This window comes from Amphibalanus amphitrite, unplaced genomic scaffold, assembly GCF_019059575.1.
Source record: "Amphibalanus amphitrite isolate SeventyFive unplaced genomic scaffold, NRLGWU_Aamphi_draft 000389F_arrow, whole genome shotgun sequence".
Classification (NCBI taxonomy): Eukaryota; Metazoa; Arthropoda; class Thecostraca; order Balanomorpha; family Balanidae; genus Amphibalanus; species Amphibalanus amphitrite.
The window spans coordinates 1818-290175 of record NW_024881883.1 but is presented as its reverse complement, the minus strand read 5'-3'; the positions used below and the strand labels follow the sequence as shown (position 1 = coordinate 290175).

The 288358-nt window shown below is 46.3% G+C and overlaps 7 protein-coding genes across 7 annotated transcripts; 5 read left to right on the top strand and 2 right to left on the bottom strand.

Moving 5' to 3' along the window:
* The first annotated feature begins 51592 nt into the window (after positions 1-51592).
* Positions 51593-103724, top strand: LOC122390280 (substance-P receptor-like). The gene is made up of 8 exons (XM_043383029.1): positions 51593-51709; positions 57172-57409; positions 65695-65888; positions 70829-70945; positions 83963-84103; positions 86274-86384; positions 91524-91701; positions 103229-103724. The coding sequence occupies exons 1-8, from the start codon at positions 51668-51670 to the stop codon at positions 103306-103308; spliced, it is 1101 nt and encodes a 366-aa protein (XP_043238964.1). The 5' UTR covers positions 51593-51667; the 3' UTR covers positions 103309-103724.
* Positions 103725-107124: 3400 nt separating this feature from the next.
* LOC122390277 lies at positions 107125-115527 on the bottom strand. The gene is made up of 7 exons (XM_043383026.1): positions 115184-115527; positions 113343-113555; positions 112873-112968; positions 112246-112458; positions 110216-111790; positions 109527-109795; positions 107125-109190 (listed from the first exon to the last, which is right to left on the bottom strand). The coding sequence occupies exons 1-7, from the start codon at positions 115353-115355 to the stop codon at positions 108492-108494; spliced, it is 3237 nt and encodes a 1078-aa protein (XP_043238961.1). The 5' UTR covers positions 115356-115527; the 3' UTR covers positions 107125-108491.
* Positions 115528-118185: 2658 nt separating this feature from the next.
* Positions 118186-122330, top strand: LOC122390275 (heat shock protein 70 A2-like). The gene has a single exon (XM_043383025.1). It carries the CDS (start codon positions 118790-118792, stop codon positions 121985-121987), a length of 3198 nt encoding a protein of 1065 aa, XP_043238960.1. The 5' UTR covers positions 118186-118789; the 3' UTR covers positions 121988-122330.
* Positions 122331-123007: 677 nt separating this feature from the next.
* On the top strand, positions 123008-124134 carry LOC122390274 (dynein axonemal light chain 1-like). The gene has a single exon (XM_043383024.1). It carries the CDS (start codon positions 123329-123331, stop codon positions 123878-123880), a length of 552 nt encoding a protein of 183 aa, XP_043238959.1. The 5' UTR covers positions 123008-123328; the 3' UTR covers positions 123881-124134.
* A 303-nt stretch (positions 124135-124437) lies between these two features.
* LOC122390273 (rap guanine nucleotide exchange factor 6-like) lies at positions 124438-187291 on the bottom strand. The gene is made up of 33 exons (XM_043383023.1): positions 187179-187291; positions 185267-185450; positions 177129-177256; positions 176483-176566; positions 176090-176156; positions 175545-175682; positions 174709-174819; positions 174176-174288; positions 173653-173794; positions 172091-172230; positions 171573-171690; positions 170339-170580; positions 169050-169200; positions 166268-166465; positions 155841-155940; positions 155236-155382; positions 154595-154709; positions 154119-154326; positions 152891-153063; positions 152284-152404; positions 151472-151585; positions 150762-150861; positions 150241-150377; positions 149651-149725; positions 149150-149260; positions 148385-148555; positions 147233-147360; positions 146185-146279; positions 141518-141682; positions 140213-140314; positions 128642-128812; positions 127814-128023; positions 124438-126077 (listed from the first exon to the last, which is right to left on the bottom strand). The coding sequence occupies exons 2-33, from the start codon at positions 185336-185338 to the stop codon at positions 126046-126048; spliced, it is 4179 nt and encodes a 1392-aa protein (XP_043238958.1). The 5' UTR covers positions 185339-185450; positions 187179-187291; the 3' UTR covers positions 124438-126045.
* Positions 187292-207525: 20234 nt separating this feature from the next.
* LOC122390279 (advillin-like) lies at positions 207526-209973 on the top strand. The gene has a single exon (XM_043383027.1). The coding sequence runs from the start codon at positions 207526-207528 to the stop codon at positions 209971-209973; it is 2448 nt and encodes an 815-aa protein (XP_043238962.1).
* Positions 209974-216943: 6970 nt separating this feature from the next.
* LOC122390291 lies at positions 216944-280673 on the top strand (the record flags this gene model as incomplete). Its single annotated transcript, XM_043383057.1, has 5 exons — positions 216944-217039; positions 247681-247722; positions 270224-270292; positions 277355-277573; positions 280563-280673. Coding segments are annotated over exons 3-5 (385 nt in total), but the record flags the coding sequence as incomplete, so codon positions are not given.
* Between the last annotated feature and the right edge of the window lie 7685 nt (positions 280674-288358).

Sequence of the window (288358 nt, the reverse complement as noted above, 5' to 3'; positions counted from 1 at the left end):
ATACATCTGAGGGCGTACCCTGACGTCTGAGGTACCCAACTGCAGCTCCAATGGTCTCTTACACTGGCGGATCCAGGGAGGGGGCATTGAGGGTCATGCCCCCTTCCCAGAGGCCTAAAGTGGCCCGTTTGCCCCCTCCCCCAAACGATAATGAAACATAGTTCAATCAGTGCGTGGCCCAGGAGCCGAGTTAGACAGGGGGTGTTTTACCACCTCCCGGCCCGCAAAGGGACCCAAGCACTGACTCGAAGCGGGTTAACTGGTCGACAAAAGCAATGGTAAGTGTTTACAAAGTAATATAAAGGCATGGGTCGGGTGGGCTACCATTTATATATTTTTATTTTTAGTAAAAAAAAAATATTCATAGTGTCAGGGCTGTGACGAAAAATAAGTGGCCTAAATCCGATGAGAAAACAGGATTTGGGGGTACCCTAGGTTTGGCTCCTGCATGAGTTGGCCCCCCCCAAAACGCAAGCCTGGATCCGCCAGTGCAAGTAGACGCCACCACTCAAAGCGCTGAAATAAGTAAACTAGAATGCAAAAGCAGAAAGGTCATAGAAATTTATGAGGCGCATCCCAAAAGTTGTTTCTGTGGAGGCATTAGTCGCATCGTGAGTGACATAGTGACCTAAATCTCGACTCAAAGTGCTCTATAGTGCTCAATAGTCACTAGCTGTTTTGACGTGGACCCTCTCCAGCATGAGCCTCGCGATGCTGTCTGAGACGGCATCATCATTCATTCCATCTCCCCACTCAGTCATTTCAATGCCTCCCCAACTACTCAGTCATTTCAACCCATCTGATCGGAGTTCTGAACACACTTCTGACAATGTGATCATCACGAGATCGACCGTGTGTCGATCCAAGTCCCTGTGTCCTTGTGGATAACATATGGAGCTCCCTGTTTGTCCCCATGAGGACCATTTAATCCTCAGGAGAGGCCATCACTCTACGGAGAAACTGCCGGGCGGTCTCGTGACCCCTTCCAGTGGAACTTTAGGCCGTTAGTGTGGGCGTGACCGGAAGAAAAGTGGGGCGTTTAGTGAGGTCGACACAACAATTGTGCCTGCAGATGCAGTCTGTGACTTTCTATTGAGTTTGCTATATCTGTCAATGACCCAGGAGGTCTGCTGCAATGGGGATGTAACGAGCGGCTGACGGTTGTTATATTCGGGCCTGAATGTTGCCGTGTCAGTCGTGTCCATCTAGGCGCTATCTGCTGGCATTGACTGCAGAGGCTACTGCAGTTTCTCTCTCTCTCTCTCTCTCTCTCTCTCTCTCTCTCTCTCTCTCTCTCTCTCTCTCTCTCTCTCTCTCTCTCTCTCTCTCTCTCGCTCTCGCTCTCGCTCTCGCTCTCTCTCTGTCTCTCCCTCTTCCCGCTTTTTTATCTATTTCTTTTTTCTTCTTTGTTCATTTTTCTCGCTTTTCCTTTTGGAACTGTTTAAAAACCAGCGCCAGACTGTTATTGTTGTGATAAAGCCCTGAATGCTACCCCAGGGCTCAATCGTCGGGGCAATCATTTTTATTTTATTTACTCCTCGCCACCCAGCTCAAACAGCCTATGGAGAGCTGGGTTCGTATGCAGACGACATATCATCTTTGGAGACTCCGCGCTCCCTACTGAGTACGGGCGATCGCTTCAGACGAGACTTGAGTCAGATTTGGTTCGGAGAAAAATAATATAAAAAACAGGCGCGAAAGATTTTCGTTCGTGTAACATAACAATGTAGATACATGAATGACAATGCTAGAAGTTTACCGTAAGCAATATAAGCAGTTTACATCAACAAGATACATTGGAATGTAACCGCGTTCCAAGATGTAACCGTCTTGGTATTAATACAATTGTCAATTATTCTGGCCGATATATGCATTTTGTTTGCTCTTATTGGCAGTGGTGACTACTGAATAAGACTGCATTGTAAGACTTTTAACATTATATTGGCCATCGGTACACGTTTCATTTCGTCACTTACTGTTCTTAGTTCTTACGTTAAGATAGGCAAACCAATCGCAAGTGCTAATATTTGACATTCACATCCTCAGTCGCTTTAATATCTCGATGAGGGATTCCTCATACCTGCAAATATTACGGGGCACTCGACATTAAACTTGTCTCCACTATGTTACGTAACTCTGTGTAGGGGAGAGTGGGGTAATTTGGCCGCTTTTTTAAAGAAATCGATGTAGCTTAAAATTGACGACACATTTCTGCATTTTCTCAACGCTGGCAGGTGTCGCATTCATTTTACTTTACTGGACAGTGAACTTGAAATGATAGAGTAATTACTTATATTGAAATTGTGACGTATTACAAAGGTCTGCAAGGCGGCCAAATTGCCCCACTAGCAGGGTTATTTGGCCGGGGGTGTGGGGCAATTTGGCCGGTGTTAGTTTGCGGTCGGGATTTTCTCTTATATTGCGAGTCAGCTTCAGATTCAGCAATGACGTGTGTCCTATGACGCATTTGCCGCATTTTGGAGGTTAACTCAGGGGTCACAGGGGTCAAAATAGCCAAATTAGCGGCTCTAGATGCGAAGACAGATTTTTACGAATAACTTTTGAAGTAATCAAGCTAGGCCAAAACTTCGAGTACCATCGTAATTCTCTCGTCAGTCCGCATCGAAACATATATGTGTTGACCTCGAGAAGTCAAGGTCAAAGGTTGACCTTAGGTCGCGTTACCTCAGGTCGCTTGACCTCGATTGACCGTGATTTCAAGGTCATCATGCATATCATTCGATGCGCCTTGGCGAACTGAACAGAATGAGACCATTTGTGTGGCTGTACTATTTTTATGTAAGGATTTATTAGCAAAAAACGTTTGGTAACCTTTGATGACGTCACATGCTCTTACAGTTGACCAATCGGAAGTAAGGCATCAAAGTAGTCAAAGTTGGTCATGAATCATGTCATTTAAGGTACAATTGACCATGAAAACTCGGCCGTCCTAGCATAGTGACCATGAGCGCACCGGCCAAGTTGCCCCGCTAGTCCCGGCCAAATTACCCCATATCGCCATTCTGAAATTTTTTGTCTATGAAGTCATCACGGCTATACGGAATTAGATGAAATTGCTCTTGGATTCGCTGAACACCCCCAAGAATGGCGCTATAATGTCTGAATTCGTTTTTAGCCCAAATACTACATGTTATACAACTTTGTAAACAGAAGCAAAAGTTACCATTTTCTAAGGAAATTAACGTTTTATTAATTTTGAATAAAACTAAGAGGGGCAAAGTTTTGACATTTGTCCTCCAGTTATTTCTACCCATGACAAATGAATAGAGACTAGAGTTATTTCACTCACTTTTATTAGACATGGTACAGGTGGGGGCGGCCAATTTACACCACCGGCCAAATTACCCCACTCTCCCCTACTAATTAATCATCATAACGACATGCCGCTCTGCGCACTGCGTACATCGTGAACAATTCTTTTGAGTGGTACCTGAGCATATAGACACAAAGTCGAAACCTATGTAGACGCAGTAGCAAGACAGTGCATCAGCTCAGAGCCGTACCAGAGCCGTGCCGCTCAGAGCTCAGGAGTTCTATAGCATTGGCCGTACCTTTATAACCGTCCGGAGCTCAGAGGCGCTTAGAAGGCATGGTTTTGAGAACTGACTCTATTGATGCATGTTCATCGAATGTCCTGTCATGTGTGGGATGGGTAAGCGCCTGGTGTTTTATTGGGGCTTATTGCGCGACGATGTCAATCATAGCGATACATGAGTATTAAGGAAATGGAAATAATATATCTTCTTATTCCCTCTATTCATACTCTCCCTCCTTTTTATCTCTCTCTCCTCTCTCTCACTCTCTCTCTCTCTCTCTCTCTCTCTCTCTGTTTCTCTTTCTCTTTCTCTCTCTATCTCTTTCTCTATCTCTCTCTCCCTCTCTCTCTCTCCTTTAATCTGTCTTTGCCTCTCTCTATCTTTCCCGCTCTTTCTGTGCTGATCTTTGCACCGTTGAAAAGCCCTTCAGGTTTCCTTTGAAATTCTTGGGAGGAAAACATGAAGACAAGAGCGCGAGTGCATAGTTAGCAGCTGAATTATCGCATCATACAGCCTACCTACCTAACCTACCTATAATATGCATATGGTATTGCATATCTACCCAGTCTACCTTTCTATGGGGGCTGGCAGATACAGTAAGACGGTTTTCGCCAATAGTTGGACATCCTCTTAACATAAAATCGTCACTTCTCAAAGCAGGGACTAGATGATCATTGTTAACATGAACTATAAACAATATTAAACATATCATCTGCCCATATCTACCCACCCCGCCCCGTCCGCTTTAGATCCCCACTCTGCGGTAGTTCTCGTAGCCGACGATAGGTGTCAGGAGCGTCGGCGGTCGCCGCTCCGTCCCTGCTTGGGATGCTGCCGTCAGTGTGGTGTCGGGAACGACAGGAGCGGGTCCGACCGACCGACGGACCGCGAGGACTACCGTTCCAGAACGGCACATCGAGAACTCGTTCCGGAGTTGGAGGAGGACTCGTCAGGTGAGTTCGCAGCGGAACTGAAATGGCTAAATTGTTGGTTTGATTACTTTGTGTCATTGGCATGGGATATATGTTGCGTGGCAATATGTTGTAAAGTTGGGGAGTCTTTTTGATTTGTTTTCTTGCTAGTTACTAAGTGGATAAGAAAGCAAAAAAAAAAACAGTAAAAAAAACGAACAAACAAAAAGACAAAACATTGCAGCCGTTGTAATAGTCTTGCAGATAACGTATACTAATGAAACGGACCACAATACCTGGACACATGTATAACCGTGTTCCTGAATTGAGAAACATGTGTAAAAGATCCTCTTAACATTCAACATTCTCGTTGATAAAACACTGATGCCATCAAGTAATGACTATTTCGTTCATGATCCGTGCCGCTTGAGCGCAGGGCCCAGCTCCAACAACTCGCAATGACCGAATAGCACATGATGTGTCCGCAAGAAGGAACATTTATTTCCTTTTGTTTTATGTCCATTATCCAGCACAAGAATCCATACATTTTTGCTCAAATCTTGAAATTCACAATCGCTTGAAACAACAGCTTTTGTTCAAGGCTGATGAACAAGCGCTGGAGTAAGTGCAACGTAAGCCATGGGTAGGTGTGAAATGAGGCATCTTTCACAAGCTTATTTTGCCAAGCACTGTTGCAATGGACTTATTTCTTTTTCTGTAGGGAGCTTAGTTTACTCAGATCAGGTCGAAGCATTGTTCATCTACTTGATAAGTCGTCTAAACCTTTTCGTCTCATCTTTCGATTCAGGAATACAACAGACCACCCAAAACAGCAACCTCGCCGCGTACGATCGAATATTTCGTACAACTGTCATTCGAATATCATTTCGGCGAACTTACCTGTCACAAAATGTCGGAACTGTCATAAACTAGCTGATCTATCCTGTCCGGTGTCGCCAGAATGGGAGTCACGTGACTGTCAAAACTGTGACAAATGATCACGAGATATGAATGTGCGTGAGGAAGCGCGACGAACCTTTTTATCATCACAGGATTTGATAGTGAGTGATAGGGGGGATACCAGCGTGTTGTGAGGTGAACATAACAACTAAATGGACAGCTGTAATGGATTTGATTTGATAATTCAAAAAAGGTACAATGATTACATATAAAAAGTGATGTGGGCACTGATTTGTGAGGTCTTAAATTTCAAACTGATGCAGGATTGCTACCAGTGGCTGTAATAGCAGGGTTGCTACCACGATTGCTACTGCCACTGTTCTACCTTCTTTATTTTTGTTTTTTAGTCACAACAAAAGGGTTAGCTACCGAACTCATTATTATATGTCATTTTCATCGATAACTCTCTGCTCTTCCGAGGCTCCGCCGATAATGCGAAATACCCCCAGCCGACTTCAGATTTGTACAAATTCATCGTGTGTTAAATATTGTTAATGGAGCTGGAAAACCATTTCATACCTAAACCCCATTAAATTCCGTTCAAAATATTTCACGATAGAGTAAGGCGATGGCCTCTAGCATTGTTCAGTTCTTGACCCCTGAACCATAAGGAAGATCAGCTAGTACCAGGAAAGTGGCAAATCGTACAGCACAGACGTCGGACAACCTACCAGGCTCTGAGACACGACGTAGTCTGCTTAGATGTGACAGTATCAGACGCACGTAATTCAGTGGACTTGGTGTCATTGTTCTGACTTCCCAGGCCGGTGTTACCCAGAGCGTTAACCCTCGCCCGCACATGGGGGGGGGGGGTTGCCACCCCCAGGTAGTCTTGCTGCTCTGCACTCAACATTTTTAGCGCTAGAAGGCTGATTTTTCGTATAGCTGCTCCTCTACCCTTTCTTGATGTCCACTGAAAATTTCAAGTTTCTGTGATTTTTGGTTTCGGAGATATGACCTTGTTTTTCAGGTCATGTCATGACCCAAATGGCCAATTCTCAACATCTTGCGATTGCCATGGGCCTTGCGAGCTTTTGACACCCTGATTTCGGCCTTTTTTGCCAGTCTTACCTCCCACCTATCATGGAACATGTTGTTCGGCGATGTACAGGGGTCAAGGTCAGGGTCAAGGTCAACCTGGGTCATCTAAGATAATTGCGTTTTAGGCAAGCTTAATTTACTTTTTTTATTTTTTTTTTTTGACTGCATTTTTGGTAAAAGCTTCTCAGAGCATGATTTCATGTAATATGGACCCAAAAACAATCGGTGCACACATCAGTATACACACAGACACACACAGACATACAAACACATATAATTGACCTTGACCTAACTTGACCTGAAATGACCTCAGCCGCAAAATTCTGGTCGGGTAGTGTGACAAAGAGGTTCTAGCTGGCCTGGCACCAGAAAACAGCATCGTCATCGGTATTTGATAAGCATCGCACTTGATATCCAACGGTGACCCCAAAACAGCAACATTTTTTAGTTTGACCTGACCTGGAAGGTCAATGACTGACGTGAGAATGTAAAACTGGGTATCATTGGATTCGTCTCTTCCCAAAGAATCTTTTTGGTCTTTACCGCTAAGCTCTATCTCCAACAGGAACGAAATGGCGCGGGGTGGGGTGGCAACCACCCCCCCCCCCCCCCATGTGCGTTCTAGGATGGGAAAATGGCATGTGCGGGCGAGGGTTAAACGGGACATAAGTGACCATGTTTAAGAACACTCGAATATCTTCGTATCGCTTCGCTGTGGCAAGTGATAGTGAGCGCCATATTATATCCTGAATTGCGTGCACAAGCGTTGCAACGGCGGTTTTTAACATCGACGGCAGTGAGCTAAGCGTAGAAATAATGAGTATGACCTTTGCCTTTAACTCCGTCCACAATTCCTATTTTATAAATTCCAGCTCTCTGTTTTAATTTTAAAAAAGCGGTCGTGCTGTGAAAATGCTACAAGCTCAAACGGTTTTCAGTTCTTTGACTGGGGATATACACACAAATCAAATGCACACTGACTGAAGAAAGACTTGGCATTGTGGCTGTTACATTCGTCAAATTCGCGCAATAGGTGCATTTAGTACTTGCCTCCATCACGAAAAAGGTCAGCTATATGTATTATTTAAACAGGGTTATTTTTATGTAAAATACATGGGCACAAAGCTATATAGTCATTCCACAATTCGTGATCTGCATGACGACAGTTCCTGAGCTCGTGTCTGTTTGTGCTGAGCCCACAAGTATTCACCTGTTTGTATTATTACTAGGCATGCCATGACCACATATATGTAGATGGACGCTTCGTGCAACAGCCGCAAACCATCAATCACTCTTTTTAAATTGATAAACGTTCCACCCATGTCAATCCTACTCGGACAAGTTGAAGACAGCACACGGAAAGATAAATCAAAATAACTATTAACTACGCTTATTACGGAGCGAGCGAAGCGAGCGGAGTCTTACGTAGAATAACGGAAATTTCTGAGTATGAGCGCGTGGTCACGATTCTGCGAGGCTTATATCTCAGCAACCACTTGACCGATTTACATGCGGTAATTTTTGTAGGGTAGCTTCATTCCTTCTACCAAGTATTGGACTATTCCCGATGCATGTGGGTGACCCCTTATGCACGTGCCACGTGCAAAACGCAGAGGTGTCACTTTTGTAATAGTTGCAATATCTCGGTAACTACTTGGCCGATTGCGCTGAAAGTTGGCATGTAGGTAGGCACCCACTAGGCACTGCATATCCATGTGCCAGAGTTGGGGTGCTGCTGCACGTGCGCACGTCATGGTGTGTCAAAAGTGGAAATAGCCGCCCGGCTTTAGTTCGCCAGCCTTGTCAATAGATGGCAGTACCACAATATGGGCAGCGGATCGTGCAATTGACGTCAAATTTTCGTTATCTGCTAAGAATTGAATGGCGGATCTTTTCATGCAAGAATCAAGAAAATCGGTACACAACTTTTCTAGCAACAGAGATATGAAGTCAAACACCCTGCCAGAGCGGCGGCGCGGCGGCCGGCGGCAGCCGTTACGCGCCGCCTGGGAGACTGGCGGCGCTGAACGGTTCCGAATTGGCACTGCACTAAAACCTGTTAACTGCTTGGAATAGTTATTATAGCAAAAATTTCATTCAAGTGAGGAATAACCAAGGGCAGGCAGTATGTATGCTTGTGTGCGTACTATGTAAGCCAAGAAACTGCATTAGCAGATACTCGCTAATATTAGATCCAGCCAAGTCCAAACGCATTCCAGGTGGTGTGTTTCTGATGGGTCAACAATATTTATCGTTCGAGGGCGGATACAGTTTTAACAATACAAAAAATATTTTTGCACAGCTCTATTCCTTGAATAATTCTCTTCAACGCCTCATTCCTAGTTAAGCGAATTAGCTCACCCTTATTGAATAAATAAGGCGATTTCGCCACAAGGTCGGGGAAAACCGACCGAAAACGGCCGCGCTCAACGTTAATTTTGGCATGCAGACTCTTAAAAACTCGCATTGGGCGGGTAGGGTTTCCCAGGTATTGGCTCCAAAACACCGTATTCGGCTCCCGAATACGTCCAAGTGACCCGCCTCGTTCCTAGTTAAGCTCTAATAAGATCAAGTGACTCATAGGGAGCGAAAAAGCGACAAAAAGCATGAATTTCCCTATGGCGGCGGGCTGCCGGGTTGCCAGACGGCGCACCGGCTATTTCCACTTTTGACACACCATGGCAGGGGTCGTTTCCAGATCTCGAGAACGGCTCGACCGATTGCGCTCAAATTTGGTACACGGTTAGGGACCGGTTAGTAGGGTGCAGTGCACAAGTCAGTTGGGACCCATTTTGCACGTGCGCACGTGCGGGGTGCCGCTTCCAGATCTCGAGAACGGCTGGGCCGATTGTGCCCAAATTTGGCACATCGCTAGAGACCGGTTAGTAGGGTGCCGTGCACAAGTCAGTTGGGGGTATCCCCTCGCAATTTCGCACGTGCAAGACCCACTCTCTCGCTCGCTCCGTTAGTCGCCCCAAAAGGCGTTATACTGGTTTACGATGACTGAACAGAAAACTAAACAGAAAACAGAAAACGTTTCAGCCTAATAAAGATGAAATATAATCAGGCGTAAAGTAGGAGCGAAGATGGAATAGCGATTAACACATTCTGTGAAACACTCTCAGTAAATGACTTCGAAAGGACATGGAGAACTTTAGTAGCCGCACGCACACGAAGTTAGGGCTTATTGCTGAGAAGTTTAAGGAACATCTAACATCTTGTGAGAAACGTTTCGTTCGTGATGAATGAAAAATGACTACCAAGAGGAGAGCTTTTCATGTGATAATTTCATCCCACAATTTGCCTTAGTTAAAACAAATAATTACGGGAGACGAGTTTCCCATTCGTTCTGAGTAGCAGGCAAGTGGGTGGTGCGCCCTGTATAACCCATAAATCATTATCAGACGAGCGACCATTTTAAGCTGCCGCCGAAGTGCCAATAGCAGACGTTCTCCCAGTAAACTATACATGCACATTGAATCAAAGAACATGGGCATGCTACGAGTACTTAGTGCTGGTAGACTTTCGTTTTAGTACGTTCCAGCAATTTGTAAGTGACGATATTACATAACTACATATCCCAGCATCCCTGCAATAATTTACATTCATAGACGTTTGTGCCAAAAATTGGTAGCAATTTATCTTAAATCTTATCTTAAATTTATCTTAAATTGAGTACATTTTTATACAATGAACCAACAACAAAAAAGAAACTGGTTGACGGTGTCATGATGCACAGAAATTTTGAGATTTTTAAACATAGGCATCTACCATGCGTGTCTAACCGCACATCAAAACTTCCAAATGCGCGCTCACCATTTCTGAAATAAGAACACGCGAAAGCTCTCAGCCCCTTTGAAACACGAGCACAATGATGTCGTAGAACTAGCCTAAGAGGATTTCCTATAGTGGCCCACTCAGGCCCAACCTTAGACGCTTGAATGAGCTCGTACATATATTATCACGACGTATATCGAAACTCGCGCTATCGAGCCATCAGACCACTCAAAGCGCCGGTGTTAACACAAACTGAAACAGAGATTCTTTCTAAAACAGTTGTATCATGATCCTGTTCTCTGTTTCCAGGCCATTTGTGGTCTCCAGCGCCTAAGCTTTGCCTTTGTAAAAGTTACTGCGCTCGTTTTCGTATGAAATTACACTTCTTCATTTCGAAATGTCGACATTTTAGGTCACTGGAAGGTGAGAGAATGTCTACCAAGAGGGTGGCTTTCAGGTACAAACTGACCCAACATTGAGGCTCACTAAAATGACGATTGCTCCGGCGACAGTTTCAGAATTTACGAGGCACATTTTGCGAAAATATGAGAGCTGAGCGATGCTGGCCACATCCGTTCATAATTGCTGATAATTTCGAAAGTTATATCACGAAATTAAATTACCTTCATATCTTTGTGACAAATCAAATAATGCAAATCCTCCAGGACAGATTTAAACAGATTGGGAGTTTTCATCAATATAGGAAGCGCGTCTTTGCTTTATGCACGAACAGTAAGCACTACGATAAATGATCGCTTCACACTGCTTCGAGAAACGCCCCACAATGCCTCTCGCACATTGACCAGATCGGACCAGATCTCTGACAATGCCCCGGCCATCCAATGCGTTGGTTGAAAGACCTCCCACATCAATCTTTTTCAAATTGCCTGACATTGACAAGTTTCAACGCATATTTCTGTGCGATGTGCATTTATCATGACACGCAGGACTGCATCACATTATCGCCTTTCATGAGATAACGATGAAACATGGAAACTATGCCGGTCGAGGTAAAATAAGCCCGTAGAAGATCTTTAAACGCGGCGTTGGTGCGTCATTCGTCGTTACACACTGAAACTCCGTAGTTAACGTTAACGTAACGAGTGTCTTTTCTCTGTTTAGTGGTTGGCTGACGATTGTTTTTTATCTGAAGAATGTGCCATTGCACCATCCGTCATTTGCTACAAGTTTTGCCGCTATCGATTTTTTTCGAACACCGCTCAACTCTCCATGGGCTGTAACCGCAAGTATTTGTAAATCCTTGCTTATCGGCTTTAACAGCCTCGTCCATCACAACTAACAGATAACCACCAAACACCCCTAATCGTTTCTTTCCACTTCCAATTAATGCCATGATCTTCCTAAGCAAATACGTCTTTCCAATATGCTTCTTATGTGCTAGTCCATGCATATGATTTTACAAATAACAACACGTAGGTGATTTGGATAGGCAAATATCATTCTTAAATGTTTCTAGGGCCTTCCTCATTTGTGGGCAACTCATTTTAGTTTTCTATTGTTATCGTGGAACTTTTTTTCAGGAAAAAACTTTGTTTTTTTTCTGAAATATTGAACGTAGAAACTGCATAGTAAAACCCGCGTATGCGGTTTCTACGTTTTACTGACGAGTCCCAACCTTACAATTGAGCTATTGTTTTCTGTCTTTGATAAAAATGGGTATACTGTAGATATATAATTGCACCGGTCTTGACAAGACGTGCTTTTAGTAGCATGTGGGTGAAGCACCACTTTTATCTTTGATAGGTAAAATGCAAGTTTTCAACGATTCGTCGGCTGAGAAGCAAAAACTAAACAAGAGTATACTGTTTCTCGTAAAATTCGATGGAACATTCAGCTAAGCAATGGGCTTGAACCCCGCTTCTGCACTATTTGAAAAAAATTGCTCACCATCTTCAGCAAGCTAATCCGTTGGCTGGACACAAATCAGGTTTTTGTTTTTCAAACTGAAGCATTGATGCCGATATCGGGAGCTTCTCAGAGTTGTTAAGCTGACTAGTTTCTACTTCGATTTCGGTGAATCCTGGCTGCCCTCTCAACCGTGTCAGGGAGTGTCATGTAGCTTTGTCAGTTCCACATCATTCTTCTTTTCTTCGGCTCCCCAATGTTTACAAACGCTTCGGCAATGCTGCGATGCTGTTGACAGGGCACAAGTGTGTACCTTCTCCGCAGGGGCGGAGCTTCCTAAGCCGCCCCACCAACTTGCCATTTTGCCCCACCAACTTTAGCTGATTTCTAAGACTTTGTTGCTTTGCAAATTAACCTTTTTCGCATTGAAGAGCTTTGGAATGTCTGTTTAAGCGCAAAATATTATGTCTGTAATGATGGGAATTGATTCAATGTGACATTTTATTCAACTTCATATATAATCGGACATTGTGGGTTTGACGACTTTTTGCCCCACCGACTTCCCTGGAAAAGCTCCACCCATGTTTCTCCGTGTGAGCCGTCTTATAATCCATCTTTTCTTTTTATGTTGGCCTAGCGTTCCAGAGACATGATGCATCAGACATGTTTTACTAATAGATTCCAATAGCTTGATGCCGTCCCCTGTATGAAGAAGCTAATCTGTTATATTCCTAGCGACATCATTTTCGACAGGTCAGTAGTTCTATTCAGTTCTCCCGCGTCTTGTGATCACCACGACTAGCTAATCGTCATCTAACCAAAGACGACTGCAGCCTGCTCATTGAATTAGCAACCGCGTCAACCAAACGGGGGCGATACCGGCAGTCCAGCCGCGCCACACCAGACTCCGCTATCCGACTTCATGGCAGATCCCGGCCAGTGCTCCAAATGGGACACAGACCAGACCAGCGGCGCTCCATAGGAGACTGAAACGCTGCGACCGGCTGACCCCAAACCGGTGTCCAACTGACCTTCAAACCGTGCCATGACCCCAGCCCCGGCGACCCTGCACAGGAATAGCACTCCAAACCGGGCTGCAGCTGAGACTGCTGTAGTGTGTATTGTTAGAAAATGAATGCGTTTTGATGTGCTTTCGTTTTTGTTTGTTTGGGCACTGACCCTTATACCTGGTCTACGCTTCCGATCAGACTCACTCAGGCCCACCAGACTCGGTTTTGACTACTCTTACATTACACGAGTTACACCTCTTTATTAAGCCTGACGATATCTGTAGCCTTCACTTCAAAACAAACCTACCGGACCGAAACCCTCGATTTTACCCAAGGAAGCAGATTTAGAACAAATTCCACCCTCATAAAAAGCAGAGACCGAGCCATCTGGCTAGTTAGGTCATTTCCCGTACTTCGGTGGTGAGAGTAACTGTCAATAGGATAAAACGGACCAGACGTTGGCCCGACACGAGAAGCGCCTTTCGCAAGAAGTTGTTTTTGCGGAGGAGCTGTTTAGAGGAGCTTCTCCGTTTTTCTGAAGGATTTACGACCTAATAAATTTGAGACCGGTGGTTTTGCCAACAGGAAGCCGAAATGGTTCACTTGATTGATATTTTATGGCTGTTTCGTGAATTAGACAGTTGGCATAAATTATGCACCGCAATAGGCTTTACCAAAGTTCGCTTGTTTTATTGTCTGTTCGTCAAACTTAACTCATCGTGTACCGTGTACCGTGGTAGGATAGGACGTGCTTTAGTTTTTGCAATACTATCATATACTGATAGCCATTCCTTTTTCAGACGACGCGTCATTGATATATTCATTACCTTCCAATGCTGGTCAGAGGAGGTTATCCTGTCAGTCAGTCAGTCAGTCAGTCAGTCAGTCAGTCAGTCAGTCAGTCAGTCAGTCAGTCAGTCAGTCAGTCAGTCAGTCAGTCAGTCAGTCTCAGGCAGGCAGGCAGGCAGGCAGGTGAAGCTTTTCCAGGGAAGTTGGTGGGGCAAAAAGTCGTCAAACCCACAGTGTCCTATTATGAGGTTGAATAAAGTGCCACCCTGAATCAATTCCTATCATTACAGATATAATATTTTGCATTGAACAGATATTCCAAAGCTCTTCAATCATCAATGCGAAAAATATTAATTTGCAAAGCAACAAAGTCTTAGAAATGAGCTAAAGTTGGTGGGGCAAAACGCTTATTGGTGGGACAAAATAACTTGAAAAGTTATTTTGTACAAACAAAATAATAAAATACAAAAACAAAACAAAATAAGTTGGTCAACTGTATAGGAAGCTCCACCCCTGGCAGGCAGGCAGGCAGGCAGGCAGGCAGTCAGGCAGGCATTTGGGTATTCACAAAATAAACCGTGGGACTTGAGCCCATCCTGCGAGAGAATAAATCTTATCATATAATCTAGCATTAATGAGGTAATAAAGACATGTAGCTTTGTTAAATCGCATTACATTTGCGGCTTTGCACATCACACATATAAAGTGACGAAAAATCTTCTTAGGAAGAGGTGCTATACTGAGCATGCTCCATTCGAATGACGTAATTGTAATTGGCGGCTTATCGCTGCTTATCTATAAATCCCCGGTAAATTTCACAGAGGTCGTTCCCGTCTGACTAATGTTGGATAATACAGTCACTTTTCATTAGATGATTCACTGAGTAAGTTGTACGAAACCGCATCTTAGGGAGGTGTATGTGCTGTTTATGAGCATCCAAAAGTGTAGCCTAGACGATTCTTCTCATCAAAAGGGGCAGTGATTTAGTTGTATTCTTAATTAAGTATTACAAACTATTAAACGATAGCTCCTATCCATTGCTAGTTAGGTATTACGCCGAATTAGAACGAAAAAGATCTTGCCATACCTTTGTTATGTTTGTGCTTCAATGAAGTCGATATAGGAATAACGCATCAATCTGCGTAAGCCTTTGACTTACCTATTTTTAGCTTTACCTACGTAATGTCATATTGTGACTGCATTGAATATATTTGCAGGGCGCAAATCTTCTTGCAGATCTAGCCTAAGGATATTTGTAAGACATCAAGTACTTTGCATACATGCCATGCATGACGAATGACGCGCCACAACTGCCTGTTTGGGGAGCTCTCGTCAAACTCAACTCAATTCCACTCCTGTGCTGAGGTTTCTTGGCGTTCTTGTGGTGTTGTCTTGTCGTCGTAGGACAAGGTATGACAGTTCTACAGCGTATTTGTATTCATGGACGTAGCAGTGGTATCCTTTCGCTTCCAGACGGAATGTTGAAATCGGTGAATTTTTCTAGGAATTATTGCGCGCATTTTACGCTGCAGTGTAGGTATTCATTTAATAGTTTGAATGATGGTCTTTGTCCTAGTTGCCAGCGGTTCCAGCAATGTGTTAGGCCACTTTTATACATTTACAAACAAGTTAAGCTGAATAATCATTTTAGCATCGTATTTTTTTTTTTTAATTTGGTAAGCAGTTTGTCAGTGCCAAATAAATATAAATTCTAAACTATCGCAATACGGAAAGGATTATGAGTAAACACTAAACGCCGCTAATATTAGATATTTATATTCTACGAAAAAGCCATCGTAATATAATGAGAGACTGATGTATCAATCTGAATATCAAGCACCCTTTTAAAATCCCTCGTGGTTTCAGCTTCTCACATGAATAACAAATGCTAAGTGCTCTTTCGTATGGAATTCGTCGTCTTTCAAAACACAAGGTGTTCAAAGCGAGGCCCAACCGTCCGACGTTTCAAAAACAGCTCAATGACGGTACTGAGCAACTGAGCTACTGCTTTCTAATCTGTTTACACACCTTCGACTATGACTGGTATGCCTGAAACCACTTAAAGGCTGGAACTAAGCCATCTCTGATGCACAGGAAAACGAAAAACATCTACTCGGGGCTCCCTGCGTTGAGGCTATTTCATTCAAACTACATATTGAGGCTTAAATGTAGGACTGTATGGGGTGGTGCACAAATACTGTGATTTTACAGTCTAGTTATGTTCCACAGTGTAGCTGTACTGAAGTATCCAGCATCCTGACATGGCCAGTAGATACAGAACTTTTCTGAAATTGTTTACTATAGTTCGTTTTATTTCAAAAGGACGCTGGCTCAAAGTGCAATATTGAAGCTCTCACGTGAGTTTTGGCTGCTTCAGTGTCTGGCCAAGAATTTCTTACCGAAAAAATAATCGATTTCAAATTGTGCACGGTAAGTAGCTGGAAATTGTTTCTTAAAAATGAACATACTATGATGACGTCACTGGTGGCAGCAGGCACCCAAAGGTCCGTGCAATGGGACAAGTGGCAACGAATTTGGGTGAAACTTTAGTTTTTCACTGTTGCCGAGCATAATCGAGTAAGCGGTTCCGTCCATGATAGTTATACGTTGCATTGCAATACATGTTCGACAGCATGGCGTCACCACTGTTCCCATATCTGGTTCCAAAATGCACATATGGAAATTATCGGGAAGAAATCACATGTTAAAATTAGTCGACGTTCGATTTTCTCAGGTTCAGTTTTTGCTCGTTTTGGCGGCTAAAACACGTGCTTGTTCGAAAAACATACTTGGAGCCAGCGTCCTTTTGAAAAAAAAAACAAACTATAGCATGATGAAGGGGTATTAAATATTAATCCGCTTTTGCTGTTGCGATTGTACGGCGTACTCGATGTAGTTAGTCGTTTCTTGGAGAACTGATGCAACAATTGAGAGGAAACTGGTTTCAAAACGGAACCTGCTGATTTGTGTTCCTGAAATCAAATCATTGCCGATTTTTTCCACCCTGATCGGGTCAAAGGTAAGGTCAAAGGTAGGTTTGCGCAACATAATTGTGATTTTAAGTATAAACATTGAGAGAGAGAGAGAGAGAGAGAGAGAGAGAGAGAGAGAGAGAGAGAGAGAGAGAGAGAGAGAGAGGGAGAGAGAGAGAGAGAGAGAGAGAGAGAGAGAGAGAGAAAGAGAGAGAGAGAGAGAGGGAGGGAGAGGGAGAGAGAGAGCGTCTGATAAAAGTGGCATGGAACACTGTTCTGGAAGAGCCATGAGATGTGATGTTTGGTGAAATTGGATGAAATGTTTGGAAATACAAAGCGCTCTCTCATCGGTCATTCTAACTATGTAGAATAGAAACTAAACTGCCATTCAATATGCTAAATCGATAAAAGACGGTTTTTATAAATAATTATAAGAAAAAACGGAGCGTTTCAGAGAATGGCATGATTCCAGATTACCGCAATGTCACAGAAAGAGTGATATAAATGGCTCATTCGCTCAGCCTAAGACCAATCCGGTCGGTTCTCAACTACAGCCACGAATCGCTGCAATTCTTTTATAGCGCAGCTGATGGCCTAACAAATTGTTTCTCCTAGTTCAGTTGCTGGAAGTATTTGTTTTTGCTATTGAATTAAAGCACAATTATAAGTTTGGACTACCCTGTTTTTCGACTCTGGCTTTTTCCTTGGTGCAGAAGGCAAGACAAATAATCCAGAAAAAAGCAAAAATGGCTGTGGTGAAGGGCTGATGCGTCATTGCACACGGTACAACGACTTGAGGTCGAGTCAGAGCTAGAGCACTTAGCAGAGTGACATTAGGGGCTTTGTTGGTGACCTGTGTTACGATGTAAACCAGAACTTGGTACGGTACCCTGATTTTTATTGCAGCTTATGCAAACTCTATAGCATCGTTCTGACAGTGTCGTAGGTGTTGTCCGTATTTGACCGTAATGGAATGCCCTGAACACCACAAACAGAACAATGATAAAGCTGCGTCAAGATGTATAGCATTAGCAATCCGATTATTGTTAAAAGATCGCCGAACGCATGCGACAAATCTGCTCACGTGTATCGCATGTAGGTCGCCGAGCTCGTAAAATACCTGTCCCTAATGTGTCACCTTTCCAGCTACCCTACAAACTGCCTTCAACTCATCATGTCACAGTCGTCTGCTTCGTTCTCGCTCGCTAATGTAATTTGGACTAGACGGTGCGTTTCCGACTGCGCTGACCCATTAGCTTTCCAATATCCATTAGATGTTCCGTACTGAGTTTGTGGGTCGCTCAAATCTGGGCGTCATTTTGTCGGACCGAAAAATGGACAGAGATGATGAAATAATGGTGTACGATGGGCTGGTTATCGCTATCACAAAGTGGAGATGTGCTCAGCAAGATCGTGTCTTGGACACGTGGGCAGAGTGTTAAATCGTTCGCCATCTCGTCTGTCGGTGGGTTTGACGTTATCAAAGCGAAGATATCGTCCATTATAGTACCTTTTTCATATGGATAAAGTCCGAATGAAATAGTCGTCACTCATCTACATATTACATTTGTGTCCTATGTACCTATTTCCTTTTTTACTTTTGTTCTAACCACGTACTTCATGTTGGCCTTTTGGCCATTGGTGATAAGGCTTCGAAATATTAATGATATGGTTCAGTTTAGATCATCTAATCAATGCTGATCCTATAGCATCAGCATGAGACGTGCAGGACAACCCAAACTGGTGGAACATATCTGTGCCCGAAACGTCAATGTGAAACTACGAGCCCAGTGAGTCATCTAATTGCTTGGTGACTCAGGTCAACTGGTGCCTATCCTTTTCCTACGCATCACAAGGAAATGCGCTGCTTTTGGCGGAACTCCGATGATGTGATACATTACCGCAAGTCAGTGCCAGCGTGGCCAATTTTTTCCGTCAGATGGTGAGGGTACTGTTTCAAACTGTTTCCCACCGATATAGCTCAATTTCAAGCGAGGCCTGAGTGATGACTATGTAACTAGTAAAAGCCTGAAATGTTAGCTACTTACATAGTTTCCACTGGTGGAAATAATACAGCTCACTGCAGAGTATATTCCACCAACAAAGGTTCCTGTATCCTGGAATAGTTTTACTGAAAAAAATCACAAGGTTGACTGCATACAATCCTCGAGACTACTGCTCTGTTTCACATCCGAAAATAACACAAGTAACTGTGCGCCGTCAACTAAAAGCATTGTGCAGCACACCAAATTGCGCATCAGTGCGTCCATGACCGAGCGATAGGACGTAGATTCTGCACGCCACCGGCGTAGGCACGGCGTAGCTGAAAGCGTCCGTCAAGGTATATCACGAGCGTGTATCCGATCGCGAATGAACACCATATGTGAGGGCTAGCGGGCGTACGGGCGCGGCACACGTGGGATATATGCTGCCATGAGCTGCTAGGAACACGTAAATGAGCAGTTGTTGCGTGTCAACTCCCACTCTTATAAATTCTTGGGATTTGAGATGCAAACTGTTTGCTAGCTTGCTCTTTTTGATGGTGATGTTCAATTGCAATTCATCAGGCACCGCCGATTTCGCATTTCATTTGATTTGGCTGTGATAGTCGGAGAGTTATTTAAACATTGCGGTCGAGGTCATGTCTATGACGCTGATTTGAATGGAATCTTGCTATACTCATCCGCATTTGTTGCAGTGTCTTGACATCTCTGGTCTAAAACCGGCCACGAAGGCCAGCATTACGTCATTTCCATGTTAATAAGATTCATCATCGCCTGACTTCCTGGGTTATTATGTCACTTTGAGGCATTACAAGATTTGCAGCTCTCGCGTGGGAGCCGCACCTACAAATGATAGGACTAAATCGTTCAGTGTGGGCCGTCAGACATAAAAAATAGCCTCAGAGCGTGTCAGCAGTCGGGACGCGGGGGTGGAGCGAGGTGTTGACCTGTTGTGTGATGATGGATCTTCTGGGGATAAGAGAGACATCAGGGGCCTGGATTCAATAAAAAAAAATACTGCCAGAATTACGATAGGTGTGTCCAAATACAATTTCTTTTTATCAAATATAGGCTCCTGGCTCATGCACAGTGTTATACAGTTTGCAGGTAGCGTCTCCGGTTGTTTTCTTATCTCTGCATTTCTAGTTCATCACTTAGTTGCTTCTCCTTTGTTTCTGTTGATTTGTATCCCTTATATGATTTGAGTCTTTTGACTATGCTTCTACAGTAAGTTTCGTAAGTTTCTTCTGATCCGTCCAATCCATCTCAACAACAAAATTATCGACAGAACACTTCCGAGAATTGAGAAGGATGCGTTACCCTTCAAGGTGAAACGGACACGGCAAACAAGTAGCTCAGACAATATGCAACAAACATAGCACGGGCAAACGTGTTCATTCGTCTGACAGTCACCTTGAGCTTACCAATAAGACCTCAATATCGGATAGGGTGTTGTTTTCGGGACAAAGCTCACGCTCCCGGATTTCCAGTTGAACAATCGATGTTATCTTGAACCATCGCTGTCTGTCGTCGAGTTTTTCCCATTATATAAATCAAAGGAAATGTTGTGCGTTGTTTTTATTTGCCACTGTAAGGCGATTCAAACTAAAAGTTCGTGCATCCTTTTAACAGCGAGTCATACACTGAGTTTACCTGCTAAATGATCTTCGTTGATTGGTTGTGAAGAAGCGAAACCGACAAGGAACCGCTTTATTGTTTAGTTTACGGATTAGCAAACCTGACGCGTAAGATAATGCGTCTTAATTGGCCTACTAATTACCTAGAATATCGATACTCTGTCTAATGTAGTCACACTAGCGTTTTATCATTGTTGCAGTGTCAGGTCAAATATACATAGAGGCGGACGCGAAATGTCGCACGTGTTTTATTCAACTATTTACCGCTCAACTGTCATTACAGGGTGGGGCAGCATAATCGGGAATAAATATCAAACGGGATTATTTGGTCATGAATTTAAAAATACAGCTCCAAGCAGTGGCGGATCCAGGATTTTCACTGGGGAGGGGCTGCAGGTCATAATTGGGCGCCACGCCCCGGATGGGCGCCATAGTCGCATCGTGGATCTTTTTTGTTAGTTGCGTAGGGTTGCGTCAGTTGGAGTCGGCAGTTTTGATCGGAGTCTGAGTTGGAGTCGGTTCATTGGCATCCCTCGACTCCGATACCGGCTCGGAGTCAGAGTCTGTTAAAATTATCTCTACCTACCTCCCTTTTCATTTAAAGGTAAACAACCAACGTTTGGATACAAAACAAGTTTCACCGAAGTTTCCAGGCCTATCTCTCGACTCTCGTCGATGACGATTTTAGGAACCACTCTTTCCCATGATCCATCGGTGGATGGTAGCCAGAGAAACGTGGACGAGCGGCGACTGAAAACGTATTGGGTAGTTTGTGACAGAGATCCCAACCGCAGCAGATATTTTTTACATGCCCTGTGACACGAAATCCAGCCATGAATAAGCATGAGTTCAGAAGAGTATGTTATTATGTACCAAGTGGGAGGTAAATGTTAGACGGAATCCCTAGGTGTATTGCAAAATAATTGCATAACTTAATGAATATTATATTTTGCCGCATTTCGGTCGCAGTTTTCAGAGATTTTTTGCATGACCGGATGTAACTTTTATTGAGCCTGCTAGTCACCACAAGATTGGAAATATCGGTGCGGAGCGTACTGAAACGACGTTATTCGACTGATTTTTGCATCCTAGTCCTAGTATGCGGCACTCCGATGAGTTGCGAATTGAAAATTGGCGCCACTGCGCCTTCGGCGCAGTGGCGCCAGTTTTCCTTGGGTGGGGGCTGCCAGCCCCCGCAGCCCCCCCCTGGATCCGCCACTGGCTCCAAGCACTATTTTAGCAGCATCCCATCAATCGGTCACCTTTTACCTATCCCTCATCCCATGTGACCGCCCTCGGCTCGGAGTCGATGACCTTCTCAAGGCGGGTCCAAAAGCACGCGCATGCACGTGCAGCCTCCTGCTTGTCCATGATCGCCCATCAGCTTCGTGCCTTGCACTGAAGACCGTCTTTACTGATGATAAGTTGTTCATTAACCTTCTACCAAAAGACGCTCCATGTAAAGAATTTGATCGGATTTAAATCTGCGGAGTTGAAGGACCAGAAGTTTTTGGTTCATCTCAGCTGGAGGTGCCCTACACAATAACATGTCGTCCTCACTACAGTACCAGCACGGACAGAGTCCTCGTAAGACGTGATGTGAACCGTCAGTGATCCTTTCTTCCGACGGCTTCACGTGAGTCTGCCAGAGTGCGGATGTATTTACCAGAGGTGCTCATTTTATCCGGGCTCGATGAAGTAGGGTGCACCACGTGCACCTCCCTTGAAGACCACCCATAGGACCATTACCCCACCAGGATGTTTACTTCGCATGACCGCTGGAATATTTTCGATACAATCCCCTATATGGCATGCCATTCTTTTTTTATCGTATTCCAGTCGGTGGTGAGATTTTTGGTCGCGGAAGTTTTGAACATTGTTTCTTTTTAATGTGCTCAAGAGCTTCTTCCTGATTTTCAAGCGAGTCATCTGTATGTCCTCTGCTAAGAGTTATTTTACGAGGATTACGTTAATCTTTTGTCCTGAGTATTCCCACACAACCCTTATTGTCCGTGATAACATGTTGACCTGTCAAGCAACCTTCACGTGGCATTGCAGGGTTTTAAACAAAATCATCTTGCTTTGCTCGTTTAACATTAGTGTCTATGGGCGCGCGCGAAGCACTTGGAGCACCGTCGAACTATTTTGCTGCTCTTTTCCAGGAGGTTGCATGCTCATGGATGTATTCATGTCAGATGATGCATAACTTTTGGGCGTTTCGTTGCCATGATATAATTTTTCAAAATACTGCCATGCATACTCATGATCAGAGCCCAAAAAGCATTCCCGATTATGCTGCCCCACCCTGTACATGCTAATATTGAAACAGCAATTATCCGGTCATGAATGTGAGCTTTAAATAAGGTATTTTTTTTTAAAAGAAACTCAAGAAACAGAGTCCGCAGGTCATCTGGTCTCTGGCTGCGGCCTGTCCAAGGAATGATGAATGGCTCACGGAGATTCCAAAGGTCGTTTATCATGCGTAGAATGACGGTATGCCTCCAGAGAGAAAGAGCAGGGAGAAGGTGGGAAAGAGAGAGGGGAAGAGGAAGAGAGGAGGAGAGTGAGGGAGAGAAATAAGGAGAGAAAGAGAAAGAGAGGGAGAGAGAGAGAGAGAGATAAGGAGAGAAAGAGAAAGAGAGAGAGCAAGAGAGAGATAGGGAGAGAGAAAAAAAGAGATAGCAAGAGAGAGATAGGGAGAGAGAGAGAGAGAGAGAGAGAGAGAGAGAGAGAGAGAGAGAGAGAGAGAGAGAGAGAGAGAGAGAGTGAGAGAGAGGGAGAGAGAGAGTGAGACCTCAAAACAAAAATATAAATTTAAAAATCACAACAGGTTTAATGATGCATTGACATCACCACACCACACCACCTGCAGTGTCACATAATAACAGCACAATTTCTTTCGTTTGACCCATCGTGTGTCATCAATTGTTCCTTTTTAGCGCTGCGAATTAGTTTTCCACTCTCAGCCTACCCGCGTTTGAGTGGAAATCTCGTTTTAGCCAAGCCACGGCGATATCGTTGGAGGAGATACTACATGGAATCCAACTGGCCATATTTGTTCAGAGAAGCTACTACAGAAAACAAAAAATAAAAGCAAAGAGTGAAAGCTCCCGTGATTTGAACAAAAGGCGATGTCAGATATCCTGAAAAGACCCCAGAGGCCCACTGCGACAAAGCTAATAGTAAAGAAATCCCCGAAGTTTTTTGTGACTTTAACCCGCGCACCAACTTCGTACCGACGGGGGGGGGGGGCGGATGACCGCCCCCCTGAGATCTCGAGAACGAAGCAAGATAGCGACAAGCGGTAAACGGCAAGGGATACGCATGGACAAGGTCTACAATTTTTACTAAGGTCATTTTCAGGTCAGGTCAGAGATGACGTCACAGGGGTCAAAAAAGTCAAAATGGTGGAGCTAGGTACGGAGAGTTTTTCTCGAATAACTTTCGAACTAGTCAATATAGGAACAAACTAAGGGCATCATCGTGATCCTCTCGTCAATCCGCATCGAATGATATATATGTTGACCTCGAAAGGTCAAGGTCAAAGGTTGACCTCAGGTCACGTGACCTCGAGGTCATCATGTATATCATTCGATGCGCCTTGACGAGCTGAACACAATGAGACCATCCGCGTGGCTGTATCTTGTTACTGTACGGAGTTATTGTCAAAAAACCGCTGGTGACCTTTGATGACGTCACATGACCTTACAGCTGCCCAACAGCAAAACAGACCTCAAGGTAGTGAAGGTTGATCGGATATGAGGCCATGTATGGTTTATGAGGCCATTCCGACCCGTTTTAGTGGTAAAAACAGGGAGTTGATTTTTCCCCCATTGACCTATAATGGGGAGGTCGAAAATTGACCTGACCTTAGGTCATCGATATCAAAATTTCGAGATATACAAATTGTAGCTACTATTGACCTTATAAGATCCTGCGACTTTCAAATGCCTCCGACATCTACTGTAGCTCTGGCACGGTGTCAAAGTTGCAAAAAAGTAACTTGAGGTTGGGTCATTCAAAGTGACCTGGTGACCTGACCTTTAAAGTTAGGAGGTTCAAACCGCACAGCATGTGTAAAATTGATGAGAGAATAGTCGTACCAAATTTCGCGGCGCGTAGCGCCGCGGTTTTCCCGCTATTCGCGAAAAACCTCAGGGGGGGGGGCGGATATCCGCCCCCCGTCGGTGCGCGTTTTAAGTTAGTAGTTAAGCACCTTTTTATATATTATTCATTTAATATGATACAGAGGACAAGGCATGAATTCGTCGACAGTTATTATGCATATGGGGAATAGTCACTTGCGTTCTACTATGCGTTGATCAATGCAATAAAAAACAACCATTTCTTATTATCTTATTATTGGAACAACAAGCCAGCTTTTTGAGTGTCCACTGTCCATTCACTGCTAACTTTCTTCAAACAGTATTCAACCAGCAGACGACGATTTGGCCCATTTCTCGTGACCCAGCGCCGCATTACGGTTCCGTCCAGCCAATTAGGCGCCGCCCATGTGGCGTCGATCAAGGTCATGCCCTGAACTTGATGAGACAGCTGGCTAAGTCTGCAGAGAGCCAGTCCGCAATGCGGTGCCAATTGGTATTGGCTTTGGCTCCGGGTGGCGATGAGCAAGCGGCACCTTTAGAACAAAGCAAGTGTTGGTTTGGCTTGCGTAATTACGCACTAAGAACATGAGGCTTTGTTTGCCGGTGGTTGGCTAAAGCCGTGAGCGTGTTCTCCAGGATAGTAGAAGTAATATTGCACGCTGTAGCTAGCACAGAAAACAGACGTTAGAATTTAGGCATTATGTACTGGTAGTGCTATTCGTAAGAAATGTTTGCTTTTTTTGTAGAAAATGAATTGGATGCGACTCATTCGCTTCGACTGAGTTTGGGTCAGGAAGGCTTGTCCCGAACACTACGGCTGCTCCCTGCTTATAAACTTATAGGCTCGACCAAAACTCAACAGTTTTACCTCATCACAATCATGAGATATACCTTCGTGGTTGTTGGTTCAACGATTGTACTGAAATACAGAAGCCGATGCGTGTTAAAATTACATTTTCTTGGTAAAGTCAGCATGATAATCCATCAAACTAGGATTTCGGCGAGTCGGATATTACCCGCGATTTGTAACTTACGTAACCGATCTTCAGCAGGCCCAGAGATGCTGCGCCAGATCCCCCGAACTGCCGGAGATTATGTTTACTCGAGCTCTCGGTTTGAGAGCGATTAGAAGGCATCGCATTTCCTCCAATTGGAAGCTGTCAAATACGAGGGTGTTTCATTTAGATAGAAAGCTTCGTGGAAGTTATCATTGTTTGAATCAATGTTCGTTTTACATGTTTTAAGTTTACGCATATATGGCGATGTAAATGTATAACATTTTTTTTTTATTTTCAAGCCTTTCATGGTGACTTAAGATATTCATGCTGTATCAAAGTACCTAATGATTCGAACATTTACACTTCAAGCGCCACGCGCACTGGCGTACCGTTGCATAAACCGCACGAATTTGAATGCCATCATTTCATGACAGTTGGCCAGTCATGTGACCCTGTCAGCTGTCATGTGAAAGCTCCGACAGTCATCTACGGAGGGGAGTCGACTAGCAACAGTGGCCGACGCGTTTCGGCGCACGGCAGAGTGACCTTTTGTCCTGACATTTGGGGCCTCAGGTTTGATGAAGTATAAGCGTTTGAGTATGTGAAAATCGACAGAATAGGCATGGCTTAGTTACTACGTTGTGTAGTTTGCATACATACTCTGATGCGCGTTGCTGTGCATGGATTAGTGGTGTCATTTTCCAAAAAATGTCTGACCGATACCGACCGAAACCAAAATTTGGGAAAAATTTCCGACCGAATACCGACCGATAACATCCCAAGCCAAAATTTGACCGAAATTTGACCGAAATTCTATTTGCTATTACTCAACCCCAAAATTAAAATATATGGTAAATTCTGATGGAGAATAATGGGAAATAGCATTTCAGTCCAAGTTCAGTCAACTCCTGTATGTTTGATGCAGTCTTGCAACAGGGTATATTGAATTAGGAATGCAATCCAGCCATCCAAGAAACTTTGCGCGAGACGTTTTCTTGGATGGTTTTCTTGGATAGCTTGATTTCATCGAGGGCTTCTGTTTTAAAGAAAATTTGTAAGCTTTGCTGCACTAAGTAATTAGAACTGCCAGGACTCTACTAGGACTCCTCTATCTAGGACTCTACCGCGACGAAATATTTCTATCTCGAGTTTTCAAAGAATTTCATGCACTCGGCCAAGGCCTCGTGCATGAAATCCTTTGAAAACTCTCGATAGAAATATTTCGTTTTCGCGGTATCGTCCAAGAATGTATATTCTTAGCCACTGCAAAATACATTTTGTGGTAGAAATTACAATGCTACGGGTAGGAACACATGGACCTCAGCATTTCACAGATTTGGTTAATTAGAATCGTCAAGAATCTACTGTGGTCTATGTAAGGAAGAATACTCAGTCATGTTGCAAAAGCACGATCAATTAGTAAGTCTAATGGTTGGTAATAGGTATGTTCATGACAACATTCCCTAGGAGAAAAGGCAGAATCAAAACACCACAAAACACATCAACACTGCTTGGAAACTGCAGGCCTCGAGTCTTCAGATGTGGTCTGAGATACTCTACAAAGAATTTGACAGTAGTTCGCGTCAGAAGTTGCCACTGAAAATCCAGCTGAAAAGGCAGGTATTAGGTAGCTCTGAGCCTGAATTTCGTCCCAAAATGGAATGAAAATTCATTAAACTGGCACTTTGTCTTATCTTTACAAGAAAACACAATATGCATTATGCAGACAAACAAAGTGGCGCAAAATAATAGAAGAACCAAGGATTGACTTTTAAGATCCTCTCTTCCCTACCGAAAGGTTGTAAGATGATGACGTAATATTTATTTATAAGACCTTTTGGTTGAATTATTGAAGGGAATTTCATTTTCTTGTAGTGAATTACACTCACAATGTTGATTTCATTAGAATTCAATATCGTGTTAGATAATTTACATCAATAAAATCATTCACGAGGCAGCATGTAACAATCCAAAACCTTTTTGCAGCAACTTAATCAGCTGGTTTAAAGTCTCTGTTATGGCGCATCTGTTTCGAAATCCTTGATAATCTTGTGTTTGGAGATGATGTGGAAATATTCCTATGTGTTTATGTTGTGGTCATCTAGATTTCAAACATTTGGTTGGTACCTGCAATATTTAAGGAGAATGTGTAATAGTAGAACACCTGTGAAATGTAAATGTGATGACTGCTAAGTGCTAAGTGCTAACTGTCCAGTCTTCAGAAACACATTTCAGTAATTCATGTTCTTTTTGTCCTTGCATTTTTGATCATCACGTTTATTAAGAAACAAAAGAATACACAAAATCAAGATAAGTAAGAACTGGTGCAAAAGCACTCGAAAGTGCTTAATTCGAGGCACCAGCTCTGTTAAAGAACATACAAGCAAATAAACACATACACACATATACAAGAACTTAAAATGGATTAAAACAAACTAAATCGCCGGTCGCCGCCACCAAGCCGAACGCGTCGCGCATTAGAGGTTGTCCAGAGAGCCCCGTTGCCGACGCCACCCCACCGAGACACGCCCATCCCGCCTCGTAATTAAATAGTCAGAGTGTTGGGATTGTAAAGCGCCCAGAATTAAGTAAGAACGTTTGGAAGTGTTGAGCCACCGCCCGGCCGTCGCCACTATTTAGGTTGGTGCCATGAAGAAGGATTTCCAATTTTTTATTAGTTTGGTATTCATGAAAGTTAGTATGGAGTGTTTGCGATACTTTTTGGTAAAGGATGCGTCTTTGAGGTAAAAACAATGGACATGCTGTGATGAAATGACGAAGGCTTTCTATGCTGTGACCACAAGGGCATGCCGGAGAATCTTGTTTTTGAATGTTAAATTGTTGTGAATTTAAATCGGACATTCCATTTCTTAGTCGCGAATGTAGGATGTTGCCTGTCTTTGACCCAAACGAGTAGTATTTTGGTGGCTGGGGGGAGCCAATATGGTGTACAATGTGTTTTTTGAATTCTACTATGGATAAGGATTTAAATGTTGCCGGTAGTTCGTTGTACTCTTTGCTTGTGGTGATAAAGAATGATCGTTGATATGATGATGTTTTCGGACGTTGGATCGTGTGGTCATGGGCATTTCTTAAAACCAACTGTGTATCTGTCACCCTTGTGTTTGTTATAAGTTCTTGTATGTACTTCGGTAAAATTGGTTTCGATTTAACGAGTTTGTGATATAGTGACAATCTATGAATGCGTCTTCTTGTCGTTAGTCTGTCCCATCCTGTCTCGAGTCGTAATTTGTCGGAGGGTGTTCTAAAGAGTGCTCCTGTCGTCAGTCTAGCCGCTCTGTTTTGCAATGTCTCCAGTCGTGTCGTGTCCTGTACTGTGATATGTCCGTCGTAAACAGTGTCACAATAGTCAAAGTGTGGTCTTACATAGGTAGTATATATTTGGTGAAGGATGGGTCTTGGCAAATGTTGTGCAATAGGATACAATGGACTGAGGGATATGTTAACTTTTTTGCATATTTCGTTAATATGACAATGAAAGCGAAGATCGTCAGAGAAAATTAAACCGAGATGTTTGTGTGATTTTGCTAGTGGTATTGCTTTCCCTCCGAACGAAAGAGTCGGTGGCATTTTGGAATGTTGTCTGTGAGTGAATGTTTGTTGCACTGTTTTGTCGGCGTTGAAAGTGATAGCCCAATTTCTTCCGTATTCGAAAATAGAGTCCAGGTCTTTTTGGAGCGATTGTTCTGTTTCGCGTAAGTCAGTTTCTGAGTGTGAGGCATAAAGTGATGTGTCGTCAGCGAAAAATAAAATATTGTGCTGTGTCTGCTTTGAAAGGCCGTCAAGATAGATAAGAGCTAAAAGTGGTCCGAGGACGGAGCCCTGCGGGCATCCTGCATTTATGGTCTGTGGTTCTGACAGTGTGTTGTTTATGCGTACCATTTGAATACGGTTTTTGAGATATGACTCCAACCATTCTAAAAGTTTTCCAGTTATTCCAAAATCATGTTCGCATTTGAATAACAAGCCTTTATGCCAAATTTTGTCAAAGTACTTTGCAATGTCCAAAAAGATAGCTGTGAATTGTTTTCCTGTGTCTAACGATTTATACATGTTGTTTGTTAGATAAAGAAGTTGTTGTTCAGTGCTGTGATTTTCTCTATAACCACTTTGTTTTTCCGTGAGGAGTGAGTTTTCTATAAAGTGAGAATACATTTTTCTGTAAACTATTTTTTCGAATACCTTTGAAAGAGCTGATAAGATACTAATTGGTCTATAACAAGTAAAATCTGAGGGGGATCCTTTATTCTTGTAGATAGGTGTTATGTGGGCAGCTTTAAATGTTGATGGAAATTTGCCTTCTGCAAGTGATTTGTTAAATAAACGAGACAAAGGTTCTGCAATTAAAAGAGCTGTCATTTTCAATAATCTCACAGGAATTTCATCTGGGCCAGTTGATTTGTTGACGTTAAGACTGTTCAACAGTTGTAATACCTCCCTTTCACTTGTCCGGATGTTTTCGAGATTAGGTGTGGCTATTTGTTCGGGTGTAATATCTGGAAGCTGCTGCGAGTCTGAAATGTTGAGTGTCGATTGGGCGGCAAAGTGGTTGTTAAGTATTGCTGCTTTTTCGGGGTCCGTTGTGATAATGTCGCCATTTGGTGTTTCTAGCGGTGGAATTATGTCAGTTCTGGATTTTCCCATTAGCTTACGCAATGTCTGGTGATATTTTAACGGATTGGGCTTCAACACCAGTAGTTTTTTAACTTCGTTCTGCATGTATGCATTTTTTAACCGTCTATTAAGCTGCGTTACTTTGTTTCGCTGGTATCTCCATCTGTCCCAGTGGTTGATGACTGTATAATGATGGCAATACTTCTTTGATTACAGGTGATATCATAACAGTTAGACTGGAATTGAGTTTCAAAATTGTGTGTACTGGTGGGGCCAACTGAGTCAAAATCAGCCTGCTTGTAGTTGTGGTTGGACAATGGGTGGCTGCTGCCTGCTGGGTGGGATTGCTAATGAAGTTGCCAAAATGTGGCATCTCTTGTAGCCTTTGGGGGAAATTTTGCAACTCTTTATCATTAACATCCCAATAAATTTCATTTTATCCCGCGCCCTGCTGGGGGGGGGTGTTTGAACACCCCCCCTTGTGGTTTTTCGCGAATATCTCAAAAACGGCGGCGCGGAGCGCCGCCGTTTTTGGTACACCTTATCATACATCAATTCTACACATGTTGTGAAAATTTCAGACCTAGGTCATTCAAGGTCAGGTCACCAGGTCACTTGAAGTGACCTCACCTCATAAAAAGTTTCAATGTCTGTCATAGCTACACCGAGTGACCGATCGCTTTGAAACTTTCAGCGATTGCTAAGAGCGATAGCACGTACAAAATGTATATCTCAGAATTTTGATATCGATGACCTTAGGTCAGGTCAATTTTGCGACCTCCCCATTATAAGTCAATGGGAGAAAATTGAAATGCGCCTCTTTTGGACGAAAGACATTATAAACACTCCCAAACACCGAATTACAAGTGGTTTAGACACATTGAACATGAAAATGGTGTCCGTGACCCTTGTTTATGCCCTGAGGTCATCTTAGGTCACGAATAGTATCTAACAGTTTTTCGCAAATAACTTTTGATAGAGGCATGCTAGAGCGATGAAAACGCCTTAGATGTGTTCATCTCGACGATACGGATCGACTGATATGCAACATGACCCTTTCCGGTCAGGTCATGACCTTGACCTGAGGTCAAATTTTCAAGTTGACCTTTCAAGGTCAAGTTATAGTTCATTCGATGCGTCTTGACGAGAGGAACACGATGCCGGTAAAAGTAAGCTCGTACAAGGCTTGGGTCAAAAGTTATTGCAGAAAAACTATTTCCGAAAAAATCGGCTATTTTTGCAGTTTTTGCCCCCTGCAGGCAAAACCGTTGACGTTAGGTCAAATCTGAGAAAATTACTCAGAAAGGGCGTTAATAGGGCTATCGAATGCGCTTTTCCGCGGCGCTGTAGCTCTATTGGTTCCCGAGTTATGCGTTGGCTTCTTGGAAATTTTCGACATTCGACCTGGAAATCGGCGAAATTTTGCCTTCAATGACCTCTGGTGACCTGACCTTTGACCTGACCAAAAAATTGACCGAAGTGATTTCGTCATTATTTTTGACGCTCTTTCGAACGCCGCCTTCCGCGTTTCGCTACGTGGCCCAGGAGCCGAGTTAGAAGGGGGGGTGTTCAGACACCCCCCCCCAGCAGGGCGTGGAAATCCAGGACCCCCAGCCGGGCGCGGGTTAACTAGGCAAAAATGTAGTTTCTTTTTGAAAATGGTTTCACTGGCAGGGTGACCGAAAGTGTCCGATTTCGAGGGGGCCTGACCGACCAATTACCGAATCGGTCAGCATATCTTTTCGGTAACCGAAATTTTCGGTAACCGATTGACACCACTAGCATGGATGGTGGTGCCCAAATGTTGTCAAAATGTAATTATTTAAGGTCCAGTGTGATCAAGGCTGGTCGCTTGTTCTTCTAAATTCTGAATATCTAATCCCTTGAGGTGTATTATCTAAATTCCATCATCCATGGAAACTCGGTTGCCTATAAGGAAAAACACCGTTTGTCCACTTTAGACGAAGTGCATGCAAGCGTAGCAGCTCAAACAACATTCACCCTGATAACATATGAGCACGAGTCTCCGCCCCAAGCATAGTTAGTTGCTTAAAGGGACCCTCCCACCTTAACATTAGATTTGAGTTGAGATAGCCAAAATGGGGTCCCTGGCTCACAATTACCGGTTTCGGCACTCACAACATCGAGAAATGCCTTAAATCGGAAATATTGAATTTCAAAATTGCAGCATTTTGATTCAGAGGGGCTAATGCTTAGGAATACCCCTCTGAATGTGTGACGTCAGCGCAAATATCTAACGATTTTTAAATGTTTGACTAAAACGTTTTGTAGCACGCGGTGGTATATGCTATTTGCGCGCAACATCTGCCGCAAACGCCGCACTTCTAAAATAAAGTCGCTAGAAACAGCGGAGATCCCAAAAAAGTTAACAAAAGTAAAAGTCTAATATCTTGAAAACCGGTGAATATTTTTCGGTGAAATTTGGTAGATATTCGTTTTCGCTCTTTCTGAACCGAGCGACATCACTTTCATGCCAATTCATAAACTTTTTTGAAGGTGGGAGGGTCCCTTTAATATGACCACCAAACTCACTATATTTAAGCTTATTTGCCGTTGTACGGGCACAGACTCTGCCATGTTCACCTCCTCTTCTCCCAGTAGGGTAGTGTACATGATCAGTCGATCGATCGCCAGGGCTGCGATGCGTGACTTCCATCAGACGAAGGAAATCTTAGACGAAGGAAACCCCGGCCACCAGTCGTTAGTGGTGGGCCAGGGACTAATGAGAACGGCTGGCTCTGGTCAGGGGCCTTTACGCCGGCCTCAGTCAGACGACTTGGTTTCCTGGGGCTTCCTCCAGGCAGCATGGAACATGCTAATTATCACCGGAAATGATCATTACGATAATTGCAAGGGATTTATTTCCTGTGAATCGCATGCATTTCTGGGAAGAGAGAGAGAGAGAGAGAGAGAGAACTGTATTTACGGACTCATGGTCCAATTGTAAATGAGACAGAACCACTTTACACTGCCAACAGTGCCCGATTCCACACAGCCCTATATCTAGAGCGTATGCTCACATCACTGTTCACAAGAGCGCTCAAAACAGTGTTTTTGGTCAAACCGAGCCTTCGGAGAAATATCCATGATGACTTTCTGAACATAACATCAAAGCTATCAATGCCTTCGCGAACATGCATTGCAGAAGCACTACAGAATCTCTCGTAGCCAAAAAACATTCGAGCAGCATTATTCAGGCAAACCTTAAACTTGTTGATAACAGACACATTGAACACGTGCCAAAGGTGAAGGCAATATACAGTGGCACAATAGGACATATACAGAAACTTCTTTACCTGATACGAGCACATCGAGAATTTCCGAATCAGCGAGTTCGTTCGACAGCACAGTAAACGATATTGCTGCTGGATTTCCAAATTGTCAGTTGAGTCTTCACAAATATTAAAACCTAAATATTTATAGCTATTCACATATTTCAGAGTTTCACCGCAAAGAGTAAGCTGTGGCAAACACATATTCTTGAACATTTTTGGGCGCAAGCACATACACACAGTCTTTTTCGTATTATAAACAATGTCATGTTCATTCGCATATTTTTCACATGTGTTTAGTAGGACCTGAAGGCCAAACGGCGTGGGTGACAAAAGAATCATATCATCAGCATATGCTATGTGGTTCATACTACCTAGGTAGCGACAGCCAACACCAGTGTTATCAAGGCTCACAGACAAAGAATCAACATACAGATTAAACAAAAATGGTGAAAGAATGCCCCCCTGTCTGACCCCATTGCAAACAGTGAAGCCACTTGTAACGTACTGTCCCCATTGCGTATGAAATGATTGTGTACCATACCATTCCACGAGAAGATTTACAAGGCAAGCATCCATTCCCCTACGCAAAAGCTTGTCAAACAATTTCCAATGATTCACTCGATCAAACGCCTTTTTAGCATCAAGAAAGCACAAGAACACTGGGCTATTGTTTCGCAAGTAGTACTCAGATAATTCCTTTACAGCATATATGGCCATGTCAGTAGAGTGTGACGGCTTAAAACCAAACTGATGGTCACTGGTACAAAAGACGTCACGGCTACGATTTAAAACGATTGACTCCAGCACTTTGGAGCTGACACTCGCTAAGGCAATCGGTCGGTAATTATCCTTATCAGAAATATTCCCAGTTTTGTCCTTCACTATGGGAACAATCACAACTTTGGTCAAACTTTTGGGCAGGTAGCCATGTTTTAACATCATGGTGAAACACAAGGACAAGTGGGTGAGACACATATGACCAGCGTGCTTAAAGTGCTCTGCACTTAAGCCATCATGACCACTGCTCCGTCCTGACGCCAGGTCTCGCAAAGAGTTAGACACTTCCTGCACAGAAATGTTATGCACAACACCCATGTTCTCTCTCACTCGATGAAGTACAGATTCCTTTAACGTATCATCACAAACTGAATTCAGTATACCAGAAAAATGGTCATTCCACATTGGAAGAGTTGCACTGGCACTTGATAAGGGATTTAGCATTAGCACGCCGGTAGAATTTCTTCGAAAATTTGCTTGCGTTTAGTAGATATATCAATCTGAAATAAAAAAAAATTACGTCATAAAATTACACTCTTTAGAGAGGAATATACAGCCCTCAGCAAACTGCGTGGTAGGTATTCTTTTTACGACAAAACCGAGAATAACGCGAATATTATGCTATCGGTCACTCGAAAATCGTAACAGCAAGATGCGCGAGATACCGCACCTTAGATTGGCATTATCATCTTATTCAGTTTCCATCCAGTTTGGCAACAAACCCAAAAGTTTATATTTGCCCGATAAACAATATTTTTCATTTTGCTGCCACATAGACACAAGGCGTATACTTTGTTTAGTGATATACCCAATCGAAGGAGTGGAGCATGGCGCATCTATTTGAAGTGAGTTCCGACCGACTGATAGCATAGCCTTTGAGTAATTATCGGTTTTGTTGAAAATAGAATGCCTACTACGCAGTCTGCTGAGGGCTTTTTATCTGTTCTCGCTCACAAGTTTTTTAATCAAGTAAGAAGGATGAGCCTACCACTTAATAGCCTTCATTTACGTCTTTTCTTCCTTATCATCCTAGCTAGTACTTTGAATTAATGTAGAAATTAAATGCTATTCAAGCTGTTTGAACTCTCCATATTGTACTGTCTATTTTGCATTTCTCTATACCGTAAGCTGAAGTTTAGCTATCTCTTCCGTCATATCCGACAGAGGGTTCTTAAGCAAATGAGAATTGAATTGTGTCAACATTTCTGAATATGACTGCGTACTATTGAGCCTTGTTTGTACTGAAATGCTTCTTGCCAATTAAGTTAGCAGGATTCGTTCAGACTGAAGCAGAAATAGTGGATGTTCGTAATCCCATCAAACACTGTATTTGCTAACCCGAGTTTAACAGAGTTTGCAGAACTCTTGACGGGTAGAAAATAAGCACATCCGCATTTGAAATTGGTAGGAAAATGAACATCCTTGGAATGAGATACAATAATCCGCAACGTCACTTGACCGTCATTGACCAAAGCGCAATATTGTCCTGATGGTGCCCAAAACAATGACAAAGTGACCTGACCCCGGGACGGCTAGCGGCTGGCCCGGCAGTGGTGAAAGAATAGCCTTTCAAAATGCGCATAGGGGGTAATTAGGACACCAAAGTAGTTAAGAGTAGTACTCAAATCTATAGAGCGCAGAGCTTTACTCTGAGCTGGCAGGACTGCCAAAACGGTACCCAAAGCGCCGGTCCGATATGACTGGGGGCCAGTTGGCTCTGGGGCAGCCGGGGACGAGGGCCGTTGGCCAACACCTCAGCCGGGTGGTCCCTCGAGGATAGTAGACTAGGACGTGAGCTGCATCATTGCAGCATCATCAACTGGACGGGTGTGAAATCCGTAAGGTTGACAGGCCGTGATAACTAGCTACACGTGGCCAAACAAAGTGACGAGGGTCCAACTATTTGTCGTCGCCGGTACTTGTATATGTTACAGACCGTATGAAAACCCAGTCCGTTTGCAAACGGCCTGGCCCAGTCAGGCCGTTTGAAAACGGCCTGAAAAAGCCGGCCGTTTGCAAACCGCCTGAAATATCAGGCCGTATGAAAACGGCCTAGGCAGTTTGAAACGGCCTAGACAGTTTGAAAACGGCCTAGTCAGTTTTCAAAAGGTCTGGCGAACTACAACAGCCTCTGAAGATTGAACTTAATGGATCCAGGTTGGTCGATGATCAGGTTGCATCCATGTGAATGCTTGCGCATTCCATGCCGAATGACTCGTCTACATACGTCGAACATTTTCTTACTGTGCTGATGCTCGGCCCGGCCGTTTTTCGACAATATTACTAATTATACAAGTTCACGGTCCGCCTGTGTACGGCCATCCAGTTGATGGAGCCTGGTGAAGCCACTACTGGTGAGGTCTGGTGAAACGTATCACTACAAGACTCACCGATTATTTTGTGGCATAAAACGCCGGAGCGCGCAATGGACATCAGAGTTCACATAAGTGGCGCGGGAACCGGGGGGGGGGGGGGGCTAGCGGGGCTGAGCCCCTCCAACTTTTCGGCTGGGGGGGGGCTCGTAATGTGCTTGAGCCCCCCTCCCCCCCGCTGGAGGAATCAAAATCGGAAATCTACCAACATAATTTCATAGATTCATACATAGGCGCGGGAACCGGGGAGGGGGCAGTGGGGGAAGCTTGCTCCTACAGCTCTGGGGCTGTGGGGGCGGTGCCCCACAACTTTTCATGAGGTCAGGAACCGTTGGGGCAGCTTGTCCTCCCCTACTTAGGGGTTGTGGGTCGCAAAGGAAGAAAACATGTTAGTGAAAAATCCACCTCTTTCACTGGCTCGGCAACTCATTTGGCAGATTAAAACCTTTATTCCAGGCTGCCAAAACGGTAGTTTCTTCACTCAGCTGAGAAGGAATAGCGGACTTTTTTGCAAATATTTTCGTTTTTTTTTTGTGTTGAAAAGGCCAAGGTCTGAAAAATAAGTGGCCTAAAACCGGTTAGAAAAATATATTTGGGGGTACCCTAGGTTGATCTCTATTATGGTTCAGCCCCCCCCCCCCCCCCAGTCTGGAAGAAGTTCCCGCGCCACTGGTTCACATAAGAGTCCTCACCGCGCCCGGTCGACCGCCGGCGGCTGGCCGGTGGCGTACGCCGGCAATACTTGACCATTGCGGTGGAAGGCGAAACTTTGAAGTCCGGGGGAAGCCCGGGTCGACCGGGCGCTATACGGGCCGGGTCTCAGTTCTGCTAATCTCTTCCTGACCAGGCCTGCATTCGTCATCGGGAAAATGATGGATAATTTTCCGGAACTAGCGAGAATCATCGGGGATCACGAACGGTATCGCGATAACAAGACATACTGAATATAGGCGCTCAACAATAATTTTCCGACGGAGAATATCCGAGTGACAATATTTTTCCGGATGCCGAATGCACCTCAGGATTTCATGGTGCCTTGTAATGTCATGAAACGGTCGTGCTTCAACAAACTCAACATTGTCCAGCTGTAACTTTATGCAGACCAGATTGTTTTCAAAATGCCTAGACCGTTTGCAAACGGCCTGGTGTCTGGAAAGTTGTCATACGGCCTAGACGGTCTGCAAACGGCCTGAAATTTCAGGCGGTTTGCATACAGTCTGGAATTTCAGCCCGTATTCAAACGGCCTGACTTTTCAGTCCGTTTGCATACTGACTGGGCTGTCCAGCCCGTTTGCAAACGGCCTGAATCGGGCCAGGCCGTTTGCAAACGGACTGAGTTTTCATACGGCCTGTAACATATATAATGAAGCACCGCACCTGCCAATCTGTCGTGCTTGCCACATCGACAAGTTGTGGCAATTCTCATATCCTGAGAGATGGAGAAAGAGGAAAGAGCATCCTAACGAGCACCTGTGCAACGTGGCGCCTGAGGAGAAAATTATTATATTCTTCAGGCGGAAGGTCAAAATCAACCACTTTCCGACTTCGACGTGAATGATCTTGACATGCAATCTATCCACTGCGACCGGTCACGGAGATCTTCATCATGGAAGACATGTAGACTGGGTCGTATCGCTTCCTCTTCGCCGCCGGACATTGCCTCATGGGACATCAATATTCGAGATATAACACCCACCAATTTCAACATTCGAGTTCGAACTACGTGCATAGAGTAGATGGCCACACCGGCAAGTCCGGAAGCCGTGGCAAGTCCGGCCGCCGGGTCACCTTGATGGTGCCGGAGAATTGAGAATGCGCTTTTGAGTTTGAAATTCTGTCGAAAATTAGGACGGACGTTTCCTGAGTGCTATGGGAAATGCTATGCCGGGCTCGACCCTGCATGGTCACCTGATTCCGCCGGATGTGGAAATACAAGAAAGGTCGGGGGCGGCGGAACTAAGACGGCTTGAAGAGGCTTGAGACGGCTTGCGACGGCTTGATCCTGGCTTCCGAGGCGGCTGGAAGGACCTCCTGGGAGCTGCGATTTCGGAGTTGAAGGCAGGTCGAGCGTAGGCGTGAAAACCGAGCACTTGAACTGTTTAACATATGAGGCAGGATGGGTTCGGGCGCGCTTTGTTGGAGTGGCATCGGCAGCGGGGCTCTACGGATCACCGGAAATGCGCTTCGCATCCGGTGAAGTGACGGAGGCACCGGCGATTTAGTTTGTGTTAAATTATTTGGTGTTCTTGTGTTTATGTGTGTGCATTGCTTCTTTCAATAGAGCTGACGCCACGAATAAAGCGCCTGTCCAGTCCTACCTTTGCACTAGGGCTAGGTTATCTTGAATTTGCTGAATCTGTGTATTCCTTTTTCCTAAGAAACATGATGATATTGATGTTGATATCGGGTGCAAGATCGGATACTTACTTCGACACGAATAGGTTCAAGGCATTTGCAAAACGGCTTCTTGAGATCTTGCGGTCCCACAGTTTTGAACCCCCGTCTGTACAGATGAAGCGAATCATTCACAGCGTTTGCCATATTTTTTTTTTTATTATTTCATCAGTCTGACGTATCTTTCACAGAACATGATGCTGAGATGCATATAAAGCGAATGCTCTCATATTAGCCAAAAGATATAAAATTTCAAAAAGACAAAATACGCGCCTTTATCAACCGTTATGTATAACATAACGGTATACATAACGGTTGATACATAACGGTTGATAAAGGCGCAAAGCCGAAAGCTCCCGAAACTGTATTTTGTCTTTTTGAAATTTTATATCTTTTGGCTAATATGAGAGTAAGGTTAATATCTCTTATTATATTCATAATGTCTCTCAAAACTGTGCTAAAAACCATTCAAGATAAAGCGAATGCTCCTTCAATAAAGCAACACAACTATAACTACATGAATTATTTGTGAAACCAAAACAAAGCGGTATTTTTAAACATACCATTTCGTATTCACGGTCGGCAGCAAAGCTGTTACGCTCGGCTTTGTAGCCGGCATACCAAGTGGTGCGGCGTTCCCTCGAGAGAGCTCAGCTCGAATTGCCCCGCCCCCGCCCCTGCCCCGCCCCCGCCTGCACCCCCGCCCCTGCATCGAGCCACACATAACAGAAGCCATGCTGCGAGCGGCGATCACAGGCTGTCATGTGTCAGCGAAGGTCATTTGGATCCTCTGACACTGGCTCTGACACTGACACAGACTCTGACACTGATGACACACGATCTGACACAGCGGGCGTTTCGTGAGCATGATTCGTGATCGATGCGACCCATATAGCTCCATCTGAACGCCGGAAGTCATGGGTAGCGTGCCCCTCATATGACAGCCACCAGAAGCGCTCTGGTTTCACATGCAAGCCAGCCCGGGATATCCAAGAATATGAATAATTTATTTACGCCAAGTTTCCTTATATATTTGGGGTTTGCATATTATAGTCGGGGAAGCCTAAGAAACTAACGGATTTAAAGCGTCTGAATCACTTTGCACGTATTTTGAGCACTTGAAATGTATGGCTTGGAGAAATTTGTGTGAACAGTTGGAGAAAATATGCTCTCACAATATAAATGCACATGCATCAATGACCGAAACACTTTAAATCCATTTTTTCTTAGGTTTGCCAGACTACAGTTGAGTTACAGGCATATTACAGGAATATGCTAAATTTTCTGGTGCCTTGTACGGATACCTATACCGGTGTGTATTTAAAGTGCTTCCGCTAATATTTTTCTGTTAACCCTCGCACGACCAGGCCATTTCTCATAACACGAACGACCAGGGGGGGGGGTTGTTACGACCCCCCCCCCTGGCGTTTCGAAACGGAAGGTCGTAGAGCTTAGCGGAAAAAACCAACGGATTGCTCTCAACGAGATCTCGCGATTGGTGGTATATTTTTGGTCCTAGGTCAACATTTGACCTACTTTTGACCGGTCAAAGGTCAAATTTTCGGAAAAATAGACTTTTTTCAACTTTCGGCGGCGATTGCGGCAAAACGGTGGGAGATATCGACTTGAAACCTTCACTATCGTGTTCCTTGATCAATTCTCTATCGTTTGGTATGTATTTCGTTTCCCTAGCTCTAAAAATGGCGCGTTGGGAGCGCCGGAAGTCGGCAAGGTCACAGTCGGCGGCAGAAATTCGAAAAATCAAAATTTAAATTTTTGAAACCTGATTGTATTTTTGGATTTGGGAGGTCCATTTGCTCCCTATAGAAGCTAATATTGCTGCATATTCCCATTGAGGTGACAAGAATTAGCAAAATAGTGGTTCGGGCGCTTTTCAAAAATAGTACCGGACGCTGTTCCTCTTGTGACGTCATAGCTCCGTGACCTGACCTGACCCGGTCAAATTTCTTATACCATATGATAGCCAATACTTGCCCCAACATGCATGGGAAGTTTCATCACGATCCATCTACCGATGTCCGTACCACCGGCAGGAAACGTCGGGCGTTGGCACTCAGTTTGTGAAAATCCGGCCGGAGGCTGTACCTCTTATGACGTCATAACTCCGTGACCTGACATGACCCGATCAATTTTTTTTTCGGCAAAAGATGCGCAAAGGTTGCCTTAGAGGGTATTGAAAATTTCAGCCCGCTACGACAAGCCGTTTAGCGTGCACTTCGAAAAAACCTCAGGGGGGGGGGGTTGATACAACCCCCCCCCCTAGGCGTTCTAGGGTTAAAGCATTATTACTGATATACATCAAATAAGTCATTTTAATGTAAAAAGAAACTAGTCCATTCATTCTGGCCGCTTCCTTAAAGGAAGGGTGCCACCTTCCGAAATTTTTGTTCTATGAATCTATTTTACTTATTTGAATTTTTAGACGTGGTTAGCGCGTCCACAATATACAAAAAACCGAAACATTGCATTTAATACATTGGCCAAAAAAAAGATCGTTGTTTATATCACCACTACAACTCAAGGTCGTTTGATGTGGCAGCTAGGACGGCTGGCATATCCTGTTGTCATGGCAACATATCATTCTGCCATTTGCATTGATGGCGCAACTGAGACAAAAAGATGAACAAATAAAAAGGAAGAAGATAACATGATTTGAACTAAGTTGTAGGTAACCAAGTAGGTAACTGGAGATACGTCAAAAGAACATCAAATAAGTCGAGTAAAGGTTTTTCCTTTACAATGCTTAAGAGATCTATGGAACCCTTCACCCTTCATGCAACTTACTAGAAAAACTTCCCAATTAAAATTTTAAAACTTAAGTGTATACCATAAAGAAAAAATATACCCTTTCAAAATGATAAAACATGCTTCAAAAGTATAACTTTTATACATACCTTTGCTGAATTCATGTTTTATAAAATACCCTTAACACGACGAGGAAATAGTGCTGAAGATTTTTGCCTGCCCGAATGCTGGCAGCAAAACTCGCAAATGATAACTTCACGTGCGGATTCAATGCTGACCGTCTCGAGCATAGGTAAGTGAAGCCGGTTTTTAGGTTCATGTGAGGCTAATCTTGTAAAAACTGCGTTGTGTCCAAAAGGTGGCACCCTTCCTTTAATTACATTTCTTTGTAGATGTTAACTGGGCCGTCGTACAACAAAATACAATACAACCTCATTTTAAACTTCGTTTATCTAGGGATTTGACTGCCACAGGAAGCCATTATGACGAAGCTTCCGGTGCTCGTAGCGTTACTAAATCCTATCAGACTACCAACATTTAAGCCTGGTGGCTATAATCGGTCAAATCTCTATCAGACAGTCAACAAACGCCGATCGTGTTTGAACCTTTGAACTTTTCTGCACCAGAGAATCCTGAAAAGGCTTTCGGAACTCATAATGTGAGCTAGACTTCCAGTGGTGCGCGCCGATTTCATTATGCAGCGAGACCCAGGTAGCCTGAGCTAAAAAAAAAGCACAGCCTGGACTTGGCCAATGTGGTTGAACGGTCGGCCAAAGGCCGAGGAAAAGGTATTTGATTTGGGTACCTAACAAGCCCAAGGTGCTGTCGAATGAACAGCTTTCGGCGTGAAATAATGAGACATTAAAAACGATGTTGAAATGAAAACGCATACGCTAACTTATGTCCCATTATTTGGCTAGCTCCTCGTTCTATTAAAAACGATGTTGAAATGAAAACGTATACGCTAACTTATGTCCCATTATTTGGTTAGCTCCTCGTTCTATTAAAAACGATGTTGAAATGAAAACGTATACGCTAAATTACGTCTTATTATTTGGGTAGCTTGCTCTTGACATCAACTACATTGCTCAGCAACACAACCCCAGTGCCAGGCTCCGTGAAACTATTATTCTCATATTGTTTACTATACGTTTGTTAACTGAGCTTACGTGCGCCGCACTGCCCTCCAATAATTACATTTCATCTCCATTGGAAACAAATTAATTAACATCAGATTATTGGCAAGTGTAAATGAAGCGCAAATTCAATAACAGGGTGACCAGATTACTGGAATTGATACCATTACTTTATCGGATTGGCACACAGTTTGCCAAGTGATCTAACTTACAGCTGCCAGAAGTTTTCCTCACGATGCCTGGCTAGGCTCTCTCATTAAATATTTACGCACTCTGATAACTCGCATCATTTTCAGGGACGCCCGTCAGAAAATATACTGAGCCATGGCACACAGGGCTCTTCTTTTAAAACGAATTTTATTTTGTGTAACCTCGACTGAAAATGAAAATATTGTGATGTCTTATTTTCATGACAGTCGCTAAACTTATATATGGTGCATACATGCGCTCAAAGCAACGAATATGTTTTCGCCCGCTTCGAAACATTAGTATCTGATCAATCTCCATAAATTTGCAAAATCTTCGAACAAAACTATAACTAGTTCCTGCCTTGCATCGAATGGCCTCATTAAAAGCGTCGTTTCGCGACCAACTCTGAGCTGGCATGTATCGTATACCTAGTCAGAACTATGGTTCCATAGACTGAGGGGCTCGGGTTTCTCATTTCGCTAACAAATGGCAGTTCAGATGCGTCATCACTCATTTTCATGCGCACATCGGTCGTTGCTGTACTGACGAGCGTGGATGTCCAATTAAAGCCTTATTTTAGGCAACTAGAATTAGTTCAGTCGTGAGTTAGGTCTGTAAAGCTACCATTGGTACACCAAAAGCCATCTTATTGTGGCACTAAGCAACATCAATTCGCTTTGAATATTTTATGGTCTTGGTTTAATCTCTGTTTGTGAATGATCTCACCAGACCCATCAAGCTGCCCGTCGAACGCCGATTATTATTTATTGCTTTGTCTCGCGGATATTTGGGTACAAACGATTCTTCGATCGAGCTGCCAGATACTAATCAGATGCGGCCTGATGCTCCGTTCGTAAAAAAGCATCGAGCTCTCACGCTCTTGGAAAGCCGACTCAGGACTGTAATCCCTCGTCGCGGACCTGTACTAACGCTACACGAGCCATTCACAAACAAACATACAGTACATGCACGATGTTCATGTATTGTAGACGAAACTTAGCTGATGCGGCAGTGGACGGTGTTGCGGTGAAATCGTGCCGTAATCCTTTTGTCTTTTTACAATTTAAGCTCAATTTGAAGCCAGGTGAACACTTCCTGAACCGAAGCGGCGTGGCTTACTCTCCACCATAAGAATGTCGTACTTCCACGTTGTTGGCTATTTCTGTCCAATCTGAGTAATACTATTTCCAAGCAATGAATGATATTCGTGACTTGGATGATACCATTACACCCAACAACACTGCTGTAACAGGTTAGGCTTGTCTTTAATCTTTCATGACTATTGTCAGTGGTTACCATTAGCTGTTGTTTTTCTTCTTTGCTTTGGTTCCTCAATGCAAAACCGGGTGCTGTTTTTACGGCCCGTGTTTTCCTATAGCAGTGAATGTTGTGAAGTGTTCGAAACGGGTGCAGCTGTGCCTGTCTAGTAAACGCTAGTCGGGTCGCCAAGATTTGGCAGCACACCTGACACATCTTGGCAATAACTCGACCGATATTTAGCAATTCTGTTTGACTCTCAAGGGAGGATAAAAAGTTGCGATTCCAAACTGAAAAGCAGTGCCTGCGTGCCCTTTGGTGGCCTTGACTCACGTGTTTGATCAACAAACAATTGGCGGCAATGAAAGTTTGTTTGCTTCAGCTGCTAAAATGCGAAACCGAAGTACACAACCAGCATCCCCCGCCCTGGTCTGAATTGGTCATGAGTAGATGTATCTCAAGTCAAGTATTGTCTAAGTGCTCCGCATTGTTAAGCACTTGGTAGAAATTATAGCCTTGCAAGAACTCAAACAATATAAAACAATAGTAACGCTAGTGCTGCAACTCCCAGCCAGCCATCAGCGATTACGTAAAGCAATTCACCAGAAGACTTCAGCCTTTCAGCGGCAGAATCATCCTTCTGGAGTAACGGCATCGAATGAAGCACGTTACGCAGGCCTGGCACCCCAGGGGGTCCTTTGCATTTGATTGGCCCTAGTGGTTGGCTCACGTTGATGGTACTGAACTGCCGTCCAACTATATACGCCATCTGGCACCACGATTGACTCGCCCGAACCTCTGAAATGAGGAGGCGTGTGAGCGACTTTCTTAGATCATATTTTTTCTCGGTGATAAGGAATCAAATGCTCCCCCCTATAACTCTATCGAACGCATACTTAACCCGCGCACCGACGGGGGTCTGCGCCAACTTCGCACCGACGCACGGTCTTGCCGAATACCAGATTAGCGCGAATTTAATCAAAAACCCGACTTTCGATAAACTGTTATTTATACCTATCAATGGGTAGGCAATTATCCGAAGTTATCGGATAGAACCTTATTTTTAAGCCACTTTATCATTTGAGGACTTATATTCCTGCCGAAAGTTGACCCACGCTCCGGTTCCTGAAATCGGGCTATGGTACTGAGAAATATGTCCAGTTTTCAATGTAAATTTTACGGAAGCTTCGAGAAGATATATGAGAAAATAGCATATCACCGGATAGCACAATTCATGATGAAGCTGTTTCTGCTATCATGGTAGCTTTTCAATGAATGGTTTCTGAGTTTAATGAGTTAGAACAGGAGCCCTGCATGTGTATCGTTCTCACAATAGTATTTCATAAAGAAGTTGGAAAATGTCAAAATGGATAAAAATGGATATGACGAATAGGGCATGGCTGAAATCTCCGCACATTTCTGAACATAAGCGAGCAAGTTTCAGCTGCCACTTTTTGCCTATTTGCCGTCAATTCAGCTTTGAACATGTCTAGTCGGCCGCCCGGCGTGACCTGACCAAGGTGGGGGGCGGCGCGGCCGAACAGGCTCCAGCCTAATTAACTATCTCAAGCACACGGAATCGTGATTTCATGCACTCCTTGCAAGGTTCGATGCTTCACTCTTGCATTATTGGCCTTACGTGACGTCATTTATGACGTCACTAGGATAATAAGAGTTTTTCGTCAATAACTCCTGATCAAATTGAGCTAGCGAGTCGGGAAAGCCACCAATGGACTCAGGAAGACCTGCCGAATCGAATGATATGCAACATGACCTCCTTCGACCAACTTCGTGATCTGGGGGGCTCTAACCTGACCTTGACCCGAGGTCAACACCTTAACACGCGCAGTGGAAGGGGGGGGGCGGATTTCGCCCACCCCTCCTGTTTTTCGCCAATAACTCGCGCCGCAAGCATAATATCAACGTGAAATTTCGGCTACCTGTCCAGAATTGAATTGCGGATCTTCTCGTGGAAGAAGTAAGAAAATCGGTTCACAACTTTTCTAGTTATAGCGGTGTAAAGTCAAACATCCTGCCGCCTCGGCGGCGCGGCGGCGCGGCGGCCGGCGCTAGCCGTTACGCGCCGCCTGAATTGTAGACTGTGCCGGGGCGGGACGGTTCCGTCTTTACATCGCGCTCCTTACCGCTGATTATATTAGATTCGCGTCAAATTCGGTGAGAAGACTGAGAAATGTACAGGCAATCATATGGTCAAATAATTTTGAAAATCGGCCGGTAACAACTTGAGTTATGAGTGTGTAAACACAAAATTGTGATTGCCGCGTTTCCCGCGTCGGCCGATGCCGCTTCAGCCGGCGACATCTTACCCTTAGCAGGCTTCTAACTGCCATATTTATTGTTGGATTATCTAGAAATTCACCATACATACTCACAAATGTTTGCTCTGTCGTATAGTGAAGGTTTCAAAAAAATCGGCCGGTAACTTTTTCAGTTATGGGCGTGTAAACGCAAAAAAGTCGCTAATATGGCAGATTTGACCACATTTGACCTCATTTGACCTTGAAGATATTGACCTAGGGTCATGAAATTCACACACAACAGAGTTACCCATGGCCCCCACCTACCCTCCAATTTCGTGTTTCTAGCTCCAGTGGGAGCTGAGATCTTAGGGGGGGCGACATCCGCCCCCCCCCTTCCACTGGGCGTAGTACTCGCAACCCTTCCACTGCGCGTGTTAAGTTGACTTCAGCCGAACAAAAAGTATACCATTCGACGCACCTGAGCGAGGCGAACACGATGATGCCAAAATTGCGACTCTGCGGCATTTTTTCGCGAAGTTATTAATAAAAAAACGAATCCGTGCCTTGGGCCACTTGACCTGAACTCAGAGGTCACAGGTTAACCTGAGACCTTAAAATCGGATACCAGTTGCTGCGTCTCGTAACGGCACACACGCTCGTTTTTTCCGCGAGGCTCTAGCTTCATCAGGGGCGAAACAGCGACGGGGGTCGTACCCCCCCCCCTTCGGCCGGCGAAGGGGGGTATTTTGAAAACCAATAGGTCCGGTGAGGGGTAAACGTCAGTTTTGAAACCAGAGAACCATTTTCAGTGGATCCGAGCGGCGCTGGGATTAAATTCGCGCTAAACTGGTCTTCGGCCACACTGTGCGACGGGGGGGGGGGGGTGGATGACCGCCCCCCCTGAGATCTCGAGAACGAAGCAAGATAGCGACAAGCGGTAAACGGCATCGGATACGCACGGCCAAGATCTACAATTTTTACTAAGGTCATTTTCAGGTCAGGTCAAAGATGACGTCACAGGGGCGAAAAAGTCAAAATGGCGGCGCTGGATATGGAGAGAGTTTTTCTCGAATAACTTTCGAATTAGTCAAGATAGGAACAAACTAAGGGCATCATCGTGATCCTCTCGTCAATCCGCATCGAATGATATATATGTTGACCTCGAAAGGTCAAGGTCAAAGGTTGACCTCAGGTCACGTGACCTCGAGGTCATCATGTATATCATTCGATGCGTCTTGACGAGCTGAACACAATGAGACCATCCACGCGTCTGTATCTTGTTCCTGTACGGAGTTATTGGCCAAAAACCTTTGGTGACCTTTGATGACGTCACATGACCTCACAGCTGCCCAACAGCAAAACAGAACTCAAGGTAGTGAAGGTTGATCGTATATGAAGTCATGTATGGTATATGGGGCCATTCCGACCCGTTTTAGTGGTAAAAACAGGGAGTTGATTTTTCCCCCATTGACTTATAATGGGGAGGTCGCGAAATTGACCTGACCTTAGGTCACCGACATCAAAATTCCGAGATATACAAATCGTAGCTACTAATGACCTAATAATATCCTGCGACTTTCAAAGGCCTCCGACATCTACTGTAGCTCTGGCACGGTGACAAAGTTGCAAAAAAGTGACTTTAGGTTGGGTCATTCAAAGTGACCTGGTGACCTGACCTTAAAAGGTAGGAGGTTCAAACTTGCACACCATGTGTAAAATTGATGAGGTTATAGTCATACCAAATTTCGCGGCGCTACGCGCCGCGGTTTTCCCGCTATTCGCGAAAAACCTCAGGGGGGGCGGATATCCGCCCCCCCCCGTCGGTGCGCGGGTTAAAGCCGCGACCCCCGATTCAGATTGTGAACTGCGTTCAGCATAAAGCCCCCAGAACTCAGAATGTTTTCACCGATAAACTCTGGTCAAATTGAATTCGCTCAGAAGACCTACATACCACAGAAAGGCGCACTGTAGCAGGCTTGACAAATTTGAAGAATTGAAGTGAAATAATAGGGAAAAAGTTTGCACTTTGTAGCAAACTTGTATTAGCAAACAACTTGGCAACCTAAATGTGATTTTCTTTCAAGTTCCATTCCAATCAGCCTTGACTATAACAACATGTCCACCTGCAGCACTGGTCAATGCCTCAATTTCGGCTCACGTAAGAGTTAAATTTACTGTACACATTTGCTATTTAATCAATGACAACCATTTTAAGTCACCATCTTAGGATTTATATGTGTATTTTATGGCGTATGAAAGTTATAAAACTTATAATGACCGTCTAAGTGTGTAGCCTATAACAGTTTATTACGGAGCGAGCGAAGCGAGCGTAGTCTTTCCTTAGATTAACCCGCGCCCCGTTGGGCTCTGCCGAGCAACGCGCCCGGTTGGGGGGGGGCCATTTTGGCCCCCCCTAAGATCTCGAGAACCACGCAACATAGCGACAAGCGGTAAACGGCGTTGGATAGCCCCAACGGGGAACTACCTTGTGACCCAATTTTATTGACCTAGGTCAAACCGATGACGTCACAGGTCAGGTCAAAGGTCCAATTTTCACCGTTTACAGGCACTTCAAGAAATGAGTTGTAAAATCGAGTAAAATGCATTTCATTGAAAATCATCGATGGGGAAATGTTCTTCAAACACATATTTTGCTATTTGAGGTCACTGATACCAGGTCAGGTCACAGAGGTCAGGTCACGGGGGGGTCACAATATGAAAGTGTCGTGTGATACATGTTTTATGGTCCATTTTACATGACAAATGCGATTATATGGGTCAGGCAGCCTTTGGGGCCAGCTTAGATCACGTTTTGATCAAGGTCAGGTCAAGGTCAGGTCAAGGTCAGGTCAAATTAGGTCAAATTTCAAAGTTAATATTTTTGCATAAAATGGGTACCGAATCGATGCAGCTCGTCACGGGGAGTTCAATGGTGGTCTTTGTTTTGCCGTACGTGGTCTAGAATTGCTAAAAATTGAGTTCAAAAATTTGACGTCATCATTTTTGAACAGTTTTTTCGCTATAACTTGGCCAAAAAACGAGATATCGATCTGAAATTTGGTAAGTATATAGAAGAGCGCTGGGACTATCACATATATTCCGGTTTTTTTGACATTCAGAAAATTTTTGTATTTTTACAAAGTTTTTCTAAAAAAATCAGTTTTTTGATTTTTTTTGTCAAAAACCAAAAATTTTGAAAATCCGAGATAGCAGTTTTGTAGCGCCGCGTTTTGTCTACTAGACCATATAAAGAACTTTGAAATTGCTTGATAACTGTAGATTTGGTGAGCGTTTCAAGATTGCATGTTTTTTGCTCATTTTTGTTCGAACATGACCTCAGTTTGACCTCAATAACTCCTGACCTAAGGTGACCTAAGACTTGAAATTTGGTGTGAAGGTGTCAAATTGATGCCCGGGAAGGTACTAAAAATTTGGCGGCGCTGCGCGCCGCCGTTTTCTTGCTATTCAGGAAAAACCACAGGGGGGGGGCCAAAATGGCCCCCCCCCCAACGGGGCGAGGGTTAACGGAAATTTCTGAGTATGAGCGGCCGGCCGGCCGGCCGGCCGTGCGGACGCTTTTGCGAGGCTTATATCTCAGCAACTACTTGACCGATTTACATGCGGTAATTTTTGTAGGGTAGCTTCATTCCTTCTACCAAGTATTGGACTATTCCTGATGCACGTGGGTGACCCATTATGCACGTGCCACGTGCAAAACGAAGAGGTGTCAGTTTTGTAATTGTTGCAATATCTCGGTAACTACTTGGCCGATTGCGCTGAAAGTTGGCATGAAGGTAGGCACCCACTAGGCACTGCATATCCATGTGCCAGAGTTGGGGGTGCTGCTGCACGTGCGCACGTGCAGGGGTCGTTTCCAGGTCTCGAGAACGGCTCGACCGATTGCGCTCAAATTTGGTACACAGTTAGGGACCGGTTAGTAGGGTGCCGTGCACAAGTCAGTTGGGACCCATTTTGCACGTGCGCACGTGCAGGGTGCCGCTTCCAGATCTCGAGAACGGCTGGGCCGATTGTGCCCAAATTTGGCACATCGCTGGAGAGCGGTTAGTAGGGTGCCGTGCACAAATCAGTTGGAGGTACCCCCTCGCAATTTCGCACGTGCAAGGCCCACCCTCTCGCTCGCTCCGTTAGTCGCCCCAAAAGGCGTTATACTGGTACCTATTATTGAAATCAGAACGCAGCCGTTTGTTTTACGTCTGACCATAGCATCAGATCACAGCGACTCACTAACCACTTGAACGAATCAAATTTCCGGTCATATTTTCGCTAATGCGACATAATGCGACTTATACCATTCATTTGGCATTAAATTTCAACTAACTCCAAACTGGGACACCCCAGATAGTTGTCCAGCTCTCACATCAGGCACTTCCATAAGTGCTGCCAACGACCTCGATCGTTCAAATAAATGGCTGCCATATGGGTGAGTGGAATGTGTTCCCACCAAACTGGACACGGCAGTAACTCGCTATCATGACTTCGTGCTACACCACCCTACCTTTCATTTTGTACCGTCATGTGTCGCAGTAAGGGGTATTACCGTGGGAAATCAATAGTTAAAATCAGGTTACGTTCACTGGTTGATTCTATAAAATGCTTGCTACGCACGGTGAATTTTATTCGAGAGTTTTTATGGTCAAATTTTATTTTCACCCCAACACAATAATACAGCCCTAAATCAGACATCCTAAAAGGAATGGCATGATAAAAGCTCGATGTTAAAAAGGTATGTTCGATATTACAAACAATACTACCTGCATAAAACGGACACTAGTGACAAACCACCAAAACAATGTTCCGCAACTATAAACAGCGTTCCGTATCACATCATTGACATGTTTCAATTCTGCCACAGGCCATGAATCCGGATTTGGAGGGCTCAGAATGTCTCAACTTCAGCACGGACATCTTTGGCAACTACAACTTCTCCGAGAATGACATGCCGCCACTACCGGCCTTGGAGACCGGCCACGTGATTAAGGTTCGTTCAATGGCAGTCTCCACGCTGTTGGTCACGTGGTGTGGCCGCGACTCGAGGCCGATGAAGCAGCGTCTATAAATTCCACGCCAGACTACTTTGTCAACCGACTTCTGTTACTGATAGGTTATTTTCTACTGGATTATACTTGAAGAAATCTTAATGCAATGAGCTCTCTATTTTTTGTCTAGGTAAAACATGTCTCAGGAATCCAGCATAACTTTGTAAGCATTTTCATGTTATATGTCTGTGGTTTGTTGGTACTAGACATACACTAAGGTAACTCCATAGTGTAATAAATAACCTTATTTATTACACTATGTTAACTCTAAGGAACACAAAATCCGGCTCCTAGCATAACTACGGTAAAGGTAAAAAATGATGTAACAAACGCGTCATTTTATTGTCAGGCACAACATATGCCTTATAGAACTGCAAGTTATAGTTCAACTATAACGGGGATAAAATGCTCGGAAAGGAAAAGGGGGGATGGAGACTTCCACTGGCGTCCAAGTGGCGTCTAACTGAGCAGACGTCCAAGTTGGCGTCTAACTTGGCGTCTAACTGTTGGACGGAGACTCCCAAGCTACACGTGTCTAAAGTTAGCCGTCGCCAGATAGACGCCGCCGCCGTCCAGCTAGACGCGTCTAAGACTTAGACGCGTCTAACTAGACGTGAAATGAAGGTCTCCACCCAGGGTATCATAACTTACCTCGTGCCTATAGTAAGTTTTGATAGCTTAGCGCAGGTCGCACGCACAACATTTTAGACGCTCGTGTTCGTGCTCATATTACCACAGTATTGATCGTTTTGTGCATCACAATTTACTATGCCAAATACGGGTCTGCACCCTCCTTACGAGAAAATCGCACACTAATTAGCTGCAATAAAATCAAGTAATATGCATGTTCTTTAGAAACAAGTAAGTGTATTTTCATAGCGTCGCAAGCCCGTTACATTTTACACTATGTAGTGTCATTGCTTGTAATGTTCACGAGCCTTTGAACCGTGACGCTGCTGGGTACATTGTTATAAACCACGCAATTTTATGCTGTCTTTATTTTTCTCGCAGACGTGAAGTGGCTGCTTTCGGGAGCAAATATCCATTTCCTTCGCTTGACTGCCTCTAAAGCTAGCTTCAAGAGTGATATCAAAGGCCAGTTTCGATGCGGCAGTGCTAAATTATTTCACATAGGACACGTCAACAACAGAACCCCGGAAACAAATTGCCAATCATGCTACCGGCATTGTTCAGACGAACTGGTTTTCAGCGTCTACTCGCATTTTCGACACGATATCGCCTACTTTTTCATCTTCGCAAACTTTTGTTGCTATGGCTACTCTTGGTTATACCTTTACCACCCTTAACATGTTTTTACGCATTAACACTTAAGCTTGACTAATATTAATTGAACTATAGTTCGTTTTTCTTAAGTTTGCCCCTCACTGTAAACGTCTTTTTGAACACAGCACGAGAATTGCTAGCTGAATTACTGAGAAAACTGGTTGGCGCACATTGATTTCACCAGATTTCACAGACGATCAATTTCATCAAATTTATTTACTTTTTCACAGACTCGTAGCTCGTATTTGCCAATACCTACAGCCCCACAGGGATAGACGACTTCTCAGCAATTATGTCTGAACTAATAAATAAATTGCACGGCGCTTAACATAACGTTAAATCGTCGGTGTTCAAAACTTATTTTGATAATATTATTCATATCTACAATACAATGTGCGCTAACCAGTTTTCTCAGTAATTCAGCTAGCAATTCTCGTGCTGTGTTCAAAAAGACGTTTACAGTGAGGGGCAAACTTAAGAAAAACGAACTATATCAATTGTCGTCTTGCTTGGCACCTGTTAAAAATTAAAAAAAAAACGTGCGACTCTGCTGTAGATTTCTTGGGGTGTAATGGCTGCACTAAGTCCACCATGGATTGCTTTGCAATAGCGACTTGGCTTCCAAAAAGTACCGGTCTGGAAACGATTCCTGCTGGAGTAACGTCCTCATTACATTAAACATATCTAAACTTTGCAAGAATATTAAATTAAATAACAATTGTATACGCCAGGCACCTTTCTCAACAAAAATACTATCTTCGCATGAATATCCGAAGTTTCAAACAGATATTTCACTTATCTAAAAGCGTGCAATGCTATATGATGCTCTAACTTTGCTTCACTGGATCAAGTGGCGGTTTGAATGGGCTGAGACGCTATTCTTATACACTCACCGCGATGGGAAACCGATTACATTTGCATAACATGAGAGTGGTACATAGGTGGTTTTCTGGAGACAATCTTCGCTAATTTAGGGACAACCACGTGGAAAAGTACATCCACCAAGTCAGGCACAGCCGAGTTAGTGCAGTTTCGTTTGTTAATGCTCTGTTCCAAAGTCAGTCTACTAAAGAAGCTACATTGATGCTAAAGGGTCAACGACCATTGTCGGTCTATTTTAAGCCACCAAGGACTGCTACTTTGTTGACAATGCATTGTAAACAAAAGTTTTCCTTGTTTATACACCACGGCATCAGTTGTCTAACACTTCCTTTGTCACTAATATGATAGTCAAGCCTCAAAATCGCATTGTTCATTGCGCCGGTGGTTCTTGCCTCTTTTTTGTAGTTGCGTGCACATAATGTGAAAAATTAAATGGATGACAAAGGTCTGATTGGTGCCTATGTATTGATAGCAGACATAACTGCATGGATCAGCGATGCAGACGCATGGCTGAACCCTACAGCCTTGATGTGAAGTAAGACGGTCCCTTTAGAAAGAATCAAAGCGAGCTGCGTGCGTTGGTACGCATTTTGCATGCAACCATGCGCACACAAGCCGGTTCACTGTAAAGGACGAGCCGATCCACCGTTTTTTGGGAGTATGTCTGCATAGTTCCGTGGATCATTTCTGGGTGTAAATGCAATAGTAAGTGTGGCCGATATCAGACGTCTGGGATCTTTTTATACCGGATTGACACGGGTCCAGACGAAAACAGCATACAAGGGCGGGAAGGAAAATCACTGGTGAACTGGCATGGGCACATGGTTACTGAAAACTGAACAATTAGTCATTGTTCGTCACCAATACGACCTTGCTCCTAGGAATATAAAATGAGGCCTACTGTGACACCGCGTCCTGTTGATGCCTTGAGTTTGTTGTATTTACCGTATTCTGTTCAGGTTAATTAATACTTTGACTTTTTAGCTTAGCAAGAAAAAGCATCTTAACGTACAATCAGTAACGACCTTCCTTCGTTTATTTAAAAGCTGCATTTCTTCTTACTTGTTCTTGGAAAACCGGGCGCCAAAATCCGTTGCCATCGTTCACCTTCCCGCCCATGTTTCCACAGCTACAAAAAAGAGAAAGAATACACGCGGCTGTCGCTATCTCTATTCTTCTTTCTTTTGACCCTTGGAAAGGAGTTCACCTCTAAACACCTCTACACTCTAAACTAAATCACCTCTTAACAATACCGCGGATATACTATTCATTACGGACAGTTTCACCCACAAAGTGACATCAAGAACTTCATGGCTCTGGCATGCAACTAGTGTTTACGCAAGCGGCTGCGCCACTTGCTTCGCGGCGTAGCCAGAAAATGCGGCAGCAGCCAATTTGCTTTCGAATGGTATTTGATTTAAATTGATCTGTCGTCTGGAAGCAGAAATATGGACGGGAACGTGCGGAGGAAATTTTTGAACATGATAACTATTCTGAGGGCATAGTTGGATGAAATTTGGGTCGTACGGGGTCAAGTCAGGTCAAGTTGGTCATCCTTGGTCACACTGGGTCAGGCCATGTCACCTTCGGTCAGGCCAGGTCGTATAGGTTACCACGTCACATTGGATCGGCAGCTGGGCCATACTTCTACTACTTCTACCCATACCACTACTCCTACCACTACCCCTACCACTACCCCTACCACTACCCCTACTTCTACCCCTACCACTACCCCTACCACTACACAACCCCTACCATTACCCCTACCACTACCCCTACCACTACCCCTACCAATACTACTACCACTACCACTACACCTACACCTACCACTACCACTGGGTCATGTGAGGTCACAGACTATCAGATTAACTGATTAACTAAAAAAAGAGTTCCTAACCCTTCTCCTACTCGTGTCATTTTATTATTCTTAATCGTATTTGGTTGAAATGGCGCCTAGTGACAAATGTGGCGCATTGCGACAAAAGTGGTGCATTTATTCCTGTCGTTATGCCATGCATCCTTCCAACGAATTGCACCTTTATCGGACCATATTTGACAAAGTTGTGCGATTTGGGGCAAAAATAGCGCATGTGGACAAATGTGGCGCACTGCGGCAAACGCGGTGCATTCGGTTAAGCGCATTGAAAACTGATGCTCATTCCCCCTCGCCTCATCACTGTACTATTCCGAGACGATTGCCCCGTTCGTTGTTTATTTAGCCGATATTAGCTTTTTTGCTAAGCTACAAAACTCTGTATTTGGGTAAATCCTATGAGGTTTAGGTGACTTGTGACATCACATGCCACTATTGGTTAATGCGCAACTAAATAAAGGAAATGGGTATTTATACGCGCATAACCTAGACCGCTGCAACCAGTTCTGCTCTGTACGCCACACAAAGCAAATGTAGCAATGAGGACGGGTTCTGAAATATTTGAAAATCCTTTCCGCAACACAGCGACACAATATGACGTCATATCTCGCCATCAGTCTAATCCCTGCATACCGGAGTGCAGTTTTATGTGTCTGTTTCGGCTCAAATTCGCCTTATCTCATGTTTCTCTTTGTGAATGTTCATTCATTTGTGAACGAGCTGTGTTAGCATATGTGTGAAATGTTCTTTGAAAAAGTTATAAAACTGGGGGTATTACGCTGCTTATCATTCCTCAATGCTCTAACGAAATTATGCCTTCTTCAGCGGGTGTGAAAATGGTCGCGTGAGTTGAATGCTTCCCGGACAGGGAAACAAAAACAATTTGAAATAGAGCGGGCGTCAGAATTTCTATTTTGGTATCATTATTATAGCATCATGTATGGTTTCTTCCGGGTATATTTACGAGTAGGCTCGCCATAGACGAATGCTTCTGCGATATGTAATGTGGTTGATGTCATTTCACCATGTAGAAGTAGACGTAAAGTGAATAACTATGAATTGCCCCTACGCACATGTTTAAAATAATGCAACCAGAAGTCCGTCGATAGCAAGCTGACCTTGTAGCAATCGCCGTCACAATCGTCTTCTTTGATATTTTTTTTTTCTAACACCTTGTTTGATCTTAAATCGTTTTCTGCCACGTTGTCAAACGCCACGCATATCGCCTTTTGGCTCATTGTCACATCATATGGCAAAATGTCTTCTGATTCATTGTCACCTTGCTTGATCCATCGTCCCTGACACATTGTCACAAATGTCATAGTGTCACATACTGTCTTCTGACCATGTCATTTCGTTTGGCAGATCGTCTTCTACGCCGCAGTCTTCATCGGCTCTCTGGTGGGAAATGTCGGCGTCATCGTCATTGTCGCCACATCTCGACGCATGCGCAGTGCGATCACTGCCTATCTTGTCAACCTAGCCGTCGCCGACATCAGCATACTTCTACTCTGCATGTGGGTTCATCTGGTTCAAGATATATCCAGACACCGGCATTACCCACTTGGCGCCTTTTGGTGTCGCTTCAACGGTTTCGCGCAGAGTGAGTATACTGGCTGGGGAATGGGGTTCATGTGGAAAATGTGGGATACATTTGATGGAAAGGAAAGAGGGGAGGGATTTTTACGGAAAGGAGAGAGTGATGGGGTGTGGTGTTTGAGTGAGTGTGGAGATGATGTACGGTAAGTAAATAAAGAATGATGATGATTTTGGAGGAGTGTGTTCTATGTAATGATTTTAGGATGGAATATGAAGCTTAGGACATTCTTGATCCTCTCATCGCTGGGGAGTGCTTTTGACATTTGCAAACCCCAGACCATTTATGCACTCAAAACTTTTTGCAAGAACTCTGCTCATCATTTTAACGATTCGACACTAATCAAATCCCTACTCACCATCTCCCTGCGGCCTCCGATCCCTCAAACAGCCCCGATACCACAATATTTCGGTAACTGCGTCGATAGCCACCCCGAGGTCAAACGCAGCTCCACCTCGCGCCCTGCGGGCAGCGCGAGGTCACGTTCCAAGCGTTGTTAGCCTGCTGATGGGCGATCATTTTACAGCTGACCAGATCGGGGGATGATGTCGATTACGTGGATAAATCTGTCGATTCTGGCGCGCTCTATAGTAGTTTGAAGCGTCAATTGACACAGCGAACGCTGCACGTTCAACATGTTTCATTAGTGTTCGCAGACCTATATTGGTGGCATAGTGAGTTGAATAGCTGCTAAAAAGGAATTGAGTGTGATATTGTGGTGGGCTACGTCTGTTTGGAGTTTAATGTGTATATTTACGAAGATGAGAATGACGGGGTTGTCACAGGCAAATAGGCTTACCGTCTTGCTTTCCATTTTCTCTAGCCCCGACATAAGCTACCCTTTTAGTTCGCTTTCTCTTGGAGTCTTACATCTCTTCATGACAATTGACGTCATGATCCCACGCGCAGTATTTTCTACCCACATGTTATGAACAAACCTTCTGTGAGCAAAAAGTCCCAGAGAGGGGATTTTGTACCGCCGTATTGACCGGCGGCGTCAGATATATCTGGTCCTGATGGCTCTATCGTGTTCTCCTGATAGCATCACGTTTTCCTGATGACATTATTGGGCTGACGTTCAGACGTCGAACCGCGGCTCACAGTCGCCGTTCGGCGGGCGCTCGGAGAGTCTATGCTCTGAATCGGTGATTTTCTGTTCTGAATCGATGGTTTTCTTGTCTGAATCGGTGTCTTCCTGCTCTGAATAGGCGATTCTTTGGTTTGGATCGGCAACATTCTCCTCTGAGTCATACATTTTTTGCCCGGAGTCAGAGATTCTCTGATGAAGTTAGATGGGCGATTCTCTGCTCTGAGTCGGCAATTATCTGGTTTGATTAAGAGTCTCTGGTCCGAGTCAGAGATTCTTTGTTCTGATTGAGCGACCCTCTGCTCTGAATCGGCGCAAATAGACGCGAACCCGACGCGACTCGACGCGACCCCAGCGCCCTGAGTCAGCAACAGGATGACATATTGCGCAGGAAATCAGTTACCGAGGAGGAAAATGGCGCATCTGCGACTGCCGGAGATAAAGAGCGGTCAGGTCGGGTAAAGTAGCTGGAGACAGGTCTAGAAATACTTTTCTGAGATAGATATACCCCGAGTAGCATATCTGTCTGAGAAACTAAGGCATAGTTTGCTGCTCGGAAGTTGTAACAATGCAATTGTGAAGAAGTGATTTAAAACAGCCGAGCTTTGAAGACAGGCGGTTTATCTTAGCAGCAGCTTAGCAGGTTTATCCGTGCAGCATTTTGTGTTACTACGCCAACACACGACGCTCGTAGATTTCATTAAATCGTCTCCGATCGCCAAAGATCGCCTATTGTGTTGCCATGGTCACAAGTGACGTAAAATCTCAAGGCGACCATTGGCTGCCCCTTTGCTGACCCCGGGAAGTCGGGGCATTAACCAAAGTTGGATTTGCGTCAGAGTATACCAGAAATACCACGAGCTCGAGGCGATAGCGGTTATTACTGAATAGTTTCATATTGCCCTGAGGCTTGATCGAAGAGAAAGAAGCTTTCCACGAACTGAAGCTTCCCTCTAAAGCCACTAGCAGCTTCCATGGTTGATGGTCCCGCAAAAGATGGCCGCTATAGATTGTTTTAGTTTCAGTTACTATCTCCCAGATACAATAGCAATATTTACGAAGCGGGACAATGATGTTCCTGGACTCTACCATCGCGCAGGAATCAGTCATCCGCGCTCAGCAACTGCGAGCGAGCTTTGTCAAGACCACATAATTGAGTAAAATATGTGTGCCTTTCTCAGAAGGGTTGATGTTCATGTTTTCATATTCTGATTATTTTACTGCATGGAGAAGTGTTTTAGTTTTATATTGCGTTTGCGATTTGAGTTCCAAAAAAGTAAACTCTCGTTGAAACTTGAATGCTCTCAATATCAACCGGAATTCGATTTGTCCGTACAGTAATGCCATTATCTCATAATGCGCTTACAGTCCTGGGTCTGGCCATGTTCCATTCGAGAGACTCGTTCATAAGCACTTTCATAAGAGACTAAGTTCATAAGTTCGACGGTGGTGGATACTCAATGCTATATGTCCCGTAAATTTTGCTTCAAACGCACTGGCTCAACTTGTATGGGAACAGGACGGTGTGAATGTCGATTAACGCCGCTGCATGTGCCATATTTTCATTTAATGTATCTTGCTGATTATCGGTTAAGGCGCAAGAAAGCACACAGTCCATTTAATCGTTTCAATAAACTTATTTATTGAAAGGTTGTATGAAAAACAGTAGTGGTTGTGAAATCTCCATCACCTAAAAGCAAAATTGAAAATAACCGTATCTGCTCTTGTTTACCTCGTCGGCTGTAACTTTTCCAGTCATTTTCAATTGCGTCACCTTCATTTGTAAACATTCTTACAAGAATTGTAAACATTCTTGTGAAAAACCACAATCCTCTGATATTTAATGTATGGCACGCGTTTGCAAACCAACTTAAGTTAACGCACGCTTGTATGCACTTAGTCACATTATGAAAGGAGCTCTGCCCCTCGCCTCACTTTCCTCTCATCCGTGACTGAAAATGTGCGTGGCCCGTGCGTGACCTGTCAGCTTACAACCTCATCATATCCGATGTCACGACAAGCACTTCCGACTTGAAAAGGATTCTGTAATTGAATTTGAAACATGCCAGTGTAGCTAGTAACCAGAAAGACGAATGGTTAGGTCAGACACGAATTTTAAAAGATTAACCCGCGCCCTGCTGGGGGGGGGGGGTGTTTGAACACCCCCCCCCTTGTGGTTTTTCGCGAATATCTCAAAAACGGCGGCGCGGAGCGCCGCCGTTTTTGGTACACCTTATCATACATCAATTCTACACATGTTGTTAAAATTTCAGACCAAGGTCATTCAAGGTCAGGTCACCAGGTCACTTGAAGTAACCTTACCTCATAAAAAGTTTCAATGTCTGTCATAGCTACACCGAGTGACCGATCGCTTTGAAACTTTCAGCGATTGATAAGGTTAACAGTATCTATAAAATGTATATCTCGAAATTTTAATACCGGTGACCTAAGGTCAGGTCAATTTTGCGACCTCCCCATTATAAGTCAATGGGAGAAAATTGAAATGCGCCTCTTTTGGACGAAAGACATTATAAACACTCCCAAACACTGAATTACAAGTGGTTTAGACACACTGAACATGAAAATGGTGTCCGTGACCCTTGTTTATGCCCTGAGGTCATCTTAGGTCACGAATGGTATCTAACAGTTTTTCGCAAATAACTTTTGATAGAGGCACGCTAGAGCGATGAAAACGCCTTAGATGTGTTCAGCTCGACGATACGGATCGACTGATATGCAACATGACCCTTTCCGGTCAGGTCATGACCTTGACCTGAGGTCAAATTTTCAAGTTGACCTTTCAAGGTCAAGTTATAGTTCATTCGATGCGTCTTGACGAGAGGAACACGATGCCGGTAAAAGTAAGCTCGTACAAGGCTTGGGTCAAAAGTTATTGCCGAAAAACTGTTTCCGAAAAAATCGGCTATTTTTGCAGTTTTTGCCCCCTGCAGGCAAAACCGTTGACTTTAGGTCGAATCTGAGAGAATTATTCAGAAAGGGCGTTAATAGGGCTATCGAATGCGCTTTTCCGCGGCGCTGTAGCTCTATTGGTTCCCGAGTTATGCGTTGGCTTCTTGGAAATTTTCGATATTCAACCTGGAAATCGGCGAAATTTTGCCTTCAATGACCTCTGGTGACCTGACCTTTGACCTGACCAAAAAATTGACCGAAGTGATTTCGTCATTATTTTTGACGCTATTTCGAACGCCGCCTTCCGCGTATCGCTACGTGGCCCAGGAGCCGAGTTACAAGGGGGGGTGTTCAAACACCCCCCCCCAGCAAGGCGTGGAAATCCAGGACCCCCAGCCGGGCGCGGGTTAACAGGTTAGGTTGTTTTGAAAAGTAGACTGACGAAGCAAAGCCTACGCTAACGGAATTAAGTCCGTGCTGTATAGGCGCGTTCTTAATCCTTCCGATCGAGAAACGAAATGCAGGAGAGAGAGAGAGAGTAGCTATGCAGAAGTATGATGTGGATTCACATAGACACAATCTGTCTCACTTGATGGCTGTACAAAGACATGACACCTTCCCCAACCGGACACCCTGCTAGTCATGAGAGCCTTATTTCGAGCGTAGTAACAAATTAAATCACGACTCCTCCACCGTAATAGGCAATCTCACGAGGAATTCTTGACTAATTTTACGGAGTAGACGTGGCAAATACTATGATTATATGCCATATTGCACGTAGCACAACCCGACAATGCTCATGTTTTCGATGCATAGCAATCACAATGTTGCATAAACGCGGGTCAAGGTCTCAGGATTTTCACGTGAAAGACCAAAGTGCCTCTGTGAAGGTCAGCTCTGCTCGGGTCTAATCTGGGACAGACATGAATCACACATCGTGATGACTCTTGGCTCCCCCCGACGTATGTCACGCATTTCTGGCCAATGACGATTCCTCGCGCTTCACCCAAGGGAAATCAATGCTCCGGCGTTTCCCGAATGTCCGAAGCTCGCACGGGAGACGGTTTGCGCTGAGAGGAATCGGAAGTGTTTGGCGCGGTTGCGGTTTGCGTTTTGAATAAGCGCTAGCAACTTTCTTCCACTTGTCAAAATGCTTCGGGCTATAGTCAGTTTGCCTTCACTGACTTCTTTAGTACCGGGGGAACAAAGGATATTGCTCAATGTCAAGTGATATATGAAATTATGAAGCACTTGCGAATCAAATGGATATGCAATCGCCTATTGCGGTAGGTGGTACGGTAGGTGTACTCTGCAACATTATTGCGTACAAAAAAAACAACAACAACAAGCAAAGTCAAGTTTTGTGAAACGACAAAGGTGAAATCCCAAGTAAATCCTTAGAAGAAATATATTCCATTGCGCTTTATTGCAGTTGTTGAATGCAGAAAGCTGAGGAAAATCGCTGATAGGCATTGCTATACATAAAAAAATTCCGATGCTGAACATTATCATTTTTTACAATTGTATTCTATTTATTTTTCAATTTGCTATTGCATCGAAACAGCCTTCATCCAACCGTTATGTTTACCTATGGAATCTACTGGGGCTTCCGGCAGTGTTTTTGTACTGACATACTAGTTAAAATTCCCGTAGACTTAACTAATCGAGCAGCAAACGAAGACTTCAAAGACGTTTATTTGCTCAGCACACGAAACTAGTTCAATAAGAACTAAACAAAGCAAAACTTATAGCTCGCGGGTGAATTGACAATGCGTATGTTCCATGGTGATTTACCTGCTCCCCTTGAGGTTCTATAATTTTTTATATCGCTGAAATATTTAAGCTGCGACAGCGTGGAGTCACTGACCTCATCCCCTAGCTAGTACACAGCTTCACTACAGGCACAGCCATCACATTTAGAAGCCCGGGTGGACTGGTCCGACGCGAAGAAACTAGCATTATACCACTGCTTACAGAAAGTCTCATTCTGGCAGGCTTCACGAAATGGGTCTCATGAGTGTCCCGCGGGGCTCTGAGCTCGTGACAGTTGCTGGGAAGTACCCTGTTGTGCTGATTCCTGACTGAGCCACTCGCTATACTCGTGGTCCGTTCGTGTCTGGAATAGAAAACAGACGTCCGTTCCGTCTCAGTCTCTTCCTAGACAGATCGAGCGTCTTTAGGCAGTCGGATATCCATCAATTTTGATTTTCCTCGCCATATGTGGTTTGATGTGTCGAAATCACATGGCCTGTTCGTTCGAACTGACAAGGATGAACGGATAGTAAAGGATGGACAGTATGCAATCAGTTTTCTGTTGTTCCATGAATGACGGATCTTTGATCCATTGAAGTAGCTGGTATCAGTGGAGTGCAAGGTCACTCTTCACTGCCATTATCCTTCCTCTTTTAGAAATGGATATGACAAGAAGAGGGCCCAGGCATGGAGCATGGATTATGTAGCTTACTTAGGTAGTTGCATATTCTAAAATGGACGATGAAAAAAGAAAACTGAGCAGAGCCAAAATAGATCGTAAGAAAATTACCCTAGCTCTCATGTTCCCTAAAAGTACCAATATTCCAGATTCCAAAGAAAGCAACTTTTCGAGAAGCTTTCGGCATTGCGCCATCAGAACCAAATAGTGTTCATGATTTTGAGTTGGAGTTCTGGAATTGGATATTAGCGCTGGAAACATGAAAGTTTAGTTTCATTGCTGTTATTTCCTTCAAATATAAATGTAGAAAATAAATAAAGTAAGATTAAACTAAGTTTTTGCTACGCATGCAAAATGCTTCAAGTGTTTTTTATATTGCAGCTGTGAAGACTAAACAGAACAGGCTATTTTGTCGTTAGAAAACACAATTCTAACATTTTCTTATTTCCAACCAGCCTTGTGTCCAATAGTTTTCTAGCTTTTGGCTCGAGCCCTCATAGCAACTACTAATCTGCGAGCATTAAACTGCCTTGGTGCCATTAGCTATCGCGCAGGTTCGTCGGTCTTTGTAGCTACAGAATTCGAAGACTCAATACAACTCATTTCCAGGCTTTCACGGTAGATGATTGCAAATTGCAATCATCTGTTCGTTTCAGCGCGTGGAGCCACAGTCTCTGAGATCCCCGACCCTCGCCACTGTATCCAGGCGTGGCGTGTGTGCGGGTCGTTTCCGCGGCTCTATCCCCCGGTCTGAGCGGGTTCACAGGAGGTAGTGTCTCTCTTAGCTCTGTGAGATGTCGGCATTTGTCGCTGGAAGCTGTAAGGGAGCGTCCGGAGGCCTCTGACCTGAGTCTGGCCTCACACCGTGCCACTTCTTGACCGGGGACAACAAAATCAGGCTCACGGGTGTTCTTTATCACGGTAGCGGCGGAACACCTTCAATTAAGGGGGGGGGGCACTGCCGACTTTTGGTCCCATTCTTTCCATGCAACGTCCATAGGGCTAATGTTAAAATGCCAAAACCAAAGAAAGGGGGGCACGGTGCCCCGGTGCCCTCCCCGTTCCGCCGCCTATGCTTTGTCATGAATATGTTATCATGCAAGATGGCTTCTACATACGAGTATACCAATATTGAATGCCGAAAAATGGTAAAGAGTTTAGAAGTGAGTTTCAGCTATGTCACATGATTTGAAATGTCAACTTTTCGAAGTTAATGGAAAACTAACACAAAGTCCACGTACAAATGCAAATCTTTGCTTATTCACTTCTGCTACTGGTCAAATTCAAAACGATGTTTCTTTTTTCATTTTACTTGCAAAATGCATCATTCAACATCTGCAACATCTGCTGTATCGTCATTCTGAACTTTGCGTGACTTGTTACTTGAAGTGGCAGCGACAGGCCTCTCCGACCTCGTGTGGCATTTTTCCTGTAATTTGTTCTCGCATGGCTGATGGCATCTGGCGTGTCTCTAGTCTGACGTTGTGTGGCCCCTTTTGCGACTCCAACATGACCTCGTGTGACCTTTGCTGTAACTTTTCTGACCGTATATAGCCTCATCTGTGACTCAAGTCTGATTTCTGTGATCCCCCAGTGGTCGAAATCTGACATCTCTGACCCCTTTCCGACCCTAATCTGACTTCTCTGACCCTTCCCTGTCCCTCAGTCGGACCTCTCTAGCCCCCCGTGACCCCAGTCTGATCTCTGACCCCTCTCTGACCCCCCTGTGACCCAGTCTGACCTCTCTGACCCCTCTGTGACCCCAGTCTGATCTCTGGCCCCTCTCTGACCCCCATGACCCCAATCTGACCTCTCTGACCCCCCTGTGACCCCAGTCTGACCCCTGTGACCCCTGACCCACAGTGACCGCGCTGACGGCCTCCGTGCTGACGCTGACCGCTATCGCCTGCGACCGATTCGTGGCGGTCATGTTCCCACTGCGGGCTCGTCGCTCCCAGACCGGTCGACGAGTCGGTATCATCATCGCCGGTATCTGGGTGGTGTCCATGGCTGCCGCCCTGCCGCTGCTGATACACAGACATCTGCTGGAGATACAGGTCAGTATCTTCTGCAGATATGGATCAGATACTGGTCAGTATTGGCTGCAGGTACAGGTCAGATACAGGTCAGTATTTGATGGCGGTACTGGTCAGCTACAGGTCAGCATCTGTTGGAGATACAGGTAAGTATCTGATGTAGATATAGTTTAGTACCTGCTGGAGATAAAGATCAGTAACTGTTGTAGGTACAGGTCAGATACAGGTCAGTATCTGCTGAAGACACAGGTCAGTATCTGCTTGAGTGACAGGTCAGAAACATGTCAGCAACTGCAGGTGGTGTGAAATAGACAAATACTATTCGTCAGAATTGTGTTTTTCTATTGAAAATATCTGCTGGTGATATTGGTCATAAGTAAACGTAGATACAGCTCAAATTCCCGATGCTTGATTATTTGAATTGGACAATGCTTACTTACATAACCTGGGTCACATACAAATGAAATCTCGACACACTCCAGTGGACCGAATTTCTTTCTGTTCTGTTCGAGATTTGCGAAGAAAATGTACGATCATATTTCCATCAACCGAATATTTATGCACACTTCTTCGCATTCTTTTACGATCGTTGTAGCATTTCAAACTGAGAGAAATATACTTTGTCTTGACTATGTTTTCATTCGCCACTACAAAAGGTGTCTGCGCACCCTGGGGATGACACGGAAAGTGGCTTCTGACTCGAAACCAAGTGGTTATTACTTTTTTACTGTGTCGTTTGTCACAGACTTTCTGAAACACCAGCTTTCCAAGAGAAATTCACGACGGTTTTATGTTACTTTTATCTAATGCTCTGCAAACTTTAACTCCAGCCTTGCCTCCAGCTTGGTCCTTTGCCAAGTTTACTTGGGCCCACTTAGTGGGCCATATGCCGTAAAATAGACTACCCTAGACCGAAGCGACAGCCAATCTATAACGATATCGAACGGGGGGGGGGGGGGCAGGAGCTGGGGAGACTGGCGATATGACTGGCAAACTGTGGAGAAGACACGGAATGTCACTGGATGATATAGATGTAAAGTGGGTTTCAATCAGCTTAAACGAATTCGATTTATGACTCTTCAACCTATCAGTTGTTGTCTTTGCTTTTAACTACATACGTGTTCATAATGCTCTTATTACTCCTAGGCCGCAGCGGTTTTCTCTTTCTTCTTCTTCTTCTTTTTTTTTGTTTTTTGCTACAGAAACAGGCAAGGAAACATACGGTTCAATATTATATACCCTTTGCTTTTGTTTCTGGATTCAAACACAAACCTTCGCGTTTCATTTTTGATAAAAATAAGTAGGGTATCCTCAATCTTCAATCACAGGCATATTTTAATCTAATACCGCACGCACCGCACAATAATGATTGAAGCTCTAGCATATTACACAAGCGACTTTTCTTCAGATCGAATCGCGTGGTGACACTAAAGCTAGATAATTTTGCGACTGCAGTAAAAGCCTGCCTTGGACAGAGCATCATTTTAAAAGGCCATTTCTTCTTTCGTTCAGACAGATCACTGAGAACAGCACTGTCCGAACCAGAACTAGCTTTATAGAATTTCAAAGCATAAGAAGAGCGCAAGAACTAGACACTCATTTTTATCAATCCTGCTTACCAGAATTTACCTTTTTGATCAGCCCAAAATGATACAAACTTAATTTCAACAGCAGCTGAAACAATTTATGTAACTGACAAGCCAACGTAGGCAATTTCACTTTTCAAACTAGCCTCTTCAAACACCTGTTGTCGCGAGCATGTTGCCAAGGGAGGGACTCCCCTCCCTCGGTCAGCAGTTCTAATCGCTTTCGCCGAGCTGCCACTGTGTCGGACCAGTAACGGAGGAGATTCAGTGACGTAGCCAGTTGATGAGTCGGATGCCGACGCTTTAATTTCCGGTGCGGTTGAACAAAGTTGTTGCTGTGCAAAAGCTTCAGCAGCTCTGAGCGAAACCTTATCTAATTTCCCTGACAATGGCTAATCCAATAAAGTCTCCGGTGGTAGTCATAGTGAAACCAGGTGAAAATCACTAGCTAAGAGGAGCTTAAGGATAATTATCTGCTCGTGGGTTGGCGGCTGGTTAGTTGTAAACACAACTTATAGTATTATCAAAATAACAAATATCAATCTGCTGATTGATAAGTGCAATAAGTGAGACGTTTCAACAATGCTGCAGCAACATTTGCTTCTTGCATTGACAAAATATCAGTTTCGCTAGTTGCCTTTGATTATTTTCTGATAAATAATTTAAATTCAAATTTCATTTAGAGTTAATGATATCATACCATTAATTCGGAAATCCACACAAAGTAGCGCGATGCTCTACACGTCAGAAGGCACTCATGATCAGGCTAGTCCCCGCCATTGGCAACAATGGGCAAACGATGAGCTCATTTTGAATTCTGGTCTACGGTGCATAAAGAATAAACTACGGGCTTCATTTGCACTGAACTTTGCCAATGTGATTTAAACAGGCGTGACGTAGCACTCGACTCTTCTCATTCGTTTGAATTAGTGAATTATATCATTTACTTGCCGGCCTTGCTTGAATCCGCGAGAAGCCATTGCCCAAAGACGTAAACACAGCACACTTAATAAAAGTAGGTATTGATACTTGAATACTATCTTTGATGATTACGAGCGAGCGAGCGCAGCGAGCGAGCGAGTTCATACTGAATTAAGGGAACATCCTTAATATGAGCGGCCGGCCGTGGGGACACTCTTCAAAAGCTAATATCTTAGGAACGGGACATCCGATTGACAAGCGGTCTTCTTTACTGAATGTCACTTGGACGTAAAAGTTCTGTGGTGTGATGGCCACCATGCGTTCTTGCCAACCACCGCACGTGGCGCGTGGTAAAGTTGGACATTTTTTAAGAACTCCCAAAATTGCAACCTCGATAACGGTTCAACGGTTGGGCCGATTGAATTGAAACTCGGTACACAGTTAGGTCTTCATCAGATAATTCATCTGCATGTGTTAAGGTTGGGGTGCTACAGCACGTGCGCACGTGCAGGGGGCGCTCCCAGATCTCGAGAACGGCTGGGCCGATTGCGCTCAAATTTGGTACACGGCTGGGGCCAGTTAGTAGGGTGCCGTGCAAAAGTCAGTTTGGACCCCACTTGCACGTGCGCACGTGCAGAATGCCGCTTCCAGATCTCAGGAACGGCTGGGCCGATTGCGTTCAAATTTGGCACACCGCTAGCGACCGGTTAGAAGGGTGCTTTGCGCAAGCCCGTTGGAAGTACCCTCTCGCCCTTCCGCACGTGCAGGGCTCACTATCTCGCTCGCTCGTTCTTCGCCCAAAAGGCGTTTTACTGGTTATAATTGGGGGAGAAGTTAATCGAGCTTCATTTTACTTATTTCATTTCAGCCGTCTGGCTTTCGATGGATCAGGGCCACTGAACGAAATTTTTGTTGATCCATTCTATCTTAGCGATACCCTATCGTAATTATAATCTGACCTGTATTTAGAATAAGTAACATATGTTACTTATCTATAATTTATCTTACCATTAAGTCAAGGATGTTGCTGAAGTACATATACCGGGTGGCCCAGAAAAAAAACGTTCCGAACTTTGGAGGCCTATATATCAAATTTGAGTGCAAATAACGAGACAAAACTTTCAGCAAGTTTGCGTCATTTCTTTGCGCATTGGTATGCTAAATTATAACACTATACCACCATTTTCAAGCTGGCAATCTTGAGTTGAATTAAGCAAGATGTTTTTGCTTTTTTTGCCGATGTCAAACGATAGTGATGATTGGGTTAGACGCCCCATGTTATAAAAAAGAATAGAAAAATAGAGCATGTGAATGAAACCAACACGTATGTTCTTATTTTAAATATTTGTGTCTCACTTATGTGCCAAATATTCAAATACTGAGCCAAAATGGTGCTCATGGATGCCATTCGTTTTAACACCAAATCATGATCCGTGGCACGGTGCATGGATTACTGCTGATTACCCTCCTTTCAGTAGATCAAACAGTAAATCGACCGGATAAGGAAAACAAACTAAAAAAGACTAGTTCCTGTGCCAGAAGACCACATAACATTTTATGAAAAACAACATTGCCAGCAGATGACAAAAAAAGAAAACTGGTTGAAAAGCTACCTTTTCCCAGGAATGTCAGCCAGGAAAGCATTTGAGCCACAAGATGGTTAGAAAACTGGAAACTTCTTCCGATGCCACTGGCACAGAGCCATCGTGGTTGCCTGATGGAATGTGTCATCCTGAGACCCGAACCATCAATGAGACTAGCTGCCAGTAGCAGCCATGGCTCTAGGCCGTGGTGCCGAGGGGTGAAAGTGACCTGTTCACTCACATTTTTGAGTAAACATCGGAGCAAAAAAGTAATTTTTACATGGTATGCTTGAAACACGAACCGTTTAAAAAGTAATTTACCGAACACTATGAAAATCACACCATTTACTGAAAATGTGTGCCGCATTGACTATTCGAAGTTTCAATGTTGTATCTTTATCACTTTCTGAGAAATATTGATTTAAAGTTGGGAACGTTTTTTCTGGGCCACCCGGTATACATGTCTTTGTTAGATTATTTGCTTTTGCGCGGCAAGTAGAAGTGTGTTTTGATATTTTACGCATCGGCAATTAGAAAAGACTTTCCGTCTGCCCCCGCCCTCACAAAATTCCATTTTTGGCTGCTGTTTGTTTTGGCTGGCTGCCTTGTCGGTTCATTTCTTTACTGACAGACCTAATCAAAAGCGTGGATCATGGCGCATCTCTGTGCTATCATTTCAATCAACTGATGACATAGCCTTCAAGCTATTCTCGCTTTTGTCGAAAAAAAAACAACCACACGGTGAGACGAGGTTCGTACATAGTTTGCTACGTTCTACGATTATTGGAGCCGGTTTATCAAAAACGTTAGCAATGCATTTTATTTTAGGGCAAATATAAGCCCCTTTCATGTTTTTCTTTTTTCTTTTCAGTGGAAGAACGCGATTGAATATTCTTGCCAGGACAATTGGCCCACCACGTACGAATATAACGAAGAGGCTGGCGGATGTCTGCTGACCCAGAAATATAAGCACATGTATCAGACCCTGGTAAGTAAACACGCCCTGAATGTGACGTGTTTTTATTAAAGACAGCATAATACCTGGATTTGAAGTTCAAATTACAGTAGGTACACTTCCTGTAACTCTTATTGAAAAAAAATGATTAATTTTGTTTGCAGGTAAGTAATATTGAGATTCAAACTGTTATTTTTCTCTGCAGGTATGGAAACATTTTTCTCAAACGCAATTTTGCATAACAGCTCTAGGCACTGAATGAGATTCCTCGGAAGCTGGCTACTTATCTGCCGGTGGGCAAATAAACGGTCAGCTGAAGGTTACACCCCCGCCAGCTTTGATAGTTTCAATCAGCCGTGATGACCGGTTTTATGATCACATAAAATGTCCACATCAACGTAGAATGCACGGTTGACATTTCTGGCGTGTTTGTTATTGTGATCTTGTCTGTGACCGCTGTTAACCCGCGCCCCGTTGGGCTCTGCCGAGCAACGCGCCCGGTTGGGGGGGGGCCATTTTGGCCCCCCCCTAAGATCTCGAGAACCACGCAACATAGCGACAAGCGGTAAACGGCGTTGGATAGCCCCAACGGGGAACTACCTAGTGACCCAATTTTATTGACCTAGGTCAAACCGATGACGTCACAGGTCAGGTCAAAGGTCCAATTTTCACCGTTTACAGGCACTTCAAGAAATGCGTTGTAAAATCGAGTAAAATGCATTTCATTGAAAATCATCGATGGGGAAATGTTCTTCAAACACATATTTTGCTATTTGAGGTCACTGATACCAGGTCAGGTCACAAAGGTCAGGTCACGGGGGGGTCACAATATGAAAGTGTCGTGTGATACATGTTTTATGGTCCATTTTACATGACAAATGCGATTATATGGGTCAGGCAGCCTTTGGGGCCAGCTTAGATCACGTTTTGGTCAAGGTCAGGTCAAGGTCAGGTCAAGGTCAGGTCAAATTAGGTCAAATTTCAAAGTTAATATTTTTGCATAAAATGGGTATCGAATCGATGCAGCTCGTCACGGGGAGTTCAATGGTGGTCTTTGTTTTGCCGTACGTTGTCTAGAATTGCTAAAAATTGAGTTCAAAAATTTGACGTCATCATTTTTGAACAGTTTTTTCGCTATAACTTGGCCAAAAAACGAGATATCGATCTGAAATTTGGTATGTATATAGAAGAGCGCTGGGAATATCACATATATTCCGGTTTTTTTCGAAATTCGGAAAATTTTTGGATTTTTTCAAAGTTTTTCTAAAAAAATCAATTTTTTGAATTTTTTTTGGTCAAAAACCAAAAATTTTGAAAATCCGAGATAGCAGTTTTGTAGCGCCGCTTTTTGTCTACTACACAATATAAAGAACTTTGAAATTGCTTGATACCTGTAGATTTGGTGAGCGTTTCAAGATTGCATGTTTTTTGCTCATTTTTGCTCGAACATGACCTCAGTTTGACCTCAATAACTCCTGACCTAAGGTGACCTAAGACTTGAAATTTGGTGTGAAGGTGTCAAATTGATGCCCGGAAAGGTACTGAAAATTTGGCGGCGCTGCGCGCCGCAGTTTTCTTGCTATTCAGGAAAAACCACAGGGGGGGGGGGGGCCAAAATGGCCCCCCCAACGGGGCGAGGGTTAACGGTCACATGTGGGCATCCAGCATCCATGCGCATCAATGTTGCTTGAGTTGAAAACCGAGAAGATGTAATTCGATCAAAGGGAGAAAAGTAACTTGACCACACTTCGTACTATTGCTTGAGTAAACTGAGCTGTTTCATAACACAGCAAGGTTTAGTTGTTAATAAACAGTTATAAGCACTATTACCAATGATATCATCATCAACTATCATGTCCCTATATCTACCACGAGCACATCCATATCCGTACCGGCTATATTTACCATGTCATATCTTTTACGGTATCCGTAACGCATACAAATGGGTGATCCAGTAGCGAGGGCCATTTCTGCGGCTGAGCGCACTAGAACCACTTTTCGGCAGCGAGCTGTGTGGTTCAGCCACCCCGCTGGAGGCTAGATGACGCACTTTATATTCGCAGACAGCTGCATAATTGCGTATTCAACACGAACGCTTTCTGGCGGAACGTTTGCCTTTGATACCGAGAAGACGCCACGCGCGGCGTAAAACGAGGCTTGTAATTTGTGGTCTGTAACACACACGCGTGCATAAAGCGTGCTATTTAATGTAACTCACTTGATGAAAATATTTTGGTCTGGTGAAGAATTCTGAGCAGCATATGTTGCACGGTGGTTTTGAATGTTATATCAGCGAACATATACTGAAAAGGATGTAAATGTCACAGCCAAGCGCATACATAAAATGGAATGACATTAATGCATTAGTGGAGGTTCTTCAGTCTTCTGTCAGGGAAAGTATTTTTGGCTGAATGATTGGCACAAGAAAATACTACGGTATTTTAAGCACATTGCGCAGCTTCTTTTCATTTCACTACAGCAGACTTTCCACGTATCCGGCAAACTTTCACAAAGCATGCACAATGCACATTGCACAAAGCCTGCATGGTAGCGATATTTTAGACACTAGGCCTACGGATCGATCCGATGACAAACATCCGTTCATTTTGGTCTCCAGCCATCAGCTAATATTTCCTCTTCAAACAAAGCTGCTCCATGCTCTTGAATATTCATTCATAATCCGCGAATAATTCATGATCACTTCAATGAAGTTGTCAGGTCCACGTAGTTTGGTTGTTGGGTTTCGTCGCAGGTACTGTGAGAAAGACGTCAGGTTAAATCGTTCCAGGCTCTTTCCCGCTAAAAAAGGTCTATGATCAGAAAATGCTTCTACATTCAAGCGAAGTTACGCCATGCATTGGGGCATAGCGCGCAATGGCGCCGCCGGAATAAGTAAGCAATGAACGCCTGATGGGTATGCTGCGCCGCAAGACTTGTTGGCAATTCCTGCCACTAGATGGCAGCAGAAGTAGACGCCTGACGAGTATGCTACGCCGCAAGTCTTACTGCTCATTCTCGTCACTAGATGGCAGTAGACGTAGACGACCGATAGGTATGCTGCGCCGCAAGGCTTGGCACTTTCCTATTCCCGCCACTAGATGGCTCTAGTAATACGTGCCTGATGGGTATGCTGTGCCGCAAGGCTTGTTGTTGATTCGCGCCACTAGATGGCAGCAGAGTAGACGCCTGATGGGTATGCTGCGCCGCAAGGCTAGTTGCTGAATATCGCCACTAGATGGCAGGAGAAGTAGACGCCTGACGGGTATGCTGCACCGCAAGGCTTGTTTGTGATTCGCGCCATTAAATGCTAGCAGAAGTGGGCGCCTGACAGCTAAGCTGTGCCTCTGAGCTCAGTACCCGGTGGTGCTACGTAAGATGACGTTTGAATCATTAGCGTATCTACTTGAGCAAAGTAATCAAGCATCTCTTTCGATCATTCAATAGGCTAAGGCTTGTGATGATATAAATAGCCAGAAAACAGCTATTTGTTGTTTGTTTATTGGGGCTTTAGGGCGCGCCTAAAGCTAGTGGAAACAGCTAGTGCTAGCTAGCTGTGCTAGCCAGAAAACAGCTAGTGGAATACCTCTGTTCAATGACCAAAGCTAAATTTGATTCACTAAGCTGGCTATTGAAACGAATAAAACCGTGCATCGTTATTGAGCGTGGTTTCCGCAGGCTGCCAACCGTTCCCGCCTCGGAACATGAACAAGATGTTTTTATTCTAGCAACTAGCCTCCGATTAGGTGACTAGAACTACCACAAGACTTGTGCTTGACCAAGTTCTGGGAATTTATATATTTCATATGGCCACACACTACACAGCGTCTAATACCACCCTTGGCCCGGGTTGAATTGCTGCGAGCACCGCGCAGCGACCGGCTGACTCAAATAACAAGTGCCGCCGGACGGCAAATTAGACTTCGTCGTGATGTATCGGGCTTAGCTTTCACAGAGTGACTGATAAGTTCCCGTATTTTTACGGTACGGTTTGCTGACGCTGTGCTCCATACTTAATTTTAAAGTTTTAGACTGTAGAAGCCTTGGCTAGTTAGCCCACTGCCGTGTTGTAAGTGATTATTCAATTTACATTTGTGGTAGTTGCCATGGTTGATGGGTTTGGTAACATCACGGAATATATAGTCTACGACATGGAATGGACAAAACGGATTTTTCCTGTAACTGCTGAGTTTTTGGCTATCTGGCAATTTGAGTGTGCTGCTGTGGTTTTGGCACTTCCGTGCTGATGGACGAGATGAGTTTTATCTAATTAAATTACTTATTGTTTAATAAAGTTTACCGTTGTTTTCAGCATAGTACACATTACAAGAGTGAAAAGAAATAACCTCATGCTCAATCGAAATTAAAATTGTTAATCCAAAAAATATTTTCGTGAATGTCACTTCGGTCGGTGACATTCACGACACGGAGGATGCGAAACACTTTGCTTAGCAGCCCATCAATTCTGCATGTTAATCTACCGACGAAATGACATTCACGAAAATATATTCTGGATTAACAATTTTCATTTCTATATTAATGAACGTGAGGTTATTTTTTCACTCTCATAAATTAAATTACTATTATAAAACTGTAAAACTATGTATGGATGTATGTGAGTCTGTCTCGGTCGGCGGGTTGTTGCTCCGAAACTGTGCGAACTGCGCCGGTGATATTTTCAGACAAAGTCAAAAGTTTGCGAAAATTGTTTGTATTACAATTTGGAGCGCTCACGACGCTCCAAACGTGGCCGAAAGACTCATCACCGTCCGGCCGCCGGGTCCTCCCCAGCAGGTGGTAGCCAGCTGGTCAGGCTGCGCCGTCCTCCGGCACAGGGCCGGCTGACAGCGGCAATTCCGCCAGTGCGCTAGTTCGGCGTCTTCCCGTAGGCCTCCCGCGCATGACCGGCCGGACCTCCACCGCTCGACAATTGGGTACGGTAGGATAACACCTCTTACGCTGCCCGCTGATGTCTGAGCAGTCGTCTGCCGTAGGTATGACTTATTAGTCACCGGTGCTGCAGCTTTGCTAGTTTCTTCGTCGCCGCAGTCTTGGGGCGCTGAATCGTCTTGGTAGCTTTTCTTTTCACCAAGTTTTTGCACATGCGGTGCAACTCCATACGCATGTATGTTGCCGCCATGATGCTTAGCACTGCAGGATGGCACATCTCCTGCGCTAGCTGCCGGGCCTCTTTTGTTTCCAGTGCACAGCTGACCAGCCGTTTGCAGATCTGTGCTTCGTGAAAAAAGTGTTCAGCTTGAGCTCGGAACTGTTGATGGCACGCTATAATAAATGCGTTGCAGTCTTCTGTAGGGCGCAGGAGGCTGCCTACGTCGGTAGTACTGATGGATGTATACGACTTTAAGGCCGTAAATATCTCTGAATCAGCCAGAGGCATGGCTTCCTGTTTGATCACTACTGCCCTGCACCTGTCGCAGCTGATGCGGGCAGTGCGAAGGAGGTAGCCACAGACGTAAGTTAATACGTTGCGGGTTTCCATTTCCACTGGGCAGTTCCCCGCTGCTCCGGACGGTGCGTTAGGGGACGGGCGCGGTGGCGCTGTCACTGGCTGCTCGTTGGTTTCCATCGTCACCTGCCTCAAGACCGCGAGCAGCCTGTCTCCGTCGTCAGCGCAGTTTGAAGTTGCTGGTACCAACAGGTCATTCAGGGACGCGTGCTTATACAGATGTCGAAAGTGGATAGGATCTGGGTTGTCCGTCCCCCACCTCGCTGCCGCACGATGCCAAAAAAGTTTTCCAGCGCGTCTTGGTTCAGGCGGCGTGTGCACAAAAATGTGCATCCAGCAGCCTGACACAATTTCCATACTTCTTGAACCCCTCTGATCGTCTGTATCAGACCACGCACGGAATCGATGCTGGCGCCGTCTCCGACCGTCCACCGCCGAAGCCAAGCTTCGCCGTCTACGAGAATTTTGATATGTTCTTCTGCTGTCACTGGGTGGATGCTCGAAATCGCAAGACGCATAGAACAGGTGTTGAACCGGGTAGAAGAGTTCAGGACATCTAGCAGGTTGTTGAGGCGCAGCAGGAAAGTAGCAGTCGGGAGTGATGATCGCGGGAGTTTGTTGAAGGTTGCATACATAGTAATCGCTGCTGATACTGTTCTGCTCATAACTTGTACGGCGTAGCGAACCTTCATTTTCTCGAAGCTGTTGGGTCTGATATGTCGTTCAGTTAGTTTCGGTGCAGCCCGTGGAAAAGAAGCGGAGTCAACCTCAAATAGTGCTTCCAGATATCTCCACGAAGATAGCTCACCGTCAACTTCAATGTCGTGTTTCATGAGGGCGTTTCGAAGACATTTGAAAAGGTGCGGCACGTCATACAAAGCGATAATATTTCGCCCATCTACCGTGAAGACGCCGCTATCGGCAGCTCCGAGCAGCCTGTAGGTGGACTGATTGTTCGTGCCCATGTCACACGTTGTAGCTAGCACCGTCAGTCCAGCCTCAGTCACACGACGGATGCACTGTACCAGCAGCTGCTGCTGCACGGTGGCCTTGGTGGTTCCAGCGCTCAGGAAAAATCCCAACGGCTGCTTCCAGCGTTTGGTGATGCCCCGCACCATCATAACCAGCGCATGGTCAGCACAGGCGTTCGAGCGGCCGAGGGGGCCGTGATCAGCGAAGCCCTCTATTATGTCGTCACTACGCTGGTAGGCGAGCCGAGCCTTCAGGTGAATTTCGTCGAAGGCAATGACGCACAGTTTGTCCTGGTCACTGCTGCCGGCGAACTTCTCCTTGATGAGGGCGAGGATGGCGTCGTGGAAGCCGGGTCGCATCTGGATCTTTTCCATTTTTCTGCGCAAAGTTCGGGGATGTGGGAGGACGTAGCGCTTTTGAAGAAACCGGTAGGACCTAGGACCTTGAAAATATAGTGCAAGTGCACGGGTCTCTTCCTCTCCGGTGTACCGCCGCAAATCAGGTTTACCCGGACGTCGAGCCATGAGGTCAGGGAATGCTGGATGCGGGATTGCTCTCAGTAGTTCCTTGCTCTTCTCCTCCAGCATTTGCAGTTTTTTCTTTTGGCGGTAGAAGCGAACCTTCCATTTTGTGGCCAGCTTTCGTTGACTCCTGGCAATCGCATCTGTGGAAGAGAATACAAACTAGTCACGACGATTGTTATGTACAGTTAGTCGCAAATATACCCTAGGTCGCAACCCTTGTCGGAAGAACAATGCTGGTGCAAATTTCAAATGATTATCACTATTGAATGCATCATCATGGGGCTATTTCAAATAACATATCTTAACCCGCGACCTGGTAGGGGGGGCTATTTTTTGCCCCCCCTCCAGACTTTTCACTATATCTCCAGAACCGCTGCGCCGATCGTCACCAAACTTTCAGTCCCCTCCCGGACATCAATTTTACACATTGTGACCAAAAAATTTTCCAAAGGCTATGATAGGTTGGCCAGAAATGACGTCAGAGTGACGTCATGTTCTGCCGTTTTCGACCCAAAAAAGGGTTTCGCGGGAAGAGCTGTCAGGCCTATAGCTTTGCAAATACAGAAAAACGATCAAGACATAAAAGCTTTAAAATTGACAGGGCTACAAAACTGCTATCTCGGATTTTTTTGAAATTTTTGGATTTTGACCCCCAAAAATCAAAAAATATATTTTTTGAATAAAATAGCCGACAAATCCAAAAAGTTTTTTGAAATTCGCAAAAACCGGAACAAATGTGATAGTGCTTACCGCCTTCTATCCACATACCAAATTTCAGATTGATACCTCTTTTTCTGGCGAAGTTATAGCGAAAAAACTGTTCAAAATTGATGACGTCAAATTTTCAAACTCATTTTTTAGCGATTCTAGACCCCGTAGCGCAAAACAAAGACCACCATTAGACTCCCCGTGACGAACTGCATCGAATTAATACTCATTTTATGCAAAAATATCAACTTTAAAATTTGACCTTTTTTGGCCTGACCTTGACCTAACCTTGACCTGAACTTCACCAGAAAGTGACCTAAGCCGTACCTGATAGTCTTATAACCAACACCATTGAGTTGGAAATGAAAAATTGGCCATAAAACATGCATCACACAACCATAGTAAAGTTGGGCTCATGTGACCTGACCTGTGACCCTTGGTGACCTGACCTGTGACCTGACCTGGTATTGTCAGTGACCTCTAATAGCAACATATGTACTAGGCACCTGACGCCCTATCGCTGATTCTCGACAAAATGCGTTTTCTTCGGTGTTATAGCGCATTCCCTAGAAGACCCGGGAACGGTGAAACATTTCATCTTTGACCTGACCTGTGACGTCATCGGTGACCCCGAGGTCAATGAAATTTGGTTTCCTTCGACAAATTTGACAGGCCTTTCGAACGCCGTTTGAATTTTGCGGATCCGTCCAGTAGTTTCGGAGATACGAGGGGGGGGGGGCAAAAAATAGCCCCCCCCCACCAGGTCGCGTTATAAACAGACCCCACCAGGGCGCGGGTTAATGCAAACTCGGGCTGAAAGTCGTGAGGAAATGTGCGGAAGGTGAGGGCCGGATGGGTAAAAGCAAAAAAAAAAAAAAAAAACGATTGTCTGTTAACCCGCGCGTAACTGGGGGAGTAAATGAACCCCCTCGATAATTTTTGCAATAACTTAGGAAATATATCAGATGTGGACCTGTGACTTTCATTACCTCATCTTGCATCAATTCTACGTCTTCTGACAATTACTTTCAAGAAAATGACTTTTTAATGACGTTATGTTACGTGATATTTGGTGAAAAGCGGCCTCTGTGATCTTTTGTGACCCGTCCCTGACTTTGACCCTGCTCAAAATCACAATTTCAACTTTGCAATGGTTGAACAAATTCAAAATTATTTGCGACTCAAAGCTTTTTTGTTACAAGTATGGCCTTGGTCAATCATAACAAATGCTCCCTTCAAAGCCGGACACGGCCTGTCCCACTCTACTGACTTCAACTGGCTGCGGCTGCCCCCACCAACCGCAGACCATCCCAGTATGGAGTGTCAAATATCGAGCACCGGAACGTCTCGAACCCGGGCTCTCACTACCGGGAGTTCAGCGCTCTACCAACTGAGCTACGGGACAGGCTTAGTTGCCCAGTTGTAATCTAATTGAGAGCTTTTGATTGCCGCCTTCTGCGACTCTCTACGACCAATGATTCTAAGATCAATAATGATACGACCAATGGTTCCGAATCCAACGGCTTTCAAACTACAGGGCATGCTTCGACCCTGTCCCTTACCTACCAGTGAAATGCGCGCGATTTTGCACGACAGCGTCAGCTGGTACCGCGGTCGCCGCATCGACGGGTCTGGCTGGCCCCTCGCCGGCATCAGGGGCGACAGGAAAATCGCCGTCACTCGTCGGTGGTGTCGGAGCAGGCTGGTGTGCCTGGACCGAACCTGACAAAGGCAAAGCACGTGTCTGCATGAGGGGTAACGAGCAGCGAGTGCCATGTACCAATTTCCACCTGAACCGAGCTCCACTATTCAACCCTCTGCTAAGTTCAGAAACAATAAATAGCACTTTACCAACGCTGTCCATTTGTCTTCGCCTCGTCTAACAAAATCTATTCCAGCTAAAAAAAAAGAAAAACGCTTCCTGGAGCAGCGATTCCCGTACAACGCAATTTAGAGTGACCACCTGCCAAACTGCACGATCATTTCAATGAAAAACTTACCGGCCCCTGTCGGTGTCTTCGTCACTTCCATGTAGGCGGCAGCAGCCAGCAGCTGGTCCAGGGGGCTGGCGTCTACTACGATCTTGTCCGCAGCGGCGGTGACTGGCGCATGGTGGCGACACTGCGATGCAGTACCTGGAGGGAGAGACGAAACACCAATCAGTCCTCCGGAGTGTGCCTTCGGTTACTGTTTAGAATAAGCGGTTGAAAAAAAAACACCGACGAATGTGCTGACATGATAGTCAACAGAGAGGAAAGGAATGGCGATTCTACTGCCGCGACATTTTCTACCGCTAGATGGCAGGAAGAGCGAGCGCCTGAAGTTATGCTGTACCGCAAAGCTTTAGAGATCGAGAATCGCCGCCAGCAGTGCGGAAAATGGCTCCAGATATAGAGCTGTTGAAGGAGCTGCCATTCGTGGTTCCGAATCTAACGGCTTTCCAACTACAGGGCATGCTTCGGCCCTGTCCCTTACCTACCAGTGAAATGCGCGCGATTTTGCACGACAGCGTCAGCTGGTACCGCGGTCGCCGCATCGACGGGTCTGGCTGGCCCCTCGCCGGCATCAGGGGCGACAGGAAAATCGCCGTCACTCGTCGGTGGTGTCGGAGCAGGCTGGTGTGCCTGGACCGAACCTGACAAAGGCAAAGCACGTGTCTGCATGAGGGGTAACGAGCAGCGAGTGAAAATAGCGAGTGAAATATGTGACCAAAGAAAAATGAGTTAGTTACGTATGCGCGAAGACCACAGATCAGAACAAATTCGTAGAACAGAGAGATCAGAAGTATGTTCCTGTCCGTGTGACTGGACGGGCGGTCGGCGGTCACGATAGCGCAAAGGCTAGATTAATTGTATTAATAACTAACTAATACATGAATAAATAACTTAATGCTATAAACAAATATTTTTCATTAATAATAAGGCTATACAAACTTACCCGGCAATGTGCCTGCAGCCAGAAGCAGCAGCTCCACTGGCGAAGGAACACCATCAGCCGGTTGCGCTTCGCTTTTGCGGGGCCGGCCGGGCCGGGTCGTAGGCAGCCACGGATGCAGCTTTCTCCGGTGTCTAGATAGCTGCGATTTTGATATCGCTTTTTGGCAATAGCCGCAGCGAACCGCGCTGGGCTTCATCACTTTTGGAGCTCACAAATTCGCAATAAAAAAACGCCAATCCGCAAACTCATTCATAATCTTAATCACAATAAAAAAGTACAAACAAATCAAATGAATGAAAAGATTAACGGTATATCGCCGTTAGCAGTACTAAATAAACCGTCGATTCTACCCTTTAATCACTACTGTACAAGAATGTCGAATTTTGTTTAGGTTGTCGAGTTTTGTTCGTGGTTTTGCGAAAAATATTTGATTTTCTAGCGCAAGAACACTGTGTGCGTTTAAAACACGGGCGCCTCCTAGCTTACTTTCGAGTTAAGTACTGTCTCCACGTGTAAACATGTTCGGTTTTTACGCGTTTTAGCAAACGAGAGTTTTGCGCTTTTTTCGCTTTTTAACAGACGCTTTTGCGAGTTTTGCGAGTTTTTCGCTTTTTACGGTTTTAAGTCTTTCAGAACAATTACAATGTCAGAACAATTTCAATTTCAGAGAAAGAACGTCTTTCTCCGCCCTTCGTGTGCTGTATGCCGTGGCCCTCTTGTCCCACAGGGCAGGTATCTGGCGCACGGCTTCTATTAACCCCTCGATTTTCGCTGTAAAGATAGTTATAGGAGTATTATCACGTTACCCTTTTGTTATCACCGCTATGACATCAGTTAATTATCAATTATCTGAAATGATCTGATATCGTTATATCTGTTATCCATAGACTCACTATGTAATTATTTGACATCCACATCGTTGGAATAGCAACAGAAGTTATTGGTATGGTTGTCTGAGTACTTGCCATGATCATTGGCTTAATCAATTTGCGTTTCATCGCTTTCCACGCTTTCCATTGCATCCATTTCACCGTAAAATGGTATTAATAGCAGAAGGATTACCTTTTCAACCTTGTCAAAAACCGGAAAACTTTCATTCGATCCAAATGTTTGGATAAAATCGCGCGTTTTTACAAATGAGAGTTTTGCGTTTTTTAAAGGTTTTACGAGTTTTGCATGACACAACCTGACGCGTTTTACGAGTTTTGCAGTTTTTTGATTTTATGAAGCCACGCGTTTTTCGATTTTTGACAAATCTTCCGCCGTGGAGATGGCACCGTGTAATTTAATGGTACAGATCAACGCCGGATCATGAAAAACTCGCAAAACATCAAAAAAGCGTTAAAACGTCATTGAAAACGCGCAAAACATGTACCGTGGAGAACGACCTTTACACGTTTAACGTGGTTAAATCGCGATCTGTCCATTCCATGTCGTAGACTATATATTCCGTGGTAACATGTAAGCCTCTACGTACTTTATGCTCAACTTCAACGCCAATATAAATTTTGAATAATTCATTTTCCCGAAGCTAGTGAAGCACTATCTTTGGGCCAGCACGCCGTGTTCAAACCATCCTCGTGTAAGATTCACATACTGTTTTGCATAAGCTTCTAACATGTTTTTTTTTAAAGAATATTTATGAACATTCTCTATTTAGGATCTTGATATCATGCTTGATTTTCTTTTGTGTATGTGGTTATACTGTACTTCTACTACGGCAGCCAATTGCCTATAGCATACACTGCCAGTTTCAACTGTGATCGAAGTGACTAAAATGACCATTGAAACTTCTCTAATTAGTTTCGATGCGGAATTGGTTACCCTTTGTTTCATCTATTGATTCGGCCCATTCAATGCGTATGGCGTATGCCGGAGCATATATTGTTTTTCTGAAGAGTCATTTAATCGGAATAACTTCTCGAAAGCGATACAGTCAAATAGAAAAGACATACGCACCAGCTTATGCACTACCAGTATTTTATGATTTGTCTGCCTTTATGGCTCTGAGGAGGCTGGTTCGTACATATTCTGACGTTTATTGAAATCGATGGAATATAACATGTAGTGTCAAACCCATGATCGTCATTTGTCAGTAAGTTTACTTTGTTGGCGATTTGTGATAAAACATGGAAAAGTTTTTGAAACAAAACTCTCAATTGAGTTGGAGTTCAAAGAATCTAGACGTAAGTAGGGACGAAAAGTATTCCTCGAGCCGCTTATGTCACACTGTGCGTAACCACAACTGCAAGCGTCTTCTGTCTAGCCTCTCTCTCTCTCTCGCTCTCTCTCTCTCTCTCTCTCTCTCTCTCTCTCTCTCTCTCTCTCTCTCTCTCTCTCTCTCTCTCTCTCTCTCTCTCTCTCTCTCTCTCTCTCTCTGTCTTTAAGGTATTTTATGTAACTCATCTAACTCCCTCGCTCTCTCTTCCTCTCTCGCTGGCGCAGGTGGCCGTGGCTCTGTTCTTCGCTCCGATTGCAGTCATGGGCGGCGCCTACACGCTGATTGTCTGGCGTTTGTGGCTGTCGCCCTTTCCCAGTCAAGGAATGGAGTCTCAGATACACCAGAGCAATGGATCAAAAAAGAGGGTGAGTCTGCACCGCCTGAAGGCACTTCTTCGGGATGTTAGCGAGTGCACTATGTGTGTATATGCATTAAGAAATGTATGGTTGATAATGTTCTCGCTTGTGTCGGTAGGCAATTAACCCTAGAACGCCTAGGGGGGGGGGTGTATCAACCCCCCCTGAGGTTTTTTCGAAGTGCACGCTAAACGGCTTGTCGTAGCGGGCTGAAATTTTCAATACCCTCTGGGGCAACCTTTGCGCATCTTTTGCCGAAAAAAAATTGATCGGGTCATGTCAGGTCACGGAGTTATGACGTCATAAGAGGTACAGCCTCCGGCCGACAGTTACCAAACGTGTGCGCCGAATCCCTAGGTTTTCTGCCGGTGATACCCACATTGTTTGATGGATCATGATGAAACTTCCCATGCATGTTGGGGCAAGCATTGGCTATCGTGTGGTGCAAGAAAATTGACCGGGTCAGGTCAGGTCACGGAGCTATGACGTCACAAGAGGAACAGCGTCCGGTACTATTTTTGAAAAGCGCCCGAACCACTATTTTGCTAATTCTTGTCACCTCAATGGGAATATGCAGCAATATTAGCTTCTATAGGGAGCAAATGGACCTCCCAAATCCAAAAATACAATCAGATTTCAAAAATTTAAATTTTGATTTTTCGAATTTCTGCCGCCGACTGTGACCTTGCCGACTTCCGGCGCTCCCAACGCGCCATTTTTAGAGCTAGGGAAACGAAATACATACCAAACGATAGAGAATTGATCAAGGAACACGATAGTGAAGGTTCAAAGTCGATATCTCCCACCGTTTTGCCGCAATCGCCGCGGAAAGTTGAAAAAGTTTGATTTTTTCGGAAAATTTGACCTTTTACCGGTCATAAGTAGGTCAAATGTTGACCTAGGACCAAAAAATATACCACCAATCGCGAGATCTCGTTGAGAGCAATCCGTTGGTTTTTTCCGCTAAGCTCTACGACCTTCCGTTTCGAAACGCCAGGGGGGGGGGTCGTAACAACCCCCCCCCCTGGTCGTTCGTGTTATGAGAAATGGCCTGGTCGTGCGAGGGTTAAGTGTTGGGATGCTTCCACAAAACTAAGGGTTAACATGGTGCCACATTCCTTTTCCTTTCATGACTTGTCGAGATAGCTTTGCTTTTGTATTAAGCTAGTACTTAATGACGATATTTACCCACATAAAGCTCTCCTATTTGGATAAAAAATATACAGCTCGTGGTATCCCGCCATCCTCAACTTAAATTATGAATCAAAATAGTGCGATCCGTGTTGACCTCAAAGAGCACGCAGGGAGAGACTGTGGTCTGTGCGGAAAACTTGTGCGCGGATGCCTGCTCTATAATTTATCGAAGGAAATTGGATGTGAAGAAGCACGCAGCTCTGCGCGCCCAGCATCAGGCCAATCTTCGTATGAGATCTCTGCGGCTTCCCCGCGGTAGTGTTCTGGTATCCTTAGGATCTAAGAGATCGTTAAGTACAACATTGTACGCAGTGGCTAGGCTCTTCGTATGAGGTTATCACTATTCGTCCTTTATTATCGTTTGCGTCCTCATTGTCTAGAATATTATTGCACGAAAGGCAGGTTTGATAAATTCCTTTGTAATTTGCGAGATATTTATGGGTCATTTGTAAATTTATATGAAATCGTTTATGGACACTGTACCTACCTGTCTCTCAAATGTTGTCACATTTGCATTTTGCACTAGTGAATGTAGCTGGTCAAATGCTGGTATAGTTTTTACGCTGTCCCTGTGGTGCTACTTTATTTCACCCCAGTTGGTGATACTTGATTAAACGCCCAGGTAGTGATGCTCAGTGGCGGATCCAGGGGGGGGGGCAAAATGGGCATTTGCCCCCCCCCAAACGGCATGATTTTAACATTACGCCTATGGACGATGCATGGAAAGAATCGATAAATTTTTATGGTTTGCCCCCCCCCCCCAAACCTCTGAGCTGGATCCGCCTCTGGTGATGCTTGGTTACACTCCAGCTGGTGAGACTTGGTTACACCCCAGATAGTGATTAATGCTGATCACCGTACTTTGTAATGCTATAATAGTATTTTAAACCGCGTTTTACTCCCAGCTGGTGAGGGCGGCGGTGCTGATTAGGTTGCGTGTTTGTGTAGTTAGTGTGTGTGGCGACACACCCCGCCGTCTCCCCAGGTGGTGAAGATGGTGGTGCTGGTGATGGTGGTGTTTGTGGTCTGCTGGCTGCCGCTGCAGGTCATCAGCCTGTACTCCATGTTTGCCATCGATACGGGCCACAGCGCGCCGGTGAGTGGATACCACGGGACACTACTGGACACTACTGGACACTACTGGATGCTACTGGACACTTTTGGACACTTTTGGAAGTTACTGGACGTTACTGGGCACTACGTGATACTTCTGGACATTAGTTGACACTGCTCTGCACTACCGCAACACTGCTGGACACTACTGGATGCCATTTGATGCTATTGGGCACTACTGGACACTACTGGGAACTTCTGAACAATACAGGAAGTCACTGGGCATTACGGGCACTACTTGATAATTCTGGACATTATTTTACACTATTATGCACTATTGTTTCAACTACCTTATACCTACTGGACACCACTGACAGTATTTAACACTACTGGACACTATTTGATGCTACTGGACACTACTTGGTACTTCGAGATGCTACTTGACAGAACTGGCCACTTTATAGCGCTTTTAACAATTGCTACGTTTTTTACGTATATTACCATGAACTACAATATCAAACCATTTTTGAGTGTTCTAAATAACAATGCTATATTCATGAGCTATAATTGCATTACTATATTACTATATACCAGTATAACGCCTTTTGGGGCGACTAACGGACCGAGCGAGAGGGTGGGCCTTGCATGTGCGAAATTGTGAGGGGTACCTCCAACTGACTTGTGCACGGCACCCTAATAACCAGTCTCTAGCGATGTGCCAAATTTGAGCGCAATCGGCCCAGCCGTTCTCGAGATCTGGAAGCGGCACCCTGCACGTGCGCACGTGCAAAATGGGTTCCGACTGACTTTCGCACGGCACCCTACTAACCGGTCCTTAACTGTGTACCAAATTTGAGCGCAATCGGTCCAACCGTTCTCGAGATCTGAAAACGACCCCTGCACGTGCGCACGTGCATCAGCACCCCAACTCTGGCACATGGATATGCATTATGCAGTGCCTAGTGGGTGCCTACCTACATGCCAACTTTCAGGGCAATCGGCCAAGTAGTTACCGAGATATTGCAACAATTACAAAACTGACACCTCTTCGTTTTGCACGTAGCACGCGCATAAGGGGTCACCCACATGCATCGGGAATAGTCCAGTACTTGGTAGAAGGAATTAAGCTACCCTACAAAAATTACCGCATGTAAATCGGTCAAGTGGTTGTTGAGATATAAGCCTCGCAAAAGCGTCCGCACGGCCGGCCGGCCGCCGCCCGGCCGCTCATACTCAGAAATTTCCGTTAATCTAAGGAAAGACTCCGCTCGCTTCGCTCGCTCCGTGATTATAGTAATAGCTTAATTGCAATGATAGCATGCTAGCAATGCTAGCATGCTAGCAATTATAGCTTAATTGCATTACTTCAAAGGTTAATATATGAAAGTTAGCTGGTGGTAAACAAGTTTTGCTCTTCCAAGAACTTCATCAAAAAGTTAAGGTGCACATCTGTAGAAATGAATAAGACGCTAGACCTAATTATTTTGTAATTAATGTTATCACGTGTTATCACGTGCGCGAGTACGTGCTTATCCCAATATGAGGTGTGCTCAGGGGTGTATGTGCATGCATGAATTGATTAATGATTGCATGCAGTGTATGAATGAAAGGAGACATGTATGAATACGGCTGGTTTTCCATGTGTTTCTTTTTAGATACGCGGTTATTATTGTGATAAATATTAATAAATATGTGTGGGAAGTTTAACCCTCGCCGGACCTATTGGTTTTCTACATACGCGCCGGCCGAGGGGGGGGGGGCGAGTACGACCCCCCCTCGCCGTTTCGCCCCTGGTGGAGCTAGCGCGTCGCGGAAAAAACGAGCGTGTGCGCCGTTACGAGACGCAGAGATTGGTACCCGATTTTAAGGTCCTAGGTCAACCGGTGACCTCTGAGGTCAGGTCAAGTGCCCCAAGGTACGGTTCAGTTTTTGGTGAATAACTTCGCCAAAAACGACCGCAGAGCCGCGATTTTGGCAGCATCGTGTTTGCCTCGCTCAGGCGCGTCGAATGATATACTTTTTGTTCGGGTCAGGTCAACTTGGGGTGTTGACCTCAGGTCAAGGTCAGGTCAGAACCCCCAGGTCACGAAGTTGGTCGAAAGAGGTCATGTCGCATATCATTCGATTCGGCAGGTCTTCCTGAGTCCATTGGTGGCTTTCCCGACTCGCTAGCTCAATTTGATCGGGAGTTGTCGACGAAAAACGAATATGACCTTGATGACGTCATAAATGACGTCACGAAAGGTCAACATTGCAAAAGTGACGCATCTAACCTTGCAAGGAGTGCATCAAATCACGATTCTGTGTGCTTGAGATAGTTGGAGATCGTTCCCGGCGCCAGAATAGCAGTTTTCATTTTTCCCCATTGACTTATAATGGTGAGGTCACGAAAATGACCTGACCTCATATGACCTTTAGGAAAAATCCGAGATATACAAGTTGTGAGACTCATAATGGATACTAGATCCTGCAAGTTTCATTTCCCTGTGACATCTCCTCTGGCAGTGAGGGCGTTGCGAAGTTGCGACATCTGAAGACCGTGCAGAGGTTCACTTATGACGTCATAGGTCAGTGACCTGACCTGACCCAAAAATGCGATTGGTGTCAAAAGATGCGGCTTGGATCAAAGGTCAGGTATGCCAAATTTCAGCTCTCTATCGCCAGCGCGTTCGGAGCTATCGCGAAAAAACCCTATGGGGGGGCGGCACCCGCCCCCCCCTCGGCCGGCGAGGGTTAAAAGTAAAAACAACATACTTTACAAAGTTTGAAATGTTTATGTAATACCTCAACCAAAATTTCATAACTTATTTGCTATTGAGTAAAATACATCTTTCCTGCATTGTGGTCGACGTCAGCTATAAGTTAAGTGCAAGTGAATGTGTTCTCTGATCTACAGACTTCAGTGCTACAATTAGAAATGAGGGAGCCATGTTGCTACCCAGGCCCGACAAATTGCAATACCTTTGAAACTACTTCATACATTGAAAATGCCTGAAGAAGGTCTATATAAAGAACGCAAATACAATATATTTGCTATTATGTTTGCAATATTTAGATGCCCATAGTCGAGTTGCAATGCGAAAACATTTAAAAATTTCAGTTCATTCTGCTTCAGGTTACCATCAGATATAAAACTTCAACATCTACAAGTATTATACATAATAATGTTACGTTCATAGGTAGCCTACATGCATCGATTCAAGCATGATTTTCCCACTTGCATGACATATTTTGAATTAAGAGCTCAGTGACAAGTAACTAAGGCGAATGCTGTTATGACGACAACTCCGGTGTGTTCAGTAGAATATAATAAGATTCCGACGACGTGGCTTTACCGTTTGGAACACAAACTGTCGGTTATTTATAACAGCGGACCTTATTAATGATCGGCGTGAGACCAGTGTATCCTCAGCAAAATTAACTTAGTTCAAAGTCTACTAGAGCAATAGATGCGGAACTTGTGGACACAAATCATTGTTTTGTAGCTATTGTTCTGGTATTATGACTTCTTCTCACATGATGAAAGGTGAGGTGCTGTGTCTTGGAGCGGGGAGGGAAGCCATCAGTTGACCAGCCTCTAGCATTGATCCAGACGGAGCAGCACGCGAAAGAAAAGTTTTGTAGTACGTAATGAATCTCTGGACATACAATACATACTTCGACGCAACTGGTTGTGGCAATGCAGGTGTATTGACAAAAGTTGCGTGCTATCTATACTCACTAGTTTTAGTGCCTGGCTCTGGCGGACTTTGGTCACCAGAGAACCGCATAGTTTTATCTAATATCCGGTTCTATTACTGACTCTAGAATAGAGTTAAGCGGGATACAACTAAAAAAAAAACATTTTTTTACAAAGAAGTGATAAGTACACGACATCTTGGGCACTTATTTATTTCTAATAATCAGGGGATGACACTTAACTATTAACATAGGCCAGTATAATGCCTTTTGGGGCGACTAACGAAGCGAGCGAGAGGGTGGGCCTTGCACAAACGAAATTGCGAGGGGTACCTCCAACTGACTTGTGCACGGCTCCCTACTAACCGGTCTCTAGCGATGTGCCAAATTTGAGCAAAATCGGCCCAGCCGTTCTCGAAATCTGGAAGCGGCACCCTGCACCTGCGCACGTGCAGAGTGGGTCCCAACTGACTTTTGCACGGCACCCTACTAACCGGTCCCTAACTGCGTACCAAATTTGAGCGCAATCGGTCCTGCCGTTCTCGAGATCTGGAATCGACCCCTGTTCGTGCGCACGTACAGCAGCACCCCAACTGTGGCACATGCAAATGCATTGCCTAGTGGGTGCTACCGGGTGCTACCTGCATGCCAAGTTTCAGCGCAATCGGCCCAGTAGTTACCGAGATATTGCAATTGTTACAAAACTGACACCGCTTCGTTTTGCACGTGGCACGTGCATAAGAGGTCACCCACATGCATCGGGAATAGTCCAATACTTGGTAGAAGGAATGAAGCTACCCTACAAAATTTACCGCATGTAAATCGGTCAAATGGTTGCTGAGATATAAGCGTCGCAAAAATCGTGACCACGGCCGGTCGGCCGGCCGCTCATACTCAGAAATTTCCGTTAATCTAAGGAAATACTACGCTCGCTGCGCTCGCTCCGTAATAATTAATTCACAATGCTGGTACTGAAAATGTAAAGCCAAAATACCCGCCATTTTGGGTAGGTGTGGCAAGATCACACCTGGCATCCCTGAAACCACGCTAGCCTCTCTCACACCCAGTCATTGACTGACCTCGTTTCTCAGCAGCCAATTTGGTTTGAGAGTGTCCACTTACACGCTCACGCCTCACCTTGCTGAAATAAGTGGCTGGGATGGTCAACATCGTGTGAGCTTGCTGGTCATTTACTCGGTTCAGCACATGAAACAAACCAGTCTTGTTGCTGCCGGAGAAATAACGGGAAGTGATTCTTCATTACCTATGTCATAAAGCTGTTTTTCTTGTCCGCACTGTATTGCACATACACATAATATCATAATATGTATTTTTCAGGGTGTATGTTTACACATAATTTCACTTACTCCTTTTTCAGCTTTCTGTTGCTATTACACCAACCATTTCTGTTCTAACCACCGGATTTTTTCGAGAGCCCGGATTGGCAGAGACGCGAGAGTTTCGAGAGAGGCCAATCTAACAGATTTTCATCGTTTTTCGACAGCCCTCTTGGTTCGAGAGCGTCCACTTCTTGGCGTACTTCATGGCCTACAGCAACTCGCTATGGAACCCGATCCTGTACGGCGGCTTCAACGCCAGCTTCCGCCAGGGATTCGTCAGACTGTTCCTGTGCCGACGGCCGTCCTTCAGCCGTGGCTTTAGCCGGTCACGTGATAAGAATGGTGAGCAGACGCAGTCAACGGGGGACGATCACGTGACAGAGCCGGACACCATCGAAGACACCGTTTGAGAGAAAGGGTTGGTAGGTATGTGGTGCATGATGGAAACTTTGGGGAATGCTAGATCGTCGGCCAACGGGTACAGTAGGCTTGAGTGAAGTTGGCCGTGAAATTAATGGGGAGGCTACTCGGTGAATCGTAAACAATCATAGGCGCCATAAACAACTGGGGAGACTGGAGATTTGGGTCCAACAATAAATAATGACCAGCTTTGCTTCCATGGAGACTCAAAGTTGCAAAATATCTAAAATTTAGGAAACGTTGTGCTTGCATTACACAAAATTTGTTTTACATTTGCTTGCTGTAACTGTTACTACCAAGCAAACGCACGAAATTATCACTAACGAAAGCTAACACAGGGGTGACTAACATTTTAAACTTTCCCTTCCATCAATGAAAAATATTTTGGAAATCTCTTGCAGATCACTTGACGTATTGTTTCATAATGATCGAGCGAGAAGAGTCTTTTCAACATTAAGACAGAATGTTAGTGTCTAATGAGGAGCCTGACCTGTAACGCTTTCAGGAGGCGTAATTCAAATGATTAACTTCAATTTCCGCAAATGGCAGCCCTACATCCGTTTCGCAACTTGCCGTCTCAATGGTTAACCCGCACAAATTAGCTAAAGGCCTCACTTTGCACGTCCACACCTGCGGGGCTCACTATTGCCCTCACTCGTTCTTCGTCCCCCCCTCTCCGAAGCGTCTTACTGTATGACAAAAATAGCCCCTGTACGTCTCTGATAGCCACGAACAGCGATTTATCCTACTCACGTCAGAGCTCTCGGAGTTTTCTCACGTGCGTCAGAGCCATTGGTAACTGTCCATCAGCCGTCCTCTGACCAGACGTGGTGGGCTGTGCTGATAGACTCCATTCCGAGTCATTAGTGTTACGGTGTAGGGTATCAGTCTGTGGCAGGGACACGCGTCGGCCGGCTCTGCGGTCCCTGTCAGGTCAGAACTGTCAGATGTGAGCTGTCAGCTCAGAAAAAAAACTGACAGATGTGAGCTGTGAGATATGAGCTGTCAGATATGTCAAGCAAACTGCCTGCCTAAAGAACTGTCATATGTGAGCGGTAAGCCCAAATGACTGATGTGAGGTGCCAGCTCACCACTGTCAGATGTAAGCTGTCAGCTCAGAGAAAACTGTCAGATGTGAACTGCTTGCTCAGAGGGCTGTCAGACGTGTGCAGTCAACTCAGAGAAGTGCCAGCCTAAATAACTGTCTGATAAAAACTGTCAGCTCAAAGAGCTGTGAGATATGGTCCGCCAAATGCAATGCAAATGTGGCAACTTCTAGTTGGGAACCCTTTCAATAAGACGACGGTCACCGCAGATAGATGAGCACGGATGATATTCATACAAATAAACTAGATGCCGGCAGCGCTCTTGCGTTGCCTTGGGCCAGAATTGGAGGAACGGTACTGAGGGCACACACCGGGCCAAACCACCGAAACCCAGACTGAGCTTGGACTGAACCTGAAACCAAACGAAACATCCCAAAAATGCTTCGAAGCACGTGAGATTGGTGCGGATATCTACCTACAGTATGGTATGAATTAACTGCACGTGCATAGTTCATGTCTCAGGCACCCCAGTGCAGTCATTTTCATAACATCATGTAGCGTGTGTCTAGTTCTATCAGTGTTCCGACTTTTGTGTCGCTAGATCGACGTTTCCCGGGATCAGAGGACCCCTAGTCAAAACCGTTATCCGCCCCCCGCACGCGCAGCTTGCACCCCTCGGATATTATCTCGCCGGAATGTTATGACTCAATGTATTCTTCTTATGACCTGCAAGTTTTGAACCAGTTAGAGCGGCCGTTTACCCTGCAGGCGTGGCAACGCACGAAGGGGTGCAATCGGCTTGCACGTACATAGCTCATGCACCACAGAGTTTAGCTCAACCAAATGTGCACTATTTTGGAGGCCTTGCCTGAGACTACCATTGAACCGATTTTGAGATTGATAGCTCAAAATTTCTTTGAGCCAGAGGACCTCACGTCAAAACGGTTTTCCGCCCCCAGCACGTGCAGCCTGCACCCCTCGCAGACGGTGGCCCCCCTGGAAACTGGTTCAAGGTGTTACCGATGTGTCCCGCCAGTGTGGCTTTGTCCGTGACCTCGGGTTGACCTGTAGCCTTGACAAAAAATTTCGTGTCATCGAAACTTTGAAGCGGAATAGCATGTGCCACGAAGCACTGAGCGACCCGAGGCCAGCACCAAAAGTTTACCTCGCCGGAGACGAGTCGAACGGTCCCACTTTCGTCCCGATCGGTCCACCCATTTTGACTCCAGGTCCAAAAAAGCTTGGACAAACTCACTCACATACTGTGTAGTTATTCAGCTGGGACATAATTAATGTGTAAAAACGTTGTTTTGACACCAGCTATATAGTTTTATTGTCAAAACAACGTTTTTACACATAAATTATGTCCCAGCTGAATAACAACATATACAACAACTTCACTCACATACTCACTCACATACTCACTCACATACTGACAAACAGGCTTGGCCGAACTTTTCTTCAGCGACCCACCAATGGGAAGTTCCGGATGCAAAAGCATGCTATCGCATGCTTTTGATCCTCCAATTCTGGAAAAGTACGAAATATATGCATTTCTCGGCTGATAAAGGTTACAAATTCATCGGTCAATAACTGCACCATGGATGATATAACACTGGATTGGTGTCTCGTGGAAATTAACATTGGGATCCGCGACATTGGGATCAGGCCTGCCATCTAGCGAGAGAATTATCGTAAGTTAGGAGCAAGCCGAGTGAACGCCATCTCTCAGCATTATGACACACGTGGGTGTGGTGTGTTAGTTGGCTTGAAGTGCATATTCCCACGAGTTGGAGGTAATCTCACTGGACCTGAGACGACATAAAATGTCTTAAATGCTTGAAAGCCAAAAACGTCAAGCAGCCTTTAGGTATTAACGAAAATAAAATGCGTAAGACGGTGTGTATTGAAACGCCCAGTCCCATCGGCTTGTACGACCTTTTATATGGTCATTTACTCACAATGGTAAAGCAGTTTGAAAATATGTCATACATACTTGGTAGGTTTATTCCTTCTTCTCCGAATTTCGCCCGATTTTCTTCATCTTAGTTAATATGTTACGGCCCGTGCCACGTGCCAACTTAGGGGTGTCGAAATTGTTCCACATAAAGTAACTCCGCAATGGCTGGGCCCATTACAGTAAAACTTCGTCAATAGTTAGGCACCCAGTGGCCAATGCATTTCCATGTGTCACTATGGGGGTGCTACTGCACGTGCGCACGTGCGGGGTGCCGCTTCCATATCTCAAGAACGGCTGGGCGTATAACACTCAAACTTGGTACACAAATGTCACATCGATGCTTGCACTGCATTGATCAGTGCTTACATTGATGCAGATTCGTTAGGAAAACGATGCAATGAGATGCGTGGTGTTAATGCCTTTCTGTTCCAGCAGCTGATTGATCCGCAACAGGAGATCCTTGTTTGTGAAGGCTTCGTCTCCCTTTTCCACTCCTTGTTTAAAATCATCATCATCATCATCATATTTATTTGACATCCTTTGAGGACAAAACAAGGAGAACATATCTTCATAACATAACCGTGACACATGAAGATACAAACACAGCACGGCACAACAAAGTCACGTTTGCAAAGCACGGGCAGCTTTTTACATCAGGCGGACTAGGAGAATCAGTTTGGATGTATGTAAATAACATTAACAATGTACGAAGAAGATCACAACATCAAAGTTGTTTTAGGCGGCTATCTTGGGCCAGGGCTGCGGAGTTGTAGTCAGAGCCAGCGGTTCTGTTCCGACTCGGAGTCTGTTGATTTTTAAAAGCTGTAGTCGGAGTATGAGTCGAACGTCACCGAAAAGTCATCGACTCCACAGACTTACCAGGGCTGCAGATTCGGAGTCAGAGTCGGAGTCTGTGTGAATTGACAGTTCTACCCGGAGGAGTCGGAGTCGATATTTGGACACCGGAATCGGAGTTGAAGCCAAAGTCACTGAAATTTCATCGACTACGCAGCACTGCGCAGGCGCAGTCTGCGCAGAGACTGAGTCCACTCAGTCTCTGCGCAGGCGCAGAGCTGAGTGGTTGGTCCGCCGGAGGCTCCGTGCTTGTAGCACACATAGAAGCTGTAAAACGTTCGTTTCGCGACAAAAACTTGCTAATTTGTTTGAAAGTTTCTTGCTTTATATATTGGTATCATTTTTACTGCAAGATATCAACCAAGTGATGAAAAATAACCTCATTTGTAAAAAGGTAAGAATAGCAAGATAAAGTGAGAAGCGTCATATTTGTCCCGAAGCAGCTATCCAACTGCCTGCGGAACCTGTCAAAATAATTATAAAAATAAACGTGACGTTGTGAGCAAAGCACCTTTAGAGCAACCATTTTTATAAGCGTCGTAGCCCTCCATTAAAACGGCGAAAAAGCTGTGTTTATAGAGAATCATCATGAAAAAGAAAGAAGGAACCAAAACAAGAGAGCTTCAGAAGAAAATTAAAATACTTCAGGACCAACTTACCAGCCAAAGTGACCTGGTCTCTGCTATGGGTGTTCAATTGGCAGAGCTGATGCACGATTTGAAAGCAGAGAAGGAAGAGAGGTGTTCAAACTTTCTCGGCATCCCAGAGTCTCTGGATGTGAACAAGCTGTGGGCTATCATTCGGAAGATAGAAAGTGATGTAAGCGAAATCAAAGGGCATCACGTACACTGTAGAAACCTCAGCAAGTCAGTCGATGAGCTCGGAGCGCTCTGCGCAGCTGCTATGGTGGCGGCCGGAACGAAGCTCCACCACGATATTTCTGAGAGGCAGAACACGAAGCCAGTTAAAAGTGAAGGTGAACAGCTGTGCATATCGCAGCCCACTGCAACTGAGCAGCAGAAAACACATTCGAACATCAGCCCTATGGAAGCTCAGATAAATTCGACTTCTGAACCGCAAAGAGACTTAAAGGCATCCCAACGCGGCAAGAGCGCTCAAGAACGCTCAACGGGTCAAGACGTCGATTCCGGTAACGAAATCCCGACAAACACGGCCAAGAGCGATGATGGATCAAGCTGGACCCTTGTGAAAAGACGAGCAAACAAGCCAAAGCAGTTTCCCAGTGGAGCCATTCTAGTTGGCGGTGAGAACGTAAGGCGTTTCTGCACAGCAGCTAGGGAAGAGTTCAACTTCGGAAGTAATGTCGCATTCTCCTCCTCCCAGCACTCGAGTTCCGCTGATATGAGTCGGCAAATCATCTCCGCGGTAAGAAAAACCAATGCCGACGCAGTGGACGTAGTCATTCATCCGGAAGGAAGAGACGCTGTCGACTCGGAAGCTGACAACATCCTGGAGGGCCTCGCACATACGATCACAACAGCAAAGGGGCGACACAATGTTCGAGACGTTGTTCTCTGCTCGTTGATCGAAAGGAGAGACGTAGGTCAAGCCGCATCGGAAAGAATCAGACTGGTGAATGACCAACTGTCATCCCTGTGTGCTGCCTATGGAGCACGGTTCCTCGATATGCGTACTCGACTGAATGACTGCGCCTACAGGGGAATCAACAGGACTGGCTGCCTGTACACCTGGGAAGGAGCCAGAAACGTTTCGCAGCAAATCATCAGTGAAGTGGTCGGTTTTTTAGATTAGATGATGGGCCCGCCCGTGAGCTGTTGGATGCCAAGCAGTCCCACTCAGCTGACCTGCTCGATGACCAGTGTCTTACGGGACTTCAGCATCAGCGCGCTACCGATGAAGCACCACGCGACAGCATCAACGGTAGGCATAGCGCCGACCGTTCCCTAATCGCTACACGGTCAAAAGGATTTATCATTGGGTCATTGAACATCCAGTCAATGAAACCTAAACTGCTAGAACTGTCGGACCTTCTTCACCAAAATCAAATAGACTTGTTCTGTCTCTGCGAGACCTGGCTGCGACCGGCCACTCCGGGTCGCCTGATTGTCCTGCCAGGCTATAGACTGCACCGTGCCGACCGTCCAGACAACAGCGGGTATGGAGGGGTGGCGCTTGTTGCGAGGGAAGGGCTGACAGTCACTCCGATAAAGGTTTCCTCAGAGACTGTAGCAAGTAGCAAGCTGGAGGCCATGTGGGTAATGGTAAAATGTAATAGCAAGCGACAGATAATAATAGGCACACTGTACCGCCCTCCAAGGAAAAATGTGGGGGACATTGAGGCTGATTTTTGTGATCTGGACAATCAGTTCCAAAACGTCCTCAGCGCACATCCACACACTAAAATCGTGATTTGTGGTGACTTAAACTGCGATTGGCTAAAACCAAACTCTGATTGTGGCAAAAACGCCCTTAACAACTTTGTCACTGACTATTCACTTGCCCAATGCGTGACTGACGCTACGTACTATACAGGATCGCTGCTTGATGTCTTGCTCACAACTTGTCCCCAAGTGGTTATGCAATGTCATACGAGGTTCTGTCATTTTAGTCCTCATAAGATTGTTCTTGCTTGTATCAGTATTCCCCGTGTCCGAAAGCCTCGTCGTATTATCAGATCACGCTGTCTTCGACGCATTGACTTGCAGGCATTTGTGCTTGACCTCTCCCTTGCAAATTGGGAATCAGTGTTAACCGCGTCTACCGTCAGCCTCAAATGGGAGCGCTTTCTTGCTCTCTTTTTGCACATTCTTGATATTCACGCTCCGATGAGAGCTATTCGCATACGAAATTCGAATGCACCTCCAGTTAGTGATCAGACGAAACAGCTTATGACTCGCCGTCGAGTGGCACTAAACGCCGGCGGTCACAGCTCGGCCGAGTATAAGGCATTGAACCGGTCAGTACGGTCAGCCATCAGACGTGATAGACGCCTTGACATTAAACAACGCATCTGCGACCAGGGTCCCCATTCCACTTGGCGGGAAATTAGATCTGTTGTGAGCTCTAAAAAAGCTGAACGCATACTACCCGACCTGACGGCCGATCAGCTTAACGAGTATTTTGTTAGTGTGGGCCCTCGTGTGGCCAACGAGGTGAGGAATGAGGGGCCGGCCACTGACATACCATGCCGTTTACCTCGAGTCGGGGCTTGCGCCTTCAAACCAAGTTTATTAACACTTTCTGAGCTGAGAGATATTGTTTTTCATATGAATGGATCAAACGCATGTTGCCAAGATGGCATCAATATTCAAATGATCCGCATGGCTTTCGATGCAATCGGCTATGTGCTTCTTCATTTAGTTAACTCTAGCATTTCCCTTTCCGAGGTGCCATCCTCTTGGAAACACTCCCTTGTTTTTCCTGTTTATAAATCTGGAGAGTCGTCAAAGCCTTGTAATTACCGGCCGATTTCGATAGTTCCCGTCATCGCAAAAATTGTTGAACGCGCTGTTCACCAACAAGTGTACAGGTACCTGTCTTATAACCATCTTCTTTCTCCCTCGCAGCACGGCTTTCGTCCACGGCACTCAACCGAAACAGCTCTCCTTACCATTTCTGATCACATCCTTTCTTCTAACGACAAGGGAGAATTTTCACTTCTCTGCATGCTCGACTTAAGTAAATGCTTTGACGTGATTGATCACTCTAAACTTCTAACAAAGCTGCAGTTGCATGGGATCGAAATTTCCTGGTTTTCTAGCTACCTCTGTGGTCACACTCAAAGTGTTCGTTTTACCGACAGCAAAGGAATTGTCCAGTGTTCCAAACCCCTCCCTAATGATATCGGTGTATTCCAGGGCTCGGCCTTAGGTCCACTTCTGTATTGTATTTTTGCTAATGATCTAAGTTTGTTTGCTGAAGATGCAGTGATTGTTCAGTATGCGGATGACACGCAGATTTTAGTCAGTGGCAGAAAAGACGAATTCGAAAAAGTAACCTGCAAATTAGAACGAATACTAGAATGCATAGGGCTGTGGTTTCGTGCCAACGGACTCAAACTAAACGCTGGTAAAACACAGTTGATGCTACTTGGAAGTCCTAAGAACATGCGCGATCCCCCTAATGGCACTGTTAGATTTCATGGTTGTACTCTGATTCCCGTCTCGCAGACCAGAAACCTTGGAGTCCAGTTTGACTGTACTCTCAGCTGGGATGCGCACGTCTCATCAATCGCTCAGCGTTGTTTTGGTATCCTCATCGGATTAGCGCAACTGAGGGGTCACCTGCCGCCATCAGTAATCTCGATACTGGTTGATGCGTTAGTCATTTCACATATCCGTTATTGTTTGTCTGTTTATGGTAATGGTACACGCAAAAATATTAATCGCATCCAAAAAGTCATAAACTATGCGGCTAAAGTCATTTTTGGACGCAAGAAATTTGATCACGTGTCTGACTTATTACATAAATTAGGCTGGCTTAAAGCCAGTGAGCTTGTCGAGTACCATACTCTGTGTATGGCTCACAAAGTGCGTCGCACGGGAGTGCCTAAAACGCTTGCCGACAACCTCATTTTGAGGTCGGACATTCGCGACCGCGATACTAGGCAGAATAACAATCTGCAGGTACCTATGTCCTGTACAGAAATGGGCCGGAGACGTTTTTGTAGTCGCGCACCCCGACAATATAATGCTCTGCCTCATGATCTGACACTACTGCCAATACCAACGTTTGCCAGCAAGTTAGTGAGCCATATATGTGACCGACCTGTACAGACATAATCTAGATACCTGCGTTCTTGATGACATGTATGTTAGTGTACTTGAATGTGGCTGTGAACATCTCGAACAACCATCCCATTGTATGTTACATTCAACGTGCAACCTGCAATTTAATTGTTAGCAATTATTATTATCATTTTTCGTTATGTTGATTAAGGCTGCGGCATTTGTGTTGTGCTCACTATGTATGATGTGATGACGCCACTGTTTTTCGCTGTTACCGATCCTTTTGGAACTGTAATAGCCCCAAGTCGATTGGGGAAAGTTCCGAAACAATGTGAATACAATGAATACTGGTTGGGTCCTTTTCATAGAGCGTCTTGAATGATATATTGAGCGGCAATGACGCTAGCAATTCCGTTTAACTTTTTCTTTAGACTTATACATAGTACTTACGTTCGTTTTGTTCTTTGATCGGACAATTTGTTTGATTTAGGCCAAGTAAAGACTCATGTGAAAAATAGCGAAAACGACACGTGCTGGCGAAGTCTCCAATAACTCCCTGTTTCACGATTTAATGAGAAAATAACATGGAACTGCTTATCTTATTACTGACCTGCACATAAATCTATTTATTTCTTCGCTTTTACTGACATATAAAGACATAACCCTTTGAAAAATTGCACAACAAGCCTGCTACTACACCACACTCCCGTGTGTCACAATGCTAATCAGCGGCGTTCACTCGGCTTGCTCCTAACTTACGATAATTCTCCCGTTAGATGGCAGGCCTGAGCTCAATGTCGCCAAAAACTGCGAAGACACCAATCCATTATTATCTCATCCATGACTGCACTCATCATTGTCATGGTCAATTTTAAAATAATATATTTCTTAGCAATGACCACTAAAAGGATAGCCTGAATCAGCTTAACCTACTCCTATTTTGCCCTCGCTACAAAGACAAACAACTAAAATTACGAATGCAGCTGTAGCTTGATTGACCCTATGGAATATAGATGGAACGGTTGTGCATTCTAATCACATGTTTATTATTGCTTTTCTGCGAACATCGACAATCCCAACAGACTGCCGCTCATATGCCTGGTCCCTATATTTCCCAACGGAATACTTCGACAAGCTAGTATACTCAGTCATTAGCTATAAAAGACACGAAAATGTAAAAAAAGAGAAAAAATATAAAAAGAGTCGAAATATCGAGAGTAAAGCCCAGTTCTTCGTCTCGAGCGCAGCGTCAGCAATCGACTGTGCCGGTATTCCTCTTTCGCGAGGGTCCCCTTTCCATCTCTCCGTGCCTCTTTGTTCTTTGTTCATTTATGTGAGTAGCGAGTAGTTATGTGTCAAAACCGAAGATCATAACTCACCATTGCCGGTCGCGGAACGCCGTGACACCGCCCGCCATCAGGTCTTACTGGTGATGACCTCCCTGCTGGTGTCCGTCGCTCAACCTGCGCCATCACCAGCCAGTGCACGACGAGCACCAGCCACCATCACCAGTGTCGCTCCACCACCACGATCATCGTCGCTCGTAAAACCACACCGAGCGGTCACTGTTCCTCTACACTCCGCCCACTCTCTCTCCCTCCCCGCCCGGGGTGCGACCGTAGCGGCCCCGCCGCTAAGTTGGGCCCTCGGGCGGTCACGTGACCGGTCGCGGCAGGCGCGGTGCCAGCGCCGGGCGCTGGGGGTGCAGAGGCAGCCGGGCGTGGCGGCGCTTCATTCACGCCCGGCGGTCAACGATAGAATCTTCTGACAGGACTGATTGACGTGCAGTCTCGACTTGCCAAAATCGTGTCTTAACGTAGTTAAACTGATGTAATAGCGACGTTTATGTAACTCAAGGGTTTTGCTGCTACGTTATCTATTGTAACTAAAATAATTGGCCATGCAAGCTAAGCTAGATGGTTGGGAAGAATGGAGGGACGGAATGACCATAGAGTACCTAACCAACAGCTGGCTCAGCCGATGCCCGTGGCACCGAGCTGACTGGGGGTGGGTGGGTGGCAGGGGCAATACAGTATGGGGGGGGGGGCATATTGGACAGCAACAGAATGACAGCTACACAGGTCTTGGGACAACACCCAACCTCTTCGCCAACAGGCACAAAGTTGTCAAGGTGACAGCTGGGTGAAAGAGAGTCAATTGACCTACAGGACGGGTGTGTTTCGCCGTGAGGGGAGATCGCCGGCCTTCTGTGAACTAGCCGGGAGGTTGAGGGCGGCAACCAGGCGCCACTGCCGGGTGGACGTCGAGGCGAGACTGCGTGATCAGGGTAGCAGCTCTCTTCACGGCGTTTCCGCCTGCCTGGCGGATAAATGCAATGTGTCACGTTTCACAAAAAAAACGCCATTATATAGGCATTTTTGGGTCACGGAAAATGCCAGTTCTTCAACCACGCAACTATTATCAGATTGTCAGTGTCTGATGTTAAATTGTTATATGTCACAATCGTCATGTTTGTTATTTGCGTTGGTTAAGTAAAATAAAACGCGATTTAATTCAATTTGTAGTCGTTTCAGCTCCTTAAAACGGCTTCCTACTGAGACTGGGATTCTCGGCACTAGAACATGCATATTTCAGCAGGCCGGGTTCCACCATGTCAAGGATTTACCGCATTCAGTCGTAACTTTTGTCAGAGACTTCCGTTTTAATTTGTCTTGCACTAATAATTAAGCGTCCGAGAATGTGCTCACCGCTGAAACTCTAACCACTAATCAAACTCACGCATGTCCTTGCATATTTCGCAAGTTTCCCGAGTTAACTGTTATCCCGCATTTTTCACTACCACCCGTGTAACTTCCGCTTGCGACTTAATTTGTTTATTTACGCAGTTTATGAGCATACTGTTCCTCTCTTGCTGACAGGGTACACGGCTGCTCTCGTGCACCTGATGCCTCACCATGGAACCAGTTCTCGGCGTACGCAAATGACAACCGTACGATGAGAGATGAATCTCACATGGCGAGAACTGAATCTCACACGATGAAAACTGTCTCACACACTGTGAGAACAGGGTCTCACGCGGTGAGAAACTGTGAGAGATGGACTTCGTTAAAGTCGCCGTGCTCCGAAGATGCCATTAGTCCCGGGAAGTGGAGCAGCAACTGCCCAGACTTCTACCAACTTCCGCGCCAGCTCCAGGAAATGAAAGAAGTGGGGCTCAACCTCGGACACCACGTGATGTGAGCGCGCCACGTGAGGGATAATTGCCACGCTATGTCTGGTCACCACGTGATGTGATCTTACCACATAATGTCCGGTTACCACGTGATATGGAATCGTCACGTGTCGCCAGGTTTCCATGTGACGCTACAATCGCTACAACAAATCAGTCTGGAATCTGAGTGAGCTCATTAATAGAATCAAGCTATCAAAATGTTTTAAATGTGGCTCAGTTATGATCCAATGCTTGACTGAGATCCTACGAGGTGTCGTGCACTTCTGATTAGTCTTGCGGAATTCAGAAGAACTCTGCAGATGACTGACGGATGAGAACGCATATTTATGCCACGGAGTTAAACACTTCACTTTGCTTATTCGGCTATTGAATTAGAGCTATTTGTTTAACGTTAAATGAGTTTCTTTGCTTCACCGTCGGAAACAAAATACATTCTTGGTAGCTTGCTGGTGGGACAACTAACATAATTGGCTCCTAAACTTCAGCCCACATGAAATTATGTGCTGCAATAATGCAACGGAGGCGATTATGTACAAAACAAATGTGTCAGGAACGAGAAAATATACCAACTAAACTCAACCCGGGCAAAAAGAGTAAAAAAGTTTATGGAGAGCCATCCTGACTTGACTTCCATCAGCAAATACTACAACGATTTTTATATGGATAAACAACAACAGCTGAGAGCATTTGTTTATTTTGACAACTAAGTGTTAAAAAGGCATAAAATAGTGGAGCAGGCGATTGGGTACTTAATGCATATGCATGGATATTTAATTTCATAGGGCTAAGCTAAGGTGTCAAACAATCTCCTGCTGATAATCTTGCTACTATTGATTTTTCATCACAATAGGAGGCAAAAACTGCCGATAGGGTCGAATTTTTCTCCTCAATCTTATCTAATCTGCGGCCATGAAATCACTCAAGATTTCTGCAAGTGGCCATGATAATCAACTATGATCCTTCTGAGTGGTACTTATGGAAAACTTAGGAGAGAAAAGATGTTCGATGAGTCGCGCTAGAGCCAGTGACGACAGAAATTGTCGTTTTCTCTATTCTGTCACCGTATTAAATTTTATTAACGAAACTAACGATGACACTTAGCCCAATGTAATCTCGTTAATGTCAAACCGATTGAATTTGTGGTGGCTCGCACAGCGCGTAACGCTCAATGTTGTAAGAGTCGACGCATAATTCCACGAAGTAGCCTGACTTGAAACCGCCGAAGTCTGACGAAGGCTGTCCGGCCTTTGCTTTTTCTGTGAAAATACTACCATCATCTTTTTTCTGTAAATATAGCTGTAAAAATAGGTGCTTAGTTTGTGTCACACACGGTCAAAGCAGCAGCAAAGTCACTATCGTTTATCACCTCGAGAGCTTCAGAGTCACCGGTTGAACTTCCGATGTGTAGCGTGGAAACGCATGGTGCATTTAGAACCTGCATTGCTGCATGCTAGCGAATCGATTGCGATTGATAGCGATACCAATCGATTAATTATGTGATTCCAATTGATTGGCAGCATACCTACCTGTATTTACGAAAGCGAAAAGCCCCTGTTTCATGTGAATCTTCCAACACCCTGCTTTATATTAGTGCCATGCTACCAAGTTTGGTCTTATTTCCGACTTTTAGGTAGATACAGGTGTTCCCGTATTAGGTGAGTGAGCTATCCATTTAAATGATTGTGTCTCATATAAGTATAATGAGAAAATGTACAGCTAGCTGACTCTCTGCGCGAGAAGACGTAAGGCAGCTCTCATCGATGACCTGACTTGTGTCGAATGCGAGTACAAAGACGAGTACATGCTGATAAAAAGTTGCCCTAAAAATGAGCCAGATATCGTATTTTTCGCTAGGTGTGAAACACTCCTTATGGTATAGTTTAAATGTGTGCATGCGGTGGTGCGTTATTGTTGTAACGCTTTGAAGTGTTTAGATCTAAGATAAGAGTGTGACTTTCCATGTTGCGTCGTATAATGCTCTCTCGCATACGAAAGACAACTTACAGATAATGCATCCACGTAGTTTATAGAATGTGTTTGAACGAAGAATTGTCGGGATTGACATGGTCTGAGCTTTGGTGAAACACTTGTGAGTGCTCAAGCTAGTCGTGGAAACGTATGTAAGCGTAGATCGCTTGCGACCGTAACACAAATCGACTATGTATTTATCATTTTGTGTGACTTTTTGAAACTAGAAATGACCTCAATCATATACAGCTGAACGGTATACATCTATATTGTACACCATTGTATAGTATATAAATGTTTTTTGTTATAATTTAGTAGGACTGGATCCTAAAAGTGTGTTTTGTTGCTCGTATTTGTACATAGTTTTGTTGAATGAAACACATGTGATGATAACGTTTAGAATCATCGCGATGAATTTCATAGCGAATGCTAAGAGTATCATCTCATGGTTAGGCGGCAGAAGCAACGTTTCGATAATGGGCCAACAATGGCTATGATTGCATAACGTACAACTTCGTGGTGAGCGTAAAGATATCCTGTCTTTTGAGTGTAAGCGTGGTGGCAGATAAATGAATGACTATTGTATCGTTCCGATGATTGAATGCGTACAGTGATGGGTGTTGGCTTTGATGTAATGACTTTAAAAACATGAAATATTTGACACCAAACATCCGCTGTTCATTGGTGAATGTCATGGCAGACTCCGAATGTGTCTCTAAAGAATGTGTAAATGTTGACAGCATTTTAATGTTTTCGGTGTTCTAGAAATATTGTTCAGTTTGTAATAAACTGTTGGCCTATCTTCTTTTCGCAAACTGAATCGCAACGGGCTTGCATTGAAGTGACAACAACGCATTCACAATTTCACAACGAACCAGAAGCGCATCTAGCTTGTAGTTAACTCTGATTTCGAACAGAAGTCTTTGATTTCGTTTGTTGGCAGCATCTGTAGACATGACGAGACGCTTCTGCGTTCGACAACGCGCCGTCTGATAGCTGAAAAAGTCTGCTACTTTTAGGCTCACAACAGGATTATGACCTTCGGTCATCTTTGAGTGCGTTGCTGAGAGCACCAGGGCACTATGATTGACTCACACTTGGAGACGTGGATCCGTCATCTGAACAGACAAAACAGCAATAATTCTGCTTCAATAAAGGTACTTTCAGCACACTGACAAAAAGGGCAATTGCAAGGATAAAATTACACGCAGCATATCCTCATCTTTTACTCACATCAGCTAATGTCAGTCTCTTGATGTAACCTTCTCTGTTGGAAAGATGAAAGTCGTGTCGCCTATTAGCTTCGCATGACAGAACAACAATTCCACCTCGATGAAGGTTGCCCTCAGCGTTCACCAATCAATATGAGCGACCGAATACAGCAAAGGTCAGCTTAAGCTCCATAGACTGTGAGGCATCTAGCTTTGCGTTTCATGCCACATCACTAAATGATCGACCTAATGTGTCGGTCAATAAAGTCATCATCCCTAAATAAGCAGCAGTGAACCGAATGTAACAGCCAATCACAAACACAAAACCAGCATTAGAACGTGCCAGAATCCACGACAAATTTAGCATCCGAGCGTGTCAGAAACTAGCACTAAAACAGCACCAGAACGTGTCAGAATCTAGCACTGAGCTAGCATTCAAATGTATTGGAATCACCGGCTCTGACCCGCCAGCACTGTATTGCTTACCAATCCACCGATCGTTTCAGAACCACCATCATTAAATCAGCATCAGAAGGTGCCAGAGTCATCCCCACTGAATAGCACCAGGCGAGCCTATCAGAATTAAAGCCACGAAATTAAACTCGAATGTGCCACAAACACAGCGAACTCAACAGCGAATGTGACAAAATCGCCGCCACTAAATCAGCATCCGACTACATCAGTCACATAATCGCCACGCAGTTTTAGGATGCAGATCGTTCATGATTGTTCAATACAAACACAAATGCATGTAGTTGCGAAAACTTGCACACTCTAAAATGCATGTATTTGTACTCTCAATATAATAAATACATCAGAGAGTCATGTCACACACATCCTCGCCTGCTCCTTCTGCGTCGAGAGGGTCTGTGGTCTGTACCAACAGAGGTGCAAAAACCTGCCAGACTGTCACATACCTACTTGTGGCAGGCCATACTGTCACACAGATCGCAGAAGTTAAAAGCTTATAATCTACGACCCAATGCATAACACTACCACCTGCAGCAGTAATCTAATGTAAGGGTTCAAATTTCCTAAGCAAAATAAGCAAACACAACGCAATAACTGTATTGCGTGACAATGTACAATGAGCGAGTGCCAGAACAAATACAATAAACGCAGGTAGCAATGCTGAGGCATCGCCGGCATGAAAGTTGGCGGCCGCCAACTTTCACCAAAAGCACCACTAACCGTCCGTCACCGCCGGCGCTAAACGGCCACCAAAACGGCCGTCAACCACCCGCCCGTCGCTGCCGCCGCAAAAATAACATCTACACTAGCACGAATGAATGAAATGAATGCACGAGCACGAATGACAATGACAACCATGTACATAAAACGCAAAAGACGAGTTCATAAATACAACCTTGAATATGGTGAGCACATGTAACGATTTAGTTTGCCGCCATTTAGCGAGTAAGCAAAAACTGTCTTAAGGAGGGGAGGGGGTGAGGTTCTATAAAAATACAGCTCTCCGGGCCAGAGCAGGTTAAAGGGAAGTGTTCACCTTCAAAGGGAAGTGCTCCATTCCGTTAACCAAGAATTTTCCGCTAAAACTACGTCGGAATGAGAAATGGACTACTTTTGCCTGGGGTTATCGTTGGGTCATGAAAACCCTCGGTACTGCTAGTCTCAGCTCAAGCTACAAAACTGCTATTTCAGTTCAAAATCCATGTTAAAAGTGGTATAGTACCTTTTAATATTTTTTTGTGGGGGAGGTGAACAGTTCCCTTCAACCTGGAATTTTCTGACCTTGAACAACTAAACTATCTACACGCTCCAAAGGCACGCTTTGGTATTCGCAGTCCTCTTCAGGCGCGAGAGCACCGTGCCTTCAAAGGCCTGGACTACCGTTGAGGTCTTCCGAGTGCACCTGAAGGTGCCGCTGGCGGACAAGCGGCGGCGAACGCTGCTGAGCAGCCGGTCCGCTTTGGCCAGACACGGCCCGTTCCACCTGATGGCCAGCTCAGAGGCCGCATTTTCATGGCTCAGATTTCGGTGTTCGCCGAATACCTCCCCGATCACACTTGCCATGGATTCCACCACGCTCTCCGGCGGGCAGAGCAGCCAGAGGCGAGTCACAAAGTCCGTGAACTTTTGGGACTTACCTCCGGCGTGCTGACTGCTCACAAGCACTTTCCACAGTGCCTGGTTTGTGCCACATGCTGCATGGGCACGCACGAGGCAGATGCCCGCCTCGATGTGTCCCGTCTCCGGCACTGCAGCCCTGGGGACCAGCTTTCGAGCAGCTAGCCTTTGGCCAGCGTCCCACACGAGGCGAGCGAGGACTGGCGCAGGTGTGCTGGACAGCGCCAGTCTCTGAAGGTCGGCGATGGTTCGGATGTCATCCATGTGGTCGGCTATGGCGCCGTTCGACGAGTTTTTGCTTGACCCGGCCTTGTCGCGTCCTCTCCCGCGAAACTCGAGGCGTTCTTTGAGGATCGAGCAGTACCGGGCGATCTTGGCGACCTGCCGGAAACAGTTACGAATTCAGCGCCCAGTTCAGCAGGGGGGAGGCGAGTATAATGTGCGCTTTATAACTCAATGTTTAACAATATATCAAAACCGAATTCTCCCACTATTTCTATAAGATCTGCAACGACTCATATATCATGTATTTTCCCTCCTCAAGCAATGTCCTGTGAAAGAAAGAAAATGACTCTCCCATTAATTGACAACCGAATCGACACTTTTTTATTGGAATTGAATGCTAGCAGTATAAGTATGCATGTATAAACCATTCAATGCTAGCAGTATAATTATGCATGTATAAACCATTCAATTTGTACATGGGAGCAATCTTACCTCTTGTACATGCGGGGCTGTTTCGCTTTTAGAAAGGCTGGGCCACAGCTTCTCGTTGTCGGCGATGTCCAAGAGTTCGGAGACCGACGGCGACTTCTTGTGCTGTGCCACAAGAGAAAGCCGCATTCGCTCCAGCAGGTTACCCACGTCCTCTTGGCTAGCCTGACGCTCCCATGGTAGCGCATGCGTGCTCTGCACCGCCTCGCTGTAGCTGCCGAGGACTTTATAGATGTCTTCCAGTGCTCGGACCCGAACGTGGAATGACGGATCTGGAAACACAATAATATTTCGTTTTGTCAGGTCATTGGTCCCCAGCCTTAAACCCGATGATTACATAGTGGTACTATAAAACAAATTCACTCTGAACTTATTTCAGCGCAAAGGGGCCAGACAACTCCGATAAAGTTTCAAAACGCTTATTATGAAACAAATGGCGCTACGCCCTGTGATTAAGTGATGTGGCGCAATGGAAATAATGGGTATTAAAGTATCTACATGCCGAGCAACCGAATGGAACTTGGAAAATTGAGAAAATTACCGCGAATTTAATCATGGTATGATTGAAATAATAAAACGATTGAGGATATATTATTGAACACATGCAAACACAGACGCAAAAGAATGAAGGTGGTGGCGGTTGCTATTTTCAGGCATTGAACAGTACACACTAATCTGTCATGACTGCATACCTGTCAGATGACACAGCTCCTTCTTCATCTCCTTTAGCTGTGCAGGCTTCGTCTCCTCTTTCAACTTCTCCTCGAGCGCGGTGCATAGGAGAGGAAGGTTGCGGCGAAAGGTGTAAAACACCTCACCGGCATGGGCCGCGAACCTCGTCTCCGACCACATCTTTGGCCGGAGGGCTTTTTGTGTGCTTTTATCTCCGCAGGCCATGAGATCTTCCCAGCCCTTTCCGTGGGAGAACCGTTTCGTAACCGCCGTCATAACCTCTATGGTCTCTGGAACCCACGCAGCGTGTGCGGCTCCCCTTCCATCTGACTCGGCCAAGTTCATGAGATGAGCAGGGTCCCACACGGCCGGCAGGTCCGATGGGCCGTCCAGCATCCGCGCCAGCTTCGCCGGCACGTCGTTGTGGTGATACTGGCCATCCGCTGCGACGGCCGAGATCTGGCCAGTGGCCACCACACCGACATTTTCCAGCGAGCCCCGGATGTCAGCTGCCAGTGCTTCGCCGTCGTGTTGCTGGACTACCGGAGCGCCCACCACAAAACTCTGAAAGATGTCTTCCGCGTTGGCAGCTGGCAGCAGCATGAGGATGGCCGTCACGTCAACTGTCCTGCGCGCCACGGTTACCTTATCAGCCAGGACTGCGACACACGGCTGCTTGAGCACTTGTTCCTTGATTTTTGCCTGAATGACTTGGTGGAATGCCGTTCGGGCTGTAGCCATCATCATTCGAGAATGGTTGATGTTTCCGACTTGTGTGCCGTTCAAGTGCTGCAGGAGGATCAGCTCCTCGAATAGTGTATGGCCAAGTGAGTTTTTCAGAACCATGTAAGTCGATCGGAGGACATTCGAAGCAGCGGTGTTGTCCACGATGACCCGCGCCTCCTGCCTGGATGCTTTTTCAAGGTGAGCTTTCTTGGCCTCCTTATGTCCGACTGACCGGAAGTGTTCAGCAACGTTTTGCTTCAGCGACTTAAAGCGTGGAGGCATGGTCTCTCGCGGACCAAAGGATGTACCGACTGTTGCATCATATCCAAAGACGCCGCTACGCTGCTTTTTGGGGTCTTTTACGTCTGAGGCGCATACTTTACAGTGAAGGTATTTACCTGACGAATCCCAGGTTAGGTCTCCATCGGTCGCCCTCTGCAGTTCTGCGATGCTCCTGCCAGAGCGCAAAAGCGTTGCAGAAACATCTGGCTCACCAACCATGGGCGTCGGTTGATCGCCATTTGTCGCACGACTCTTTGCCAGCTGTGCGAGCACTCGGCAGGCTTCGTCCAGGAAGCGGGGCTGCTCGGTGGGATGGCCAGATGTTGCGCTGGCTATCTTCTGTAGACTTCGGTCGAGTCTGAGGAGGATCTGCCGATCTTCCTGCGAGAATCCTGCTCCGCTACTGCATGATGCACCACATTCAGAACATACTCCCTCACAGCCTGTGCTCTGGCTCGCATGGTCAGGCACCGCGACAGCTGCGGAGGCAGGCAGTCTTCCCTTCGCCGTCGCGGTAGCCTCGCTCTCATCCGGATCGATCCAGTGTGAGCTACCAGAAGTTGGGTCGCCTGGATGTTCCGTCATATCTGCCAAAGTCAGGGAAACATTGCTATAAGTACTCAAAACTGGTATAGGAGGCATGCAATTACACGAAAAAAACATTGTCGTTTCAATTCAATTTGATGTAACCCTTGGCTAGTGGTTTTGGCTGCAGCGCCCTTATGACGAGCATGTTCCCACAATGCAGTGCTGCTGCCGAGCAGACAAATTAGCCTTACAGTCTCATGGATGGTACTGCAGCTAACCAAGTTCCAAGCACACCATGCCACATGGAACAGTAAAGCATGGCTTTGGCAATTTGGCATACATGACTATGATAACTGATAAGATTATCAGCTTAACCATAGTTTTACTCATAACATATTTGGGAAAAAAAAATGTTTGCTAACAGTGATCACGCTCACTGCGACTTCAATAGAGTGTCACTGAATGTGTGGTCGCAGTTGCAACATGCGCATACATATCGCCAGGCGTCACTCACCCCGTTCGTGGGACGAGGCAGGCGCCGCGGGGACCGGTGGTCTCTCCAGGCAGGGCGCGGCGGCTGGGCGCACAGAGGCAGACGACACATCTGCTGACTGCTCAGCAGAGCGAGAACCGGTGCACGGGCGGTTGGTGGCTGGGCCTTCATGGGCAGGTGACTGGTCAGCACGCCGCTTGCAGGACCCTTCCATTCTGGATGACGATGTGGCAGCTATACAAAGAAAAAGATAGATGATCAGTATTGAGGTCACGACCAGGGTGATGTTGGACGAGGGAGATAAATGTTGTATGAACAAAATCAAGCAGCATCGTACAATGAGAATTCACGACTTTGTATGAAAATGGTTCCAAATATTATGTTTCCAGTGCGACTTTCAACAGAACATTTACATGGCCTTCAATAAGCTACCAGCATTTAAAATTGTCATACAACATTGAAGCTACCACATTGAAGTGTTCGGCGGTGTAACTCCAGTAAAAAAGTGGTAGTCGTATTTCATGACAGTAGCGTTTCTTTCCTACGCACAATGGCTCGCGAGCGTACTGTTGAGTCAACGATATCGAGCCACCAAGCAGAGGCTATCTCAGACATAGTGTACCAAACTAACCAATTTATAGCACCTACCTGGCTCTGGGTTCGGCGGTTCTACGTCCCAGGCCGCATCCGCATCAAACCGGGATGAGCCACCAGCAGTCGGGTCGTCTGGATCTTCCGTCATATCTGCCGCAATCAGGCATACATAGCGTGAGAACGTAGGACTAGCACAGGAAGAATCATGCTTATGAAAATAGAAAGAAGCAACAACATATTCAGCGCAGCTCAACCTAAAGTATTGCTAGCCAAGTATATATTTGAACAACACCAGCAGGGCTTTGAGACATAGCTTATTACGATTACGCCCATGGGCTACCAAAATTTCCCTTGCAACTTTTTTGATAATGTTTGCTAGCAGTGATTATGAAAACCGCGTGACTTCGAGGCAGTGTCATTGACTGTGATATGGCTCTGGGCATTGGGATAGACAGCTCACGTGAGAAATGTCCAGAGCGATCGCAGTTGCAACATGCGCATACATATCGCCAGGCGTCACTCACCCCGTTCGTGGGACGAGGCAGGCGCCGCGGGGACCGGTGGTCTCTCCAGGCAGGGCGCGGCGGCTGGGCGCACAGAGGCAGACGACACATCTGCTGACTGCTCAGCAGAGCGAGAACCGGTGCACGGGCGGTTGGTGGCTGGGCCTTCATGGGCAGGTGACTGGTCAGCACGCCGCTTGCAGGACCCTTCCATTCTGGATGACGATGTGGCAGCTATACAAAGAAAAAGATAGATGATCAGTATTGTGGTCAGTATCAAGCATCACATGTTGGGCAATGGGGAATTGGAGAGCCTCAACACTCTTCTGCTGTGTCATGTGGCTGTGGCCCTCAGTTACTAGCAATGAAAAGTTAAAACTTAATAGCACATGCTTCCTCATGCTGCACCTATTCACCAAAAATAAGCCACACCCCAGAAAAGCACTAAACCTTTCAGCATGTTAGAAAACAGCCAATGTGCCAATGTTTTATGCTGACCAACATTAAAACCAAGCTAAAAATTGGGTACCATCTGATCAAGTTCATGCATCATCACTAATTTTGTCCCACTGATGACCATAATACATAGGTGATGTTTAGGTACTTTTGGCACAAATTCATGCTATTATCCATTTTCCTTGCAGTGTTGACTGCCTACGCATGTTATCAATACCAGAAGGGGTCTATCTGCAATGCTTGACGGACTTGCTGTCAGGTGTTCCAATTAGCATTTAGTCTTGACCATTCACCCAACATTCTTGCTCTAAACTGGGACCAACCACTGTGATACCTTTTGAAAAATGGTGCTGCATGGTAGGTTCTTTTGGACAAACTACTGGTTTGCATTTTTGATGTAAGCAATTGATTTTTTTCAGTTATTCTATGTTAATTTCAAAGTTTTCTTACTCTTTTTAATAAAATGGTAAATTTCACCTTCAATATTTGTTTGTTTATGGGCATGATGCCTTTACTTGCATTTACCTACCCTTGCATCCATAAATGGGAATGTGTGAATGAATGGGAATGAAAATAGGAGTGAATGATTGGACAATTTCTAGGTTGTTAAATGGTTTTTGACAATATGTTGCTTACAATCATTTTTTTTTAGCCTAGGGTACAAAAGCTTTCACCCAATGCTGAAAATAAGGCAGCTTGTTATGGCATCTAGGAGGGCAGAGCTTGAGTGTAAATTGGGTTTGTAGCTACCTACAACCCTAACACCTAAAAAAATTTAGTAGGTACCTATCTCGGATATTGCATGTTTAGAAATGTTCCACACATTTATCACAACCCACACATTTTGGAAATGTTTCATCCCAAACTTAGAGGAATGATTCTCCAAGGGAAATGGTATATGTGGAGATGAAATCCGAGTGGTATGTTGGCTGGTAGGATGTAGGTTGACAGGGTGTAGATTGTAGGTTGGTAGGTTTCTAGGTTGTAGGTTGGTACGCTGAAGGTCAGTTGGTTAGTAGGTGAGGTTAGGTCAGGTTAAATTATTTTGTAATTTACTTGGACTTCTTCTTCATCATGTTTAACAAGAAATGTAGATTTTCAATTTGTTCAGGGTCAAGGGTTCCTACACAAGCACAAAGACCCCCCCCCAAAAAAAAACCTATGAAATTAGGCATATGTGTAGATGGAGTCTGCTTGGGTAGGTATGTTGGCATGTTGGTAGGTTGTAGATTTTAGGTTGGTAGGTTGTAGGTTGTTAGCCGCCAGCCGGTAGGTGCAAGCTCGTAGGTTAGTGGGTAGTTAGGTGAGGTTACATGATGTTTTCTATCTTCACCATACTTCATCTACACATTTACCTGAAATTACACCCCTGCTCCGCTCCTAGGTAGGTACATCTAAGCACTTACCAGGTTGGATCCAGCTGCTCCATCGCCCACCAGCTCCAAATCCAGCATTCATCAGAATAACAGGCTGACCTCCATGAAGAAGTTGATTGTGACGCTTGAACGAACGAAGTTGACCATTGTAGCTACATCCTTGATAACCACACAAAGCTTTCTCTCTCGATGGATACACCATCTCATCCCAGTTGTTCCAGTGGGCCCCGTTGGAAAAAGAATATCTTCAAACACTTATGTAAGAATCAAGTCCACAGCCAACTCCACAGCCTCGCTCAAAAAAGCAAAAAAGCACCTCCGTCTCACGACGCTCCCAACCGTCAATACGACCCGTCACCAACGGCCGGCATAGCGTTGCCCGTTGCCAACGGCCACCAACCACCTTCGAAACGCAATACAGCAGTGTCACACGAGGCCAGAGAACACGAAGTATTTCGCTGTGTCACACGTACCACAGTATCCATACCCATTCGTTACTTTAACATGGTGTGACAGGAGAAGTATGCGGGTTTTTGCATAATGCAGCTCAGAATACATATAATGGCGCAGATAGGACAGGACCAGGGTGTTCCGTCAGCAGCATATGATGCTGGCATTTCTGAGTAGCCAATGAACGACAAGCATTTCAAAATCTATTAGTATGCGCGTGTGACAGTTTTAGAGCCGCAGAATTTGCAAACCAGTTTCCGTTAGACAGGCAATTTTAGCGCAGTTCAGTTTTTTTTTAATTGTTCTGGGGCACTGCCGACTGCTCTCTTCTGTCACATATCCTGGTATGCGAGTATGTCGGTTTTTGCACCTCTGTGTACCAAGATTAACTTACGTCTCAATTAGATTAGATTACGTCGTTTATTGATTACATACGTTACGCCGATTTGCACTTAGTCTTTCACCACGTTCTCCTTGCTCTCTGAAAACCGTGTCGAAACTATCACATTTCTTTCTCTGAAGCGCAGCCGCGGACCCAAACATTCCATAGGTAGCGATAGAGTGGCAGTGCTTCACTAAAGTCCCTATGTCATCGCATGTCATCGCACATAAGAGTTCGATCTAACAAAGACCGTATCATCGGTGTTGGCGACGTTTTGACCACGCTAGATCATCTCATCACTTGAGGTAAGAAAGAGCGGACGTTGGTAAATGGTCGCCTTTTCTGGCCAGATTGAGGCGCACTTGATGAGTGAGAGACACGAGATGACCGTTCAGAAGCCTTTTGGAGCCACACGAATTAGCCTCTATGGCCCAAGGAGACCGAGATAAGAGTTTTGTCTCTCTCTCTCCAGAATGGGATAAAGGCGGTGGCCGGTCCATTCGATGAGATTATGGTTCCACTTTGGCTCATGTAGTATAGCGTCACGACGAGAATAAAATTGGAACAAGGGACACGAACCATCGTTGATAAGAACAAACGATTCTTCTCAGGTAAGGTAGACGGCGATGGTGTCAATTTTCTCCCAGCAGCACGTGTGTCTATCGACAAGATGATGTTGAACAGCATTGCAGATTGCGAACTAGTGTGATAGGTACTCTATGGTTATACACTAATGAAACGATTGAGTGATTGATAGTATTGGATAGTACGATGTCTCCTTTATCTGTATAATCATAGCACTTCTTTGACTTAAAATTTCAAAGCTGCTATTTTACTTCCCATGATTCCCATGGTGGAAAGTTCCCTTATAATTAAGTGTTTCCGCAATGAAAGATGGACAGTGGACACAAATTACAACCGTTTCATCTAGTAGCGGACCTGTCCGCCAGTATTTATTCAGTGCTGGAGTTGGAAAACAACATTTGCACATATGAGCAAACTACATTATGCCGAGTCAGAACAGGCATCATGGTGGACATAATAGGGCAGCTTGATTTCAACATATTACATCGTCCACCAAAATTTACCAAAAAGCAAGGATAATGAGTAAGATAGGTGGAAATCAAAACTGGCAACATAGGGCGGAAATTTCCAAGATCGGTCACATTTCTCCGGCAATCGTTGTTACTGAAAGGAGGAAAGCGCACGTGGGCGTATACCTGACTTTTTCGTCATCCAGACCAGACGTTGTATTACCATGATCCACCGGTATCTAATGGATGCCATTACCAATGCGTTAGCCGCTCCACACATTATACCGTACAGCTGTGTCCATATGAACGACAGCTTGATCTAATGCGTTCCTGATATCACGTAAATGCTTATATCGCATGCTGAAAAGGGAGACCGGTGACAGAGTAATGACAGGGCTTGCTGGGCCGGCCGGCTAGTCGATCCGTAGTCTCCCAAGTCTAATGTCACCACCCAGCACCCAGCCTGTCAGCCTTCCGACATTAACGCTTGTCATGGGTTGGGATCAAATCACCGCACAGCCACATGCTCTGGGGCGGTGGACCTATATTTAGTATGATTATGTCGCGGATTATTGATGAAGCTCATTACTGAGACGATGAGACAGAAAGTTTAGACGCCACAGCACCCAAAGTCTTTGATGCTCAAATTTAATTGTCGGGGTCATATTTGGGTCACATTTGGGTCACTAAATACGTCAGACGATCCGGAAACATATAAGTATCATATTGACCTCATGGGAATGATCGATGGAAATTGTCAAACATTCTTATATCTGTGCACTCTGAACTTCTGGATACATTCTATTGTGGCATGACCGACAATAAGCAAATGCATCATGACAAAATGAGTAAATGTCAAGATACTACTGAATAAAAACCAGGATTTGCACGTCGTATTTTCACCACGCTTTGTTATGTATGTATGTACGTACATACGTACCTATACAATACACCTAGCATTTCACCTAACTATCTATGTAGTTGCAATGACACTGAGCAGCCCACATGCTCCGTGGCACAGATTGGCACGTCTGCAGATACCTACACATTGCTCATGCTCGCAAACACGATAAGACCGGACGCCCCTGGGCGTTATCAACCGTGCAGGAAAGGGGAGGGGTAGAGACACGGCTAGGGTCAGTTCCCGGACCACAACGCGCGGTGTTTTTATCATAGCCATTCTGTGAGTGTACAGGCTACGTTGCTCGCGCGCAGTGGTTACTCCCTCAAGATTCTTCAAACCAGACCCCACAAATTTCCCACCCTCTTCAGTGTCACACACAGTCACCAGGCGGCTATCGTGAGTGAATCCCCGTCGCTCCCCGATGGTCGGCGAGTGATCGGGGCCTCCTTGCGGCCGATAGCAGAGCGCCGGGGAGCGTCTCAGTTCGGCATTGGTGAGTCGGGTCGAACACAGGCCTGTGCAGAAAACTGTTGAGTAGTGAAGTTAGCGACCCTGAAGCTGTGACATGCGGTGCTAAAAGTGTCGGAGAAATAAGGGCAAACGGTGTAAGAAAGTGTTTTCAAAAGACTGTCGCACAGTGATATCGTATTGCGAAAGGAAGCCTTATTGGCCTGCCGTGAACAGTGACTGTGGCAGAAGAGAGTGAAACCGACACCAGACCTCTCCACTGCGCGGCGACGCGCGTTGATTGGGTTGTGAACATTCTAAGCAGCTGCCTGTGGGTGCTAAAAATAGCCTAACCGATACGCACAGACGAGCTCATAACAACCCAGTGAAAGGGGTTCCTAACCCTGCGAACATTCGGAATGGACTCAACAACGATCGGCATTGACCTGGGCACTACCTACTCGTGTGTGGGTGTCTTCCAGCACGGGAAGGTGGAGATCATCGCCAACGACTATGGCAACAGGACCACACCGAGCTGCGTCGCCTTCACCGATACAGAGAGACTTGTGGGTGAAGTGGCCAGAAGCCAGGCGACGCGGAACCCCGAGAACACCGTGTTTGAGATCAAGCGTTTGATGGGGAGGACATTCGACGACCCGAAGGTGCAAGAGGATATCAAGAACTGGCCGTTCAAAGTTCGCGACGACTGTGGTCAGCCCAAGGTCGTGGTCGAGTACAAGGGAGAGGTGAAGAAGTTCACCGCCCAGGAGATCAGCTCGATGATTCTCATGAAGATGAAGTCAACGGCTGAGGCGTATCTAGGAACCGAGGTGAAACAAGCGGTCATCACGGTACCGGCCTACTTCAACGACTCGCAGCGCCAGGCGACCAAGGACGCTGCCAAGATCGCCGGTCTCGAGGTGAAGAGGATCATCAACGAGCCGACAGCGGCCGCGCTGGCGTACGGTCTCGACAAGAAGCTCTCTGGGGAGCAGAATGTGCTCGTCTTCGACCTGGGCGGCGGTACGTTCGACGTCTCCATCCTGAGCATCGCCGACGGCTCCACATTTGAGGTGCTCTCCACTGCCGGAGACACACACCTTGGCGGCGGCGATCTCGACAACAGGATGGTTAAGTATTTCGCCGATGAATTCAAGCGCAAGTTCAAGGTCGATCCCACAACCAGTCCAAGAGCAATACGCAAGCTGAAGATGGCGTGCGAACAGGCCAAGAGGGCTCTATCTTCCACTTCAGTAGCGACAGTTGAGATCGACTCCTTCTTTGAGGGCATCTACTTCTTCAGTAAGATTACAAGGGCTCGCTTTGAAGAGCTATGTATTGACTTGTTCAAGCAAACACTGGAGCCAGTCAAGCAGGCTCTCGCGGACGCTGGACTGAAAAAGTCTGACATCCACGAGGTCGTTCTTGTGGGTGGCTCCACACGTATCCCGAAAGTGCAGAACCTCCTCGAGGATTTCTTTGACGGTCGAACAATCAGCAAGAGCATCAACCCTGACGAGGCGGTGGCGTACGGAGCATCTGTCCAGGCCACCATTCTTTCCGAAAACCCCACTGATGCGTTCAACGACGTGCTTCTCATTGACGTCGTCCCACTATCTCTGGGCACAGACGTAGGAAAACACAGCATGGCCACCATCATTGAGAGAAACACGCGCATTCCAGTGACGAAGAGCCAGTCGTTCTCCACTGGAAGAGACTACCAGACCGCGGTGCATGTCGGCGTGTACCAGGGGGAGCGAGCTCTCGTCAAGGACAACCACATGCTGGGCGAGTTTGTTTTCGACGGACTGAGGTCCGCTCGGCTCGGCGAAGTCAGCGTCAACGTCGAGTTCTCCGTTGACACTGACGGCATTCTCAATGTCAGCGCCAAGGAGATGCAGACGGGAAAAGTGATGACCAAGACCATCTCCAACGACAAGAGTCGGCTGAGCCAACGCGAGATCGAGCGCATGCTCCAAGAGGCACAGATGTTTCAAGAAGAGGACAACGCCAGACGTCAAGCTGTCGCCGCTCTTCAAGAGTTTGAGCAATACGTCTACTCTGCCGGGCGAACTGTCGAAGAGTCTGGTGGAGGGCTGTCGGACGACGAAAGACGCACTGTTTTTCAGCTCACCGGAGAAGCCCAGAGGTGGATGGACTCCAACACTCTTGCGGAGAGGGACGAAATCCAGCACCGGTTCGGTGAGCTGAGGGAACAGCTTGAGCCGCTTCTCAACAAAACTCGCCAGCAACCTTCCGGTGAAACACACCCCGCAAGCGAGGCACAAGGAAACAGGGAACGGGAAGGGTCACCGAGACGAGCACGAGACGCGTCACCTTCTGGATCACGGGATGGACGGCGTGATGAACCAGAGAGTAGATCACGTGAGGGATCACCACACGGATCTCAACATGGATCGAGAAAGGGGTCGCGAGACAGGCCGAGGGAAAGTCGTGGCGGATCAAATGATGGATCACAGAAAGAATCGCGCAAAGGAGCGCGAAAAGGACGCCCGGATAGCCCAAGAGACGGATCAAAGGACAAATCACAAAGTGGATCACGACATGGGTCACGGCACGGATCACAAGACAGTGGAAGTCGTGACGGGTCACGTGATGGATCAAAGAAAAAATCACGGAAAGGGACACGAAAGGGACATCGGGATAGCTCAAGAGACGGGTCACAGGACGGAGCACGGGAGAAACGAGACAAAAGACGGGACAGATCACGGACGGGGTCACGAGAGGGATCACGCGACGGATCACAATATGGTAGACGGGACGGATCACGGGAAGAATCACGTAGCTCATCATTGGACCGACGTGGGGACGAAAAACGGGGTGGAAGGAAAAAGGGGAGCAAATCACGGAAAGGTTCACGTGACAGATCACGAGAAAGGGGAAGTCATGATAGGTCACGTGATGGGTCACTGAAAGACTCACGGAAAGGAACGCGAAAGGGACGTCGAGAGGGCTCAAGAGACGGGTCACGGGACGAATCACAGGAGGGATCACGGGAACGTCCACGAAAAGAAAAACGGGATAAACGGCGGAACAGATCACGGGATGGATCACGAAATGAATCACGTGACAAACGAGAAAAACAGCGAGACGGGCGAAGGAGCGAATCACGAGGCGACTCACATGACCGTCACCGCGACAGAAGAGAAAGAAAGCGAGACGTGTCTCGCGAAGGATCACGAGACGACTCACGAGAACGTCGTCGCAAAGAAAGAAAGGACAAACGAAAGGACAAGAGAAGAAGCAAATCACGAGACGAGTCGCGAGACAAACGACGCGAGGGAAAAAGAGACGGAAAACGGGATGGAAAAAGAGAAGGAAAACGCCGAAGCTCTGTAGAACGCCCCTCCTCTCTAGGCCCTGAGAGCGATAGTGGCGAAGCTACTCGTCAAGACTCGAAAGATCGCAACGAGCGAGACGAAGGCGGGAGACCTGACTCACTTCTTCAGGATCTCCTGGGAAGAAGGAGGGCCCCGCGAGCCTCCAATTTGGGTCTGCGTGGCGGTCTAAGAGGAAAGTGGGCTCTGCCGGATGACCTATCCCCAGAAAGGGAAACAACCAAACCGTATACCACTGTGGATGATCAGGTGGATTAACTGGATTTGGGATTAGGTGGATTGGCGCATTAGGTGGTTGAGTGGATTAGGTGGATTGGAGCTTTTGTGGATTGAGATTAGATGTTGGATCACGGATTTAGGACGATTGCTGTGCTTGGTAGTTATTTTCAGCATTGCATTCGCCAATGTGATGATGAGCTTCAGTTATGTGTTGGTTTAGCTGTTCACGTTGAATTAATTTCAAGTGCAGTTGTGCGAATGGTTGTTCAACCGTGATTGGTGTCAATTAGCACTGTATTTCGTATCTACTTTTGCGTGTGCGCTCCTGAATGAATATGTTGATTGTTCGCAATGACCAATAAATAACTATAATCACGAAATGAAAGAGTCAATGTCTTTTCCATGACAAGACAGCTACCATGAAGCTAAAGGAAGACGACGTAAATACAAGCACAAACAGCATGAACATAATTAATTTCAACATTTTGAACTCAAACGTCACGCTAACTTTCGGCAATAGCTTGAAAACAAACGATCCACGCCACTGCACTGCTTTCTAGCAAGTTTCGCAACCTGACATCATACGATATTTTTGCTCGGTAACGCCACTGCTTCTCAATCTCACGAAGGCATTTATTGGATAATTCTGGGTAAGATGAGACAACAAGCCTTTGTTGAGTCTTGGCTGGTATTAGCTTCATTGCACAAGGCCCAGTTTCTGATGAAAACTGAAGGTTTGATTAGCTCGAGCGGGTCACGTTACGAATTTTACGAAAGACACACTTGCATTGTGCATTTAATTTCATGCAACGCGTGCTTCAAATAACGTCGGAGCGTCTGAGAATTATACCATTGTATGTATAGGCATTCATGGATTTAAAACTTTCCGATCTACGCCATGGTCGAGTCATCACACATAGAAAATAGAAATACACCTGGGAAGCACAGCATGAAAAAGACGGTCTCTACATTTTGAAATGCGAAACAATTTTCAACTGAGAAGAGCCCCTACAAACTGACATCGAGCGAACCAACTATTTTCCCCGGACGTATTTCGTGATGGTCAATGAAAACTTTGCGGCCATGCTTGTGTAAATAACACCTTACACGCTAGCTTTGATAAATCGTCGAATAATTCAAGCTTTAGGCATTTATTTGCATGTGTATCTAATTTTAAGCACGGCACATTTTACAGCGTCGCCAGGTAGCTAGCTCAACGGAAGCATTGCACGGAGGCACGTAAGAATTGAAGGCCTTAGGAAGGAAGGAGAAATATCCTTTGCAGACGAGTGTCGCGCCAAAAACGGTAAACAAAGCATTCCTGGAGTGAAACGGCTTAGAATTTAGACCAGAAAACATTAGGCGAGAAGTCTCACCATAATGGCCAAAGCCACCACCTGCAAAGAAGCGTTAAAACAATGGGAGGAGCGTACGGGCCAGAAGGCCTCGGAGGCCAAGGAGGTCAAACTCAACGGCGTATGGCCTCCCATCGAGAAAATGGACAGCAGCCTCGGCCAGCTCGCTCTCTGCGAGAAACTCTCCCTCTCTACCAACTCCATCGACCGTATCGCTAACCTGAACGCGCTGAAGAACCTGAAAATTCTCTCACTGGGTAGAAACATGATCAAAAACCTCTCCGGTCTGGAAGCTTTAGGTGATACACTGGAGCAGTTGTGGATCTCTTACAACAACATCGAGCGCATGAAGGGAGTCAACGTGCTGCGCAAGCTGACTGTACTCTACATGTCCAACAACCAGGTCAAGGACTGGACGGAGTTGGTGCGCGTCAACGACCTCTCCAGCTTGGTCGAGCTGGTGTTTGTAGGAAATCCTCTGGAAGAGAAGTATGCAGAATCTGGCACCTGGCACGACGAGGCCGCCAAAAGGCTGCCAAACATCAAACGTCTTGACGGCATACCCATCGTGCGCTGAAGCGGTACGAAACATGTGCTCTCGTGTGTCTGAAATGGCGAGGGAATGTTGGAAGGAGCAAGCTTTGTGTCCCAGTTTCAGGTTCGTATTGTTGGTTTGTGTCGAAGTGGTTGTGTAAAGCAGAACAGTTTTCATCTGTTATGTTCGAATCCATTACAGATGAAAAGAAGTTTGAGAGATTAGAATGAGTCTGATGAATTCTACTGCTGTTTTTTCATACAATAAAGCAAGCCAGGTCCGGGCTCAAATTCAAACGACGCTATCAATGCAACCCGCAAGGTACAAGCCAATTCTCACACCTTTATCCGATATGTGCCAACTAGCCGCCAATTTAACTCTTATCCGACACGTCTCCATGCAAATCCAGACCTCAGCCGGAGCATCTGATACCGGACGTCGTTTGCATATTCAGCCGTGTCCTATTTTGCTCAGCTCCAAATCTCGTTATTTTCCCGCCTACCAGTTCCGCTGAGGAGTTATCTGTTTATCTCTTCGTTCCACACCTAGACTGCTTTCTTGCTTTTTCGATTACCAATTCCCATCCCCACAAACACTCATCTGACACAATGTTGGCTGTATTGTGAAGAGACCGAACTATGCACCAACACATCTTCCGGTCCCCGGACAACTCATACATCACATCGGACACACCTGACGTCACGTCATTACGTCACAACATCCATCACACATCAGTCATCACAGGTCGCACTTTACTGTCTAATCTCAGCGAGCAGGAATGATGTCAATCTCACACGAGTTGACGCAGCTAAAAATTGTCAAAAAGAGCGCAACATCGTCTGGACAGGCTTTCTCTCACGGAATTCGTCGATTCTTCTCACACGAGGGGAAGGGGGGGAGAGGTTGGAGGATATGAATGATATGTTAGGATCCGTCCGATCAAAGATCTGCAAGATAGCGAGAGGGAAGACGGCGCACGTCAGATCTTCAGGCAGAAAGCACTTGTTTCAGTTCTTACAAAAAGGACGGGGACCCAGGGAGCCAAAAGCGACATCACAGCGGATAGCAAAACACGCAGAAAGCGAGCCAGAAGATACAGTGAGAATGGAAAGATCAACGTATTAGCTTTCTAGTCGACAGCGTCAAGACTTGCTCAGGAACACTGCTACAGTAGACGACAATAAAACATATAAAGGACCTTTTTCACCAGCCCGGCTGACGGTCAGTCTGTCAGGCCAGCCTGCGAATCCAGGCAAAGCGAGACGATTGCTGCGCATTATCCCGCGTCTTTGTACGTTAGATCCGGCGCGCTTTAACCGACTTACTTGAACACCTACGGCCACCCAGCGCGCCAAAATCGGCCGGGTTCGGACAGAAAACAACCATAAGGGCGCATTTACCACGATACCACCGGCGGATTTCGCCTCTAACTACAACTGACACTTGCTCACGTGCAAACAAACGTGAATATACAAAAATACTTGACACAAAATATTGAGTTGATTGCTCTGCGTGAAGTGTGGACGCGCGGCGGCCTGGCTTGGTAAGCCCAGCCCGCCTCCGACCCCGTTGTTCTCAAGCTAGTTGCTCACGTACGAGCGCGAACAACACAATAAATACACTATTGGGGTGCCGAGCAGAGAGCTCTCAAATAAACCGACCAACCGCGGCTCTTGTCTCCAGTCGCCCCAGAAAAGGACACTCCTTAGGAGCAGACAACTCCAGGGCAAGGACACTTAGCTCCTAGATATCCACGAACATCTATGTAGAGAACTACGCTCAACACCTAGATAGTTGGCCACCCTTTGAAGACGGATAATCATTCTCGAGACATGCTGACATATCTCAAAGGCTCATACATATCCCTCGGGCCGCCGTTTTGAGATTTCTGGCCAGTTTCGACAAATCCTAGTCCTGCCTTATCCCGACCACCACGACGAATATATCATCAGCCGGCGGGGGGCGCATCTGGACAAACCCGGCGACTTTCGACGATAGCTCGCCGATTGGCATCGGAATCTACCGACACGACACATGGACATCAACGAAATCGACGCATCGACAACGGAATAGACGCATTGACGGCAACGGAGGGGTGCACGGCTCACTTTTTCACTAGGACTGCCTTCACCGGGTACATTGCGGCGCTCCGCGCTGGCGAGGGCGTCGTTTCTTTGGCTTGACACGTGACAGGCCGGCGGAGACCCTCACACGGCCGATACCTGGTCCTCATCGTCATCTGAAGGTGAGAGGGGGGGGGGGGGGGGCGTTAGTCACGTGATCCTCAATGGAGGCTGGGGAGACGAGGTAAAGGGCTTAACTTGAGATAAGAGGGTCAAATATAAAAAATATGAGCCATTCTTACTGCAGTGAGGTTTAGAAAATTAGGCAAGTCCATACAATGCAGTTAAACACTAGCTTGGCGTTTGTTAGCATTTCAGAAAACGGAGAAGTGGTTCACGAGCTTGCACCCTTTTAATCATCACTGAGCAAAGCATTTACCATGATGACCATCTTGATAGGGAGAGATCCGTTTTCCGATATGGATAGTTAATGAAATACGGCAAGCTTGTGCTAAAAATAAATCGACAAAACCGCACCGTCACACAATATCTGTCTCTATATCTATTACGGGACTGTACTGAGTTATCATTAGAGTTCGACAAAAAAATGTAACGTCAGATCTATGTCTACAGCTACATAAGGAACGCAAACTCAGCCACGTTGTCAATCGTCAATGTAACCCTACATTCTCACAAATTCAACGCATTATTCACGCGGTTTAACCCAATTAACCCCGTATGTTGTACACAGGAACAAAGATCCAATCTATTGACCAGTAAAACGCCTTTTGGGCGAAGAGCGAGCGAACGAGAGAGTGAGCCATGCACGTGCGGAAGGGCGAGAGGGTAATTGCAACTGGCTTTTGTACTGCACCCTACTTACCAGTCATTAGCGGTGTGCTAAATTTGAAGGCAATCGACTAAGCCGTTCCCGAGATCTGGAAGCGGCACTCTGCACGTGCGCACGTACAAACTGGGTTCAAAGACTTTTGCACGGCACTCTACTAACCGGTCCCCAACTGCTTACCAAATTTGAGCACAATCGACCCAGTCGTTCTCGAGATCTGGAAACGCCCCCTGCACGTGCGCACATGCAGTAGCACCATAACCGTAACGCATGAGAATGGATTGCCTAGTAGGTCAGGTGCCTACCTGTATGCCAAGTTTCAGCGAAATCGCCCTAGTAATTTCAGAGTAATTGTAATCGAGACAAATTTGACACCTCGTGTTGTTGCATTTTGCACGTGCACTGGGGTTGACCCACATGCATCGAAAGTATCCGATGTTTGGAAGAAGGGATGCAACTACCCTACAAATATTACCGCAAGTCAATCACCCAAGCAGTTACCGAGATATAGACCTAAAAAAAATCGCTATTTCTGTAGAACTGCTTCAAAACCCTTGGCTTTTCACGTGGTACGTGCCACGACGGTCAACTAGATGAATCAAGATCAGAATAGTCAGCCACGGGGTAGAAGGAATGGAGCTACGAACAAAAAAGACCGCATGTCAATCGGCCCAGCGGTTGCTGAGTTATAAGCCTCTCAAAAGCGTTACAGGCCGGGCCGGGCCGGGCCGGGCTGCTCATACTGAGATTTTTCCGTTATATTGAAAAGAATTCCCTTCGCTCGCTCGCTCGTAATTAACAAGACGATCAAACATGATCCTGTATGTATGGAATCAACCAAGTAAGCACAAGTGTAAGTCAGGGCACTAAATGTAAGTAATTAGCAAGTTAAGTATAAACAGAATCTATCATCAAATAACTTTCTCGTTCTCTTTCTTTCTTTCTTTCTTTCTTTCTTTCTTTCTTTCTCTCTCTCTCTCTCTCTCTCTCTCTCTCTCTCTCTCTCTCTCTCTCTCTCTCTCTCTCTCTCTCTCTCTCTCTCTCCCTCTCCTCCCTCCCTCTCACCATCTAGATCCGAGTCAGGATGTCTCCCGACCGCTGCTGCCGCCAGAGCGCCATGGGGGACACGCGGCGGGCGGCCGGGGCCCCGCCGGCGGGACTCCCGCCCGCCGCTGGCACCCGCCCCGGGCGGCGGGCGCGGCCGCGGCGCCGGCGGAGGCGGGATGTAGGCGGCGCCTAGCGGGGGAGGCGGGGGCGGCCGGCCGTGCGCTCCGCCTGCGGGAGAGGAAAGGGGGTGAGTATGTAAGTTCGTGAAAGGGGGACGGGGGAATCCCCGGATAGAAAGCACAACGGAGGATGCCGCAAGATTAAAAACAAAAAACAAGCGGTGAACACAATATAACTGATTGCTTCTTGCCTACAAGTCGTGAATGTTTCTACGGCACAAACAATTCACAAGAATATAACACTTAACTAACGCAGCAACTTTCTGAACACGGCACCTCCAATGACGGAACACATAACCCAGAAGCATCACAAAGGAATCATAACCACAAACGCAAAGCCCGTTCGGCAATATAACCCATAACACCAGCTTTTGTTAAAGCTATCAGCACTTTTCAAGGATTTCTTTTAATGTACATGTATTTTTGTACATGTAATTTTGTATCATGACCTTACACGATGTAACTTACTATACAAATCGATTATTCGCATTATTAGTTTCCCTTGTCTTGTCAATATAATGACTCCTAGACACTTATGACCTATTAAAAGTGTCTCTTGCCAATCATAAGACTCTTTGACTCTCTCAACCTAATGACTACCTCAACTCCCTATATTGCACCACCTACACTTCTCGCTAAAAACCTACCCCACATTCTGTTCACCTACCTGGACCCTGTTTGGGCAGATACATGTAGTGTCTCATGGGCGACGCAAACAGATCCCCAGCGGCCGCCACTGCCCCGCCGGGGCCGGGCGAATCAAACCGTGGCGGGTCATAGTGGTGCGGCGGGTAGCCCGGTCCCACGGCGCCGGCCTCGCTCGAAGACACGGATGACACTGGGGAGGGATGACACTGGTTAGATATGGTGACACACGTCTGTGGTGACACATGTCAGGTACGATGACACAGATGACACGGGGGGAAGGATGACACTGGCTAGATATGTGGACTGTGGTAACACGCGGAAGCTAATTTGTCCGTACAGACGACATCGAAGGATGTCAGGTGACATCAGACATATCAGTGAAAAAGCGATACAAATGCCAAATACGATAACATTGATCTCACTGTAAGACAAGCAGTACACAATTTCAGAAGAGAACTGCAGACTGAACTGTTGCGATCCAAACCAGCATCATTTAACGAGGTCCCGGCCTGATACACTCTCGTTACATCACTTCGCATTTTCTCACACCTACGTCAGCCCTTATTCTGCCTACCCAGCGCAAAAGTCCTTCACACTCAAAGCAACCTGATCTTGTTCAACTGCGCTCCAGCGCTAAACTAACAGCCCTATCTCCGCCGCCGCCATCTATTACGTCCGCTTTGCTGCCGTTTTTACGCAAGATGCGTGCGTCACTGCCAGGCTTGTTAAACAGCGCCTGTGTACCTTTTTGTATGTACATTTCCTAGAAATATCTCTCACATATCTCGCCTTTCCCATTAGGTAGGATGCTGCGTGGAGTTATCAGTACCACCCTCAAACTAAGCACCAACTGTGCAATTTCCGGTATTATATCTCAAGCCCACACACTCGCTTTTTCAGGTACAACCTCTCTTTTTGATTAGTCCCCTGAAGTCTTGAGAAGATAACCCCGGATAAGTTTCTATGATATACGTCGTCTCTCAGCTCTGCTACCACCATAAATCTTGCCTATTTTTACCGGTGTCTATATATTTTCAGCACAGGCATGCCTTGATTCGATTAGCCCTAACCAACCGTATCAACGCTCCGACTTCAGAATACCTACCTACCTAAAATACGCGCACTTTTCCCATACAGGCCATCCAACCGACCGCTTTCACCAGCATTAACCCGCGCCCCGTAGGGGGGGGGGGCCGAAACGGCCCCCCTGTCCTTTTCGGTCGATATCTCCTAAACGGCTGGAGATATCGCCACCAAACTTTCAGGACCCCTCCGGGCATCAATTTTACATATTGTGACCAAAAATTTTTCCAGAGGCTATGATAGGTTGGCCACAAATGACGTCAGAGTGACGTCATGTTCTGTCATTTTCGACCGAAAAAAGACCTTCGCGAGAAGACCTGTCAGGACTACAGCTTTGAAGATACAGAAAAATGATCAAGACATAAAAGGTGTAGAATTGACAGGGCTACAAAACTGCTATCTCGAATTTTTGAAATTTTTGAGTTTTGGCCCCCAAAAATCAAAAAAGCATTTTTTTGGATATATTCGCCAAAAAATCCAAAAAGTTGTTTTGATTTTCGAAAAAAACCGGAATATATGTGATAGTGCCTACCGTCTTCTATCTACATACCAAATTTCAGATCGATACCTCGTTTTTTGGCCAAGTTATAGCGAAAAAACTGTTCAAAAATGATGACGTCAAATTTTCAAACTCAATTTTTGGCAATTCTAGAACTCGTAGAGCAAAACGAAGACCACCATTAGACTCCCCGTGACGAGCTGCATCGAATCGATGCCCATTTTATGCAAAAATATCAACTTTGAAATTTGACCTAATTTGACCTGACCTTGACCTGACCTTCACCAAAACGTGACCTAGGCTGGCCCCAAAGGCTGCCTAACCCACATAATCGCATTTGTCATGTAAATTGACCATAAAACATGTATCACACGACACATTCATTTTGTGACCCCCGGTGACCTGACCTCGCTGTGACCTGACCTGGTATCAGTGACCTCAGATAGCAAAGTATGTGTTTGACGAACAATGTACCATCGATGGTTTTCAATAAATTACCAATTTACTCGCTTTCACAGCACATTTCTTGAATTGCCTGTGAACGGTGAAAATCTGACCTTTGACCTGACCTGTGACGTCATCGGTTTGACCTAGGTCAATGAAATTTGGTCACAAGGTAGTTCCCGGGTGGGGCTATCGAACGCCGTTTGAATTTTGAAAATCGGCCGGTAACTTTCCGAGATCTTAGGGGGGGGGGGCCGAAACGGCCCCCCCCCTACGGGTGGTAGGGTCCGCCGGTAGCCCTACGGGGCGCGGGTTAACACTCGCACCGACGGGGTCTGCGCCAACTTCGTACCGACGGGGGGGGGGGGCGGATGACCGCCCCCCCTGAGATCTCGAGAACGAAGCAAGATAGCGACAAGCGGTAAACGGCATCGGATACACACGGTCAAGGTCTACAATTTTTACTAAGGCCATTTTCAGGTCAAGTCAAAGATGACGTCACAGGGGTCGAAAAAGTCAAGATGGCGGCGCTAGATATGGAGAGTTTTTCTCGAATAACTTTCGAATTAGTCAAGATAGGAACAAACTAAGGACATCATCGTGATCCTCTCGTCAATCCGCATCGAATGATATATATGTTGACCTCGAAAGGTCAAGGTCAAAGGTTGACCTCAGGTCACGTGACCTCGAGGTCATCATGTATATCATTCGATGCGTCTTGACGAGCTGAACACAATGAGACCATCCGCGCGGCTGTATCTTGTTCCTGTACGGAGTTATTGGCAAAAAACCTTGGGTGACCTTTGATGACGTCACATGACCTTACAGCTGCCCAACAGCAAAACAGACCTCAAGGTAGTGAAGGTTGATCGTATATGAAGTCATGTATGGTATATGGGGCCATTCCGACCCGTTTTAGTGGTAAAAACAGGGAGTTGATTTTTCCTCCATTGACTTATAATGGGGAGGTCGCGAAATTGACCTGACCTTAGGTCACCGATATCAAAATTCCGAGATATACAAATTGTAGCTACTAATGACCTAATAACATTCTGCGACTTTCAAAGGCCTCCGACATCTACTGTAGCTCTGGCACGGTGACAAAGTTGCAAAAAAGTGACTTGAGGCTGGGTCATTCAAAGTGACCTGGTGACCTGACCTTAAAAGGTAGGAGGTTCAAACTTGCACACCATGTGTAAAATTGATGAGGGAATAGTCGTACCAAATTTCGCGTAGCGCCGCAGTTTTCCCGCTATTCGCGAAAAACCTCAGGGGGGGGGGGGATATCCGCCCCCCCCCCGTCGGTGCGCGTGTTAAAGCGCCCAACATGCATGTGCGACTGCCATACGATGAAATCATACTACAAGTAATAAGAAGAATAAGTTGAAGCTGAAGTTGAAGCTGTCCATCTAAAGAGGCCCCTTGCAAATGGCCTGCGACTTCCTCGCTTTCACTTTTACTTTACCTCCACGATATTCCTAACCTTTGAATGTTTTCCAATTTGTTTTTATAACATTTGAACACATTTTTTTTTCACAATAATCCACTGATTTCGTTATTAAGACGTTCTTGCTGGGTACTTACCTGTAGGCGCCATGCGGTTTAGTAGCCTGTTCCTGCGGGCGGCCGGCCCTCCCCTCCCCGGCGCATCCCTCCTCCCCCCTTGGGCCGGTGGCTGACCTTGCCGATCAGCTGATCGCCGGCCGCGCCTTAGAGGTGGGCGGGGGGCTTGTGTCGGGGATGAGCTAAGTACTGTGAGGCTGCAATGTTTGTTTCTTTTCTTTTGTGGGTATCTGATACACTATGCCTATGATTTTGCGAACTTTGGGCCTTTGATCCTTATTTGTAATACCAATAGCGCGTGATTCGTCAAGCTTTGTTCATGTTTCGAAGTACTGGTATTTGTTTTGCGTAGATCCAGCGGCGCCGCCGCGCTCTATTGGCTGCCATGTTGGCGAGCGGGGCGAGTGCAGGCATTTTGGTCCAAGATCGGTCACGGGCCGTGATGAAGAACTTGTTTGTCTTTTGATTCGCCTTAATATAGGCGGTTGCCCTTGTCGGAGTAGTGGGAGGCGAGCACGCCCGACGAAACGCGACAGTCGGTAAGATATTCATTGATAAATGCTCGTGTTGGTAAATTGAGCGTCTATTTGATAGATGTGTTACGATAGTGACGCTGGTGTACACGATAATAGATGATGGTGGCCGCAAGAACTTCTGTGTATGTGGCCTGTGTGTCGATTGTGAGCCATATTTTCGCTTGCAGAAACGGTACAATACAAGAACCAGTTCCGACAACCATCGTCTGGGTGTTCAGGCGGCTACAGTTTCGACTTGACCTCTGAGTCGGCTGCACCTCTGCTCCCTCCTGGCTTCTGGAGAGTTCTGCACACGAGCAACTACAGCTACAGCTGCCACACACCGCTGCTGCCACTGCTGCACATCTGGACGTGGACGAGCAGATCTGCATCCTGGCGGCTGGCACTGCACCCGCTCGGAGAACAGTGAGCAGTGGGTATGGTGCTAAGGTTGAACTCTGAACTCTAGAGCTTTTGCAACTGAACTGTGCTAGGGGGTGTGCTATCACTACGCACATGATTGAGTAAATCAGCGACACGAGAAGTGCATCTGTAAATGTATTGACGTTGACTTGTGTTACTGTTTATGCCTGTTGCCGTTGATTGTTGGGCAGGATTCGTACCTTGAACTTGCTATTCGGTACTGGTGTGATAGCATTGCACGTAGTTTCCAACTTTGGGGAACCCTTGACTGTTATCACATTGGCCATTGGGCGAGTGACATCATTCCTGTCCAGGACAAATATCTTGATCGTCCATTTGTTACTATTATCTTGCTACGTCGACCTCGTATTGAAGTTGGACCTCACACCACCAGGCTTCAGAAGATTGCTTTGAATTTGATTGTTAAAGTCTGGATACATTCGCCATAGGTTGCTAAGCAAGAACAGAACTGATTGATTAAGGGCACTCACTGATAGCTTCGGATTCCTGACACATTCCTGAAGCTGGCCACGCTGAACCTATTTAGTCAACTTCCATGGTTGTTTAACTTGCACATTGATAATCCATGAGCTCTCAGAGATCGAAGGCGTGTCACCCATTGATCTTCATTTTGCTTGGTCTTCAACTCGTCTCCTTAATCTCATTGAACATGGACCTGAATGTTGAGCGGCTCAAAGTGCAAGAGCTCAGGGATGAGCTTGAAAAGAGAGGACAAGATACAAGAGGATCAAAGGAAGTTCTGAAGGAAAGATTGAACCTGGTCCTCAAGGAAGAAGCCTTTGAAATGGCAACTGACCCAAAAACTGCTGGTGAGCTGCGGGCGGTTACTGTGGATGGGGCTGAAGATGGTGCCTCACACGTGAGAACCAAGCCACTAGATGGAGACGTTCAAGATGTATCAGAGGTTGGTGATAGCGCCTCACAGCTGGCAGCTGGACCCCAAGTTGAACATTCAGTTGCATGTGGATCGAGGTGCTCAGGGGGCTCTATGCGATCCCTACGTGCACAAGAGTCTGCCAAACGTGCTGCTGCAGAAGTGAGGCTTCGATTCCTGAAGGAAAAGCATCGTCTGGAAGCCCAAGAGAGAGAGCTGGAGATGAAACGAGAAGAACTCAAACTTCAAGAGGAGATTGCAGAAGCAGAGGCCAAGGAGGAGGCATTTGCGATGGCAAGCCAAGCGAGCTCCCATTCTGGTGTGGCACACAAGTTGAAGAAACAGCAGCCTCGATCGAATGGCGCTGCTGAGCCAAACCCTCAGCCCGTCCTAACCAGAGCTCAGCCCCCTCAACCTCAGCATGATGGAGAGCAGGAGGTAATCAAGAAACTTCTGACCGCCAGCCTGCTCCCAAGACCTGATATCCCAGTATTCTCTGGAGATGTGACTAGATTCACTCAGTTCCTCCGAGCCTTTGACAACAGAGTTGCACACATTGTCCAGGAAGACGACAGTAAATTGTTCTATCTGGAGCAGTTTACGAGCGGAGTGCCACGCGACATCGTCCGAAGTTGCATGAACATGGCCACTGGAGGCTACCAAACAGCGAGGTCTCTGCTCGAGAAGAGATATGGAGAGCGAGACAAGATAGCTGATTCATTCGTGAACAAGCTGATGAACCGGCCTACTGTGAGGGCTGATGACGTCACGACACTCGACAACTTCGCACTGGAGCTCCGGACGTGTGAAAACGCAGTCGGAAGTCTCCAGCAAGGCCTGAACGAGTTGGACCATCCAAAGACGTTGAGAAAACTGCTGGAAAAGTTGCCCTACGCGTTACAGGAGAGGTGGAGAAGGGAGGTCGACGATCTTACAGTTCGGAAGGGTCGTGCCGTGCGCTTCTCTGACCTGGTGCGCTTCGTCGAAATCGAAGCGAGAGTGGCATCAAATTCCGCGTTTGGGAGACACATGTTCCAGAAAACAGGAAACACCAAGCAAAGAGAGAAAGAAGCCAAAGTGAATTTTGTTCGCCAAGAAGAGAGCGAGAGAAGAGAGATTGTGAATAAGCCAGTCTGTCCCTGCTGCGATGAAGCTCATACGTTGGAGAACTGCTCTGCGTATGCGAAGCGCCCTCTCGATGCCAGACGCCAGCTCATCAGAGATAAACGCCTCTGTTTTGGGTGTCTGAAACCTGGGCACCGTTCGAGGGAATGTCGAATGAGACTCACCTGTGGCGTCTGTGAAAGGAAGCACCCGTCTGTACTTCATGTCTTCCAGGTGGCCTCAATGGGAGTACCAACGGCAGGGAAAGCGCCACCTGCACCAGCCGTTGTGAGCGTCATGTCCAACAGCGGGACGTCAACGAGGATGCCGGCGGTACCAGTGAAGGTGCGGTATGGAGATGGTCCTATCGTGGAGACGTACGCTTTTATCGACAGTGGAAGTAGCCTGACGTTCCTGAGCAAGGAGCTTTTGAGCCAGTTGGGCATCACAACAGCAAAGAAGTATCAGCTTACTCTAACCACGATGGCACAACAACCAGTCGAGCTTCATACTTCAGCCGTCGACAACCTCCAAATGTGTGACATGGACGAAAACGAGCAAATGCAGCTTCCGGAAGTGTTCGTCATCGACAAGATCCCAGTCAGCAGGACGGAGCTTTGTAAGGCCGAGGACGTGGAACCCTGGCCTCACGTAAGGGACGTGCTTCCAGAGGAGATCGAAGCAGAAGTAGGCCTTCTGATCGGCGTGAACGTACCAGAGGCCTTTGAACCCCTCGACTTCGTTCCCAGCTGTGACGGTGGGCCCTTCGCTGTCAAAACTCGCCTCGGCTGGGTCGTGAACGGCCCCGTCCGGTCCAGAAAACTGACTGAAGTAAGGGCAACGTCAAACAGGATCAGGCTGCTGGAGAGGCAACTCTGCCAGGACGAGGGTCTAGCAGCTGATGAACGTGGATGGTCGGTCGAAGACCATATGTGGATGGAAAAAGTGGAAGCTGGTTGCATCATGAAGGACGGACACTACGAGGTTCCCATCCCACTGAAGAAGGAGGGAACCATGCTACCAGACAACCGAGAGATCTGCACGAGACGGCTACAAGGACTGAAAAGGAAGTTCCGAGACCAGAGGTTTGCCGACCGATACAGCGAGGTGATGAAGGACATGTCGAAGAACGGATTCGTGGAGAGAGTGAGGGCAGAAGACCTGACAAGAGACGATGGACTTGTCAACTACATTCCCCACCACGGTGTCTTCGGGAAGAAAGACAAACTCCGAGTTGTTTTTGATTGTTCGAGCACCTTCAAGGGCGTCTCCTTGAATGACGCAGTCCTGCAAGGCCCGTCTCTCTGCACTCCCCTGATTGACGTTCTACTGCGGTTCCGCCAGGAAGAAGTAGCTTTCATGGGCGATGTCAACTCAATGTTCCATCAGGTGTCTGTACCAGCCGACCAGCGCGACCTGCTCCGCTTCCTGTGGTGGCGAAACGGTGACCCTGCAGAAGACGTGGAAGTCTGGCGCATGACGGTGCATCCGTTCGGGCTGAGATCCAGCCCTAGCTGTGCGAGCTACGCCCTCCTACGGACAGCCGTCGACTTTGGCGACCTACACTCTGCTGCAGCCTGTGAGACGATCGCAAGCAACATCTACGTTGATGACCTGGTGAAGTCGGTGACGAAGATCGACGAAGCCATCGACCTGGTCAGGGAGGTACGAGAGTTGTGCAGCCGGGGTGGATTCCACCTAGCCAAATTTGTCAGTAACCAGAGGAAAGTCCTACAATCGATCCCACCAGAAGACAGAGGGAAGAACGTGAAGCAACTGAATCTCGAGAAAGAACTTCCGTTGGAGAAGACACTGGGGGTTGAGTGGCGAGTCAACCCGGACGTCATCGGCTTCTCAACCACGGAAGATCGGAGTATGCCATGCTCGAGGAGGGGAATGTTGTCGGTCATCGGATCATTGTACGATCCGATGGGGATGGCTGCACCATTCGTTGTGTGCGGTCGTATCATTCTACAGGAACTAACACGACGACGCTACGATTGGGACGACCCGGCACCGGAGGACATTCAAGCTCAGTGGGAGCAATGGATCCGCGGCAGAGCACTACTTTCGACCATCGGCGTCCCTAGATGTGTACAGCCAGCTGGCCTTGGACCTATTCAGACCCGAGAGCTCCATCACTTCGCAGATGCAAGCTCTGTCGCGTACGGCACAGTGTCCTACCTTCGAATCGTCTGTTGTGACGGACAAGTTCACTGTGCGTTCGTCTTCGGCAAGGCGAGGGTTCTGCCCCTGAATGGGAAGCTCACCGTCCCACGAGCGGAGCTGACAGCAGCCACTCTGGCTGCTCGCATTGAAGCCACACTGCGACGCGCTCTGCAAGTCAAGATTGATGAAAGTGTGTTCTGGACGGACAGCACAACAGTGCTTCGCTACCTCCAGAACGAAACGACACGTTTTCACACGTTCGTCACTAACCGTCTGGCCGTGATACGGGACGTATCTTCTCCGGCACAATGGAGGTACGTTGACTCGGCGAACAACCCGGCAGACGATGCATCGAGGGGACAATTAGCGGACAACTTCATCGCGAACCCGCGGTGGTTCGATGCTCCGGCCTTTTTGTGGAAGGGACGGGATGAGTGGCCTGAGCCCCCGGCTGGACTCGATCGTCGAGTAGAAAACGACCCAGAGGTGAAGATCACCAGCGTTGCAGTCGCGCGCGCTGGCTGCGACCCGTTGGAGGAGCTGTTTTCTCACTACTCTGTCTGGTACAGACTCGTGCGCGCTGTAGCATGGATCCTTCGCCTGAAGCGCTGCCTGGTAGAACGATGCCGTAAGGTGTCCGTACTCGGATCCGAGCCGAAGGCTCAGGTGAGACAGCGGCTTGCTGTACCAGAACTTGAAGCAGCTGAGAGGGCAATAGTCACAAGGATTCAAAGAAGTGAGTTTGCCGCTGATTTCGCCTCGCTGGAAGGGAAGGGCGCCGTCGGAATCACCAGTCCTCTCGCACGGCTGGACCCGTATCTGCACGACGGGATGATCATGGTAGGCGGACGTCTACGCCACGCACCAATCCGGGAAGATCAGGTGCACCCTCCTGTCCTCCCCAGACGTCATCATGTTGTCGATCTGATTATTCAGAGCATCCATGAAGAAGCAGGTCACTCTGGAAGAGAGCACACTTTGTCGCTGCTGCGCTCGAGATTCTGGATCCTGCGCGGAAACTCGGCTGTCCGACGCGTCCTCAGTCGCTGTGTCAGCTGTCGTCGTCGTCAGGGCCCGTTCCTGAACCAGAAGATGGCGAACCTGCCTGAGGACAGGGTGACCCCGGATGAGCCACCATTCACAAACACCGGGCTGGATATGTTTGGCGTCTTCTACGTCAAGAAGGGACGACGACAGGAGAAAAGGTACGGAATCGTCTTTTCGTGCCTCGTCTCGAGGGCAGTACACATAGAAGTAGTTGAGTCGATGTCTACCGATTCGTTCCTCTGCGCTCTGAGACGATTCCTTGCTAGACGCGGGCAAGTTAAGACCATCCGATCAGATCGTGGCACGAACTTTGTGGGAGCAAACAATGAACTGAAAGCAGAATGGGAACACCTCTCGAGGAGTGAGGACGTCATACATGAGAACCTGCTGCAGAGGAAGATTCAGTGGAACTTCAACGTCCCAGAAGCTTCGTCACATGGGGGTGTCTGGGAGAGAGTCATTCGTACCATACGGAAGGTTCTAGATGCACTGATGACGGAACAAGTACTCACCGAAGAGACCCTGACAACTCTCCTCTGCGAAGTCGAGTCCATTATAAATAGTCGCCCACTGACGTACGTGTCCAGCGATAGCGGTGACCCACAGCCACTGACTCCCAACCATCTCTTGCTGGCGGGAGGCGCGCTATCCGTCCCGGTGGGAGTATTCGGAGCGGGTGACCTGTACTTGAGGAGACGGTGGCGCCAAGCGCAATACTTGGCCGGCATTTTTTGGTCCAGGTGGATCAAAGAATACATTCCACTCTTGCAGCAGAGGCAGAAGGCCTTTCGTGTTACGAGATCACTCATGGTGAACGACGTCGTCCTGGTAGCCGATAGGGAGCTCCCCAGGTCTCGCTGGCCCCTGGGCCGCGTCATTGAAACTTTTCCGGGCAAGGATGGCCTGGTTCGTAGTGTTAAATTGAGAGCAAAGGGCGCAGAGATACTCCGCCCTGTCAACAAACTGGTCCTCATGTGCGAAGACGAGTATTGTGAACGCTAGGACTGTGTTTGACTGCGCGTGTCTCGTCTCATGTGTTAGTTTAGGGTTGTTGAAATAGGCTAAGACCAGTGTTGAATGCGCGTGCCTTCAAAGGGGGCGGTGTAGGCGCCATGCGGTTTAGTAGCCTGTTCCTGCGGGCGGCCGGCCCTCCCCTCCCCGGCGCATCCCTCCTCCCCCCTTGGGCCGGTGGCTGACCTTGCCGATCAGCTGATCGCCGGCCGCGCCTTAGAGGTGGGCGGGGGGGCTTGTGTCGGGGATGAGCTAAGTACTGTGAGGCTGCAATGTTTGTTTCTTTTCTTTTGTGGGTATCTGATACACTATGCCTATGATTTTGCGAACTTTGGGCCTTTGATCCTTATTTGTAATACCAATAGCGCGTGATTCGTCAAGCTTTGTTCATGTTTCGAAGTACTGGTATTTGTTTTGCGTAGATCCAGCGGCGCCGCCGCGCTCTATTGGCTGCCATGTTGGCGAGCGGGGCGAGTGCAGGCATTTTGGTCCAAGATCGGTCACGGGCCGTGATGAAGAACTTGTTTGTCTTTTGATTCGCCTTAATATAGGCGGTTGCCCTTGTCGGAGTAGTGGGAGGCGAGCAGGCCCGACGAAACGCGACAGTCGGTAAGATATTCATTGATAAATGCTCGTGTTGGTAAATTGAGCGTCTATTTGATAGATGTGTTACGATAGTGACGCTGGTGTACACGGTAATAGATGATGGTGGCCGCAAGAACTTCTGTGTATGTGGCCTGTGTGTCGATTGTGAGCCATATTTTCGCTTGCAGAAACGGTACAATACAAGAACCAGTTCCGACAACCATCGTCTGGGTGTTCAGGCGGCTACATTACCGCTGTTGTGCGACTTTCTGAGCGGCATGCTGGTCACACTGCTGCTCTCGGGGTTCAGGTCGACGGGCAGAGTGTCCGACTGAGACCGCTCGTGGCTGCGACCTGGCGGAGTGAGATGGGGGGGGGGGGGGTCAGAGGTGTGGAGGTTATAGCGATGGTTATTTTAGTGGCGAGGAGGTTATATCAGAGGCAATGAATTTATTCCAAACACAATGTCATTTCAGTTAGCGGGAGCAGCTAGCATCAGAGACAATCCCATATCAGATACAAGGTTCATCAAATACAACGAAGGTTGTATCAAAGGTGAGGAGATCACACGACAGACAAGGTTAATCAGAGGCAAGGAAGATTGTATCCGATACAAGGCCACAGCAGAGGCAAGGAGGGTCACTATTCAGAGTGCAATTAATGAGAGTTTAAAGAACAGCACAAAAGTGGAAGGAACAAATCAGAACACAGGCAGTAAATGCGAGAATATGTCGACAGTTCCCAGCAAGAACACGTCCGTAAGTGTCAAATTTTCGAAATTGAGATTTTTACACCATTCGACTCAGCTCGTCGAGCTGAGTCAGTCATCAGTCAGGCCCGAATCCAGTGATGAGATTCATGTAAAGCGTCGTCACAGCATAGAACTGTCAAGGCCAAGGCACAACACAGAGCAGAAAATAGCTCACACCACCATATGCCTACAGAGCTAAAACTGGCACACCGATTATACCAGCATGTGTCAGGTTTCACCAAAACACTCAACGCAAAGACCACCTGACGGATAAATACGAGCCACGGAATGGTTTGTCGAGCTAAACACCTCGCGAGTAATTATGAAGGGTGACATTTGCCGTTGGAAGATTACACGGTGAGGAGACTGTGCGTAAACACATTAATTAGTCGTAACGTGAAATACACTTAGAGGCACAAAGGCTGTCAGTTCCAGTCAAGTTGGCACGACGTGCCAGTCTTTTGAACCTCCCTTTACAGATTCACGCAAACGCGCTTATCGTCTCTCTCTCACTCCCTCTCTCTCTCTCTCTCTCTCTCTCTCTCTCTCTCTCTCTCTCTCTCTCTCTCTCTCTCTCTCTCTCTCTCTCTCTCTCTCACTCACTCACTCACTCACTCACTCACTCACTCACTCACTCACTCACTCACTCACTCACTCACTCACTCACTCACTCACTCTCTCCCTCACTCTCTCACTCACTCACTCACTCACTCACTCACTCACTCACTCACTCACTCACTCCCTCCCTCCCTCCCTCCCTCCCTCCCTCCCTCCATCCCTCCCTCCTCCCCCCTCAGATCACCCACCTGACCCAGGCCGGCGTCTCGCCTGTCCCGGTGAAGGCGATCCGGCCGGAGAGCCTGTTGTCAGCAGGTGTGGAAGATGCGGCCCCCGGCTCGCCGGCTGGTGCGGCCGCGTCTTCGTCTCAGCAAGAGACATTAGTTTCCGCACGGCACTCGGCGAAGCGGCGCCTGCGGGAACGACAAATGCCGGGAGAGGGTGTTATATACGCTCGGAGCGGAATTTTAAAGTGCCGAGACGGGCCTCGAGCGACGCTCAAAAGTGGCAGCACGCCAGCCCTAGAACTGAGCCGTTTGGAGTGCTCTTGAGGAGCCGTTTAAAGATGGCACCATACACACGCAGAGGTGATTGTGAGGATATACTAGGCCCGGAGAGGTAAGCGAAAAATAAAAAATAGTAAATGTGTAACGCAAAAAGCAGCAAAGCTCTTCTTTAGTAATTCGAATAAGATGTTTAATTATTAATTGGAAAACTAAGCATTCTCTACAACTTGAAGCGTAAGCGTTGCGCATCGATGTGATGATGATGATTTGGTGTTTTAGGGCGCACCAGCAACGAGGCTATATGGCGCCCATATCTAGCCATTCTTCCTCAAAGTCGGGGGTTAAAAATCACCTGAAGCCCGGAGGCCGTGATGAACGAAAAGAGGCGAAAGGAATCGAGAAAAGGGGAGTCGTCGCGGAGAAGTGTTCTCAAAGAGAGCTGGGGGCCACGCAATCCAAAAAACCGCAATCGCTCAGCGTCCAGTCTCGGGCACTCGACCAAGACGTGTCGGACCGAAAGTCGGTCACCACATCTGGTACAAATAGGCCTGGAGCCAACGCCGATAAGGAACCCATGGGTGCCATAAGTGTGCCCGGTACGAAGCCGGCAGAGGACCACCTCCTCGCGTCGCGATCTGCGTGAGGCCGACAACCAGGAAGCTAAACCTGGCTTGATACGTAAAAGTTTGTTACCGTGGGATTGGCTCCAGGCCTCCTGCCACTTTCCGAGGAGGAAAGAGCCCACCGCCGGTACAAAGTCCCTGGCGGGTAGAGGGAATCGGCGGGAGCACGGATACTGCGCAGCATGGTTCGCAGCTCGGTCCGCCCGTTCGTTGCCGTGAATACCGACGTGGCTAGGGATCCAGCAAAAAGACACCGACGTACCCTCTCGGTCGAGGGCTGTCACACGAAGAAGAATCTCCTGTGAGAGGGGGTCAGAAGGATAGAATTGTGACAAGGACTGGAGACCACTCAATGAGTCAGAAAGAATAACATATGACCGAGCGGGATTAATCTCGATAAAACACAGGAGTTTGAGGATAGCGACCAATTCGCAGGAAAAAACGGATGCATGTTTAGGTAAGGTAAAACACCGCACAGCGTCGCCGCAGACGAAAGCACACCCGGCACCGTCATCAGTCTTTGAGCCGTCAGTATAACAGGCTATGTAGTCAGAGTACCTTGAAATATGTTCCAGCGCACGAGCCTTTAAAACAGCTGGAGGGATGTCGCCTTTTCTCACATCGGTGAGGGAAAGGTCCACCTTTGGCGGGACTTGTCTCCACGGTGGGACAGATGGCCACTCCTTACGCATGATCCCCCGAAGTTTAATTTGAGCTTCCGAGAGCAGCGATTGCATACGAGAGCAGAAAGGGGGGTAGCGGACAGTACGTGCACCTTCTCCGGTTCTGAAAAGCGCCAGGTTGGCACGTGAGAAAACTGCATCATAGGCAGGGTGGGAAGGCAACTGGCGGAGTTTTATGGTATATCTCATGCCCAGTAGCTGGCGACGCAAGGCAAGAGGTGGCTCGTGGGCCTCTACAAGGAGGCTGGCTACTGGGGTGGTCCGGAACGCACCAGTGGCAATACGGAGAGCAGTATGGTGCACAGAGTCCAGAATACGTTTCGAGGTCTCTGTGGCGTTATCGTATATAAAACAGCCGTAGTCAAGTCTAGAACGGACAAGAGCACGATAAAGCAAGAACAGTGTCTTACGATCCGCCCCATAGCAGGTACGCGCAACACATTTCAAAACATTCATAGCTCGAAAACATCGGTCGCGGAGCTCTTTCAGGTGAGTGCGGTAGGTAAGACGGCTGTCTATTACCATCCCAAGAAACTTCACCTCCGACTTCACAGGGATCACTGCACCCCTTAGCCTGACAGAGAAGTCAGGGCAATTACGGCGAAAACGGCAAAAGTGGACACCTACAGTTTTGGCTGTCGAGAATCGTAGTCCGTTAACAGCACTCCAGTTTTCTAATCTTTTAATTGCCAACTGGAGCTGTCTCTCTACTATACGTGTGGTTGCACCACTGGCCCAGATAGAGAAGTCATCCACAAAAAGGGCACGGCCAATGGAAGGGGGCAGGTGATCGGCAATATCGTTAATCATTACCCCGAACAGCACAACACTTAGGACTCCTCCTTGGGGGACACCGTTGACCTGGGGGAACTGCTCTGAGAGGTTGCCACCGACACGGACTCTGAAAGACCGGTTAGATAAAAAGCTGGCGAGGAAATGGCCCATTGTACCGCGTATACCGTACTTGAAAAGCTTTTGTAAAATACCGAAACGCCAAGTGGTATCATACGCAGCCTCAATGTCGAAAAACAATGCACCAATGTGTCGCTTCCGCCTAAATGCGCAACGAACCTCGGTATCAAGGGCTAAAATGTGGTCTACTGTGCTCCGATACTTTCTGAAACCGCACTGCGAGTTAGATAAAACACCTTGTTCCTCCAGAAACCAGACGAGACGCGCGTTTACAACTCGCTCAAGCAGCTTGCCCAGGGCAGATGTCAACGCAATAGGGCGGTAGTGAAGCGGATCAAGCCCGCTTTTACCAGCCTTCAGCACCGGGATAATGATGGCCGTCCGCCATGTTTCGGGATACAGCCCTCTTTCCCAGAGCGCATTGAAAAGATGGAGCAATGCTTCAAGTCCCGGTGACGGGAGACGCCGAAGCATCTCATTGTGTACAAGATCAGGGCCTTCTGCGACACACTTCAGGCCACCTATAGCGGACTTTAACTCTTCCATAGTAAAGGGATCATTGTAGCTAAAATGTTGTGATGTGTTAAAATTGACGCCAGTCGATTCGCACCGAGCACGATGGCGGGCGAAGTCGGGGTCAGAACAGTCACCGACACAGCGGTCATGTAACGCACGGCCTATTTCGTACGCTACATCAGCTGGGTTCGACACATTTCTGCCAAACACACTCAGAACAGGAAGAGGGGATGAGGAGAAACGACCTGATATACGTTTTATACGGGACCAAACCTCGGAGATTGGCGTGAATCTGTTAAGCTGGCTGATGTATTCCACCCAGGATTCGTGTTTAGCTTTCTTGACCGTCCACCTAGCGAACGCTCTGGCTTTTCTAAACGCGATCATGTTTGCGGTGGTGCAGTTATGCCTGAAAGCGCGCAGCGCTCGTTTCCGCGCTCTGATGGCGTCTCGACACGCATCGGACCACCATGGGACCGGCCGGCGAGAAGGCGCCCCCGATGTACGAGGAATGGATGCCTTGGCTGCTTCAATGAGTAAGGAGGTGAAATCGGTTACTGACAGATCATCTGTAGGGTCAGATGAGAGAGCATCCTCCAAGCACGTTTGAAATTTCTCCCAGTCTGCCCTCCGCAGGTTCCATCTCGGTGGCCGGCAGCCAACCGAGGGCCGCTCACGCAGTTCAAGCCATATGGGGAAATGGTCACTACCAAAAGAGTCCGCGTCCACTCGCCACGTAAAAAGCGGCACAAGGTGTGGACTGACAAGGCTGAGATCTAGAACTGATGAATGTCCCGACGGCATGGTGAAATGGGTAGCAGCACCAGTGTTTAAAACACAAAGGCCCTCCTCGTCTATCAAGGACGCTAAAAGTCGACCGCGTGTACACACAGAATCACATCCCCATGCAGAGTGGTGAGAGTTAAAATCACCCAGAAGCATCACAGGTGGAGGGAGCTCGGCGATTAGCCGGCGTAGTTCCAGAAGAGGAAGAGCTGCGCCAGGGGGACAGTAAAGTGAGCACACAGTGATGTCACGCTGGCCTAGATGAATGCGGACCGCTACCGCCTGAAGGGGCGAGCTTAAATCAATACATCTCGCAGGCACGGCGTTATGGACCAGAACCATAACACCTCCGTGCGCGACGGTTTCAGTAGCAAGGTCCCTGCGAAAAACCGAAAATCCTTTCATGGGGAACCTGGACTCAGATCTGAGTTTGGTTTCTTGGATGCAAGCAACCAAAGGTCGCTGAGAGCGGATTAGTGCTTGCAGTTCTGGAGTGCTAGAACGCAAGCCTCTGCAGTTCCACTGCAGGATAAAACGTGTTATTGCTGTAGTTTTGAGCGCTTGGGGTAAGCGAAAGGTGTCTAAAACTGGCGACTTTGACTTGAGTTAAAAAAAAAAAAAAAAAAAAAAAAAAAAGGCGGGGAAGCGTTGCGCATCCCAACGTACAAGAATATTAGTATAATTAACAGAACTCGTCATTAAAACTTTGTCCTCCTGTTTAGACTCAAAGCTACGAGTTGCGGCTCTGTAGCACCGTAGGCTACAAAACTTGTCGCTTTAAGGACTTCGAACGTTGCTCAGTCTAGCAGCAAAGTCATTCTGCCGAGACCCACTTGAGCAAGACATAAACACAGCTGCTCTTATGAGCGACTTTGTTGAGAACACTCACCGAACTTGGCTCTGTCTCCCCTCCGCCCGTCGCTGGCGGCGCTCGCTGAGCTGGCGCTGCTCGTGGTAGAGAGCGTAGGGGACGGGTGACGCCGTCTGTACAACAGAACACAGGGTAAGTAGACAGAGAAATTACAATGTGGAGAGGGTAGGGGACGGGTGACGCCGTCTGTACAACAGAACACAGGGTAAATAGACAGAGAAATTACAATGTGGAGAGAGTATTTAGACAGAGAAATGTCACTGTGGAGAGCGTAGGGGACGGGTGATGCCGTCTGTACAACAGAACACAGGGTAATTAGACAGAGAAATTATAATGTGGAGAGGGTAATTAGACACGTAAATGACACTGCTTGTGGTGGACAGGACGATTAGAGAAATGACACTGTGTGGATAGGTAATTAGACAGAGAAATGGCACTATGGAGAGGGTAATTAGACAGAGAAATGACAATGTGGAGAGGACGAGTGACATCGTCTGTCCAACAGAACAGGGGGTAATTAGACAGAGAAATGACACTCATGCTTGTGGTATACCGACAAACAAACTAAATGATACGGGTGATACCACCTATCCAACAGTAGGCGAACAGAGAATATTTTTATCACAACACTAAATCACATACCTAAAAAACGACCAAATTACTTTGCCGTTCAACTACTATAAGACAGCGCTTACAAAACAACACAAGCATGGCCCCGCTAACGCTTAATCGCACTTCCATAAGAATTCATCGACCATCTCTACCGTGGCTTTTTGCGAAGGGAGGGAGAGGGATTAAGGACGTATCGAAAGCGGGCCACTATCCGTCCATTCACTGAAACTACTTGTTTGTTCGCTTATTTGTCATGTTACAGCAACTGTGAGCCCACTACCCGTCTATTCACAAACCGTGTTTGCTTGTTCGTTTATTTGCTTTGTAGGTAACATCCACCGACCGTGTTTGTTAATTCGTTCGTTCAATTGTTTGCTTTGTCGGTAACATCCACTGAGACCGTGTTTGTTTGTTTGTTTGTGTGTTTGTTTATTTGTTGGTACCACCCACTGACCGTGTGGTGGTGGTGGATGAGCCGGCCGGCGGCGGCTCACACTCGAGTGACATCTGCAGCAGCTTCTCCTCATCCTGAACCACGCTGAGGTTGCCCAGGTAGGCCTTCACCCTGCGCACCATCTGAGCCTGCCGCACACAGGACAACATCGCCGTGAACATGCTGACTGTGTGGAGAATACCAACTCGGAGAAGGCAAACTTGGAGAACATCAAGTTGAAGAATACAAACTTGGAGAAAATAAGCTTGGAGTATACAAACATGGACAATGCAAACTATTAATTTATACAACTGACAGCACACGTAGGCGGGGGTGTTTTTATTTCATCTAACATTTTTAAAGGGAATACTCAATAAAATAACAAAGTCGGACCGGGCAAAACTGTTGTCAACATTCAGTGAAAGATTGAATTAAAGTGAAAGTAGCAAGGTTGGTTGCGGTATTGAAACGGCACGAAGGAAGTTTAATCTAAGGGGGTGGTTTTCGTGCTTACAAAGATATAATACACAGTACACACAATATGCCAAAAAGTGAAAAAGGTACAAAAACAAATAGCGATAATGGCAAAAGCTGTTTGCCTTCTTCAAAATATGATTGCAAACGCCAAGATCTTCCATTAAAACAGCAGACAAAACTATGTATCACAAATTTATTTCAATTAATCTGTTTGTCCGGCATCGACCGCAGGACGTCTGGCTCGTTATTCTGTCTCGCTGCTTATCTACTAATTAGTCACGGCAAACTCACTAATCAGCTCCTCATTAATCATGGCCCACAGCCCGAGGCGGCAGACAACAGCTAACGAGGGGGGCCAGGGAGGTAAAAACACGAGAAAAGTCCCGGTAACCTGTGAGTTCCCCTTTTCACTAGACAAACTACATTGCTGTATTTTCCCTGTATCGGGGAGCTCCTTCAACTATACGCAAGAATACTGCAAGAATACAAGAATACTCTTAGCAACTTATGATGGGCGCAAAACATACATATTCTCACTAGAATTACACTGATCATAGACTATTATCCCTGATCTTTAAAACAAAAATCATGACCAACCCACTAAGGAAACCCTAACCAAGCTCACAAAACTCATCACCATAAAAGCTCTGCCTTCGCCTAGATTCGTACCCACAGTACCCCTACCACGTCACCTACCTCCTCGAACATTTTCTTGGGGTTGGACTGCGCCTGCGACTTCCTGCGTCGTTTGACGGTGGCGTTTCTCTGCGCGGTGAGGGTCAGTTGTCCTAGACCGGAGTGACCGGCCAGCTCCAGCATCGAGCAGGCGTCATACTGCACCGAACACATGTCGGACAGAGAGCGCACCTGACGGAGAGAGAGGGAGAGGGGGTGGGGGGTGAGTGAGTGAGTGAGGAGAGAGAGAGAGAGAGAGAGAGAGAGAGAGAGAGAGAGAGAGAGAGAGAGAGAGAGAGAGAGAGAGAGAGAGAGAGAGAGGCGGGGTGAGGTTGTGTGTGTGTGTGGGGGGGGGGGAGGGGGAATGGTGGCATACTTAAATCATCTTCCCTCGGATAAATATTACGCAATTTCTCGGCGGTCATCAATGGTGCATTGAAACGGAGACATACAAATTTCAATGCGTTACCAACAGCATATGCTTCAATGAAGTGAGACCATTTCACCTTAGACGTTCATAGGATAGGACATTTCTAGCCACCTGATATTGGTAGTACGGTATGGTATTATATAAGGAGGGAAAAGTAATAGCGAGAAGTTGAGGAGGAACTTGTTTGGAAGTACGATTATGTATATACCAGCTGAGGGAAAACCGTATGCCAGGGTAGAAGTAACGTTTTTTACATTTATGTACCAGACAGGGAAGCCGGGGTGGCAGGTGTGACACTTCAGCTTCAACAAGTCTACCCCCACTACCAACAACCTACAGTCTCGGCTCCGCCATACCTCCTTGGCGATCATCCTGAGCTTCTCGAAGTTGACGAGGCCGTCCACCCATGTATCGTTACCCAGGTGGATGAACGTCAAATCCTTCTTCACGATCGGGTAGAACGGAATCTGAGCGAGACAACAGATTGTTAATGAGGTAAATGGAACGCGATTTTAGTGCGTTCAGCTAGTTTATGGTCACAGCAACTTAATCTGGCTTCGTCTTTTAATGGAATTGCCTGTTGGCGATGGTGCGAAATAAACAAAACAATAAACAAAACTGAAAACGTCGATTCAATCAAATTAACTAGTTACTGATTCATTAATCAATGTGTTTGTTATTACAAAAAACCGTCGTATTTTCAAATCACCACACTAATTCCAGACGTGACCGTACTATATTGACGTCTTCTACCGTATCGTGTATTGGCACACGACACCACACTTGACACGTGCCGCGACTGGTACCGTAAACACCAATTGGTGACCACCAAATTCGTGACGCAGCTCGTGACTCACCAGCGGGGGTTGAACGTGCTCCGACGTGATGAGGTTGCGGTACTTGGACATGTTCCTGCTGGGATCCATCAGGCCCTGTGGTGTCAGAGAACAACCAGCGGTTAGTAATGGTGCAGTCGGACAAGGGGTTGGGAGTGAGGGTTAGATTGACAATGCTGGACGAAACCGATCTGGCACCTAGGCGAAGTGGGCATGAATTAACTAAATAGTTGCAGCTGATTTGTTCCAAAGCCACAATGGCACATACTACTGCTCCAGGCTAGCTTACCAGCCAGGCCGGCCCATTCACCTGAGTGTCCCATCAAACCCAGTCCTGCATTCCCTCCAACCATTCCCATTAAACCCGGCTCCCTCCCCATAAGGTCTTTTCAACTCAGTCCTTATTAGAGACTGCGCACACTGTACAGCCAAACTCATCCCACTCCCTTGAGTTGCCTCTCTTCATCATACCCAGAAGTCACACCTCCTTTTGATACCCAATACATCAGACAATTACATAAGAAATAACTAGACTTCCGATTCCATTATCATCCTTAACTTTTCCTACCACCATCCCTCCTCTCGACGCAGAGTCGAACGCGCGTCCTCACCAGCATATCGTTATAGATCTTCTGGTACTTGGTGGGCAGCTTGTCCCAGGTCTGTTTCAGCCTCCCCACCGCCCCGTGGCTGAGGCCGGACACGATGTTGAACAAGGAGTTGAAGTTCTTGCACTCCTTGCAGTGGCCTATGGGGCGGGGGGAAGGGGTATATAGTGATATATGAGCTGATGTGAACACTGAAAGATATGTGAAAATAAAAGAAATAGAAAGATGTGTGAGATGGATGTTAAAAATGTCAAAAGGACCGACGTGTTAAAACATGATGCACCACAGGAATAGTCTCTCGTCATGAATGATGTGACTAATGAACGCTCGTTGACAGGAAAAAATATCATGGCTATCATATACTAAAAGTAAAATTACCATCAGTCTGTCATAGATTGCCCGCCGCCACGGCATGCAGTGTTTTCAATAGATTGTTGTAACCATAAATGTAAACAAACGCGGTAAAATCAGTCTTTTTCGAGCTAAACTGTTTCGAAACCTGCTACAGATCAGATGATACGTACGGGCGACTTTGATGAACTGTTTGACGATCTTCATGCGTTTGACGACGTTGTGTTCGCCACAGACTGCGGTGATGACCCAGAACATCTCACGGTTCACCAGCTGTAGAGAGGTCAGGTCAGGTCAGGTCAGGTCAGGTCAGGATAGGTCAATGACCCAACAGAGAACAGCTTACGGTTCACCAGCTGTCAAAGGTCAGGTCAGGTCAGATCAGGTCAGGATAGGTCAATGACCCAACAGAGAACAGCTTACGGTTCACCAGCTGTGAAAAGGTTAGGTCAGGTCAATCTGGTTAAAAACAAAACTTAGGGAGTGTGGATCAAACTTACAGAGAGGCCTAATTGATTACAAGGGACAAGTCACTTAAGTCTCACAGCATCCTGCATAAACTGATGATACAAACATAGCAAGAACACCGTTAACGAAATCGCGCTATTTGGGAATGGTTTCTGCGACCCGACACCAACTACAGTGCTGGTTTTCAATCAATTACACGAATACCTCAAGTTCTCATGCCAGTTCACAACGAAACTATCAAAGCCCAGCTAACAAAGCATTAAAAACGGTGTCATTCACGAGATCTCAACCCTCCTATGAGATCAGAGTTAGTTTCCAAGCCCATCGTGCCAAGATCGAACTTTTATAAATCCCGAATATTCTGGTCCCACAACGCCACACATTAATTCTACACTCTAGTGGCGTCCCGCCTTACCTCAGCGAACTGCCTCAGTCCAGGCGTTCCGTAGCGGCTTTTAAGCTCAAACAGATCGTCCACATACTCAGTGGCCTCGATTTGTCGAAACAGGCTGAAGTCGTCGAGAGTAAGCTGAAAAAGAAGCCGCAGAAAAGGGAGTTATGTAAAGGCATGCTGGGCAAATATACGCGTTTAGCATAATGGGGCGTGATGTACAGCACTAGGGGGTGAATGCGAGATGGGAATGTGAGACACCGGCGGAGTGTGCGCTGAAAATGATAAGAGACATATAATAAAGATAGGACCACGGCAGGAGCGAATTCGAGGTAAGGCTGAATACAGGCTAACGATGCCGAATACAAATACCTGCGCTGGTTCTTACGGAGTGTTCAAGAAGAGAATCACGAGCAAGATGACATTGCAGACCATCGACATATTTTTAGAGCGCGCCTTGCATTACATGATAATTCTGCAGTATACACGATTATTTAATTTTGCCAATTCATAATGTTCCCCCAGGCGGATTTTACCCTGCAATGACAAGTCTTTAACCTAGACCAGAAACAATTAGCTCTCACCCCACCACCAGACCATCAGACCCCACCTCACATCACATTATTACCGGCCCTGTAACCCTAACCCACCCCTACGAATCATACCGAAACGCTCACCCTATCCATAGAACCGACCCCACCGCTCACCCACCCCTAACCCATCCCTAGTAACCACACCCCACCCCTCACCCCACCCATAAACCCGACTAAACCGCTCCCCCGGAGGTCACAGATCCGACCGTAACCTAACCCTCCACGTGGGACCCGCCCGGTTACCTGTACGGCCACCTCCAGAGCGTTCAGCTGAAGGAAGTGGACGCTTCCCTCTCGCGGCAGCTCTGCCGCCAGCTCGTCAGGAACCAGAGGCTCTGTCACCTGGTTGTTCTTCAGGTAGTACCTGATGATGAACGAAGGAGAGCAGCACGTTAACACTGTTTATCAGCTAGCGGCTTACGTATACCAATCAGCGGGGAAAATGTCGCCTTAATCGTTTATGCAAAAATAGCTTTACGAATAATACAAAACACATCAACGAAGAAAAATACGCGAAGCATGAATGTGTCATCACTAACAAAAGGCCCCGATGAGAACACAATTTACGCTCTCAGCCCGAAATAAACAAGCATCGCGACCTTCTGTGAGTCTGAGACATTTAAAAACACATTCTTGCTGCTACCCCTTCAGAAGTTTATCACCAGCAGCTGGCTGTCGTCTCAGTAATATCCCTCAATCGAGCCATTTTGCCCCTTCCCTGACTCCCACTTCCTCCGCCAGTCGACGATCATTTTCTCTCCTCTCCTCTTATCCCCTTCTCTCCTTCCCTCTCCTCTCCTCTCCTCTCCTCTCCTCTCCTCTCCTCTCCTCCCCTCCGCGTCCCCCTCACCTGCTCCCCAGTCCGATTCTCTCTGCCAGATTCTGCATCTGGTCGGGCAGTCGTCTCTGTTTGACCACACCGCCGGCTCCGGCAGTCACCTCACACAGACTGTAATTACTACTCGGATCGGTGATGCCAAACTCCCGCAGAGACAGCATGCACACCTCGCGGGCCGTGGTCTCCTGCGAGAGAGAATTAACGGCGGATGGTGTGATCACTCATGGCTTGTCAAGGAAATACATACAAGGTATATACATAAACATACATAAAATGCATACCACCAATGTGTACTAGATCTTTGTAGCCTAAGGAACAGACTTATCTATACATAGATACGGAGGTCAGTGCCTAACGCTTTCTGCAAGGAAAACAGGCTGAGGTATAATAATGCGGACATTATCAGACGGTTTACATTGCGCTTACACTGCCACAGGTAATAATTGAGACTTGATTGCAGCTTAGTACGTGTAAAAGTGAAATTCTATTTTCACTGTTATACGTAGCACTAAGGTCAAGAACCTTACGAGAACAGCATTAGCAGTTCAAATGGCAGGTCACTGCCCCACGGGTCAGTCAAAGGATAGCTCACCAAACATTCAACCACATGACAGTTTATGCCTTACTCAGATTTATCCTACAGATCGTTACTGGGGGAAAACCACAGGCCCTCTACATAGCCTTTCCAAGGTACCTAAATTAAAAAGGCAGGACCCCACCACTGGCAGTAATACCCTTAGTTGTCAAGTGGCATGCCTCCATTCCTTCATTTAATTAGGCACAACGCATAAGCATTATTACAAACAAGACGAGTAGCCTACTGGGAATATAATTAGAGATTCAACAAGCTATGCATGTTCCCATACAAACATCAAATGGTCTTCACAATGCAAGTGGATCCAGACAGATGAAAACGGACGCTACAGCCTACAGGGGTGGGCGGCGGTTGCAAGATTACTTTACTTTACTACTCGAGGGGCTGCTCCCCAAAAATGTTCACTTATTTCCCAAACTTCTTGGACTTCGCTTTCTTACGCATTGCAAATTTTACTTTAAAAACATTAAGTCGCCTTTATATATGATGGGAAAACGGGATGGAAATTTGTCAATTTCAAACGTTGCGGGAGAAGCCAATGCCTATAAGCGCCTCCAGGATCCACCAATGACCTTAAACTCTTACCTAAAACTGGGATACAGGTTTAACTTTTAACCTATTCATCCACTCACACCCATGTCTCACCTTGTGCACCAGCAGGTACTTGCAGCTCTGGTCGGCCTTGTACACCTTTAGCACGTGCTCCGGATAGTCGAACTTCCACTCGTCGTAGCTGAGCTGACTGAGGTCCGGGTTACTGTGGGAGTGGTACATGGCTCCGGGGGTGGGTGGACCGTCCCCTCCGCTGCCGCCGCCGCCCGGTACCAGCGTGTCGTCCGAGTGGTGCGCTTGGCTGTGAAAAAGGGGACGAAGGGTTTATATGTGAGACTGGGGACCAGTGGTGTGGTTGTCCGTAATTTTTCGTTGGGGATATCTTAGGGCACGCCGACGAACTATGCGTCCACATTGAGCTCAGAAACCTACATGACAGTGTACCTCCTGTCCCGATATTAGAAATAAATAACACAAACACAAAGATATAAACCACTTGATGGTGATTTGGGGGTTTAGGGCATGTCCCGTCCTGCGGTAGTCACCGCGTTTATGTATCGCCTACTCACAGTGGAGTTTTGTGCGTGATGGCTTTGATCAGCGCCTTCCTGAACTTGATGGTGCGCAGCCCGAGCGTGGCGAACGTCTTGTGGATCGCCTCCTTCTTGTCCTTCTGAGTCGGGTCTGTGAGGTAGAAAACGTGACAGAGGTCAGATCGGATCATTTCAGGTCAATAAAACACAAGCACTTGGAAACTAATATTAAAAACGAGGTACCCGATCACGTTAGTACAAATTAAACACGTCGTCGTATTGACGGTCAACAAATATAGGAGTTTTGGAGCGCATTTGAGCCACTGCGTCTAGGTAGCGGGCCGATGGCATCACCAGCCACCAGGTGGCGCAACAGTCGCACCCACCAGCCAGTGGGTGCGACTGTTGACCAGACGCCCGATCAACAACTATCGCATCCTGATAGGTTGTGGGTGACTAGAAACACCAGCAGACGTCTTGTTTTCTGCATTCTTCATGCATAACTTGTCATTGTTGGGTGTGGTGTGATCGCGTCGCGTGTGGTGTGATGGGTGCGGCGCGTCTCAGACTCTATTTTTGGGATACAAAAGAAATACCCGGCATAGCGCGCGCGGCTCCCCAGTTGGCGCTACCAAGACGGGTTATCGGATTATTCCGAAGCACCACAAGCCCCTTACCGTTCTCTGAGGTCGGTGCCGCGGTGCCGGCCGGGTTCGTTCCGGGCAGCCGGGGCCTCTGGTAGTTGTTGAGGCCAGAGATCTCTGAACCCTTCCGCTGGCGGGGTCGGATCGCGTCCTCCGGGGTCTGGAGCATCTCCTTGAACGCTGTGGACAGAAGGGGAGGGAGGGGGTAAGTAGAAGATGGGGGAGGAGCACAAACGGAGAGCAGTTTAGATGGAAAACCTGTTGGGTAACAGCAGCTGATTTGAGGAACAAGCAAAACAAAACAATATAGGCAACAGGAGCTCAAATACGAGACGATCATTCAGCAACGTCCATTTTAACTACTTAGTGGTTTGTTTGATCATTTAATCACCGAATGGTTATTTATCTTTACACCATTATTTTGAAATACAAAGCAGAATATACAGTAGCATAAAACTGAAAAAAAAACGCCAAATGCAAGCCAACAAGAATTCCTCGCGTTCAATTTCACACCAAACGATGCGCTCTATAGGTCATTGTGCTCCATCCCTAACTTTATCCTTCTTCTTCACCCTACCCCCCCCCCCCCCCGATCCAGCTTCCGAGAAACAGGGCCGGGCAATCCATCACAAACTCACCGAGCAAGTTGCTTTTGACGGTGATGCTGAGATGGGTGGTACCTCTGAGCACCTCCAGAGCGCGCGGGTGCGAGATGTGCTCGAAACTCTGGCCGTTCACCTGAGAGAAACGACAGGGTGAAGTCGGTTAATGAGTACATCACGTGCTACGTGGCGATTGGCGAACAATTATTGACGAGTTGGCGCTGAGCCTGTTCCATATAAAAGCATACACATCCAAAAAACGTAACGAAACATAAGCAGCTGAGACATACAACACAAACCGACAACACATTTCTTCCTTCCCAAAATAAAATACACACAAACAAGCACAACATTTCTTTAAAAAAAAAAACTCGTCGGGCACTGATCTCACCCGAAATACATGTGCGTACCCCAAGAACATCCCGCTAACCCGCGCCCCGCTGGGGTCTGCCGAGCAACGCGCCCCGCCGGGGGAGGGCAATTTGCCCCCCCCCCCAAGATCTCGTGAACCACGCAACATAGCGACAAGCAGCAAACTGCGTTGGATAGCCCCAACGGGGAACTACCTTGTGACCCAATTTCATTGACCTCGGTCAAACCGATGACGTCACAGGTCAGGTCAAAGGTTGACTTTTCACCGTTTGCAGGCATTTCAAGAAATGTGTTGTACAATCGAGTTGAATGCATATCATTGAAAATCATCGATGGGGAATGGGGTTGGGAACTCGATTTTTTAAGAATGCATGAAAATGATCAAACTATTTTCACAGAATTTATGGTGCATACCATTGCCTCATAAAATCAATAAGCTGAGAGAAATGGGGGAAGAAAGATAGGAAACTTGTTTTGAAAAGTTCTTGAAAAAAGATGCTCTTGATGCTGTTACGTCACATGTCACCTTCTGCGGTTGACAAATAATGGCGCATCTGGCGCACCACAGATTATATGTTATATCAATGGGTGAAAGATGTTGTTTGCTTCACTCTGCCATTCGCGCTGTTTTTAACTTTAAATTATGCTAAAACATTTACGGATGAAATGTTCAGTGTCAAAAATTGATGTGTCGGCCGTGTACTATATTCCCACTTAACATGAGCGCGTGATAAACATTTTATGTACCTCGAATTTTCAAATGATAAAGATGATGAATCGGAGGATGCTGAAAAGCAAAAGCTCATTCCAATATTTGGACTACTTTACGATTAAAATGTTTACATTCCTGTCATCTTATTGATCATTTATTTGTTCTTTTTTATGAAAATAACTTAAGGCGTTGAGAACCGAGGTAATTTCTATCTACCGTGCCTTAACTTACCAGCAACAGCAATCTATCTACGCCCTACGGTGGCAAGGGAGACTGTGAAAGAAGCGTAAGATGGATTCTAAACAATTATTTTGTGATATACTGAAGGGCAAAGTGCAGAGAAGAGCGTACAAGTCCTGTTTGTGCCAGGCTGTTGCAGTAGCACTTATGAAACTCCGAAAACGATCTTCGTTCATGTCCCGAACAACATTACCCTGAGGAGATGATCGTCTGCAATAGCAGGAAGAGCTGATGCAAGTACTTTGAAATCCACTATCAAGTCGGTGCTATTGTTGTAATGATCACTGTGAGGTGAGATATTTTGTGCAAGGGCTGAGTGTAATGCCCAGGAAATGACCTCCATTCGCCCCCTGACCGGTCAGGGTTATAAAATTTGAGTGGATGGCGGTCCGTTTGGGGTTCAGATGTCAATTGTATTTTGTTACTGTCAAACAATACATGTTATGCTGGCAGCGAATGTGTGTAACGTCGTTTTTCGAAACAGAAGTTAGAACTGTAACGGCAGAGTGCTTGCTGGTCTCATCGTAAGTATTGTAAGTGTTGTAAGCAAAAGCATTGTCAATATTGTAAGTATTGTGAGCATTGATGTATGGTAGATATCACCTCACATGATCTCGGCTCAGATAACCCTCTCCGGTGTCCCTGTCAGTAAATGGCACCTGGATCATTACAGATAAGATAATTTGTCATAATTCTTAAAGAATTGGGTGGTTTTGACTCGTTTACTCGAGGTGCAGGTCGCATTTCAATACTTTTCCATAGGCTTGCAATGTAAAGGTCACGACTCTGACCTAACCTCAGGTCACAGATAAAAAATTATGAGATATACAAACGACACATACTGCAGGTACTGTTTTGAAGACTTGATGAGAGGAAATAACTTCGTGAAAAACTCAAGCTCTGACGTGTTTGCAAACTTTTCTGAGGTGGGGTCAACAAACCCGCTCTGGTTACCTGACCTGACCTGACCCGGCATTTTTTTTTTGCTGAGATGTGCGCAATGAGCATTTAGGAAAAGTCACCAAATATGAGCTGAATGTCTCGCGGCGTTTGGCAATTGTACAAGAAAATCCTGAAAGGTCTCCCCGTCCGAAATAGGGTTAATGTGTATATGAAGAGTTGCAGATGCCAAACATACCCAGGTCTAAGACTGCAGTTCCCAGCGCCGCTGCAACGTTTTTAAAACAAACATACATAGGACATACAAACATGTTTATTTGCATCTGTTTTGGATAATAGCAACTCATGGCGCCATCACCCGCGATAACTGTTAGGATTTGAGATATATTTCTATTTAGGCCATTAGTTTGGCTGTAATGTTTATTAATATTAGTTGGGCGGAGTTTGGTAGTTTTTTATTTAACTTGTGGTATGTTGTGCTGATTGCGAGTTGTTCAAACCTTTCAAATGTAAGGACCTTATTGAACTCAACCCTACCCCTACACTACCCTACATACGACTGGACGCTTTCCAAGCCCACAAGCATCACGACGCCGAGATGGAATGTAGCCGAAAAATCACCCTCGCCATCTGCTCTAGAGCTAATCGTGTGGGGCGGCGTGTGGGGCGCCGCTTAGCCTATGGGGGTGCACTTCTAGTGGATGGGGGACGGGGGTGCACCTGCACCCCTTTCATATGGAAAGTTACTTCCCTGATTACAGCTCCCCGTATTGCACCTAATCAGGGAACGGCCAGCAAACGAAGGAACTATTTCTGGATGACAGGCGAATAACCGCTCACGCAAGGAGCGGAGCTCCGCCCCGTCCAAAGTGGCCAACAAAGCAGAGACAGAGGCAGCATCACATCTTCCATCAAAGAACTGGTTTCTGGCTTGGAAGATGAGCTCCATCTTTGCATCCGAGTCGGTGCTGTCAGGAATCAGCTGGTCTAATGGAGTGAGAGTAGTGAGACGACTAGCTATTGTATCAGAGCTGCCTGGGCCCTGTTTCAGCGGTGATACCAGCACGCTGCTTTTACACGTGTCAAATTGGGTTTCCATGGAAACATCAACAGGCCCATTGCTCCAACACTACCACAAGTGTGACGTCAGCTCGCGCAATTTGATAGCAGCGTGGTAGCAGCGTCCCGTGAAACACCGCCCTGGTCTTCGTAGCATTTGCACCGATTCTTCTCGATCGGACTCTGAATCCTGTCTCTCCTGCGTATTACTTGAGGCATTGCTATGTAGCTAAGTCTTTGGCAGAGTTTCATTATCCATGCTTTGCAAACAGTGCCATAACAACACAGTTAATTAATCACCAAGCTTCTTTGCAAGTTCCAATACAGTTGAATCGCACGCGATTTGAGTGCAAAAATCAAGAAAAGTGCCAACTTGTTCCCGTAAAATATTTTGAATATTGACCTAAAAAAATGAGTAATTTCCAGATAAAATAACAGCAAAATCAGTTTTCGCTTGCCAATAAAACTCACAGATATTGAAGCTCCATTATTAAAGGAACATTTTAGTATATGCCATTCTTGATAAAACTTCTTAGCCACGCAATACCAGCGCAAAATAAAGAGACACTGAAAACACGACCAATCACTCCGATTTACCATAGGAAAATACATAGAAAATGTATGTCTCAACTGCGCCAAATATACAGACAGTTATATACCTACATGTGACGTCATGATTAGCCCGACCAATCAGAAGCAAGTTGTTTTCAGCCACAAATAATTAATTTCTGAACTAACTAGGCATTTTTATAACAAAGTGATTTTAAATTAAATCATTAAAAATTCTGAGCTTTTTTATTTTACCAAAACATACAGAGCATGCAGATAGGTCCCAACCCTATTGTTCGTCAAACACATATTTTGCTATTTGAGGTCACTGATACCAGGTCAGGTCACAGAGGTCAGGTCACTGAGGGTCACAATATGAAAATAGCATGTGATGCATGTTTTATGGTCCATTTTACATGACAAATGCGATTATGTGGGTCAGGCAGCCTTTGGGGCCAGTTTAGGTTAGGTTCTGGTGAAGGTCAGGTCAAGGTCAGGTCAAATAAGGTCAAATTTCAAACTTGATATTTTTGCATAAAATGGGTATCGATTCGATGCAGCTCGTCACGGGGAGTCTGACGGTGGTCTTTGTTTTTCGCTACATGGTCTAGAATTGCTAGAAATTGAGTTTGGAAATTTGACGTCATAAATTTTGAATAGTTTTTTTTTCGCTATAACTTGGCCAAAAAAAGAGATATCGATCCAAAATTTGGTATGTAGATAGGAGAGGGTTGGGGCTATCATATATGTTCCGTTTTTTTTTTAATTCGAAAAAATGGGAATTTTTTGAGTTTAAAAAAAAAAAATCAGTTTTTCGGATTTTTGGGGGTCAAAATCCGAAATTTTGAAAATCCGAGATAGCAGTTTTGTAGCGGCATCTTATAATTAATTAAGATGCCACCAGATGATGATTATAATTGATTATATATTAATCACCAGATGATTATAATTGTGTATGTGGGTTAATAGCCCACATACACATGCCACCAGAACAGTGGGCCTAGTACCGGTAACACATTGCCGCCAAGACCACCAGCAATCTACATACTTCATAGTTCATACGGCCTTAATTTACACATACAAGTCATCATCATGAACATGCACAGTCAGGTCAGTTTCAACTCCAAAAAGGAACCCCTCGGAATCCTGCCCCGCCCCGCATCGCCCCGCAAACTACACATCCTCGTTCTCGCTGGGGCGATGCCCCAGGCCACCGGCCGGGCCCGCGACCCGTCACCCTGATAGGGTGGCGAGCCGCGCGCCCGGCCGGCCGGCCGACCCTTTATCAGTTGGTGACATACCAGGGAAATAAGCTAGAATTAGAGCGCTCTATTTGTTGATCCCGCTACTTCACCGCCTCCCATAGGGTCCTGTGTTGAGCTGGTGTCGAGGCTCTAATAATGACGCCGATTTTTGTACCCTTCTCACAAAAACCGCTCGCACCGCCTGAAAACTAATTGTTCCGCTCTGAAAACTTCATGATCGACGGGAAAATGAACGAGGAAAAAATTGGTCCTGAAATAATTCTGAACTCCCTGTAGAATATATCGAAATATGACTGCAAACTATGATCATGCCAAAATCAACAAAACAATACAAATAAACTTACCGTGATTTATCTTTTCATAAATCTGTGTAGGAAATCAGTCGGTTTTTCGGAAAGATTACTTTTGTTTAATAAATAATTCCACAATTGCAATCGAGAAAAAAAAAACATTTCTGCTGGGACAGCTCTTTTGGCGTTCTGCCAGTCGTGTGGCGTGCGTGGTGCTGGATGGTCGTCGGTACGGAATTGTGATTATTTTCGGTATTGTAAATGATTGATGGCTATTGGAACCAGCTTTATATTATTTCCTACCGATTTTCCTATCAAATTATCACTTTGAAAGACCATTGCCCATACCTCTTCACGAGACGCAATCATATTCATCGTCGACGAAAATGGCGCGGGACTCTAGGTTCGTTTTGATCGAAATAAATCGTAAATTAAATAATAATCGATGATAAATATCACATTCTAGTGACACATTTTCATAAAATAAGGCATAAACTTTGCAAGAAAGTCGACATGGGATAATCAAATTCTTATTTTGCTCAAAAAAATCCTTGTAGTACTCAAATGGCTGAACCATTTCTGACGAACTTGTTTGCCAAAAACCGGACACTTAGCATGGGTCACTTGACCGTACCTCAGAGGTCACCGGTTGACCTAGGACCTTAAAATCGGGTACTAATCGCTGCGTCTCGTAACGGCGCATACGCTCGTCTTTTCCGCGAAGTTCTAGCTCAATCAGGGGCGAAACGGCGAGTGGAGGTATTACCAACTAGCCCCTCCCCCTCGGCCGCGGGGGCGTATGAAGAAAACCAATAGGTCCGGCGAGATTTGGTTTAAAATAAATGGCTAGTTAACGATAGGTATGTTAAGTAGCACTGTTCTCAAGATGTTTGCATACAAGTGCTGTGCACATAAAAACATAAAAATGTTGGCTGGCACGGCCAGGCAACGGCTCTGCAGCTGTAGCGCTGTTTCAGGGAATCAGGCGCTTTATAAATTACAAGCGCTTTATATAGGTACCTTGCCCCAGCCCGTACCTATCAGGTATAGATCTCAGGCAGCTTTTGCCAAATTGTCAGGGAACTCAGATTTGTTTTTCAATAGAAAAACACAATTCTAAAGAATAGTGTTTTAACTATTGACAACAAACCTTCGGTTACATATTTACACAATATGAAATTTCATCATTTCACGATTCAGTACGCATTAGTGAATTACGATGCTATCTAGAATCAGAAACGGTCCAGTTGCGATAAACTTTTGAAATAGCGAAAGAGAAACAACCACGGAAGGGCTATGGCGAACGCATTACCTACCGATTATTTGCCGACCTCAAGCGACGCAAACAATTGCAACTGTTTCTGTGAGATTTTTTTTTCATAAAAAATACATATTTCTGTCCGGGAAATGGATCGCGACCAATATTGGGAATAGGAGCCGCGAACCGTGCCCTGTCCGTATCATTGTACCCGATAGATAAGTACGTATATCTAAGGGGTAAGGCGGAGCGCTTACCAGTATCGATCGTTATGTCGATCCCAACTATTCATATTTCCTCACTGGTCTGTCTGGTGAAAATATGAGCTCCTAAACTGAGCTGAGTGACCGGTAGTAAATACATTTAGCGTTGGTTGCATTGCAGCCGACGGGCGCCGAGTGATCTGTGACGTCACGAATCAGTAGTTCTTCCACTGCCCATAGATGACGCCTAGCGTAGCTTACACACTCCATAGATGGCGCTACTAAGTGGCGTTGCCACTTCTCGCAACCGGAGCAGCCTACCTTTCCACAGAGGGGCATTCCACGTCAAATCGAACAAAAATCGGCTGTTTTGCACCTTACCATCAGCGATTTCATTATAAGTTTGTGAGCGAGTTCCTGTGTCGCCCCGGACATTACATTGATGTTTTTTGCACATTCTGACCACAGGTCTTCTAAATATAGGGCATCAAATTTTTACAAAATGTTGCATCTTTATATTTTTGAACGACCATAACTTTGGTTGTACTTGTTTGATTTGAATGAAATAAACCTTACTGTTTAGGTAATTTCTTAAGCATTTGTTTAGAATTGCATCGACTTAAATATATGACCTTGAAATTTGCTTAACTCTGTTCTTAAGCACAAAAATTGAAATAGCAAAAAACACGCCACCTTCGATTTGGCTCATTTTCATATATTTTATTGCCTACCATATTCTTAACAACCTGTGAAAAAATTAGAGTGGGCCATTCATAAGATTTGAAGAAAATGGCACATATGCAAACGTATGTTAGCACGCGCAGTGGAGAGGGAAGAGTGAATTTCGCCCCACCCCTCCTGTTTTTCGCCAATATCTCATAATATTGATGCGAAATTACTTATGGCTACCTGTCCAGAATTGAATTGCACATCTCATCGTGCAAGCAATAAGAAAATCGGTTCACAACTGTTCTAGTAATAGCGGTGTAAAGTGAACATCCTGTCGCCGCGGCGACGCGGCGACTCGGCAGCCGGCGCCGACCGCTACGCGCCGCCTGAATTGTAGACTGTGCCGGGACGGAACGGAACGGTTCCGTCTTTACATCGCGCTCCTTACCGCTGATTACGTTCGATTCGCGTCAAATTTTGTGAGAAGACTAAAAAATGTACAGGCAATCTTATGGTGAAAGAATTCTGAAAATAGGTTGGTAAACAATTGAAATATGAACGTGTAAACACAAAATTGTGACTGCTGCGTTTCCCGCGTCGGCCGATCCCGCCTCAGCCGGCGACATGTTACTCTTAGCAGGACTCTAACTGCCATATTTATTATCGGATTAACTAGAAATTCCCCATACATACTCAAAAATGTATGTTCTTTCGTATAGTGAAGATCAAAAGACGTGAAGATATCGTTGCGTGATAATGTTTTCGTTGAATTTATTTCATGATGCATTTCCACACGGCTCAAAATTCACCGCAAAATACCGTTTGCCTGAGACACTTTTACAATGGAACGTGAATGCTTGACTACGATGACTATGCATTTCCATTCTCGCAGAGTTTGGGATATCACTAATCAGCAATCATTCATTTCAGAAAGTGTACACAAGCAAGCATGTCTTGACTCTGTCTTTCAAGGTCACGCGCGGTTGCGTGATGTTGATGCATGAAAACGGCGTTTGCCGCGAAAGTTATGAATGGCCCACTCCAATTTTTTCACAGATGGTTAGGAACATTGTGACGGACATAATATGTAAAAATTACTCAAATCGAAGGTGGCGTGTTTTTTGCTATTTAAATTTTTCTGTTTTAATTCAAGGTCAAATGCATTTCAAGGTCACTTCAATTTAATTTTATAATTAAAAATCAAAGCCTTATCAATTGCCTACAAGACCCTGTTAATATCATTTTGATACAAGAAAAGGAACCAGAGTTATAAGCATTTAAAAAAATGATGTGTGGCATTTTTGGCTATATTCGATGACCTATATCTCGGCGATACGTTATCAAATTTCGAAAATATTATACGTAACTCAGTTTTGAACCATGCCCAGTCTGCCTACAAATTTTCAGAAAAATCGAAGGGGATGACGGATTTCGGTGTTTGATTTGACGTGGAATGCCCCCAGAGCCTTGATTACCCTTGGCTGCAGCGGCGCTCGGCCCAGGCGGCGTAATTCTTTTTTCCACCCAAAGGAAGGCGCTATACGGAGAATATCCCATTGCGTCATTGAAAAGTGACTTACACCTCGCTGAAGCCAGCTGGCTGCGTAGTGTAAGAGTTGTTTCTGTTTGGTTTGGTTACCAAGAAGCATCTTCGGGTATAGCGCCTTCCTTTGGTTGGAAAAAAGAAACACGCGCCCCGGCGTGCCGGAGGAGAGTGGGCGGAGCCAGGCGGCTGACGTCACCCCAAGTATGACGCACGCAGCACTAGTGCTGCAGGGACCCGAACAGTCCTCGGGTTATGTGCGTCTAGTGGATGGGCACGCTAAGGGTGGCGTTTTTCCCGAAAAAGAAGTATGAATTTTGTTTTTTTTTTTGGTCAGGAGAGGTCAGTCAGGTAACCCGAGTTAAAACACACACACAAACACACATATTAAGGAAAAATATGTGTACGTTCGCTCCGGAAAACATACTGTAGCTAGCGTCATATATATATATGGCGCTTCATTCGCGACATCTCATTCTCTATCTACACTATGGATCAAACGACTCAGCGTGTTCGGAATTTACCTCAGACTATCTCAATTTTCTACTCAAATGCCAGAAGCATAAACAAGCACCGCTCGACGTTGCGGGACGACAATCTGCAAAAACACGACATAATAGCAATTACGGAGACGTGGTTAACTGCCAAGGTGAGCAAAGTCGACCTGCAGCGAGACTTCCCAGAGCATCAGTGGTATCGTCGCGACCGCGGCGGAGTGAGAGCTGGCGGCGGAGTGGCCTTGATAGTGCGGAAAGGACTGCGACCGCGTCAGCTACCGTGCCCCCACAGTGTAGAGGCACTGCTAGTTGAACTACGGGCGGTGCAGGTGACGGTGGCAGTATTTTATCGTCCCCCAAAAGATAAAAATGCACTTTCGAAAATGATGGGGTTCCTAATGCATAAGAAATTTACAAACTTAGTCATTGTCGGAGATCTAAATATTCCCGAGATAATTTGGAAGCCGATAGATGAAGCAACAATGCCGATATTACAGAGGCAATCAAAAAGAGCGAGGCTTCTCACAGACTATTGTAGTAAAATGAATCTTACACAGTGGGTCCATAAACCTACGAGGCTTAAAAGTAACACTACATTGGACCTCATACTGACGTCATCATCTCTTCAATGCTCTAACATTACTGTTCAGGATAATCGGTTTGATTCAGACCATGAAGAAATTATCGCTTTCTTAATGATCTCTTAATAATGATCTCTTATCTCTTAATAATATCTTAATAAATTATCTCTTAATAATTTCTTAATTATCTTAGCTTAATTATCTCTACGACCACCGCAAAATGTTGACCTTCAATGAAACACATCCGCACTTGAAAATGAAATAATTCAATTCTAATACATAACACATATTCTAATGTAATGTAACAAACTCAGATATCTCTTACCTCAAGAATTTGGTCGCCACGCTTCAGGCCAATATCTTCTGCCTTGCTGCCTTTCTCCACCTTGGTGACAAAGATACCGAAGTTCCTCTCGTAGCCGCCCAATAGGCAGAACGGTAGCGGCTCATCACGATTCGGGCGTGCCAGGGTGACCACACGCACGCGAGATTTGGCCGCACACTCGAAGTTGAGAAGGCCCAACTGTCGACCAGAAAGAACACCGTATGAGACACATTATCAGCGATTTTCACCACAAGCAAATTTTTTCACCACGAGCGGATTTCATCGAGAACGTACATTTCAACTACGAACACACCCATATTGCGATTACAACAGCACACACAAACAAACAGCAGCAGCACGCAAGCAAGCGCGCTTCTTTGTGCTCAAACCGGCGAGGCCGGTCACAACGGCGCCCACGGCGACAGCGAGCAGCGGCAGCGACAGCGAGCAGCGGCAGCGGCAGCGACGGCGGCGGCGACTATACAGGATAAGCAAAACACCGAGGACCGAGGAGCCCAACGCGCGGAAACGGCGCGCACCACGTCGGCCGCCGGCCACGTGGTGGCCGGGGCCGGTTCCGGCGGGGGGGGGGGGGGCGCCGGAACCAGCCCCCGCCAGTAAATGTCTACTGTTGCAATGTATTGGTGTCATAGTATAGAATAAATAATACTACCACTGAAGGAGTGTCTGGAATGGATCGTGAAGCAGATCGGACGAACGAACCGGCGGCGGAGGCGGCAGTGGGAGAGAAGTATTTATGGGTATTTAAATATAGCCAGCGAACAACAAGCTGTTCGGTGGCGGTGGCGGCGGCCATGATGGGCGGTAGGCGGTGAGTGGCGGTGGCGGCGGCCATGATGGGCGGTAGGCGGTGAGTGGCGGTGGGCGGTCTGGGTTGGGCGGTAAGCCCAACCCAGTGAGCGGATGGGCAGTAAGGTAGAGTGGATCACGGGCGGGCAGCAGCTGTCTGGCGGCACGCACGGACGGATTTTACAGTCCGATTAGCCGGCTAAACCCGGGAAAAAGGAAGTTCAGCGAGGTTCACAGCGCGGCTTCTACTAGCCGCACATAACACGGACCGATGACTCAGTCGGCTGACGGCTGAGTCAGCCGCGTCGGTGTGGCAGCGTGGCACGTCACACCAGCAGAACACACCCCACGGCGGGCCGCCAGGTTATGTGCAACTAGTGGAAGGGCAGGTCTAAGGGTGGCGTTACTTTCACGAAAAACTGCCTCGTCAGATCCAGCGAATCTTTTCTGGATGGAAGAAAATTTGGATTCCACGACAGTTGATTTGGTACTTGGAGCTTTTGATAACGCGAAAAATAATTTTGTAGGAAAACACTGGGATCAAGGCTCACTAAAGCAAACCTTGACTTTCATATCGACCCAGTTTCATAATAACCCCAGGCAGCATCGAAAAGAACTGGGTATAAAAGAAGATCCATAAAATCTCTCGAGTCTCGGCACATTTTTCGGGGACGGCTTTCAGAAGATAACAAGATAAGACACGAAAATGAGCGTTTGCAGCAGCCAACAAGTTTGTTTATAAAGTGTGGTGGCAAGACAACCAACCAACTCTGTATTACACAGTAACACAGTGTCATCCACTGAAGACAGGCACCACGGCCAGCCCAGGTGTGAGTTATGTGCATCTACTGCCAGCCACCTGCAGCGGGGTGGCGCCAGGCTAACCTTTCCCACTCGGCACCGCCGTGAGGGGGGCATATTCACCCCGCCACCCCCCCCCCTTCACCTCACCCCCGGGTTTCAGCTACACTGCGGCGCAGCTAGGCGGCCACCCGAGTCACTGTTGTGATGTTAGAGGCCTCCCTTCCTAGCCAAGACTCCCACTAACAAACTAGGCCGACCTATATTTGATAACGACAGACAGCGGCGGCCGGCGGCGGCGGCGGCGGCGGCGGCGGGTAGGTAGGTATGAACAGCTAGTGTCCGACGAAGAATTGTGAGCGGTAAACGGCGGCGTTGGCACCACTGGCGGCAGGCCAAGCGGCCTCGCTCGCCATCGACAGAGGTGGCGCTACCAGACTCGGCACGGAATTACGAAACGAGATTGGAATGTCTGTGCGAGAGCGAAAACCAAATTCGGTCTGAATCCATATATGCTTATTGCTTACACTGGCTGCCAGAAGATGCTTGCTTGGACGTGTCTCAGGCGCGTACCAAACTCGCTCAATATTTTAGCAGACTTGCCAGAGAGACAAATTTATCAACGAGATACGTCCCATTCTGACATGTGAAAAGGTGCGAAGCGGTTTATAGATTTTTGGCGTGTGATGATCACAAAATATCGGGCCGATTTTCGAACAGAAGCTTCGATAAACGCTATAATCTAGGGACCCATTCCGGTATAAATCCATTCCAGTGTATTATTTGTAGGTATCGCAGATAAAATTCAAAGCAGTGCTGCAATCCAGGCTGAATGGAAATATGAATGATAAGTCCAAAAAATGCAAACGTGATCAATATTTTAATAGTACAGACGGCACCTAGTCATAAGGCTGCGCACATGACAAGCTGAGTGTTAAAAGTATTAATTTGACAACTGTGACAGTCTATACAGAAACACACAAAAAACCTATAGGTAGCTTCATCTAGTCCGACATCAAATCGTCAGCCTAATTCGAACTCCTTATTTTCTCAGAGTGACGATTTAACATGAAGCTGCAACAGCGAGTTAACATGGAGCTGATCTAGCCCGTCCATGTGACGTCCAATTCAAACTCATCCCTCCCCCGCCAAAAAAGGATCTGCGACTTACCTGTCCGTGCATTTTATTGCTCTCCAGACACGCCTCGAAGCGTTCCAGAAAGTCCATCATGGCCGGGTCGGTTTCAAAGTCGATGAAGTGACTATTGACCCACTGGAGTACGACCCGCGTGACCCGGTCACGGTACTCGGGGTCACGGAACCTGGGGACGGGGGCGGGGGTGAGGGGTCAGAGGAGGACTACAGGGTGTGACGGGGGTAAAGGGGTAAAATATGGAGACACCAGACATCTCAGTAAAACCGTTATTCACGTATAAAAAGTATGAGCAATGTCGACTATATGTCGATAATATGTCTGATATGGACCTTTCGAAAGTGGGTCGCTTGTCAGAAGAAACGGTAATAGCGTAAAAATAATTTTCATCTGGGAATAATTCCTAAATTCAATAACAAAGAGCATCTCAGATCACAAAAAAACATTCTCTTAAAGATACTGGTTGAGAAAGTCAGTATTTTTTCTACTCGCCTAAATATATGTCTACAATGCGCACAGCAAAGCAATGAACATCAAGAACGAAGTCTGTCTGTTGTTGAATAATTAATATAAAAACCCCACCACCAAGTGGCAGCCCCTCCGCGCAGTACTAGCGACCCCTGCAGCCGATGACCCTGCATGAATCACATATGTGTGATTCGACATCCAGGGTCCACCCAACTGGATGAATCACATATGTGTGATTCATCCAGGGTCCACCCAACTGAGCCAAACGGTCACACCTCACGATAATTCACATAAAGTTTCAAAGACCAGTCCCGGTCTCCGGGGTTCTGCTTCACTACACGACGCTACCTGAAGGTACCTGGTATTGGCGCTCAGTTTCCATGGGAACGTAAGCAGAAGTGCCCATTTTTGCTCACGTTTCCATGGATACCGGCAGTGTCAGGTACCATCATGTGCAGAAACAGGGCTCAGTGTCCAAAAATTAAGTTACGGTTTGAGTGTCAGAGGGGATATTCCTAAATTCAAAGAGGAATGAGAGTGGAAAATTGCGAATCAGAAGGGCACGAAAAAGAGCGGAAAACAGGGATCATCAATTTATAAGTGAATCTTCGAGGATGCGGGGCTGCTTTAAACGGTACTTTAAGGAAATTATATGGAGGTAGGTAGAAGCCAGCCAACAACATACACACAGATGGCGGCGCTCTATATTGATAAAAGTTGTGAAAGAAAAATTGTTCTGGAAAATTGTAAATTGAAAATTAGAAAATTGAAAAAGAGTGTAAACTTGAAAGTCACTTCCCATCCACACTGGCAATTCATGGAGCACTGCCTGGGCTTACCATTCCATCAACTGATTCGACAGAGTCGTCGCCTCCGGCAGAAAGATTCTCCTGATTAGCAGGAAGTCCTCCACATAGTACGGATCGATGAGCGAGTTTTCAGCCATCAGCTGCGTCATTAGCCGCTCGGGCGTGCCCTTGATGACACAGTGTCCCTTCCCGGAGCCGGCGTCCAGGATCCTGTGCTCGGTGACCAGAACGACCTCGCCGTTCTCTTCATGGCGTCGGGTGTTCTCTTCGCCCTGGTGAGGACACAGAAGAGTTAAGAATGGATGTATATATTCCAAAGACGCATCTACCAAGAAATACTTATGTCTAGCGAAATGTTTACCCAAGGGAGAAGTGCTCAGCAGGGTTCAGGATGGTGTGAAAGCATTTATAGCATAAATGTTCAGTGAAGAACTAACTAAGATAAGGTGTGACATTTGACCAGAGTTCAAGTGGTGTTGGGTGATATAAATGTCTGGAATGCTACATACAGTAGGCGTTTCGATGAATGAGAAGACACCCTCCAAGAATTTGTTGAATAAACACTGATTGACCAGACTATCGGGTCTCATACCCCAGGAAGATGAGTGCTGGCAAGGGGTGCAGGGACGACGGTACATTCTTCATTGAAACTGATGAGTCCTAGTCAAATTTTCAAGTTCTAGACATGAGTTAGCTTGCGCATAAAAATACTAATATCGAACGAGTAACAAGCACACATGTGATTCATCCATCCGAACTACCAACCGTTAAGGCTGAAACAGACTCTTTCCGCGTTCAGGAAATCGCATGCGAGAGCCTATATTGAAATACATTATCATTCTTCCCGCATCAATCGCATCCGGGAGGTGCGTGCGATTGATGCGAGCGTGCTTCCATGTATTGGAATAGGCTCTCGCATGCGATTTCCTGACTGCGGAAACAGTCTGTTTCAGGCATTAGACATTAGGATCCTCGGAGAATTAAAATGCACCAAATCCTGGCGCAATACCCGATAAAATTGAACCTGGGTGATTTCAAATTGATGACATGTGATGCAATATCTTATCAATATCAGTTACGGTGATGCAATATTTTACCATAGCTAATTTATCAACACACACACCAGCTGATGCAGTATCCGATAGCAGACTGTCTGAGTGATACAATATTTACCGTATATAATGTATCAGTCCATACCTGATGCAGTATCCGATAGTAGTCTGTCTGGGTGATGCAATATTTACCGTATATAATGTATCCATACCTGATGCAGTATCCGATAGTAGTCTGTCTGGGTGATGCAGACGAACTGGCAGTCGTCGCACTTTGTTCGCATCACGCCCCGGTGATACAGCTTCTCCATTGTCGGAGTGATACCGAAACTGGTGATACAGAACGGACACACAGTTAGTGAGGAAGTGATACTGATACTGAAGTGATATCGAGACTGGTGATACAATACAGATGCACGATTAGTGAGGAGGTGACAGTCCAGCAGTGATACCGAAAATGGTGATACAAAACGGATACTAGTGAGGTAAGTGATACCAGTTACTGTCTCAGTAACTACCTGCCTAACCCATCCCTCTTCCTTCCCCCATCCTAGCAGAGCTCTCTTTTCTTCCCCTCCCTCCCTCCCTCCCTCTCTCTCTCTCTCTCTCTCTCTCTCTCTCTCTCTCTCTCTCTCTCTCTCTCTCTCTCTCTCTCTCCCTCCCTCCCTCTCTCTCTCTCTCTCTCTCTCTCTCTCTCTCTCTCTCTCTCTCCGCCTCTTCCCCCTCTCACCTATCTCCTAGTCCCAGCTCGGTGGTAGGCAGACCGGGTCCGCTGATTTCCACCTGACCGTTGACAATCACCGACCACGAGTCGAGTTCCTCGCCGTCCTGCATCACTGTCGTGCCCGCCTTCTGCACCACGGCGAACACCTGCGCACCACCGAGAGGTCAAGGGTTCGAATCCAGACGGGGGTGAGAAGGGTTAACCCTATTCCGGGCGGGGGACGGGGCTTTAAGGCCCCCCTTCGGGTTTTTCTTGTGCCATTGCTAAACGCCGCAAGGCTGAAATCTCATACTCGGTGACTTTTTTCTCAACATTCATTGCACACATTTTGACAAAAAAAAAAAGTTGCCGGGTCAGGTCAGGTCAGGTCACCAGAGGCGGTTTGGTGACCCCACCTCAGAAAAGTTTGCAATCACGCCAGAGCTAGAGTTTTTGACCGATCAATTTCATCTCTTCGGGTTTTAGTTAGGGTACCAGCATGTGCAATTTGTATATCTCAGAATTGTTATATCTGTGACCTGGTCAGGCCAGACTCGTGACCTTTACGTTGCAAGCCTATGGGAAAATAGTGAAGCGCCTCCTGCTTCGTGTAAACTAGTCAAAACCACCCAATTCTTTCAGTATTATGGAAGATTATCTCATCGGTGATGATCCTGGTGCCGCTAATTGACAGGGGGACCGGGAAAGGTCATCTGAGGTCATGTGACGTCATAAATCACTTTTCTGTCAATAAATCACGACATGATGGTGCTAAAGACTTGTAAGTGGTACCTAACTGCTCGCCTGGTCAAGGCACGTCGTTTGGTATGCAGCATGACCATACCCCACAACCTCATTGATGAATGACCTGACCTTGACCTCGGGTCAAATTTCAAATTGACCTGTGAAGGTCATCGCGCACTTATTTCGCATCGCCTCGACGAGAGCAACAAAAAATGTATTAATTTTATGTCTCTATTTGTCTTAGTTTAAAAGTTATATAGGTAACTAATTCCAAAACATTTTATCGTTGATGACCTCTGGTGACCTCAATATTGGCCCGACCTGAAAATGTTTTCCGTAAAAGTTGTAGATCTTTAAACGACCTATCAAACGCCGTTTGCCGTTTGTCGTTGCGGTGTGTAGTTTTTGAGATCTGAAGGGGGGGGGGGGCCGAAAAGGCCCCCCTCGCCCAGAATCGAACCTTTCAGAGCCCGCCCGGAATAGGGTTAAGTGGGCGCTGGAGAATTTCATCTGCAGTTGTAGGCGATTTTCAAAGTGAATAATCACGAGAAAGAATACATGGTGAGTAGAAGATTTAACTTATTACCTTGTTTCAAAGCATTTGAATAAGGGTACTGAATGATAGCGTAATTGAATAGTTATACAGACCATAAGCGCAGTTCTGCTTCTTACGAAATCGATATCTTACGAAACTTTTGATTTGCAACTCTTGGCCATCAGATAACTATCATAAATAATTCTTACAATACTGACAATTGCCTCTTAAACTTGATAACTCCAACGCAGGTCCCAAGAAGCCGCAACCACTCTCCTCTCCTTTCCTCCCTCCCTCTGCCCGCTCTCACCATCACACTGCACAGGGCGCGCCGCACGCTGAGTGTCATATTACTGAACGCCCGCAGGTGTTGGGTGAACTCGAGCAGTATTTCCACGTCGTCTTCTGTACGGTTGGCCGGGTCTGTTTCCAGACACTCCCGGACCGCGTCACTGGGAAGGAGGGGCGGGAAAGGCGTCAAATTTTGAGACCTTTGAGATAGTAAGATGACGTGGTTAGAATATGTTGAAGCCAGGTTAATAATTACGAAGTTATATGTCGTTCGTGGGTAAGTTTGCTTTTTCTTTTGGAAAGGTTGCCACCAAATCATTTGTAAGCTTGAATGAAGGAAAAAGTGAGCCTAGACATGCATCAATTGGGTGTCTGATCACCGAATCATGTGATCATGATCATCAATACGTCTGATCTGATTACAGAGAAATTACTACAATGCATCAACACCCTACCGGGTTGCTAAAGTCCATGGTCGCCATTAAACCCTCCTACCCTCCCCTCTCTCCCTCCTTCCATCCCTCCCTCTTTCTCCCTCTCACCGCGGGTTGATGGAGTCCATGGTGGCCATCAGATCCTCCTCGTCTTCGTCAGAGTCCACGGTGGACTCAATCAGACCGGTCAGATCTACATCCTCGGCCGGGTCAATACTCGACTGTAAACGTCGCGGGGGGGGGGGGGGTCGGGGTGTTAATTCAAAACTCGACTGGAAACGGGGAGAGAAAGGGATCAAAAGGATAATCCACATGAATCGACATTCGACATCCTCAGCCAGGTCAATACTCGACTGAAAACGACGCGGGGAGGATTCAAAATTCGGCTATAACGATGGGATACAGGAGGGGGTAATTAAAAACTCGGCTGAAACGAAAAACGAGAGGGGTCAAATGGATACTCAACATGAATCGCCATCCTCGCCCGGGTCAATGCTCAACTAAAAACGGGGGCGAGAGGGGTCAAATAGTTACTCGACCGAAACAGGAAGCTTGATTGTAAAGGTTAAAACAGATCACGTCAGTGTCCCCATATCAGGATCTCTCTGATTTGTATAAACGTCAACACTCCTCTGACCCACCTGTAGCGACTGCATGGTATCCGATCCGCTGTAGGCCGAACTGGTGTCTGACGAACACCGGGAGCCCGTGTTCTTGTACAGCGATAGCAGGTGCATGTTGTTCACCAGCACCTGTGTACGGTGCGAGCGGAGACCGGTCAGATGGTGGGCTAAACAATATGTGCCACTCACGTCATCACAGGTAAATAATCATATTATTTCAAACACTTCTTATATTTAGCTGCAAACTAGTGCCGAACATCACCTAAAATGTAGTGGAGCTAACCGCGGATGAACGTGGCTCATTTAAAGTTTCGTAGTGATGGAAAAATGCATGAATAATATATTTTCCCAGCCTACATCCTGACACCCCTTCGATGACGCACCATCTTTAACCTCATCAAGTCTACTTTTATTCATTTATCTATTTTTTATTTGCAGATCTACGTCTGTAGTATGTTCCCCTCATTGCGTATCCTCATTCCAGGACCTGTGGATACCCAATGTTGACGCTCCTAGAGTGAAACTTAACTCCTGTCCCATAGCCACTGCACATGTGGCTTACCTTTTCCCCAGCTTCCTCCCATCCCCGTCCCTAATACCTGCGGATCTTCCTGGTTGGCGAGCCGGTAGCGAAAGCCGACTTCTTTCAGTTCCCCACCCCTGTGCCTATGAGAGATTCCGCTACCCCTTCCACACCTGATAACCATACGTCTCCTACCTGCGTATCTTCCATGTTGGCAAGCCTCGAGTGAATGTTGAGTCGACGAAATAAGTCTAAATCAAGTAAGCTGACCTCTCGTCTCCATTCCCTCCCAGCCTTATACATTCCCTCCAGCACCCTTCATGTTTCCTACCTGCGGATCCTCCATATTGGCAAGCCGGGAGTGGATGCTGACCTCCTCCTGTTCAAGTGCTAGCAGTCGCTCCAGGTTTGCGGCGGTACACGAACGTCTCTGGCCGCTATACATGAGGTTACTGTCCGGGTAGTCAATCTGTAGGAGGGGTCGCACGGTCAGGTCAGAGGGGGTCAAGGGGGAAACAGGGGTCACAGGGTGAGGTCATATGGGCCACTGGGCAGGTCAGAATGCAAATGATAAAAATCACACCTAATCCTATCATACAGGTCAAGGCAAGGCCCTAAAGATAGTCTGAGTCACGATGTATTCATAATGTTACGGGTTGGACTGGAGATTCTGATAAGTCAGGGACTGGACAAATTTGGTAGCTCTGACCTCAGTTCTGACTCTGACGTAGATCTGACTAGCTTTAACACGGTACAACCAATTCGACGTCCAATAAAATGTCAGACAAGCTACCATTTATTATCTATAATGAAGAATACCTCAGCACAACACACTGCATCAAATTACCAGCCAATGAAATCCGCCGAGCGACTCACCACAATCATTTCCGCCGGTTCCAGGATGACACAATCGTTCACCCGCTGACCGATCCGCTTGCCGAAACTGAACAGAAACAATAACATAAGTCAGAATAATTCTGGTGTAGCATTGAAATGAAGGCAAAACCTGAGCAAGAGAAACCATACAAGAGCAATAACAAAGTGAAATATGAAATGCATAACTTTGACACATTTGATTACTGTGCTGTTGAGAAGTCCAACAGGGCAATTGGTAAAATAAACAGTCCATTATTCGATAGTAGGTAGCGACCTATGAGCCAGTTACAAGAAAAACATCGGCAAGTACTAAGATTAATGGAACATTTTTTTTGTGACGATTAATCCAGTCTTGACTAAAACGGCCAAAGACGTTTGATATCCGGTCCTCACCTTGATCCGGGGCAGAACATGGAGCCATCAATGAAGACGTAGCCGGAGATGAGAATGTACCAGCATGACGCCCGCTCCCCGCGACTGAAGGGGGGGGGGAGGGGAGACGAGGTTAAAGATCACGACTGCACGGGGAGATCACAGGGGAGACAGTACAAGAATGTGGGTAGAATGACTGGCGACGGTTTTTGAAACGAGATACGTTTGAATTTTGAAACGAGATACGTTTGAAATGATAAGATTAATATGAAACAACGAGATATGTATAGGCAATGACCATACAGTTATCACATAGTTTTCATTACCAACTATCGCATCCCTTTTAGTTTAACAGATAGAGGTTATCATATTACAGCTACGCATATATGTAGACAGTAACGCCAACCACAGTAGTATCAATCAAATCTAAAACAAGTCACTCCTCCATCCACCCTCCATTGTCAAACGAACCCATACGAGAAACCTTTAATATCCATTCTACCCTCTAAAAGTAAGTTATATCCAACTAAACCCTTTCCATCGCTCCACAAATTTCACTAATAATCCCTCCCTCCCAAACCCAAACCCTCTCAGGCCCCCTGCCCCTCCCGCCCCCTACAGCCGTGGCCAGTCGTATCCCTAAGATTCGCGTCGTCACAACACTCACAAATAGAGTATATCGTCCTTGTCTCTTCGCTCGTATCGTATGGCCTTGCAGAGCGAGCGCAGCGCCGCTTCACGGAGGTTGGAGAGCGCTTCGAACTCCTGCAGGGTCTCGAACAACGTATGAAGATCCTGTGGGAAAGGTCAGGTCAACGGTCAGAATAGAGGTCAGGTTAGAACGCGGGGCATAGGTCAGACCAGAGGTCAGGCTAGAGTGCGGGGTTATAAGTCAGACAAGAGGTCAGGCTATAGGTCTGGTCGAAAGTTACGTTGCAAGTCGGGTAAGTTTAGCAATTTGGACAATTGAGCGGGTAGGTAGACAAGTCAGAGAGGAGAATATGGCAGTTTTGCAAGTTAAAGGTCAACCAAGAGGTAGACTGATCGCAAATGAAGCGGATAAGAAAGTCACTCGCTAATATTTCACGGTATTGCAAAATACTAATTACAACCATTACCAGCAACATATCCCAATGCATTTGATCATTATGGGCAAAATTCCAGAAAAGCCCATCGGCACAGTACAGATACCGAACACCGTACCGTACAAAGCGTTACAAATGCCGTATTTCCCACGTCCCATAATCCTTCTAAAAACTAGTTGCGTCAACCGACAAGATAACCTTACAACGGATTACATGTCTCATTTGCAATTTACTCAAAGCTAGAGTACGCATCGTTTTGCTAATTCGAAAAAAGCGCAAGCCTACAACATTGTCGGCGTTCTCAGCAGCAATTTAGTGCACTGATCTCATCTCTTTTGAGCGTAGATATCTCTAAACGGATGTTCTCAAGAATTCACAACACCGGACCATAGAGGCCCAGGAACTTATAACGAAAACCTGGCAAAAGTATCCTTCCCTGATTTGCCTACGCTCTACGCCATAGCTCGACGAGCTAAGCTGGAGACGATTATAAATGTGTGGCAGGGGCTTTACAGCAAACAAAGACCGGTTAGGTTATAACGCGTAGGCATGAGCGATGCGGAAAACCAGCTATTAATCAATAAATTACTGAAGCCAGTGAAGAGAGACAATCTGCAAAGGGCTGCATTGGAATTAATGATAAAAATTAGCGTCCATAAACTTCACGTTCATTAAACACAGCTTAAGGGAATTATTTATGAGCCAGTGAGTCAGTCTAACGGAATGAACAACCCGATCTCAACCCACTCTGCATTCTAACTCATGAACCATTTCAAACAAAAACACCAAAACGACACCAAGCAGAAACATGACCCCAGTGGCTTCCAACTCCCCCTAGTGTCAGTCGATATTTCAACGAACTCTTGCGCCGGTCTATTTACACCGAGTCGTGTATTTACATCGAGTGTGTTCCCGGTAGTCTGTGAGCCACGGGGGAGGGTAGCAGGAGGCACTTCCTTCCGCGTGTGAGAGTGATGGGAGGCGATTGAAGGCGGTTATGTTTGTAGCAGCAGTGGTGGTGTCAGGGGAAGATAGGTGTCAGGGAGATATGACACAAGCGTCATGGGAGATATGATAGGTGTCGGGGAAGAAGAAATGTTACGTGCTAAGAAAGATGACACATAAAGTGATCAAACTAGCATCAAACCAAATTGAGGAGATGAGGGGTTAGGTGTAAGGGGAGATGGTAAACGAGTGTCGAAGGGAAGATGTCAGGTGACAAGCCGGGCGATTAGGTGTCAGGGGTAGAATGATCGCAAAAGTGGCATAAGCATACAATCATGGTTATGAGGGAAGAAATATCAGGAAGTGCCAATGATTGATACCAATGATGTCGTCAAATTGTGTGCAGATAAAATCGTAGCTTATCCCTCGGGGATTGGAAGATAATGTTTCGCGGCTAGCCCGCAATAAGGAAGTCAGAAAACAAAAACAGCGTGGTGTCGCAGCCTAAGTAAAGCAGGGCGCCAACCGCCGGTGCCAACGGCAGGCGACAGGCCAAAACAATCACAGCAGCGCCAGCCGAGAGGAAAACTAGACAGAAACGAGAGGGCGACATAAATGGGCGCCGTATGTACATGCTTTGTACGCTGAGCATGATGTTTGTTCTATCATGCATTGTATGTAGCGGGCAACACTCAGAGTGGACTCTGTTTGACTCGTTCCGGAACAACTCGATGGGCACTCGATGGTTGGTATCCGGTTTCTAACGGCCGAAGGCTAGCGATGACCAAACGTGTCGGACAAGCACCCTACACCCCTGGGCGCAGATCAAATGTCCCTCGCCCCGCCGCCTTCCCCTTCCATCTCTCAGTAGCATAGCCGCATAGCTGCACGGACTGCCGAGGTCACGTGCTTCTCACCCCACCCGCAGCCGAAGGTCACGTGGTCGCACCGCACCGCAACACGACCAACGCACGATCGCGCGCCGGAAGGTCACGTGATTTGCACCATTGCGGAGCAGCCAACACACGTGACTTGCATGACACGCACAGCATTAGGGTGCATTACCGACGCACGAAAGCACCGATCGTCACGTGATTTTTACCATTATCGTGCCAATAAATCACGTGACTTGCACGACAGATGCCATGAAACCATTGCGTGACCTAATCGCGGGGTTCACGATCCTGTATTTTAGAACATTAGCCACGAAACGTTCAGTTACCGACCAAACTCTTGTGCCCAAAACAACAACAGCCCGATAACCGCAGGCAAATAGTTGGCATGTGGCGAAGAGAACAATAGCGCGCTCGAATGCCTATGGGTTTATCGTTGATGGATTGTTCATGTGAGTTAAAAAGAAACACTGCCGTAAAAACTACACCCTTGGTTGCTGGTAGCTGATGTAGATTTTAGCATACATACACTTCGAAATAACCCAGTTTGTCGTTATGCTTTTGAGCATAGACCTCTGTATACACTATACAGTCTTCAGAGGTCTATGGTTTGAGTCAACCTTCTTATGACGGTGTAGGGAGTCGGGTAACGAGTATTATTCACCGTTACCAATAAACTAAATAATACTGATGACCTAATTGGTCTCGGCAAGCCACCGCGTCTATAAACTCGCATCTCTCATTTGATGATCTCAGCGTTCCGATTCGTCTCACACCCATCGGTCCAATTTAGCGCCCACCAGATTCTCAGCCACGTCTTACACCATCCCCTGCCAGCCCACACAGGTGTCAGAACGTGCCTGTACATTATAACCACCGCCCACCACACGCCCCTGCAGGTATCAATAGAGTTCAAATCCAACGAATCCGCATTCCGTGCATAGTCTAGCGGGCGTGCCGAACGGTAGCATTTCCACGCAATCTCTCTACTAAACAGAACCGATAGAGAACTATTGGATGATGTCAAAGTGTACGGGAAAACGATACTGATGTTTGTGTTTGCTGTGTGGCTTGGTCAAATGCTGCAATACAGACAGCCGGTCAAAACAGAGACTCTGTGTGCATGAAGTTTGGCACTTCCTGCAGTAAAGCAGCGCAACTAGGCAAATAGCCATGGATTGACAAGCCTTCGAGAGGAGAGCAACAGTAAATTAATGACAATCGCCTAACGTTCGCGGATAACACAAAAGAGCATCCCAAAGCAAAGGAAAACTTATGACAAAGGTAACTGGAAAGTCAAATTCAATCGAAATGCACTGAATTATGATTATATATTTGAGATAAACGTTCATGGTTTTGAGTTCGAGTGAGCAAAGAAACAAGGATTAATTTTTTTCGCAAGAATGCACGTGAGCCAACTGTCACATTTTCGCCAGGAATCACTTTCGCCTTTGCGAGCAATTATCATCGCACCTCAGCAAAATAAGCACGTCAAGACCACCAGGCGCTCAAGGAAACACTAATTGGTATGGTATGACGGGTATCAAAGATATGACGCAAGCTCGTAAGGCTCATATCTCCCAGAGCGATGCGCCCACTGTGAAGGACATCGCCCATATTACATTTGCTCACACACACCAACCGATATCTCTGTTACCCTCGCAGCAATTAACGGAACGGAAGTGCGTCATTCGCACATTTTGGCATCGAGTTTCTCGGTGGAAATTATGTGCTCTAGCGTTACCAAAAGACTGTAGCAATAAAGGGAACAAGCTTCCGCAACTGTCGGCGACTTTGTTCATAAATTAGGGCCGAAAGTTTGCAATGAGAGCCGTAGCCTGGCATGAGAGCATCCACCACGAGCCAGGCACGTATCCAGGATTTCGCTCAGGGGGGGGGGCGACAGTCGAGAAGGGCCCGGAGGTCAGCCAAAAGGGGCCCCACAGCGACTGCCTATCCTGGCGTGTAAAAATTCGAGAATGTCGAAAAACAGCAAATTTACGATAGAATTTGGCATTGTAAATGAAAATGCATTGTCTTGCGTTTCTCGACCTTGATAACATGTTTGCAGTTAGCTTCCGTTGAAGTTCGTTTTTGCAGTTCACTTCCGTTGAAGTTCGTTAACCCTCGCATGTGTGCGGCGTTTGCCAGCTTCTAATGTGTAGGGGGGGGGGGTCGGTTGGACCCCCCCCCCCCCCCTTGCCGTTTGGCCCCTGATCGAGCTAGAGCTTCGCGGAAAAAACGAGCGTGTTGCCCGTGACGAGAGGAAGCCGATGATACCCAATTTTAAGGTCCTAGGTCATTGGTTGACCTTCCAGGTCAGGTCAATGACCCAAAGTCGGGAAAATCGGGACCTGTTAGAAAGTCGTAAAGTGTGGCTGCTAAGGGGTTTTTCGGGGTGCTGATCACGAATATCGTGTTAGTTTTGATCACAGATGATGTCTTGAAGCATTTAGACCAGGTCGGGTCAGGTCAGGTCAGGTCAACCAATAGGCGTCGTGACGGGTATTCGTAGTACGTGTCAACCGCCTCTGACAGCTTCGTAACATGTTACGAAGTCACCAAAACTACTTCGTAAATGTTCAAATGGTTGCTAAATTCGAATTCAGCTCCAAAAACTAGCCTAGAAACATGTAAAACTCGAAAAAGTGACCCTAGGTCACCCGAGGTCACCAAAGGTCAATGACCTGACCTGACCTTCAGGTGACCTTGACACACACGGGAGTAACATCAAATCACATGTTTGAACGTTTGAAACCACGAAAAGCTTGCAAACACGCGGCTAGTGCGAGCCGACATACGCGAAATCGCGATTCCGGCCAAACATGGTCTCGGAAAAGAGGTCACAGGTCAAAGGTCATTTGGGTCAGGGTCATGAAATTTTCAGGGTAGGTGTCAAATTGATCAATGCGAGGGTACTGAAAGTTTCGTCGCGATCGGCCGCTTTTTACGCGAGTTATTTGCGAAAAAACATGGGGGGGGGGTCCATCCGACCCCCCCCCCCCTACACATGCGAGGGTTAACCCGCGCCCGGCCGGGGGGGGGGGGCTGTTTGAACACCTCCTCCTTGCGGTTGTTATCGTGAATAGCGGGAAAACCGCGGCGCGTAGCGCCGCGAAATTTGGCATGACTATTTTCTCATTAATTTTACACATGGTGTGCAAGTTTGAACCTCCTAACTTTTAAGGTCAGATCACCAGGTTACTTCGAATGACCCAACCTCAAATCACTTTTTTGCAACTTTGTCACGTCGTGTCAGAGCTACAGTAGATAACGGAGTATGATTCGATGCGGATTGACGAGAGGATCACGATGGTGCCCTTAGTTTGTTCCTAGCTTGGCTAATTCGAAAGTTATTCGAGAAAAACTCTTCATATCTAGCGCCGCCATTTTGACTTTTTTACCCCTGTGACGTCATCTTTGACCTGATCTGGAAATGACCTAATTAAAAATTGTAGACCTTGTCCGTGCGTATACCCCATGCCGTTTACCGCTTGTCGCTATCTTGCTTCGTTCTTGAGATCTCAGGGGGCGGGCGGTCATCCGCCCCCCCCCCCCGTCGGTTCTAAGTTGGCGCGGACCCCCGTCGGGGCGCGGGTTAATCGCAGGTCAATTCTGAGAACAGTTTACGGAAAGAACGTTAAAAGAACTATTGAATGCGTTTTTTCTCGTGGCGCTGCAGCTCTGTTTGTACCCGGGTTATGCGCCGGAGTTGTCAAACAATGTTGAAATAGGCAAAATGTGACCTTTGCTGACTTATGGTGACCTGACCTTTGACCTGACCTAGAAAATGACCGAGTTACTTTCGGCATGATTTTTTACGCTCTTCCGAATGCCACGTACGCTTACGTGTCGCTACGCGGCCCAGGAGCCGAGTTAGAGAGAGAGGGTGTTCAAACGCCTCCCCCACCGCCTGTCCCAAACGCCATCCGTGGCGCAACTATGGAGCTCATTTTGTTCGGAGAACTGTAAACAGGAGCAGCCCCATGAGGTCAGTCGAAAGGGTCCCATCATCGGCTGTTGCCTGTTCCTCGGGCCCCATGGCCTGGGCAGGGCCTTCTCAGCGGGCCCTTCCGTTTCTGGGGCCCGGCCAGGACAAGCTGTTTCTGAGACTGGGCACGGAAGTGTATATCTGGGCTCGCTTTCTTGATACGTTGTCGAGGCCGAGGGACCAATACTTAAGCTCAAAAGCCTGCTTCAAGGCTTTCTGAGCGGGCCCTTCCGCTTTTGTAGACCTCCCGGGCCCCCGGTTGTCATTGGCTTGGCCCGGTCCGCTTGTGGGGCCCGGCTAGGGACCCATATGACCACCGGCAAGACCCTATGGGCCCTTTTTGGACCCGAAAGCCTGGGCAAGATCTTCTCAGCGGGCCCTTCCACATCTAGGGCACAGACAGGCCCTGTGACTGGGCACGGAAGAGGATTTTTTTCGGATCCGCTAACCATAACTTCTCCGGGGCCAATTAGCTCAAAAGCGGTACCTTTGGGCCCGATAAGGGACCCGTTTGGAGTCCGGCAGGGCCATAGGGGCCCTTCCTCAAGCTCGAAGGCTCGAGCATATCCTTCTGAACGGGTCTTTCCGCTTTTGGGGCCCTGCCGGGCTCCAAATTGCCCTCGCTCTGCCCAAAAGTGGGCCGAAGGGCCCAGTTACGGACCTGTTTGTGGCCCGGCAGGGCCCCAGGGGCCCATCCGCGAACCAAAAAATTCGAACAAATCCTTCTGAACATGCCCTTCCGCTTTTTGGCCCAGCCGACCCCAAATTGTTCCTGGCTAGGCCCCAAAGCGGGCCCTTCGGGCCCGCTTTCTTGCTGCCTAGCGGGCCCTGCCGGGCCCGCTTTTGGGGCCCGGCAGGGCCCAGGGGGGGGCGACCGCCCCCGTCGCCCCCCCCTTGGATACGTCCCTGCCACGAGCGCACTAATTGAAGTCAGTAGTGAAATACTATCGCCCGAGCCACTCGCCGGTCGCCATGGCAACCAAAGTTCAGATCGTGACACACCGCGACGCAGTACATTTTGATGAGACTAGAATTTGATAAACTTGATAGCAGGATGGTGGTCTTGTTCAAAGCAAGGCTAGAAAGCATCATTAGGTACTGCTAGCCATTGCATTACGATGAGCTATGACACCAGCAGTGAGACGTGCTCATCATTAGCCCTGTTCAATAATATTCAACTTGTTAATATTGTGATTACAGAATCTCTTTTTTTTTGTAAATAAATTAACAGTCCTCCATCTGATTCCATAATAGGGACCCTGGGACATAGTGAACGAAACCGATGCCATTTATCACTCAGTAGTAGGTATCTCACAGCACAACTCAAAACAAAGCTTCCAAACAAGCACATTTGATCAATGGGTAAGTAAGCAATAAACCCATGGACTAAAAGACCATACAGGGCCCATTACAACAACTTTGTCCTCCATTCCATACCTACTTTAGTCCTACTTTGTCCTCCATTCCATACCTACTTTAGCACCAGCCCAGTCTTACTCCTCTGCCATTTCGCCTGCTTTGCTGATTAGCCCTTCCAGTGAAAAGCCACACTAACAATCTCGGCTCAGATAGTTCCAGCGACCTCAATTTTCAGTCCTCTGGTTAAGCACTCATCCTACCTTTATCCACGTCCTAGGCTGTTCCACCCTCTCCAATAGTCTGCTGTTTTGGTCAGGTTCATCTACTTTTTCTCCTCTCGCCACAATCCCATTCCATCCACCTCGATAGCCCGGCCAGTCTCCCTGAACACCAATATTTCCAGCTCATCCCCGCTGGTTCGTTCCACACCTCAATAGTAATCATCTACCTCATCATCTACCTCAATGTTTCTACTGTTTCAGTAATCAACACCTATATTTTCAGCTCTCTCCCGCCGGTCCATTGCACCCACCTCGATAGTGCGCTGTTCCGGTTCTCTTTTCAGGCTGACCAGGAAGTTTGGGTCCAGTTTGATATCACTCATCGCTGACACCTGAGCAGCCGCTGCATCCTCCCGCCAGCGCGGCTACTCGCGAGAGTCACACATCAGTCCTTCCTCTCAGATGTGTAGACGGCTGGTGGACGTGTGCGAAAACCTGGAAAGTCATCGTCATCGTAAGTCATCCAGTTCAGGTAGTGACACATCCATGTATTTTGGGCCTGTGAGTTGGTTCGGGTGCTTTGAAATTCATTTGGATATTATATGCTTCCAGGGCCCTGCTCCAGTGGCAAAACTCAACTGAGGGCTACTGGTATTGCCACTCGTTAAAAAAAATAAATCTAGCTTGAACCTTTGAATGAAAAGATTGACAGAGCCAGAGCCTACACTAAGCAGAGCTTGTTGCTCAAACTCCGACCCTACCATCCGATCTGCAATTTCGGGTAACGGGAGAATTTATATACCAAAGTTTAACATGCCTATCTAAGTTGGACACGGCCTGTCCCAAGCAGCCACCTTCAACTTGCTGCGGCTGCTCCCACCAACCGCTGACCATCCCCATCACAAGTCTCAAATATCGAGCCCAGAATGACTGAAACCAGTGAGTCCAATACTCTACAACTGAGCTACTGGACTGGTGGTTTCCATGGAAGCATAAGCAGAATGCTACTGGACTGGTGGTTTCCATGGAAGCATAAGCAGAATCACTACTTTTTTACTATTGTTTTCATATATGCCAAGTGCCAATACGAGTAACACCATGCTGCCAAAACAGGGCCCAGAAATGTATTTGTCCTAGTCAGAAAATCTGAATGCATCAGATGCTTTTCAGTTTTCAATTTTTAACATCTTTGAAATATCAGTTTATGAAAATAATATTGTCTTGGCTTTCGATATACATATCTGAGCAGTATTTGCCTCAAAATTTGAGAATGACTGCTCATAATTGTTCAATACAACAACACAATACAATACCATACAATGCATATAAATTATAAATTTCAATGCTTTCAGAAAGCATTAGTTTCAGATACCACATGAGCAGATCATGACACTATTTACACCTATTTGCAAGTGGGTAATCTGAGAATTGATTATCAATTTGTGTTATCTTACACCTACAAGTTTCCCAATACAGTTATACCATGTAACCATTAACATTGACATTGTTCAATAAATAACAACTTAGGTTTAGATTGGCCTAAACACACTTAAATATCCAGTTCAACCAACCAATGAAAATTCATACCACAATTTTCCTACCAGATTCCGGAGCAAACACTAGAGAGAGGCTCGGATTGTATCTTCATTTAGTTCTACCACATTAAGTTTATATATAATTTAGAAACATGAAATGTACAGAAATTCAAGATCACAGAGCTAGGTTCCCGATAATATCGATAGAGCAAACACAAAACATTGCTGGTTTGCTCCCATCTGGTGATATTTGGCAGGCTGCCAAATTTCAAATAAACCTGTTGCGCTGGCATATTACTGGGTAACTATAAACAAATCCATAAATTAACATTTAACAAAAGTATTATAACAACAATGAGGAATGTAACAATTCAAAAAATGCAGCATTATATCATTCTTTGTCCAAACAGCACACATTCAACAAGTGAGCCTTCAATGATTGGTATTTTAACAGTTGTTATGATAGCAAGCATTCGCTAATGCACTTACAATGTCAGATGATATTTACTAAATTCATGGAACAATACACAAAAGAAATTATATTAGTAAAATGAAAAAATAAGACAGTTCTCAAACTAAGCTAATGGCAAAAATTGTGAGACATTTGTAGCGCATCAAGTCCAATGATCAAACAAGATGATCTTAGCCACCAATGTGTCAAATAACATCATTTGAAGTAAATGCTCACCTAATATTCACATGTGTCCATTCGGACAACACATCACACAAATCAAAACAATGAAATGCACACCTACACACAACGCGTTTACAAACTTTCGCAACTGTAGTGATGGGCAAGCAGTTCAGCGAGTACTTTACTTTCGAAAGTTTCTAGGTACTGGTACTGACTTATGCAGACAAGAAGCTTGTTTAAACTTTTTATTGGAAACAATTTTAAATAAAAAAGAAATAACAAAGTGTTTCCACTCTAAATATGAACAACTGCGCTCGATTCTTAGTACTCTTATGATACATCTAGACCCGTGAAGCTTCGTGTCTACTAAAGCTTCTAAGCTTCACCGCTAGATGTCACGAATAGCACGGTACATAGAATACTAGGTAACACCGGTTTGTCCGCTCAACACAGGGTCAATGGTCACCACTTTCTTCAGCTGACGTCTGTGACCTTGAGCTGACCTAGGACGATAAACAGCTGACAATTTAAGCTATTTGGAACTCACTTGACAGCTGAAGAGCGTGATTTAAATTATAAATATTTGTCAGACACTGACAAAAGATATTATTCACCAATCATTTTTTAAGCATGTTCTGTCATAAATTAGCTGACTCCCTCTGGTCTTCCACACGACAAAAAATGCAAGTGCAAATTCTGTCATCTTGAAGTGAACCAAACGCTTATGATACACATGATCGTTTCTCTCAGAGCACAACGAAAACTGCGAGAAAACAAGAGAGAGTCGGACTCTACAAATGGATGGATTTGGAAGAAAAATAGCTGTATTTTTTCCTGTGGAAATGTTGACTTTGAAAACATTGGCTATCAACTTTAAAATTGCCCCCAAATATGAAAATGTGGGAATTGACAAAACAGGCAATCTTGCTGTTTTTGCCCAAGTTTGTTCATGATTTAGAGAGATTCGATGCGAAAATGCACTGATAAATACTTTTGAAAGCGAGGTCTCGATCCGTGTATTAATTTTGATTTTTAATTTAACGCTAGTCCCACTTTTTCTTCCAAGAAAATATTTTTGTCAATTTTTCACTAATTCTTTTATGCGTCATTGCTTTAAAAAATAAAGAGAGTCGGACCGTAATTCTTTCAAAATGACTGATCGTGCTAATAATCTATCGGAATATATCAACAGATCCGTCAGACTCATTGGCTAAATATGTTTAAATTGCATTTTTCTTACTTTCTGCAGATTTTGCTGCAAAATTTTACTGTAGTTTTAGCTGCGTTTCCTGCAGATTGTGTTCACAGACCAATGGGAGACAAGTATTTCTTCATCAACAGGTTTATTCGCCACCAATTGGTCTAGCGGGTGTTTTTCGTATGCGCAGCTTATGTCACAGCTGCGTAAGAACACGTTCACTATAAATCATTATGGATATTTCTTTTCAGAATATCAATCAATATCAATATCAAAGGTCAATGTGTTTCGTTAGATTTGTGGCGGCGGGATTATCGTCATTAACTAATTACTTGATATCAGATTTTAATGGGGAGTGGTGTAATTCCCGCACGACTGTTGACTTTCATTGTAATTGCCTGAGCTTGAGCTGGTTCCTGGGCTGCCTCAGATAGCAGGATGGTGTGTCAAGTATCAGCTTGACAGGAAGGTACGTAGTACGTACCCAGACACTGAAATTTCTGTGTAATTTGCGCCAAAAATTAGGTACCTATTTGTGCGAAAATTAAGCCCTTTTTATATAAAGCACGTGCACATTACCGATCAAGGCTATATCAAGGCTATGGCGTCCGCCGCCATGCGCCGAATTCGGCGCATGCGAAGTTACCTACGCCGGACATGCGCTGAAATTTTCGGCGCAATCCCGCCACTATGCCGGACATATTAGGCATAACGTGTATTATTTCCAGTCTGGTACAAAACAAAAATCAAACCTTACCTAACCCCATGTTGCATGTTCATATGAACTGTAGATCAGATATTTTTTTTTTAACAAATACCCGTCTTTCATCCTTTCAGCATACCTACAACCTACTAAACAGCCTTGGTATCAACCTAGCATTCATACGTCATCTGCACATACATATTGATATATGTGGTATGTTTTGTTCAGTAGGTTATATGTAGTAGGTCAGCCGTCAGGTGCCTACATGCTATCATTTGTCATGCTTTGATTTCAGATGGTGTCTTGTGGGCTTTATAGTGGGCGTTGTGGCCCTCTTGCAAGGGTTAAGTGTTGATGCACATATGACATAATGCAATGTGTTTTTTCCATGGGCGCAGGAACCTCACGTAAAGTTTGGGGGGGGGGGGGGCAGAGAACTTCAATGTCACTTTGTGGGAACCCTAATACCCCTATGAACAAATTCTTTGCAGTTTCGTGCTCATCTCACCTTGCCGAACCATTTCTTGCTCTTAGTTTTGAATTTAAATGAAAAATAAATATTTTACTTTAAAAATTAGCATAGCTGAAAAGTGGGGGCATGCCCCGACAGCCCCCCCTCCGCTCCTACGCCTATGGTTTTTCTTAATGGTACAAATCATCCACATTTATATGTGAAGGGTAGGTAGCTACCTACAGAACCAAATCAATGCCTCAATTGCTCATTGTTTTCTTACAATAAGTCCCTCCTCTGCCAATCGCAGTAAAGTATCTACTGTCACAATGCAGTGTGCGTCATGATTTCTCAACTCTATGCTTACAATATATTTCCATTTGTCAATCACATATTGTTTTTTTTTTACAGGCTTTCCGGTTATGACTGAGGCCGGCATCTCACCTGTCCTGGCTACGCCAAATCACTGCGGATGCCGGATGCCGAGGACCGGAGAGCCAACCGCTTTGAGGCGTGAGCTCTGTGGCGTGGCTCGAGTGACGGCTACGGCGCCGTCGACCTGGTTGAATAGCTGGGGCCTAGACGAGGGTGCCCTTAGTACGGTGGCCAATCGGTTACGTCCGAGGGGCGCTCGAACAGGCTGCCGTCGCGTGGCTGCCGGCGGCCGCCCCCTCGCACGTGAATCTCCTGGAGCCAGGACTGCGGGAGGCGGCTGCATCATCACCTGTGTCCGCGCTCAACACCGTGCCACGCACTAATGGCGGAAGCCCGACTTTCTCCGATGGAGGAGAGAAGCTGGACGCTGGCTGCCAGGCTGCTGGGGTGGGCGCTGGCTCTGCCATCAGGGGACCCCCTGCGCGCGACCGCCAAGGCCTCGGCACCGGCGCGCCTGTCTTCGGTCCGAGGCTGGAGATTGCGAGGCCGCCAGGCCTGGGCGAGAGCGAGAATCCCACCGTGTCAACAGACGGCTGGCGTCACCTTCCGGTTGGACGTGTGCCCGATCCGGGCTGGGGCCACGGCGGCGGAAAGGGAAAGCGTGGCTACGCTGCACCTCGCGTTCCTGCCCCTGTGTGCTGTCCGGCTTTGGACGTACGGATCTGCGGAGGGCGGAGTCTCCAGGTGCTGGGCGGGAGCCGTGCTGGTCTGACTGTATTTGTATTTGTATTTGTATTTACATTTAAGAGCGATCCACATACAAAGTGCGTGGCGATTACTGCTCAGAATCCGTATCCGCGGCTGCTAATCTAATCATTCAAAACATTTGCACATTCACTCACGTCAAAACAAGGACAAGGCTGGACGAAGAGGCCGAGGAACTGCGGGCCCCGGCCGGAGAGCTGTGCTTTAGCTACCGCGCGGAGATGGTGGCGCTGGTGACCGGTCCGGAGACCCTACTCGGAAGAGACAGAGACCAGGACCTGCGTTCCGTAGCTATCTGCTAACTGTGCGGTGGTGCTGGTGTAGTGCAGCATTTTTGGATGGATAGCTACATTTCACGATTAAATAGCTGTTACGTTTCAGTGCAGGTGGCGTGACGAACAATGTGGTAGTTACCTGTTGGCCACTTCTGCGGCCGCTGCTATTTCCTACTCGAAGGCGGGCGCGCTGTTTGGCTGGGCCGCCAGGATGTTCCCATTATGTGTCGACGACAAAGCGAGTATATTCGTGTTCTTTTAATGCACAGAGGTCTGTTGTATATTTGAAGTTCTATTTTAAGTTGACGATTGCGAAGGGCAGATTCATCTTCTCTCTTTCATTTGTGTTGCCACTTTATCGTTCATGTTTGTTATAAGTGTCCATGCGGCTTGGTTGTCATCTTTATTCCTGATGTATTTTATTTTACGAACATGCTGGTGATCAATGCAATACACTTTTGGTTAATAATGCTGCTTTAGCTCTGATCCTTTGTGGTATGTCTTGACTGTACTACTGCGATAGCGATTTTTCCTCACCAAAATATGCAGGCAACCAATGTAAATGCTGCCAAAAGTTTGTCATTACGTGATGTATCTAAGAAACATCGAGTTCCTGAACGTGGTCGTGTACTACGTAACCGGAAACTCAATAGGACGCAGAATTACTACAGAAAAACTACAGAAGTGAGGCTGGCCACGCCAAAATCAAGTGAGATATGTCTAGCCTTTCTTCAGCCGCCAAGGCTTCGATAGACTATCCCCGGGTTCGGTGTCTCTCGAACTACGAAGATTCAACGTCGTCCGGCCAATCCTGGTTAAGGTCAGCGGGGATTTAGCTGTGGTTATGGAACAGGATTGGCCGTCCGAGAGACTCCGAACCTGGGGTATGTTGCAGCACAGCTATGTCGACCGAGTGTCGTCGCAAGCTGCACCACTAGACGAGAACAAATGAAACCGTCCCGTCCTAGGCTGACTAGGCTTAGCTAGGTGGCAGCACAGTCGCACCGGCAGGGGGCAGTGCCACAACCAGCCGACTGATATTTTCGTGTGACGTCAGAACCGGTGCCTCCCTGACGAATAGCGATTAAATGAATCCTCAAGGGCGTTGCCGCGACTCGCTGAATGAATGAATGAATGAATGAATGAATGAAATGAATGAATGAATGAAGAATGAATGGGGGCGATTAATGCATGACTGAGTGATACTCACCATGCCCACGTTAAATATATTAATTTTTTGCGGCTTCTGATATCTCCTCTTGTCCAAGCTTCTGGTCCGGCTGGGCCCGCCCGCCGGCGCATTCTCGACTGAGCCTCCAGAGCCGTTGGGCTGCAGCCACCCAACCACTGCAGCCCCAGCGGTTGGTCTGCAGCCCCAGCGGTTGGTCTGCAGCCCCAGCAGTGAGGTCTGGGGCTGCCCCAGACCTCAGGCCTGCATCCGTCCCTCCCTTCCTCATGACCAGTCCGTCTGCCAGTGTTTAAGGATTGACCTAAAAACGTTCACCTTCAGGCTTCATATATAGGGTGCTAGGTAATTGACGTGACGCACGGTCAGGTGACACACCAATCAGACCAATGGGCGCAGCCAATGGCCCTCTCGCGGTTGTTTTTAAACTATGTTTATTTTTAATGTTCTTGTGGGGCAGAATTCTCTCCGATGCGAAGATCTCGAGGCATGACGGAACAGGTACGATTCCTCATTTTTGTGAGTCTATGATTGTTTTTTATATGATTATGCTATCTACGAAAAAGACACTTGGAAAACTTAATTATTTGTTATCCGAAATGAATTTATTTTCTAACCCTCCCGCACTTAGGTATAGGGACGGTGATCTGATGGACGGTCGAGCTGGACCCTCATCTGTTTTCGCAAATAACTCGCGAAAAACACGGCCCACGTTTTTGAGCACGCTCGTTTTTACGCTCGTTTTTACGCTCGTTTTTCCGCAAAGCTCTAGCTCGATTGGGGTCCAAACGGTTGGGGGAAGGTTCGTAACCCCCGGTACGTTAACCCGCGCCCGGCTGGGGGTCCTGGATTTCCACGCCCTGCTGGGGGGGGGGGGGGTGTCTGAACACCCCCCCTTCTAACTCGGCTCCTGGGCCACGTAGCGATACGCGGAAGGCGGCGTTCGAAAGAGCGTAAAAAATAATGACGAAATCACTTCAGTCAATTTTTTGGTCAGGTCAAAGGTCAGGTCACCAGAGGTCATTGAAGGCAAAATTTCGCCGATTTCCAGGTCGAATGTCGACAATTTCCAAGAAGCCAACGCATAACTCGGGAACCAATAGAGCTACAGCGCCGCGGAAAAGCGCATTCGATAGCCCTATTAACGCCCTTTCTGAGTAGTTGTCTCAGATTTGACCTAACGTCAACGGTTTTGCCTGCAGGGGGCAAAAACTGCAAAAATAGCCGATTTTTTCGGAAACAGTTTTTCTGCAATAACTTTTGACCCAAGCCTTGCACGAGCTTACTTTTACCGGCATCGTGTTCCTCTCGTCAAGACGCATCGAATGAACATAACTTGACCTTGAAAGGTCAACTTGAAAATTTGACCTCAGGTCAAGGCCATGACCTGACCTGAAATGGTCATGTTGCATATCAGTCGATCCGTATCGTCGAGCTGAACACATATAATGCGTTTTCATCGCTCTAGCATGCCTCTATCAAAAGTTATTTGCGAAAAACTGTTAGATACCATTTGTGACCTAAGATGACCTCAGGGCATAAACAGGGGTCACGGACGCTATTTTCATATTCAGTGTGTCTAAACCACTTATAATTCAGTGTTTGGGCGTGTTTGTAATGCCTTTCGTCCAAAAGAGGCGCATTTCAATTTTCTCCCATTGACTTATAATGGGGAGGTCGCAAAATTGACCTGACCTTAGGTCATGGGTATCAAAATTCTGAGATATACATTTTGTACGTGCTATTGCTCTTAGCAATCGCTGAAAGTTTCAAAGCGATCGGTCACTCGGTGTAGCTATGACAGACATTGAAACTTTTTATGAGGTGAGGTCATTTCAAGTGACCTGGTGACCTGACCTTGAATGACCTTGGTCTGAAATTTTCACAACATGTGTAGAATTGATGTATGATAAGGTGTACCAAAAACGGCGGCGCTCCGCGCCGCCGTTTTTGAGATATTCGCGAAAAACCACAAGGGGGATGTTCAAACACCCCCCCCCCCAGCAGGGCGCGGGTTAACCTTCCAGGCGGTGGGGGGGGGGGGGCATTTTTTTGCCCCCCCCCCCTTTAGTTTTTTCGATATATCTCGAGAACCGCTGCGCCGATCGTCACCAAACTTTCAGTACCCTCCCGGGAGCAGCTAGCGCACATGGTGACCAAAAATTTTTCCAAAGGCTATGATAGGTTGGCCGCTAATGACGTCAGAGTGACATCATTTTTGCCATTTTCGACCCAAAAAAAGGTTTCGCGGGAAGAGCTGTCAGGCCTACAGCTTTAGAGATACAGAAAAATGTGTGGAACATAAAAGGTGTGGAATTAAAAGGGCTACAAAACTGCTATTTCGGTTTTTCGATTTTTTTGGATTTTGACCCCCAAAAATCAAAAAATAGATTTTTTGATTATAATAGCCAAAAAATCCAAAAAGTTTTTTGAATTTCGAAAAAACCGGAATATATGTGATAGCCCCTACCGCCTTCTATCTACATACCAAATTTGAGATTGATACCTCTTTTTTGGCCAAGTTATAGCGAAAAAACTGTTCAAAATTGATGACGTCAAATTTTCAAACTCAATTTTTAGCAATTCTAGACCTCGTAGCGCAAAACAAAGACCACCATTAGACTCCCCGTGACGAGCTGCATCGAATCGATACCCATTTTATGCAAAAATATCAACTTTGAAATGTGACCTTTTTTGACCTGACCTTGACCTGACCTCCACCAGAAAGTGACCTAAACCGTACCTGATGGTCCTATAACCAACACCATTGAGTTGGAAATGAAAAAAACTGGCCATAAAACATGCATCGCATAACCTTAGTAAAGTTGGGCTCATGTGGTGACCCTTGGTGACCTTTGGTGACCTGACCTGTGACCTGACCTGGTATGACCAGTGACCTCTAACAGCAACATATGTACTAGACAACTGACGCCTTATCGCTGATTTTCGACAAAATGCGTTTTACTCGGTGTTGTAGCGCTTTCCCTAGAGGCCCCGTGAACGGTGAAACATTTTATCTTTGACCTGACCTGTGACGTCATCGGTGACCCCGAGGTCAATGAAATTTGGTTCCCCTCGACAAATTTGACAGGGCTATCGAACGCCGTTTGAATTTTCTGGATCCGTCTAGTAGTTTCGGAGATACGGGGGGGGGGGGCAAAAAAGTGCCCCCCCCCCACCGCGCGGAAGGTGGCTGGTAGGCCCACCGCCTGCCGGGTTAACAGAGCTGGCAAATAAGGCCAAAAGAGTACTTATGTCCCCCTCCCAGCCAAGTGTTACTGGCCGTCGGCATCCGCAACTGTTTAATGTCTAATACCTATGTGTTCACTAAAAATTGAGACAAAGCTTAGCGGGCTGTACCTTCGGTAAACATGTATCGATTCAAACAAACGAGGTATCATTCCACTGCGTTTGTTTCCACATTCCACTGTATAGTGTATACTTCCACCAAAATGAAGTTGTGACGTAGTACTACGTCACAATAGGGTGGTTCGAAAAAATCGATTTTTGGAAACTGCAGCCTACAACAAGTGGAAAAGTGGCCTCATACCTTTAGAACACCACATGCAAATTTTTAGTGCGATTGGAAAAGTGTCTACATGGGCGCTTTGCTGTTGAGCAAAGGTCTGCACTCACGTTTCAGGCGTTACAGTCTCCCATAGTGGGGCGGGCCGGCGGGTTGTATCTAACACCAGGTGGTGCGGCAACTTCTGTTAAGTGTGTTGGGAAACGTTTTCCGGGCCAGATTGGTGATTTATTGTTACATTACCACTAAATGGAAGCATAATCATGCATTTATGGGAATTTTTAAAGTACAATTAATTATATGTAGTAAGCTTGCATTGTTGCTATAGCAAACAGTCAATAATACCAACCTAGTGGCTTCGCTGAGGAGCCATATGCTAGCAATCCTCCTGGGGTTGCTTGGTACAAGTATATTAATGCCCCTAAACGAGTAGACCATTAAGAAATTTGATATTTTCCTCAGTTGTAAAATTCTTATTAAACTATTTATCCTTCGATAAAAGGTGTTTGCGGGAGGAGATTTTCTCCCATTGTGCTCGCTGTTTTCATCACTCCTTGTCACACAAGGCAGCCGGCAGCCGCCCCGTGCCCTTCTCGCCGTCACATGCCCGACCTCCAGGCGGCTGCACGAGCCCGTCGTCGCCCATGGTCAATACAAAATGCAAGCTCACTGCATGTGCCAGAAAAAAAGGCAAGGTGCCTCTCGCTGAATGGAATTTTTTTACGAGACTAAAGAGGAAAAAGATAGCAGGTGATTGGAGCAGTAGACGTGAAAGGGACACGAGCCATAGCTAGAAGGAGACGACGATCTGCAGGTCGGGACAGTCCTGCTGATGCCAGTGGTAGCCATAGGCGTCGCCAGAGATTTTCGGTTGGGGGGGCAAAATTAACTTTTGTGTTAAATCTTGCCTTTCTCCAGTCGTTACTCATTCATTCTACATGTCATTCGACACGTAATAGTGCGAGGAATACGATGGTGACAAGGTTTTCCTTCTAGCTATGACATGTCTTTTTTTTACAGAAAATTCAAAATTTTGAAAAATTTTGACAAAAACACGACCGGTAGAATCACAATGGCTGCGATTGCCGACGCACTCTAGAGAGCCCCCGTTCAGACGCTTGTCGCTCATGATCATCACCCAGAAAAAAGGTTAAAAACGCTCAGTAATCGAATCACCTTGCTGAAACCTTCATTCACGCATGCATGCAGTCGCAGAGGTTCTACGACGCCTCTGGCGGCGCCGGCGCGCGGACTCGGGGTTTCCGGGAGTCGGCCGCCGGCCCGCGCAGGGCGTGGTTGTGTTCTGGTTGGCGGTGCGCCAAGTGGGCGCGCAATCGCAGACGTGGAATAAAGAACTCACATTATATCATTTTGTTCACACGGGAGTGTGAACAAAAAGTTTCTCGTTTTTCATGTGTAGGGAAGCGCTGCAAATGCGAAGAAAAGATAACGGAACCAAAATTTCGCACGGCATAGCGGCAAGGGATCCCTTAGCGGCAGGCCTGGGACTTCCAGGCCATTTTAGGCCACTCAGGGTCAGTGTGGGCTCTCAGAAGTATGCTTAGGATCCTGAAGATCGGCGTTGGTCACCCACTGGCGGTCGCAGCCGCTAGCAAAAGGGGGGGCCAAAGTCATACTCGCGGGACATAACATTTATCCGTCACCGGGAGGGGGGGGGGGTGATCGGCTAATTTTTTACGTCCACGAGGTGCCGCGCAGTTGGCATTACTTATGCTTCATCCATCTGATTCTTGCGTGAAATCTTTAAAGGGACCCTCCCACCTTCAAAAAAGTTAATGAATTGGCACGGAAGTGATGTCGCTCGGTTCAGAAAGAGCGAAAACGAATATCAACCAAATTTCATCGAAAAATATTCACCGGTTTTCAAGATATTAGACTTTTACTTTTGTTTACTTTTTGTGATCTCCGCTGTTCCTAGCGACTTTATTTGAAAGTGCGGCATTTGTTGCGCGCAAAGCAGCATATACCACCGCGTGCTACCAAACGTTTTAGTAAAAGATTTAAAAATCGTTAGATCTCCGCTGACGTCACAAATTCTAAGGGGGCATACCAATGCACTAGCCCCTTAGAATCCGAAAACTGCAAGTTTGAAATTCCATATCTCCGAATTAAAGCATTTGTCGATGTTGTGAGTGCCCAAACCGGTATTTGCAGGCCATGGCCACCAATTTTATCTATCTCAACTCAAAACTAATGTTAAAGGGACACTCCCACCTTAACATTAGTTTTGAGTTGAGATAGCCAAATTGGTGGCCATGGCCTGCAAATACCGGTTTGGGCACTTACAACATCGACAAATGCTTTAATTCGGAGATATGGAATTTCAAACTTGCAGTTTTCGGATTCTAAGGGGCTAGTGCATTGGTATGCCCCCTTAGAATTTGTGACGTCAGCGGAGATCTAACGATTTTTAAATCTTTTACTAAAACGTTTGGTAGCACGCGGTGGTATATGCTGTTTTGCGCGCAACAAATGCCGCACTTTCAAATAAAGTCGCTAGGAACAGCGGAGATCCCAAAAAGTAAACAAAAGTTAAAGTCTAATATCTTGAAAACCGGTGAATATTTTTCGATGAAATTTGGTAGATATTCGTTTTCGCTCTTTCTGAACCGAGCGACATCACTTTCGTGCCAATTCATTAACTTTTTTGAAGGTGGGAGGGTCCCTTTAAGGTGGGAGTGTCCCTTTAAGCTCAATTTAAGGCAAAATCACCAGTTCCATTTCCCGGCCCACGGTGCTTCCACCGGTCGGCCCACTGCACCATGACGACGGATCGGTGTAGCATAGGTATACTGGAAGGTCAGGCACGCGGATTCATGACCTTACCACTATAAAACAATTTGGAAAAGTACAGATACCTCTTGCTTTGAACAAGCATGTGAAACCCAGAGAGCATTTTCAGACTATGACATTTACCCATATAGGTAACATACCTAGTTGTGTGGCGGCGGGAGAGAGTAGGTACACCGACCTCTGGAGACCCCCCACAGGTTCCGAGCTTTCAAAATTGGCATCTGAGGGCCGCGCGCGACTTCTGCGGGGCTTCGCAACGGCTCTATTGGGGCTCACTCAACCTGCCTAGCCTTACTGCTAAAAAGACTGGCCCTGAGCCCTAAGGACTTCATCAGTCTCTGCCAGCCCCAGGACCCACACCGGCTCATGGGGTCCCGACGTCGAAATATGAGGGAATCTGCGCGGGACCATCAGGACGTAAAGTAATCTCGATCAGGACCAACGTAAGGCTGTGCCGGAGACTGCGTGAGCCCTCTGATCTTCAGAAACCCACCCATGTATGTTTTCACGCAGAGGCCAGTTTAGGGCCCTCAGAGACCAGTACAGGGCCTGCAAACTACAAAGGCCAGTAGTTTGAGACAATCAGTGACCGAGTTGGGCTCTCAGAGGCTAATGCAGTGGCGGATCCAGGGGGGGGCAAAATGGGCATTTGCCCCCCCCCCAAACGGCATGATTTTAACATTACGCCTATGGACGATGCATGGAAAGAATCGATAAATTTTTATGGTTTGCCCCCCCCCCCCCAAACCTCTGAGCTGGATCCGCCTCTGGGCTAATGTGGGTCATTACAGGCCAACATGGGCCCTCAGAGGTCAGCGTGGGGCCCTAAAAGACCGGCATGAGCCGTCGTTGGACCCCAAAGGCCAGCAGAGGGCCCTCAAAGGCCAAGATGGGCCCTCCTCAGAGGCCAATGCAGGCCCTTAGAGGCCGGCATCGGGTCTTCAGCAGCCAGTGCGGGGCCCTCATTGGCACCTAAAGGTTCGTCTTGGGACACCACAGACAGAAATAAGGCCACCAGAGACCGGTGTGAGACCCTCAGACGCCGGTTGGGACCCCTGAGGTCGGTTAGGGGCCCTCATAGGCCAGAAGTGGGGTCCCAGAGGTTGATTTAGGCTCTTAGCGGTCAACGTGGGCGCTTGACCGCCATTGAAGTTCCCTCAGAGGTCAGTGTAGGACGCTCAAAGACCGGTGTGGGAGCTATATTAATAGCTGGGCGTGGTTTTTTTTAAGCCTCGTGACGATCGAATAATTGCCAGGGCCCCATACACCTATATGGGGGCCCATTGGTTGTTTGAGGGGGGGGGGCAAATGATATGATGGCCCCCTTTATTGACCTTTGGGGGGCATGGCCCTGATGCCCCCCCCCCGCGACCGCCATTGTGTACACATTACACACATGCCTCTGAGATTACATACTAGCTCATGCAAACTCTATGCAGGCCCCGGAGTTCCCACGCTAATCCTTTAGAAACCAAGCCGGCATACGGCGTCACCACCGGGCTTCTGACGGGTGCACAGCACCAACCCATGAGGTCTTACTTTAGTGTCTTAGAGCCAATCTCCTTTAGCAGGGCCCACCCACCACCGTGGGTTTACTTGGGCCTACGAGAGCCTCAAGTAAACCCACGCTGATATTCCATTTAAGACCCGGCCATACTCGTGATCCGGTGCCAGCGACGCTGACCGCCAAATTGACAGAATGCGAAACTGAGCCCACTCATGAGTGAAATTTACGTCCTTTGATGGCGCAAGAAAGAAAATGAAACATACGTAAAACTTTTCTAGGACTTTTGTTCGATCTGAAAGGTGGGGCCAAAAGATAGTATGGCCCCACCTTTCAGCACCAAAGGGGGGGCCATGGCCCCCGTGGCCCCCCCCTGGGACCGCCAGTGTGGTCACCCCAAATAGTTACGTGTTTGTGGTGCTTTAGGGCTTTCCAAACCCAAGGTGGGGCCCTCAGAAGCCAGTGTGGGCGGCGGGCGCTAAGAGACCAGGCCCAGGGTGAGCCGGGAGCCCTCAGATAGCAGTGTGAACCCCAGAGGTCTGTGTCGAATCCCTAAGGACCCTACATAGAGACATAAGAATTGAAACATGTGCTGGGACCCTCAGAGGCACACGTGAGTTGTGCAAAATTTGTCGCCTGAAAAGCTCGGCTGAGCTATCAGAGGCCTAAGGTTCTCAGAAATTTTCGAAAGTATTCTCAAAGATCCGTGTGGCCCTTCAGAGATCTACGCATGTGTAAGGTCCTCAAAGATCCCTGTACATATGGGCCCTCAGAGAATATGGACACCAGTGGGACTCTCAGAGGCCGGTTTGGGCCCTCTGAAGGCTTCTTGAGCTCAGTGGAGCTCCTTCGGAGCCTGTGTGAAAAGCAAGCTCATGAGCCCTGTGGCACTTGAACGGTGAGTCTGTCGGAGACATTTGACGAGAGTTTAGAAGGCCCGAAGATTTAGTGTCACACTTTGAACGTAAATTTTGTGTCAGCACTTCAAAACTTATGAACAACGGCTATAAAATGTAATAAAGAACCAACTAGGAACATGGAATGAATCACAGTATTGACTTTCCCGAGTCTGGAATCGGCGTCGTGAAGATTTTGGCGACTGCGACTCCGACTCTGGCCTGAACTGCACCCTTCAACCGAGTCTGACCTCACAGGCATTCTCAGAAAGGTATCCCCATTTTTTCCCGACTCCAAAATCTCATCGGATCTGTATCGATCTCAGGGGGTGCCCGGTCCGAGGTTGGGGGGGGGGGCAAGCTGCCCCGCTTGCCCCCCCCCCCCCGTGGCGACGCTAATGGTGGTAGCACAGCACAGGAGCTGCAGGAGCACGCTGATATTAGCGTGGGTGCTGCACACCCAAGTCCTGCTGACTCTGTCAACGAGGCTGAAAATACGATATCAGGTACGACAGCGACGTCCTCCGAATCGGTGCAGAACCGAATTGTCATATCAAACTTCAATCCACAGTGTATATAAATATCAATCAAACTTCAATCAAACTTTTCAAAGCGCGGGTTAGACCTCACGGCAAACCACATCGGCGCGTAGACTTGTGTATACCTTACCAGGTGTACTAGGCTTTCGCTGGGTTCGTCTGTTCGGGTGTACAGTATCAGCAGCCGGGTGGCCAGTGTTAACCAGCGGGAGTAGTTTACTGGTCTGGGCTTTCTTCGAGCAGTGGTGACTGGTATCCGCCCAGCGGCGAGTGCCTGGCAGTGGCAATAGCTCAGTAGTAACTGCTGATCGGCGGAGAGATCCGACTGTGCGTCACCGGTCGGTTGCTAGACGTAGGTGGGTATGGGTTGATACTCAACCACGGGGAGCTGGTAGACGTCCCCGCACAGCCTCTGTCCCAAGGGACACTTTAACGTTTTTGTTCCAGTAGTGCCATGGCCACCGTCCATTGCCGTAAACAAGTGTCTGAGTGGCAGCTCATTCGCGTTAGGTAAGCATATCAGCCACTGGAAGTTTTTAATCTCAATGTCCCTCTTACTTCGACTATTGCGCCGTTTCTCCAGCCTGCAGTGTTCACATTGGCTCCATCCGCTAGAACACCTTGCAGAGTGTCTTTAGATTCTGTTTCTCGAATGCGGTCAGTCACATTTCTCGCTACAGTCTTGCTGGTGCCAGACTCGCGGGTGCTGTGGTCGATATATGTGCAGCCAGGCTCTGCCTCGTATATATACTGGATGGTCTTCCCGTTTAGTGTTTTTAGGTTGAATAATTTCACCACCTTCGACGGTTTCCTCTATCACTTGTGATGTCTCGTTTACCATCAAAACCCACATACGTAGCTTTCCATTGAGCTGCTCCTTCAGTATTTTTTCTCTCTCTCTCTAGGTGTCTGTACACTATTATTAATGAAGACCTCCTCACCTTGGACCTGGTAATAAGGCTCGACTGGTCCGTCTCTGAAACTATTTCGACGTGTCATCAGTGCAGAACCCAGTGCGGCAGCAGCTCCGTCACTGAGCTAGTACCGGTCGCATTCTCGAGCGAAGTTTGATATGACGATTCGGCTCTGCACCGATTCGGAGCCCGGAGGACGTCGCTGTCGTACCTGATATCGTATTTTCAGCCTCGTTGACAGAGTCAGCAGGACTTGGGTGTGCAGAACCCACGCTAATATCAGCGTGATCCTGCAGCTCCTGTGTTGTGCTACCACTGGCATCAGCAGGTTTGTCCCGACCTGCTGATCGTTGTCTCCTTCTAGCTATGGCTCGTGTCCCTTTCACGTCTATTGCTCCAATTACCTGCTGTCTTTTTCCTCTATGGTCTCGTAAAAAAATCCATTCAGCGGGAGGCACCTTGCCTTTTTTCTGGCACATGCAGTGAGCTTGTATTTTGTATTGGCATGGGCTACGACGGGCTCGTGCAGCCGCCTGGAGGTCGGGCATGTGACGGCGAGAAGGGCACGGGACGGCTGCCGGCTGCCTTGTGTGACGAGGAGTGATGAAAACAGCGAGCACAATGGGAGAAAATCTCCTCCCGCAAACACCTTTTATCGATGGATAAATGTTTCATAAGAATTTTACAAATGAGGAAAATTTTAAGTTTCTTAATGGTCTACTCGTTAAGGGGCATTAATATACTTGTACCAAGCAACCCCAGGAGGATTGCTAGCATATGGCTCCTCAGCGAAGCCACTATTATTGACTGTTATGCAACAATGCAAGCTTACTACATATAATTAATTGTACTTTAAAAATTCCCATAAATGCATGATTATGCTTCCATTTAGTGGTAATGTAACAATAAATCACCAATCTGGCCCGGAAAACGTTTCCCAACACACTTAACAGAAGTTGCCGCACCACCTGGTGTTAGATACAACCCGCCGGCCCGCCCCACTATGGGAGACTGCAACGCCTGAAACGTGAGTGCAGACCTTTGCTCAACAGCAAAGTGCCCATGTAGACACTTTTCCAATCGCACTAAAAATTTGCATGTGGTGTTCTAAAGGTATGAGGCCACTTTTCCACTTGTTGTAGGCTGCACTTTCCAAAAATCGATTTTTTCGAACCACCCTAACGTCACAACTGCTACGTCACGTGCCGGCAACTCATGCTGACGGGGCTAGGTAAACTAAGAAAAATAGTCTCAGCATAGCTCAAGCCTTTATTCACTCATCAAATGAGACAAAAGATGAACAGATTTTCATGCACAATTATATTATCCAACTCATCTAACTCAACCTAAGGTCTCGCCGGCTCTAGCATCTCGTTTTGTAACACAAAGCACTTGAATATAAATAAGTAGCATTTACAAAAATAATATTACTGGTTACAGAAGCAGATGCATGTAATGTGTACACAGGACAACTCTGTTTTCGCTGGCGTGATAACACTATTGTATTTTATTGGCAACAGCCTGCGCGGACATCCGATGCCGATAATTGGCCATCAAAATTGAAATTAGGGCAATGTAGACTAAGAATCGAAAGCCATACACACGTTCATAAGAAGCTGGTACTACATACATTCGTATACGATGAACCAACCAAAATACACTATTATGGCTACGAGTTCGACAAAGGCACTTACATAAGCGTGCAAACAGTAAACAAAAATATGCAGCAATCATACATACCTACCTAACATAGCATATGCATTATGCAAATAACACAGAATCATGCACAATATGACGAAGATGTAGGCATCTGCCGATGCAGTTCACCTGCACAAGAAGAGCGCATCATCTGACCGCACCGCCTTCCGTTCCACGCGAGATTAGCGCTTCAGCACAGCTTTGCTTCCCGGGATAACTCCCATATAGACACCTCATCGACGAGCCAAAGTAGGACTGGAACCTCGGGCTCATGAACCAGTCGGTCTCCTTATGCTGTACCGGATGTCCTCCAAGAAGACAGTGCAGTTCTTCCGCCCTCTTTTCCACCAGCGAAGCTGCTGTCTCACTAGCTCCAGACCCAGTCCAGAAGTGGATGTGCACGGCGAGAGGTCCTCTCACCGCCCTCCCTCCTCCGTAGATGGTCTGCTCAGAGGCGGAGTACACCAGATAGGCGTCTCCGCGGTAGAAGGTGCCGTGCTCCGTCTCCGGGACCGGAACCAGCTCCTCTCCATCCACCCTCCACACCAGAAACGCTGGTGTGCTAGGAATGACACACGCGAAGGCCGGGTTTGCGTCCACCATGTCTGAAGGCTGCGCAGAACTGCTGAAGTTCCTCCGCTACTGAGGGTCTTTATAGCCAGACTGCACGCTTCATAAAAACGTCAGCGTTGTTGCTGGTATTCGGTAGCGTGAATTCCACGTCTGCGTGTTTTTAACGTGACAAAGGTCCGGGGTGGCGAACTTCATTGGCATAACGGCGGGTGAGAGATATGGGTTCTTTGGGCTGTGGTCTTCCAGTTATTGTAACCGCAAGCATCGCAAGACATGTCGGAAAACAACGCAGTAGGCAAGCTGGCATGCTTATGAATATTATATTTAAATCATGCTACTTCTGGAATGACAAAAGATGTGAATGGACCTCACATTGCAGTGTGATAATGCCAGACAGCATGCACTTATGAATAAAAAGAAATCAAAGCCACAATTTATTTCTAGTAACACCGAATGCGTTCTAACGACAAGCTTACAATTCTGCCGCTGACCGTGCCTACAATTCACAGACAGACATGCGATCATATATTATACATTCATTTCATGGTCACTTTTGTCAACGCTTATCAAAATGCTCCTCTGCAACCCTTTACATATAACTATCACGTTTTACATGAAATCCAATTCTGAGAGTGCGAAGGAGCTGCTGACATTACTAGCGTATGACACCATCATTCAGTTACTGCACCACATAATTACCAATCTGGTACAATGACATCACAAAGCCAATGACGTCAAAATGACGTCAAAAAGCCAATGACGCACAGCTACACCATAAACTCCAACTCTTGGTGCTGCTGCTTCTAGTTTCACCCTTACTGCGCCATTGCGGTGTCGCGTTCCTTGACGGAGGGCTTGGGGCTCTTGCCATCGACTCCAGGAACCTGAAGCTATGTCGCGGGCCCGCGGGTGAGGTGGCACAGCATGCATAGTACACCCGTCTGTTGCTCCAGAGTCCAGACTCCGTACACCGCTATCCACAACTCAACACTCGTGGCACGGGTCGAGTGCACGCTCCACTAGGCTCTGGAATGTTGTAAGACGAGAAGCCATTATGTTGAACGACGTATTGTCCTAGTTTGAAAGACAGGAGATGAACATTATGTTTACAGTCATTAGTAGGTATGTGGTTTGGAATTTTACCCGCAGCCAACGCTAGAAACACGGAAATACCCAGAGAGTGCTAGGTCTAATTTCAATCAGCCGAGGCCACAGCTTGATGCCAGAAAATGAGTGAGTTCTTGCCTCTGAAAGCCCCAGACTACCTAACTGGTAACTGCTGAGGATTCCACAAACTCGTTAGGTTCGCGACTGACGTTGCATATTTGACTTGTTGCATCACCGAGAGCAAGAACAGTGTTTGCAGATGAGCAATGACCTGGGAATGCGGAACTGCATGCATATTAATTACATCGGCGTATCAATGTCACGAAGTGAACGATCTGTGTACTTCTTTGGAGATGTTCTACCGTCTACGATGCTTTGTCGCAATGCAAACATCGATCTGTAAATAATGAGCGTAGGGTACACTGGGACATGTGCAAAACATGCACAATTAAAACAAGACCTTTACCTGGTTAGGCATTGTTCGTCTTCTTACGTACAAAAAGGTACGTACGTAGAACGAAGTCCTTGGCCGTTTTGCCACAATTGAGCTCGAGCCTCGTGAAAAAATGAACCTGTAAGATATTGTCGAACGCACTGAATGTTATCATTTTTGAGGCATCAAGTCAATCGGTGACTTCCAAGGCAGGCCAAATACCCAAAGGCCCGTTTTAAGCCCGATTCTTGGTAAATAATTCATCAAAACACCGAAGAGATAGGGTTGGATAATTTTGCCTTTGTGATTTCTAGCCATATATCACACAGACATTTTGTTCGGAATAAGTCAATTTTAGTGCTGAGCTCAGATCATGGTCACGTCAAACCCACCCAGGGCAGCAGGTGTTCAGGGGGAAGACGTGCTTCATAGCATTTGCTTGCTCTTGTATCTTATCCTTCTTATTTTCTCATTCTGCCACCATTTTTAGACATCACCATCAGTAGATAACAGTAACGGCGGAACACCTTCAAGGGGGGGGGGGGGGCACTGCTGACTTGGTCCCATTCTTTCCATGCAACGCCCATAGGGCTAATGTTAAAATGCCAAACTCAAAGGGGGGCACGGTGCCCCGGTGCCCTCCCCGTTCCGCCGCCTATGGTAGATATGCTTCTCCAATGTATTCAGGCAAAGATTTTAATTGATCAGAAATATAAATAGTGGAGAATGGGTACGTTCGACAGATGCTGAAACCACAACATAGGCATCAATTAATATTCAGCATGGTACTCTCTACTGGCTATAAAATAATGCGAAGGAATCAGTATGCATGCCATGAAGTGTGGCTGGGCTTTTATTGCATTTAAACTTTTACAATGCAATCGGAACTGCGCGGCTGCACGTACCGATACAATCATCGTATGAAAATATTCCTTCAAACAGAAGTCGCTAATTCAAAACCAATGGCAGCAGAGGCTTCAAAAAGCATGGCGGCAGAGGCGAACACAGGACACGATGTTTAGCAGCAATAAAGCCGCTATGGGTTCACTCCCTTGATGACCTAAATACCCCACAGGCCCACAGCGTAATAAACAGCTCATGCAGACTGCAGAGCACCGTGGCATGCAGCACTGCAGTCTGTAAAACAAGTCACCCGCCCCTCCCCTTCCCTCTGGAGGCGCCTCCGGAGACGCCGAGACGTCTTCCTCGAACTAAGGAAACGGTGGCTTGATAGATAACGCCATGCTGCTGCTCCGTGGTGCCCCCGGCCTGCCTCCGTCCGCGGTCCAGCGGGCAGTCGCGTGCCGCGGTAGCGAGAGCCGTCAGTTGCAGCGGAGCTGTGTGGCACGACGCAGCTAAGGTGACGCCCGGCGAGAGAGCGCCAGAGTTCACTCAGCCGCGACTGAGTTGTTTTGTGCGACGTCTGCACCGCCTTCGCACTGCGATGGCAAACGTGGACCCGGCCTTCGCGTGTGTCATTCCGGACACGCCGGCGTTTTTGGTGTGGAGGGTGGATGGCGAGGAGCTGGTTGCGGTCCCGGAGACGGAGCACGGCACCTTCTACCGCGGAGACGCCTATCTGGTGTACTCCGCCTCTGAGCAGACCATCTACGGAGGAGGGAGGGCGGTGAGAGGACCTCTCGCCGTGCACATCCACTTCTGGATCGGATCAAAAACCAATGTTGAAGCAGCAAGAGTGGCGGCTAGCAAAGCGGTGAAGCTGGACAGATTTCTTGGAGGACGGCCCGTGCAGCACCGAGAGACGGAGCGCTTCGAGAGTCCACGCTTCCGCTCCTACTTTCGTTCTGCCTTGAGGTATCTCGAGGGGAGCGCTTCTCAATCGGATGACTACAGTGCGAGGATGTTCCTCATTCGCGGAAAGAGGCGTCCTTTGATCTACCAGTCTCCGGCTGTCGCCTGGGAGTATCTGAACGACGGCGATGCCTTCGTCATCGTCACGGAACGCTTCGTGTTCGTTTGGTGCGGCCGCTCCGCCAACGGCCTCGAAAAGATCCAAGCGGTTCGGCTGGCTCAGGCTCTCCACTGTGGGCGAACGGTGGTCGTTGTCGCTAGTGGAGAAGAGGATCGCATTCCCGCCGCTGCTAAAGAGGTCTTCACGTCGCTGCTTCCACTATCAAAACGCGCAGTTCGCTCGGCTGATGCTGACAGCGAGGAACGCCACTGGCCCGATCGACGTCGTCCCGCTTCCGAGGTCGCCCTCTTTGTGGTTTCCGTCGAGGGAGACGAAGTCCGACCGCAGCTGGTGAAGACCGGAGATCTCTCCCAGGGTGACCTTGTGCCAGATGATGTCTTCATCGTCGACGTCGGCTATGTCGTCTGGCTGTGGGTGGGGCGTCGTGCGCAACAAGAGGAACGAGCCGAGGGAGTCCGCTTTGCTGAGGAGTACATGAAGCAAACTGGTCGTGCTCTGAACGTCCCACTCTGTCGGGTGGTCGATGGAGGTGAACCAGCTGAGTTTCGGAGCCTCTTCGGCGTCTGGGTAGACTCTGATGAAGCAGAGGAGGCAGCCGCTGCTGTACCAGCTCTGGGTCGAGTCGCCAAGACGGTTGCGGCGAAGTTTGACGCGGCAATGCTGCATAACAACACCGCTCTGGCCGTGGAGACTCAGCTTGTCGATGATGGCAGCGGCCAGAAGAACGTTTGGCGTGTTCAGGATGGCGAGGTCGTACCACTAGATGAGAGTCGCCACGGGGTCTTCCGGGCAAGTGACTGCTACGTCATCCAGTACTGCTATCGTGTCGCAGGAAAGGATCGTTTCCTGGTGTACTGCTGGCTCGGAGCATGCAGCAGTGCTGCAGATCAAGAAGCTGCTGCAGTTCGAGCCATCGAGCTTGACGGAAAACTCCGAGGTCGAGCCGTCCAGGCGCGTATCGTTCAGGGCGAAGAGCCTCCTCAGTTCTTCGCCATCTTCGGTGGAAAGATCATCATCTACTCTGGGGAAGAACCTGACGGAGAAACGGAACGGCTGCTGCTTCACGTTCGCAGTAATCGTCGCCACGCCACCCGTGCTCTAGAAGTGGCCTGTCGCGCGTCGTCCCTCAACTCCAACGACGCGTTTGTTCTTCGCGACGGAGGACGCGTGTTCGTCTGGTGCGGGAAAAACTCTGTCTGTGAAGAGCGCGACGCGGCACGTAGCATCGCCTTCGACTTCTGTAAGGACAGCGAGCCTCTGATCATTGAAGAAGGCGCTGAGCCGTCTGCATTCTGGGATGCAATCAGTGGTCATGAGGAGTTCGATACCACACCAAGAGCAACCCACCAGGTCCGCATGCCGGCGCGTCTGTTTCACTGCTCCGACGCCTCCGGAAAGCTGACGGTGGAAGAGGTGGCTGACTTTGACCAGTCAGACCTCTGTGAGGACGACGTCATGCTTCTGGACGCCTGGGACGCCGTGTTCGTTTGGGTCTCAGTGCGCGCCAACCGCGCTGAGCGCCGCCGCAGCGAGAGGGCTGCCCTGGAGTACCTCAGCCGCGACCCGGCAGGACGTGGGGAGAGCATCCCCGTCTATCGAGTGCACCAGCAGGCGGAACCTCCCATCTTCACCGGGTTCTTCCCTCACTGGGACCCCGACTTTTGGGCGGCGCAGCTGAGCTGGCCGGTGGTGAAGCAGGCCGTTACTTCGCCAACAGCCTCAGCCAATGGGAGTGATGAGAGCGATAGCTGCACCACCCAGCGGCCAGAAAACACACCAGTGTTTCCTCTAGAGGCGCTGCAGTCGCGCCGGCCTCCCGAAGGTGTTGATCCATCACGCAGAGAGGACTTCCTCTCCGATTCAGATTTCTCAGCGGTCTTCGGCATGACCAGAGAGGAGTTTCAGCGCCTGCCGCAGTGGAAGAAGATGCAGAAGAAGAGGAAGGCTTCACTGTTCTAAATTTGCGGTGGTGTGTTCTTTGGGATGAGCTGTGCGATGTAGCGAGAACACACGAGAGGGGTGAAAATATGTATTGTTTTGAAAGTGCCCACCTGCTTTGTTGGAGTGCACTCAGAGGGAGAGAGAGAGAGAGAATAACTCTTCATTCCTGTGTCTTGTTTGATCTGGTGATCAGCTGTGCTTTGTGCCATATTTTGCATATGCTACCGAAAATCTAAAAAAACGGCTATTTGCATAATAAATGAAGCTTGTGAGCTGTGATTACACACGCGCTTAGCCTGGTGGACATAGGCGGCGGAACGGGGAGGGCGCCGGGGCACCGTGCCCCCTTTAATTTGGGAACTTTAACATTAGCCCTATGGGCATTGCATGGAAAGAATGGGACCAAAAGTCGGCAGTGCCCCCCGCCCTTAATTGAAGGTGTGCCGCCGCTACTGCTGGTGAAGTATTTATGGGCTATTTTTTATGCAGAGAAATAATAATAGATTACAGGAATTTTTAGCAGCACCGTTTATAGCCCATGACATAGACGTCAATCATCAATCCGATTTGCACTCCTCAAAACGTTTTTTTTTTTCAAGCGTTTGATGACAAGCGGGCGAATTCTTACTTAGAATCGCTGAAATTTCTGAGCATGATCGGCCTGCCGGCCGTGGGGACGCTTTTGCAGGGCTAAAATCTCCGCCACCGCTGGACTGATTCTTGAGGTATTTTTTGTAGGCTAGCTTCATCCATTCTACCAAGCATTGCACTGTTACCGATGCATGTGGGTGACCCCTGATGCACGTGCAAAGCGAAGAGATGTCAGTTTTGGAATAATTACAGTAACTCGGTACTCGACAATACTGGATCGCTGAAACTTTGCATGTATCCAGCCTGCAGGCAACCACCTGGCAATATATATTTTATGTGTCCCAGTTGGGGTGACTGCGCGTGCGCACGTGCAGGGTGACAATTCCAGTTCTCGAGAATGATCGCGCTCAAATTTGGCACAACGTTAGACACATGTTAGTAGGGTACCTACCGCGCACGAGTCAGTTGTAAGTACCTCCACGCAGTTTCGTACGTACATGCCCCCCCTCTCGTTCGCTCGTTTATCGCCCGAAAAGGCGTGTTTCTGGTCTAAACTTTTACATAAGAAACGACGACACGACGACCAATGCTGCCCTGGACACTCAGAGTGCTCACTGGCACTCCCTTCTGTACCCTAGACATCACACCAGGCCATGTTATCGACCCATGACCGCCGGAATCTGTGTGGAAATGCTCCCGAGAGGTGCTGCAACGCTGCACTTCCGGTCGAGCCGGCTGACTTCCGGTTGGTTTTCCGCCAGACGCCGGTCGCTCGACGGAAGCCATGTTGATTGGGCGGACTGGGGCACATCCGCTGAGGCGGGGCCAGTATATACTGGGCGGGATGCTAAGCTGGCCACCTTTTTGAAACTGAACACAAAGTCTGAGGGGTTTTCGAATGAAAGGTTTACATTGGCCGGTGCTGGATCAAGTTTATAGGATTGTCTTGTCATGGACTGTTTAGCCCTAGCATCTTATGTGAAGTCAAATGATTGATGGGCGCGAGGTGCGCCTCTATTGATTGGCTTGCTGCATTTAGCTACGTAGTAAAACCCGTAATTATTAGGAAAAGACTTATCTTCGTATCGGGAAGAAGGTAAAGTAGTTTCACGGTACCACTTCTGGCTAAGAATTTAAACGGTTTTACGCAAGGACCTGATGCGTTGTTTCTAGTGATGTCAATTACGGAAAATCGGGATACCGATACCAAATCAAATACCAACCAAAACCACGGGAAAATACCGAAACCAAACCAGCTTGGGAAACTGAGGGAAATACCAACTTTTTACCGATTTCTTAGCCTCTTATGCATTAGTGAGGGCTTATGATACCAACAAAATACCAAACACATGACGATTGAAATACCAAATACCAAGTTGGTATCGGTTTGGTATCGGTATACCAAAAAGTTGGTATCCGATTGACATCTCTAGTTGTTTCAGTCTCTGGGTATTTGTTTAGTAATCTATAAATTTTGTGATCAATTTTCTAAATAAGGTACATACTTGAAGAGCTACCATCATTACACGAATTTACGACTTTTTTGCACCGTGGCAGTGTTAAGCGCCACATATCTATCAAGCGTGGAGTCAACAGATGGACGCATCCATTAGTTTTGATGGGATCCATAAGCGCTTTCGTTATAAGCGGTATGACCATCCATTTTTGGATCATAGGGTGAGTGAATAAGATGCAAAACTGCAGAAATTTAACCAAGTCGAGTGTTGACTACGATAGTTACTGAATTGGTTGACGATGGTTACTAGTGATGTCAATTACGGAAAATCGGAATACCGATACCAAACCAATTACCAACCAAAACCGTGGAGAAATACCGAAACCAAACCAACTTGGAAACATGAGGAAAATACCAACTTTTTACCGATCCCTTAGCCTCTTAAACATTAGCGAGGGTTCATGATACCAACAAAATACCAAACACATAGGATTGAAATACCAAATACCGAGTTGGTATCGGTTTGGTATCGGTATACCAAAAAGTCGGTATCCGATGGTTACTGAATCCATCCTGCTGAGATGGGAGTGGTAAACGGCAATCCCGAATTATAGCATACCATGACGGGTGAGAACTTCCTCATCAATTGAATTTCAAGGAAATTTTACTTCATCTGCTTTTGGGCACCAACTTTTTTGGTCTCCCTAGACGTCATCCGTTCTCCAACATCCGACAGCAAATAATTCCCCTTAAGTCGAATAAACTCCGGAGCGCTGGAAAGCGGTAACTTATCCATATGGTCACAAATACGCCATTGCTGGACACCAGTACATACAGAGTTTACAGACATACCTCATCTCGTAAGTAAACCAGGATTATGCTGAGAGCGATGAGCGAAATCGTGTGAAATACTGACATCAGCGCCACTAGTGGTTAGTTATTATACTAGTGGTAACAAAACCCAACACCAGACGGCAGTCCTAGCATTATTCTTCACTTTCACTCTGCTGCCTATGCTCACCAGTCACCGTAGGCACTTGCTCACATAAAACTCTTATTGGACATTTATCCTAATTACCTCCAGGCTAAAATCCCTCAGAAAATGAGGTCTAAATATATATTTACGCCAAGTTCATCGCGCTCAGAGGTCGCTGACCCCTCTCACGAAGATGGCACCTTTGTCGATGCGCTGACTCCAGACTCACCGGAGGGCATCGAATGATGGTCGATTATTCGGGCTCTGAGCGCACTGGTCGGTTCAAGGGCGCAGCTTTGCCAGCCGAGGCCCCGAGGAGGCTCGCGCATCGTGAGCAGAGCTGTGGGAGCCACGTGAGAGCGCTGTTTGGGTGATAGGGAGGGATAGGGAGGGGGAGGGGTGGAGTTACGTCATCGTGAGGCGAGAGGCATCGTAAAACTCGAGCGTGCTGGGGAATGAGCATGCCATTTATAAAGGATGGAGAGGAAGCACGATGACTGTGAAGATTCTTAAAAGCGCTTGGGACTCAGCTTCAATTCTTTTGAGCTTAAATCACATCTTGTTAGTTATTACTGCTTTTAGTTTTTATAAATTCTCACATGAAGTTTTATTTTCCTTTTTCATAAGAATTGATTTGATGAACTTTCATTAGCCTATATGAAATATAATTAAAAGCATTAAACACTTAGGTATAACTAGATTTGATAAATTAACATTGGGTACGACTATGGACAAAATAAGACGGAAAGAATCTCTCTTGAACAGCCCATTATCATCTTTGGTCATTTTTTCCTGTTCGGCAGCCATCCGTTGAGTGACTATAGGTGACCTGTCGCACCGGGACACAACCATCCGGTCGGGATGGACGCAGCCAGTGCGGCGGACCGTCAGCGGCCAGTAGCCGACTCAGTCCAAACCTGAGGTCTTCTTGAATCCATTCCAAATAACTAATGTCGATTTCGGCAGGTGTTTCACTTTTCAAGATAAGTGGCTTTTCACTGACGTGCGTTAATATTTGTGCGCGTGTGTTTAGTGCGCACGTTGCGATAACCTGTTAAAAGTACGCAGCCATCCCCAATACATAAGTGGTCTATATCCCAGTGACCGTAGCCAATGTCTCAAGACATGCATACCGATGTCCCACAGGCAACGTACAATTTATTCTGGCGACAGATGCGGACAAAGTTTTGTGCGAAGGTCATTTTCTTCGAAGATAAGTTCCGTTGTTCGATTCTTGTAGTTGTGTTTGCAGTAGCTGCCATCGTTCATACGGTTTCTTCTCGTGAAGCCAGTGAAACGTGGGTGAAGGTCCATTGTGTTTCATGGTGATCTGCATGCTATTTGAGAAGAATACCTGCAGTAAAAAATTGGTTCCTTTTCCATTATTTGTTTTCATTCTTATTTTATTACATTTTGTTGTTTATGCTGGTGTCATGCTGATAGCTCACTTGTGCCCAAAGAATAAATCAGCTATTAATGATAATGAGGCAATGAAAATGACGAGTAGTACAGTGCGCATTTCCTCCTTCAGATGTCATGGTCTTCTTTCAGACTATGTTTTTTGTTACTTTGCAAGTATTTTCACTAAGCCCAAAAAGGCCAAGTGTTTCAAGAGATGTGGTCTTATACACCCCGAAAGCTCAAATACTTTGGTGAAGGTTCTCAAGCTGCCAACAGCTAGCGGCAAGCGGCCAGAGCAGCCTGAAGTCCAGGCTTCGAAATCAGGAGGGCCTTGGGCTACTGACCAAAGAAATTGATAATTTTCCTGAAGCTCACGAGGTTATCGATGCGTAGGCAAGTGAACGGCTTTTAATGGTCAGTTTCTTGAAAAATAGCAATAGCAATAGCATCGGCATATTACGAAATCGGATGCCGCGACCACTGTCCGATCGACGCGAGTCTCATTTTCCTTCTCAACAGTAAAGGGTGTGTGGCATTTGTGTGCTTGATTAGATCTTCAACTTTGGGTTCGTAGGTAGGTCACTTAACTAGTTCTCTATGTCAAGGTCTAGTTCAGTTGATTTTAACTCTACGCGGAATGTAGGCGGACCTGGATGAGCGAAGTTCTGAATCCAGGTCACAGAGTTTCCTCAAGAGAACTAAGTACATAATTTGATCTGATTCCACACAGTCCTGCTTTGCTTTGCTGCTAAACCAGCGCACGGGCGGAATCTGAGCCAGCTTTTCGCCAGCTAGGACTCAGGTTAGGATGTAAGTGCGGGTGCTAACTGCTAAGCCAGGTGCTAAGCGGATTCCAACGCAGAAAATGAAGTGTTCTGGACAATAGGTATGTGGAAAGAAGAACAAAGTGGTCAATAGATAGATAGATAGATAAGATTTATTTCAGACTCTGGGTCCATAATACTGATGATTTCAGCCATAAAATAAAGACATTTCATTGTCAATAAAGACATTGAATGTAGGTAAAAAAGATAACAGGTGATAGCAAACCAGTCTAACAGCGCAATTGGAAAAATATACGTCAACAGATACATGCCAGTGGCAGCCACGTCAATGCAGTGATCTAAATGTCTATTTATGTTTGTTACACTTCTCCTTAGATCCTTTCAAATTTACAACTACCATCAGCTGATCTCTTACCAGCCGTGAGCAGTAGGATCTAAATTCTTTGAAATGGTCATCAACCCTGAGACACTCCGAGGATTTTCACCCATCGACGGATGTATCTAGCGGATAAAAGTAACGGAAAAACCGGTTGAGGACTGACGAACGCATCAATTAAAAGTCCCATGACCCGGTCCCCTATTAGATCTCTCACGAACAAAGCTCATATTTTGTCTGTCAACAGCTCCAAACAACTACGCACTACAGCTGCAGAGCTACGTCACATGCCAACTTCGTGGCAGGAGGCCACACCCAGCCATCTCATGAATGCCCCGCCCCGCCCCTCCCCTCCCGGCCCCCTCCGCCTGCCCCTCCCACCTTAGATGTCATGACCGGGGGGTCAGCGACCCGGCTGTGGCTTTGGAGGCGGCGTTGGGCCAGCGACCCTCCCGCCGGCAGAACGGGACCAGTTTAGAGCACCAAGTCGAGCCCCGGTGGGCTGAGTGGTCGGCCAAAATCACCGGTTAATGAACTATGGTGGCGAAATGACAGCGGAGAGTCCGGTGGTAACAGAGGACAGGGGTCACATTCCGGCAATGGGGACCAGGGGTGACGATGTTTGGCTGCAAGAAATTCCAAAAATATCCTTGTCGCACTTTTCCAGTCGACGTCTTCCTTGAATTACATTGATCGTATTGCGCAGGGTCAAGTTTTGAGGCTAGCAATAACTAAATGTCTGTATCGCCATGTGTGACTTATTATATGCAGTCAATTGACCGATAAAAATAACAGAAGTTCCAGCTTGAATCACATGTTCACTTTACTAGCAGTTTACCTCCTAATTACAAATATCATAAGAGATATAAAAAATGAGCGTTTCGATTGTGGCGTAGGTAGTTCGATTTCACGCTTTTCCTTTATCATTAGGCAAAGTATAAAAACAGATGAGCAGAAATTTAATTTTTGCATATTGCAAAATAATGCTATTCGAATTCATCGAAATTTATTTTTGAAAAATGCTAAAAATATCAATTACAAATTGTGTTCTTGTGGACAGAAAAAAAAACGATCCAGCAGCCAATGAAAAAAAAAATCTTGCATAAAACAAATGGCCTGCATTACTTTTCTAAAAAATCAAACGCTTTCTTTAGACATGCCCTCAACACATTTTGCCATCGCACCGTCGCCCCAAAACCCACCGGTCCCGTTGTCCCGCTCCGCACGTGTCCGGTCATGGCCCCTTGGCGTCTTTTTCACCTTCCTCCGGTACCCAGCCCAGTGACCTTGAACTTGAAACCGCCCTGGGTCGCCGCCGCCGCCGCCGCCGCCGCCGCCGCTTCGGCCGCCCGCCGCCGCCGCCGCGCCGCCGCCGACGACGACTGTTGGTGTTCAGTGTTGCACGAGGCCCGGACTGGGGTGGTGGTGGTGACGGACGCTCCTGGTGACGACAGAACGAGGACAACAATCGCTGACGACGCAGCTGGGAGAGGTGTGAGGTGAGTGGGGTTGAGATCCCCCCTTGTTTGGGGAGGACTGACTGTGGTGTGGTGTTATTGGCTTGCGATAATTTGTTATATTTGTTGAAAGTAATTAGGGGGTCACGTTGGTTCTTCAAAAGTGAAAACAAATGTTGAAATGGATTGAGAAGTCACATTGCAGCGCTGCATTGCACGGATATAAATGAATTTACGAAAAAAATTAAATATTTCCTTTTAGCCACTTCAAAATATGCTGATAGTTTCAGTCCTGCTGTTGTCATTCCAATACCTACCTCAAAAACCGGTTTGAGGCTCGAAACTTCCCTGATAACTTCAGCCAACAATACAACTTTATTAAATGTTGCCCCTTATCCAGATCAGCCAAGTATTGCTATCATGTGACTCGGCTAATTGCTGCACGAGAGACTCGTAGATTCTCGATGCATTGACTCATTTTGTTAATTGCTTTTTGGCTTATCGGTAGATATGAGCCGTTTCACGAGTTATCTGGCGAGTGGCAAACGCACCTAATTTGACCAAATCTGCACCTAATCTCTTTTATAACAAATATCTTCATGTCATGAATTTATCTCAGTCATGTTTTAATCGACAGCAATGCCTGATAATTTGATAAATGATGCCTATAAGCATCTATGCAGCCCAAACGGACAACTTTTGAGAAACACATTGAACCTAATTTGACCAACTATGCACCAAATCTGCACCTAATCTGCATCAAATGTGTACCAGATAGCCGTCGTGAAAACGGCTAATACATATGTATGACTTTCTGGTTGGGACTGGAGCTCGACCACACATTTAACGCAAGTGAATTATCAATAAGGTACCGCAGCGTTGCATAATTAAATGCAAAATCTGTTCCTATATTGTTTTTTTTTGGGCTGGTGGTGCAACCAAAACCGAATCTACATACCCAAACAACGCTGATGGGTAGACACTTCATGAGTGAGTCAAACAATTAACTCCCTGTAGCCAGTTTGAGCTGGGAAACGGTGAAGGTCCTCCGCAGAAGAGAAGAAGTGAGGTCCCGAAAAGAAGCGAGGGTAGGGCCTTCACTTATTTGTGTGATTAAACTTAGCGTGGTTCACACCGGATCCGTAATGACCGTTACGTTCCGTAATGAATACGGTGGCGATTAAAAAATATCTCGAAAGTGGAGGGCACAATGCAACGCGCATGCGTAGTTCGATTTTTTGACGCCGTAACGCCGTAATGGTTACGGATTCGGTGTGCACCGGGAATTGCCATCGCTGAGCGTCACCGTTCGAAGCAAGTGCGCCAAAACTCTATTTTGTTTATAGGCAAGCGGAAAATGGACTAAAGCCAAGAGCTGTTTTTAATACTGGAGCGCCAGAATGTAGACTTGTTTTACTCTCTTCCTTTTAATTTGTTAATTTTGCTCTGACATAGCGGTCTGCAATTGTATCGAGTCATATCATTGTTAATTAAACGCCGATGGGCAGAACACTGGTCGGAGACTCTTGCATTATTTCTTGCATTACAAGAGGGCTGTCTATGCCCGTCAACGCTGAAGTTTATTTCTTACATTCTTTGCTATTCGTGGGTGATGGGAATACCAACGGACGCCAGAATCTGGATTGTATACCATTTGCTCGATTGGCTTGCCAAGAGTCAATGTGGATTCAAACGTCTGCCAATATCTACAAGTCCAAGTATCAAATTTAGCAAGTAGCAGAGGCAATATGGCCGGTGATGTTTACTCAGAACTCCATGAAACTCAGAACTCAGAACTCCACAAACAAGATACAAAGTAAGCCGTGAACGTTACACGCTGAGGGCATGCTCACAAGAAATAATAATTATTGGCAGGTTGATTCGAGCTAAGGTAAAAGGCCAAAGGGTCTGCACGTGCGCACGAGCAGACCGCTGCCCTCGTCAACATTTGGAAGCTTCACAATCGCTCGGCGATACCTTGGCTTAACCTACCAAAGATGCAATCCCAAGCAATCGGAACATGCCATTAAAAAGGGTAAGCACGCGCACGTGTGCAGACCAATACGCTCGCTGACCTGTGGAGTCTTCTAATATGCATGGTGTTATTCAGCATACTTAATATAAGCTCTATCGGCCCAGCCGATCTGCGGTTATGGAAAAAGGGTGCGCACGTGCGCACGTGCTAGCCTATACCCTCGCTGACCAGTACAAGCTGCAGGTCAGCATGGTGTCATTCGGCATGCTTAATATGAGCGTTATCGGCCCAGCGGATCCCGAGATATGGAGAAGGGGTACGCACGTGCGCACGTGCAAATCAATGTCTTTGCCAACCCGTGCAATCTGCTCATAAGCATGGTGTTATTCAGCATACAAAATATGAGCGCTATCGGCCCAGCCGATCCACAGATATGAAAAAGGGGTACGCACGTGCGCACGTGCAAATCAATGTCTTTGCCAGCCCGTGCAATATGCTTAAAAACATAGTGTTTTTCACCATACTTAATATGAGCGCTATCGGACCATCCGATCCCCACATACTAAAAAGGGGTACGCACGTGCGCACGTGCATGCACAGGTCTTTGCCAACCTGTGCAATATTCATATTTACATGGTGTCCTCTAGCATACAAAATATGAGCGCTATCGGCCCAGCAGATCCCGAGATATTAAAAAGGGTGTGCACGTGCGCACGCGCTGAAGAGATTCAAAACCGTTCAAAGGTCACCGGATGTGTAGTGTGCACCCAGCCAAAACAACAAACAAATTTTGAGCTGTATCGCTTCAGCCGTTCCCGAGTTATGAAATGACGAGCTCTTCTGGAACCTCTCACGTCGCACGTGGCACGCGCTGTAACAGGCACTCATGACTTTTATGGATAGCACAGTTCCATGAAGAAAAGATACATCCCCTCCCCAAAGAAGACCGCTCATCAAACAGTCAAACCGTTTTGGAGATACATGTCAACAAAAGTCATTACGGCGGCCGGTCGGGTCGAAAAGTTCAATTTTCCCAACTTCTCTTACGTTCCGTAACGAGTACGGTGGACGATGCCAGTTTACGGCGGCTGGTTGCCAAATTTCAACTTCGTCTAGAAAAGTCGCAATGCTTGGGGAATCTTGAGAAATGTCTTGCTCATTACGGCCGTAACGGTTACGGCGTCATTACGGATCCGGTGTGAACCACGCATTACTCTGAATCTTTTTGCGGTACAGATGGAGCTTTCATCTTCAAATAAGCCAAATTATTACGGAGCGAGCGAAGCGAGCGTAGTCTTTCCTTAGATTAACGGAAATTTCTGAGTATGAGCGGCCGGCCGGCCGGCCGGCCGGCCGTGGTCACGCTTTTGCGAGGCTTATATCTCAGCAACCACTTGACCGATTTACACGCCGTAATTTTTGTAGGGTAGCTTCATTCCTTCTACCAAGTATTGGACTATTCCCGATGCATGTGGGTGACCCCTTATGCACGTGCCACGTGCAAAACGAAGAGGTGTCACTTTTGTAATTGTTGCAATATCTCGGTAACTACTTGGCCGATTGCGCTGAAAGTTGGCATGTAGGTAGGCACCCACTAGGCAATGCATATCCATGTGCCAGAGTTGGGGTGCTGCTGCACGTGCGCACGTGCAGGGGTCGTTTCCAGATCTCGAGAACGGCTGGGCCGATTGTGCTCAAATTTGGCACATCGCTAGAAACCGGTCAGTAGGGTGCCGTGCACAAGTCAGTTGGAGGTACCCCCTCGAAATTTCGCACGTGCAAGACTCACCCCCTCGCTCGCTCCGTTAGTCGCCCCAAAAGGCGCTATACTGGTTTAAGGTCGTTTAGAACTTCTCGGAACATCACGCGAGAAAAGATAAACATAACAATTAAAATATGCAATGTAATTCCAGTTACGATGAAACAGCAGGCTTTTATTATTTTTAAATTGTCTAGCGAATCGCTTTACATAATGAAAATAAAGCATTTGATAAGAAAACCTAGTAAAGGCGATGCACGCTTACCAGAGAGCAATTAGAACGTTTAACTCCATTTATCATTCGAGCATCCTTTGAATATTCTTTTTTATCGCTTATCACGGGCAAGCTAACTAACAAAGCATTGTTGTGCCAAATATTGTGATAGATTTTCCAGGAATAGAACCAAAAATACATCCCAATCGAATAGAGTATCCCTTTTAAGCCACCAAGCTTCCTTATCCCCAAGACCAGCTTCCAAGTAATCCCTTCCTTGAGATCTTGCAGATAAACATGGTTCAAAAACACTGCACAGCTCTGTTGTTACATAAAGCCACACTTCAACATCTTCCTGTTCATATTCACAGGTAAAGTTGTTTCTGTTTTACGATACAAATGACGCCACTAAAGCTCAGCTGACTCTGGTCAGCTGACTCTGGTCTGAACTCCGCTGCGGCCGTTGGGCGCTCTGAATAGCGTCTTCACGATAGAGCGTCTCTTCAAGGTCAGGTGACCACACCTGGGTGTGAACGACCCCAGTCAGGAGGATCCATGAGGGGGAGGGGGCGGAGGTGCGGGGGGAGGTCAGTGACCTCTCCAGACAGGTGTGATGGGATGCTATTAGCGGGACGAGTTTTGAAGTGGGTTTGGGGAGGTGGTCACTGTGGAGATGGAGTTTGGTCATGGAATTCAGACGTCAGAGGGGCAAAAGGTACGAATGCGATGCGCTGAATTATCGAAGTTTGTTGTTTATTAATTTGTAAATATTTGCAGTATTCGGAAATCAGAAGCAAATGCAAAATTTAATCAACATATTTAATGATTTCTAAAATTCAGCAAGCTTGAGATATCACAATCCTCCAGCTCGTAGGACATCTGGGACATTTATTGTAACCAAAAATCACATTTTTGGTATTTTCGTTTTTTAGCACGACGCTTGTTACCGTAATTCCAACACACGAGACGAAGTTGCAAATAAATCATCGGCAGTCGACACCCTGTAATGACGATGTAAATGACGTCTTTCCCCACAGGAAAAACAAAGCTTAGTGGTCGCATGAAAAACACCTTGATGCTCACAAAACCACGCAGACCGTCAATATTTGCGTAAGACGCCAATCCGTCATTGCTGTTTTTGTTGCCACAAAGAAGCTCTCATTGTTCGGACGCTGATATTACGCAGAAGCTGCCAATCTCTATTGAAGGTGCTGCCCAAGAAACGAATAAAAGATCCTTTAAAGAATCATTGCGCAGTTTTGCAACAGCACCAATCAAATGCAGGTAGTCGATGTTGCATCTATTGGTGTCAAGACAACAAAATAGGCGCCTCTTTTATTTATGCATATTACTCTCATTGCAACACTATATCCTTTCAGTTTCAATAGGCAGGATGTTAGTCATCAATGTGATCTATCTATCTGCCTGTTCCGACGTAGATATTCTTCTCACGGATGTGACAATTACGATGTTGTACATGAAAATAAAGCATGAAAATAAAGCATTTGATAAGAAAACCTAGTAAAGGCGATGCACGCTTACCAGAGAGCAATTAGAAGGTTTAACTCCATTTATCATTCGAGCATCCTTTGAATATTGTAGTTCACGGACCTTTTAAAAATTACCTTACTCTTCCTTCTTAGTGCACACCTTTAGTTAATCCCCTCCCCAGCTCTCTTTCTCTCTCTCTCTCTCTCTCTCTCTCTCTCTCTCTCTCTCTCTCTCTCTCTCTCTCTCTCTCTCTCTCTCTCTCTCCCTCTCTCTCTCTCTCTCTCTCTCTCTCTCTCTCTCTCTCTCTCTCTCTCTGTCACTCTCTCTGTGTTCGACGGAGCGTATCCAGGCGACTCCTAATTGTCACGGCCGCTCTCGCTCTACCGTGACCGTGACCTTGACCTCCAGCGTGACCGCGGCCGCATGTACCGACGCCGTGGCTTCTGACTTCCACTTCGGGCCGGCTTCGTTTGCGGTGACACGCTTGGTTCCAGTCCAGTGAAGCGGATAATTTTGGCGGCTGGGTTTCAATAGTTCCTTGCGGATTCGATGCGTGATAAGCCTGCCCTGACGACGTGGGCATTGGGATGGTATGAGGGGGGGGGGGAGGGAGGACTTAGTGGCTAGGGATGAGCTAATTCGGACTAAATGTGATTACGCGAAGGTTATTAGATACCTATTAGAAGCAATGTTGTTATAGTATCAGGAATTCAAGGCACAAACTCATCTATATTTTCATGACTCTGTGATCAACCGTGGCATGCTGAGTGACCTATGAATACTAAGCAGGCGTCAATGCTCAATTGATATCGATCATTTAGTAATAAAGCAATACAACTGAGTAATCATTTATGGGGGTATTCTATTCATATCATACATATATTACACAAGGGTTTTTTTTTAAATAGTCTTAAAAAGGCAATGCAAAATAAAATGAAACTGGATGCGTCAGGGAACAAATTACTTTGTAAATCCTCATCACATCCCAAATAAAACCAGCAGCCATATATCTCCACGCCCAACAATGTTCCATCTGAAGCGCCTTGGAACAACGACAAACAAGCACAAAGATGTCGACAGCACCCCAAAGCCATATTGTGCTAAAACGCCATCTCTGTGAATCTTTCTTTCCACATTATTTCCTCCTGTCCGTCCATCCTCGTACCACGCCCGAGGCTACCCGTTCGCGTGGCCGGCGGCTATCGACCCCTAGGGTAGCCGTTGTCAGGACAGAAAGCTCTGAGCTTGATCGATGCCGTGTTGGCTAAAGGAAGGTGACAAAGGCACCCTCCCGCCGCCCCGGCGGATTGTATTGGGCCAGACACTAAGTGGGTGGGTGCCATTGAGGCATTGGGGTGCTTTCTGTGGTAGGAGGTGCGGGATAAGAAGTTGCAGCAGCTAGCTGTGCGGCTCTCTATTCAGCTGAGAAGGCTAATTAGAAACGTAGCTGCGCAGCGGCTCGGAAGGGTGGTTTTTGTGGTACCTAGAGGAGAATGCTTGGTGATCTTGCATCCTATGTGCGAATAGTGTAGACGTTTTTGTTGAATTTCTCAGGAATTCTTATCCATTTCATAGGTATAACGATTATCGAGACGAAATTAGAAATTTTGTGTTTTACTTTTAGATTAATAAGACTCTAGTTTCGATTTTGTTTTTACACTTAGCAATACAACGTTGCCATTAGTTTTCTACCTTTCCATTCGGGCATATCTCATATCCATAACTCATACCCGTTATGCACACCGCGATAACCCGTTGCAGCCCTACCGGGGAAGCATGAGTCATGACTTACGAACTAGTCAGCTCGCTCAATTCCAGTATAGCACAAGGCTACGGAAACCGGGCCAACGAGTTTTGTGACCATTTGTTCCGCTTTACGTAATGGGATACAATACAGTACTGTAAGGTGCAGTGTATTTATGCACTGTGTATTACACCTTTGCACATTAGCGATGTACGTTAGCAAATTAGCTTTCAAACAGATCAGCACCCAAAGTAAGAAGGGATGGTATCGGTACATAACTGAATCGGATATAAGCCAATACCCACCGAAAATGCATTATAAATGTGCACATCACCCCTAGCCGTCTGATCCGAAGCCAGACAGCCCACCATAGAGCCCTCCCTGTCTCTGGCCTCTCCCTCACCTCTCTCCTCGCCCTCCCTCTTCCTCTCTCTCGCTCTCGTCCTCTATCCAAACAATTTCGTCAGCGCGTTGGCCGGCCAGACTGCCTGCTGTAAGTGCCGACACAACATCCAACTGTGAGCAACACTGCACGGATGAGCCCCCCGGGCAGGCTGGAGACGGAACTTTTCCACTTGGTCCGCCATTACGCATGCAGAGGAGCGTTTGTGAACGGAACACGGTTAGGTACGGGCTCGTTTGGTCTCTTAGCTTGGGGAATGGCATGCATTGATGCGATTGACGGTTCTATGTAAGTTGTGTTTTCGATGGAGGACGTTGGAGAGAAGTTTGTGGGAGTGCTGCTACAAAATGGGGGCAGATACCAGTTTATTGAATGGAGAATGCAAAGTGAGCATTAATGCACCGTGTTGTGCTCCTGGGCTTGGCAAGTTGCGTTACGAGATAGCATCTATTTTGTCACGACAGGATAAGACACATTTCAACAAAGAGCTGTTGCTTTTACTTATTATCATACACTGCATCTTCCACAATTAAATATTTAATTGTTGAAGATCGAATCTTTGCCACCTCACTGACTGACACCTTTTCTTCAAAGGAATATGATAACACCTGTCTTTCTCGGAGGCAGCTGCCTCCCTCATTGCATTTGACACTTCATTTATAGCCAGCACACGATCATACCGGCCTTGATCACGTCATTTCAGCTGCGGGGACAACCTTACTCGCCCCTCCACCAAGGCTTTGATGAGCTTCAACTTCGACGGAACAATGAAGAGGAACAATGAAGGCCTAAATGGCCGAACACTCTGCGGCATTTAGATCAAGTTAAGACGGCTCTTCTTCCTGCCTTTGCCATCCTGATCCCTCCAGGCTTAGTGTCCTCGTCACAAATCGGCGACACACAGACAGTCCTTCACTCACCTACCTTTTCGATTATTCATGAGTCGATCTTCGGTTATTCAACACATGCTGTTTGCAAATGTGTTCGGTTGTCCGTGACCTTGTGTTGTGACAGACCTGCAGCGTCTCGTAGCATTGACATGCTTCGTGTTTCAACGCATGATATGTGGGTAGGTTGGCCTCTGTTTGAAGAGCTGTGCCACTGGAAATGCGTGGCGTGCTCATGCCATAACCAATGAAATTCGACATGAAGCTCCAGGGGGCGGGTTTGACAGATGAGGCACAGCGGGACATCATTTGCGAGTGCCGTGGGCTTCACCTTTTAAAACCAAGCAATCATGCTCACTAGACGCTTCCGCTAAAGTTAACTTTGTCCCTCATCTAAATATATAAACAATGACACGCCAATCGCGAGCTGACCTTCAAGGTTTCGTGTCACCACAGAGCAATCAGTATTGTCCATCAGTGTTTACCTACGGGAAGAAAACAAACGCATCTGCCGAGTTCGGGATGCCTCGACCGCCTGAATTGTCACGAGCTATTGCGTGACGTGTCGCTACCAGCAAATTAGGTTAAGGTGAAGACTTCTGAGTGAGGTCAAGGACTCTGTCGCACACTTGATGGAGATCCGAACATCTCCACAATGACGCACGGACGAACAGGATCTCAGGTAGCTGTCCGCTGGTTCCATCAAACAAAATCGATACCTGGCTCTTAGCGGAGGCATCAGATCCACGGGTGCCCTCGCTGCCACATAACGATCGATTAATGGACTCCGCTAGCTGACAAGAGAGCAGCATCACGCGGTGAACTGAAAATCGTGAAACGCAGCTAGTGCAACTGACAGGGGGAGGGGATTCTGTTGGGTGGTGAACAACATCAGTTGGAAAGGGCAGAATAGTTTCTCCCAAAAGTCATACGGTGTAGAGCTGACAACGAGCTTGAGTGTGTGAGGCCAAGTTTGTTCTTCTGTGATAAGGAGTTGTACATACATCACTGGAGAGATGGAACTTTGATTTATTTATGCGTGTGTTAACTGTTTAAGTTTGTCCATGTAGGAAACATTTACCTTATTGTGGTTGCTTGGGTGTGCGGTTGTGTGTGCTTTGGCCTTACGTAATGCGGTTGGTTGTCGCCTTAAGTGAAATTGACAGCCAGTGTTGGAGCAACGAGAATATCACTTGCGTTCAAAGTCGCTGCTCTAAAAGCATCCAAGAAGCCTGTCCCCGCGCATTAGAATCTCTGCTTCATTTATGCAGAAATGCACACCGAAATGAAGGATAATTAAGCAGAAACCTTTTATCTTTCTGATATTTGTCAAAAAGAATCTTGGTCCAAAGACATCACAACGATGTATCATCGATCACTATGATCAAAGCTTGGGTTTCTGGGATTGGACAAATCCTGGATTTCCTCAACGTGGATTTGTGGGATGAGAAAACGCAGGAGCAGCCGTAGGACATTGGAAAAGCCAAACGCAGCTGCTACAAGAGAATTGGTTGCCTGATTTAACGCTTTGATGCCTTCAATAAAACTGAACCGAGACGGGAGAAAACACCTTTCAGGAAAATATGAAAACGGCAGATTTTGAATTCCCTGTCTGACTGACACCGGTGCTGACTCATATTTACCTATCTTTTGAAAATGTTGAAGCGTTTCAAGCATTGATATGATTAAACAATCACCAAAACATTACCAAACATTCGTTTAAATCACCGAAAATTTGACTCCTCCGTACAAATGCAAAGCATTTCCACATTTAGCTGTCCTTGTAAGCTTCGAATATTGGTAATAATCAATGTTAATGATCAACATTGCTCATGGTCATGACGCATAAGGTATTTTTACCGCTTACAAAAATACCATATATACATTTTTGATTGCAGCTGCAATTGCATTCGCTGTGAACAACCTATTTCGAATCATAGCAGTACGCTGAACATTTAGGTCGATGCTGAGCTGAGGCAGCCTCAGCATTGACTCATTCAGATTGCTTACAAACATTGATCATTCATTGAGAACAATCTAACAAACCTCCTCTGATATCAGGATGCTGCATTTGATGCTGACGATTACGCTAACTCAGCTTGTGCTCAGACTCTGCTGAGACTCGCTGGCTGGCAACTTGCCAGCTGACCTTGCATTGTTCGAGCCGTACCAAATCGCCTTTGAGCGGCGCCAGCGTAGCGCCAATGGATTACGAAGGTCTATGAGTCGCGTCGTGTTGTGATGGAGTTTGAGTTCCTGCTTGGTCACAGCAGTGCTTGTTATGTCCTTGACACAGTGAGCATGTGTAAACTGACGCCCTTAGTCGCCTTATTTGCGCTTACTTTTCATTGGTTTTTAGCATTTATACAATAGCTTGTTCTGATTATATCCATGTGATTTTGTGCCACGAATATTTTCCAATAAGTACAGGAAATTTAATTCCTGAATGTAAAATCGGTCATCCATGAATAATACTTCAGTGTATCATGTTTTTTGACGACGAAAAAGACCTAATTAAAAAACCGTTAGCTGCAATCTTTTTGTAAATAACCACAGATATAGGTAACATGCATCAGTAACGAACTTATGTTTCCTTTCAACAAGGTTCATTTTGGCATTCGTTGTCACCGTAATTTCATCCGTATGATGTCACGTCAGGCTGCAACGCTGCAGTAAAAGACTGTAGTAGGTTTACTGCAGTCGTGATGCCTCCAACCATGCCGTAAAAGTCCTTCACCGCTCCATTCCACGGCCAAACTAAGTCATTCGCTCGAAATCAAAACCGGCCTCCTGGAAAAGGGAAGGGTTATAGCGCTTGGCAACGGATGTATCATGGGGCAACTAAGTGTGTCTGTCCCAAAGATAGTCCGCCCTAGGTTAAAAGAATACCATGGCATGCTTGCGATATGCATGAGTGATGCATTCTTTTCTGAGATATTGACCGCACAACTGCGGAACTATGAACGTGAAATACACTTCTTACCCAAAGCACATAGCTAATTACCAAACAATGGCTAGTTTTCGTCATATATTATGTTCACTCGAGACACCGTTGGTGTCAGTATTTTTGGACATCCTATTTGCACTATTTCCTCTTGATTTTTCCTTAGAAACGTGCCATTTTCATCTTCCTGTTCCCCCAATAGCCGTTGCGTGTCAGGCGTTGTTTTGCTTGTGATCCTCGCCTAGGTGACCCTTCAAGGTTACGCTGGCCCGGCGAACGTCTAATTCGGTGTGCTTTCATCGACCTGCCTGACCTTGAAGCGAATACTTTGGAAGATGAATCAGTATGTTTGAATGGGATGCCTTGAACATTGGCTCTTGAATTGACCGCCGCGCATCCAGAGCCTTAAAAATAATGTCTTATTCCGATGTCTTGAATTCGGACGCTTTGGATTTGAGCATCTTGATAGTACGCAGACACCGATTCAAGTGCGTATTCCGAGTCATATGATGCTGCAAGTATAGCCAGTTAATAAATGGTGTTGGCGACGCTTTCGTTCGAATCTCCTTTCATGGTGTGGACTGTATTTAATCGCGCATCGCACAGCATTTGGTTGTTTGGTGACCGAGATCCAGGAGGAAAATGGTTTAATTGGAAAATTGGGAAAATAAATGTTATAACCTATCACGTTAGCCTAGTTAAGATACAACTAAATATTGGATACAGGATAGAGCGCCGGATGCCGACGACTAAGGAACCTCCTTCTTAGGAAGTATATTTGGACCTAATAAAAGAGCGCCGGATACCGACGGCAAAGGAACCCCCTTCTTAGGGCGTATGTTAGGGCCTAAATAAGAGAGCGCCGGATGCCGACGTCAAAGGAACCCCCTTCTTAGGGAGTATGTTAGGGCCTAAAATATGAGAGCGCCGGATACCGACGTCAAAGGAACCCCCTTCTTAGGGAGTATGTTAGGGCCTAAAATATGAGAGCGCCGGATGCCGACGACAAAGGAACCCCCTTCTTAGAGAGTTTTAGGAATGTTTTAGGATGAAAAAAGGATAGTCAGTAGACCTGGTCACCGGAACCGATACGCCTGCCGCATCTCCGTCGAATATCTCATCTGTGTGTAGACCGCGCACTGTTTCACTTCTCACTCGGGCTTCTCACACACTTTGTCTTCTAGTTCACTATATTTGGCGGACAAGGCAGCGAAACGTACCGGGAAGAGAGCGGGGCAGCGCAGTGTCCCCGTCGAAGTCGAAAGGTGAAGTGAGGGCCGGGGGTGTTTACAACTAGTTTATATACGGCGACAGGGGGTGAAACAAGACGCGTTGAGGACGGTCAGAGCACACAGAAAAGGCTAAAAATGACCCGGGCGTCCAGCGCTCCACCCGGAAGACACACAAGCTGGGCGCGCACGTGCGTGCCCCACACAATGGCCCGGACCTGGGCCGGTCCTACGCAAACAGGGAGCCGCCCTGCCGCGCCGGCCGGCCAGCCGGGTCAGAGGGGACGCCAGCGTCCCGCGACCGCGGACGGCGCTCGGCTCGGCGGCGCGGCGGCGGTTCGGCTCAGCAGCGCTGAGTCTTTCGCCCGTACCGCCTTGCATAGGTGCAATTTGTCGGCAACATCACTCCCCCCTGTGTTCGGCTTCACTGCGAACGTCGAACACAAACATTTGACCGACAAATTGAACAGCGCAAACGAACAGTCAAGAAAGGTGATAACCGAAACGGGCGCGGGTAACTATCATTTCCAAGCTCCATACAAGTAAAACACGCACAGCATTCCATAAAGGTGCGGAGCGAGGTAAAGCGGGCCTAACACTCGCGCGCGGAGACGGGTTACCTTTACACAGCCCTGAACTCAGACTCAGGTCCCTGTCAGGAAGGCACAAAAATACCAGAGCTGGCGCGAGCGTCAGTGGGCGGGGGCCGTCAAGCCATACGCACAATGGAAATGACGGACGACTGCTGAATACCCTCGCCGAGAAAAACACCGTTGGACAGGGTAGCACCGGCCATGGGGTGCTGGACGGTTGGTTCCTCAGGCATATGACCGCAGCAGGCAGTGATCAGCTGTCCACGGGACGCAGCCATGGGCGCTGCGTGTTCAGCTCCTCCCGGGCGGCGCTCAGTTCGCGCGCACCACGGACAGCAGGTCCTGGTTGCGCGCCTGGAGCTCCTCTTTGCCCCAGAAGGTGACCAGACGCTGGGCGATCAGCCATCCGGCGGAGGAATCCAGCTCGGGCTCGTCCCGGGGTGTGGCGACGAACCCGCCGCGCGCCTCCTCCGCCTTCTTCAGCGGCACACAAAACTGCATTGCCAGGTCCGCTGTCTGGGCGACCAGTCGGTCCCTCTTGTGTTGTACGGTACGCAGTCGCCGGCCGGCGTCGTCAGGCTTGGCGTGTGCTGTCTCCAGCTCCCGTAATGCCTCGTCATTGCTGCCTGTGGGAGAGTCGATCGTCTGCACCGCCGCCTCATAATCCTCTTGCTGCCTCTGGATGGCCGGCGTCCACTTATCAATGTCCTTCAGGATCTGGTCGAGGCACAGTTTGAACTGCTTGCTCTCGGCCTCTGTGGCCGTCAGCTGCTCCTTGGCCTGACTGAACCCGGTGAGGATCTGTGTGAGCGTCACACCCTGCCGCAGGAGCCGGCTGACGGCGGCGGGGGCGGCGGACGGTGACGTGGCCTCCACCGCCTCGTCTGAAAGGCTACCTTTGCGGGTGATTGCCTGCAGCTGCTCCTCGTACGTCTCCAGCCGGTCACGCAGCTGGAAGATCACCTTGTCGCGCTCCACCAGGTGCTGGCCGTGCTGGGTGTGCGTCTCGTCCAGATTCACCTCCAGCTGGTTTTGCTGCTCGCCGGCCGAGCTCAGCAGTGACCGCAGCTCGTCCACCGAGCGCAGCATCTCATTCGACCTGGCCTCCACCTTCTCAACGCCCTCTTTGTAGGGCTGCGCCAGCCGCTCCTGTGACCGCAGCTGCTGTCGATAGTTTTCCTCCTGCTCGATCTCGGCCTCACGCTGCAGCTGGGGCTTCTCCGCCAGTTCGGTGAGCCGCTGCTCCAGGTCGGCCGCCTGCTGTGTCAGCCGTTCTTTTTCCGCCTGCTCCGTCCCCAGCTGGTCCATCTTGTTGGCAAGGTCGGCCTGCAGCTGGAGGATCCGCGAGCTGTGCTGGCGGCGCAGCGTGGACAGCTCCTCTGCTTGCGACTTCAGGCTCTCCAGCAGCAGAGACATCTGCTTCTCCAGCAGCTCCTTCTCACTCGCCATCTTCCTCTCTCTGTACTGGAAACTGATCTCCTTGGCGGCAATTTCCCCCACCTGTGCCAGCGCCCGACACTTGGCCGCATTAGCTGCAGCCAGTTCAGCTCCCTGGTCTTCAAGCTCAGCCGTCAGCCGGGCCACCTCAGCAGCGCGCCGCTCCAGCTGCTGTACCAGGCTCGCCTTGTCCGAGAGCACCTGGTCGCGCTCCCGACAGGCGGCCAGCTCAGCGGCCAACGCCCTGGTGAGGCCGGCATCTGCCTTCCTGTAGTCCACGGTGGCCATGGTCCGCTGTTCCTGGAGTCTGGCAGCTGCCTGCTGCTGTTCCTCCAGCTGGCTGGACTGCTTCTGCAGCTCCTGCTGAGCCTCCTGTAGCTGCTGGCCCAGCTCAAACTCATTCTGTTCTGTGAGTGCGTCTGCTGAGACAGCAGCGACCGATACATGTCTCTCGGCGACGTAGGAGTTGATGATGACCTGGTACTTCCCTGCGACCTCTGGAAGCTTCTCGAGCTTTCTCTCCGTTGCCTGTAGTCGCTGAATAGCCTGTCGCTTGTTGTTGGGAAGTGTAGGACTTGTCTCCTTCCACAGCAGACCGGTCTCGTATCGCTCTCCACCTTTGGTCGTGTTTCTTTCCAGCATCTGGAGTGCTTTCTTATCCTCCTTCGATCGTGACGTCGTTTCACTGTACTTTGTTCCAGATGCTTCTGTAGACCACCATTCGTTGACGGCAGCGCACAGCTCCGCTTCGCTGTCACTCGATTGGCGTCTCAGAAACATGACCCGGCGCCTGCTGCTGGGCACGATGTCAGACACGCAGCCCGTCAGGGTCCACCCTAGGTCTGTCTTCACAGCGGCCGGTTGATTCGGACGTCCCACACGCACCTCCTTCTGCAGCACTGCTTCAAGGACGTTTGCACCAATCAACAGCTTCACCTGCCCGCCATTATATTGCGGGAACTCCAGATCACGAAGGTGTTCAAATATCTGAAGCTGACTCTTCGTCATCGTATTCGCAGTCACATTCAGCGCTGGCACAGACCACACTTCAGGAATGTTGATGCACTTCTTTGCCCCTGTGCCAAGGGGGCTGATCTTCAGTTTCACTCTCTCGGACGGACGCTGAGTGCCACTGGTCTCCACGCTTTGTATGCAGAGCGGGTGTCGCTCCCCGGCAACGCCCAGCTCCTCCAGAACATCCTCACGACACAGTGATGTCTGAGCTCCAGCATCCAGGAGTGCCAGAACGTCTGTCGAACCACGGGGCCCGTGAACCCGCACAGCAACAATCTGTAGCAGTGTGTCTGCGTCTGTTTTTACCGAGGCCGCTACAAACGGCTGGTTCCCGGAACTACCTTCAGCTGAAGATTCAGGCGCTCCCGTGGTTGTCCCTGCTGACGACTGATCCCTCCTCGAGTTGCTCTGATCGGTTCCTGACCGACTTGATCCGCGGTGGAGAAGCGGATGGTGCGTGAGCTTGCATCCCTTCACATTGCACCGCCGAGACACTTTGCAGCTTCTGCTCCAGTGGCCCTTCTTGAGGCATGAAAAGCAAAGGCCTTCTTCATAGGCAACAGCGCTTCTTGCGTCTGGGGTCTTGGCCTTGAATTCCGAGCAGTCGCTCAGCTTGTGGTTACTGCTGCACACCACGCATACTGGCAGAGAGCGGGCCTCTGGTTCGGTTTCACCATTGGTTCCTGTCGCCAGCGCTGTTCGCCGAACAGGGCCGTCCCTTGAAGCAACTGTTGCACGTTTCCGTTCCGATGTTGAAGTCCCGGACTGGACAGCAGAGAAGCTCAGGATGCTGACTTGGACTTGGAGCCACTCGGTGAACGTCTCCAGAGTCGGTCTCGTCGGTCGCAGCCGGAACACTTCACGGCCCCACTCTCGGGCTAGCTCGCTCGGCAGCTTTTCGACCACTCTTCTCAAGTTTTCACTGCTTGACAGGTCACTCGCATAGCCGAGATTTCGCAGGACGGTGACTGTGTTATGGACGACCGCATAAAACTTCTCCATCGCTGGGAGGTCCATTAGTGACGGTGGCGAGGTCATAAACACATTTCGCAGGTGGGCCTGGATGATATCTTCCTCTCGTCCGAACCTATCTTGCAAAGTTTTCAAGGCCTCGTGATACAAGTCACCGTTGAATAACATGCCGTCAATGGCCTGGGCCGCGGGCCCTTCCACCGCGTTTTGAAGGTGAGCCATGCGCTCAGCATCCGACAGGGACGGCTGATCATGCACCAAGGCTTTGAAAAGACCAATCCAGCGCGGCCACTCACGTGCATTTCCACGGAACGTTGGCAGAGTCAGTCGCGGTATGCTCTTTACGAACGCTGATGGTCCTGCCAGGTCATTCCTTCGGGGTGAGGCCGGCGTTGCGATCCAGCTGGGACGAGCCAGTCCGTCATTCTTGTGCACCCCATTCTCGCCTTGAGGAACTCCGACAGCTCTGGGTGATGACGAGATGCAGCGGGAAACTTCGCCACCATTGGGTGCCGGCCGCTGCTCACCTGACGTATCACGGACGGCTCTCGATCTATCGCATTGCTCAGGCTCCACCTCCACTGGGATTTCGTCATCAAAGTCGTTTCTCCGCTCCCATTCAAGGTCATTTTCTGCAGCCCTCAGAAGTCTTGCCCTCTGCTGCGCTCGTTCCACCTCCTCTTCTAACTCCTTTTCCTCCATCATCCTCTTCTCTTCTTCCATCCTTTCTTCTTCTCTTCTCCTCTGAGCTGTTCTTTCTTCCTCCTGTTTTCTCAGCTGCCTTTCTCTGTCTTGCCTGGCTTTCAAATGCTTCAGCTCCAGGCTTTTCATCTCTGCCGTTATTACAGCTTCCCTGGACGCCGCTCTGGAGACTCCTGAAACACGGGATCCGTTCGCTCTACTCCCCCCGTGATGCAACTTTGATGGTGGTGGTCTGTCATCTGCTTGCGACGCCGCGCAGCAGCTCACTGGTCGGTACGTAGTCGCCTCTTCAATTCTTTTCACCGTCTCGGCGTGCCGTGCCGTCAGTCGGGTGGCGTACTCTTCCGCTTCTTCCAGTTCGCAGACCTCCTGCACCTTCTCAACATAGGCGTCATTGGCTTCCATGAAACCATCCAGTGTCGCATTCAGGGTTTCGAGCCGCTTCTTTAGTTCTTCCTCGCTAGCTCGGCGCGCGATCTGAGCCTCCGCCGTGTTACAGGCACGAGTAAACGCGGCGGCCTTGCGCCCGCGCTGAAGTTTCAGGTGCTTCAACACGCATGCAGTGTCTCCAGCTTCCTCGCCGGCAGTGTCCTGACTCACCGTCGCCGTCTCTGTGTTCTCCGCCTGAGTCGAATCTTCCATCATCGGAATTTTCTTCTCGATCCGACTGGCACACACGAGGCACAGCTTGTAACCTATAATCAATCACTAAGTCGGCGACGGGCAGCCACGAAGGTCATCAGTTCTCACTTCAGGCCAGGACCATCCGGCCCGGAGGACCAGAAAATGTTGGCGACGCTTTCGTTCGAATCTCCTTTCATGGTGTGGACTGTATTTAATCGCGCATCGCACAGCATTTGGTTGTTTGGTGACCGAGATCCAGGAGGAAAATGGTTTAATTGGAAAATTGGGAAAATAAATGTTATAACCTATCACGTTAGCCTAGTTAAGATACAACTAAATATTGGATACAGGATAGAGCGCCGGATGCCGACGACTAAGGAACCTCCTTCTTAGGAAGTATATTTGGACCTAATAAAAGAGCGCCGGATACCGACGGCAAAGGAACCCCCTTCTTAGGGCGTATGTTAGGGCCTAAATAAGAGAGCGCCGGATGCCGACGTCAAAGGAACCCCCTTCTTAGGGAGTATGTTAGGGCCTAAAATATGAGAGCGCCGGATACCGACGTCAAAGGAACCCCCTTCTTAGGGAGTATGTTAGGGCCTAAAATATGAGAGCGCCGGATGCCGACGACAAAGGAACCCCCTTCTTAGAGAGTTTTAGGAATGTTTTAGGATGAAAAAAGGATAGTCAGTAGACCTGGTCACCGGAACCGATACGCCTGCCGCATCTCCGTCGAATATCTCATCTGTGTGTAGACCGCGCACTGTTTCACTTCTCACTCGGGCTTCTCACACACTTTGTCTTCTAGTTCACTATATTTGGCGGACAAGGCAGCGAAACGTACCGGGAAGAGAGCGGGGCAGCGCAGTGTCCCCGTCGAAGTCGAAAGGTGAAGTGAGGGCCGGGGGTGTTTACAACTAGTTTATATACGGCGACAGGGGGTGAAACAAGACGCGTTGAGGACGGTCAGAGCACACAGAAAAGGCTAAAAATGGCCCGGGCGTCCAGCGCTCCACCCGGAAGACACACAAGCTGGGCGCGCACGTGCGTGCCCCACACAATGGCCCGGACCTGGGCCGGTCCTACGCAAACAGGGAGCCGCCCTGCCGCGCCGGCCGGCCAGCCGGGTCAGAGGGGACGCCAGCGTCCCGCGACCGCGGACGGCGCTCGGCTCGGCGGCGCGGCGGCGGTTCGGCTCAGCAGCGCTGAGTCTTTCGCCCGTACCGCCTTGCATAGGTGCAATTTGTCGGCAACAAACGCTGGCCCGGCGAACGTCTAATTCGGTGTGCTTTCATCGACCTGCCTGACCTTGAAGCGAATACTTTGGAAGATGAATCAGTATGTTTGAATGGGATGCCTTGAACATTGGCTCTTGAATTGACCGCCGCGCATCCAGAGCCTTAAAAATAATGTCTTATTCCGATGTCTTGAATTCGGACGCTTTGGATTTGAGCATCTTGATAGTACGCAGACACCGATTCAAGTGCGTATTCCGAGTCATATGATGCTGCAAGTATAGCCAGTTAATAAATGGGGTGAAACCAACTATACAGGGTGATCCAAAAAATTTGGAACCCCTAACTTAAAATGTCTCTAAGTCCGAAAGTATTCACTTTATTGACCAATTGCGAACACCATTAGAAAGAGCAATAAATCCTCTATAAAATCACGTCAAATTGGTGAATGTATGTTGTAAAGCATTGGCACACTATTAGCTTTTGGAATGAACGTCAGAAAACTGAGTGAAACGAAATCGCCAAATGTTAACAATGCGATGAAATCCGTTAGCACTCTATCTGTTGTCTTTTTGCGAATAACACCACATCCAAATTCAATTTTATTTCATAAAAGTTAACACAGAAGCACACAGTAAAACAGATACACGCGCCCTAGCTTCCGCTGTTCATCACAGCATGTGCTCAACGGCGAGCTCCGGGGGCCGTCACGCAGGCCTGCAATTGCTTGGGGACAGTGCGCGGGCCAGCAGTCTCTGGGAAACTGGTCCCAGCAGGCCGTCAGTCTTTTCTTTCCTTACAATAACACGTGAATGAGCTATTTTTATTCATGAACCTCCAACAAGCGACATGGTCAGAACAGCAAACCGTCAATCACTGATTTGCGCATAGTATGTTCAAAACCGTTTCACTGAGTTTCGTGACACAAATTTTATAGGCATATGTCTAGGGCAATATTTATAATAATAAGTAAGTACAATCAACTTGGTTTTATAGAGAATTGAACGTTCTTTCTAATGGCGTGTGCAATTTATCAACAAAGTGAAAATTTTCTGACTTATAGACATTTTAAGTTAGAGGTTCCAATTTTTTTTGGATCACCCTGGTGTATTGCGCCTTGCTTGCCTTTAGCTCACCTGAACTTCTAGTGAAACAGAAATGACATATGGTGATTTATGAATAGTTTTTAGTGTGCGATGCGTTCGTCTGGCTGTTCAAATATTGAAGCCGTGACATTCCAAGATATACCGCATTGAAATGAATTGAAATGAACGTTTCAAATAAACTTCGAATTGTTTGAGCATGTTGCAATGCTCCCACATTAGGAATACTAACCAGCTCGGCAAAGGGATGACCTGTTTCAGGAATTCTCTGACATTGTATACCACCTGACAGCTGCAGTGCACTCAACCAGAGGATTCAGCCGGGTGCCGAAATACTAATACCGGCTACAGGTCCCACTTTCCTGGAATAAATCGACTGCGTTAATTAGGCCATTACCAACCGAGCTCAGGTCTGATTGAAAGTCTATTTGCAGCAACCTGGAGCGGGGCTAATTAAGAACGGCATGATTTCGGCCTGACGTATAATCAACTTGAGCTCAGTGAAATAATATATGTGGTGATACAATCGTGAATGAAATTATCGCGCTTTTCCTGTTTTTTTTTTCTTCTCTTTTTTATTGTTTGCATCTAAACTGTGTAGCTACATAAAAAGCTTAATTGCAGACGGTCTTGATAAATATGTATCGTTTCATGTTGTGCAATACCAACACTGCTGCCCACTGGTAATAGCCGTTACACACGGCGTCGATCTGTTTGCAAGATAAAATGCATCCTCATGCCTGAAACGCATACAATTTATATTTACCTTGCTGCCATCTGACATCCCATAAGTAATTCCATCGATTTTCCGGCAATCTCGGCAATGCACTGAGCCGACTAAGGTAAGCGGACGTTAATGGCAGATCCAATGGACCAAAACCCGCGGCCAATGGTCATTGATGGCCATTGTCAAGTGAAATGGTCCGTCTCTAAGTTGGCCTGTTGACCAAAGGACCTATACGTTGGCTATTCCGGAGAAAAGAAATTGCTGCCTGACTTGTTTAGATCGGATGCTTTGTAAATGTTGTTTGTTATCCCGCGCGGGGCTGGGGGGGGGTAAATTTTACCCCCCCCCCCTCGCGAATTTTTGCAATATCTCAAAAACGGCGGCGCGCAGCGCCGCCAAACTTTCAGTACCTTTTCTTACATCAATTTGACACGTTCCCTGTAAATTTGAGCGAAATCTGTCGGATTTTTTTTTGTTAAATTGACGTTTTAGTGACGTCATGTTCGCCATTTTCGCCTAAAAAACGGCAACATTTCAAACGCCGCTAACATCTTCAGTTTGAAAGGAATCAAGACCTAACAAAAAAGGTTATACGTAATTTTACTTTGGCTATCAAATGGCTATCTCGGTTTTTTGAAAATTTTGGATTTTGGCCCAAATGTTTTAAAAAAAACTTACTTTTTTGGGAAAATAATTATAAAATCCAAAATGTTTAGTGTATCAAAAAACCGGAATATATGTCAGAGAAGTGGTCTATGTGCACCTACATACCAATTTTCAGAAGAATCGGTTCAAAAATGTGGGAGTTATTCAAGATTTTATGACGTCACGACACACAAAAATTTTGAAAAATGATTTTTTGGAAGTTCTAGAGCTCGTACGGAGACGAAAATAGCACCATTCGATTCGCCGTGAAAAACTGCATCAGATAGACACCTTTTTAGGCCTTAACAACCAACTTCAAAATTTGACCTCACTTGACCTGACCTTGACCTGACCTCGACCTGAAATTCATCCAGAGGTGGTCCATATCACTTATTGAGTGTGCCTATTGAATTCAATGAGTAAAATGACCCATAAAACATGTGTCGCACATGCCCTTTTCTATATTTTGTTTTTTGGTAACCTGACCTGACCTGACCTGACCTTGACCTTGACCTTTGAATGATATTGTATGCAACGAATATTGTCTTAGTAGCCTAAGAACACGTTTTGGGCAATCAGTCTCAGTCGATGACTCCATTCTTCGGCAACTACGGTGCAAGGCCGATACTGTAGAAACTTGCAATTTGTACCCTTGACCTGACCTTGACCTTGACCTCAAACTTTAAATTAAGTACATGTTTTTAGTTGTTCGTGATGAGATCTTTCGATTGGCGTTTGATTTTTCCAAATCGGACCATTAGTTCGGGAGATAACAGGGGGGTAAAATTTACCCCCCAGCCCCGCGCGTTCGGCTGGAGACCCCAGCCCCGCGCGGGTTATGGAAATTGCAAGGGATTGGAGTGAGAATCAAGTGGAAGCTCTGCATTAGCGCTTAAAACTGTGACTGGTACGGGTCTCAGTTGTTTAAAATGATTTAAAGCCAGCTCTTCCCTAATAATGAACTTGAAAGCATTTGTATATAGTTGATAGTTTGTTATTTAGTGCTAGTCAAGCAAAAGCAAGACAACTCAGTTGCGCTTAGGTTAGCTCTGTGGTAACGCTGCAGCAAATTTGGCATAGTACCATATGCGTGATGTCACAGTAAAATCGGTGGCTGAAACATTTACCGATCTTCAAAGCACAAATGACTTCTCATGGACACAAAAGTAGCCATTCGCTGGCGATGACAGCTGTTGTAACGTGCGTGCTGCATATTCAGGAAAATATAACTGGTGACGATTTAGTTTGTGGAAATCGTTTCATCGCTCCTGTCTCACTACTGAGCGTTTTCCGCGCATTCTTGCACGATGCACATGTCATTAGAACATTCCCCGCCCACGTAAGACCATTTAAAATAGCGACAGCTTTACACGATAGTCGGAAAAGTAGGTCGACCAACCATACATTTCGTTTTTGTTTGCCTTTGATGTTTGCTTTATTTACTACATCAGATAAACATTGAAATAGATGTATCTTGCCAATTCATGCCTATTATGTCAATGCCATCGGGCCGATGGCTCGTGAAAGAATTTCTTGATGAAACTGCTCATCCTGTAATACCGCTTATCTTGTAATGCAGCGTATCTTGCAATACCGCGTATTTTGTAATAAGATGTTTCAAGCCCTGGTGATGGGAGAGGATCTTTATTACCACCACGGTGATAAAGGGTCATTACCGGCGCTAATAGCATTGCTATCTTTAACATTTATCGTTGTCAAAAGGTGGCTGTCTTGTCGGGCACATATAATGCAGAGCACACTGAGACTCATAATGAACTGGAAGTCAGCAACGGGGTTATAGGGTATATGTGCAATGTGCACGTGCCTGGAGATACTGAAGACTGGTCATTTTTAATGAAATCCTGTCTTTCTCAACTGTTTTATCATGCCTTTTCATTGAGGGCATGAATCTATTTTGATATTTTGGCTCGTTTTTCTGTTTGACACTATCAAGCTAAGATAGATGGCCAAAGATCTAAATTACTGAAGTTAATGGAATTCAAGCACCAGTGGGGGCTTCTAGTGTCGGCTTCAGATGGTGGCCGAGAAGCCTTATCGATGTGGATCGTTTGCCGAACAAATTCCTAGCTTTGGTGGCCGGATATTGCGCTCTTCAGTTCGAGTATTTGTCTGCTTCCGTGTCCGAACTTTTCCGTGTTTGAGTTGGGCGACGCACTAACGAGGTGCCAACATTGACTTCATTTTTCTTCTATTGTACCGCCACATATTGTTTCGTCCCTTAGATCGACATGCGAAAAGTCTGAAGATTTGATGGTGTTTACGAGCGAGCGAGCGCAGCGAGCGAAGCGAAGTCTTTTCAATATAAGGGAAAAATCTCAGTATGAGCGGCCCGGCCCGGCCCGGCCCGGCCCGGCCCGGCCTGTAACGCTTTTGAGAGGCTTATATCTCAGCAACCGCTGGACCGATTGCCCTGCGGTCTTTTTTGCTAGGTAGCCCCATCCCTTCTACCCCGTAATTGACTACTTTTGATGCATATCAGTGACCGTCGTGGCACGTGCCACGTGAAAAGTCAAGGGTGTTCAAGCAGTTTTGCAAAAGTAGTGATTTTGAGAGGCCCATATCTCAGCAGCGGCTTGAGCGATTGTATTGCGGTAATTTTTATAGGGTAGCTGCATCCCTTCTACCAAAGGTCGGATACTCTTGATCTATGTGAGTGACCCCCAGTGCACGTGCAAAATACAACAATAAGAGGTGTCAAATTTGTTCCCATTTCAATAACTCGGTAATTACTGGGGCGATTTCGCTGAAACTTGGCATACAGGTAGGCACCCACCAGGCAATGCATTCCCATGTGTTGCGGTTAGGGTGCTACTGCACGTGCGCACGTGCAGGGGGCGCTTCCAGATCTCGAGAACGGCTGGGCCGATTGCGCTCAAATTTGGTACACGGTTGGGGACCGGTTAGGAGGGTGCCGTGCAAAAGTCAGTTTGGACCCCATTTGCACGTGCGCACGTGCAGAATGCCGCTTTCAGATCTCAGGAACGGCTGGGCCGATTGCGTTCAAATTTGGCACACCGCTAGCGACCGGTTAGAAGGGTGCTTTGCACAAGTCCGTTGGAAGTACCCTCTCGCCCTTCCGCACGTGCAGGGCTCACTATCTCGCTCGCTCGTCCTTCGCCCAAAAGGCGTTTTACTGGTTTATTGTACTAGTAATGTAAAAATCAAATTGAGCGAGTTTGGTTTATCGATGAAATATGATTCTCAAAGTTTTCTGATTGTCTTATAGGCTCGCGTCAAAATGTGGGCAAAGGCAAAAATATCTAATTTTTCTATAGAATGAAATCTTAATTGAGCAAAACACTCGCCATCTCAGCACTATTGAATGCTCAGATCCTCTAGATAAAAATTGTATAACTATAGACTCGTCAAATCACTACAAATTCACATTTCATCTGTTTTCCGCGTCATTTTTACGTAATATATTTCAGGCAATATATTTCAGGTTCCCTTCTGCTTCTGTTGCGTGAATATTTTGAGACTAAACACAATGTTCCCGCTCCTTGGAATTGTAGTGTGGTGGAAGAAAACAAACGATTTGTGGGGTTGTTATTTGTACCTGAAGTGTGCGCTCACCACCTGTGACCTTGAGAGAAAGGAGCACCGGAATATAGGTAGTCACGTAAATTTGCATTCAAATCATAATCCCTGGAATTACCGGCCTTCCTCCGCTGTTTAAAATGATGTATACAACCGAAAAGTGGTGCTTAAGTTGCACAACATTTGATAGCAGTGATAACATTTTGTTGAGCGGTATATTTGGAACTCCATGCATGTCTGGCTACCATGCTGCTCAGGCTTTTTACCTAGTGAAAGGAGCAAAATGAACACCGTTCAGTTACCTAACTCAATTAAACGTACTAGAAAGGTCATTCACGAGCACGCTTCCGTGCATGTGTCTGTGTAGTGTGAAGGCAGATTCACTTCAAAATTATGCCATTTGGTGTTTTGCATGCCTATCCTGATGTACCTTTTCCTCAACTGCCACTTTAAAAGTGAGTGCACTTTTTATCTTGATGGTGACGTCAACCAAATAGTTATGTAAAATTTTCTCATGCCCCTTGGCAAACCTCGTGAAAATTATTTATTTGCTCGTTCGAGTGACATCATGGTTGAGTTGAGTGACGTCATCTTACAAAAACACGCTGATGATCTTATGTGTGTTTCCAGTTTTCTTGCGTGTTATGCTATGTGTCACATGGCTACGCCGTTTTTCTACATCGACATTTATAAACAATAACAAGCTTCAGCGTTTGTTTATCCTGGTTTTGCTCTTACATAAAGAAACATTCATGACACAGTCGAAGCCTATTGTTGGTTGTGACTTTGACTTTGCTGAAATTAAAATCGCAATTTCGTTATTAACCATTCAACAAAAGTCCAACCAGACTTGTAAGCGATTCAACTCTGATTGAATCGATTCTCATGAATCGCTTGAAAATGCCGACTCACTGTGATTGAGTCGGTTGAATCACCTCTTGTCACCATATGAATCCTGATTGAATCGGTCACACACGGCAACTGCAAGTGATTGAATCGGCAACTCATCGATTCAAGTTGATTGAATTAACAAAATGATTCAATCACCATGTGCTGGAAATTGAAGTTATGACCATATTTAGTACTATATTATGTAGAAATATATGTGGCATTTGCATCATAGTCACACACAATGCATTGCAAAATTTTTAGGTATTTTGTCAGTATAATAAATGCGCACAGCTATCATTATTGAAAAAAACATAAAAATTTTGTTTTAAGTTTTTAATCAAACTGTAAACACAAATTATGCATAAATGTCAGTGCATGTAGATGAAAAATGAATGTAATGTTTCTTTCCAGTGCCCTAAAATCAGTATAGTAATCAAGTTAACAGTAGCAGTAAGCAGGCGCACATTGCTCAACAGTCAACACACATGTTTTAGATAGCATGTTAATCTTTATATTTTCAATACCCTTTTTCATCAGGACATTTGTGAGTAAGCAAAACATATTGATGAATACACAATGCATGTTTACATTATAATTTGGTAACCTTAGTTACTGATTTGATTTTGGGCTACGTATTATGATATTGGGCTACGATTTGATTGTGAACTGCGTATATTGCTTGATCTAACCCATGGTCTTCTCACTCACTTTACATTTCCCAGCAGAATCAGCGTTTACCTATCAACGTAAATAATTGGAATACCTTGGCTTATGAGCGTTGATGGATCTGTCACATATTGCCGTGGTGGCTCCCAATTACACAAAAGTAAAGATACAATGGCAAAAAGTAGATACATACCCTACTAGGTATTAAAAAACAACCACCTTCCCATCACCTCCACCATCACCCAAAAACTATTGTTTTCATAGCTCAGCAAACAATCTTTATCCGTTTGGTGTTCTTCACCTTCTAGTTTTGAGGACCGCGGCGCTAACAGTTTTGCATTCGATGCTAAATTCGGATTAGAGATTTGCCAGACTGCTCGCAATATTTGCCACATGCAAACCACGCAAAATACGCTTTTATGTCGCAGCTGCGTCAATATACGCTGCAACTGCCTAGTGCTGGGCTAAATACATATCGCCAAACCAATTTAGATTTCTACTGTTGGATATTTTTTCTTTAATGAATTGGACAGGATAAAAAACTGTTTTACACGCATGCATAAATATGCTTAATTGAATCTAAAAATATAAACTATGTATTTTATATAGTTAAGTAATCCATGGTTCTGCTGCTAAATTAAAGATGGCTGCCCACTTAGCGCATGCGTACTTCAGTACTAAAGGCCTGGCTACACTATGCGTGTTCTGCGTGCGTTTTTTGCGAGCTTGCATGTTTTGCGTATATTATATAAACGTTAATAAAACCTTTTATGATAATTCAATTATTATTTTTTTATAAAATATAACAAAAACAAAACATTATATCGTTCCCTTCTAGAACCGTATTATGCAAATCACGCAAACTCGCAAAAGCAAAAAACGCACGCAGAAAACGCGTCCTGGTAGCCAGGCCTTTACAACTTGCAACTCAGCTCCGCCGCGTGTCTCGTGGGGCGGGCTTGGAATTGTTATTTTGTCATTGAAAATATGGATGGTTGAGTATGTAACTATTGAACAACTTCGTATGTGTCGATATTCCGTATTCTTGATAGTAAAGAAAATTTGTAGCACGCCGAAAATGTCTAGTCCTGTGTAATGCTTTACTGGCTTTACCACTGCTTCATAAAGTATCAATCAATATTTTTTTTTTGCATGGCTGATCACCAGCTATTTAAGTTTGGGTATCACAATTGATTTGCAAATTTTGTTCCTTTTCGATGATGCTGATAATATGTGTGTGCAATTTTGCATGTTTCTTTTTGCAAGTGCCAAGCAGATAAATGAATTTTTATAAGTCCTCTGGTAGCTTCATTTGTAACAGAGCTTGTCTTTTCTGTACTTAAATTATCATCTTTACACCGTATTTATATAAATATCTACAACCTTGTTGAGTTCAGTATAGATTTAGTACTTTTCTATGATTTTTGGTATTTTCTTAGTGTATTTGGTTGGCATCTGTTTGGTATCAGTTTCCAAAAATGACTTAAATTGATATCACATATGTATAAATTTTAGATAACATCTTGATTGAATCGCGTTGAGTTAAATCATGAGTTGAGTCATTCCCTGAATCACTGATAATGGGATGAGTCGTGATTGAGTTGAATCACAGGGTCCATGAGTCGTGACTGAATCGCTTGGAAAATCAGACTGTTTGATTGAGTTATGATTGAATCGGTCATTTCATCAAGTGAGTCGTGATTGAATCGATTGATTTTTTTTGAATCGTTTACAAGTCTGAGTCCAACGCAATCTCATGTCATGGGATCCGAACGCATCCCATTCAATCCCATCCTAACATTCCACATCCATTATATCCCCCCCCCCCTATACTATTTCCTCACCAGACCACCCCAGTCGCCAGAACACCCACCCTGAAACCACCCTCCACTGTCAAACTGTGCAAGTACCTAACTTATGGGTGTGCCAGTGACAACCCCAGCCCCTGCAGTCGGTGATAACCGCTGCATTCACGCGTGCAACTCATGCCCTCTGGGAATGGAGCTCTGTTTGTGTACTGTAAGCTATACGATGTGTTCTCTGGTTTCATCGCTAGCCTCTGGAGGCTGCTCGCTGTTCGGATGGCACAGGAAGACGTTTATGGTGGTGACTCTAGGCGAACTTGCGCAGTGAGCTGATCAGACCAGGGGGTTTTCATGATCGGGTTAAGTTTATTCCTGGCGTGGCGATTAACACGTGCCTAAAATCCAGTATATAGAAGCTGTCGTTTTATTTTAAGCCCTCTAAATGCTTGTTGGTAACATTTTAAAATTTTGGAACGATGATTAAATAATGGCTTTTAGCCAAAAGATCAGTATAAGCTAGTATGTATATTGTATAATTGGCTTAGATTAAAAGATAAACTGTAGTCACAACCATCCGGTTCATCACCACTAATGATCTACACACGTTTTTGGACACCTCGCGCAGTATTTCACCCACGCTAAATATCTCCCTACACGCACATCCCATCACACACGAAGAAGCAGCAGTCACCGCTCCATCTCACCACAATGGAAAGAATCCTGACAGGAAATCGCCCGGGGGCATCAGCTCATGAGGGGCGGGGTGGGGGAGAACTGGGGGGAGGGAGGGGTGGAAAGTGGAAAGGAGGGAAATGCGAGCCGCGGTGGGTCATTAGGTGTAGGCTCATCGTCTAATGGGGCGACCGGTGGCCTCCTCCATCTGCCGGCGCTCCTCCTGTCGGATTGCTCCCTGCTCTCGCCAGGCTGACCCTCTCCCCCTCTCTCTAGCTCCCTCCCTCCCTCCCTCCCTCTCCCCCTCTCTCTCTCTTTCTCTCTCTCTCCCTTTCTCCCTCTTTTTCCTCTGTCTGCAGAACTGATAGTGTGCTGATGATTCTGTGACTGCTCTCTCAATCTGTCTTCGAGACCGATTATTTGGTTTCCGTGCACTCCTTATTCCGTCCCTCTGTCTCTCTGTCTCTCTCTGTCTCTCTGTCTCTCTCTCTCTCTGTCTCTCTCTCTCTCTCTCTCTCTCTCTCTCTCTCTCTCTCTCTCTCTCTCTCTCTCTCTCTCTCTGTCTCTCTGTCTCTCTCTCTCTCTCTCTCTCTGTCTCTCTCTCTCTCTCTGACTCTCTCTCTCTCTCTCTCGCTCTTTCTCTCTCTACATATCTATCTCCCCTTTCTCTTTTTATCAATCTATTTTTCTTCATAGTACGAGCTCAACGCTGAACACTGACTTCATGAAGCTTTCTAGCCGTCATTCTCGCTCTACTCCAGCGTATTTAAGAATATATCCTCGTATGACTAAACCTCCAACAGCCTTGCCCTCATCATCTACCCAGACCTCTATATCTCTACCCAGCTCATCAACCATTAGCACCCGTCCGTATGGGATGGATCGATTGCCCTGGGCTGCGCTGGATCACAACGATTGTTGTGGCATCGATGTTCGGGAGAAGATAATATGAAGGTGTTGTTGTTAGGAATGCTTACTATCATTGATTCATGTTGATCTTGTTCATTTGTGACTCAGGGGCTTATATAAATGTCAGGACGATCTGAATATTGAATAATTATCATTCTTTCAATCAATATAAAAAGAACACAAAGGTGAAAATCTTCATCTAGTTTTTTACCTTTGGAGACTTCTAACCATGACTTTGTATGACGGCAACAAAGAATATGTAACGCTGATACATGCTGAAGGAGATGTCCATGAGATTTCAATAGCAGATCCACGACTTTGAACATGAATTCAAATTCCAGATGTGCTTAGATCATTCGTGACAGAATAATTCCCATCGGGCTAGTCGTGAAGGGAAAGATAATATCATTGAGATATGGCCAGTCTAGGTCTGAAGGTGTGGAAACTGTGGATGATTACTAACAGCCTTATTTTTATTTCGCAGGTGTCTGCAATTCACACTGCATACTTTGGATCACAGCCTTTGGTGAGTTTGGGAAGCCCCTCCGCCCCTCCTTAAATGATGATTGGATACGACAGATCAGGGTAATGAGAGAGAAAAACAGAAAGAAATGGGATGAAAGAGCAATACAGAGAGCAAGAGGGAGAGTTTAATAATTAGTTACATATTCTTACAAACTCTACATCGTTGCCTTATTAACATAATGTTCAACCAGGATTTTTTTTTTCTTATTAAACCACAGATATTAAACATTTTTTTTTATTTACTGAAGGCAAATGAAATATGCGACAAATGAAGGCTTAACCGATCATTTCATTTTCACCGCACCGTTCTTTCTCCATCTCAGCGATCCTTTGGTCTTTAGCTGTAAAGCTCCACAGGTCAGCATTTTGCAGCAGTTTGTGTCATTTCGCGTCAGACCAGGCTTAATCTCATTCTACGATTGCGTCGGCAGCCTTAGCCAAACTTGTCCCAGAAATCTGTCAGAGTGCGCTGTTTTATTGCACGTCTCTGATGCATCGCGTCAAAGTTGTGGCAGGTTTGTCACGGTCGCGCCGGGTGTGCCGAAATTGCGCCGGATTCGTCTCCTGAGTAAATATTTGAACCACCTGAGGCTTGGTGACGAGGGCAGTGATAGGAGTAAGGTAAATAGATGTGGGATATGCCAACGCGAGGGATGAAAAATATTTTCCAATAAATCGCCGAAATGTGAAAACACATATGTTTTTCAAATGCGAGGCTCCATTTGTGAAATCCAACCTCTTTTCTTTTGAAGAAAGGTCGTCTTAGATATTTTCAGATACATTGAGATTGGAACGTGACTATGCTAGGTGTTTGGAAAGGTGAGACACATCTTTGGTCATTTCAGCAAGTGTCGCTGCAACGACGTTAAATATTTGTAAACCATGCAGTGCCAAACTTTGGCAAGCTGCTTCATGTTACGCCAAAGGTTCTGAGTGAAGCTAAGAATATCACACGAACTATGTGCTCAGGCTGGTAACTATAGAGTTTGCTCACTCTCGCATAGGAACGCTAGCCAGACTTCTTATCTAATAGCATATCAGAGGGCAAATTTAATTTCAGAGTATAATTTCCAAGTTAAAATTACAATTTGACAAAGTTTCGCCAAGGCATCTGCGATGTCAGGGCTGGGAAAATAGCTGCCCGTGACAGTCTGTGAAGTTTGAGAGCCGAATGTTAGCCCCGTGTTTGGTTTCTTGCTACTGATATTTGAGGTGTTTCTGTTTTCATTGCACCTCATTAGCTTTACCAGCGCTAGTGCTCGATATGCATGCTCGAGCTCAGTATACAGACAAGCAACGATGGTCGCAAGGAAAGAAACTCTCATACATATGTGGAAGACCTTAAGTAGGATTTATTCATGGTGCAACTTAACATTGTGATAATTTGATCAATCTTCGACTCTCCCTTTATTGCTATCGTCAAGAGGATGTCTGTAGATATCTTTAGATATCTGTAAATATCTTGTAAACATCCCAACAAGCGTACAGTTTGCAATGATATTTTGTTGACACCCCACATACGGAAAGCTAGTCATCTTTATGGGGTCAATCGCCCACTTGCATCCCTATTTCTTGGCTTAGCGACCCTCTCAATCCAACCCAACGACCCCAAGACGAAAATGCTCGCGCGCGCGTGCGCCGCGCCCCATCGGGTCGCCCCGCCAATATCTCGCCGGCCTGTCTATTTGGCCTCCTCAGTCCGTCGCGCTCGACGAATATGCAGATACGATTCCTCCTACGCGCCTGAGCGCCTCCAGTTTCAATTTCGTATCCACCTATATATCGGGGAGCCAGCGATGGCCCGAAATTTATTCGTTCGTCTCTACGGACAAAATGAACGGAAATAAGCAGGTTAGGCCGCGATGCGCCGGTTGCCAGAAAAAATGGGAGTGGCTGATTCAATCCTCAGTGTTGCTGATTGCTTTCTGTTCCATTTTGGGTGTGAAGATGGCTCGAGTGATGCGATGGTTATGTTTGCATAGATCTATACGTGCGGCTATAAAGACGTGAGACAGTATCATTCACCAGAGATGGAAATGTACCCGGCTTTTTGTCGAAAGGCGTTGAAGAAGTTTTAACCCTCGCCCGCACATGGGGGGGGTGGTTGCCACCCCCCCAGGTAGTCTTTCTGCTCTGTACTCAACATTTTTAGAGCTAGAAGGCTGATTTTTCGTATAGCTGCTCCTCTATCCTTTCTTGATGTCCACTGAAAATTTCAAGTTTCTGTGACCTTTGGTTTCGGAGATATGACCTTGTTTTGCAGGTCATGTCATGACCCAAATGGCCAATTCTCGACATCTTGCGTTGGCTATGGGCCTTGTGAGCTTTTGACACCTTGATTTCGGCCTTTTTTACCAGTCTTACCTCCCACCCATCATGGAACATGTTGTTCGACGATGTACAGATGTCAAGGTCAAGGTCAAGGTCAACCTAGGTCATCTAAGATAATTGCGTTTTAGGCAAGCGGAATTTACTTTTTGTGAAGTTTTTTGACTGCATTTTTGGTAAAAGCTTCTCAGATCATGATTTCATGTAATATGGACACATAAACAATCGGTGCACACATCAGTATACACACAGACACACACAGACATACAAACACATATAATTGACCTTGACCTAACTTGACCTGAAATGACCTCAGCAGCAAAAACCTGGTCGGGTAGTGTGAGAAAGAGGTTCTAGCTGGCTTGGCACCAGAAAACAGCATCGTTATCGGTATATGATAAGCAGCGCACTTGATATCCAACGGTGACACAAAACAGCAACATTTTTTAGTTTGACCTGACCTGGAAGGTCAATGACTGACCTGAGAAGGTAAAACTGGGTATCATTGGATTCGTCTCTTCCCAAAGAATCTTTTTGGTCTTTACCGCTAAGCTCTATCTCCAACAGGAACGAAATGGCGCGGGGGGGTGGCAACCACCCCCCCCCCCCATGTGCGTTCTAGGATGGGAAAATGGCATGTGCGGGCGAGGGTTAAGGAAGTTTTATGAAGCAATATGCATTATTTTACTGATGGTGTATCTAAATCTATATCGTGGGTCGCGTAACAGGCCAGCACAAGAGTTTTACCTTCCTCGTACCAGTTGAATTCATTACCACGTGGTAAGCCCTACCAGCTGTAGCATATTTTCATTCCCAACCAATCCCCGGATGCACACCATCCCACCCCTCCTTAATTCCTGTTCCCCACCCAGCATGTTGTCAGCTTGCGCAAACTAAAACCCGTCGTGCAGCTTACCTGCACGGTGAGACGACATTGACCTTGGGCTGTGTCAGTGGCCCTGATCTTGACCTTGGGTGCAGGCACCACAACAGGCGACTGCCGCGTGCGGGGTGCCCCCGGGCACGACCATCTGCCCACCACACCTGGTCGGCCGCAGGCGCCGGCGTTATTAGCTGGGTGGTCGACGCGGAACGCTTTGTTCGCTGAGCGACGCTAGAGGCACTCACGCACAGATTTGTTTTAGAACAAGAGAGTAAACGTGAAGGAATTCGTGCTAGACGTGGCTTTAGCGTGCGGATATGCTGAAGTGTCCAGTGGTTGACAGTAAGGACGTGAATGTTTGCAATGATCCTCTGATAAGAGGATCAGCAAGAGTGAAAACTGTTTCCGTTTTCGTCCCTTGTTTGGTAGTATGTTGAGCAATCGAGACTTTCGTTTCTAATGCGTGGGTTTGCGTAAGATAAAACCGGTTATGTTCTTTTAAAAGCTCCTTCGAAAAGAATGGTGGTCGGTCACTGATCTTTTCTTGCCGAAAACTAGTTTCTGTTCCTACAATCTAGTGAATGTTTGGGCCAAACAGTCTGTTGTCAAGACGAGCACTGCGATCTTTAAACCCTACATTGCAAACTTGCTTGACCTTTGTGTGTACGAGTATAAAGTATAAACCGAACTACTCGTAACATCCATTCATTCTCTGTGCGCTATTTCGAGCTCCGTTCTACAATCAACTCTAAATTTAGCATAGCGACGTAGCATAATATAGCTGATGTTGATATGCAGCTGGGAGAACTGCGAGAGATGAATGCCCAACAACTTGAGAATAGTTTGACCTTGTATGGTGTTGCTCTAAGGTCAGGTCACTTCAGGTCAGGTCATGGTACAGATCGACGTTTTAACATTACCTCAGTTATTTGAATATACGTCAGTTGAGTCTCTCCTTAACCCGCGACCGCCTGGGGGGGGGGGGGTCGGATCCGACCCCCCCTCCGTTTTTCTTGAATAACTCAAGAACCGCTTACGCTATCAACTTAAAACTTGGCATACCTTCTCCCCCATCAATTTGACGTGTTCTGTGTAATTTTTAAGAAAAAATTTTCAAAATTTTTTTGAGATATATCGATTTTAGTGATGTAACTACACGGCGTTTTGAGTCAAAAAGTGGTAAATGTTTAAAAAATCGCCAAAAATCAGGGTTTGAAGCAAATTGCAAATTAAGGACATGAATAGACGCAGCTCAACGAGTTCTTTAAAATGGCTATCTCGGATTTTCCTTAAAATGCGTTTTTCACCCCTAAAAATTCAAAAAACTACATTTTTTGGAAAACAGCTAATAAAATCCAAAATTTTGAGAATTTCCAAAAAACCGGAATAAATGTTATAGAGATCTATTAGAACATTAGATGTCCCAAATTTCAACTTTCTATCTTGATTTTTGACCCCCAAATTGTAAAAAATAGCTCCAACATGCATAGGGCATGGTGACGTCATAAGCATTTTCGTGAATTAGAGGTACTTCTGAACATCGCATGTGAAAACAAATGGCACCACTAGATTCCTGGGACAAAGTTCGTCTAGAAAAGTGCATTTTTATGTCAAAAATAAAAAGTTGAAAAATTGACCTTTTTTTCTCAGCCCTCGTATGGTATAAACAATTTTTATGCTTTCAATGCACATTTATCACCAGCACAGTGACTTGGGGTCACATATAACCATTACCATCGGATTCGGCGTGAAAAATAAGCCATAAAACATGTGTCGCACGCCTATGTAGCAGAAAGTGAAAACCGTGACCTTTCGTGGCCTGACCTGACCTTGACCCGTACTTAGTATGACCCCTATACGCACATGGTACCTTCACTAGGCCTTTGAGGTCATTTTTGGTGAGTTTCGAGCAGCAGCTATCGATTCCGCTGTCCGTAAGCCTAATCATGCAAAACCCCAGAATTTGACCTTTGACCTGACCTTGATCCGAAAGTTGACCTCAATCTTAAAATCTTAAGAGTGCTTTGGGAAGGTCTCGTAGAGACCTTTCGAACGCCGCCTCGCGGGGCTCGATGCGATCATTGGTTCTCGAGATAACAGGGGGGGGGTCGGATCTAACCCCCCCCCCCCCCCAGGCTGTCGTGGGTACGGAAATAGCCCAGGCGGTGCCGGGTTAAATTGGTCGCAAATTTGGCTATGCTATGCATCATGCATTCTAAAAAAATTGACACTAGGAGTTATGGGACCCATGCTATCATCGCTCTGAATTTTTTAGCGCCAGCCAAAAAAAAAGAAGCAAAAATCATAAACGAGCTCTTTCCAGCCATAGCTTCTCGAATATAACGTTATGTAGCTGGTAGCTCCAAAGCCGCACGTAGTAGATCAAGTGCCTGTCGCATTCATAGTTGCAACTCTTTCTTTGGTTTCTGCCTGAACGTAGCGGCAAACGTTTCAGCGTACTCCACCCCCATCAATTATCCAAGAGTTAAGCACTAATAAGGATAGACCGGTCATTTCAACAATTCACTGCACGCATTTCGGCGGAGGTTTGCTAGTTATGAAGGCAAGCCAGATATGGAGCGACAGTTATTCTGCGCACTAATACTGGCGAGCGCTACTTTGCATTTCACGTCAAGATTGTCCCATTTTGTCGGCAATGAAATGTTTCAGCGATTTAAATCTAAAAATGTACATACCTTAGCCATGACCCGTTTACCTTAGATATGGATACCGCTATAGGGGTTAGCAAAAGGAAGTCAGGACATATTGCTTGGTTGGCGTTGCAGCTAAGCTGTGAAGTCATCTCGCTCTCCATCATTTCCCCTATTTCATCTCTTCCTTAGTTCTCTCCTTTCTTTCCTATGCTCCTCATCTTTTCCTGTGCTCGCTTATTTCCTGCGTCGGTGATTTTGTAGGGCATTCTGTTCCTCTGTTCAACTATCTCGCTACTTGACCTCCAGAACGAGAGAGTCGTTTTAGGCTGGCCGATGGAGCCCATATCTGCAATAATGAGCTCTCTGTGTTAATGGGCCACCGAATCAGTGAGAAATCTTGACGACCACGTCTAAATTTAGAGGCAAGCTCATGGCAGTGACTTTGAAACCAAAGAGGCCCGATGCTTTCAGTTCAGTCCCTTGTGTATACTGCCCGTAAGAGACACGAAACTGATTTAGATAAACCATGCTACAACAATTATCATTTTCTTACAAACGATAACGAAAATGATGAATGATAAATTTAGCTAAAGTAAATGCACCAATATGTTCTGCTCCTCACAACGATTAGTCAAAGGCCACTACTCTCCCCAACCTCCATGGTGTCTCATGACAAGGACAGGTATGTACAACAGCCTCATCTTTCGGACACCAACTCCGGCCAGTCTCACTCGGACCGGAATAGGGTGCTTGGCATGCGCCATGAACATTGAACATCACGTGGTGTTCCGCCTAGGGCCCCCGGGGACGACGACCGATCACGCTGGCCAGTGACCTTACTGAGGTGTGAGACAGACCGGTTAGACGAGCAGCTATAGATGGGGTGCAGGTGCTAGAGATGTTGTGTCGATGTGAGGGAAAAGTGACGCTCGCTATGGAAAGGTAGTGCGCGATCGGGGTTTCATGGGAAGATAGGTATTTACATGTCCAACTACATCTGATGGTAGTTTGATATGTATGTTACAGCTATTTTCTAAGAAGGGTCAGTCGACCATCAAATTACTTGCGAGGGTGGCTAGCGTGTCTGATATTTATCTTGCATACCTTACATAACACAACTAGGAAAGACCTTTCTTGCTTCAATTTCCCTCTTAGTCTTGACGTTCTGTATGCAGCGCAATACAAATAGGCTCGTTTAGAAATTCAAATAAAGAAGCAGCACCTTCAGCGCTTGTAAAGTGCGCATGACCTTTGCCCTGCACCCTGGAGGATGTCGATCCTACATATGTTTTTCTTCCTTTCCACACCCTCAAGTTCTTGGGAACCGGAACTCTTAGCTTCTTTATAAACACAGCCAACAGTTGACAACAAAAACTCAGTGTGAGGTCTCGGATCACTTCAAGTGGTGCCGGCGGCTGGGTTTCTCAGAATAACTGTCTCATCACTCGATGATGCGAGTTTATGACGTCATTTTGACCCAGTAATTGTATTTGTGTGTATATCGTTACGCCTGTTTGAGTTGCCAGACTTTGGATGTGGTGTTATCATATAAACAAAACAGGAGACCATTTTGTTTGTATTACTTATGCTGGTTTGCTGTATGTAGTAAGTACGGTAAAATTAAGTGAAATTATGACATTGAGTGGCATTTAACGCAACTTCTAAAAGAGATGCGGGTATTGATAACAACTGACTCTGCTTAATTACGGAGCGAGCGAAGCGAGCGGAGTCTTACGTAGAATAACGGAAATTTCTGAGTATGAGCGGCCGGCCGGCCGGCCGGCCGGCCGTGCGGACGCTTTTGCGATGCTTATATCTCAGCAACCACTTGACCGATTTACATGCGGTAATTTTTGTAGGGTAGCTTCATTCCTTCTACCAAGTATTGGACTATTCCCGATGCATGTGGGTGACCCCTTATGCACGTGCCACGTGCAAAACGAAGAGGTGTCAGTTTTGTAATTGTTGCAATATCTCGGTAACTACTTGGCCGATTGCGCTGAAAGTTGGCATGTAGGTAGGCACCCACTAGGCACTGCATATACATGTGCCAGAGTTGGGGTGCTGCTGCACGTGCGCACGTGCAGGGGTCGTTTCCAGATCTCGAGAACGGCTCGACCGATTGCGCTCAAATTTGGTACACAGTTAGGGACCGGTTAGTAGGGTGCCGTGCACAAGTCAGTTGGGACTTGGGACCCATTTTGCACGTGCGCACGTGCAGGGTGCCGCTTCCAGATCTCGAGAACGGCTGGGCCGATTGTGCCCAAATTTGGCACATCGCTAGAGACCGGTTAGTAGGGTGCCGTGCACAAGTCAGTTGGAAGTACCCCCTCGCAATTTCGCACGTGCAAGGCCCACCCTCTCGCTCGCTCCGTTAGTCGCCCCAAAAGGCGTTATACTGGTTTTATTTATGTGATTTTCGTTACGTTCATACATCGAATCGCTGCAGCGTTGTTGAAGTGAAGTGTCGCAGCTAAAAAGCGTTCATGCTTACAACAAACCTGTAGAAACCGGTTTCCCCAATGCCATATTTCGTTGCAGGCAATTCCAGCCATTCATTGTATCTGTGCCATTCACGTCGCCGGACAAAATAACGACTCTCCTTATCTCATTCACCCATGAGCAATCGTATTACCCTCAATGGAATGGTCTGTAATTCACGCTCTCCATTTCGGGGGCTCGTCCACAATTCCTGGATGTTCCAGCTAGAGGTGTCAATTTCAGAAATTTGTTGTCCGATGTCCGTCCAATGTCCAAAATCCTAGCTCACTTTTGTCCGAAAAATGTCCAAAGCATGGATTTGTCCGAAAAATGTCCGAAAGCTGGATATGGAAAGAGAGGATGGTAGAATTGATCTATATTAGGTACATGTTTGTATGTACCACATGATAACTAGAATAACAGATATCCGCCACCTGGTTTTGAGTGCAAAATATTGCAAACTAAAAATGTTGAAGCAATATCATATGCAATAGGGAATGGGCATTTGGGCAATAGGCCTAATCTGATATACAACACAAACAGCATATTGAGACAAGCCTATTCTGCTTCAAAATGTGCTACAGCCTACAACTGAAGCTGAGTAAGCAAGAATAATGCAAAACATTGCATTATCCCTCAAATTTGCGTTCTCAAAAAGGTATTGACTTCTTGCCACACTCCTTTGACACTAAGCCACCTGATGATGAATAATACAGCAATAATGCAAGAAGCTAGTCACTTACAATAATGATGCATATCTTCATCTTATATCACACTGGCTGAGATGTAAAGTTTGAGCTTCTTGCAAAAGCAAAATTGAAATAGTTAATGTGTGAAGAACATGTGAGATAGGTACATCTGGAAGAAACGTGCTCTTCACTGAGCCACACATCTCTAAATCCAAAAGAATAAGCGATCACAAAAAATAAAATTACTTGCTATGATTTAACACAAATTCACTAAAATTCACAAGCAAAAAGAAGTTGTAATCATTCTTGGTAGAATGAAAACACATTTCATGCTACCATTCTCGGTAGCATGGAACATGGTATCCGGCCTTGAGTCGATGATGTGAAAGTAAATCAATAATATGACGTCATTATCATTTCATTTGTCCTATTGAAGTGCATTTACCATTTGTTGTTTAATTAAAATTCAATATGTATTGCAAAGTAATATAATTTTTCGAAAATTATTCAATTGTGAAGCAAAATGACTGTATTTATTGTTTAAGACGTCATTTTTTTTGTCTCCTCTGATTCTCATCGGGGGGCCATCTTTCCTTAAGTGACATTTATGACGCTTTCGCCGCATTTCATCATCTTTTGGTAATCTGTTTATTGATAGGCTGTTTGCATATTATGTAGCATTTTATTCGATATTTCGGCACGGAGTTTTTTGGGGGGGGGAAGAGGTAGAAGAGAAGGGGATGACTTTATGATAGGAGGATCTAGGTAAGACTCTTGTGCTACCTTTGCACACCTTGATATTTGCAATTTTCTTCAGTCTCTTTTCTGTTAACTTTCAAGTGAGGCAAATCTATTTTTGGATTCCCTACTTTACTGCTTTGGTGTCTAGTGCTTCCCACACGTCTATGATTGTACATCATAGGTATTCATAACTGTGTTATCTCATGTTGGGCTTGCTGACAATAATGTCATCTATTGGCAATTGCCATTTGTAAACACATTTTCAAATTTAGAGTTAAAAGTTGGCACAGTATAGGTAGGTATGTACCTTATTTGACTTAGAGCTACCCGCTACATGCAATCACGTTAATGTTCATCTTGCACTATAATTATGAATGATGTATAAAACACCTATCCCCTGCCAATTTTGATAACATGTTTTGCAATTTGCATATTGATGATGGAAATAAGTTTGAACTTCAACTTTTTTAAAGAAATTTGTAAATTTCAACTAGTTTTCCGAATATGTCCAATGTGTTTGTCACTTGTCCGTCCGATTTCCGAATCGGAATTCGGAAATTTTCGGAATTCCAAAATTTTCGGTTCCGATTGACACCTCTAGTTCCAGCCCCCGCTATCAGAAGCTCCTGAATGATGTACTTCTTGTTGCCGAAATCAACGCCCCAACCTACCACCCTCTTTTATAAAACACTGAGACATTTTGTGAGAACGCAGCGTTCGCTAACTTTTGGTAGAGCATGACAGCGACTAACTTCGATGCGGACGATTTCCGCCACTGTTATTCTGTGCCCGTCTGTCTTGTTATGTGAAGTTTATGACCCACGCTCTTGAGGAAGCCACGGCACTGGGAGATTCAGCAGCTGCGATGTCTCTTAAACATGGTGAGATCAATATTTTAAGTAGCCATGCATTTATAATGCAGTGATATACGAGAATGAACGGCGGCAGTATCGCCGCACTAGATACCTACCGTCAACCAAATAATTTAATAGCCTCGACCGTTCCGAGCCATTGAAGAGCAACCGTGGGCCGTTGGACAGCGATTTGGAAGCTTAACCGGGATGGATTATGTCAAGTTTCCTTTGTGGCCACCATTTAATCAGGATCACGATCAAAGTCACATCATCAGTTGAGCAGCTTGTTTGTCGTTGCCATAGAAACCTTTGTCGGATCGCTAGCATCAATGGAGCTGATGACCTCCGGAAATTTAGAAGCAAATAATAACTGTCGATAAATCACTCTGGGGTGACCATAAGACTTGTTATCAGGAAATGGAAGCAACAAATATTGCTGAAGTTGAGGTGGACTCAACTTGCCAAAAACTCAACGCGGCGGACATAGCACTCATATCAACTTAAGTTGGCGAGGTGCACTATAAACTCGTACACTTGTTTCAGTTTTTTTCCGAGACGAGCCAAAACCCAATAGCAAAGGGTACCGGGTCACTCTTGGTGAAACTTTTAAGTGTAGAGCCGTGTTGTAAGTTCCACTGCAACTGGCGTCCGGTCAGATGGATCCGAGTTTTGCGCTGTTTTGCGGTGTTTTCTCTTGAGTTTACTGGAAGGAGATACTCTTCCAGGGTCAGTTTTGACGATTGTGCTCGATATATTTCATGATATTTGGTATTGACGCATGAGTTATCTGTAGAGCTGGTGACATTGTGGTGCGAGTTGGGAACCGTGGGTTGGAGCTTGAATCGATGCAATCAGCATTACATCTATGGTTACATAACTAAAGTAGTGACAGATGTGTCTAGTTGCATATAGTTATCACTTCTGATATGCTCTTTTTCATGACATGCACTGAAATAATTCCACTCAAAACCAACCATTTCGCAACCTGTACCTCATACACAATTACGTATCGATCTCATGCTTACCGTTATGGTTTATACTATCGACTGGTGATTTATTTTCTAAAGGTGATATCGGCGAGACGGACCTGGATCGTTCCCGACGACCTGGGGACCCATCGGCAGATGTCAGATGCCATCACGGCAGTCAATGTTCTGTGCCGGAGATATGTCTTATTGGTCTCCTGTGCACTTTGTCGGAAACGACCTCTGCCATTGCAATAATTCAGCGCGATCCGGGCGTGGGCGATTTCTGCGACTGCGTTCGATGCTTTATGTGCTATGATCGCTAGTGTCGGAGCAGAAATATTCAAACATATATATATATATATATATATATATATATATATATATATATATATATATATATATATATATATATATATATATATATTGCTTTGGAAATTCAAACATACACCATATACCATATGCATATACCATATGTGTATACCATATGACAAACATGCTAAAAGACATCCAAATGTGTGAAACAAACTAGATTGATCAACTGGTGATATACGCAAATGAAAAAAAAAAACGATCTGACTGACAGGTATTATAATGGCATGCCAAAATCATCAAGACGTTGCACATTACCGTCGTAAGACTCATGACACCAATGGACAGTTTCAGCGAGAAGTGTCACCTAAATCGTCTGCCTCTTACTGTTACAAATGACACCATCTTCACTTTAATGCTTCAGTGAAAGCTCCAAATGGCGTCCTCCAATTGATGAGACCGTTGTAGCTCATTATGCATGACAGAGTGTTCTCAGCGCCAGAAAAGTGATCCGATCTGGTTCAGATCAGACATTTAGAGCCGCCAAATGGGCTGTCGCCAAGAGATGCTGCGAGAAAATTAGCCGATAAAAGCAGCCTCATTATGTTTACATTCGAATGACCCGTGTGTGTGTTTGTGTGCAAGGCTGTTGTTTTGAGAACGATAAAATATGACCTGTATAATGTTTACAACGGTAATGTATGTTTTGATCTATATCTGATATTTATTGCCATGCTATTTATTAACCATTCCATTCTACAATTAGATATAATCAGCCTGGCAAGAACAATTATCGAACACTCCATAAAACTTTTAGCCATTTAGCCATTTAGCCATAGCCAGCCAAAGCCATTTAGCTTAGCTTATTTTGGAGCATAAAAATCAACCCTTCCAAAGGCATCGTGGAAGTTGGCCCGTTTTTCCATTTACTCGCGAGTTATCCGTTACCTCGTTTTTTATCTTCACCTCCATTCTGCACGACCTCTCATCAACTTTTCCGTTAGCTTTCGCCTCCAACATCTTCAACAAACATCTGCCCTCGCCTTTCTCCGTTCTCTGACGAGAGGATCTCGAGTTCGACACCTCATCTGCTTCCCTGTCACCGTCTCGTGAGCTCCATCTCGCGATAGGCTGAAGGCATTCGCTCCTGAAAGGTGCGCTATAGAAGAAGAATTTAGGACGATCGGCGAGAAACGTTCAAAACGTGCGGGGAAACGGCTAGGATTAGACGTGGATCCACTAGCAAACCCAGAGCGAATCTGAGGATAGAAAAGAGGGAGCAAGGAAATTGAACGTCGTGGAGTTGAGGTGGTCATGATCCTCGTTTTGTGATGGAATCACTGAGACGAATTGCTGGGATCAAAGACTGGGTGCAGGATCAGGACAGGTGATTGCGTTCGCAGCGGTGAAGATGACGGCGACGGTGGCGATGACGATGACAAAGATTGCGACTCCTAGCTGTAGCTGCTGTTCTAGCTGTAGCCTGCGGAAGTATTATTTGCCACACGACGGGGGACAATTACCATTTCACGATAACTCGGTAAAAGAATAAAGTGAAATATGTGATGCTCAGCAGCCTTTCCTTGAAGCAGCTGCATTCATATGGAAATTGCGTGGATGAAATACACCAGGCCGTGTCATTTCACGTGATTGGGTATAAGGATATTCAGCGTATTCACCAACCGTTAATATCGTGCGGCATATTCTTAGAGAAACACATATGTATACTAGGTCTTTATTATTATTAACCACGAGTCTCAGTTGGCACCATTATTTTGTGAAAGTACGAGGGAATACAAAATTGAAGCCGATTCCGTGAGTTTTGCGTGACCAATGACCCGGTGTGCAGTTTTTGGCGGAATAGGCTTTTGGGGAAAAGCGTGTCCTTGCGGGACATGTGCATTCACGATCCGTTTTCTTACGACCTCGCGATGGAGAAAGGTGTTCCTAAATAAGACGGCTTGATTGTACTTACAGGATACCGGCAAGCATGCTATAGTTAGTGGGTGGTCGCACTTTCCAAGCGCACCTTAACATCGCTTCAGGTTTTCTATGGAAATCTAGAACGTCTTTGAGCACCCTATGCCACTATGACTAGACGTGGAGCATTGCAGAAATCTCGATTCAATAATCTATTGCTTGCCGACAAGACAATGGAGGGTCTTCCGCTGTGTCCCCGCGGTCATTGCCTTAGTACAGGGTGATTTTTTTTAACTGTTAAAAAGTAAACGTCAATGGTGGTCCCTAAATCGAAAAATCGCGTGCAAAAAAGCAATGCACGTGATAGATAAATCTGGGACATTTTGTATGGTGTCATCATTTGTCCCTTTTAACCGACGGCCTCGGCCCCAATGAAGCCTGAAAATGACCCACCAATCGGGCACGCATGGTCCACCCCCGTTCAGTAAGGAACGACACAAAACGATGATTTTGAAGCATTGAGGCAGTTCGAAGCATACGATGATCAAGGGGATACCTCAGAAAGACGTTAAATAACGCATGAACAAGCTTGTAGTCATAAATAACCTTCAAACGGTCCATCTGGCGTATGAGCAGCTTTTGAAGAATCAGTCTTCAGGGAGAAAGAAAAACAGCGAATCAGACACCATCAGGGCCGCCAGTATCAAAATCCTCGACCTGCCCTCCCTAAACTTCTAGTTTTTGGACCCAGCTATGGCAGATATAACAAGAAAACAGTGGAAATATCTGGCAGAGCTGAAAATGGGCGATAGGAGCCTTTTCAGTCCGCCTAATGAGTATGGGAGTCCATGGTGCTGTTCAACACGTGCTCAGGCGGGCTGATTCGTGTCGGTAAGAGAGGGGGCAACTTCAAGCACAAGTAAAATGCACGATAGACGTTCCTTCGCATCGTGTCTGCATGAAATCAAAATGTCCCAGAATGCTCGTCATCCTGGCATATAATTTTGCAGGATATAATTGCATTTTAACCCCACTAGACCTCATTACTTTTTAACAAGTAAAAAAAATCACCCTGTATAATCCTAAGTTTTCCTGTGGTCTCCCATATCGCATTTCACCATTCACTGCACTGAGGAGGTGTCGACAAACTCCAAACTCGCCAGACACTTAGTTTATGTTGTGAGAAGTTGCAGCAGACAGCGGGAAAACTTGATAACCAGCGGGGAGTGTCAGTAAACTTTAAGCTCCTTTCGAACTAGGGTCGGGTACCTGTAGGTATTCGGTAGCAAACAAGACAGTAGAGGGAGCCATCACTGGCCAACATGCAGTAGTCGGAGAGCCGTGGAAGAGCAGACCAATCTTCTACAGGTGAGAAAACAGCGAAAACAGCTGCTTTAACGGCACTGGACACGGCACTAGCAGCAGTGGGAGGTTTACCGAAGCACCCAGGAGCCTTGGATCTATGTAAATTGCAGGCTGTTGGACCTATGTAAATTGGAGGCTGTTGGATCTATGTAAATTGCAGGCTGTTGACCGTTGGTTGCGGAGACGGACCCTGGCCTTGACTGCCGGACACCGACCTTCAGTAGGCTCGCCGCTCCAGGGCCACGGTCACAGGTGTTAGTGACGTCACTGGTGTTTTGTGACGTCACCGGGTTCATAGAGGTCGTTCGCCCCGGACGGTGATCACGATTTGGGGTGGTGGGGAACATCGATGCCCGGTGGCCTTGCTGGAAGCGTGCTTTTTGTTAAACTGCAAATTGATCCCATATTTATTACTTTACTAGCAATAAACATGAAATTAGCCCGGATGCAAAACCGTTCGTAATGGATATTTTGCTTAATTACCTGCTTTGCTTTTAGAGAGACCGAGTTTGATGGATTATTTTTTTTTATCGAAGCCGCAACTTGTTAACCAATAATTTCTCTTCAATCAAGGGTGAAAATGCTTTGATATTTTACGAACTTTAGCCGAAATTACTGCCAACATTTTCTATCTACAGAGCAGACCACAAGTCATCACCGATCACCAACACACTGACCTCAGCAGCAAAAAGTCGACCGCTCACCCCCGCGATATTTTTCGTGGCGTCGCCCAGCCGAAGTCGATCCAATTTGTTTGCTCGGGTGGTCTCAGCGCTGCCCTAACGAGGGCTATATTGATGGCTGTCCGCTCTCCAGCCGAGGATTGAGGGCTTCTGTCGTCTGATTTTCCTGCAGTCCTGATTCAGAGGAGCCGGTTTCCGGGCTTTGCATGCATTGGTCGGAGATGTATGAAGGCTAATGCCGCCTTACTGCAGTATTTGAGTTGATGTGGGCCATGTCCCTGAAACAAGCTAAATAGAAAAGCAAGAGGCACTCAGCTATTTAAGAATTTTAGGTACCTAGTGAATGTAGATATCTGCTTTCGTTAAGTGATTAGTGAAGTTACTATAGTTCGTTTTTTTTTCAAAGGACGCTGGCTCAAAGTTCAATATCGAAGCTCTCACGTGAGTTTTAGCAGCTTGAGTGTCTGGCCAAGAATTTCTTACCGAAAAATAATCGATTTCAAATTGTGCACGGTAAGTAGCTGGAAATTGTTTCTTAAAAATGAACATATTATGATGACGTCACTGGTGGAAGCAGGCACTCAAATGTCCGTGCAATGGGACAAGTGTCAACGAATTTGGGTGAAACTTAGTTTTTCATTGTTGCCGAGCTTATAATCGAGTAAGCGGTTCCGTCCATGATAGTTATACGTTACATTGCAATGCATGTTCGACAGCATGACGTCACCACTGTTCTCATATCTGGCTCCAAAACGCTCATATTGAAATTATCGGGAATAAATCACATGTTAAAATTAGTCGACGTTCGATTTTCTCAGGTTCACTTTTTGCTCGTTTTGCCCGCTAAAACACGTGCTTGTTCGAAAAACATACTTGGAGCCAGCGTCCTTTTGAAAAAAACGAACTTTATAGGGTTGACTATTAAGTAATGGAAGTGCCTCTAGCTTAACAGTTTTTGCACGTGCACACATTTTTTTTTGGTGTCATCACGTGCGCCAATCTTTTTTCTATCCAATGGTGAAGACCAGATGTCTTTAGCTACATTTTACTCTGAGCTATCGACGTTTTTCCAAGAGACCACCCAAACCTGCGGCGCACGACAAAAAAGGAGCCTGACAATGGCCAAAATCGTGCGCCAGGGCGAGATCACCAGGGCTCAGTGGCCAAGTGTTATGGCTACACGAATAAAATATTGTAAGTTGCTATATTTTCATAAACACAATACATATAACACAATAAATAGCAGCACCACTGCTCCACATAATCGCCTCCTAGCATCACACACCGGTCCAGCCTCTTGACCCAGTCCTGGAACGCCGCCAGGAGGCCATCTTCGCTGATCTGCGCATGCACGCGGCACACCGCCCGTCGCACCTGTTGCCCGGCGCACCTGATGCCGTCGCTCCATACACTTTTAAAAGAAATTTCCTGATCTCACCAGGCATTTTCCCTACCACAAACTGAGATTTAATGACCTCGCACTGACGCGCGATTTTGGCCATTGCCAGGCTCCTTTTTTTGTCGTGCGCCGCAGGTTTGGGTGGTCTCTTGGGAAAACGTCGATAGCTCAGAGCAAAATGTAGCTAAAGACACCTGGTCTTCTCCATTGGATAGAAAAAACATCGGCGCACGTGATGGTACCAAAATAATGTGTGCACCTGCAAAAACTTTTAATTGCTAAAGGCACTTCCATTACTTAATAGTCAACCATTATTGTTTTACTGGTAATAATGATGGCAATTGGTCGTGTGCTTAATTTTGATTCACTTAGAGCATGCCAGATTGTTGATGCTGTTTCATGGTTCCCACAGCGCCGTGCGTTTTTTAATCGTACGTGGTCATAACACGTATTGGTATTTACCTCTTTTTGAGAGGGTGTTCGTTTGTAAATGGACTTTGCGCTCCCTAACTTCACAATTCTCCTCTCATAGATTAAATCCACAGTGTACTCTTGACCGACTTTGTCAGCCCGACATAGGTCGCTCGCGAATCTGACATCAAAAAGCTCTTTTCCTCTGGTTTATGTTGCTGTTTTGCCCCATCTGTACCAAGTTAGCAACAGAGAATGAATGAGTTACAAAGATGGCTTCAGAGTTGATCTTTTGTGAGGTGATAGAATTGAAGTGGAGGGTTGTAAACCTTGTGCTGAGCTCTTAACCTTGTATTCTGTTCTTTTCCTTGTATTCTTGTTTTCTATTAACAAGCAATGCAAAAGACAACAAAAGCTTCCAATTGCACGAAATGATAAATTGTCTTCCTGCAGACGTTTCTGCCCACGCTATCCTCAGTTTCCTTGACAATTTTAGCGAACGGCGTAGCGGGAACAACAGCTGTTCATCTCTACTGTGGTGATTCGTAAAACTCCGTTTCAAAGCGCATTTTTTCCTGATATACCAGCATAACTCGGCTAGAAATGCTTGGATCGAACTGGGAGCTAGGATACACCGGAAGAAAGGACGATAATGGCTATGAGCAAGCCATAACGTATGTGGGACAACGGATACCATCCAGACATGCAAGTACGAAAAAAGGAAATTACACTTAGCCATCATCTGATTAGAAAGAAGAAAAATTGCGGTATGTTATTGTTTGACGGATGATATTATTGTCATGGAACGCAAACGGCCTGAACACCCAAAAGTACCCACTTCTGCTTCCTTTCATTCATCGCGGACTTTGGAGCAGCGTGAACTTGACCATTCACTTGTTTGCTCTTGTGCCCATTCTTGCCATATTTGCCGCTCTTGAATGTCGGGAATATTGCTTGATTACAAATCACCGGTCACAAGGCAACCAATCAACAATCAGATGTCATCAATGAGCAGCTCAGCAATCAGCCGGCCAGCAAATCACCAATCACCGATCACCCAATCACCAATCAGCCCAGGAAGGCAGCTCTGGTTAACGTTAGCACCAATAACGACTACACTCCGCCAACTGCTTTGGAGGGTGCTGCCTTCTCTCCAGCCTTTTGCGCACGAGATGAAAAAAGAGAGAACATATGTCATGGATTGCCCAGGATTGTAGCATGTTCTGTTGTCTTTATTTTCTTGTGTGCATAATTATATCGTAAATGTCATGTCGTATGTGGTAGACTGATAACCTTTTTTCTGTCCTTGATTTTTCTTAAATTGTGTTCTGTCCTAGGCTTTTTGTTAATGTTTGTGCAGCACTAAATCGATATTTGTGTGAAATAACTGTGCTACGTATGAATATTTTCTTATAACGACCTTTATGCAAAATGACGTGAACAGTGAATTGATAACAAACTGCAAAACAAATAACCTCCACCAATCCACCCCTAGCTCACCCACCATCGTCAAACCAATTCAGTTACGTTGCGGACACGGTCGTCCCCTCTCGTCTCGTCTATGACCAAAACCCGTTTGACATTCTCCCCACGTCACCCGGCTGAGAGCCGTACCGATTTCATCGCTGTCATTTTCGGACGTGACCGGAATGACGTCACGAAATGTCGACGAATCAGCGGCCGCAGCTGGTTTTATGACGTAAAGGATGCACGTGTGGAAGCAAAGAAACTGGTTGATTTGATGTTTGTTCAGTAAAATGGTAGGGCAATGGGCCATCGGTGTGTCTCTTGGAAAGGCATTCCGAATTACACAAATACGAGTACTTATGTAAACTAGCGCCATGCCAATCTTTTGCGATTCAAACTATTAAATACTACGAAACATGAGTCCCAATAAAAAGGTAAGGCCTAAGTTGTTCAAGACAGCTGTGTTTTGTGGCGATTTAATATTTTGTTGCTTTATACCGAGCTTACACATTTCCTTGTTAGTCGACAACTGAATGGTGCAGCTGTATCTATTGATCAACCACAGGAAAACAGCTGTCTTTGCCAGGAACAGTCAATCCCTGCTACTGACAGGCGCGTTCCTGACACCGCCAGGCCAGCAATCAGTTTGTGGATCGGTTCCTTTTGGAGGGGAATAAACTGCAATTCAGCTGACCCTTATCGATGGAAAATGGGACAATCGATAACACGCACGGCCAGGCAATTGAGAAACAACATAAAGTACAGGAAAATAGGGATAGCGGAATGCCTATTGTGACGTGTAAGGACAAATGCTTTCATTGCACTTTCGCCGGTCCCAATTAGCCAAACAACAAATAGTTAGTCAATAAAAGCGCTGCGTCGTTCCAAATAAAAACAATGCTCGTTTCATTCAATCGCGCGTTGCATACACGTCTAACATACACGTCTAACATTCATTCATAAAGACAAAACATGATACCATCCACACCATGCTAATCTTAGATAAAATGATTGAGTGATAATCGTTTGTATATTATTGTTATTAAGCTGAGAGATAACATAAAAACAAACTGCTTTTATCAAATCAGATTTCGGCTTACACGTTTGTACTGCTATGTTGTCATCATGGCTTTCCATTTGCTAATGGGTACCTATGTTCGGGTATTTGTTGCGGCCAGACGCCAGCCGTTGCCTTTCTGTCCCTTCTGACCGGGGCGGGGCAGAATCGGAATTCGATGCCCCGGGGGCGATCAACGTTTCGTGACTGACTGCAGTCAGCTGATTCCCGCTCGAGGGGTAGGGGAGGGGGAGGGTGTAGGAGGGAGGGGAGGGGTGATGGGGAACTAAGATGGGCGCGGCACGGGGAGGGGTGGAGTTGGGGGAGGGTAGTGTTGTGAGGCTGAAGAGAATTGAATTTTAGCAAAATAAGGGTTGGGGTTTTGTTTGATTTGTTGGGACGCGCTATTATGTGGCAGCATTGCAATGTTGCGACATTTGCGACTTATTGTTTAAAGTTCTTACGGTTATTGAAGACTTACATTCAAGCATTATCATTCAATAAACTGTTGGGTACACCGTATGCAATACGCATTTGTACTTACTTGTGTTTCGAGTTAGTTTTTCTTCGCGTTGTAATTAGATAAACATTCCAATGAACCTCCTTTATCCTTCCACAAAACACTACTTTTGTCGCCGCATTGATTGACCATTGAAATAGGAATTGAACTATCGAAATAGGAATTCCAGACCGAAATATGAAATATGACTTTACGGTATGACATTATACTTACACCTTTGATCCTGCTATAATTGAAAGAGGGCATTCATTTTTTAGCAACATCCGATATCACACGCTGTTTATTGCCTGTTCTTCAAAGCAACGTCAATATAAATCGAGGAAAAGCACGTATCACAAAAATGCAATAAGAGGTAAAGCTATATCAGCATTGTGCGGCCGAGTTCAAAATGACAAGAGGATAGCACTATGCGGGCGTAAAAAAACTTGAAATATATGGCTAAAAAATACAGAAGTGCGGCCACAACTTGAGATTCCAGAAACGGGAGATGTTCAAAGGACATGCTTTGAAACATTTTGATTTGTGTACTTCATTACGTAATTAATTTAAAAGGTTAAACGGTCCGAATAACAGACTTGGTGGGCTCAAACTCAAAACAACTAAGCCAACATAGTCTACATATTTTGTTCGAAATATGCACAGTAAGAACGTACGAAGTTTTTTTGCGAGCCTGAAGCCTGACACATACTTCACTTTCATACGAAAAATACAAAGAAGCACGTTTGTACGTGCATGTAATCAGTAATATGCTTGTGCAAAAAAAAACTCACGATGCGCATGAGAAGAAGAACGCCTGCTAACTATCAATAGGATTTCTCAAACATATCAATTGTCAACATATTCTTTTCATCTCGATTCTGAGTAACCCCAGTCACCGCCAACATCCAAATCCAACGTTCAATCCTGCTTCGCCAACAAATTCGTATCGCTTCTGAGAGTTCGTCTCATCGGGCTCTCTGAAGACGCCCGTTCCAACCTCAGTCGTTTACTGGCTGCCGCTGACATTGTCGTTTGTCAGTGTCGTTTGTCATTGTCGTTTGTCACTGAGTGTTTTCTCTGTCGACCCGCCTGTCTGCTGCGGAGGCAGCTTGTAAACAAATCCTCAACGAAACGAGCTCGCCGGTTCGCCGACGCCACTTGGATGAAATATATTGCAATGTCGCCCTCGTCGTGTGCGTCGCACTGCGTCGCGATCGTCCCAGAGCGTCGTGAGCGTCGTGAGTGCGTCGCAAACGTCTCTCGAAAGCCACAGTGGGAGGCACCGGCTGTCGCGGAGGCTGACAATCCGATCGTTTCTACACCCTTGCTGCCATCGAGACGAAATTGAAACGGCCGAGGACAGATTTGTTCGCGGCGCCGTCGAGGGTGCGAAATAGCAGTGTCCGCTCGCGGATTTCGGATGCGCGTGACTGGACTGGGATCGGGGAAAATGGGAGAAAACAAGGAGAGGTGACCGGGGAAAGGGAAGAAGGCCATTCGAAATGGAAGCTTTCCTCTTTGGATATACTAAAATACTGAAAAGAAAATAAGCAATAAGTATGCAGTCTGTTCTTCAGAAATGTACTGAGCTTCTAATGCCATTGATAGCTTTCTGATCACTTAGGTCGTGTTTTACGTTTTGCTTTTACCCGAAGACGATTACGTTTTTCACTTAGGTGCTAATTGAAACGTTTATCAATCACCATGTTTCATACGCTTTTGTTTGTTAATTTGCCAAGCCTACTGTAGATGATTGCGGCGCACCCATGTAACGCATTTGTCTCTCTGTTGCAGAATACGTCTTCAAGATGGCGGCGACGGGCGGCCGCCTTCTCTTGTTGGCCGCCGTTGCCATGGCAGCAGGTAAGAACTATTTGTCAAACAACAATATGCCCTGTTCCTCGAAATGCCTAATGTTATTTGCTGCACCGAGCCACCAGCAGCCAGGGTATCCAGTGTCCACTCAGCAATTATGTATTCGACTATATGAAACTACTAAATTAGCGTCCACATCCCGGTCCGAAATTGGGGAAGGGTTGAATAGTTTCATCACCACTGAAAATGATGGAAGAGAAGTACACATGGTTGAAGTCCATGAGAGGTCAGGGATAAAAGAAGTTCTACCATTGCTGGCAGTAAACGTGAACGAAATTCGCTGCTCGTCTTCGCATGGCTGGTTGATAAATCGAAAATGTAAAAATATCTGAAAATCATCCCGAAAAACAACTTTGCGTCTACCTAGAAAACAAACATTTACACTAACACAATCGTATTTCCCTCAGGTAGTAACCCCAGCCACAGATGTTGATACAGATACGGCGGAGCATCCCAGCGGACCCGTGCTCCTACCCCACCGTCACGTGCCACGCCTGCGGTGTTCCTCAGGGGAGCATTCTGGGACCACATAGAGCACAATGTCTGACGCGGTACGACCCCCAGGAGACCCGGGTCGGGCCGACATCAGCGTACTGCGGGGGCGGGATGGACAGAATTAATGGCTGCAGCTGGGAGAAGTCAGGAGAAGAAGGAGAAGTTGGTTGTTAGTTGTATAAATGATTAAGCACTGCGTAAACATATTGTGTGCGGTGTGTATGCAGACTAGAGCACTTCACGGATAGGCTTTTTAGGATCCGGCCCGGCCCATATCCGGCAAGTCATATCCAGATCCGCCCATTATCCGCCTTTCTTTGAATATCAGAATCCGACCCACCCATGGCCCGTATTGCAGCCAAACTTCCAAAAAAATATCCGTAATAATCCGTTTCACCAATAACTGGTTTCACCCAAAACTGGACTAACAAATTCAATCTAAGGGACCAGACAGCCATACATCTCACAGACCATGATGGTTCCAAAAACCATGCTTATAAACCTAAAACCACATGAAAATCACCACATTGGTAAACCGTTACGGTCCAAGGCGGACATGAGGACAGGTGGCGCCGCCGCCGCTCGCATAGCGGCGGGAATGTGAACTAACCTGGTTACCATAAAGGACTGTGCTAACGGCCGCTGCGGGCGCCGTTTCGGGCTAGTTTTGACTTTGTACCGCAATTAATGGTTTATTTATAATAAAAAATGGACTAGCGAGAGTCGTGCCGGAATCAGAATTCAATGTTCTACAAAACTAAGCCATTTTCATTGTGATCACGTCATAGACTTCACCGCCCAACCCAATAAAGCAGAAATATGTCGTGTCACCGGTGATTACATGCAAGAATTCTTTGGCATATAGCATAAAAACCAGAACACCTTTGACTGCAGCGACTATGCGGTACTACAGAAAATTGTATGGCCTACCTAATGGTGCCCATTACTTAATAATTAAGTTGAGTATTTCGTCGCCTAACTCTTGTAAAACCGTATGTCCGCTTGTCTATGGAGTTTGGACCGTAACGCTAGGTATCATCCTGCCGCTTAACACATTAGGTTAATTTTTAACTTCAATGTTGAATGTTAAAATTTTGATCCGTTTTGATCCGGGTTCAACCTTCAATTCCCAAATCCGGCCCGCCCATATCCGTTCTTTTTTAACAAATTTAGAATCCAATCCTATCCGGTCCGCGGATTTATCCGTGCATAACGGATTTATCCGGCCCATGAAGTGCTCTAATGCAGACGTTCGGTTTACAATGTTTAATTAAGCTGTTTCAGCGTAAACAATTTGCAACCAAAATTACTAACAGCAGCTGGCTTTATACACCTATTTTAGTTATTTACGTTTCAAATGCCTATGAAAATCCTCTTACGCTACCAGGTTACTCTTAATCCCATGCCTGACATTTGAAGTAATGAGATTTCATTTGAGAATTGCCCATCCATGCGGCTGCATGCCTGTAATGCAGAAAGCTACTTAACTTTTGCACCTGAGCTGTTTGCGAGCACTAACAATGTTGCTGATTACTTACCAACAGTTTTCTGATACAGTTTATAGGGTACTGTAGATATGTAGATTGTAGAACTTACAATCCTGATATTCCGACATCTTGCGTTATTCATCGTCTCCCTCCGCTAGGTAATGGTTTCAACGTTTTTAGGCCATAAGAAATTTGTTTTAGAACTGTGCTATTGCAGCATCTCTCGACCCTGGCAGTAAAAATAGAGTCCGTTTCATTTTACCATTTCGCTTTCTCCTTTCTTTTCTCTCACTCGCTCTGGCTCCGCTGGAGATCTACCAAAACCGACACGGCTCTCGGCGTGGTTTATCCAGGGCTCAGTTCTCGCTCACCGCCTCCTAAAAGCCTTCTTACGAGGCTCTTCAGCCTGGTACTGTCAGCCTTTACCTACACGAGTCGAAATGATCGTCACTGAGGTCAGTCAGGTCCATCTGGACTGTCATCAACGTTGACCGCGCTGTGACTTGTTTATGACTTAACTTCTACAGATGGCCTTCAGGCTGTTTTTTGTGCCTGAGTAGTGAGAAAGTCGGCCAGTCTCGATGATTTCCGATGCGAATACGGAAGCACTCATGAATGGGATGATGTTGAAAGCAAAACGGTGAATGTTTTTTTAATAGTTTGTACAGTTAATGACTTGCCACTTCCCTGCGAAGATGGTTATGTATCTATTCAGTGTTTTTAATTAATGATAAACTAACTTTCCTTAGCATTATAGTGTACGTAAGGGTTCTCGTTTTTTATTTTTCCCTCCCATGAACAATGAACTAGTGAAACACGGCATTGCTACATATTGATTACTGATTATCCATCATAGGACCTCAACTCTTCGATATAGCAACGCATAGGTGAGCCACTACAAGCACAGAACACATTCGTTCTCCGATTGTCAGATGTTGTTTCTACACGCCTAAAATTGCGGCTACCCTGACCGCCCTGAACCGGATTCACGGAAGCACGTCTGTGAACCTTACCCTCAGGCCCAGTAGGGTCAGACGGCCTGAGTGCAGCGGTACCCATTGGACCGACGGCGATACTGGTTTGTTTTTATGTTTATGTTAGCGGAAACGAGATCAAGGAGGGTCGCCGTATAGCTCTAGACGAGAACGAGAAGGCCGCGCAAGGCAAATGTTTTACCGTTTTACCGTGTTGGGTGGGTGTAAGCGAGCGATGTGCGACGGTACTTCATCTTAATGCATACGCGCATGCATTGTGCTCACGTGCTCGCAGTTCAGATGTGACCGCATCATTTTATGCAAATTCACCCACACCACCAGGGTTATTTGAAACTCGGGAGAAATATGGAGTTGCGCCCCTGGCACGGTATTTACCTGAACACTGAGGCAGATATGTAACCAAGTAAATCGAGTTACAATTACATATTTCGGCACTTGGATGTAAATTAATCTGCTTTTATTGATGATCGAAAGAGCCTGGTTAACCCTCGCCGGCCGAGGGGGGGGGGGGCGGGTGCCGCCCCCCCATAGGGTTTTTTTCGCGATAGCTCCGAACACGCTGGCGATAGAGAGCTGAAACTTGGCATACCTGACCTTTGATCCAAGCCGCATCTTTTGACACCAACCGCATTTTTGGGTCAGGTCAGGTCACTGACCTATGACGTCATAAGTGAACCTCTGCACGGTCTTCAGATGTCGCAACTTCGCAACGCCCTCACTGCCAGAGGAGATGTCACAGGGAAATGAAACTTGCAGGATCTAGTATCCATTATGAGTCTCACAACTTGTATATCTTGGATTTTTCCTAAAGGTCATATGAGGTCAGGTCATTTTCGTGACCTCACCATTATAAGTCAATGGGGAAAAATTCAAACTGCTATTCTGGCGCCGGGAACGATCTCCAACTATCTCAAGCACACAGAATCGTGATTTGATGCACTCCTTGCAAGGTTAGATGCGTCACTTTTGCAATGTTGACCTTGCGTGACGTCATTTATGACGTCATCAAGGTCATATTAGTTTTTCGTCAATAACTCTTGATCAAATTGAGCTAGCGAGTCGGGAAAACCACCAATGGACTCAGGAAGACCTGCCGAATCGAATGATATGCGACATGACCCCTTTTGACCAACTTCGTGACCTTAGGGTGCTGACCTGACCTTGACCTGAGGTCAACACCCCAAGTTGACCTGACCCGAACAAAAAGTATATCATTCGACGCGCCTGAGCGAGGCGAACACGATGCTGCCAAAATCGCGGCTCTGCGGCCATTTTTTGCGAAGTTATTCACCAAAAACTGAACCGTACCTTGGGGCACTTGACCTGACCTCAGAGGTCACCGGCTGACCTAGGACCTTAAAATCGGGTACCAATCTCTGCGTCTCGTAACGGCGCACACGCTCGTTTTTTCCGCGACGCGCTAGCTCCACCAGGGGCGAAACGGCGAGGGGGGGGTCGTACCCGCCCCCCTCCCCTCGGCCGGCGCGTATGTAGAAAACCAATAGGTCCGGCGAGGGTTAAACCAGAGCGCAGATGTTGATAAACATTTCGGCTCATTTCCCATAAAGCTCCCACAAGCCTTTTAGATTATTGGAATTCTGAGCCATATTTGACATTCGATGTCTTGTGTGACACAGACGATATGTATTCGTAGTTCTGTTGTTTTTCTCGGATGGCCGCCTTTCACCAGTGCAGAATTGGATCAGGGTTTCCAATGTTTTCATTGGGAAAGAGCCTGATGGATGCTTGGAAAGATCCCTGCTAAAATCCACTTTGGGCGGTACTGAATGACATTCCTCTCTCCTCTCTCCTCTCTCTCTCTTTCTCTCTCTCTCTCTCTCTCTCTCTCTCTCTCTCTCTCTCTCTCTCTCTCTCTCCTCCCCTCTCTATTCTACTTCCCACTGTAACGCTATGGTGGTTGTTAAATTATGATGGACTTAAATGAATTAGAACCGGAAACTGGGTTTATTTACGCTCTAAGGGACAAAGGAAATCTATTTATGAGACGAGTAATTTTACGTCACATTTTCAGTGAATATTTATTTGCGGAAGCTTTTAATTCCTGATTGGGCTGCAGCATCGCTGCTCATGCGCAGAATAATGAGAACACGATTATTATAGCTAGATTTGCTGCCTGCGTCCTTCCGATCTCATGGTAGCAAAGACGTTATAATCAGAGCAAACCAAAGAACAAAAAAAAAAAGAGGAGGCACATGGTGGAATAAATGATCAAGTCGGCAGTGTACAGACCAGTATACAGACCTGCACACAATGTATTTCACTAGTTTTCCCAGCTTTGTGTCTGGCAGTGACTTTAGATGACACTTACGTGGTGCCGTTCTCCAATGTGATACCCTCCCCTTGGTCAGATTAGAGCTAAATCGGGTTAATTCGAGGCAATCTTCGCTGACCTTTGCAATGGGAAAGTCCACCACACACGACCCTCGTTCTCTCGTTGGTGGATAGCCAGGAGCCACTAGAAATGTTGTGTGAGATAATCGGGTTTCCTTTGGCTGTCCTATTATTTGTTTCAATGGTAATTAGTGTGCCTTGGTTGCTGGTTCAGAAAGCAGAAGAAACAAGGACACATTTGTTCTGATAGCATGGACAATTTTTAGTCAGCCGAATTTTACTTACGCTGCACAGTGCACATGTCCCGATAGCATCCGTTTTTCAGCTTTGATAGTTTTTCTATTACAAAACAAATCCCAATAGCCTCTGTAATTCATACCGATATTTTGGAAATTATATTAATTCAACGTCATCCTGTAGCCTCAGTTTCTGTCATGGGTGGCGCAGCAGGCCGGATTAAATGGGTCTTATTTCTCACACCAAGTACCAATTCTATGAGCCAGGCACAGGTAACATTACCAGAACGACTTTAGCAGCTCGGCCCGCCATACTGGTAAATGCAGCCTCGTTTGCAGCATGGCTGACCTTTCTGTGTAATGTGCTAGTGAGCTGCTTTAAAGTAATCTGCCATCTCATATGAAAATACATTCATTTTGTTACAGCTTTGGTCCCGTATTCTTTAATATTCAGCGTCACACATACGTATGTACAATTCTCCCTCAATATCGTTCGGTAGGGTGGTTTGGTTACTGGCCAAGTGACGGTGTTGTATGTGACTAACCGTTTTGAATAATTCGCTTTCAAAACTTCCCAAGCATATTTAACTAAAATGTTATTGAAGAAGTTCGTAGATCCATTTATGGAATTTGCCATTGAATCGTCAATATACTGATTTGTGGGATGGGGCGTTTAATGGCGGTAATAAATTATTCGCTCGCATTTCCACCATCAAACGCTCACTTTATCGGACTACATAACAAGATAAGGCCAAAAATAGTGCGCTCACACGGGTCTTAGCGCCAAAGATAATCACGTTTACAGCAGACAGCTTCTACCGAAACTGCAGAGGGACTTCCCAATCTAATTTCCATGAACGCTGAACAACGGCTATTGTTTGAAGATTATCTGACGTTACTCTGAGATCAACTAACTTTGACTTGAATTCTGTATTATTTGTTTAATTTATAATACTCGTATATTCAGCATTAGCCTGTGGTGAAAGAGTAAGAATTTTACACATACCAGGCTTCCTGGACCACTGAGTATGTATACCGACTGTGACATGACTTGTGAAATGACTTGAAATTTGACCTGAGCCGTTCCCTGCTCCTTGACATGACCCATGATCTGCCATCTGCCATGTGACCTGACCTGTGACCTGACCTGTGTTTTGGTGGATGACCCGTCCCTAAGTGTGACCTGCCCTGTGCCCAGGCTTGTATCCTGACCCGTGACTTGACCAGTTATTTGTCATGTACCCTGACCTGTGATCTGACCTTACACCTGCTTTGAAACCTAAACTGTGGCCTAGCCTGTAAGTGTACCCTCGCTTTCTGTCCTGTGACCTAGCTTGTGATCTTCCCTGTATCATGGCCAGTGACGTGCTGCATGTCTGACCTCTGACCTGACCTCTGACCTAACCTGTGACCTGACCTCTGACCTGACCTCTGACCTAACCTGTGACCTGACCTCTGACCTAACCTCTAACCTCCTTCCCACAGAGTCGCCGCTGCCCGACCTCTCAATGAGCGTTCGGAAGCCGATCACGGTCACCTCCGGCCGTGACGCCCTTCTCACCTGTGTGGTCAACGACTTGGGCAACCACACCTTGCTCTGGAAGAAAGTGGAGGACCATGATGGCGAAGAGAAGACAATGATCCTGACGGCGGGAGCGTACCGCGTCACCAATGACTCGAGGGTCATGGTGCTGCATGATATCGGTGAGCGTGGGGTGAGGTTGATGGAGAGGTTGTTTGAACATCTTCTTAGTGGACGATTCTAGTTGAGGATGTTGAGTGCGTGTGAAGGCTTAAAGTAAGGTCAATATTATATACATATAAAAGAAATAGGCATGTTTGACATTTGGTTGCCACTGTTTGACGTTGTTCGGAGTTTTGAATGCATGAGCTCATGTTATGTCGTGTAGGCGCTAATTGCTTCAAATGCCGGCGCAGTTTGCTGATTCACGTTTTGTTCCGCTGCGTCAAACGCTTCCAACAGCTCACTACCATCGTTTTTCTCAGAGAGAATTTAACATTTGGGGTGAGCATGGTAGCAAATCTGGGTTTGCATGCACCGTTGAGGCTTGCACTTTAACCAATCAAACATTATTTTACGTGTTTTTTGCTATTTTTTACATTTGCTTTGCATCTGTATTAATGCGCTTTATGAGGCATATGCCATAACCCTAGGGCCTAGAGTAAGGCGCTTGTGTTTGCTGATTATTAGCCAGATGAGCACGCACTTACAACAGTTGTGCTTCATTTCTAGCCCGGAGGAAAGGCTCCGATTCACTACACGGTAAGTTTGTCGCCAGATCTGTGTAAATAAAAACTGCAGAAATATATCCTTTGGTGACGCGTTAATTTTCACGACTTGGTGGTGGTTTCTCAGAGAGGTTCTCTTCAAGGGTTAGGTGGAAACACCATAATTTAGCTGGAATCACATGAAAGAGAGGTCGCTGTTCATGTGCATGGCATAGCCACTGGGATTCTTTCATTTAGTTTTGGCACGCAAATTGGTAATGGTGTGAAGGCTTGTAGAGGTTTTGAGAAACGTTGATTTGCTTTTTCAGTATGCTTTTCTGGTGACGGCTCTTTCACTCTGCATGCCCATTGGCTGTGAACTAATTATTGTATATTTTCTTCCTTGTAGCGCTTTATTTAGGACTAACGGGTGTCAAGTCCAAAATGAGACAAAATTGAAATCGCTCTATTTTCAACCTCCCTTTAGATATTCACCTGAAATTTGGACAGAATGTCCATACGTGAATTGCACGAGCATGATGTTAAAATATTGTGGCTACGTATTGAGGTCAGTCGTCATGGAGCCTTTGAGCAAGCAAGCCGCAAGAGACACTGTCGCGAGAGTAGTTGACAAAACTCGAACTTGACTAAGGCTCACGTTTTCCGCCAGGTTAAATCGCTTGGTATTCCACGATCGACTGATATATCGCGTTATCAATACATTCCTAGACAAAGGACACATAAGACGAGCTCAGAATGGCAGGCCTGCTCCCAAAATGTCCGCAAAGAGTCGCCAAGACCTTGTTCGCATGGCAGACGGCAAAGTCGGCGTCTCACCTCGTCTCTTAGGCCGCAGCTTTGGCATAACGCATGGCAGAGTGAGACAAATTCTCAGAGAGGAAGGGGTAAGATATAGGATGCGCCAGAAAGCTCCTCAGGTATCTGCTCAGCGAGAACAATCTCAAAAGGGCCGCCTGCGACCCCTGCCGGGGAAAACTGGAGTGCCACTCGAGAGCAAGATGTCATCATGGACGTTGAAAGCTACTTCACCTACACTGGCTCAGAAATGCCACAAAACCGTGGTTTTTACGCTGGGCCTGGTGGAGACACACCTTCGAATGTGACGTACCGTCCGATAAGGAAGTTCCCACGTACGTTTCTTGTGTGGATAGCCATATCACCCAAGGGAGTACCAAAACCAACAATTGGCCCCAGTTCAACAAATGTTAGCGCCCATGTCTACATCACAAAGTGCCTGAACAGCAACCTCAAACCGTTCATCGAGGCCAGCTACCGAAAGGGTGGATAGGCATTTTGGCCAGACTTGGCTTCAGCTCATTATGCACGTGCCACGTGCCAGTTTCTGGAGGAAGCTGGCATACCTACCTGGTATTTAATCCGCGAGGAAAACCCGCCGAATGTCCCGCAGCTGGGACCAATTGAGGACTTCTTGGGCATACTTAAACAAAAAGTCTACCGCGGTGGCTGGACAGCGTCATCTGATCAGCAGCTGCGTGCCAGAATCCTGAGCAGCATCAAGAAAATTGTCCCGGAGGTGCCGCGATCGATGATGAAGATAGCGGGAGAGCACGTGCGTCTGGCAGACAGGCATGGACCCCTGGTTCAGATTCACTAGTACCAGTGGACTGGCGACAGAACAAGGTGTATGTGGTGAAAGTTTCGTTAAAATATCTTATAATACACAGTGTCTACCTTAATTTTGCGTTTGTCCCATTTTGAACTTGACACCCGTTACTTGATTTGAGAACAAAATGACTGATATCATTACTGTATCTACCAGAATGTGTTTCTGTAAAAGGTTGCTTATCAACGAAGTCTCAGAAACATCGTACAGACTATGATATGTACCTACATGTCTTACAATTGCTTCTGTGGGCACACTGCTGCACAAAGCACACACTCGGCTCCTTCCAATAGTGCATAGCTGGGGCTGGGCAATCTATACTTTACTGTCAGCTATGCTACCTGTGATATACCTACCTGCGATGAATGTGATATATGATTCGCTTCCTCTCATTCCGAGCCGGGTAGTTTCTATTAAGCTGCGAGGCAATAGATTCGTATTTCCCAAGACATGCAACCAATATGGTAGACGTGGTGTTTCTTCTTGCTTATGTGTTGGTCATGTCTAATAAAAACCAGGATCTGGTATTACGTGTAACAAAGTCCTTGAAAATGATTCTTGTCATATCATTATACATTTTAACCATCTAATCATAGCACTAACACACATGGCCGGGAGAGAACAGAAGTGATGCATCTGAACGTACAACCGTAACCCGAACTTTTTTAACTGCGAGCAGAAGCTCTCACAAAAGCATAGAGAAAATCGTATAATGTTATTCTAGGGTCATGATCTTGTCGGTTTAGAATATGTCTCTAGATCTGACGATTTTTATGAAACATCTGCATATATCTGACGATTTATGCGATATGTCTCCAGGTGGTGATGTGTTCGTTCTGGCCATTCAGAACGCCTCTGTCAGCGATACAGGAATGTACGTCTGCGAGGTCAACAGCTCACCGGTGGTGCGCTCTTACCACCAGCTCACAGGTGAGAACCATGAGTTGACCGGTGAGAAACATCAGGTCACAGGTGAGAACCTTATGCTTACAGGCTAGAAACATAGATTCAACGTTGAGAACCAGCAGCTCACATGAAAGTCATCTGCTCACTGTAAGAACTGAGCAACAACAGCTCACGTCAAAGGTGAGATTCATGTGCTCACAGAAGGCAAAGCCGTAAGTTAAACGGTGAGAGACATGTGCTTAAACGGTACCGTCACCAACTCAGTCACAGGCTACCGGCCCGATTGTCTTGTTTTTTTCGCAATATATGGAGTTTTCCTTGATTGATTTCATTTTATTGCTATCCTGGGGTATGTAAGAACCTTCCTTAGTGCGGTTCCAAAGTAGTAGAAGTTTCATTGAGGTCGGGAAAAATGTAAACAAGAAAATAAAACTCCTCTGTTGTCCGTACTTCAGTCTGCGTAATGCAATCAATGGGGCCGCGCTATCACTGTTATAAAGTTAAAGAATGCGTGTTGCTAAGATTCGGTTCGGTTTCGAACTCGCGTTCGCTAATTGGGTTCCGATACTCGCGGTTGTCGGCTAAGCTACTCGCGCCGGAAAGAGAATGTCGGTCAGGTCCTCTCCCTGGCGACAACTAACACATGGTGAGACAGCGAATTGTTATGAGATGCAAATGATAGATCAGGAATTCAGAGCAAAGCCGACGTTTTGAAAGAAAATGAGGAGGGTAGAGGGCAGGGCCAACGCAACAAGCTTCGCTTAGCGGGGGTTCTGTGTGAATCCCTCCATTCAAAAGGTTCGGACTAATTTTTTTTTTAATATACGCAACACGCGTTTTAGCCTACAAAGCAATAAGCTGGCATTTTAGAAGACCTTCAGCATTGACAATAAAAATTCATGGTGATTGGAATTATAATTATATCGTCTACGTAAGACATAGACTCAGATTAGAGTTGCAAAGTTTTCCCAATGGGCTGCTACCGGCCCCACAAACATTTTCTGGGATACCGGCATGCTACCACGCCCCAAGCAAAAAAACCGCCAAATTACCGGCATACTAAAAAACCTGCATTCTTGATTCTGGCTTACCCCTACATGAGATGCCACATTTTTGCAATTTCAGTAACCACCCCACCCAGCAGCCACCTATTGTCCAACTTATTACAATTCAATAGCCTCTTAGTGTCCAAAGTTTGAATCATATGCTGATATTTTTTTTGTGCAAAATCAAAAATACCGGCATGCTACCGGCAAGACATGCCAGATACCACGAAAAAGCCTGCGGTAGTGAAAAATTACCGGCATGCCGGTAGTGCGGTAGGGAAATTTTGCAACTCTAACTCAGATAAAATGGAAATGTGAACAAATGTTACGCATAACGCATGTATGAATACATCTTAAATTTATAATAGCCGTTTTCACGACGGCCATCTGGTACACAATTGGTGCACATCTGGTACAGATTAGGTGCAGATTTGGTCAAATCAGGTTCAGTGTGTCTCTCAGCAGCTATCAGCTAGGGTTGCACTAATTGCTTATATGCCTGGTTTGTCATATTATCAGAGACATAGATAACAGGTAGTTCATGTTATCTATGTCAGAGAGCATCATCGGTTAAAACAATGAAATAAATTAATAAAATGAAGATATTTGCTGTAAAAGAAATTAGGTGCAGATTTGGTCAAATCAGGTGCATTCGCCGGATAGCCCGTCGTGAAAACGGCTAGTGACTTTCTTTGTTATCATTCATGCCCTTAAAGCGATCACAAATTAGACGTCAGAGTTAAGTATCACCGACAACGTCGAATTGTCATTTATTAGGCCACTTAAACCGGAGAGCGAAACGTAGGGCACATTAAGATTGATTTATCCTATCAGGCTGCATAAAGTTCGCCCACGCAATTGCCGATCATTATGAAAGAGGAACGACAATTCCAGGATTAGATCTAAAATGATCAGTTTGCTGCTACGGATTGTAATATTCTTTACTGTATGCCTGGCCTATTCAAATACATTAGCCAGAGGGGTGTGGTAATAACTGGTGTAAGCAAATTGACCACGGTCAAAAATGCATTACCAGAATACACTAAAGCCAACATTTTGGGATGGTCTCGTTCCTAAGTCGGCTAAGAGCTTCGGTCCAGAAAATAAATTTATCGTTGGCATACAGTAAAATGCATACCAAACTCGGCCGGTGATAAATTTTCAAGACCTCAGTCCTTACTGATTTTTGAACTCGGCCTTCGGCCTCGTTCAAAAATCCAGTAAGGACCTCGGTCTTGAAAATTTATTTACACCGGCCTCGTTCAGTATTATATAACACCACATATCACGCCATTAACAATTAAATCGCTGCCTTTGTAAGTAAAAAGACGTCTCCGTAACTTTCCTGGTGAAAGTTTTAATTACATCCGTGTTCACGCTCCGCCACCTTTCACTATGCTTTATGAAATAACGTGATTTCGGGCTGTCCCCTTCCAAATCTTCATATCTTCATCTCCTTTTTTAGCTACTCTGATGCTCCGCCAATGCCTGTTTTTGAACCCGGCTATCGTTTAGCAGTTACCACGCACCAGTATTGCCTGAACATTATCAGCTAAACAAGGTCATGTTGAAGTTAATATTGGGTTTGCAATTTGCAATACACTGTCAGGGTTATTTGCCACATTGTCACTGAAGGGATTTGCATAACGTTTATGGTTTTCAGAAGCGGCTCCATTTTCAAGCGTTTTATATACTTTGAAGCCTTTCGGAACTCAGCATTTATCCATATTTAGTTCCTGGTAACGTAACAAAACTGCGCAGTGAAATAGGACGCACAGCAATGCACCTTAACGACAGGATTTTTCTAGATATCTGTTTTGTAAATAAAAACTTGTGCTGAAGACTTACGATACACTCCCCTTCCACTACCCATCGATCTAAATTTAGAGCAGATTCATCGTGTCGTGAGACCACCCTGTCGATGCGCTGCTTATGAGAGAAGTTCAGTGATGCTGCAGGTAACTTGATCTGATAAACAGAGGCTGCAGGGAAGGCAGCCACCCTCCGCGCTTCCGTCGCGTCCAGACATCGACATTCCGGGACCCCCTCGTCTCTCTCTCTCTCTCTCTCTCTCTCTCTCTCTCTCTCTCTCTCTCTCTCTCTCTCTCTCTCTCTCTCTCTCTCTCTCTCTCTTCTCCCTCCCTCATTCCACCTCTTTCTCTGAGCTGCTTTCTCTCCCCTCCCTGCCTCCATTTCTCTCTCTTCATGTCTGTCTGTCTGTCTGTCTGTATGTGTCTCACTCTTGCTCTCTCTCTCTCTCTCTCTCTCTCTCTCTCTCTCTCTCTCTCTCTCTCTCTCTCTCTCTCGGAGTTGCTCCCTTCCTCTTTCTCTGAGCCGCCTTCTCCCTCTCCCCTTCTGTCTCGCTCCACTTTGCTCGACCTCCCTCTCTCCTCTATATTCCCCTGATACCGCTCCTGGCCTGCCCCGCCTCTGGTTCCCTCTTACCACCACTCCCCTCCCGCCTTATCCCCGCCTCTCGCTGACGCCCTCGCTATGTCCCCGCCTCCAGCTCGTTTCCCCTTCCCATTGCCATCCCATCCCCGCCTTCGGACCGCCTCCTCCAAAGTCCAAGCCACCGTCATCCCCCCCCCCCCCTGCATCCCCTCCACTCCCCCATGGAGGCCAGTTTCAGCCCCCGCACTGCCCCGGGGCAAAGAGCACAGTAATTAGTCGCAGTAGACGACTCCGGACCGGTAAGGTAAACAAGCAACTGTCAACATGAAGCAGGGACAGCGAGGTAACGGGCAGCGACAGAGAGTCCCGTGGGTGTATTGTGGGGCGTGTGATGGGGGCGACCCGGCACACAACAAAGAAGTTTGCTGAAAGCCAGGGAGAAAATAGAGAGGAGTTTGATGAGGGAGAGTTTTAATCGAGCGCTAGCTTTTGGTTGCTGGAAGAACAGTTTCCCTTTGCTCTCTGCCTAATTAAAAGCATTACAGTGATCCACACCTTGACCTAAAGACTTATTTTCGTATTTCTGCCGATGACGCCACAAGTAATCGCTAACACACCAGTCAGTGGCGTAGGTAGCGCGATGACATTGAATATGCAATAAGGCCTACTGCATCCGCATTGGGCTTCTAATTTTGGTAGAAGACAAAATAGCGATGAATTCCGGGAGCTTGAGATGCCAATGATTGAAATTTGAATATGATGCTAGTTCATTTAATTCAGACGTGGCCTGACGCAGAGCAGGACAAATTGCCAGCTAGGTAGCACACCTATCTCTGGGATTACGTGGAGGTATTGCTGTCACTTTTTACCCCGTTTGCTTGTCCGGGATAATGCCATTGGCCATTGCTAACTGTATTAGGCGTCTATCTAAGCTGTATGGGCGTTTTCCTCTAGTTGAACTTACACCAAAACTCTGAATTTGTACATACACTTCAATGTCAGTTGTCATTGATATCCTACCTCAGAAAGCAAAAAACAACGGACGCCATTTAATTGCGTCCCAGAAAAGCTATTTCTGGCATCTAAAAGCTGACTCGCCCCAAAATTGGTCCTCAGCACCTATTTGGTGGATACCAGCACCAATCATGGAAAATGACCTTAATTAGCTGTTTCTGGCACCTATTCATCGGTACGCCTTACTCTTTTCTCTGAATCTGGCACCTAAATGCTGAGCGTAGCACCAATCTAGTAGAAAAATGAACTACTGGCTGGTAGAATCATGTTGTTCTGGTATAATGACCCCTGGAGTCTAGCCTAAAGGTTGCCAGTGCAGCTACACTCTATGACGGCCCCGTAGTGATCTCAGCATTGTATATGACGTTTAAGTAAGCAAATAATATTAATTTGTTTGAAAAAACAATGTCATTTAAATATTTAAAAGTATTTATTTGTAATGCTTAAAGAGAAACATTTTTGTGAGTAATTGTCTCGATTTTGACCATTAAAACGGGTATGGTATTTTTTGACGTCATCAAATAGCTCCAAAAAAGAAATGTAATGTTTTCATTCCGTTCAAGGCCGCTGAAGAAACGCGGGATCTTGCGTGGGACATTGTCCGTTGTTTGCCGCGCAGAGTTGTGCCGTGGTTGTGCCTTTTTCATCCGTTTCTTACGTATGGCATATGTGTGCATGAAGCTTTGATTTTTTTTTTTTTTGTTATTGTGTGGCCGGTCAGTCAAACGCCCCTGTAGAAACCGGATGCTGCGTTTGATCGAGATGGAGTCAGACGATGATTGCAGAAAGCTAATAATATTGAAAAGAGGGCCGGTTGCGTGGCATGTCTGTTCAGAGTTGACATTTTGCTTTACTCCAGTTTATGACCTGAGAGCCTGGCTGGAAGTGACGGATCCAAACTTCTCACGTTAAAATGGCTGAGGGTGCAATAATCTCTAGTCTCTACATAGCGGGCTGGTATAGGAGCGTCTTGCTATGCTGCACCATAGCTCATAGGCGTAGGAACGTTTTCGAAAGTGGGGGGGCCAGGGTCCCAGAGATCTAAAACCTAACCTACCCCCAAAATCCGATTTCTCCTCGGATTTCGGCCACTTTGTTTTCGCAAACATGCTCAGAGGTAAAAAAAAATAGAGACAAAAAAAGAAAAACATTGGTTGAAATTTCAGGGAGTCTCCACTCTCCCGTCCATAAACTCAAACTGATGGACGCGTTCCCCTGTCCTCCGCAGCCGTTGGCACCCATGCAAATTCCAGAGGCATCCAGCAACTTTTTCATTACGAGCAAGCGTGAAACGTGCAAAGCGAGTCTTTTCAATATACCTATAAAAATCAGCATGAACGGCCCAGCTAGGCTCAGCCAGGCCTATAACGTTTTAAGAGGTTTTATATCGGCGACCACTGCAACTGGGCTGATCGACTTTCACTTATCAGAGGCCGGTGTGGGACTTTTAGACGGTCTGGGCCTTCAGAGGCCAGTTTAACCCTCCACGGCCCGGTCCTATAGGTTTTCTACATACGCGCTGGCCGAGGGGGCGGGGGGCGGGTACGACCCCCCTCGCCGTTTCGCCCCAGGTGGAGCTAGCGCGTCGCGGTAAAACGAGCGTGTGCGCCGTTACGAGACGCAGAGATCGATACCCGATTTTATGGTCCTAGGTCAACCAGTGACCTCTGACACCGTTCCGTGCTTCTATCCTCAGGATACTGAAATCCTTCTCCTCCACACCGCAACCCCCTCCGGGCTGGACAGGCAACTTTATCTCATGCGGGCTGCTCCCTTGGAGCGGCACCGCTGCTCCCGAGGGAGCGCACCCCGTAGCCGGGTGCAGTGAGTGCCTTGGGGCTGGGTGGCCTGTCCTCTGGACGGGCTCAGCCCCGGCGACTCACTAGGGTGCCTGCCCAGACCAATGTCTCCCCCTATGTATATCCTATCATCCTTCCGACTCTGAAATGGTCTCATTGGACTGAAAGGGCCTAACCCAACAAAACAAACAAAAACCGGTGACCTCTGAGGTCAGGTCAAGTGCCTCAAGGCACGGTTCCGTTTTTGGCGAATAACTTCGCAAAAAATGGCCGCAGAGCCGCGATTTTGCCAGCATCGTGTTCGCCTCTCTCAGGCGCGTCGAATGATATACTTTTTGTTTGGGTGAGGTAAACTTAGGGTGTTGACCTCGGGTCACGGTCAGGTCGGCGTCCCCAGGTCACGAAATTGGTCGAAGGAGTTCATGTCGCATATCATTCGATTCGGCAGGTCTTCTTGAGTCCATAGGTGGCTTTCCCGACTCGCTAGCTCAATTTGATCGGTACCTAGTTATTGACGAAAAACTCTTATTTCCACACACTTATTTCACACTCTCTTATCACACTCTCTTAAACACACTCTTATTTCCAAAGGTACCCATGAACAAAAGGCAACCTTTCATTTGTAGCTAATTTTGAATGAAATTGGGGAAATTGTAGGTAGGGTAGGTGCATAGGTCCGTCCAGAAAAGGCAACCCTGGGATTTACATAATTCTCCACCCCTGTCAAGGTCGCATTAATCATGCAATATGTATATTCACCAGATACACACCCACCTTTTTCGCAAAAAAACTTCTTATGTACAGTGGATCTAGTAAGGATCTCCAGACGAAACTAGATGGCGTTGAGCCTCAGTCGAGTCCATGTGAGATTCAAGGAGAGGTAACTACCGAGCTGAGCCCGGTGGGGATGTGGGGAGGGGCGAGGGGGCGGGGCGGGTGGCGAGGTCACGGTGCGGGTGACCTGTCAAACAGCTCCGGCGCGGTGGGGCACTGCCGCAGGCAAATGGCGCAGTCCATCGTTGTTCCATATCGCGGTGGTGGGCCGGGCGGCCGGTTAGCTTGGCAGTTGGCTGCTTGGAAGGAAAGGATAATGAGGCATGGGTTTGCTGTGGCCGGTTTATCTACTGTCAACTATGATGAACCCAAAAATGCAAATATGATGGTGGTATTGCAGCTGGCAATGCAATGCTACCGAATGCTCCGGGCGCCCAGTAGATATAAGGATTAATATATTTATTTATGTCTCCTGAAATTTTCATTGAATATAACTCAAGCAATAGAAAGATCGTATCGTTCGCCAGTTTTTTGACCGGCTGGCGCTTCTTGCGTAGAGCGCCCTTTGGCAAATAATTATCACGCAGGTGATTTTTTTACTGGTATAAGATGGGCCTTTAAGGTCAAATCAAGTCGCTAATAGAAGATGTGGAAAAGTAGACGAATGCCACATTTTTGTGCA

Bases quoted from the DNA above. Each gene is read 5' to 3' on its own strand.
- LOC122390280 (XM_043383029.1), top strand. From the start codon at position 51,668: ATGCCGCCACTACCGGCCTTGGAGACCGGCCACGTGATTAAG. The intron at 65,889-70,828 runs GTCAGTATCTTC...TTTTCTTTTCAG, and splicing joins GACATCTGCTGGAGATACAG to TGGAAGAACGCGATTGAATA. The intron at 70,946-83,962 runs GTAAGTAAACAC...TCGCTGGCGCAG, and splicing joins AGCACATGTATCAGACCCTG to GTGGCCGTGGCTCTGTTCTT.
- LOC122390277 (XM_043383026.1), bottom strand. From the start codon at position 115,355: ATGGTGTATCCATCGAGAGAGAAAGCTTTGTGTGGTTATCAAGGATGT. The intron at 113,556-115,183 runs GTAAGTGCTTAG...TTCTTTGTATAG, and splicing joins GAGCAGCTGGATCCAACCTG to CTGCCACATCGTCATCCAGA. The intron at 109,796-110,215 runs GTATGCAGTCAT...TTGTGTTTCCAG, and splicing joins GGAGCTGTGTCATCTGACAG to ATCCGTCATTCCACGTTCGG.
- LOC122390275 (XM_043383025.1), top strand. From the start codon at position 118,790: ATGGACTCAACAACGATCGGCATTGACCTGGGCACTACCTACTCGTGT.
- LOC122390274 (XM_043383024.1), top strand. From the start codon at position 123,329: ATGGCCAAAGCCACCACCTGCAAAGAAGCGTTAAAACAATGGGAGGAG.
- LOC122390273 (XM_043383023.1), bottom strand. From the start codon at position 185,338: ATGAGTGATATCAAACTGGACCCAAACTTCCTGGTCAGCCTGAAAAGA. The intron at 166,466-169,049 runs GTAAGTCGCAGA...TCTGGTCGACAG, and splicing joins GCAATAAAATGCACGGACAG to TTGGGCCTTCTCAACTTCGA. The intron at 154,710-155,235 runs GTAAGGGGCTTG...TCTACCTCACAG, and splicing joins GGCACCGACCTCAGAGAACG to ACCCGACTCAGAAGGACAAG.
- LOC122390279 (XM_043383027.1), top strand. From the start codon at position 207,526: ATGGCAAACGTGGACCCGGCCTTCGCGTGTGTCATTCCGGACACGCCG.